The following is a 259,483-nucleotide window of genomic DNA, read 5'->3' as shown; positions in this document are numbered from 1 at the left end:
ATTCAATCTTTACTCTTTCCCCTTGCTTTTCAAAACCGAGTGTGTGCAAAAAAAAAACTTTGTTTCCTAATCTCTGATAATAAGTTAAGCACTAGGTGCCAATCAGAGGCCAGTGTTTCAGCAAGCTTTCATTCTGAGACACATTTCCTGCATTTGTGTCTGTGCAACAGTTTTGGTTTGGCACTCACTGTAGAGAGACTTTCTATCAGTCTCCAGTAGTAGCTTGTATGCATGTTGCCTGTAATTTTGGCTAACCGCTTACATTTAAGTCTTTATGCAACAAGAAAAAACAGCTCCATGATCACAAGTGTCTTGGAATGCAAATTGTATTTGGGGGTGAATCCACATGGGTTTCTCTCTTTTAAACATGCACCCTGTGTCTTCTGTGGATATGAAGTTAAATTCCAACTTTATTTTCCAATTTAAACTGTCATCTCAAATTTAGGTCATACTTTCAGAGGCCCTCTGTGACTGTTTTAGTTTGACAACATTGATTCAACCACTCTGTGGGTTTTGCATACCCACAATACCGCCAACTTAATGTGAAGCATTATGGAGGTCATACAATTTCCAGCAAGTGCTAGTCATCAGTCATGGTAAACCATATGCTCTTCAACAACAATACCGCAAAGCAGGAAATCTCTGGGGTAGACGGGATCAGCTGCTACTCATTTGAGCGCTATCTTGCTGTGTTTAGTGTTATAATCCTCACCTTGGAAGGATGTTCCGTTCGTGGAAAGTTCAGCACAGCCATACATATTTCTGCAGAGTCTTACAAAAATTGGTTGAAACCCTTGTCCACATTCAGAGGAAACACCTTAAGTAAGTCACTCAGTGAAGAAAGCTAAGGGAACTAGAGGCTCATGCACCATGACCGGTCAGAGGTGATGGGAGAGACACAGGACAAAAATTACCCTGTGGAAGTTAGCCAGACATTAATAATAGCTAATAATTAAATGCAGAGCATAAGCACATAGAGAGAAAAAGGTGAGTGAACAAGAAACACTCAGTAGATCAAGGGAAGCCCCTCGTAGCCTAAGGTTATAGCAACATAACTAAGGGAGGATTCAGGGTCACCTTATCCAGGTCTAACTATAAGATTTAGCAAAAAGGAAGGTTTTAGGTCTAATCTTAAAAGTAAAGAGGGTGTCTTTCTCCTGGATCCAAACTGGGAGATGGTTCCACAGAAGAGGGGCCTGAAAAATGAAGGCTCTACCTCCCATTCTACTTTTAAATATCCTAGGAACCAAAAGTAAACCACCAGTTTGAGCCTGAAGTGCTCTCCTAGGTTAACCTGGTACTATGCGATCTTTTAGATAAGATGGGGATTCAAGATCCATCTTAAACTTGATTCTTAAACTTGATTCTGAACTTAAGAGGGAGCCAATGAAGAGAAGCCAATATGGGGGAAATATTATCTCTATTCCTAGTTCCTCTCAGTATTCCCGCTGCAGCATTTTGGATCAACTGAAGGCTTTTCAGGGAGTTTTAAGGATTGTCACAAATTACTTGTCACATCTCACACATATGGCTAAAGATTCACCAGTTAACATAACATGCATGTCTTTGGACTGTGGGTGCAAAACCAGAGTGCTCCAGGAATACCATTGCAAAACACTGGGAGAACCCTCTGAAAGGTCCTTAAATCTATAAAAGAACCTCCCTGCTGTGGGGTGATAGTGCTAACCACTGCACCACAGTGGCACCGCTCATTTTACATGAGCTCATCAGATTCATTTCAATAGGCTTACATATCCCTATCCATCTTAATACCACCTGTTTATTGTTTTCTCCGCTCCCTACCTTAGGAGCTCCACAGGGTAATGAGCATGGAAATCCCCAGATTTAGCACACACAAAATGTTTTCTAATAAAACACAAGAGGGCAAGAAAAACAGGACAAAGTGGTAGCTGGAATGCTTCTGTAATGTATTACGCTCTCTCATGTCTCTCGGTTCAGGCTAGAATGTGTTGCAAAGAGATTCCCTCTGCCAAAAGCACAGCTATAATAAACACTACAGGGTTGGCAGGCCGAAAGTGAACATAAAGTGAACATAAGAATACATGTGTTATAATATGAAACTATATGCATGATTTCTTGAGTCAAAGTGAGGAGAAAATAGATGTATTATTTACAATTGCTACAACAACCTGGGAAATAACAGAAATTTCCTATTGGGAAAACTTGGTGGTCCAAGGTGGATTTTTAGAATGGTATTGGTAATAGACTGTTATGTTACATGAGTAAAGTGAGAAAGGTTTAATTAAATAAGGCTTGCTATTAGGTTTCACACTCTAAAGCTTCAGTTTAATATCCATGATCAGCTATGCCAAACCAAGATATCCAAGGAGATTTTGTAACATGCTTATTCTGTTTTGACTGCCTACTTCTGGGTACATAATCAGCATCATATGAAGCCAGAGTGCAATGTCAGATTCATCCACCCAGGTTGCAGAGATCCTTCACAGAAAACCCAAAATGATACCTTGAAATCATGCGTACATTATGTGACTCCTAAACCACATATTCAGTTTTCTGATAGCTTTCTGTCTCCATAACACTGGTCAGGAAAAAGAAAACAGAATATGGTCTTAATTTATCTGGAATTCTTTCTGTTTCCCAGCTTGGGGATTGTGCCAGAGAACTGGGGTATGGCACAAAACCTTAGCCTTGGGGAATTTGGGAAGGAACCAGAGGGCAATCACGAGTCAGACAGATTTAAGTTTGCTTGGATGCTTCTGTAGGAAAGTACTAATCCAGAACACTTAATGCAGATGCAGACCCAGAGAACTAGAAGGTAAACATTATATACTTTGGATCATTACACCAATGTATCTAAGTAAGTTTTTCAGTGTTCATAAATGTGGATGAATTTTCTAGGTTTAATAACACCAATTCCAGGAAGAACTTTTAAATCAAGTCTATTCATAATCTACACTTTATCTAATAGTTTATTTTTTGACAGCTATTTCTGCAATAGGAAAAAAGCACTTCCATATTTGAAAAATGAGCACTTCTTCCCGCTCCTTTTTAATATGTAAACTGATTCAGAACAGGTGGAGTGATACTGGAGTGTGTTTTGCTTTATTTTGTATTTCTTTTTTTCTTCTCCTTTTCCTAAATGGTCTTGTCTGTATTGTTTACTTGATAGAAAGAAACTGAACAGTACAAAACAACATAGATACAGATGTTTAAGAAACTATGAAGATATTATCAGGTTTGCTCATGAATGATCGTTGCCTCAAGATGGAAAGCCAGCCGAAAGGAAATTGGAGTTGAGGGCTCAGCGAGATATGTTTGTTTTCATTCACTTGAGCACCCTCATTCACAAACCCTTTGTGGTTTATTTGGTTGGTTTTGCAATTTTTCAGCATCCAACATCTTAACTGACTATTTCTGTATGTGATGTACATCAGTGATTGCACCCATATTTGACTTATTTTTCTACATAGTTTAATTAAATTAATTATCTAAGTGCCGCCAAAAACCCCCCCAAACTATTTTAGACTTTGCTTTCATGATTTATGCGGACACTTGAATTTACAGTGTTAGTTCCATGTGTCTATGACTACTTCATAACTTAGAAATGTAACTTATTCCTCCCTCAGTGTTCAGAGCTGGGCTGGAACTGGCTCTCACTGAAATATGACTGATATTTTCTATTTGGTTGTAAATCAGTCGCTGACTGCTTGATATGTTTGTGTTACATTCATCACCAGACAAGTTCTGATGATTAATTGGATCAATCAACAGCATTCCTGTGTACCAATAAAACACCTTTGTTGCTTTGGCTGTCTAATCAGGATCCCCGTCTTGTTGCGATAGCTCCATCTCCACCTGACGATGGTGTGGTGGCAGCCTCTACTCAAACTCCAGCTGCACACATTCCATACAGTTTTATTTTTATGTCTACCCGTTATTGTTCATTTGAAAACTTTGCAGGTGAAAAAATGTAACTTGCTCTTTGTTTTATTGAGGCTTCTTGCAATCCTCTGAGGATAAGAGGGCTATGCCAAGTCTCTTTATTCTGGCTTGTGTTCTTGATCTGTGGTGGCCACATAACTGATCTAGTTTTGTATGGTGTGCCAGGTCGTTTGCAAACTACTAAGTTTCATTTATTTGCACGCCAAACAACCGATTTCAGCAAATCTAGCAAAAACATGTTATCTGTTCTGTAAGTTGAGAGGAAATCGCTAAATTCAAAGGCAAATCTTTTTACTGTAACTAATTTTTTGCAAAAATGCACGGAAGGAAAGCTGTGTAAAAAGCTGCACCCTGCACAGGTCTGCTGTCTATCACAGAGTAAACACTGAAAGACAGACAATCCTTCACGCTCACAGCTGGGGCCAATTTAGAACTGTCAGTCAACTTAACATGCGTTTCTTTGGACTGTGGGAGGAAGTCAGAAACAACTTAGAACATACAAACTCAGGCCTTGGGTGGCAGGTGGATTTGAGCCCATGATCGTCTAGTTGCGAGGTGAGAATGCTAACCACACACACATGACATACACAAAAACTAAATCATAAAAAGGCTTGAAAGAATTAAAACACTGACTTTAAGCATATTTTTATTTCAAAAACCGTTTAGAGCTGACTTAGTAACAAGCTCTACCCATAAAATTAAAAGGCCTATCAAGGGGGAAACACACTTCCTGTATGGCAGCAACACCAAGATGGCCTAGAAGTGGGTTTCTTAAATCAGCTGTACTATAAACTTGAAAATAGCAATAAGTGGTTCTGGGCAGCACACCAAGAAAGCTCCTGGCTTCAATCTCCTAGTTGGGGTGGGGCCTCTGTGTGTTGAGTTCATACTCTCAACTTATGGATAATATGCACCAGTCAGTGGCAACAGGTCAGCAGTGATTAGTGCAGATGAAGAACTTATTTCAATATCAAGAACCCGGTTGTATCTTTTATCCATCACTGAGCAATACCTTTTTATGGGTTATAAGAGCATTACTATTCAAGAGCATAAATATTCATTCGTTGATTTATTCATAAACGTGTCCAGTAAAAATGAGTAAAAGCATCAAATAAATAAGTATGAATAAGTATATATGTAAATACATACACTGCGATCTCCTGCTGCTGCATCTGAAAGAGGGTGGGTGCTAGGAGAGGTGTGGGCGTGTACCCTCCGAAGTCCCGCATGTTTTAGAAGGCAAAGCGACTTCAAGGGTAATTGTTCCTCGCCTCGCCTCAAAGACCGCACTTGTTTTGCGACTGCGGCAGTCTGAAGCTTGCATTAGAAGAAACACAGGTTCCCTTCGCCTCAGTGTAAAAGTTGCAGGTACAGGATTTACGGGATGAAGCCATTGGAATGAAACACTCTGCGTCCTCCGACACATTTGTTTTTTCACCTGCGGACCACATGAACTGCACACGGACACGCGCCAAAGTTAATGGATCGATGATGGTTGGAGATTAACTTGCATCTTCATCAGGCGTTTGCTTTATTTTGTGGAATATATGACACATGGCAAAGATGCTGTCCATCCTCACAAGAGTCGTGCTTTTCAAGATACTGGCAGTTATTGTCTTGCAAGGTAGGCAATAAGGTATATTTATTTTTTAAGGTTGTTTATTAATTCATTAAATACCTTATTATTTATGAAGGACTTCTGATTTAGCTGTTTACTATTATTTTTATTGTTTTTTGTTGTTGTTGTTGTTTTTTAACATAGCTGCTTCTAATAACGGTATCTTGGCGTCCCGCGCCTTGGTCCAATCGGACTCAAAGGTGTTTGGCTCCCGGGGATCCGCTGACTCACAGCTGTCTGAGACAGCAGAAGCAAAGTCCAGACAAAAGCGCTGCACCTGTTATTCCTACAAGGATAAAGAGTGCGTCTACTACTGCCACTTGGATATCATCTGGATCAACACCCCCGAGTAAGGCACGCTTTATTAAGTTCAATTCAGACGCCGCCGCTTTTGTGCAAGAATCCCAGAGGTTGCACAACGTCGCCTTGTTTGTCAGGAGTGATAAGAGGTAGCAATTTAGAGTCTTTCAAACGGAGATTGGCACGTGGCTGGTTTTGCAATTGAAATAGGAGCCGTGCACTAGAGGCAACACACATTGCAGTTACACCCAGTTACCCACCCCGAGGCACCAGATTCAAGTGATGGCAGGCCCAACAGATTGCCAGTATTCCTGTAAAAGTCTGGAATCAGGCAGGTGAAGGATATTATTTACAGAAGTTAGTGCATTTATTGTGTTTTCCGGGCACGCCATGAGTCATAGCCTAAGCCTGTCTATTGATAAAATGCAATGACAGATTTCTTCATTGCACTGGCTGACATGGTTTGACAGATATATTTAGGCTTGGGTACTAACAGGTTATGTGGGCACAATTAAGTAAGGTTATTGTTACATCTTTAACGATTATTTGATTCTATGTTAATTAGGTTATATATTTAAAGTATGGCTTGATCTAGCTATATCCTTTACCATTGCTACTGGTGAAAAACGCTTGATAAGGCGTGTTTCTTAGACAAGTTGTCAAAGTTATGGCAGGAAAAGAAGGGAGTTGAGTCGATGTTTGCTGTCAGCAAATACAAAAAGGGGCAGTCTAAGATACTGTACGTCTACCAAGGATTTGGATTAGTTTCTGATTGTTTTAGTTGAAAACATTTGATGTGAAGACATGGTGTAAAGTGTCTGATCTTGCAATGATATCAAATTCTGCGTTTTGGCTTCAGATTTCCTTCTACGTTAGGCCAAGCCGCACCTTTAGTAAGATTTTCATAACTTTTTACAACTTTTAAATAATCCTGCTCAAGAACCGTCAAAACAATCTAATCACAAATCCTCTTTCGCTGAAGTCTTACAGATAAATATTCTTCTCAGTTAGTTAGCTGGCTTTTTATTTCCAGTTATAGGACTCATCATATAACTTGTGGCTGCCACTTGCAGTTTGAGTTCAGCTAAAGATCTGTAAGTAAGGTGAAGGCAGACATCCAAACACCTGCCAAAGTTCTAAAACCTTTTTTTATGTTAGTTTCTCCTATAGTGGGTGTGTCCTGGAGCTTATTTCACCTTACACGCATATTCACATGGGCACGCACACACACAAAGGTGAAAACAATACCAGTAACTCTATTGCAGCAAGTATTAGGTGTATTATGTGCGCGTTGAAAACTTGTCCTTACATGGTTGGAGCTCTGATCTGAAACAGAGGACTCCCAAAAGGATTCGATGCTTTTGAGACAAGAACATAGCAAACCCTTAGTTAGAGGAGAAATCCCAGATGTTCCATCCTTTTGTTCTTGCTTACAAGACTAACTTTGAAGTATTTGTGTGTATATACAGTATAACATCTCCTCTACAGCTCCAAGTTTGATCAAAAAGGTCCTACACATTGTAAGAGTGTTTAAAGTGAAGCTTTCCTCAAATCCCGTCTTTCACTTTGGAATAACTGCCCTCAGCTGACAACAGCATTTCATTACAATGAGCGTGATCTCTGACTTACAGCCCCGACTTCAGATTGAACAGGTATAAGGTTCAAATGCATTTCACCCTGAAGTTAATTACACAGGCTGAAGTGCCAGTGGAAAAAGACACAGTAAGGCAGCCCAGCAAGATGCCAGCAACACTGTAAGTACTCAGTCACTTGTAAGCAGCAGACAGTCTGACATAATCTGACAAATCTACAAAAGAAAGGCTTTTATCTGTTATGTCAGTGGATCTTTCATTTGAAATGTCATGCAGATTTGAGCGATCAGGTAGGTCCTATAGATATAAAGGCCTCTATATAGATCCTCTTTTTTCACAGAATCAATCACACATGGTTGAAAAGAGATAAGTGGAAAGAGAAAGAAAAGAAGTGATGCCTACCTGGCACTTGGAATCTAAATGTTATCCAGATGCGAGGATTAGGGCCAGAACAGACAATATAGTGATGGACTCTGACTTTATAAGTTTGATATATCGAAGTCATATGTCAGATTTGTTTTTTATTCAGTTTCCCTGACCTTTCTGGCTGCTTTTGTTTTTGCATTATCAAAAGAACAAATGTTCCCTGGTTCACTGGAGAACATAAAAATAGTTTAACAATTGCTTTAAAAGGAATAATTAAATCTTCAAACACATTTTTTCTGGTTAGGGTTTCAGCACTGACAGTGTGAAGGTCCTGATGTATCTGCTCCATTTATTATTTTTGCTTTGTTTTGCTCATCTGTTGCTAAATACTGAAAAAAGGCCTCTCTCTATCCTTCTAAGGCGCACTGTGCCGTACGGAATGTCGAGCTACAGAGGACGTCAGCGAAAACGACGTGGTGTTCAGCCGTCCCAACACGAGGGGGCAGAGACACTGCGCTGCCTTTGTGTTGTGACTGATGCAGACCCGGAGTGTCGTGATTTTTGTCTGTCAAGGTCAGTCTGATTATATCTGTAAAAATGATATTGGGACAATCCTTTTTCTCTCTCTGCTTTTGTGAATTTTGATTGCATCCATAAATGAGCCTAAAGAGTGACAGAAATAAACCTTGTGCTGACAAGAGGCTTATAATAAATTTAACATGAACTTCAGAAAATGCCCAGACAATGAAATGTTGACATTGTCAGCAATTCTACTTTCTGATAGGCCAGATTCTGTACTGGAAATACTCTGGTTTATCTGGACGGTGCTGCCTTTAGGGCCCACAGGACAAAAAAATATGCCCACACAGTTGCTTTGGACAGCGATTTGCTATTTTCACATGGATACAGTTGGAGAAAAACACTCAGACTTTGCACTTTGTGTAAAATGTGTTTTCAGCAATGGCTTCTTTGTTTTGAATTGTTTTGCACTACCTAACAAGGAAACCAGTATTAATTTAGGTTCTTCTAGGTGGGGATCTTCTAGCACGTTGGCAAGGTGGTTAGCACCATTGGCTCACACCAACAAGGCCCTAGGCTTGACTCCACCCTGTGGCCGGGGCCTTTCTGTGTGGAGTTTGCATGTTCTCCCCGTGTCTGTGTGGAAATCTATGGATTCTCCGACGTGCAATTATTGGAGTTAGGTTAAGTGGGAATTCTAAATTAATCCTGGATGTGAAGATGAGTAGTTGTCTTTCTCTCTGTATTAGCTCTAGGATAGATTGGCAACCTGTCCAGGGTGTACCTCGCCTCTCACGCTATGACACCTGGGATAGGCTCCAGCCCCCCTCTCGACCCTGAATTAGATAAATGAAAGAAAATGGATGGATGGTTGCTCTAGAGCAGTGGTGTAACTGCTACTTTTTTCTTATAAATATAACTGATAGACACATCATCTAACCTGTTATCAGACAGAATAAGCAACTTTTTCTTCCAATGGTTCGTCACTGACATTTAATTCATTTCGGTCTCACCTTGCCTCCACTTGTTTGTTTTTTATGTGGTGATAGAAATTGATTTTCTCCTGCTGATGACTCAAGACCAGCGTATCCACTAACACAATCTCAAGTCAGCTCTGATGAATAGCAGTTTGTTCAATAGCTGTGCGGAAAACATCCCATGATAAATCACTGCACGAAAAGCCTGAACTTCAGCAGCATGCAGCACTTTAAATCGCCACATAAGTGCAGGGTAATAGCTGTTCATAGGTTTTGTAGGCTGCACAAACAAGTGCTATCAGCTGCTTCTTGGAACTGCCCGTAATTGTTAGGGAGCTGAAATATCTGTCAGTTTGACAAGCCTGGAGAGTCAAAAGTTAACTTTCAAGCTGTTAGGCATGAGGGAGGTTCTCATACTGAAAGGAAAATGCTGTGACATTTACAAATCTAAATTAGGATTGTAGTGGGCCGCCACCAAATCCAGAGCAAGCACTTTTCTCTAACAAACTGTAGCTTGAATAGATTTCTGGTGTTTAAATATGCTGTGATCAATGGACAGTGTGCTAATTTTAAAAATATACACAAAAGATATATATAAGTGTTTGACTCTTCCTACTTATTCTAAGCAGAAACTTGTAGTATATTTTTTTAGCAAATTGGGCATTTGTTTAAAATAGAAAAAGAGCCTTTAAACCAATTAGACTTGTGGGAGTTAGACTTAGTACTGTGTGCTTCTGGATACAGCACATTTGTCTAAATAAGGGCCATTTTTATTACTGTGTAATCCCACACTGGGGACCATGAAGTGAAGCAACAATGATGCAGACTCTTTTGAGTCTCCTAACTTTATGGATCTGCAGCACTGAATTGCAATATTTGCTCCTTCAGTATTACTAATTTAGTCTGATATTTTCTCTTCAAAGCTCCCTACAGATCATTCCAACCAGAAGTCGTCACAAAATTCCTGGACTTGGATGACAGTTTGATGCACCTCCATCTTCTTCTCTTCTTCTTGGGTGAATGGACCCTTCATTTCTTTCCGTTTGGCACTTTGCCTTCCCAGGTACGCACAGGGAAAGAACTGTGGAGTTTAACACTGCCGACATTCCTCAGCATCATAACTCTTGGAGCAAGTTGGTTTCAAGAACTCAGAAGCTTCAGCAAATGCGATACAGACCCCGGAGCCTATCCCCTTTCTTTCCTATCTGAGAGCCTCATGAGGACAACTTTAACCACAGCATAATAGCCGGTGACCTTTTGTTATGCAAGACTCATTTAGACTGACCCTTTGCGTTCATATGTAGTTTTATGAACTACCTTTGACTCAGTCTTTCAAAATAATGAGATCGTATCAATGTATATGGGAAGACGGAGGCATTTTCACAAAAATGCTGTAGAGGGAAAAGCGCCAGGAGGAGCTATGTAAAGCAGGATGAAGCCATGATATTTTTGATGTTTTGCCTGATACTTTGCCATTAAAACACCATTCCACAATGGAGAATGCCACTTGTGTTATGAGGCATATTACTGAGCTTTGGTTTATAATGTTATGTAGCCTGTATGGAGGGCATTTAATTATATTATTTGTAAACTGAATCATCGGTGATATTCATCAAGGTTTCATCTCAGTTCCACAGCAAACTCTGATTAATAACAACTTTAGAACCAGTGAACTGCTGGTGTATAGCTAGGATTCATGTAAAAAAACAACTATGCAATGCATCTTATTATATCATTACCCTTCAGCTGAGCAATAAATACATTTATTCAGTGTCCTCTAACAGATTCTGAGCAAACAAACCTTGCTTATTTATTCTCTAAAATGTTTGCACCTTTCAGAATTTAGAGTAAAAGCAACAAAAATATTCTCACGGCAGAAAATCTGCAGTTAGTATAAACTAGAGATGGCACAATACCACTTTTTTTATGTCCGATACTGATACCGATATCATAAATTTGGATATCTGCCGATACCGATATGAATCAGATATAGTGTATTTTGTAATCAATAAAACTGTTTTTTTAATATCTTGCTGTATTTTGTATAAGTTCATACTCAAGTTTAAATAAACAACAACACTAAAGCTATTCTGTTATACCTGTATGTAAAAAATACACTGCACCCAAAATATTTCATAGTTCAGCAATACTGATCAATCTAATAAACTTAAACCTACACCATCCTCCCTATTCTGGTATTTTAAAGAGTACTTAGCAGAAATATTAAGCAACCTAACTAATAGGGTTGCAAACTCCCAGCAAAAAAAAATAGGGAACCACCCACCCTCCACCTCATGATGCTTAATCGACGTAATCAACTTTAATTTGATGCAGTGTGAAAAAATTGCACAGAAATTAATTATTTTTCAAGAATAATTAAATAGATTCAACGTCTTTCTTCTACAGAATTGCAGACTGCACAGATGGTACCTTCCCAAAGGAAAAAGTAGTATAGCTTACTAGGGTATATTAGACTTAATAGTTACTATATACAGTAATGGACTTCTATACATTTTACATCAGATTAAAACTTTGGGTGTAAGATTCAGATAATTATTTATTAAAAGCTAGACATTTTAAATGAGAATAAGAAAGAAAAGTATGTCTTTGTGCCCCCTTTTCCCTGTTAATGCCCTATCGGCCCCCCTGGCTACACTTTGCTAGATCCGCCCCTGCACAGTTACCAGCGGTCAGCTAGAAAAGGATCCTGGTGTAGAAAGTAATATTAAATAAATTCCAACAACAGCTTATCAAGGTTAAACGTGCTGCTGTTGTTCAGCCGCTGGTTTCCTCTTTCTGGTGCAAAGTGGGCCAAAAACAAAGAAGAGAGACGGACTCGCGACAGAACAGCCGATCAGCTGATCATTAAGCAGTTTCACGATTGAAGTAGCAGCAGGAGAGGGAGAGAGAGAGGCAGTCGCTCCATATATCGGTTGTTAAGCTTAACGTGGGAACGCTTTACAAACATTCAGAGATGAACTTACACACTTGCTTTACTTCTCTCTGGGATAACTTCCTCGGAGATTAAATGCTGGTTTGCTAGCGAGGCTACAAATACACACAGCCGCTCTATCACGTGAGCACACTGCTCCGACTTGCTACGGTTATGAGCCGAGTTATGCCATGTCCCAAGTTTTGTGAGGTGCTTTTTTGATATTTAATGGATCGGATTACATTTTTTATTTCTTTCCGATATCCGATCCAGTAATTTACGTGATACGTAATATCAGATCAGTCCATCTCTAGTATAAACTAAAGCCAAGCTGTTGTTTTGTGTTTTGCCACCATAGCAGTCTGCTTATCAGATTATGCAGACTGCTCTAGAAAACCAAACAAGAAAATCACAGGAGTAAATGTCAGTGTCTGTTGCTTAATTTATGGAGTTTAAAATGAGGGAAGTTTTAATAATTGACTTATATTAGGCCCTCGAGCTTAAACTAGCATTACAGTGTTTTTCACATATTTCATGTGTAGTCGCAGGTTCGGGAATGCAGCTCCTAAATTAAACTTGTCATAATTGGCATCTGTGTGCAAGAAAGATAAGACAAAGGATGAGAGACCATGAACATTAAGCAATGTAATAATATTGATCGTGGAAAAAAATAGTATTGTTATACTTAAAGAGCTACTTTTTAATGTGAGGAGAACAAGAAAGTGTCTGTTTTTATGAATAACTAATGCTTATAGTTTTGTTAAAGATCCAGTGTTGAAAGCAAGCGTATGCTATGATATGATATGTAACATATTGGATGCACAGAGTCAAAACTATGCATGCATTTTGCAAATTACACATATCCTTTCAAAAATCTCCTCACTTTGTGTTGTATGAGTATGTGTGTGAGTGTGTGTGAATTGTATGTACATTTAAAAGTTTGTATTCCCATTCCGTAATCAACCATTAAACATAACAGGACGATAAAAAAGAAGCTTACTGGAAATAGAGGTGGGAGCCAGGATTTCCTTTAACAGTATGACAAAACATCATTAACACAGTGGTTTATTGTAGAGATGAAACAGCTTTTCTTCCTGTAAGACTGGTAACTTTATGTAATCTGTTAGCCAGTAATAGTGACTATTTTCATTCTATTTACTTGTTGTATATTTTTTATTAAAACAGGTGTGACTCTTAATCTTTGGATAAGATATCAGGAGCTATGAGGAGCAGTAAGCAGAGTGATGTACATGTAAATCCTTTCAGTTATATAAGTAAACGTTTTTATATGGTGTGACAAAATTTCACAATTTTTTTTTCACCATTATGTAAATCCTGCTTTTTCTTTAAATTCTCTTTCTGTGTATTTGATCCTCACGCCTTACAAATACTTCATAACTGCCTCAGACTGCGTAAATGTACAATAAGTACCCAGACCCAGTGAAGTGAAATTCTTTCATCAGAAATGGAGCTTCTCTGGTCTAGAAAAGTGGTCTGATGTGGGGAGGTACTGAGTGCAGCACAGCTGAGTAGCCTCAGGGTTTATTGTCTGTTGGGTGTGCACAAGGTCAATCACAGTGCTTTAACTCTTTTCACCGAAAATTACTCGCTCATAGCCATCACATGTGCAGAGTCGAATTTATGATACCCACGCTCTAGCCCAACTCATCCTCAGATTGTGAGATGGGAACTGCTGCCATATGTATACAAATATTTTATCTCTCTAAGCCAGTCCACCATTGTACAGTATTTAATACATTCAAGATCTACAACTTGATATTAATAATTATACAAGTTTCAGTACCTGCATTTTTTTTTATTGTGCTACAGATGAGCAATAAATAAAACGAATACCAGGAGTTACAAAGTTATTTAGCAGATACTGTGAGAAGCTGATATAAGCTGCGGTTTGTGACGCTTTCTTTCAATCTTGATATCTTGAAATAACAAAGTTATCCAGATAATGGGACAATGTCCTTGTAATCTATGCAAAGGAAAATATTTCTCCATGTGATCACGAGATAATTTTCTAATTAATTTGAGTCTTTGTTTTCTCAAGAAAAGGAGGAAAATCTCTCTTCATTATAAGAAAACATGTTGGCTATCCTGAGATTGTGAGATAATTTGCCTTGTGATAACGTTGAAAAAACTGCGACCACGGTCACTTTTTGCTGTTGTTGTTGTTTTTACATTTTTGTTTTACATTTTATCCATTAATGCATTATTTTGTTTGGAATTTCTCTCACACAACACCTTCCCCCTTGTAGACAGACTGAGGTCATGTGGCTCGCTGAAACACTAATACCACCTATCATCTTGGAATGTCACTCTAAGTCCACCCTAAATAAGTCTACCCTGGAGCCTCAGTGTAAACCTACAGTGAGCAAGGTCTTATTCCCACAGTATACCATGGGAAATATTTCCGAGCAGACATCCTGACCATTCAACAGCAGGTTCAGGGCCCCTGTGTGGCTTACAGTTTGCTGTTTGTGTTCTGGCTCATTAAATAAACGAGCCCGGTGTGTCATAGAGTGAACTTACCGGTCCTAATCACTGATAATAAAGATTGCTCCTTTCACAACAGATTATCCAGATATGATAAAATCATCAAGATGTTTAATTACATTTATTGTTTATGTTCAATTTATTTTGATCATGTAAACAACATACAGAAGATCATTTAGGAAAGAAAAGAAAAAAGAAATACTTCACAAAATAAAGCAAAATTCACGTCAATATTGCTTCCCCTATTCTGATTCACTTACATATAGAAAAGTACAGCATCTTATCAAATATGATATGATAATTATGATATTATGTTGCTCAAATGCACAGCAACTGAGCCCACCATCTACACCGAACATGATATTTCTAGTCATTTTACAGTTGTTTGTAAACAAAATGTAATGTATTGTCATGTGAATATGCATTAAAGTCTTTTATGCTTTGATTAAATGATAATCAGCTTTTTAAAATGCTGTTATTTTATTGTTCATGAGACGACAGCATATTTATTATTATTATCATAGTAATAATATTACAAGCTGGCACCAGTTGGATGCCAACATCGGTATATCAGAGTATTTCAACTGCTGCTGAAAAATGAATTATTAATGCCAGAGGTCAGAGGAGAATAATCAGACTGTGTCAAGCTGTTAAAAAGGCAACAGTAACTCAAATAAACACTTGTTACAACAAAGGTATGCAGAAGAGCATCTCTCAACACACAATACAAGGAAGTTAAAGCAGATGGGCTACAGCAGCAGAAGACCACTCTAGGTGCCATTCCTGTCAGCTAAGATTAGGAAACTGAGCCACAATTCACACGGGATCATCGAAATTTGACTAAAAAAGTTTGGACAAACATTGGCTGGCCTGGTGAGTCTCCCTTTAAGGTGCAACATTCAGATGGTAGGGTCAGAATTTGGTGTAAACACCTTAAAAGCATGGATCCTTTTTTGGCATTCTTTGGACTCCTTGGTACCAGCTGAGAATAGTTTAAATGCCAAGCCTAGTGAGCTTGTTGTTGGCCATGTTCATCCCTTTCACTGTACTCAAATGACCCCCAGTCTCACACATAGCTCAGCCTAACAGAGCCTCTATGGGATATGTTGGAATGAGAGATTGGCATCATGGATGTACAGCCAACAGATCTGCAGCAAGTGTGTGATGCTATCATTTTAATATGGGCCAAAATCTCTGAGGAATGTTTCCAGCACCTTGTTGAATCTATGCCATGAAGAAGGAAAGCAGTTCTGAAGGCAAAAAGGGTGTTCAACCCAGTCCTAGCAAGGTGTAACAAATGAAATATCTGAATGTATTTGTGTAATTAAAAAAGCACAAAAATATTACCACGTATAATATATATAAAAAAAGGACAAAACGCTTCTCTACTTTCCAGAGCAAGTTTAAAACTACATTCTTTCATGATACTTCACACTTATGGGCTTTATTTCTTTAATATTTTCAATTTTTTTTTTAAGTCTTTTGCGTTCCACTTAAACCTCAACCTGATGTTTGTAAATCTGAAAAATCACTCTAAGCTGCATAAAAGAGGTTGGAGCCAAGAGTGTGAAACATTTGGAATAAATTCCTTGATTTATGATGAAGTGGTCTACTGAATCATGGCTGACATTAAAGGCCTCCTGGCATGTTTCTGAGTCACACTTTTTTAAATGTATTCCGAATGATACTTATAAGGTATTGGGGTGCTAAAGATTGTAAGTCATCACTGTAAACCGGTACAAAGTTCAGCACTTACAAAGTTCTTATATGCCACCTGTAATTTAACTCAGAGTTTTAAACTTTCATCAAGTATTTGTATGTTTTATTTGTTTGACCCCTTTAAAATATCTAAACATTTATTGAATTCATCCAGTTAAAATGAATTAAAAGCAAAAGATAAAATTGTGAATCTAAGGTTATTGCTATGTGCCAGTTTAGTTTTGTTGTTAATAATAAATAAAATAATTTTAAAAAATCTACAAGATGTAAAATTAAACAATAATAATATAATAATACATGTGGCATGCAATTAAAAGCAGTTACCTAAATATGTATATATTGTTACGTGCCAAGAGATGTGGCTTTGCTGTTGTGTTCTATTTATCTTTCAGGTGTCAAGCCTCCTCCTATTGGCCAATTCGAAGTTGATTGGCATGTGTCTATTGGCCGGACTGGGCTCAGTTGGCCAATCACACGCCGAGGTCCACTATAAATGAGCAGCCCCCTGGCCAGCTGGTGGCTGCTGGCTTCTGCTGTGACAAACATTTGCAAACAGGCTTCTTTGTATTGTGTGTGGTGGGAGGCGGGACAGGTAAGCTGGGGTACCCTATACACTGGTTGCAGGTTTTAAACTGTTAGACACACCAGGTTATGCGGTTGATGCCACTTTTGTATGTTTTCACTGACTTTTTGTCGAGCAGCTAGGTAGGCCTTTTGTTTTGCCTTTTTGTTTTAGTTAGGCCCTGGAAGCTATCGACCTCTTTTTGTTTTATTACTTTCTTTGATTTGGCTCAACCGCCCAGTCCTCCTCCCCCCACCTTTTTCTGTTAAGTTGACTATCAAGGCAAGCAAGCAATAAATCCTGCCTGATTCTTAACTGTCCTGTTGTCCTCCTCCTTCATTGATTGTGGTTGTCCGGTGTTGCTGTCCCCTTCCTACCTTGGCCTCCACCACGGTGGGGGGGACGTAACAATATATATATTTATATGCATGTAAAAATGCATATGAAAAACCTAAATGTATATATACATTTAGGTTTATATGAGGATTCATGTGATGAATTTCAATGAATATGCCTATAACGTGAATCATAAACTTTGGCTTTTGCAGTCACCAGATCCTAAGGTCCAATGAAGCTTTTCTGTAGAGACATGGTGCGACCAACGCCTCACTGCAACTCACATTATTTTTAACTTTAATTTCTATATTTAAAAAAAATCTATTGTGATTCTCCAATTGTTTTAAAGACCACTGAGTATTAACAGCCAACACTCTCTGTGTGTCTGACCTTTTGTCATGCACTTTTTTCAAAGTTGCTAATGTGAACTGTGAACTTTAATCTTGTTCCATAACATGCAACTGTACATTATGGTGAATACATACTTAACACTGGGGAACAAAGACTGTGGAAAAATAAGATTCCAAGAATGCCTACCTAACAAACCCGGTTTAGGGTTATTGCCTTTACAACAAAGGTTTGTGTTTCAACTTGAAAGACAAGGGGAACATTCCCTTGCTGCAGACAACCGGCACCTGCAATTTATTTGCACTGCAGAAATCAGAAGTTAAAATACAAAAAACAAAAACCAACAACCCAAAACATTTAAATACTTTTTATTTACCCTTTTCCTATCTTTGATTGTAAATTTAAGCTCCTTTAAACAACATCTGGTCAGTTGGTTGACAGCGAGATTCACGGCCTATGAGCAGTCATTTCCCTATTAAAACATCAAAACTGAGCAATGTGTCATTAATCTAGAGCAAAGACAAATATCTTCACAAAATGGCACTCTCCATGAAATCTTACTACAAGCGAAATAATTCAGAGCAGCTGGAGTGACACAAGAACTGTAACCAGACTGTCTGAGTGTTTTGGTTAGCTTTATTGTTTTGGTTTACTGCCTCCGCAGCAGTGTAAAAATAACAATTTTAGGGAAGAAGCTCTAAAAATGTGGACTGTCTGCCCAGCACCAAACTGCAGGATATTAGCAAAGAGCCAAGTGAACATACTAAAGCGTAGCATCTGAAAAACAATGAATTTATTAACATGAAAGATGCAGTTGTGGTGCAAATCTACGCTAAAGAGAATGTCTTTCAACAATTGGCAGTAACGTACATCGCACGTACAGAATATGATCTCCAGCCCAAACCTCTTGGTAGTCAAGGATGAGGAAGTTTTTCTCATAAGTCTTAAGAAAAATATACTGCTACCCAGAGGGCATGATTATGTAGAATTTTCCTTTTTTTTAAACCGCAAGGTAAATCATAGGAGGAAAAGTTTTTCATAACATTTGACTTCTTATGCAGCTGAGAGTCAAATCTCACCTCAAGGAAGAAAGTAACATGCAAACACTGGTTTGTTCTACTGAGGAATGTGAGGAGTGTTCCCAACTGAACTGTTGTTCCCAGTGGATGACCTCAACATTCAACTGTTGCTTTAGTAACATTATTATAAACAAACTAATGAAGCAATCCGTTGTTTGCCTGTTTTGTACATGTATAGTTAGCTTATATGATAACTACAGTTTTTCTGGCTTTTTCATTGTTGTTCAAATTGAAAAGTTTCCTAAATATAAACTTAGTTGTGGTTGTTTCAAATGTGAGAAATCTTTATTTTATCGATTTGAGTTGGCTAAAGCTCACCTAGGGAAGAGTGATGTATAAAAAATCTTGTGCCTTGTAGTCATGATCAATTAGATTGTGTGTGTGTGTGTTTCATTGAACTTCTCATAAATGGATGTTTATTATATTTCTAAATCTTGTTGTTAAAAAAATAATAAAAGGAATATTTCCAAAGACCTGAATGCTGGTTTGCAGCCTGCTGTTAAATAAATTGTCTTCTGTTTTCCAAATTATTAGTCGATGTCAGAGAAGAGCAAGTGTCTGTTGTGTGAAAGAGAAATGGGCACAACAGAAGCAGCAGGAGTCTTCAGTCTGTTCACTTTAGTGTGAATTTGTTTATTTAACCATGGGCGCTGAACTGCACTATCGAACAATGAAGTTAATTATCTTTCAGAAATACCATAGATTTTGGTCCTTTCTGCATTTTTTATTTTCACTTTTTGCTTTTGGATGAAATAAGATGCGTTCTGATCAACGATCGCTGCAGATAGCCGCAGAACTTACATAACCAAAGCACGCATGTCATTAATTGGCCTAAATAACACCTCAAAGTGAAAACATGTTTATTAGCTTGAGTAAAAAGGCTAAATGTTTGTACCTGTAAAAAAATCAGGCCGCTTTGGAGGATGATTACTTTCTCATTTATCAGAATAAAGCTGTCTGTCAGAGCTTTATTTGATGATGTGCCCACAGGGAGCCAAGAAGTGCAGTGTATGAGTACAGGCTGCAGCACCACACCAGGTGCACGTAGATGTAATTATGTGTGAAGATTCCTTCAAGAATTTAATAACATGAATGAACAAACTATTGGCCTGTGGGCTTGATTACTGCTCCCCTCTGACAACTCTATTTTTACAACACGACATTTTATGATGTAGAGTTAACACCTACAGTACTGATCGGAGAAATGATTGTTCCATTTCACGGATCCCCATTTTCATTCCAGTGTGGTTAATTTTCGTAGGGGTTTTGACGATTTTGTCAAAGAATGATAACTATAATTACTGCAGAGAAAGATTTCATTTTTTTTTACTGTTTTTCTTAATAAAAGCCAAAAGCGGCGAGCTGGCTGCAGACCTGCAGTTTTCACTCTGAGTGACAGTGATGGGACATACTGAGTACTGTATGTGTTCATGTGCAAATGCACATTAAGTGCAGTGAAAATGATGTGGCCTGTAATTTTAGCCTCAAGGGTTTACTTCTGCTTTCAACACCTTTGGAAATTTGCAACGTTAATCATTTAACTAGTGCGCTTGCACTAGTGTCGACTTTTCTGTGTGGGTTTACTGGAGCTTTAGCTCAAACTCACTGCCCTGGTCCCTCACAAACCTCTTCATGCCTCCCCACAACTTTTATGATTAATTAAAGCTAATTTAATTAAACACATTTATTCAAGTTTTAAAGCGTAATGCGAGTGGTGTAATTTAGGCGTGCACAATAATTTTCAATTTGGCCAACTTTTTACATTAGCTTTACAACATTTCATATGGAAATATTGCACTTGTTACTTAATTGTATTAATATTTCAGCAGTATATTTTGTAATACTACTTGGGATTGATTCTACACATAGCTGAATCAACCTTGATCGACTACAGTAGCTACACATTAATCCATCACAAGCAATCGCCAGACAAGGTTGTAGTGCATGATTGGGTAGGTATTGGTAACATACCTTTATGTACATCAGTAATGACACATGCATGATTGGTTTGTTTGTCTTTTGAATTTTTGAGTCAGACTTTAAATTGGCACCTACAGTCAAGCCTCAAGGATGAATTTTCCTGTCAGAAGTGAAGTGATTATGTGCAGCCGTGTATTGCACAGCAAAACGTTTCACACTTCTTGACATCAAGATTACCAACTTGACTGATTTGAACTTGTCACATAGTTTCCAAGCTGTCTATCCATGACACAACAACAACATCATTCCATGGCGCAGTGGAGCAATTTGGCTTTTTGTTCCTTCGTTGCCGTGTAAATCTGAGCAACAGTGAACAAACCGAATGGCAGATTTATGCTTCTCCAAACAATACAGATGTTTGTCTGCAGTGTGATATGGTAAGGTTGTTGCAGCTTGCAGATCAGGTTAAATGAACACCTTCCAGATCTCAATAACAGGTTGTGTGTCAAGGCCCCGGGATGTTTGAGCCATACCGAGCATTCTAACACGCTGATGTTTAGCAGGTATAATGTTTTCCACGTTTACCAAAAGGAGACCCTATAGATGGATGGGTTAAAAAAAAGCAGAACAAATCATTTCCCCTAATTATTGTAAGTACAAAGTTATTGTGTCATTTCATTGACATGTTAGAGTCAAACAGTTTTAATAGAGAGCAGTTTGGAAACTTCCAAACTGGAGAAAACTGCCACCAAAAGTCATTTTTAAATGTGTTTTGGGTGTTTTATCATATAAATTAAGGTCTGAATAACACATTACAAACAAACTCACAGAGACAACATAGAAACACTACTAAAGTTTTCAGGGTCATAGTACAAGAAGCAGCTATTTTAACTTAAAGGGGTTTAAATAAAAATAAGTATTTTATAATTTTACACATTTTTATTGGAAAGCACCATTTAATGGTTCACATTTAAATCAAAAGCTAATAAAATTTAAAGTTGGTTTCTTACATAAAGACAATTATTATTATTATTATTATTTTAATTATAAGAGTATGTACAATAATAGTTCAAATATCATTAAACATACAAAAATTAGCATAAATTTCCCAAACAGTATTTTATAATACTTTGAAAGTAAACACAATACCAAAGCCCAGAATCTCAATGATGATCAGTACATGAAAAAAACAAAAAAAACCCCAAAAAACATTTTTAAAAACCCACTAGTTTACTTGTAAAGCTTTATTAAGCATGTTTGCTTTTAAACAAGAGATGCTGACAGAAATCTTCTCAGTGGTTATTTGGTCAAACAAACTGCAGACAAACAGCTCTGTTGGAAAATCATGGCAACCACCTCACTACATAAAATCTTATTTATTACCGTGTCCAACAATGAGCTACATTTAGATCATATTAAAAAAAAAAAACAAGAGCTGTGGTATTTCTGGGTAACAGAAAATCAGTTGTATCAGTTTTTTTTCCTTTCATTGTTTGAAGGCAGTGATCAAAGTTGAACAAGATGAAAACAGAATGAGTGGAAGAGTTAGTGCAACTTCCCTTTTTACTTGATATGTGTAAACCACAGCAACCAAGATTGTAAATTCACTCGCCATTGTGGATCTGCAGACAGATGAAGAGAAGAAGCTCATACCTCTCACACCCACAGGGAATTTTCTGGGAGCAGCTATGCCCTGTGCACCTGCGCTGGAGTTTTTCTTTTACTCCTTCATATCCACTTTCTTTTTTAGTTCACCCAGAATCTAGCAAAGCAGAAAAAGACACTCTGTAAATGCAAAAATGTTTAAAAAACAGTGTTGTTACAGTCTTTTTTTTTCTTTTTCTTTCTTTCTTTTTTTTTGTACAAGGTGTAGCCTGTAGAGCTGTCTGATTTGACTTAAAACATCTGGAGGCCAAGGACGTGCCTCACAGAGGACGGTGGAAGGTACACTGACTTTGATGTTTACAGTTAACAGCTAATTAGATCCAGGCAAGAAACTTGGCTGCCCGTCATTGCCTAAATATTATTTCTCTGTCTCTTGTAATTTTCTGCAGTGCCGTCACTTTCATCCCATAAAACAGAAATGCCATGTCAAGCATTCGTGGCCCGACAGCAAAGCAATGTTAATTTTTATTTTTTTCCATTAGTAATAAAAAAATGAATCTTGTAAACTAATTTTTCATTCATGTTAAAAATGATGTGAACAACCAAATTAAAAATCACCTAATAGCGGCCACTGTATTTTCACTCGAGTCTATGTTAACATATGGAGAATATAGACATGCACCACTTCAATATATTTCAATAATTTGTTTTTTGTTTCTTTAAAGAATGACGTACATTTTGGCATGCTGGAAAAAAAAAACTCAGTTCGTGAAGTTCTTTGGAAAGTATTAAAAAAGAAGCACACTTAATTTAATTTCATGGCTTTACTGTGATTTTGTTCATCCCTTTTTCAGGCTCTTTCGGATGGCTTCTCATCTTGTTTCCTTCCCAGGCTGCAGAAAACAATATGCATGGGTGTTAACAATGGTAAACAATACACACCAGACAGACTTTTAGGTGAAGACCAGCTGTGTGCTAAACTCAGCATTGCTTCAAGCAACCATACATTTTGATTCACTCACCTTATCACGAATAATTTATCTTCCAGCGTTTTCAGCTGCCAACACATGCCAAGCATCTGCTTCTCACACTTACTTTAATTGCTTCATTCCTGAACTATCTCAATCCCTGTCATTGAGGCTGAACGTGAGGACTGCTCTGTGGTTACGTGAGACAGTTGAAAGTTCCTATTTTCCATTTTCTGGTCTAGTTATTTATCAAATCCTCACTTGGGTCAAACTTGGCAAAGAGCGTGCATTCGGGGCTATTTCTGCTCAAGATGTTTTCAGTAACATGATGTAGGAACAGCAGATGTTTGGAGCACTGCGAGCCTAAGCTGAGTCCTCCTTTCTGTTACCACATCACTTCAATTAACAAAGAAAGGAAGAAAACATTTGTTATTGTAGTGGCAGTTTCACAGTTATATGAGGACATTTATATTAGCTTAATCCACAAATGCTTATTAAAGAGTTTATGATGCATTATTCAGCATGTATACAAATACTTATGCAATCAGCCTTTGAGCTTACATGTACAGTTCACGTGTATGACCTGAGAAAGCCCTTTAACAAAAATACTGTCCCTCAGTAGAAGCACAACATATTGCCAAAATGGAGCCATATGGGAATGAGCCATAATGTAGTCTGTTTTTGTTTGTAATTTAACCTTTTAAATTACTGGCAATTCACTGTGGGATACATGAGTCTGAGACCTTTGGAGAAAGAAAGAAAAAAAATTAACCACTAGAATAATCGCTGGCTCCTGTTTGACTGAAACATATCTGTGTCACATAAAAAACGAAGGAGGCCTGCTTTCAACTTATTTTCATTCCAGCGTCTACTGTCACCAGTAGGTCAATACAGTGGTGACAGGAATTTTAATTGCAGTACAATGAAAATAAAAGTGTTAACAGAGAAAAAGGAAGTTAAATTAATAAAGTTGGATATTGGCCCATAATCATTTTTTTATATTACTAAAATACAAAAAATGTTTAGATTCATTGTATTATTGAATTGCATGGATAATGTAACTTTTATAATGTGAAGACAGACATGTGTAGTTATTATATTAATACTGGTTGGAAAGTGTGTATTTACAAGATTACAAGAAACATTTTGAGGTTTACATTTTTGTTTGCAGCTTTTTCTTTGAAGAACAATACTGAGCTATGCATATAATATTTTTAAAAAAAGAAACTCGTAAAGTTGGCTGCCTAATATTAAAACAATCCAGTAAATATATAATAAATATAGCTGCACAGGGACATGACATGATGTTATATTTCTCATTTATACCTTTTGATTTGTCAATCAGGGAATATGACAGCTTCCATAAAGGAATGTTGGGATGCGGTGACGTTTTTATAACTTCCAGAGAAAACAGTGAGTAAGAGTGCTCAACCAGGCCATTAAAGCATGGCACATGCCAGAATACATGTGACTGCAGGTGCAGAGCAAATGAAATAGTTTTAGGGGTTTGATGTGTTTTTATATGCGTCTTTTTTTATAGGGAGCGTTTATGTTTTTATAGTAAATTCCAACCATTGTGGCGGCTGTGACAAGAGTAAAGATGGTAAATGACTGCCACCAAGTGGAGAAATATTATCCTAACCACTCTGCATGACTTAAGCTTATTATAAAGACAGGTAAATAATCCACTGATATCCAATAAATGTTGATGTAGGTACTTGGTCACTGTAGAGACCACAGACTAACTTGGCAATAAAGCATCAAGACATATCCTATAGCATTAGTTTTTCCTCCAGAAATCTTACCCCCCCTTTATGCATATCCTGTAACCAACTGAAGCAGACCCACCGAAGCGTGAAAGGAATTGATTTTCCTGTATGCATATTTGCATTTCAACAGAACACACTTGTGCATGAAGCCAAAGAGGGCGTTCAGCACAGAAGGTTCCTATGACTCACCAATGCAATACATCACCCACAGAGCCTCCATCCATTCAGCACAGTGCTTGCTTTGCACAGAACAGTGTGGCAGTTTTTACTTAACCTTGTGAGATATGGGCTTTGAAAAACCCCTGAATATAAAATAATATGAGGGGTTAAACCTTGTCACATATGTTTGTAATTGTATCATGCAAAAATTAAGGGAGCTGTATTTGCAGGTAATGATGAAACAGGAAAGGCAGCTCTCTTCAGTGTAATGACGCCTGCCATACTTTGCCAACCTCAGGAGAAAATTCTGGGATCATCTTCTGAAGTTTGCTTCAAATCAGTATTACCTTTACACTTAACCTGATCTCAAACTAACCTTAACACAGTGGCTCAAACAGAGGCGCCAGCCCCCTCTGATGGGCCACAGAGTCACTGCAGATTGGGCGTGGACGACCAGGATAAAAACACGAGGTCCAATTAAGTCGAATGAATATGATTTTTGAAAGGAAACAGCAGCATTTACTATATTGCTGACTTTTAATAATATTCAACTTGGTTTCTTTTTCTTTATTATTATCTGCTATTGACTTATTTAAAAAACAAATCAAAACCGGAGGGCTTGGGCCATTAACTTTTTTCAGGTGCTGAAGGGAAGAATTTAATCCGTTTCCTACGATGCCTAAACTGACCCATAGTGTTGGTATCTCCAGCTTTTAAGTGATCATTAAGTGTGAGAACATATGTTTAGACAACATGCATATATGCATGTTGTTGGATAATTTCTCCAACATATAATGCAGTAAGCATCTATATTAACTGCACTCAATTCTTTTATAATTTTCCAAATTTACTAATGGGTTTTGTAATTTAGTAGATTACAGTGAAATTAGGCTATAGAATTAATTCTTTTTCAGCCAGCAGCCCCCAACCCCCCCATTACTGAGCCTTACAGCGGGATAAGATGACCCGAAAACCAGTAAAGCAAGTGATAAGACACGCTGCGTGTCACGAGCAGAGCGGTCCTCACATTACGCACGACGTTAGGAGTTCCCTTGCTTACACCGTGAAAACGCCTCTCCTCTGTCCTCCTAGCCCTTCCGACTGCTAGCCATCCCTGCCGGCTTGTGCCTATCTTCCGTCCCAGCCTGCAGGGCTGCATCTCCCGAGGCAGAGAAAAAGGCTCTCCGGGGCGGTGGCGGCGTCCGTCTTCCAGTTCCCTTCATCTCAATGATCAGAATCTGGGCTGAAGCCTGACACCCGGCTCTGACAGGACAGGTATGCATGTTTATTTGTTTGTCTCATACGAAGCGGATGACAGCGGAACAGGTGCATGCTGCATTTACCGGGTATTACCAAGTGACATTGGAAGCAAAGAGGGAGAAGCATCACACACGCCGGTGATTATAGCTTTGCGCGAATACGCGTCCTGCATGCTCCGTAAAGACACTGCTTTTGTTCCTCAAGTGTCATGGGCGGATGGAGAGGGTGTTGCCACATTAGCTTTAATACGACCAATATGGTCGGCAGGCTGGTTTAATAAGCTGCATGGAATGAGGGCACCCTTTATTCCATGCATATCAAGGCCCAGCAAGAAGCAAGTGCACCTTTATCGGCTTACTGAATCATATAACGTCTGGTCAGCTCCCTCGCTAAAAACATACAACCCACGTACAATTGTTCAGACCTATTCTTGGACATGCCGGTGTGTGCGTGTGAGAGAGGATTATTATTTCTCTATGTGGAGCTATAGAGCTAACAGCTGATGCTCAAGATAATGAGCTAATTGAAGTGTATTGTCGCGGGTGTGGCAGAGGGGGCAGGCGTGGGCGCAGAGGCAAGGGAAAGGTCTCCTGAATATGTCAACTGCACTGTTTAAAAGTGAGCTATTTAATGAAAATGCTCGGAAAGTAGAAGGATGGCAGTTTTTCCTTTTTTTTTCGATTGAAACGACACATTTATAAAAATAAATAAAGAAAAAAGGTGCAAAGTAGCACTGATTCAAATTGTGATGTTGCTTTCTCTGGAAGTGTATGCGTTTTCAGAAAAAAGGCAACAGGTGTAGGGGGTAATTGTCCATTTATATGCCATTATTTTGAAAATTTGGGTTTTAAAATTTGCTCACTTTCACAAGTTGCATTTGTAAATTGCACATCAGAGCTAAAGATTATTTAAAACAATGAGTTATTACATCACCCCTCCCCCTTCCCATCTCCTTTTCATAGAGAACCTAATAGCACAGCTGCTACAGTAAAAGTTTGCCAAGCAGAGGAACAACAAAGAGAATTCACCGAGGCAAACAGTAAAAAAGAAAGGAAGGCAAAATACACACAAAAACATAAAATAACCACAGCGCAAGCTTTATTTTAACACTTCCAAAAAGTTATCATCATAAGTAATTCCTCCTTCTGTTCACCCACATACTCAAACAGACTGCCAGTCCTTGTGTCTCTGGCTTGTTTGCAGCCACACCGCAGGCTACAGTATCTCCCAGACTCAGAATTTCAGAAACTGAGAAGGCAGAGCGAAGAAGAGGGGAAAATTAGATCTAAAATCCATCCATCTGTCCATCACACCTCTGTCCCTCCATGCATCCTCCAATCTCATTTTCCTTTCACCTGATCCACTTTTGGTCTCCCCGGTGCATATAACAATCGTGTAACACCAATCGTGTAACCACAGTCATAGTGGTGCTCCTCGCGTCCCTCATTTAGAGCAATGCCTCTTTGTGTAGATGTATGTTTAGGTAAACACTTAGAGGAAAAAAATATTGAATAACTGTTTTCTAGGTTTTTGTCATGGTGTTGCAAGAAGTTTGACTGCAGGCAGTACAGTAAGAGAATTACATGGTACATTTTCCACAGAGCAACTTCCTCTAATGTGTGACAGGTAGCAGATATTCAAGCAAACTCCTAAACTAAGAGTGTGGAATTTGCAAGGTTATATGCAAGTCTAACACTTTCTGGTTAATGTGCAGCCTCTGTGCAGTCTGTCACCAATCAATACACACACACACGCACAAACACGCACTCACACACACACAGACATCCTTTTAGGTCATCATGTTGTAGACTGACGGGAAACACCTTCGTATGTGTCTTTTTATGCACCTAAATTCAGCAAGAGTGCTTGTTTAGACTAGCACACATTGATGCAATTCTCCCTTGAGTCCTATTTTAAGTCATCCTATGATCGATTTGTAATAGCTCATTGAAGCATAGCCAGTGGTCTTTTCACAGCCAACGTGGAATTCTCCACAGGATAAACTCACATTGCTTCGAAGTAACAGGAGCTTTCAAAGACATATTACGGATAACAAGCAGCATGTAATAAGCTGTCACTGTTGCATTATCATCACAAATGATGTGCAGCAGGAGACAATGCCCGACCTAGGAAGACATCACATCATTTTTTTTCCTTTTGGAGATCCCTCCTTTAACAACTGGTTGCACAGTTTGACACAGGTGCCAAAAAATCAAATGTCATCATAATAATTTTAGAACCTGCAAAAATGCATTTTCTGAAGTAAAGCATTATAACTTCTGATACCTAACAGACACTGTAAAGGTAATTCAGTTCAGTTCAATTTTATCTATATAGCACCAAGCCGCAACAAGTCACCCCAAAGTGCTTTATATTGTAAGGTAAAGATCTACAATGAGCAAGCACCTGGTGACAGTGGGAAGGAAAAACTCCCTTTTAACAGGAAGAAACCTCTGGCAGAACCAGGCTTAGGGAGGGGCAGCCATCTGTTATGACCTGTTAGGAGTGAGGGGAGGGAGACAAGACAAAAGAAACACTTGCAGAGAGCCAGAGTTTAGTAATAATTAAGTACAGAATGGTGCATGAAGACAAAGAGAGTGAAAAGAGGTGAAGAAGAAACGCTCAGTGAAACATGGGAAGTTCACAGCAACCTAGGCCTGTAGGGTGGTTTTACGATCACCTGATCCAGCCCTAACCATACGCTTCACCAAAAACAAAAGTTTCAAGTTTAATCTTAAAAGTAGAGTGGCTTGCTCGATTGTGCTTGGGCTGAAAAAGTGCTGTACAGTTTTGTTATAATTATGAAAGTGAATTTTCAAACTACTCATAAAGACAGACATTTATTTTGAGGTATGATCAGCTGAGAAGCTTGAAGACCTATGACATATGATGACATTTCCTGTACTGAGAATACCATGTTGCCATTTACAGTGTAGTGAAAGCCATAAAATAATCACTTTAACAGCTGCATTGTATATCACATTTGATATGGTTAGATCAGATTTGTAAAGCAAAAATATTCTCTTCCCAAAGGGTGTAACGTGATTAAACACTAGTGTAACTTATTTCTGTGTCTTGTATGATCAAACACAAACATAATCCCTCCAAAGCGATACACTGCCATATATCTGCATCTTGTTCGGCTGACCTCCTGTGTTCCCGACAAGCATTTGAATGCAGACTAGAAGCCTGACATCCAACTTGAAACTGTTGGTCATCCTCTTCCACCCACCACTTCAGCATGCCTACCTCTACACGAGCTGTCACATTCTTGAGCTCAGCGCCATGTGATGGTTCACCTCTTCTTCCTTCTCACGCATTGTCTATGTGTCAGCTAGCAAAATAATGCCTACAGGCTGTTCTCTCTTTTTTTGTCATTTTCTTTATCTTATTTTGATACGCTTGACAGACGATGTTAGGCTAGGGTTCCCATGGTAACTGAATTTTAAACAGGCACGCCTGATGCCTCTGTGTTAACCATCGTTAGTGGAGACACGCTCCTTTGTGGTCAATTAGAAAAAAAAATGGTGCTGCAAGCACAGCGTGGTGCCTGCCATTTTCCTGTGACAATGAAGAATGAAGTTATGTCTTGTTTTTATCCATTTAACTTTTTAGTAAAGGTTGCTAAAATACATGTGAATACATGACATGGGGGAAAGATTTAATTTGGGTGGTGAAGGGGCTACATGCATATGGATTGCATTGCTCATAATTAATTAATTACTTTATCCAGCACTGCAGCTACCACGATGCCCACACTGCTTAATTATACGGAAGGTAAACATAATGAACATACTCACAGGAATACCTACAGCATATGAAGTCATGCACTCAGCGACCTGGGAAAACAATCAGCTTCTCTGCTGACTTATCCCTCTAGGAGCAACAGTCAATATTTCCGGTGAAAGCAGTCGATATCTGGAATAGTGGATAATGGATATTGAGGCGCAGACTTCCAATTTTGTCAACCAGCCATTGTTTACTAATAAAGATACTTTAAAAAATAATAATAATAGAAAGATGAAGGTCCAGTTTGCATTTTGGCATTTTGGTATAAAACAGAAACCAAGTACCGTTCCTGCAGATCTGCATACAACATATAGTCATGTGAAAATGGAAGTTTTCACAGGCCTCCATTCAGTTCTGTGAAAACTAAGAACACCCCTACTGCTTTCATAGGAATTCAGAGGGTAAGTAGCAGCCCGGTGTGGCACTTTATAAAACTGATTATCAGCAAGTGTGAACATCTCTATAAAAGCTGTTCTTTGGTCCTGACCTCTTGAGGTGGGCGCTAACACAATACTGTAGTCTTCCCAGGAGCAGACATCCCAGCAAACTTGCTCCAGACAGTCAGATCATGCAGTTTTATAGGAACTGCATACAACCGAAGAGCCGCACTTCAGGTTCTGCAGGCCTCTGTTAGCATGTTAAATGTAAAAAAGTTAATGACAGCGAAAAGAGAAAAAGACTAACAACTATGTCTTGTTTGGAAGATTTGCCAAGAGCCTCTTTTCTCTAAAAAGAACATGGAAGTTCTGCTGAGGTTTGTAAACTTGCATCTGGACAAACCACAAGATTTTGGAAGAATGTCCTTTGAACAGACGAGACCAAAGTGGAGATGTTTGGGCAGAATGCACAGGCGCCGTTTTTGGTGAAAACCAAACAAGGCGCCTGTGTATCAGCACAAACACCTCATACCAGCTGTCAAGCATGGTGTTAGAGGTTTGATGATTTGGACTTGTTTTGCAGCCACATGAATTGGGCAACGTAAGTTGACCAAGAACTCCTCCGTAAACCAAAATGTTCCAGAGCCAGATGTGAGGCCATCTGTTCGACAGCTAAAGCTTGGCTTGTATTGCTTCACGGAACAGGACAATGATCCAGTATTTAATGGTCCAGTCAAGGTCCAGGAGAGCTGTGCATAAACAAATGCCCACACACCTCAATGAACTAAAGCAATGTTGTAAGGGAGAAGGGGAAGAAAATACTTCCAAAATGATGTGAGAGACTGATAAAGTCATACAGAAAAAAAATTAAGTATATTTTTTGCATCTGTTAAGAGAGTGCATAGAAGATAACAAGGGAAGGTATGCAGCAAATGGGATCAGGTCCCATTTGAACCCAGTTCTTTGCATTAGCCTTACAGCAGATGGGTCACCTGCTCAACCTAGTGAGCTAAACTGGCACCCTCTCAAGTGACTACTTCAAGTTATTGCTGCCAAATGTGGTTCTAAAAGCTCCTACATCATGGGGTGTACTTAGTTTTTCATAGGACTGCATAGAGGGCTGTGAAAGCTTTATTTCCTACATAACTTTATATCTGCTTGCTTATGTTCAGATATTTGTTTATAATGTGTGAGGCATTCAATAAAATTCAAAGCACAGCATTTCTTAAGGGTTCCAGTGGAGCTTGTGTTATAAGTCGAGAGATCCAGCATCACTGTCAGTTTTGAGGGAGTAAATGATATGCTGCTAAAAATGAGCTATTTCATACTCTACACATTCTGCAGAAAGCTATATAAAAATGATACATAGAGTCTGCAATTTTGCTTTTCTGTCTTGTTTTGAATGTGAACCAGGGCAGCATGCTTGATTGTTTGGACAATTTGTATGAATCAATGGGATGTCAACATGCCTAACAGTCGGTGTCACCCACATAAGTGTCTGTTCAGTTGCTTATAATGTTTATGTAGTAGGTTAGCAGTAAGCATTTATTGGTTAGCAAGAGATATTTTATTCCTGTCCTAGGAATTCAAACAGCGTTTGACCTTAAAACTGTTCCCAAGTTATGTTAAGTACATTGACCTCCTTTACTGAGTATACATAAGAGCACGTATTAGTGTTGAATGGTAGGCGGCGCTTGTTTTACTCATGTAAACTGATTAATATCTAAGCTAGTCATCGCATAAATCAAATGATGCATTTTGACAGCTCATTTTGAGAGATTTCACTGCTTGATTTGTTTTAATCAGCGAGGATTAACTTTACAGTGACCCGCCCCAAACCCCCTGCTCTAATAATTTTGCTACGCACATTCGCCACCTTCTTTGACTCCAAGTGATAATGAAGCACACACAGATGAGTTTCCAATCACACAGTCTGTCTTTTCGCATCAGCTCGAGAAAGTGGAACTCTGCACTTCAGATACTGAAGCATAGCATCTGTGCTAAACCCTGTAATTCCCTTTGTTAACTCTTCCCAAAAGAGAGTGCTTATGCTATGTAGATGCAGGTAGCATTGCTCCCTCTGGGCTTGCTTTCTCTTTGGGAGGATGAACTTGCTGCCTCATTGATTTGGATGTCGTATCATTTATCTCGGCTGTGGTGTGACATGATTTGCAGCAGACTTAACAGTCGTGCTATGCAATCTGCCTCCAAGACTGCTGAGTGCCAAAGGTTTGGAGAATGTGTGTATGTGGTTTCTCCTGAACAAGGACATCTTGCCACTCCCTCTTTCCCAACCCCCACTGTCCTATACCTGGTTTCCCAGAGCCAGCCTCTGCCCTTAAGGATTGATGGACTGGCTGTGTATGCCATTAGAAGGGAGCCACTGATTATAAAGCCGAGATGTGGAGGGAGCAGCTTGAAAAAAAAAAAAAGGCGAAGCTCAGTGAGGAATGATCAGTGATTGGGTAATACAGTGGGTGGCTTCTCTGGATTCCTGTGTAGATACAGTAATTTAGCTTATGCTACTATAGTGCATATTTTTTACAAGGCAGTGGATGCGTGGATGCACATTGTTAACATAAAAGCCAGTTATATTGTGGGTACACTGTTCATTATACAGTACACGAGGCAGCATAGAGAGTATTTTTTTTTAAAGCATGCAAAACGTATTTTATTTTATAAATGGTCTAGCAGCTGGAGGCATTTTCTACATGGTAAAGATTACTGAGCTTCTTGTGGCTAAGTAATGATTTCCAGATCTAAATGTGTAAAAAGAAAAAAAAGATGTATGAACTCATGTTTCCTTACAGCCAGACCACTAACATGGACATCATCTAAATTAAATACGAAGTCCATAAACCCAACAGAGAAGTAACACTGGGCTCTCGCTTTTATTTTCCAAGAATCCTCACGCTATTAGCTGCAGGTGTGTCACCATGGTGAATTACCAGTCCCTCTGCATGGGTGACATCTAATAATAAGCACTGAGTGGTTTTTATTTGTTTTTGTTGGGGGGTGGGGTGCACGTCAGAGGCACTGTGGAGAGGGATTACCTCCAAAAAAGTGCCAGAAAACCATTAAACTAGCTGCACAATCCAGTTTACTCCTTGAGGATTTCTTGCACACTTGAACAAAAGAAGACACATGAATTCATATTAATAGGCAAGAAAAATTATCTCCTAAAACACTGCACAAACAGACAGGTTGTGTTTGTTTTAGCAAAATAAAATTTTATCACATCTCTAAATTGATGCATTACCGAATTAGAAAATGAGTTAGTAACTCAAATCTAACAATCAGTGAATTCAATTAATTGAAGTGTTGCCCAACCCTGCCTTTCATTTATATCATTTCTATTAATCCTTCTAGTGTCTATGCAAATGTTTTCATATGTATTCTAGAAGGACATCTTTAAATGCTTTTAAGTACCACCAATGAAATTCAAGGTCAGTTTCTGTGTAGGCTGCAGGCCACATGCTACAATGCTAGAGTTTTTTTCTGTTTAGAGAACCTTTTAAGCATCTGTGGTCAGTTTTTTTTTATGCCGCTAAATCACTGGTCTGTATGGAAACACATTACATTTGCAAATAAGGCCGTCAGTGCAAAGAAGTAAAGTCTGAACCCCTCGGGGGATGTTGCAAGAAATGCTTGAGAGGATGGTGCATTTCTTCCAGAGACAGCGACACCGGATTTGATTAAATTGAACAGGGCGACTAGGCCCCTTTACTTATTCAAGTAGGCAGGTCTGAGCTACATATTTAAATGCTACATGTAAACCTCGGTCTAAAAATGGGAAAAACAGAGCCGTTGGCAGCATTCAGTCCACTGTCACAGGCAAACCTTATGTTTTTGGAAGTATTTCTCATCACAGTCTATTGTTTTGCTTAAAACCACAAATATGAATTTAAAACTGTGTTTTTTTAGGAACAGGATTGTGAAACTTCCTTGAGCTTCTCTGTTGCAAAAAAAAAAAAATCCCAAAACACGTTTCTTGCAGAGCTTTGATATTGTAAGCAAAAGAAGTGCTGATGACACTCTTTGCTGCTTTTGTCACTGATTTGTTCACACACTAGACTTATTTTTTTCCCAGTATACTCTGGAGGAAGGCAAACACTTGACGCTGTTAGCACATGCACAATTTCCTGACAGCATACTGTGCTTGAGAAGTGAGAGGAATCCACAAGCTGTCATTCCTGTGCTTCCCCTGCTCTGCTGTGACATATTTTTGAGACGCTATATTTGACAAATTTCTTCTGCCCATCTGCAAGTGAAGGATGGGCCTGTGGGCAACTAATGCCTGCCCGAAGACATCAGTTTTTGGGCGCTTCTAAATTGACAAGCTTTTTGAAAAACTGGCATGAAGACAAATGAACTCAGTCAGGTTGCAGCAAATGGCGCATTGTGGACATCATTTTGCCCTAGATGATCAGCCATCATGAGTTTTACTATCTGGCAATTTATCTGAGCTGCCCTGCTGCAGATGATGAGTGTTCGGAGCGTCACGTTGTCTGCTTTTTGCTTCTTTTTGTTGGGGTGAAGTTACTACTCTGCAGTTTGAGAATTTTTCAGTTGAGTGAGTTTGAAACGCTTGCAGTTGATCCAAGCATTCGCTAACACATTTGAGGTGCTCAGTAATGATTCCTGTGTGGACTGGAATGTAGCACAGAGGAAGTAGTCTCCAGAGATACAAAGACATGGTGAGTGAATTCTGTCTGTATATGTGTACGTGGGGCTGTGAAGATCGTGAGTTTGACTGTGTGAATTTTGCTTGTCTGTCTTGTGAAAGAAAAGAATTTCAATAACTGACTGATAAGCTAAACACAGCTAATCTTATTGATACGTGCTGTGTTTTGGAACACATTTAAGCTGGCAGTGTTTCTCGTGGAGACAAAGCATATTTCATTTGAAGATAAGATCTTTTCTTTTTGGCAGTCAGCGATACACTTAATCATAGATGTTAGATGTTTCTCATCTTTAATTTGTTAGCCAAAAAGAAAGAAAGTATTTCAAAGACATGTCAAATGTGATTTAAAAAAGAAACAACAAAAGAAAAAAACACAAAAAAATAACACAGAAATGCAGACGCGAGAACAATTAAAATCAACTGTCTTCGACCATATATAATATCTAATGCTGTAAGAGCTACCCTTGGAGGTATTACTGAAACTGACTTATGGTTCCCAAATTATTTGCAATTTTACTTAAAGTTAACAGTTACAAGTCAGCCATGCTTTCAGAGGATAAGGATGAAGCTACATTCTGCAAATCAAATATATAAGCTCAAATATATATATATTTATTGCTCAGACTCACTTTGTATTGACAACAGTAAAATGCAAATAGCATGCAACTAAACTGAATCGAAACATCCCATAGCTAATGTTTTAAGACAAATACCTAATAATATACCGTACCTTTATGAAGGTCAAAAATTCTTACTGTGATGTCAACTGACATTATTCACTTTTAATGGTCATTAAAATAAATATTGTTACATAAATATGTTACCTGTTAAAGTTCATAACAGTACAATTAGAAAAAGGCTGGAAGATTTGCCAGGAGAAAGCTTCTTCCCTCTAAAAAGATCCTGGCAGCTCATCTGAGGTTTGCAAAGTTGCATCTGAACAAACCACAAGACTTCTGGAACAATGCCATTTAGACAGAAGAGACCAAAATGCGCAGCTCTACGTTAGGAGAAACCCAAACATAGCGTATCAGTGCAAACACGTAATGATGAAACTGACAGCTAAACCAGCTGAAACCAGGTCATGCAACAGGGCAGTGATAACAAGCACAGCAGCAAATCTACAACAGAGTGGCTGAAAAAGAAAAGAATCAAAGTGTTGCATTGACCCAGTCAAAGTCCAGACCTCAGCCTAACTGAAATGCTGTGATGTGACCATAAGAGAGCTGTGCATAAACAAACGTCTGCAAACCCGCTGCTAAAGGTTTTTCTACAAGCTATTGAAGCCTGGGGTGTTCTTAAATCGCTGAACGGATGTTTTGAATTCTGCCGAAAGCGAGGCTTTGTGCTCATCCAGCGTGGTCTTTAGCATAGCCACGATAGCCTCATTATCTGCGCCAAGCTCATCTCTTTTTTGCTCCTGGTTCCTGGTGTTTCTACTGGTCATCTTGGCAGATTATGACACCAGACAAACAATACCACCAATGTAAGTCCCCACTTTGTAGCGGGTAGTGAGAAAATTATTAAGTAGTTGTGATAAAAGTAGGAGCCCTGCAAAGAGCGACTATTCCGTCAACCGGATGTCCCTAAATTTGGATTTTCGAAGCCTGGGGTGTTCTTAAGATCATGCAAAACTTGTCTTCACCAGGTGACTAAAGACAGAAACATCAGAAGACTCCTTTTAGACATTTTTAAGATTGTTTTCTTTTTACATGACACTCTCAAGAGAAAGGGAATGCAAAGGAAGTGTGAGATGGATTTGATGTGTTTATTATAGCAAAAACTCAAGTTACTACAAGCAGTGTAAAAAAGGTTACTATTAGTGACAAACCCATGGAGATCATTTTATCATTTTATTCTTATGTTACCTGCAGCGCTGTGGAGCTGAAGGTAAAAGCACCTCATTCTTGTTAGTTTCTGGTTGACAGGTTTATTCTGACTTTTATCACTTTTATAATGATATACAATACAGTGTACACTGCCTGCCTTGCAACAAATAGCAAACGTGGTCATGAAACAGAGAGTTTTTACAGGACTTTGACAGCAAAAACTTGAAAGTAATCATTTTTTTTATCAGTTGCTCAAATTGAGGAATTCTGGCCCACAATGTTACTTCAGTTAACTGAAGTTTGCAGACATCCATTTATGCACAGCTTTCTTAAGGTCCCACCACAGCATTTGATTTAGGCTGAGGTCTGAATTTTGAATTTTGAGTGGTCCATTGCAACACTTTGGCAGATTTGCAGGCGTGCTTGGTCTCATTGTACTGTTGCATGATCACATTTTAGCAAAATTAAAGGTGTCAGATTCATCAGGAATCTAGAATAGTATACAGAGGAATTAATAGTTGACTCAACAACAACATGCTCATGTTCTGTGGCTCAGCAGAGGTTTTGGGTTGAAGCAATTGTGAGAAGCAAGATGTGAGTGGTGTTTGAGGTGCCTGGGAAGGGATAAGTAACCCCTTCTTACTAAAAGATTGCTGCTCACAGTAGACATAGATGGCCTCTTTAACTCTTCTTTCAAACCATCCGTCTCCTCTGTCCATTTGGGGCACAATTGGCATGAGGCAAGGTCTCACAGTGCTTTCACCCGAAACCTCTGCTGATAATGACCCGCACCTTTTTTCACACTTTGACTCATGTGATGAGGCACATAATCAATAGTGGGTCAATGACACTCCTAATGACAGCTCCCTCTAGGGTTTAAATACCTGGGACTCTCCACCATTTGGTTTTAGGACTACAGAAGCTTCTGGGATGAGGGGTGAAACATCTTCAAGAAACTTGAAGATGTTCAGTCGCTTTCTTTCCAAGCTCCTTAGATTATGTTCAGACATTTCCACTTTTATTGTTGAGACATCTTGTGGTTGTTCAGATGCAACTTTCCAAACCTAAGCCATACTGCCATGTTCTTTTTAGAGAGAAGAGGTTTTTATCCTGGCAACCATTCCAAACAACCCATACTTGTGTTTTTGTACACCGTATTGAACATGTGACTTCATGGTGATAATGTAGGATCGAGTAAATAAGGCCCCACCCACACAGGCCTAGTGTGGGTGGGGCTTCTGTGGTGCATGACCATCTGACAGCCACTGTGGAAAATGACTAGTATTTCAAAGGTGCAACATACTTTATGGCAACATTTCTCTGTTTCTGTCTTGCGTTGCACCTTTTCAAGTTTTACTACAAGTACAAGCACAGTAGTTAGTGTGTATATGTAAACAAACATGAAACACTACAAATCAGACACCAGGAGGTTTTTGACACAGTGCCTTCTATTGATGTGATTTCACTCAATAAGAGCCAGAAACCTCTAGGAACCACAAGCACCCATTTGGCAAATACAAAATTTTTCCTTGCAGCTGGTGGTTGTATTGTCCAATACGTATTACATAAGCACTGCACAATCTGACCTCTGCCAAAACATCTACTTTTATAGATGTGTTCACATTCGTTAATGATCATTTAATAAAGTGCGTTTAATTAGCAGCACCTGGCTGCTTCTTACCCTCTCAGTTCCTATGAAAGCAGTAAGGCTGTAGGACTCCTCAGAGTCATGTGAAAACTTTCTTTTTCACATGAAAAGAAAAACTGTGAAGATAATGAGGCATGTCAGTGTCTGACAGCATCAGTAGAACAGCACTTTGGGCCTCTGCAACCTTAGTTAGTTGTAGGTGCAGCTGTTTGGTCAGCCTAGAAAAACATCTACATCACACCCACTTCCACAGACGTGTACCACAGTGCCCACATAATGCGAGATAACTGTGGAAGCAGAGAGGAAGAGCTGTCTGGGATTATTTTAGTTGTCTGACTCAAACAAATGCTAAAATCTGCAGAACAGTGATATCTGTGAGTACTAGCGTACAGTACATTAGTTATATAACTAACATTAGCACTTTTCCATATTTACTGAGTTTCTGTTTTCTTTCAGATTAATTCAGTCATATGCTGTCCAGTAAATGTTAAAGTATAAATACCACAAATTATAAATAAGAAAAGGTATTTCTGTAAAGACATAAGTTATGTAAATGCAACTATTTTTGGAGGCCCTCAGTCCTGAACAATGTTTTCTGAGCTTCTGAGCTTCACCTGCCGCATACTGTCATGGTTCACAAAGACGTTCCCTGATGCTCGCTGTTTGAAGTTAAAGGACCAAAGAGCCCCAGATGATTTTGCGGAGAAAGACCTTTAAGAGGAGTCTGTGTGAAGATGCTGACTGTCATTGGATTTTTGTGTGTAAGAAACCTCAACGGCTCACACCTCACACACATCTCAGCCTCCATCATCTCACTCACACAGATGATTAGGTGTGCGGAGACCAGAACTGATGTGGACCTGCAGTGATTGAATCATAAAGTGACCCAAATGAAAAAATTGATTGGCCTCACAATCATGATGTGTGTGAAATGAGCGGCCTAAAGTCTCTGACACTGATCTATTAGGATTCCTCTCAAGCTCGCTTGTGATTCACAGACACATTGTTCTGACAGCTGCCTCATGGGGATGACATTCACACTGAGTGCGTGTATTACAGTGGGCAGATCTGATTGGCTCACGTGAGTGGATGTACAAGTGGGATTATATTAGAAATAGATGTGAGAGTAAAACAATGGACTTGGGGATTTGAATCGTCTTCACTATGTTTCTGAGTACAAAACAGCAATTGAATCTTTTTTAAAGAAGATTGTATTTCTAATAAGAAATGTCTAAGAAGCTCATCAAATAACCCTGAAGCCTCCTATTTGATTTGGAGGTGTTTGTTACATGTCATCCACCTTTCTGTCCCATATTTCCTGCCTGCACTGTCTGCACAGTATTTTCTGTTTTGTTATTTATCTACCTGCCATGTGTATTCATGTCTGACTCTGACGTCAAGGCTTTGCATTGATATGAGTTGTACAAGGCAAATTTCACAAATATTGTAGAAAATACATAAATCTGAACAATGATGTTGTTACCCATTAGCTATATTGAAGCCAAGAGGTAAGTCAGCTGCTCACAACAAGGTTAACACGAAGAGATGGAGCACACTTATACTTCGAACCAGTTTAGAAGAGCAGTGAGCTTACAGAAGTGTCTTTGGACTGTGGAAAGAAAGCTGGAACTCACTGAGAACAAGTTTGAAATCGAAACCTTCCTGCTATGAGTGAAAATGCTAACCGGTGCCCTAATGAGAGTACATTTTGTAACCAATTATATTATTATTCAATAAATAAACTAATTAAAAACCTGCAGGCCCTTCAAAGTTGTGGAGATTCACTGCATAGAGCGCGTGACATCTGCAGCCTTCCAAGAGCCAGACTGCACTCCTCTTTGATCTGGCTTCATTATGCAGTGTGAGACTGACCTATCATGAAAGCTGAGACGTGCTGTGTTCGAGACTCCAGAATTGTAAACACAGAAGTGGCATCAGGCAGCTGGTTGAGGGAAAAAATGCTAATTAGTTCCCCCACCTTTTTTTAAAGAAAAAAAAAATGCTACTATACTGTACTACTAACCCTTTAATGGTTTACAAACACATTGCTGGCCATTACACTAGCAAATATACTTCTCTTCTGCACCTTTATACTATTTGTCAGTGCTTCGCATGCCCCTTCTTCACTAATCCCTATTTTTATTAACCCCTCTCTGTAGTTTATCTATTTTCTAGTCAAAGCTTAGGTTTTTTTTATTACAAACATTTCCTGTGATAGAGTGAATAATTCAAGGCACAGTCTAGAATACTAGTAATGAATATTAACTGCTGCATATTCTGGAGTTTCTTAAGTGGGAATTGTTACATTACAGAGTAATGTATGCATTCCTTTCTTGCAACCTCCATCTTGGGATTGAAAAACTGCAGCACAGTACTTCAAGATAAAGAATATAAAGAGTTATCCCTAATAACTTGGCAATTATCATTATGTATGTTTGAAGACAGGGGAAAGGAGGGACATTGTTAAAGCTCTGCACTGATACTGGCCCGTCGCAGTCCAAATTAGCTCAGCTTAAGAACTTAAACAGCTCGTATTTCTGTAGAAATTTTCCAATTTCATCTTCAAATTTTAGCCTGCATCTAAAGCGCACATAAACCCATGACCCCGTCCTCACCTTTGAGTAAAGCTACAGTCTCCCTCAGGGCTTTATCTTACCTAATTCATTCTTCTTATCTGTAACACCCAATCTGAATATGAGCCATTTTCCTGTACGTCACGTGGAGAAAAAGCACTGTGCAGGAGTCAAACTGGGTATAGCACTGGTCACCTTCAAATGACAAGCTCCATCTGTCTGTAGCTCTCCCGGATATTGTAGCAGCAGTCTTGTATGTTAACTCATCTCTTTTCCTCTCTCTGGTCTCTTTCGCCTCATAACCTTTTTTCTTTGCTACTCTGTCCTTTGTCCTGTCTCATCCTCAGACTGATCTCAATGTCCTCTTTCCCTCCTTTCACCTCATTTTCTTTCTCATTCTCCTATCACAGTGTGTCTGTTGTCCTGTGTGTTGCTGCAGGACTCTCTGGTTGATGTAATTTATGCTATCTCCTTTGCTAGCGTGAGAAGGAGCGTCCTGAAGCCAAACGCTCTTCATGCAGAGTGCTCCTGTGGGAGGCTGTGAGCCAGCACTGACTGAGCTGCCCCTTTTTATTTTTTCTCCTAACCGTCAAGATCTCTCTACACACAATCCAGTAACCATACACATTAAAAACAATGGTCATTCTCTGCAGCCGTGAAGGATAATTAAAGATACCAAACATAGTAGCTGTCAGCTGCACAGGAAATTGAAATGGATGTCTGCGGTCGTTCATTACACCAAAGTCCAGTTTAAGTGAAGATTCAGTATGCTCTGTGCAGTTTTGCTTACATCTCATGAGTGAAATCCATCAGGACTCTATAGGCAGTTTGGGCTTTTAATAGCAGTGAACACTTCACACTAGGTTTTGGAGCACGAAGAGATTTGATGTTGACAGAATATGTTTATGTGTGGTTGCAGGACTGTAATCCATTTCTATGACAACAGAGAAGGCTTTGGCTGGGGAAATGAAGACTGCGATGGAGGGTGACGCCAGGAGAACCAATCAGGTGGGAGCACAGCTGTAGATCATTTTATTCAAGCCTCTCAATCACTCAGGGGCCTTCCGGCTTTCTCGTTGATATGCAAGGCAGTGAGCCCATCCTGCCTGTGCCACTAACTTAACATCTTAGAGCAGCGGCTCACACGACATGCATTTGATGACTGCCTCATATGATCAAATAATTTAAGTCTTTTTTAAGGGCAAGACTAAAAATTCAAATAGTTAAATAAAAGACAAGATGCAAATTTTAAGCTCACTCACTGAGAGATAGGATTCTCCCTCTCCCAGGTTCCAGAGGACCAGGGGGATATGGATGATAACTCAGAGAAGACCCCCAGCAAAGCCTCCAAATCCCCCCAGAAAAGCTCCAAGAGGCCCAAGACTGTCCCCGTCAAAGTCATCCTACTGGACGGCTCTGACTATGAAACCGCAGTTGAGGTATGCTACTTAATTTTTATTACTGAGAAGAAAATGATAGATCAGGGGGGAAAAACCAAGCAAATCAAATTAAAAAGAAGCCTAAATGGTAAAAATCTTTCTTTACTCAGCTTCGGTTGGTGTATCAATAGAGGCAAAACAATAATTTAGTAATGAACAAAAACACGGTGGAAAAAAATCAAGACGCACATGAAGCATCTCACTTACAAATGACTCAGCCTTTCCTTTATGGAACAGATAAACTAAAAGCATCAGATTTGTAGGAAGAGATAACGAGATTGGTAATGACATTATCTGATGTTGCCCTTGCTTTAACATACAGTGTAGCAGTCTGACTCTCTAACTACACAGTCTGCCTTCAAATGAAATGATTCCCGTATTTTGGCTAAGCTGTTGTTGTTGACTCTTAATGCAGATTTGTCATAGTAGCAAAGAGGGTTCTCATACTTGTCCTTAATAGCAGTGACCTTGCTGTACTGGAATGTATCACACTCCTGTTACTTCATTTCTGCCATTTTTGCTTATTGGTGATTATCACAAATGAAAATGCTCCCACCCTCCTCTCTACTCTACATTCTTTCTATTTTACTTAAGTCCAGAGTACTTTACTTTGATAGGCTATTTACTGCTACATATGACCTTGCTGTTGCGGTGCTCTCAGGTATTATTTGATAGGTACAAAGTTATTATCTTTTAAACTCATCTTTTCACCTTCATAGTGAAAGACACTGCTTCCTTCCTAAACTCTTAAGTATTTGTTTCACCAGCAATAATTCTTCAAAATATGCAGAAAACGGATCAGAAAAACATCATTTCAAAAGGTTGCTTTGCAGCGCCGTTGACGTGCAGCGTGGCTGTTTTGCCGTGCTTGAAAACACACGTGCATGCGTGATTTTTGCCGTGCAAATTAAAATTTTTTAAGGCATTTTAAAAAGCTAGTGTTTGAAAGAGAGCTCTTGACTCAGCAGACCACACTACGTTACACCTCCATATGATTTAGTCTCCCTTGGTAATACGTGCTACTGAGTCAGGAAATGCAGCACTGTTGCTATTCTCGCTGAGAGAAGGAGGAGACGGATGGATGGAGGTGAGACAAGCTCCGCATTGTGGGGGACAAGGCTTCCGTAAATCGTGACTCAGTAGCCTTGTGTGTTGGTAAACAGATGATTCTAACTCAGTGGATCCCCATCTATTTGAATTTCACAGTAGCCAACATGCTCGTCGTGATCAAGTGTTGCAGAAAATTAATCTGCTCGCTGACTAAACTGACTTCTGAAGGGTGTCAGAGGAGGTGTTTTACACCAGCGGGAAACCCTGGGCAGGAATCACAAAGCTGTTTGGAGCCCCGCTGGCACCTGCTGCTGATCGAGTGTGTTGCGGCTGGGAACGAGGTTCCCGTCACCCTCAGTCATGTCAACTGGATTCCATTTAAGGCTTACTGCCTCCCACCTGACCTCACATATTTTACTTACGAGAGCCAACGAGCAGAGAAATGTGTCAGAAATCCTGACCGGTGTGGCACACACGCACATAGATTTTCCTCCAGCTTAACCCGTCCATCTTTCCTTCTGTCTTAGTTACGTGCATGCATACGCACACACACACATTTCTTTAGGTCATCTGGGCTGTGACACTAGAGGTAGTGGGCTTTGACAGGAAATCCATGCAGGTGACAAATGAGCGCTCTTATGTTTGACCGGGGAGAAAATAGAATGGGAGAAGGAAAGAGGAGGAGGAAAAGATGAAGAGTGGGGTGGGAAGTGTATAAAAAAGATGGAGAGGAGGTAGATACTGAGGGTGCTGGTTGTACTGTGATATGGATAGGAGTGTGTGTATCTGTGTGTTAGCAGTGCATAAAAGGCAAACAGGGACAGAATGATGAATGCAGGGAGACTTCTTCTGTAATTAGAGTCACGATGTCCACCAAGCAAACCGACCGTGATAATAAAAAATAAAAAACAGAGGAAAAAAAGGGAAGCAATTTTAACTTCCTATTCATATTGATGTTGACTAAGCTCAGTTATATAGTTCTGCTTTAACCAAAGCTGTACTATTAAAGCAAGAACTCCACCACACGCTTATAACACTTCACTGCCTTCAAGATCACCCAAACTCCCTATGTTTTAAAGCCATCTCGAACAGCTAGGTTTTAGAATAAAAATCCAGTTTTACTCAGATTTTAACCACTTAAAATTCCGCTATACAGAATACTCTCTGCTGTTCCAACCCAACAAATACTGTTCATTTTCACGGTCAACCGCATGAGATTGTGAGTTAGAAAAGCTGCTCAGGGATTGCTTTCCTGTACTCGGTGCAGTCTGTGCTGACATTTCAAGAGCTCGACTGCTCATGCTGCTCAGACTCGCCTTGTTTTTGCATGATCTAAATGACTGCAATATTTAAAAAAAAGTCTTCCACTCAATTATCCCATACTTCCACTGTAGAAATGTAGTTCTTGTTCACATTAGCAAAACTAAACTCTCATCCAAATCAGTTTGATAAGTCTATTCAAATAGTTTAATTCAATTCAATTCGATTTTATTTAACGCCAAATCACAACAACATTAGCCTCAAGGCTCTCTGTAGCGTAAGGTAAAGACCATACAATAATACAAAGAAAACACAGAAAACCCCAACATAATATGACCTCCTATGAGGAAGTGCTTTGGTCTCTGGGAGGGGCGGCCGGTTGGGAGTGAATTTAACTTCAGAAAGGTCGGGATTGCAACAATTATACAGAAAATATCTGGGACATGTGGTATAAACTGTACACCTGTAGTTGTAAGACAAAAAACCCATCAGCTCATGAATGTGAGGTTCATGTGGTTGACTCGGTCAAACCAAATGAAATATTCATGACAGTAGGATCAAGCTTTGCCCCCTTTAGGAAAGCTGAAAGCTTATCTGCAGTGTATTCTCCATCGTTTCTTCTAACATGCAGCATGACACAGCCCCTCACTTGCTCCTCTAGAGAGGTTGGAGTGAACTGTGGGTGGATGTCACCCACATCCACCTTTTCTCTTACCACACTCTGCGTTATAAACTAATTCAATAACAGTAAATGATGAGTAACCTCTCAGAGCTTCAAAGATATCACAGCAGCAAGAACCAAAACAAAATTGGCCTTTGCTTTGGTTCTTGCTCAGGTACTTTATGCAGCCACACTGCAGCCATGCTTAGAAGTATGAGCAGTAGTGCAGAAACAGTCATTTTGGAGATGGGTGGACTTTACAGCACACAGGAGGCTCTGGAAATGATCGTGCACTGTGAGTGTGAAGATGGCACCTCATCCTCCTCTGAGGACTCTGAGGCTGACATCGAGGAGGCTTCAGAGGTAGAAACTTTGAGTCCAACTCTGACTCATCTGAAGGTGAAAGTGGAGAGGAGATAGTTGAAGCAGTGACAGGATGGACTTCTGTGTCTCAATATTTTGATGTCCCACAAAGGCGCTCTTCTCTGCTATATACATCTGCTACTCTGCTCGGGACCCACACACCATGCCAGCTATGCGCTGCTGCTGATGGATAAAATCCTGCAGTAAATTGTAGCCACAACAAACCTGGATGGGAAACACTCAGTGGCTTATTTGGACACAGAAGAACTGCAGTCTTATGTAGGGATGCTCATTTTGGACGGTGTTTACACGCCAAAAAATGAATCAATTCAAATCTGCAGGGTGCTGCAATGTTAGGGCAGTGTGACTTTTCCATGGACAGAAAGAGAAGAGCTGGCAGCACCATTTGGGAACCCTATATGCAAAGACCACAGTCTGTCCATTTGCACCCTCTCCTCTATCTCAGCTGGAGTCCCTCTTCTTTAAAGGGGTAATATCCAGAAACTATCATTAATAGTTGCTATTTATATTTCCAGCTGAAGTAGTTTTAAACGACTGTGTGATTTAACCTCCTAGGATCTGGCATCCACATATGTGGACATCACATTGTGGGTTGTCTAGACCACAATACTAAATTTTGTTCTGCAAAGGCCTGATATCTTCTTCTCAGAAACTACATCAGATGAAAAGATAACTCTATGTTCTTACATTCAGGTCCCAATCAGCCCAAATAGTAAAGAGAAATTAAAAATGCATGCCATGAAAGAGTTCGGGTCTTAGGACGTGAAAGTGGGAAAAATATTACTATATAATAATTTTAAAGCCGTTTGTGAGAAGGTGGCATTTTTTGGGGGGAGAACCTCAAATATCAATTTTTGAAAAAAAATCTGACACTGTACAAAAAATAAAAATGCATGAAAATTAATGTTGCTGACAATCAGCAACCCATCTGATGCCTAATAAAAATAACAATTAAAGTTTAAAAAAAATTACTATATAATATTTTGGTGGTAAGGTTGAGGGTGAACTGTGGAAATTTGTTGTGCATGTTTGAGAGTTCTCGCATGTGATATTTGTTCAAATAAGCTGTTATATGCACAAGTAAGAATTGCGTACATGTGTTTGTTACAAGAAAGTGTGACACGCTGAATTAGGTTAGATAACTGCCGGCAGCATGATGGTGCAGTGGATACACTGTTTCCTCACAAAGAGAAGATCCTGGGTTCGAGGCTGGTTGGAGGCTTTTCTGTATGTAAGCAGAAAAAAAAGTCTTGCTTGTGTTCTCTCTGTGCCTGCATTGGTTCAGTCCGAGTACTCTGGTTTCTTCGCCTTCCTGCCAAAGACAAACATGTTATGTTAACTGGTGATGTTAAGATAGATAGATATGCACTAGTGGCCTGTTTAGGATGGACTCGACCTATGACATCTGGAATAATCTCCAGCCTTCCCCCAAACTGAAATTGGATAAGTGGAAGCAAATGGATGGATAATATGTAATTGTGCTCTTTGCTTCCCAGTTCAGCCGTATAGATTCCTTGGTGATAGTTAGAGTAATTTCAGTGCGATATAATGTGGGGGGACCACAGAATGCAGTAAGAGAAAGTTGGAGAGTGATGTTTTCACTGAAGTGCTCTATAAGGGTGCATAACCAGAGAACTGGAAATGATTATCTGTATTCGTGATGCAGCTGAGAAAATGTCTGAATCCTGTCTTTAGCAGTTTTTGTTCATACCTTGTGGGGGAGAAAAGAGAAGTCTGTGTCACACATGTGTGACTTTGTAGTAACCCGCAGTGTTGTACCACTTACTTGAACTTGGAAGACTTTCAAATACTTTCAGTCTATATTAGTTTGTTGCACTCGCTCCACCCTCCTTTCAGGATCTTGAGGTGCAAAAATTACTTTTTATAATATTTGGCATTTTTCAAACAGTTTTATAATCTTGGCTGTGCGGCACGAAAACACTTCCACTGGAATAGTTGGAAAAATGAGCATCCAAATGGGAAAATTCATGCAAATGCCCACTCAAGTAAGAAAAACAAAATTAGAAAACTCTGAGAAGTGAGTCATACAGAAAAGCATGGCAGATGGAAGGGAGTAGTTAGGCGATAGTAGGAAAATATTGATTAATGGTGCACATACTGCACAAATAATTTTTTTGCTAACATGATATTAAGTTCTAACTTTTAGCTAATGCCTACACAGAGTGTTTATTTATTACTGTAGATTTGCTAGTGGCTATAAAGTGGAAACAGCCAACAACCCAAGCAATAAAATACAACACCAATCAAAACCTGAGAATCTATGGCGCCTTGCATCGGTTGTTAGTACTATTAGCCACACAGCAACCATGCTATTCATCAGAAAATTTTAACTGATTGGATACACTGACTGGCGTTAGCTGAGGTGAAACCTAGTGATACAGTCACTTGTGTTAGCCTCTAACCATCAGTCACCCATCAAATTCATAATGCACAATATATAGTTAGGAGTTGGTGTCTGTTTGTAAAGCTCTACAAAGGAAATTTAGCACAGAGCATGTAGCCCCATGGCAATGGCACCATACCTAAGCAGAATGCTGACTGGGTAAAAAGTTGGGTGGAAAATAAAAGGGAATGACAGTGAAGTTCACCATCAAGAGAAGGAAGCATGAAAAATACATAAAAGTTCAAAAAAAAAGTTTGCCTGAGAAACAGTGACTGGAGTAGACACGTTCCTTATTTTCAACACTCAGTTTCACTTCAGCTCACAGAAGTTTCACCTGATTAGAAGACTATCCCACATATGGGGAACGCATGGCCCACATATTTTCGCCACTGCCCACTAATGATAGCACACAGCTACAACAAAAACTCTCTGCAGCACTTATGGACTACCAATGCACTGCCATGCTGTTTGCTTAACATTAAGTATACACTTTAAATGATTGTGCTATAAGAAATTTGTAGTTTGGTCTTTTTCACTGGCTGTGTATGACAAAAATGCTTCACATGATAAATAAAAAAGTTATAGTAACACGTTTTTCCTATGAGGCTGTTACATTAACTTCTCTTTCACTGTTCTGCCAGTTGATTTCATGACCTTTCTTGGCACAAATTTTGCACTACAACACTGAAAATCACATTAATAGAGCATCTATTTGCCATTTCTTTGAACCCTTCGTAATTTTAAATGTAATTTAGCTGAAGCTAGACCAACTCTGGCCACATCTTTACCATTTCCCTTCAGCTTTTTGATTCCACAGTTCAATGGATTTTCTTTCTCCTTGCCAGCCATTAACCCATTCACCCAAACATGTTGCTCCTCGTGCTGTTTGCATGGGTGAAGCAATCAGCAAAGGGGTTTCTAGGATTAAGCTAAATGGCTGCTAACACAAAAAGGCCACAGAACTAGCTACAGAGATGTGATTGGATCCAATTGGAACGACAACAAAATCTCATCAAGAGCATCTGAATTGGTTGCCATGCTTGGGGGACCACCTGAAATGTGTGTTGCAATTTCATTTTGTTGGGAAATCGAATACATGCACTAGCCGCCGCCCCCCAATCCCCCCCATAAAATAAATAAATAAATCTCTCTGACAGCACCCTCTGCCTGTTAATCAGCATTATTCTTTCTGCTTCAGCCATGGCAGCCTCAGTGCAGCAAGATCTAAATTATTATTTATTTGACTGGCAGAGAAGCAGATTAGTTTGCAATGGTTAATTCATTCCCCTGCTTAATTTTTTAAAAGTTGGCCTGATGGCACTGCCAGTTTTTCTTACAAGAGCCGAGCAAAGGTTCGTGGTGGCCTTGTAGCAACCAGAGATAGAGAACGTGTGAGGGCACCCGCGCTATTACTTCTGTTTCCATGGTAACAGCTGCTTGGTTGCTTTAGGAGCCAGGTTTCCCTAGGAGATGAAGCCGGTGTGTTTGTGCGTTTGTTAGCGTGTGTATGTGTGCACGCGTCCGTGCATGTGTGTGGAAAAAGCGTTTTTGCCAAGGCCGTCTATGCAACCCGCAGAGGCCCTGATTTCAGCCCCGAAGGGCTGGATAGAAAATAGGTGTGGTCTGGTGTAACGCCACTGATGTGAAACGCTCTTCCTTCCCTTATAAAGGCATAAAGACTATACAGAAGCTCCTCCCACTCAGGAGAGGGGAGGACAGGCAGGGAGCGTCTCTCAGACCACAGTTGGGGAGGATTTTATGTCACTGATAATTCTGACTCCTTAGTGTAGTGAAACAAGAACAAAGATGTCGCATTAAATGATATCTGCTTTTAACAGATTTTCAAGTGCTTATCTTTTTTAGAATCACAAATGTCTCATTACAGTTTTACAGATTGTACATTTTGCTCACACTTTCTGAATCGTAGTTTAGATATTGATTGGAGAACGAGCTGGGCTGTGGAGCAAAGGATTCCTGATGCAATCATATCAGTAACATGCGCAAATGATATGGGATCTAAAGTAACATTTATGTGTTTTACTCTGGCCTGTAGTGCTTTTTATCTGTCTATATTGTTTGCGCGTGGGTGGCCCAGTTTTGGAGCTTTTGGCTGCAGAGTAACCAGGTCATGATTTCTGGAAAGGAATGCTGATACTTAGTTTTTGTGACTTTTTTTTGGCCCCTTAAGCACCACAAGTTCTGTTCTATTCAAGAGATGGCTGACATGTCTGCTCCCCAAATTGCTCACATTGGGCAACTCACAACACACTCACAAAACATATATCTAATTTTGTTCTCCAGTTCAGCTGTCTCTTCAAACTAACCAGCAGATTCCACCTTAGTCTTCCACATCTTTAAAAAAACAAACAAACAGTATTTTTACACTTTATCCTCTTCCTTTTGTCTTTTGCAGTATGTGCTGTTCATACAACCTGGGCCTGCACCTTTATGCTGTCCCACTTACTATGTGTTCTTATATGTCTGCTTGTGTGTGTGTGTGTGTGTGCAACAGAAATTTGCCAAAGGCCAGACTCTGTTGGACATGGTGTGTGGCCATCTGAACCTGCTGGAGAGGGACTACTTTGGCTTGACTTTCCAGGACACAGACAACACCAAGGTCAGACACACAAACGCACACACCCACCCACACAGATATGCATAGATGCATAGATGGATAGATGCATTTATTTATTCACTTTTACAGTTTTACATGTGTAACTGAAACTCTGTAATGATCACCAGATGCAGCTACAGTTAAACGAAATGCAGACTACATACACACACACGTGCACGTGTACACTAGGTGTTTATTGCACACTTTATTTCCTAAAGTTTGAGCTGCTGATTTTTGATAGAAACACCAACTTTAAATAGGAAAAACCCCACTTCTAGTTTCTCCACAGTCTTCTGCTATTGTCAAGCTATTATACTGAGCTTTAATGTCATTTAATTACATTTTTATTACCACAGTGACCGTTAATGTGGGGGTTTAATTTGGGCTCTTTTGTGGATAGTTTTCAAGTGGTTTTTTGTGGTTGCTTTTTATAGAGTATTTACTGTTTTGTTTGGGTTTTTGTCACTGACTTCAGAAGAAATGTCAGCCAGTCCTTTAGTCCATTTAACTCCTGCTTTAATGGTTTCTCCAGGTGTTATAAAGCAGTGAGCCTCTGGCTGCCCTTTTAACTTTGCTTAACCACTTACAGCCTGAAAGTGGCACACATGGCCTTTAATATTTTAGAATGTGATTAGACAGTATGGCCTTTTAAAAATAGTGCAGAAGGTCTGCAGTCCGCCATGAAAGCTCTAGTGGCATTAAGCAGACAGAACTGAATTCAACTGGCATTTATCAGCCTTAATATTAATGCTTTCTGTGTTTATAGAAGCCTTCATCGAGTTTCATGAATACAGTTGCATCCAACAAGGGAGCAGATTCATAAAAGGGAGAGCAATCAGCAAGGTCCAGTCCTTTAAAGGGCTCTTAAACATGAATATGGAGGTGGAGTTTCTCAAAGGGGATTGTCTCTTTCTTTCTTTATCAGAATTGGCTGGATCCCTCTAAAGAGATTAAGAAGCAAATCCGGGGTAAGTGCAGCAGATGCACGCATACTGTACACACATGCACACACAGTCAAACAAGTCCGCACAAAGAATAGCGGAGGCACAGACATCCTTCACTAAACAACCTTTGCTGGGGCTTCGTCCACAGTTGGTCCCTGGAATTTTGGGTTTGCTGTCAAGTTCTACCCTCCAGACCCGTCTGTGCTCATTGAAGACATCACCAGGTAGGTCTGACTGCTTCTGTTAAGCTTGTCAAATCAACCATCAACTATATCAACCACTGCACTCAAAAAATAGTGTTCTGGTCATTGTTAACTTGAACCTTTGACCTTCAGTGTGCAGGATGATGTATAGTTTAATTTAGGTTTTTAAATCAGATTTGAAAACATGAACCTGTCAGAAGGATTTTCATATCACAACTTTTGAGGTCAGCTGTGGTCAAATTGGCCAAACCTACACAAGTGGGATACCTGATGTATAATACTACAGCTGTTTTCATGGTGGAATTGATGATACAGGAGTATGTTTTTCGTTTTCTGAGATAAATTAGTGTAGTAACACGTTTAATAGGACTATAGTAGCCTGCTATCAAAGAACTGAGACTCATTTCAGTACTTGATTCCTCCTCCCAGATATGTTCCAGTTAGGCTGACACTTAGATCTTGAAGAGAAGTGTTACCAGCATCTCTGCCTCCTCTGTTTTTTTAGGTACTATTTGTGCCTGCAGCTGAGGGATGACATCCTGTCTGGTCGTCTCCCGTGCTCATTTGTCACGCACGCCCTTCTGGGCTCCTACACAGTCCAGGCGGAACTGGGAGACTATGAGCCCGAGGAACATGGTCCGGACTACGTCAGCGATTTCCACTTTGCCCCCAACCAGACGCGCGAGCTGGAGGAGAGAGTGATGGAACTACACCGTAACTACAGGTCATAGAAAATATGACTTCATTAGTAAACTCAATGCTGTTGTTTGCGATCTGAGGAATTAATATGAATAATGAGAAGTGAAGGATCGGTTGTGGCATTTGCACTGTAGGGGAATGAGTCCAGCAGAAGCAGAGATGAACTTTCTAGAAAATGCCAAGAAGCTCTCGATGTATGGAGTTGACCTGCACCACGCTAAGGTACAGAGATGCTCTCTTTATCGTTTCTCAGCCTTTTTATCTGTCAGTACCTCTTCTTCGGGCTCTTTGATACTCTGTGAATTTGTTTAATAGGATTCAGAGGGAATCGACATAATGCTCGGTGTCAGTGCCAACGGTCTGCTCATCTACCGTGACCGCCTCAGGATCAATCGGTTCGCCTGGCCAAAAATCCTGAAAATCTCCTATAAGAGAAGCAACTTTTACATCAAGATCCGCCCTGGAGAGGTTAATAAAAACCTTTTTGTTATCTGTTCTTTAGTATTTTGCTTGGAAGAGCAGGAGTTCACAAGTACTGCATGCACAACCCCACCAGCGCAGCTCCTTGTCACTTTGCCAGAACTGAGGCGAGTGAAATAAAGAGTCATTTGGTAAAGAGCTAGCTTCACATTTCTATTTCATGGTTTCACAGTTGTTAAAATTATATCACCGCCTCTCTTGACTCGTCCAAAGCAGCGCAAATAGTCATTTCATGGTTTGATAAAAGTGTTACTTCTGAGATGTATCTTGCTGCACACCATGTGACAACTGCAGAGAGTATTTTATCAGGGATTATTTATAGACTTTAGAGATACCGTTCTTAAAGATTTGGCTGATAGGTCATGTTTTTATTCTTGTCCTTCTCTCTTTCTCGACTTTCGAGTGTGATTAGCCAGTCGGGAGGATTTGCATTTTCATCAAGGATTTTACTTACAAGTGTAGCGGTCACGTTATGCTCGCTCTGGTTTTTCAACTCCCTAAAGTTATTATGATTTCCCTTCATTCTTTGGCCTTCAGGGTATCTGCAGTGCTTTATATCCACAGTTAAACTGACTTTGACATCTTCATAGTGAATACCAAGCCCATTCTGTGCATATACTTTGTTCTGCAGATGTATCCTCTTAAGTCAGCTGTCACTTTAAATTTGCCTGGAGGGTCATCATTGTGGTTTAAAACCGCTTTTATTCTAATCTGTCCCCATAGTGTTTTTGTGTGGAACTAAAGTGCTTCCTTTTGTGAATGGACTCCTCCCAATGTTTAAGGACCTGTTATATTGCTAATAACCTATTGATCTGAAAGCATTTTCCTCCCTGTTCACACAACTGAATGTCTGATGGACTGAGTGCATGAACAACTAATTTATAGGTTGGTTAGAGATGGAAAATCTACCCGTCATGGTAGCAGGAGACACAAGGCGAGTAAACAGAAAACACTGATTTTTCCATTGCTGCAGAGTAAACACATTTCACCCTGCCGCCCTCCCTCCATCTTCCACTTCACTTGCTTCCCTCACTCCCTTTTTCTTCTTCACCTCCCCGCCGCCTCCTCCTTTCACCACCTCCACTCATGTCCCTCATCACTCAGTATGAACAGTTTGAGAGCACCATAGGCTTCAAGCTGCCCAACCATCGGGCCTCGAAGCGATTGTGGAAGGTCTGCATTGAGCACCACACCTTCTTCAGGTAGGCCTTAATGCTCACAGATACAAACAGCACGTTTTCTGCACCGTGCTCACTCTGACCTGCATGAACCTTGGCACAGTAGAACTAGAGTATCCCTAAAGTGTTGATTTCCTAACTATTGGTTGTAACAGTTTTCTTAAAGAGTCTGTAGATGAGTAATAAAAAAAAAAGCTCACAAAAAAGTTTGGAAAATTTCTTCGATGATTTCTGAAGTAGGAAGAAGAAAACAAGTCTTGCAGCAAATACATCAAAATGAATCATAGGAAAGTAATTTGATATAGGTCATACAAAAGTGTGAACACTGACCTTATTTGTAGGATTTGTACTGATAAATTGGATATTTTTAGGGGTTTACACTGATTTTTTTTTTTTTTTTTTTTTACTTTGTTAGTTCCTTCAGTCAGCAAATATGAGATAGAAGAGAGAGCTTTCTTGTCTGCATGGTACAGTTGGGGTCATAAGTTTAAATGCACTCATGATGGGCATTAATGTCATGGTAATTTTGGCCTTTTAATGAACTGTTCTTTTTTCAAGAACAGCATATATCTTAAATGAATAAAATAAAATAAAAAAACAAGTATTTGGCTCAAAGGTTTACATTTTTTTTAGATTTTCTCTAATCCACATAGGGTTAAAAGTATATATACAGGCTCAAATATATAGATAATTGGTTAAATATCTCTTAGCAAGTAGCACCTCAACCAGATGCTTTTGGTAGCCATCAAAAAGCTTCTGGCATAACTCTGGCTGGATACTGACCACTCTTCATGGCAGAATTAGTAGAATTCATTTACGTTGGTTGGTGTCCAGGCACACACACACACACACACACACACACACACACACACACACACACACACACAGAGTAGTAAATAACTTTATAATATGGTTGAGGTCAGTGCTTGGAAAGGGGATTCAAGAGGTTTAATGTTAGCCTGCTTTTTTGTCCGTTCCAAAACTAGTTTGGGATCATTTTCTTGTTGTTTCCAAGTTGTGACCATCTAGCTGTTGAGATTAAGTTAAACTTTGGAAGTAATCCTCCTTCTTCATTTTATATTATTCCACCCACTTTGTACCACATACCAGTACCACCAACGGCCCCACAGCATGATGCTACCGCTACCATGCTTTACAGCTGGTACAGTGTTCTCAGATTTGAAAGCCTCACCTTTACTCCTCCAAACATACGTCTGTCATTGTCATTGTGGCCAGATAGTTCAATCGTTGTCTGACCATAAAACCTTTCTCCAGACGGCATTTGCTTTTCTCCATGTGGGCAGCTGCAAATTTCTGTTGAGTTTTTGTTGTCAGTTTAGGAGCTGGAGCGTCTCTCTTTGACACCACCCTCTCGGTCCATAGAGATGAAAAACTGTGGACAGTGATGGTGGTGTTACAGTGGTTTCCAGTTCATGGCAAGCTTGAGCTTTGGTAGTATCTGAGTTTTTTCTGAACATCCTAACCAATTTCCTCTCATCTGAGGGTGGCAGTTTGGGTCTTCTTCCAGATCTTGCATGCAAAGTGGGGGACACATCTCAATAACTTGTACGCAGGTACAAGTGTCTAAATGGAAGATCCTGAAATCTGCAATTGTTTAGAAATGGCACATCATGCTTCTGGAATGGCCTTCCCAAAGATCTTGCCTCAATCTTATTGATGATTTGTGCACTATGCTTAAAGGCCATGTCTGTGTCAGGAAACCAACCAGTTTAAATGAATTCTATCAACTGTACCAAGGTCAGATATCCAGCCTGGATTATGCCAGAAGCTTGTTGATGGCTACCAAAATCGTCTGTTTGAGGTGCAACTTGCTGAGAAGCATTTAATCAAATATTTGCGTGGATTTATGTATACTTTTGACCCTGTGTGGATTAGATAAAATCCAAAGTAATTTCAGACTTGTGCACCTAATTCTAGGTTTTTAAAACCTGAACTATAAAAAAAATGCCAGAAAATTCTATTTTTTTTAACGTTCTGATTTTAAAAAATATGTATTAACTTGCATTGAGTTTCTGCATTAATTTGCATTGTTTTTTCTACAACCAGCAGTTTTGTTTTTTGTTTTTTTACAATTTATTGCTTAAAAATTTAGTTTGCAATTTCATGTTTTTCAGGGGAAAAATGACTCTGATGACTAGAGGTCTCAGAAATTCCTTAAAATTAATGTAACATTGTAACTCATAATACACTAAAAGATGTATCCAGTGCAATCATTTCATCTTAGAAACAGAACACTTTAAAGAAATCATTAGAAATTCCTAAATTACTACAACATTAATCCCCATGATGAATATAGGTAAACTCACCAGACAGGATATGGTTAGTTTAGATTAAGAGAAACTGTTATGAGAGTCAAAAGTTATGATTTAAAGACTTTAGACATACTGTTAATGAAACACAGGTGGGCTTTGATGAAATCTCATGAAAACGTACGAATGTTAGAAAAACGGGGAACACAAGGAGGTCAGACTGGATGTCAGTCAGACAAACTGATAAAAGACTGAGAGAAGGGCAGGACTAAATAAAGCACAGAGTGCTAAATGGGTAACAAGACACAGGTGGAGGCAGGACATAAATTAGTTAATTCCAGTAAATTTCCAGAGAAATCAATAAATAATGCTTCCACAAAGCCCTGTTGAATATGTGCCACATTTTTACATAAACTGAACCTTCCTGCAGGTTGGTTTCCCCAGAGCCACCTCCCAAGGGCTTCCTGGTGATTGGCTCCAAGTTCCGCTACAGCGGGCGGACCCAAGCCCAGACCAGACAGGCTAGCGCTCTGATTGACAGGCCCGCTCCACAGTTCGATCGTTCTGTTAGCAAGAGGTACCTGCTGCCTCGAAGCATTGACGGAGGTAAGAACCCAGACTCTTTCACTGTCGGTATGGACATTTGCCGTGAGGCAGTTTGTTCTCTCCACAGAGTACAAATATTTCAGCAAGAATGTTTGTTGATTTTGTGTTGCAGCCCTCAAAGTGAAGGGAGCCAGAAGTTCCTTGTCAAAAACAAGAATTAACATTAGATTTAGCTATTATTTTATGCGCAGCACATTCAAAAGCTTAACCTAAAAACTCCTGGTGTTTTATGGTTACCCTCCACTTGCTTTCAACCAGCCTCGGCTCTTGGTGACAGTATGGACCAGCTGTCCCAACGAAGCTCCAGTGAGCGCACACAGTTCATGTCTAGAGAAGATCTGGACCAAGAGGGCAGCCTAGACCTGGACCACGATCACTATCATTATCAAGACCAAGATCAGGACCAGTACACAGATCAGGAAGACGATCAGAAGCCAACACTGGGTGCCAATATCTCACCACCGACCAGGACTTTGGAGCTGAAGGTACCAGATGAGAGGACAGACTTGAAATGCACAGAAATCCGACTTCATTCATGCTCTGATTTTCATAGTTCCAAGCTGTACGAACAAATTACATGTCATTGTTAAGAAGAAGAGAGTTTCTATTTAGCCACAACCGATCAATCAGCAGTGCAAATGAAATCAACACATCTGTTAAATAGGATGCTGTAAATGTAAAAGCTACATCGCAGTTTTGAGGACACTGCAGAAAAATAAACAAAAAGCAATTAATCTGATTCATTTGGAAAGGTAAACAGCACACTGTGCATCACAACTGAAAAAAATCTCACATTAACTCATCTTCTCTTTCCTCGTTCCTTTTTTATTTAAGAATGTAATCACCTTTCCTATTCTTCTCTCCTTGGCTTAATTTACCCTTTTCCTGCTCTTCCCATTATGAGACTTCTCAGTATGCACCTTTTTTTCCTCATCATTTTTCTTAAATCATCTCCTCAAATCTAACTCGACCTCTTCGCGGTTCATAAAATGTCTCTTACCGAGCACCCTGCCTTTAACCAGTAACATTCTCTTTGTATCACCGTAAACTTAACAATCTTTGCTAACCTCTTCTTTCCTCTTCTTACATTTCTGTCCTGTGCCTTGTGCTTTCCTTCAGGGTGAGGAAGCAGGCTCGCCTGTAGACTCAAAGCCAGAGGTATTTTGGTATCGGACTTTGGTGTCTGTCTACGTGCTTTTTTTGGTCGTTCAAGGTCATGTGCTCGTGCACTGTGTTTGTTAAGCACGACCTGTCTTATGCCTGTGTTGTTTGTCTGTAAAAGAAATGTTATTTCTTTTGATTTCATGGTTTCCAGGATTTCACTAGGTATAATCCGTGGAAAATGCATGAGTTGAATTTCAAGAAAAGACGAGAAATGTTATATATAGATGTAATCAAGCTTTTTGTTTTATCTCGTATTTTCCTGCTGGAAATAGGTGTTTCAGTGGAAAGACTTATTAAATTGTAATAAGCATTTTGGTCCTAAAAAGAGTGAGAAGTCTATTGAAGAACTGACTTATTTTTCTCGACTTGCAGCACAGTTTCACCAGCATGCCTCTTCAACAGTGTCCCCGTATGACATTAGAGGGATTGTTTGTCACCAGCAGGATAAACAGATGGCCTTTAGGCACTGTAGACGATTCAGTGAATCAGTGTTTCCCCACCTGGCAAATCTACCGATCCACCAATTAAACTGCCCCAAAATCTACATCTTTATTTAATTTAGAAATATATTTATTTAAAAACCATCTTCCTATATGCTCTTATTTGTTTTGTAAAAGTCCTGTGCAGGTAGTTGTGGTGCTGTTTTCTTGACTACTGCAGGAAATATTGGCATCACATTAGTGGCTTAATGGACTCTTCGTTTGTGGTTTTGTAATGCCTTCCCATCAAATCTTTGGATCAAGAAGTATGGGAATAATCCTCCTCCAAACCCTTAAGTTCAGTCAATAAATGTCTTCATTAATTACCAGTTGGCTGACACTGAAATGGATTGTCCCTCTCTTCTTGGCAGAACATTAAATGGCTTAACAATCACAGTCCAAAGCCTCAATGGTGTCAACTGTTTCTGTTTGTCAGTCTGGCTGCCTGCCTTTTTTGACTCACCTGCAGCATTTTACCTCTTTGTCTCTGCACGCATCTGCTCTCTTTCCCCACCTCCACCCCCCCAAACTCCTAACCCTTCCGCTTTGCTCGAAAAAACCCTTCACTTCATGTCACTTGCCCCACCTCATCTGTCGGACAAGGAACTGGTCACCCTTCGGCCTAAACAGGAGGTACAGCTTGTCATCTCTTTTTGGCATGAGACGTGTGTGACTCTCATCAGGTGTTCAGTGTTTTTTTTTTTGTTTTATTTTTGTATTTATAACTGTACCACTCGCAGTTGGAAAACAGGAGTCAGCAGTAGAGCTCATGGAAAAAGTTATATTTTCCTACAGAGCACATAATCTTTTATGCGCTTTGTACATTTTCTGGTAATATCTAAAGCCTTTATTGGCCATCCACGTGCTACAGTTTTTACTTCATAAAGAAAACAATCCGTCATGCTACCTACCCTGATCAGACAGAGCTTGGTTACGATTGTTCATTTTCCAGTTAAATCCAAATCTACTTCATTGTGCTGTGAACCAGAAATAGACTTAGAAGCTTTCTATTTATGCTGTCTTTTTTTCTGTTTTTGCTTTCACTGTGTGAGTAGCAGTTCTTGGACAAACCAGAAGATGTTATACAAAAGCACCAGGCCAGCATCAACGAGCTGAAGAGGGCTTTGAGGCAGCCTAACAGCAAAATGGCCCAGAGAGAGAAACGCATCTCCTCAGCTACTCCTCCTGGAGGGACTCCGGAGCGGAAACCAGTAAGAATGACATTCTGTTTCCAAGTTATGGCACATACTATCATTGTTAAAATATCTACATTACCATTTTCTAAACAGGCTGTATTGGTCCTAGGCCAACATATATATATCTTCACAGAGTATGCCAAAATTTGTATTCCACTAAATCAATTCACAGAAAAAAATACCTAAAAATGCTTTCAAATGTACACAGTGATACCCCCCAGTTGTTTTTCATTGGCGGTTTTGTGTGTGTGTTTTTTTTTTACACTACGTCTTTACAATAGCAATGTGGGGTAACGGTAATGAATGGAAGAGCCGTTTATCTAGTTAGGCTAATGAAACTGTCTACTCTATGTTAACATAGGCGACCACTGACGCCAAATTGATTGACAAGCAGGATGCTTATGAAGGAACACTGGACTCTTACTCTTACATGGAAAAGAGTAAGACCTCTTCAGAGGGTAGAGACACATTTGCAGTGACATCTTGGACTGAAGCGAATATGAACAATTGCCAGACACGCCCAGACTCTGGAAGAAGTCGACATGGAACATCTCCAAAGCGGGAAACTGAGTTTATGGCAGCAGGACTAAGAGATATGAACCCCATGGCTGGTACAGTAGCAACTAATGGGCATCATGAATCTGTTCAAATGCGGAGAGCCATTCAGGAAAATGGATACGAGTCTCCACCTGAGAAACAGGCAAGTGAACTGAAGAAGGATTTTAGACATGGCCACTTTGAGCATCGAGAGAGGCCCAAGAACTTTGAAACTCCAGTGGCTTGGGATTCTGTCCCAAAGGGCAGTGCTTCAAGACACAGTGAGGCTTGGAAAATAAAAGACCCAAGCCCCATGGGAGAAAAGGATTGCAACAAAACTGGGAACTCACACACAGAAGTTACAAAAATAGTTCCTCTCAAGCCGCAGAGATCAAAGAAGTCTATAAATAAAGAGAACAAAGATTTAAACCCTCAAACACACAGCCAGCCTGACAGAGGCGTCTTTGGTGCTGCCGGGGATGTACAGATGACAAAATCTTCCTGTCAGTCAGGAAGGAGACTGGATGATAATACTGTACCACAGTCTGCCACAGATGTTGCCAAGGAAAACACAATGGACACCAAATACCAGGGTGAATCTACAGCGTGGTATCAGCAGCAAAATCAAACACATCAGCAGATTAGGAACGAGTTTTTCGGACAACAGGAGCTCAGGGACTGCAGGGACTCTGCAGGCCAGTGGACGAGAGGAGGCGTTGCATTTGAAGAAAATTCTCAAATCACCTCAGAGTTTAGTGCCAAATTTCCAGCAGCTCCCCCACGCACTCTCCCCCTGAAAACACAGTGGTCCCGAGACAGACTGAGCAACATGGACAACAGCCACGTCCACCACAGGACGCCCAACCAAGAAACAGCCAAGAGGAAGCAAGCGGTAAACCATCTGCCCCCCTTCCCCCCCAACCTGTTTGTCAGTCATCGGAAAGTAAAGCATTGCATGAGCTTCAGGCGATGTGGTGCAAATCTTGTTTTTGCCATCTTAAAACAAACCTTCCAAAAAAATAAAAAATCACACACACGCATAAACTTCAGAACTCATGTGGCTGTGTATGAGAAAGCAAAAGTTCACGTTCCTTCGCATCGCCTCATTGACCGACTCAGTTCACGTCCATGGCCTAGGGAGCATTTTGCTTTCCCTTCTTCCCCTCCGCAAATCTTGACATCTGCTTGGCCATTTCAGAACGCTGTGGGCCTTTAAGCAAACTTCCCATTGCTTAAGCTTCAGGCGTCCCTTCTATCCCACCTTAACTTGTCACGTTAACACCTGGTCTCTCCTTCCAACACTCAGAGTGAAGGTGACTGCTGTTGCAAGGAGCGCAAGACCTTTTTCCACCATTTTTTTTCTTTGAAACCTCTTTTTCCACATAATTTGAATCCTTTGTGTAAATGGCTGAGGAGGCCATTTGAACCAAATGTTCTGCCTTGGCACCTCTGCAGCAATAGCAGAAAAATGAAAAAGACGATTAGATGTAATCACTGGCTGCAGAGCTGCCAAACCTCTTCAGGGTTCAGGCTTTCATATGCCGCATTTAAAAATATGAATACCTTTTCCCTGAAAGGGATTTTTTGAAAAATGGAACCTTTCAGTGCATGGCATTACCATTGCACTTGCAGTCATTTTTAATGATGTCAGCCTGTGAAATATACCCAGTTTGCATGCTTTTGACTGCAGCTTTAAGGCTTTGGAGTTTTGGGGATCTCTCACATTGTGTGTTTATCGTGCAGGTGTAGCAAAAGCCCCAAAGTTTATGAATGACTCAGACATGTTTGCTTACAGATAAGAACTCAACAGTGCTAAAGCGACATGCTTAATAGCGGTGAAGCAAGAACACTGCAAACTCGGGCTCTCCAGATATCAATTATTTCATCAGCCGTGCTGTGCAAAAAGCAGAACTCGACATCAAAGCAGTTTCAAAGAAAACTTTTTCTAACTTTTATTTTTGGATATGCTTACACACATTAGCTATAGGGAGACGGTATAACTTGTGGCTGCATTTTGGTAAATTCACGCATGCTTTCATATCGTTGTTTGCTTTTTGTTTGTTTGCCTTTTCTATAGGAGACACCTCCCACCCCTGCTATCCATGAGGAGCCTCTCAGTGAAGCTTCAGTGAGTCATCCCTCGGCTCCTCTCATATTTATTATGTAGTCACACCTTGGGAAAAGAGTAAATAAACTACAATTAGATATTTGACAGATTTTATTCAAGCTGCTCTTTGAGGCGTGTTTGTTTTTGTATCCAAAGCGTGGAAATAAACGCACAAAAGCACAGCCTGTAAATTCATATCTAATCAAACGGGGAAACTGAATATTTTAAAGTGCCAGCTCGACATCATGGCTAAATCTGATATCTAATATTTTGTGCCGCTGTTAAATGTTCAATAAGCATGTTTTCATGTTTAATTCTAGAGAAGCTAATGTATCTGTACTTTACATGCTGTACATTGTCTAAAAGTGCGGGAGATAAACCACATCGAATTATCATCTGTATCCTCTGTAGAGGGAACCATGGGAGAGGCGCCTGGGCTCCGTATCAGAGGATGATCAGGACCACGAGATCCTGTACTTGAAGGAAACCCACCTGGGCATTGAGCGCAAATGTTCCAGCATCACAGTCAGCTCTACATCCAGCCTGGAAGCTGAAGTAGATTTCACCGTCCTCACGGACCTGCACACAGGCATGGAAGAGTTCTCCAGGGGTATGTCGGAGCTGGGAGAGAGGGATCTGTCACCTGACGGGGGTCTGCGCTTTGGCATCGACTTGCTCCAGCAGCAACAGCAGCAGCCCTCTGAGCCACCTCCTCCCTTAGTATCGGCTCCTCTGTCCAGAGGAACCAGCAGCAGTCCTCCAGCCAAACAAATCCAGGCTGAAGAAGTCCGACCAGAAGTCAAACGGTCCGATGTGCAGGTAGATCAAAGTTTTCACATCAGCTGTGTAGAACCACTGAGAAGTGTCTACTTCTTTGGTTTGGTTTGTTTTCACACTGCTCTATTTTTAGGCACCTAAAAATATGCATCTTAGTTCATTTTTAAATTCAGACGCCAGTGCAGGAAAGAATGGCTGTTAATTTGATCTGAAAGCAAAGTAGCATGAAATCATTACTCTACAGTTTTATCTCTCTGCATGTTTGTAACCGGGCAATTGAGAAATAAATAAAGCCAAGTGTGAATGCAATGGAAACAACAGGAAGAAAAGAGCTGAATTCCTCTCCTCCCCGGCACTTTTCCCATAACACCAACCACATCCGTGCTCTGTGTCTTTCCCAAGTTTCCAACAAAGTGTGATGACAAGGTAGCTGTGGGTGAATTCATGCAAGTTTATTCACAGGCTCTGGTTTGCCTGTGCAGTGGGTGGTCAGAGGGAATGTAACAAAACAGAAAATTATGATGTGATGATTCCCAAAGTGGTTCTCACACTTTTTTGCAGCGCATGTTGTTAAACTTGACTTCGGGTTCTTGATTTGAGTTGTAAAAAAGCTGGGTGGCTAAAAGTATTGAAGCTTCTGATGCCTCTAACGCACTAAAATCCACAAATGAGCAGATGAAGTGACTGTCGTGAAATATACAGGAAAGGGATGTGCTTTTAGTTTGAAGTTTTAAAGAAGGTAAACGAAAGAAAACCCACTTTTTCATTTTCCTCTTGTTTTTTATGTTTAACTTACTGCTAAAGTAAAATTTCTCTTAGGCTTCCAAACTTCAGACTCTCAGGTTGTCTTTTACTTTCTGTTCTGATTAAATTAGGTTCATTTTGGCAAACAAGGGGCTTTCAAGCCTTTTAAAAACCTCAGTTTCTGCACAGAGTCTCAGAGCAACACTACGAACTATACACACTCTTAATAATATAAACATTCCTTCTCTTAAGCCTGTAGTTCCCAAAAAACCAAAGAGATCAGTCCCCGTGTCTTCATCAGTGGACCGAGATCAGTCACACAGAGAAGGTAGTCGTGTCTCTGCTGCCGCACCACTGAGCAGGGAGGGCAGCGATATCAGGCCCACGCCAGCAGTCAGAAAGACGGACATCAGGACGGAGACTCAACCCAATGGGTCAGAGGTCACCACGACCATCGTGGAGTTCACGGATCAGGTTAACTTCATATTTCACTGCTAAAAATGTACAGAAAGGTAGACCTGTAAAATATCTGGATATAATCCAGTCAATCTGTCTGTTTCAGGATCACGGCATCACTGGACTAAGTGAAGTTTCTTACTCTACGAGACAGAGCGTTTCCCCTGTGAGTACAGACAGGGGGACCTCTCCAATTTTAACTCAACCTGCAGCACACTCCTTCCTGCTCTCCAGGGTTCAAACCTACTTACAAAGCCCAAAGACATGAATTCAGGAACACACATCTGACTGAATGTCATAAAAAATGGTTCATGGGTCTTTGTAATATTTGCCTCATGCCTCCTCAGGTGCACAAAGGCAGTCTTGGCAGAGAGACATCAGGATCTCCCATCCTCGTCTCTGAAAATGTTACCTCAGCTACCACTCATGTTACAAAGGTAGAGAAGCTCAAATAAAACTCACAAAGTGCACATTTAATTTATAACTTAGTGCTGCTCATCTCCTTAAAATGTTAAGGCTGTTAAAAGAAAAGCTGTTGTCTGTATGCTGCAGACGGTGAAAGGAGGATACTCAGAGACCAGGATCGAGAAGAGGATCATAATCACAGGAGACGATGATGTAGACCAGGAACAGGTGAGCAGAAATTGACAAATGAGCTTTGTTACCTTGGCACCCCAGTACGGTTCAGTCTATATATTAAAGTGGTGTGATTAGCTCGCCTGAGAACGCAACAGTGCAAGAGACTAATCAATGTGTACACGACTGAAGCAGAGGAGTAGCTAACTTCCTGGCTACTTTTCCATAGTGCATGCATCCCTCATTATTCATCAGCTATAAAAGCTCTTTGGTTAAAGACGGGCCCTTCTGTGTTGCTAGACAGTTTTTAAGTGTGTCTTGTGATTTTATTAAAGCATAAAATCAACTTATTAGCTGATTTTTATATAAGAACCCACAAAGCTAAAGGCTAAAATGTTAGATTCTTTAAGTGGGCCAATGTGTTTTCTGACTAGATAAAATATAAAATGAGCATTTGGGTATCTAAAGACTAATTTGTAAAATGAATTGTAATTTCAGCTCCCGTTGCGAGCACAAATCAGTGTCTGAACCTGTGTTCTGTTTTTGTAAGATACAGAAAAGTTCCATAAGGTGCTTGGGTGGAGGGGTTTAAGCAATTCATTTCATTCAAGACACACACTTCACCCTTTCCTTTCAGGCTCTGGCTATTGCCATACAGGAGGCCAAGCAGCAGCATCCAGACATGCAGGTGACTAAGGCAGTTGTTGTCAGGGAAACAGAATCATCCACTGAGGACCGACATGGTGCATCAGAGGTACAGGTGGCATCTTGACGCCATGCAACAGTGGATGAGATTTTTACATCCTCTAAACTCTTTTGAGGTTAAGGGATTTAACATCCATGTCTCCTTTCTTTGCTGCAGTCCTGATTTCCTGAGATGAGAGTGCCCCCCTTTGGACAAGAAGCGTCAGTGCCCGACCTGAAATTGCCGCCCACCATCCCAGTCGATTAAAGACTACTGCCCGAGGCGCTCTGCCGGAGCCTCTTGTACAAGTTCACACACAAACCTGAAACAGGACTCTTCAAACTATTTAATTTGTATTTGAACGTTTCATTATCGAAATCGTCATCATGTTCGACGGAGTGACTTTTGTTTTTGCAGTCCGGCTGCACAAATAAGAGAAAAGGAAAAAAAAAAGCAACATTTATGAATTTTACATGGTTGATAACATGCCACAAGAATTCCAAACATCCGGAAAAATTCAAGACATAATTCAAGTAAATTCCCTGCAAAAAATCTCAGGGTCTATATGTTCAAATCACTCGCTTTGGTATTTCTAAACAAAAACAGAGAACACAGGGAATTCATTGGGAAAGGGGTTTATTTAGATATGAGTGGCTTATACTCTCATCACGTGATTCCTGCTGTGTGTGCTGAAAAAAAAATGTGTTCACATTGTGTCACTGAGTAATAGAATCTAGTACATGTAGCTCCAGTACTGTTAACGCATCCAGTCACTCGCAGGGTTTAGTGAAAACTGTTTAGTTTTCATAGCTAGTCAAATAAACAAATATCATCCCATCGCACTGAATGATGAAGATGCACTGATTAGAGACGACTGCGATCCTCTGGAGGCGTTTATTCGAGTATTTAGCGAGGACCAGTGTTAGCTATCTAGTAATATTTGACTTCCGTTAAACATATCTCACCTCGACGTGTGGGTGGTAAGTATGCATATCTGCATATATGTCTTGACATTAGGAGCTGTTGATACACAGTGTACCTGTTGTATTTATTCAAACAGTGACAATGTAGTTTCTGAGCATGCTGATGTTTCAGAATGAGCCCAGTCTCTCTCCTCTCCCAGCCTTTAGATACGCGCTCAGAACTCACCTGGATTTAAATCCTCATTGGCCGTTGTGTGTGTAGTAAGTAAGTACATAGAGTAGGCTTACATTCCTTGTTCAAGTCACAGAACGGGCTCCTGCATCAGTAAAAGTAGTGTCTGAGATAACTTTTGCATGATGATGATTTCTTTTGGATGACTGGACTGTAAATGACTTCAGTGGATATTAACTCATCATAAGGAGCGATGATAATGTCCACGACGGGAACACCCTGAGAAATTACAAAGCTGCAGAGACTGAATTGTTAATAATCTAAAGTCTTAAAGAGAAATGATGCGTGTTGGTGAAGGGGGAAAAAGCAGGAAATGTCAAGTACACAGTACACTCAGTTATGACAGCACACTCGATTATTCTGTTGCAGCCCTCTTACACTCTCATCTCTTCTCAAACCGCCAGTGACGTTCAGCTGGTCCTAACCTAGCCGTTTTCTACTTATTTGCCAGTGAATGAACATAATGTGGGCCACATAATGTGAGCTTGCGTTCTGCAACCAAGCTGAAATGGCGTTATGCATCAGAGCTCTGCCGACGCTCTTTCGTGTAAAGTACCATGTTAGAAATAAGATACACAGTAGGAGACACATCTTTGGACTTTTAGTTGTGTGTGATTTGGTACATGGGTGTTAGAAGGATGCTGTAGAGATGTAACGTGCCAACTGAGGTAGCAGTCAAACTGTACAAACCCTGGTTTTGTATGAAATAACTTTATATGAGCAACTTTTAATTACAAAGTGTCAGAAGGTCAAATGCACACATTTTTTGGTATGACATGGTTTCCCTTTAAGTATACTGTCTTTAGCGTTTAAAACAATATATAACTTCTGTATCTTTTTCAGAACTCATATTTTATATATAGACCAATACATGCAGCCGAAAAATCAAACAATTGATAAAAGAAATGTCAAAAGCTGCCACTCAAGGTTTATGAGGACATTAACTTGCTTTCAGACACTAAACTATACGGTCTATGTTCACCTGTCTAGTGTAACTCCTTTTGTGTTCCTTATTTTGGTTCCAAAGTGATGCTTAGTCATGGATGTGGGTGTCAAACTGAAAGGTGGAAAAAAGAATAATGCAACCACGCATACCTTGTACTGTATATTTGGTGCTGTTTAGTGGATCGTGAAGATGTATAGTAGTTAATGGAAATGGGCTTGATGTACACTAGGGGGCACCGGTTACCTAAAAGAAGCCAGCTTAGCTGCAACATCAAGCATACCCAGGTGAAGTCCTTCTCACCATCCTTCACTGGATCGACCAGCATGGTCTGACTTACCTCTCTCTGTCCAGAAAAGGCCCACTCACGGACATGTGACAATGACCAGACTGTAACAACCAGACTGTGAATAATCGCAGACCCTCGACTGTGGCTCAGACACCTGGTGCCGAAGTCTGATTGGATGACCTCTGGCAGACCCTTAAACCTAACCTTGTCCTTCTGTACAGAGCTCTCCTTCTTCTTCTCCTCCTCCTCCTCCTCTGCAGCTTCATCTCTTCTGCTCTGCTGCTTTCCACTGCTTAGTGCTGTATCCTTGCTGTACATTGTACTTGCATTCATTTGAAAATGAATAAAGAGAGAAAAAAAACAAGCAGAACAAGATAAATGAGAATCCCTCTGTTTGATCTGTGTCTCTAACACTATACTAGTGCTGTAAATGATTAGAAAGACACAGCTCAGTCGTGCATTTCTTTTTCAGGCAGTGATTATTGCATATTTACCTTTTTTTGCATTTAGGTTGTTTCTAAGTTTTAGTTAAGGTACCATAAATCAAATAACAGCCAGGAGAAAATGAGTAGACACAATTCAAATTTTAGTTTCTGCAAAAAACACCTGTATTTGGAAATCTGGAAAAGTTATCCATAAAACTGTTTCGGGAACACACACACACACATTAACATAAATATATATTCTCTTTGTTTTTTTACTCACCCAGCACACATACATATACCTTGCTTATACTGGGTTGGATCCCCTTTTGCCTTCAGACCTGTTGTAATTCTTCACGATATATATTCAACAAGGTTCTGGAAACATTTCACAGAGATTTTATACCATGTTATCACATCCATGTTGACATGATAACATGGTATAGATCTCTTGGCTCCACATTCATAATGTGAATCTCCTATTTCACATCCCGAAGTTGCTCTGTTTATTTGGGAATTGGTGACTGGAGGCTGTTTGAGTGCAGTGAACTCATTTTCATGTGTAAGAAACCAGGCTGAGATGACTTGATGTTTGTCACAAGGCACATGTTGGAAGCCGCCATGATTAGATGGGTACACTGTGGTCATAACAGGATGGAAATTGTCAGTAAAATTGTTCATGTAAACATACAAATGTCAACAGAATACAAATAGAATATGGAATACTAATGGAGCTTAAGAACCTTTTCAAGTGGTTTTTTTAAGTTCCTTTTTTTTGTTATTTTTTTTTAGCTATTCTTTTATTCAGCTTTGACAGATGTGGTTTCCAGCATCTCATCCAAGTTTCAGATTCCTCTTGGTGGAACATAACAAGTGGAGGTTTCCGACCTCACTGCAAGTGGAGGATTTTTATTAGTGGAACAACACTAGAAAATAAGCCTAACACTCTGATAAAGGCTTGCATAAAACACAATGGTGTTTTATTGAAGAGCGTGCCTGGGGTTTTTTTGTTTATACAATTTACTGCTGAATGGATTAAGCTGAATGTGCAGTAATATAGTCAGTCAAGTTTATGTTCATCCTAATATACTTTTGAACTTAAGCAGAACTCAGTTCCTTTTGGCAAGCTTCCTAAATATGAAGCAATACCAATGCAGCATATTGTAAGGAGCAATTTTAGGAAATCCAGCATCAGTGCTCTCCTCCCTGTGTTTAAACAGCACCAAAGCACTGACCTGATTTGAGCAAGAAACTCTGAAGAAAAAGAGTCCATGAAGCTCGTGCAGTGCAGATACACCATTAGAGGATGTGTTTGGTTAAGCTTAATGCTGCACAGTTTCAACCAGTTTATATAAATCTGTATTCACAAATGAAACAATTGCATTTCATTTAACTGCATGCATGAATAGATGTATGAAATTCAATCAATCAGTCATGTGACTGTAGATGATCCCACAGGCTGATGAATAACAGGAACTGAAAGAGTTTGGTGTGACGCAGAAAGTTGAACCTGTTCATCTGGACAAAAAATTTTTTTTGACCTCATAACAAATTCAATATGAGATTTTCTGCTTGGAAAATAGATCAAATGAAAACCTGAACTTTCACATTTTTCCAAAGCGGTCATAGAGTTGAAAACTCCAAAGAGAAGCAGAAAGTGGGTTAGGCTGTTTTTTTGTTTTGTTTTGTTTAATTTTATAAGGCTCTGTTAGAAATGTGAAAATTATTCCCATATGGGTGGCCTGATGGAAAAACGCAGCACTTAGATTTTGAAGTATGCAAACTCTCCGCTTCAGACATCAATGAAGGAAACAAGGAAAATGGCATTATGTTTATTAAAAGCAGGTTGTTCCGTTTCAGACACCCTAAGCAAGGTACACACACTGACCGATTTCATGCCTAACAGCGGCTGACAGTAAAGTACTCCCGCTACTTTGTAATAAGCTGGAAAAGTCAGTAAATATCTGCCACTTATTGTATTACAATGCTCATTATGAAGGACAGAAGACAAAGGCCTGTTATGTCCTAAAAACGCCTAAAAAACATGATCTAAATTAGAGCATGACTGAGCCAAAATACAACACGGATAAACAAAAGGAGTATAAATAAACCTCTTTTGAATAATAACAACGTGGGATATAACCATAGGACTTAAGGCTCAATTTGGGACCTGAGGATTTCATACATACGCGACATGTGGGACAACCCAGCTGACATTGTTCGGCGTGCCTTTGTTGCACACTTTTCATAGATGAAGGAAGAAGATGAGACATCAATTAGTCAACAAAGATCTGCTGTTTACAGTGGAAGTAATACTGGGATGGACACGCAGCATTTTCTCACAATACAACAGGTATAACTGAACCTTGTAGGCCCCGTACCTTTGGTTCCACTCAGTTTCATGGCAGCTGAGGTTTTGATGTGACATAAAAGCATGAATAAAATCCAGGCAAAAGTTACAAAGGTCTCAGATTCTGGTTGTCATAAAGCAATGAGACTTAGCTCCCTGCTTTTTAGCAGGGGATGACTAATAGTTGTTTTTTCCTCATTAGAACGCAGGAGGTTTTCCAAAGACAGCCCAAAAGATAGCAGGGAAATGGCTTCAACCACTTCCTGTCTCTAAGCGTAATTATACTCATTTGTTTTAGGGCTCCTTCACTCTCTGTCATGTTTAAATCCCATCAGCCGAGAAGAGTCCAGTGGAACATACACATCTGTTTAATAAAACCTGCACAGCCTCTTAAGCAAAAACATATACACACATTCTATTGTGGCCTCCAAGATGAAAACCATACGAGAACATCCACTGGTTAGAAAGGAGACGAGTGAAAAAAAAAAAAACGTCTTCAAAGAGACTGCAGTCGAGCCACGGTGTCCTTTCAGTTCCATAAAAGCAACTTCTGAAAGAGCCAGTTCCTTTCAGTAACCACTTTAGAAAGGTGGAGGAAAAGAATCTTCCCCACAAAGCGATCTTTGTAGAAAGAAGAGGAAAGACACAGTAGTGCAGGAAAGGGAGCAGGTGGGAATGTGGCTGTCAGCCTGTTGTTGTCTTTGACCTGCTTTTTCTCCTCTTAATAAGCAGCTGCAGAGCCTGGTTCCTGCAGACATTTGTCATAGCAGCGTTCTGGCTGTGATGATTAGGGCTGCAAGATTGACCGTGGGGAAGGCCGAGAACTCCGAGGCTGCTCCCGCGGCTATGGCGTCTGAAAAACACAATCAAATCAAAATCCAACAGGCGCTTGGTCTTGCATTTGAAAAGTCTGGCGTGGTCTAGAAATGCATGAAAAAACTGTAGAAGGTCATTGAGTGCAGACTTTTACACGATAAATTATCACAGAACAGAACGGCACTACAGTGCAGTACAAAGAACTGATGCGAGATGCGAGTGCGCGCACTTATCAATAGATGGCACTAGTATAACATGTTCCGTTATGGGGGCGACCCGAGTTTCAAAGAGCTGGACTACTGAGGCGGGCAACAGCAACACACATGGTTTGATCCAAATGGCACATCCACTCTCAAACAACCTCCTGGCCATACTTGGAGAATGCTGGAGACCATTTTGTTGTTGATAGTATGTCTCCTGGTCTGCGGATAAGTGACTATTTTAGAGGTAATGTGAAAGAGGAAATGACTTATTTGAAGACTAATATTACATCAATTAATTTGGAAAAAAAAAGCTTCCTAAGAGAGTCTCTCGGATAACAATTTATCTATTTAATGCAGCTGCAGGGTGTGTTTGTACAAGTGCCAGGCTTGCAGTATGTGCATTGTTAGACTTGCACGGCTTGATCAAAAGAAGTCCTGTCACAGTGTTTCTCTGCAGGGAAACTAGAGGACCTAAATTACTTCCACTCAGAAAAGGGTGCCGAAAAGCTAAAGTGGATATAATTCTTTCCTGAGCGTGCACAGGTATATGCAAGGGCCATTTTTTGTATGGCTCAACCCCAGCTTGAAAATATTCTCACAAAAAGAGAGAAAGAAATGTTTCAGGACTGTCCTACCTGCTATCTTGGGGATGGTAATCTGGCGGCTGCTGATCCCTTCACCTCCCTCACTGAAGGGTTTAATTTGGATCACATAGCCTTGGTTGACCGGCAGCGACAACTCCAAGGAGGTGTTGTTGGTCTCCACTACGTTGGGACGGCTGTGTTTGTCCTGGCTGTACATCACCTGAAGGAAACAGAGTGCGAAAGACGATAACAGAGTGTGGCGTGGCATGAAGGCACTCACAATGCAACATATGAGTGTTTTTTTTTTCCTTCCTAGCGTGCTGACAGGAAGATCTAAGTGTGAGCTGCAGCTCGGCGAGTTGGAGTGAGCAGTATCTGAAAGTTAACAAGAACGAGACTCTTGCTTTAGATATCTGCACATGACTGGGCCGGATCACTAGAGGAGAGGGCTCAGTAGAGATAAGGGAGAACCACCGGAAATCTTCGGTCCTGACTTTTCAGCTGCGGTTTGGATGCATCTCCCCATTTTAACACACGCTAAGCTCTCCACTTTCACTTAACTTGAAACGGGAATAATGCGACTAAGACCAAGTCTTCACACTTTTCGCCTGTTTAGTGTAGGAGGCTGCAAATTCGTGCTCCTTTTTATTTACATTTACAAGCCAAGTGACACTTGGAAAGACAGATGAAGATAAAAACCCTGAAGCAGTCATTATAATATCTATTGTGCACTTGATGCTGCTGTGGCAAGTTAAATGTCACAATACGGGAAGATGAACGCCAATCAGATTTTACCTCGTACATGCTTTTCCTGAAATGACTCGCTCAGAAAAGTTGTACAGTTTAAACTATGTGGCTAAAAATAATGGGTGCTGTGGGTGTTCGGGTTATCACAGGACTGCCGGTTTAAGGCGAGGAGGCAATTTGTGTAGGACTTCCGAGGTTAAACTGAAATGCTGCAGAATATTACACCAATGCAGGGGATAAAATGAGGCTCCCATTTATTAATAACACTCCGAGAAGTTCATCAGCACAACCAGTGTGTTCATAAATAACAGCGTGCTCTTATGGAGCAAATGGACCAGGTAACAGTCTATCATTCTCTGTTATGTTACTATCTATAAAACCCTTTACTTGTCAGCGTTGAATTGATTCTTGTTGAGGCAGTCTACCGTGGAAGTGTAAAACTTTACCTTATATCCTGTGACTTCTGACTCATTCTCCAGGGCGTGCACTTGGTCCCACTTCAGGATGACCTTGGAGTTGGAAGTGTTCCACATAATTTTAACTGGGGCTTGACTGGGCGCTGAGTGAGGACACGGGGAGCGGGGCAAGAGGAAGAAGAAGAAAAAAAAGAGGCTGTCAAGTCGATAAACAGTCACGAACCAACTCAGCATGAAGGAGATTTCTCATTATCAGTTTATCATCCCACTGTTAGGAGTGAGCAGTGAGAACAATCCTTTTTTTTTAAGTTAATGGGGAAGTAACAAAAAGCCATGAAAGATTTTGTATCATATTATAACGAGAACACGGCAATTTATATTATTAGCACATGTGAGCGTAAAATTAAAGACATATGTCTGACAATTAACGCTTTAAACCATTATCCACAACTTCAGATTTTCTTGCTTCTTTCTCAGATGTTTGCATGCAGATGACATGAGATGCACCGCTGCAAACGGCAAACAGGGATTCAATTATCGACATCACGTATACAAGACAAATAGGGCAATTTCAAACGTCTATTTCTTTGCTATAACACATGAATAACATAAATAACACGGTGTGGCAGAAACTTACGCCGACACCTGCTTTGACGTCTGTTACTTTCACGCTGTTTGCATCAGTGAGATGCCAGGATACGAAGCAGCATATCAGTGTACGCGAGCAGAAAACCATAAAACCCACCAAAAATATTTAGATGTTTGGAACAATGGCTTTCTAAATATTTTTTTTATGGGAGAGAAAAGCCTTTAACGCATTTCAAGTCTCGACAACATAAAACACAATTCGGTGAAAAAACACCGACTCCGACTTTAAAATGACGCTCGACACAAATGAAAGCGCCACATTGTTTTGCCGTGAATGGTTCCTTCTTCAGTTACTAGTGAAATCCAATACACTGAATGGACCATGCAGCTACAGCCAAAAGAAAAGGAAGAAAAAAACAAAAACAAGAAAAACAATACACAAAGGAACGCTGTCATTCGCCTTCAGTATCTTGTAACCGAAGTCCTTACGCGGTTTCTTGGTTGTGACATTGACTATGTTGCTCTGTGGGCCCACTCCAGCGCTGTTGTAAGCCCGCAGACACACGTAATAGGTGCTGCTGCCTTCCAGATCCCTGATGAGTACTGAAGTTTTATTCCCTGCTGTCCTGATCACCGTAGCTGCCTCTTGCTTTTGCTTCTCACTCCAGTACTGCAACTAAACACACACACATAGAATACACAGACTACACTTTATCTGCTTGCATCTAATTTGTTACTCAATATTCTCTGTGGGCATGAAAGCCAGAGGGCCCTCATATACTGCAGTTTACTTCATAAATGAATAATATAAACACTAATGCAAAAAGGTCACAACGCTATTCTGCAAAAATCAAAAACAGATACATTGCCACTAGCTATTCGTGTTGCTGGTGCTGTCCACCATGTTTGTACGAGACCTATTGTGTGGGCTTGTGTGGGTTTGACCTCATAGCCTAGGATGCGTCTGCGGTTGTTGCTCCAGGGCAGTGGCTTCCAGGTGACCTCTACTTCGGACGCTGATACGCTCCGAGCCCTGAGCCTCCCTGGAGCTCTGCTGGGCTCTGAAAGACAGACACCAGGGGCACCGGGGAAAGAGAGGAAGACATGGATTTATTAAGCCTATGGACGCTGTGTGGCTTAATGAATATACAGAAGCAATAAATTTACTCAGTGGTTTTAACAGACCATGATACCAACGTTAATGTAATAATATGGGAAATGCTCTCATGTAAACATCATTAGCATTTCCTCTTTTATTTATCGTCATACAATTCAGTTCATCTCCATTTTATTTATGCAGGTCCGGTTCCGGCCATCTCCAGTCGATTTATACTGTAAGGTAAACATCCTATAATAATAGAAAGAGAAAACCAATGATCTGATTATCCCCTATGAGCAATCACTTGGCGACGCTTGGGAGGAAGAACTCTGTTTTAGCAGAATGAGACCTCCAGCGCAACCAGGCTCAGGGAGGGGCAGCCATCTGCCACGACCGGTTGTTGGGTTGATGGGAAGGAGAAGAGAGAAAAGAAGAGCACAGAGGAAAGGATTTTTCTTCTTTTACTGTGCGACTGACAAACTTTGGGTGTGAAAACATAATTACATTTCAGTTATTCCTGGCAGCCTTTTATCGATAAAAGAACCTTATTCTGGTGTTTGTGTATGTGTATGGGTGTAGGTGCCAAAGTTACACACCAACTAAGATTAGGGATGGCTGTCGGAGGTAATGGTCTATCAGCTGAAAATGATGTTAAAGACCAGTAATGATGCTCAAATCTCAATAGTTGGTGTAGTGTCCTGTTACATTAAATATTCATGACAAAATGTGCAATTAGGCTAAAGATGCATGAAGGTAAATTACCAGCCGTCTCAGGACTCAGGACCAGGGACTGTGAGAGTGTGATTTGATCAGCTTATTAGCTTAACGTTGGAGTTCGGCCATCTCTATCATGTTCTTTTTAAACCAGATATTACAGATAAAGAGCAGAGCTTCCAGATACATATCGCACAGTCAAAACTTATTAATCAAGTAGTCATGCCCTAAATCATTCCTTGCTTTATTGTATTTCTCCTCTAATGGAGCCATGATTTACTACATTAGCGTGAACCTGTATTCATAAAGGCTTGAATCTAATGAATGAGGCCATAAATTTATTTGGAAAGTGTTAACTGAGGTCATTTTACTTTAAACTTCTTTATGCAAACAGGAAACTTTCTTCAACGGTGTTTTAGACGAGGAAGATCATTCCATCTTTTATATACAGTCTATGTTTAGGACCAGAAACCAGTGTTATGAAGTACAGTGTTTATTTTAAGCAATAACATCCTTGGAATTATATTAAAATGTGACAAAAAGACTAAAGTCTGTCAAAAAATGCATTATTCCTGCTTATGATCACTGACACGGTGTTTGTGCTTTAGGAGTACACACCTTCCTCTGCTGAGTAGATAGTGGTCACGGGACTGAAAGGGCCTTCTCCCTTGTTGTTGTAAACCCCGACTTTGACTTGGTAAGGGGAGAAGGGAGGGATGCTCTCATTCTTGAAGACATATCTAGAAGCATCTGGGGACGTGACAGCAGCCTGCATCCAGCCCTGCGCCCCGAGTGGGCGGAAAGCCACCACATATCCAAAGCCCGGGCCGCTCTGCATCTCCTCGGGAACAGGCTAAGAAGGTACAAGATGACTCAGAGGAATGACTCAAGAGAGAAATGCATGAATGATCCCGAAGATATTAAAACCTAAAAGAAGCTGAGGGCATTACTGTACACGCAAGACTTTGCACGAAATGATCATCCTGTCTGGTTAAAGGCACATTAAGCAAAATTCAAGACCACAGGATGTCACACCACAGGCCACACCTCACTCTCTTTTCTATTCTGTTTACAAGCTAGAAAGTTTTTGAGCAAAAAGTCAAGCGAAGGGCGATGGAGGGGAGCAAAACAGCAGTAGAGACTTACAATGAGCTGAGATAAAACCAGCGCATGTAAATTAGGGAAATAACAAAAATGAAAACGTTGTTTTTAATTCTTTTGTTTTAGCTCACTCTTACTTTGACCTTTGCTTTACATTCAGATGTTAACAACAACAACAGCAAGAAACTCCAAATAACAGTTTCGTAAATGCATTTAAATACATGCTTACCTCCCAAGTGATGACCAGCTCTGAACGTCCTCCACCACCACCACTCACCCTTGCTGGAGTTACCCTGGGAACTAACAGATTTGAACAGGGTTAGATATTCATGTCAAACACATGCACCCAGTATTCTGTTTCTCACCATGAAGTAACATGGCATGGAAACAGGTTTTGGTATTGAACGTGTTCAAAAAAGTTGCAAATTTCTTAAATTCAGACTTCACAAGTTTAACATTGCACCTGTTTGAGATCATGCCAAAGCAACTCAATCTGATTTGAGTGCAGACTTTGACCACGTCACTCCAAAACCTTCTTTTTTGAGCTATTCAGAGGTGAACTTGTCAGTTTGTTTGTGATCATTGTCCTGCTACATAACCCAAGTGAGCTTGAGCTTCGAGGCATGAACTGATGGCCGGACATTCTCCTTCAGGATTTTCTATTAGACACCTTGTTTGACTGCTGCTATGATGTTCTTTTAATACAATTCTGTTATAGTTTTATGCAGACGTAACGGGACTCAAACCTTCCAAGAAGTCCAACTTTTGTTGAACTAGCCAGTTTATTGTTTACAGCCCCCAGTGTGGTTCACTGGATTCACAAATCCTTAGAAATGGCTTTGCAAACCTTTCCAGACTCATAGATGTCAATGACTTTGTTTCTTATCTTTTTCTTAAGATTGTGACATGATCTGTTGCTTTTCAGCTCCACCTCTGCACTTTTGTTTGTCCACCTTTATCAGTCATTTCTTCAAGACTAAACTCTTTTCAACAAGGAGCATGAGCACACAAGGAGGGGAGGGGCTGGTAATTATATGGAAAAAGAAAAAATATATACATCAAAAAAGTGTGTTGATGTGCCAGTTCAGACCTGCTGTTTAGTGTCCTAAACAGTGGAGTTCTTTTACCTTTTCAATACTGTTGTACTAAAGCTACCTGGCATCAGTAATTTTATTAGTTCTGTCATGCTTATCTTGCAGAAGCAGAACGTTTATTGAAATAAAATAGGACAATAAAGTTTTTTTTAAGTATTCAGTACACGATGAGGATGATCCTGAAACCACTTTTCCCGATGTTGGCATCAGAAACAAATGCAAGGAGCTTCTGATACATACGCGTGTCTTTGGTGCGGGCCTTTTTGGAGGGTTTGCTGGGCTCTCCTGTTCCGATGCTGTTGGTTGCCAAGACTCTGAACTCGTAATCCACCCAGGAGCTCAAGTCAGTGACAGTGGCTGACAGCTGCTTCCCTCCTAGCAGCTCAGGAACTGAGAAACATCACAGAAGTAACCTTTCATCAAAGCCCTGCAGTATATGCCACTGATAATTAGCCAAGCGGGTAAAGTTTTAGTTATTTGCATTTTATGTGTGGAGTTTGGAAAGGACAGCTACCAGTTACCCCATCGCTCATTTTTTAACCTTTCACTAAACTTTCTGGACATGCAACCTACAAACACATTTAAATAAGCAAACCTGTGGTAACAGCCTGCCACCCGAGAGAGAAGGGCGTTCTGGCCTGGATGGTATAGCTTAGGATAGGGCTGTGGTTGTCCGATCCAGGACCCCAGGACAGAGAGGCAGTGGTCTCTGTCATCTTAGTCACCTGACAGTCCACAGGGGGGCCTGGAGGACCTGCGAAGGCAATAAGTCGCGGGTTACTCAAATATATTGATACATAGCAGCTCAAGATTATAGGTGATATGAGAGACTGAGTAGAAAGTGTTTGTGGAGCTCGAGTGCAATACTGAATTACACCGTCCAAAATCAACACTTACAGTAATGAATGCGTATCAAAAATATAAAAACAAAACATTGATTTTTTCCAGAAAATGTAGACTTTCTACATTTAATAAGATGTTTTTGTGGCTGTGCTGCCACCAGAATCTCTACCAGGGATTGCAGAGATAAATTAGAGCATGCACAATTTAATAAATAGGATAGAAAAAGGGAGAAAAAAATGAAAAAAAATGCTTTAATTATATACACAAGAAGTAATTATTTGCGATCTTTTATTTAATTTTTGGTATGTTAACATAGACTATAAAAAGCAAAGTTTGTTTCAATCTCTAATGAGTCGACTCACGAGTCAGCTGTAATACATGTGTTCACTTTAATGTGAGTGTAGCTGTTTGCTACTCCAGTGAACTATTGCTATCATCTTCTCCTTTTCTCTGGTGTCTCCAAAATGGAGGTCAGTGAACATTTTATATTTCCTTCTGCTCCACAGGAACATTTGGTGAGCTCTTCCAGTCCACTTAGAATTTACTGCCAGCTACAAGAAAACCATCTGCAAATACTAAGAAATAAGGAGATAATGTGACTCTTTACGCGACGCATGTAGTGCTCATTTCTCATTTTAAGAGGCCGATCTTCCACAGTATAGCCCCAGTTGAGAGCACAGCTGCAGCTGCTCCGCCTGGCTGTGACAGGTGAAGCCGTGGATGCATGTGTTTTTTCTTCAGACCTCGGCTGCTGCTGTGGTTCAGTCTATAGTGGCACTGTATGAATATGTCCAGCTGCTACAATTAGCTACTAAACTGTCACTGTTGGCCCCATTAAAAAAAAACATAATGTGTCACAGCCAAAATAATAACCAAAGCACATCCACGGCTGCTGCCACAGTCACAGAGCCAGCTGTGTTATCCCAAAGCTGCGACCGTAATCAGAGCTGGTCTGTCTCAGCAGCGGTAAGAGGAGGAACTGATGAACGAGCTCCATTTATCTAAATGTGACGCTTTAGCTTTGGCCTGAGCAGCCCCAGACTCTCGCTGCAGACACGACCAAAAGAGGTTCACTTTTCTCAATAGTTCAGACAAAATCATTACTGGGAAGCACTGAAATGCAAAGGTATTAAAAGGCGATGCAAGAATATAAGAAAATACACTGACTTTGTACTTTGGATCTAACACAATACTACTACTTTTATCTGTTTAGGGTCTCCGCCCTGAACACATTTGTTGTATTTGTATCTATATTTGGAGTTAAATGGGTAATGTGTACGGTACATACAGGGACTAGTTGCATATTGTCCAAAAATCCATAAGCCCATACGCACATTGTTTAAATGTTAGACAATAACAATGATAAGGGCATTGCATGCTGTGTAATTTTCCTCGCAACTGTGTGTGTAATTGGTACAGCTTAGAAGAAAAACAACAAACTGGTTCAAGTTTGGAAATTCTGAAAGAAAAAAGTTATTAAATAAACATATCTGGGTTTGATCTTCTGTTTTTTCCCCTTACCTCTCACAACCACATCAGTAGCAATAGAAACACTGTCCACCTTGGTCTGAACAGCACAGGTATACTTCCCAGCATGCCTCAGTTGAATATTCCGGATCATAATGTCACCGTCCGATCGCTGCTGGTCCAGATGTCACAGGAGAAACAAAACAAAAAAGGGAATAACACAGCATGAAAATGGGACTTTTAAAGTTGCAAAATCAAGGAAAAGAGCTTCAGCACAAGCACTGTGTTGCCGTGATTTATTTTGGCATCCAGTTCCTTGCATCACGAAGGAGAAAGGTACAACGTGAGTCCAGGGACACGCCAAATGACTGAGTGCTGCTTTTCATGATCATTTATGAGCACAGGTCTTTGTGAGGTATTAAAAAGCTTCTTTCAGCTTCGTCCCTTTTATTCTCTCTGATTCCATTTACTCTGCAGACAACCATTCAATGCCAAATGCATTATTAGCTTTGAACTTTAAAGTTGGAGCTAATGTTAAGTTGATGTCTTATCTGTGAAAGTAGGGAACTGTGAAACAGGATGAGACTTGGTAACTACTTTGATGTATAATCAGGGACATTTTAAAGAGATAAAAATTCAGTTGCTCCAAGTCATCCACTCTTTGATACTCGCCACCATTATTAAAATAACATAGGCAAGAATATAATAGGCCACAGATCTCTCACTATGCAAAATGTTATTGTGAGATAACCTTGCTTGCAATATCAAGTGAGACTGCTAGAAAAACTCATAAAAAGTGTAGTCATGGATACAAAAGATAAATACAAAGCAAGGTTTCTGGTTTTGCTTGTAGTCCAAGGTTTGATTACTAATCATGTCTCAGCAGGCTTTCACTTTTATTTGATTTAATAATAATTTTTTTAAAAGTATTTGTTCCAGCAACAGAAATGGAAGCACAGGCTCAGATATTCAGAGCTACACTGGGAGGAAGTCTTATTTTGTGCCTGAAATGGCTGTGAAAGCTGCAGCTAGGAGCACCCATTTCCATTTAGGTCCATAAGTATTTGGACAATTACTCCGCTTTTGTTTTAACCTCTATATACCCCCACAGTGGTTCTTAAATCAAACATTCAAAGTGTCCTTAAGGCCTGTGTAGTTTAATCTAAGCTGTTTAATAAAAGTATTGTACTGTCTGTTTGTTTTTGAATTACTGCCATTCTCATAAATTGTCCTCCACCTTCAGAGATTGGACAATTGACTCGCACGCTGTTTCACAGTCAGGTGAGTTCTGCTCCCCTAATAACAGCCTTTTAAAATGTTTATTTATTATTTTTTTAAATAAGAATATATATGAACAAGACAAATACAATGTCATGTCAAGTAACATCCTTTTATACTGCTTGCCCAGTGTGACATACATAAAATACTGTTACCACAGCCAGTGCTCATGGTTCTCTCTGCCTTCAGTTTTGTTTTCTGCATGATCTATTGTGTTGAGGTGACCAGCTTAGTCATTGGGAAATATGGGTCATTATCTATTTGCAGAGGCTTTTAGATGTTTTCTTCCCAGTGCATTTATTATTTTCATGAATGTCCCACATTTAAAGTTTTTGCTCCTTTCAGATTTATTTAGGTTATTTATTTTTTATTTTTGTTTGTTTGTTTCAGCCCATTGTGTCATTGAGTCCTCCTTCACTTGCACTGGCTTCTCATTGGACCTCATATTGGAAGTACCAAGTGCAAAAACAATATTTTGAGCCAGCAGACCTTTTATCTGCTTGTCATGAATCAAGGGAACAATCAATATTCCAGCTACTTTTGATCCTCAGAAACTCTAAACGGCGTATTAAATTTTTACCTTTTAATAAACCCCTTGAATTAAAACTGAATATCTGCACTTCAATTACTTTGTGTTTGATTCAAAATCAGAAAAATTCAGTCTGGCTTTAACTTGATGTCAATAGAGAGAATAATATGTACCTTAAAAGTCAGAGAGGTTTACAAGGGAATCTGGAAATCATGAACTGATTTTACAAAAGCTGTTTCAGAGGTTCTGCAGGTTGAAATCTACAGATATGAATAAAAAAAGTGTTAAACCAAACAACAGGGTGACGTCTGATGTTGGTTTTTGTTTTTTCATTTTAGCTAACGTTTGTTTCTCTGGCTGGACACCATAAGTGACACAATTTATCAGTAACATCCTTTCATTTAAAGCAATTACCTTTATAAGATGCAAGTAGCACGGCTTCTCTTTGAGCTGTAAAATGTTGGCAAGTTAACAAAACTCACCGTGTGACATGAAACTTTACAGTTAACTCATTCAGCGACTTGCAGTTGACATTTTTCAGTTCACTCCGAGCTTTGCTGAAAAAATGTCAGCGAGGGCATCAGAAAGTAGAAATCAAATACTGAAATTCAAACATTTAGTGGAACAGCACTTGGATCTTAAAGTATCTACAGTTGTAAAGCTTTTATTTTACGGATAAGGTCACGACTCGCTTTTATTCTATGTAGAGGCTTCACTCTCTTCGAGTTCACGGAGGACTCAATGAATATTAAAAAGCAGACAGCTTTGCAAAAAAAAAAATATCCAAAGCATATCCACAAAGTCGTGTTTATGCAAAATACATGAGGTAAGTTATTAACGCAGTAATAATGCAGACTATTTGCATACACCTAACATGTCAGCATGTTAGGTGTATGCAAGAGTCTGATTTGTTTGCTATATGGAACCACAAAGTTTCTTGTCGCTTATGATCATGCCAAAAACAAACAAACAAACAAAAGCAAAAAAAACAAAAGAAATAGAAAAACAAGAAGCCCAGGCCTTATAATTGCTTTTCCTTATTAAAAGATGATGATCACACGTACCACATGGCTGAGCAATGCATTATGAGTTTCTTGGTTGCTGCTTTTGTCAATGTAGGAGGTGTTATTAACAAGCAGAACAAGCAAAATAGCGTCCTCCTGTTCTGTTATTATAATAAAAAACACACAAAAAAAACAATCAAGGTTGCATGATTCATCAGAAATGTGAAGCATTTTGCTCCTTAAAAGCTGAAGCTGGAATACAGTTACTTTTAATGGATCACAAACTGCTTCCCTGCGTGTCACTTTAATCTATACACAGTTAGGTGGATATAAGAAAACTTGGAGTTTGGAGGAAGAATTCTGTGGACAGAGTGTTAATGACTCCTTTATTATTCCATTCACCAGGTAAAAGATAGTACTAGGATTCAAAACTCTTGCTATAAACCCATGAAATGACAAAGGTGCTCTCTCGAGTCTAAAGTATGGAGAAAACTCCAAAACACACATGATCCTACGTGAAACACAGTGGAGGCAGTGTGACACATGCTTACAGTAAGATGCAACAGAAGACAAGCACAGCTGAATGAAATTTGAACCTAAACATTTCAATGATATTTCTGAATGAAAGCTAAAAGTCTGCGCTCACTTCAGTTAAATCTTTTTTGTTTCATCACAGACCCAAAATGATCCAAACTGTGTCAACGTCCAAATGTTTCCAGGTTCAATTATCTGTAGCTTTTCATGTGTAATAAAAAAATTAGTATGTAGAGAATGTTGTTCTCATATAGAGAGTGAAATTCTTCCCAAGTGGGCTTTCTTTAAACTCCCCCTCTGATGGTATGCTTTTGATTTTAGCTTTACAAAGTCACTGCTGTCAAAAGAAAACATAAAAAGAGGGGGATGACATAGAAGTACTTGTTTTACATCTCAGAAGAGTTTAAAACATCTAGGCAGGAAATCTGTGCTTCATCTGTTTTGCGGTGCTTCTGTAATGAACGTCAAACGTCATTTAAACAACTCAAATCAGATAATTGTGTGTGTATGTGTACGTGGCTTCTGAAGCTCACATTATGATTGTGACCTAAAGGGGATGTTCAGCTTCTAGGCGATAGCTCGTGCTTCCATCATTTTCTACCCTCCAGCCAAAGCCTGGACCTCCCTTCAGACCCGGAGATGTACTTACCCCACCAACTTTTTCAAAATAAGCTCCGTGGCTTCCAAAGTGAATGAGCTGCTCGTTGAAAAACCAGGTGAACTTGAGATCCAGAGTTGGGTCGTGCGATACCTGGCAGGGCAGGACAATGCTCTCACCTACAGTCACATCCAGATGACCTGCTGGACTGGTAATCACAGTTGCCTCTGTAAACCAAAGAGAACCAGTTTACCATGCCATGTACACCTGCTGGTTTTCCTATACCTCCTTCCTATTTAATGTATTTATACATCAAATAATTTACATCCCTGAAATAGTTTCAAAAACAGGACCATGGTCTTAAATATCAATAACCAACAGAGAAGAAGTAAAATAAACAAGTGCAAAGGAAAACTCAAACACCATTATGGCAGGTCAGCTCTGAGTCTGCAATTTAGCTCTGTTTATGTGAGACAAAAAGCCATCCTATTTCATCCCCGGTGTGATGCGCATCAACATAATCTTTGGTCGTCTCAGCTTGCCGTCTCATTCAGCGGCAGGGATTGTGGTGCAGTTCAGAGTGTGGTCCAGTGCGGTGCAGAGAGGACCATAAACCAGGCTGAATGTGAATTATGCATTCATGTCATAAGCATCTAATGGACAGGCAAGCCAGTGCAGCATGTCAGGAGGAGTAAAGGTCTATATTCAGCTCTGTCAAAACAAGGCTGTTTGTTTATCTTCACCCCCTTAGGAGAACCGAATGGTCATAAAAGTATATTCCAGGTGATTCTTGGGAAAGCTTGGCTCTCAATGCAAAATAGGCGAAGCAAAACTTTCTGCTTCCGATTTCATAGCTGTCGCGTTTATTTCCCGTTACAGATGGAAGGAAAATCATAAACCGGCTGCCTCGTTTCCATTGGTGTGCGCTGCACATGGTAATCACCAGTGTGTAAACGTATCGAAAATCAGTATATGCTCAAAAACACATGAGGAAGGTTGATAAGTTTAGAAATGAATTCAACGTCTCGGCTCGAATTAGCATAGGAAATACAGAGATCTGTCTGAATATCAACATTATGAGGTGCTGAAGCCTAAACAGCACGGCTGAGGTTCAACAGAGTCAAAATAACCCAGAAGTGGAACATCAGCCATCAGCTCCTGGTAAAATCTTAGGAATGATTTACCACTGAGCAGCCAAGTGAAAGCCAATTATCTGCAATTAAGGAGACAGGAGGATAGAAAGCACACACAGATGGAACACCTTTCATATTGATATGGCAAATTAATTAGGCTGCTTGTTTACCCATCCAGCAATTACACACACAGATTTATTAATGCGCAGTTGTATTTGTGGGCAGATGATAAAGTCCAGGATTCATTTTCAATCATCAGGACTGGATCCTTAACTGGTAACTAACTGTGTCTTTCAGCTGCTTGGTGCTGGGAAGGTAATACAGAGTGATTAGTGGAACCTGATTGACTGACAGCCAAACAATGAACTGAAGCTCAGGATGAACCTCTGTAAAGCAGAGGAGGAGAGACTCTAATTTTATAAAAATAAAAATGATTCCAACTTTGTACTAACTGAATGTTTCAGAAATAACAAATGTAAGGAATTGGAGTATATTCTGCTTTCAACAACTGAATACACCGAGATTTTAGACAGTCGTATAAATATAGCAGAGGATCTATAAAATTGTCATTTCATGTATTTTCATTGGTTGTCAAAAAAAAAATCCTAAAAAAGGGAAAAACAAAACAAAAAACAAATTATCTGGACAAATATTAATTAACTAAATAAGCATTACTATAGAATAATTACTGATTAATATCATAAATCTGCATTTTTTGTTTATAAAATTTCTTTCACAGACAGAAAACACATACAGGCACATACAGGCACACATGCATACATGCACACAAATATATACTGCATTCATTGCTATGTGTAAAGAGGCTGTGGGGGAAAATAAGACAGCAAAATTGGGCTTCTTTGCAAAGCAATTTGCAATTTAAAGTACTTGTGAAGAGGAATCACCAAAAGGCATTTTAATAGAGCAGTGTTGTTGACTCTGCTTTTTAGAAAGACCCAGAAAATTCCTTGCTCGGCAAAAGTGCCCGAATTAAAGGGAAAGGAATCTTCAACAAACTAAACATGGCTACGTGCCACTCTGCAAAAAAAGTATGAATTAAACATAATGGTGCAAGAATTCAATGGGCCTCATGCTCCACTTCCTCCAGCCACCGTCAATCAACTAATTGGACTGTATACAGTTCAGGTAAGAATAATACCAGGAATTCTGCTTCGCTGTTTGGTCATCAACTTTGCAGTGATGGTGAGTGCTCATCTAAAGAGTAACACTGTGTCTCACAGCTTTAAAGCAGACGCCTGTTAGCTTGGGGTTTTTCCATACAGTAAATGCTTTACTTTAGTGCAAAGGCTAGATGGAAAAAAAACTGAAGAAAATACAAATACAAACAGATTCAACAAACAAAAACTAACAAACTCATTAATGAAATACTTGTTAGGGGGGACATACACACTGTTAGTGTGCTTAGACATAGGGAAAATTGTTTTTACCTTTTACCAAAAGGCTGCCAGCACTACTCGCTACTCCAAACTGGTTTCTGGCTACACATGTGTACATTCCAGCATCCGTTTTACTAACATTGGAGATCCGCAGGCTTCCATTATCCAACACCATAACTCTGTAAAGGGTAAAACAACCGTTAATTACACATTTTTACATACTGTATATTTGAAATGCATAAAAACATCAAGTTCATTATCTGATTAATTCGTTAGCCTTTCAGTGCTTTTACATAAGCAGGAACCTAGCATTAACAGTGCCTGCATGACCTGTCGCTGTTATTGTGGGGTGGCTGTTGGTGCTATTTTGGTAGTAGTAGATGCTTTTAATTTTTGACTATAAACCAACCAACTGTAAACAGAAATCAAAGAAATCAAGAAATATTTTCTCTGCTCTTATTGGCATATAACAAGCGTGGAAAGCTGAGAAATGGGGGAAAAAAAGAAAGTACAAAAATGTTGGTGCTCACTCCAGCAGCACTAAAAACATTCACTCGAAAACAGGTCTTAAAAGCATGCCGGTGTCAGCAAGGCCTTGAATATGCACTGAAAATGTGGGCACAAATAACATGTTACAAAATAGGCTTAACGAAATTCATCTTGCCACATTACGGTGTGTTTGAATGTAGTCAAGGACGGAGGATAAAAGAGGGAAAAAAAACCACATGTAAGTGGGAAACTTGTTTGTTGAGATCCACTAACGCCTTACGCAACCAAACACTTTAGAAAAGTACGGCCGCGCAGGTGATTGAGGTACAAAATAATGAAATAAAAGGGTTTGATTAATTCTATTTAATGTGATGCCAAAAAAGCACCCCTTTTGCCTTGGTGGAAAAAAAGAAAAAATTGGCCACAAGCTGGAGAACAAATGCTCAGATTAAAAGCTAAAAGGATTTATTCATGTGTTCAGCATGCAGGGCAACACAACCATTCATTTCAAAACCCATATTTCATCATGGCATTATCATATATCACTCACACGAGATCGGTTTGATATGTCGCAAAGCTGTTTCATTTTAGCACCTACAGTTAGCATCTAACCTTTCTGCTGGGTTTTAAAAAACACATTTTCACTGCCATCTCTGATTTTCCTTTAATTACTGGATGTAATTCATCACACGCCTTGCTTACTCACCACACTTATCTTGCCATGATTAGAGAAATAGGATATTTGCTGTTTTTCACTTATCTTGATTTCCACTGAAAATAATGAAGGCGTAAACTCACATTATTTATTTATAATTGTCGCTCATTATCAGTTGTACTTTGTAGAAAGAAGGAAAATAAGCACAGAGGCATGACAAACTACTTGTTACAAAAAGCCATCTCTCAGTTGTCACTCTGAAGCCAAAAATGGGACTTGCTGAAATGTCCACACTGTCTCCACCAGCCCTGATCATCCCAGAGGGGAAGCTAGAAAAAGTCCCTGCAGTCTTCAATAAAATAGCAAATGGTAAAAAAAAAACCTCAACTTTCCCGGTCGTGCAAGACAGCCACTGCTGGTTGAACTAATTTGTTCGGGTGTTGTCAAAGTTATTACAAACTCATTAAGCCTCATGAGCACAAATTAAAATTTCCTAATGTGAAACAGATGTTACACTTAGATCGGGATGAGATGGTTTGACTGACAAAAAGGAAGACATGATTATTGCCATGTGTCAGGATTTCTGTGTTGAAAACTAATTTGTCAAAGGAAGAGACTACAACGCTGAACAAACACTCAGCGCTCGAAGGCAAAATGCGTTATTGACATTTTTGATGGATGCAAAGGAGAAAATCCTCCGGCGTCATCTCTTTTACAAAGCCGAACCGCAGCGGAAAATCAGTCTTCGGTTTATTTCTTCGGTCGGAAAGGTCATGACAATTTGATTAAATTATCTCCCAAGAATTTTTGATACTGCCTTTCAACAATCGTCTGACCATATTTGTATCCTTTCAAATCAATTATCCTGTCAATAAATGTCTTGCCCTGCAAACCCACACTAGAAGCTCCCACATCATCAACTAAACTGCACATTATGGAGTAACGGTTAGAGGCCAGGTTTTCAGAAATAACTGGTATGAAAGAGGAGCTTGAACGCTGATTTTTAAAAGGTCCCTTTAAGGCAACGTGGATCCGTTAAAATGTTTTAAAATGACCCGTGTCGCTTCAAAGGCTGGAAGAGTTAAAATACATTAGCCCCTTCAACGGTGCCCATTCCCCACGGAGCCGGGGGTATACTCTCCAAACTGAACTGAGGGCTTTCCTTTGTAACGGGCTATAACAAAGAGTTATGGATATGAGATGTCACACGGATAAGGCTTGCCATTAAACAGTGCAGCAGACAGTGTCAGGCCTCGTCTTCACCAAAGCTACAAAGTAAAGGTGCGGGATAAAGATGTAAGGAGAATTATCAGCCTGAAATGCTTTTGCTTGGTTCCCCTTCCTTTAAAAGGTTGCCCTGGAGCAATTAAGGCACTGGGGAAATTTGTGGGGCACATAAAAGCTTGAACAGTGTGATACAGTAAACAGACACTTTACTTCAACCTTTCTGGCCGGTGTTAAAGCGAGCTTCTGGCTGTGATCTAAAAGCCTGCACTGTCTCTCCATGGTGCAACAAAAATCAAGAGGCTGTAAATGAAAAACATTACTTTAGCCAACTTAAAAAGCGCTGCATAATTAACTCAGCGTATTACTACGAACTTGCAGTATACTCGGGTACTACTTGTGTCACTCACAAGTGAAGCACATTCTGGAAACACAGCTGGAAAGCTCTTTGAGTACTAGGATTATAAATTGATTCCCATTACATGATAAAGTGATACATACACTACCATTTAGCATAACGATCTTAAGCACCGTGGTTCAATCTAAAGGTAATATTCCTGAGAGCTATTTCCTATATCCGTTTTGCAATAGCTGGCAGTGGTCAGCACTGAAATTAAATTAAGGTAAGCATTTTATCGTTGACCTCAAAGTTCTCCACATAAGTGCACAGAAACCCTGTTATAAAATTATTTCGTTATACTGTGAATACTAGGAATGTGAGCTGGAGTAGGTATCACCCCTGCATGATTTCATTAGATCCCGCCTTGTTCTTAGTTGATTTGTTTTCTCCTAGTCCAGATCCTTGAAAACATTATCCCTGGAAGATTAGAAGGAATTATGGGTACTTTAGTTGAGCCAGTGGGATGGATTAGTGTTGTGCCACTGCTGTAATAGCATTGGTAACAGCCCCCATTTCGATGTGGAGCAAAGTAAATGCTAATGAGCCAGGAACAAGGGAATAGGCTTGCAAGAGATGTTGCAATAATGTCAGAACCTAACGTCTTGCATGCATCTTTCCCACTTCAGGGCAAGGCTCTAACATTAAATCCCACAGGGCAAATCTGGCCTTTATAGGTACAATTGATAATGCAGTATGGATGCAATTTCCTTCAATGCTTAAGAGGGTGATAAATCTCCAAGCTGGTCCCAATATTTATCAGCCATTTGCAACCATTTGCTGCTGCAAATAAAATATTTCTCTGAAGTGAAGAAATCGAACCCTATGATTTCCAAACCTACACTCTTGCAGGGGAAAGCCGAGATATGACAAAACCTCCGGCACCCCCCACTGCAGTGCCAGTGGGTATCCCAGAGGTTAGATGTGGAAAAGCTGCTGGGCCAGGTGAACAATTAATCCCATGTCAAGAGAGAAATGTGAACCCCTGCTACATCACTGGATTTGCCAGCAGGCAAGCTTTACCTACTGCTGGTGCACTGCTGTTCAAAATACAGATGTTGTCAAAGAGAGAGTGAGTCATTTACTATCATACAATGGCAGATTAAAGCAGTGCACCTGAAATATTCGCCCCAAAAAACACATTATTGAGGAAAAGTGAATGTCTGCATGCATCCATTTGCTGCATTGTGTGAGGAAACAGTAGAAATTTCCATCAGTCACTAACTTTACTTCCTACTTCTACCTTAGTCGGTATTATGTCTCAAGGGGAAGACTTGTTTTTTCCTTCTTGTCTGATTAACATTTGTTTTTCCTTTTGCCTTATGCTCTCCAGCACACAGCGGCATCACATTGATCTGTACTTAACCTGACTTTTAATAAAACAAGGTGTGCAGCCGGTTTCCCTTGTGTCACCAACACTATCATAAAAGAATGTATGTCCAGCAGCTGTCAATTGATCCGTCCTTTTGGGGATTTCGCTCCTTCCGTGTCTCGCTGGTGGTCTGGCTCATCGTCTCACTTGTGCTCTAATGACCCTCCAGGCCTTACATGCAGCTAATGAGCTGATGGATCAGTGCATCGATCCAAGTGCCGCAGTCTAGGAATGCCCAATTACCTTAAGTAAACAGTGCAGAAACTCAGCTTTGAGCACAGCCTGAAGACTACAACAGAGTTCAGGAAGGAAACACAGAAAGCAGGGAGAGAGCACACTATGCAATTCAAATTGCATTGTGTCACACTGTGATTTTACTCTTTGCCATTTGTCACTTGAATATCAAGTAGGGAAAAATTGAATACATCGATAAAAAACCATTCTGAAAGTAAAGCAGAAAAGCTAAACAACAGTGATCCCCCACTTAATACACTTACAGCTCAACACAAAGAAACCTGTTACCTGTGGCTCTCTCTCAGGGCTTCCTTTCCCTTCCGCCATGAAATCATGCCTCGAGGAGACATCTTGGGCTTGCATTCGATTAGAACGTCGCCACCCTGTCGGGCCAAAGTTTGGGCCTTCAACAAGTTCTGGGAGAAGTCTGGAGCAATTGCTGGTGGACAAAAAAATAAAAAAGTGGAAAGGCATGTGAATACTGTGAGGGAGACAAGAGAGGCGTAACAAAAAAAAGGAAAGGGAGAAAAAGAGACCGATGAGCAAGGTGGAAGAGCTCGAGTGCCTGAGCTTCCTAAAACACGCAGGTCACTAAATCCATTAGGCAGGTCAGCTCTCACATCCTTTTCTTTCAACACACACATATCCACACACGGAAAGACTGTAATGCATCCGTAAATGCAGGAGAACAGACGTGGCACATTTTTAGGAAAACATTTTATTTGAAAAGAAAGTGATTTTCCAGATTTCCTTAGGAAGACATTATGCATTAAAGATAAAACCGCGGGGCTCTGAAGCAAAATGAGTGAATGTAAAACAAGAGGGAGGCTTTGCTGCTGTTGCTTTAGGCCTTAATTACTAAGGCGCCGTCGTCCGGAGCTGTTTTGTATGCGAAACTACTCAGCAGAAAGCTCTTCAAAGTGAATACACAGCCTGGCGCCAGTGACATGGCTGAGCACCTGCCAACATATGCCGGTGCACGTGCGTATGCAGCACTATACAATAATGTACGCTTGCGCCTATGCACATATTGGCCCCTCACAATTATTTCTTGACACTCTGTGTGAAAAGCAAGCCAAGAGTTTTTGTCTTCCTCGTTTTCTCTGTTGACATGGGTGGTTTATATGACCTCAGGAGTTTCAGTACAATCTGTTTATAATGGGTAACTTAAAAGCAGGCCGCGTAGACCAATGTCTGTCATATTCTGTACTTTAGAAAAGAGAAAAAGCAATAATAATAATTGAATTTAATTAGCCAGGCAAGCTTAACATAGTTAATTATAAACAAATCCACCTACTGAAGTTTCCAAAATATTTAGACGTCTTATAACTGAAACTATTTATTAATTATTCATTATATTTGTGATGCAATATGCAAATCCAGATAACTTTCTGTGACAATACAACAAGGTATTGGCATTAGGTATCAGTAATCGCTGACAATTAGTGGCCAAGCTGTCTTAAATTGATTCTTGTGTGGTGACTGTTTTACTGCTACAGTAATTTTAGACCTTCACACCAAACACTTAAGCCAAGCGGCTCTGTGACCTTTACATCATCAAGCCTGTCTGCATTCTTGCAGTTACTTTCTGTTCAGCTGACTGTCAGAGTTAGGTATGTTTCTGAACAGAAAGCATTTAAACCTCATCTGTCGAGCTGTGGCGTTGCTCCTGAGAGTTTTACAAATGCTATTGCATCAAACTCACACGCCAAAGTACTTAAAATGCATTTTGCAGGAAAAGGATTCACTCTGTTTCCAAAACAACAGCCCAAATGTGCAGAGCCAAATGAGTAAGTATACCAGACAAGATATGGAATCAATTTTTTCAGCTCTTCGTACCCAGACAGTTTCAGCATCTTGGTTTTTTTTTGTTCTACCTTTACCTGTTGACCTGAATTCCTGTTGCCAATTATGTGCCTGCCTTTTGACAATTTCTCCAAACCAAAAGCCTTTTACTCTAACTCTACAGTATATACTGCATATTGAGTTCACTTCCACTGTGTCAGCTACTGTAGCTCTACTTTGAGACATGCCTCATCTTCCATAATTACACTGCGTCTACCGAAAGTAACCATACATCAAAAACACAAACGCATGTGATGTGATCCATGAACTTCACAAGAAGTGGAGGTTTTCTGGTGATATTCTGGAAACTGTGCATAATGAGCATATTTGCATAATTGACAGTGAAAAGTTGTTCTTATTTATGTTATGCTTGGTATCAGTGCACCCTCTAAGGTCATCATCTGTCTGAAACAAGCCATTTTATCGTGTGCCTCTTGACCATCTAGTTGAAAACTCTGCCTGATGATATTTGAATAACATAATATATAACTATTCAACATATAGTTGTTTTATCCTGGTATACACAAACACTCAGTTTATAGTCTAGTAAACATGTCAGTCGCTTTGGCCTCGCTAGGCATGGACAAGCATCAAATAAGGTCATGTGCACAGAGCTAGAGTACTACTGGCAACAGAACTTCAGAAATAATTGTGTTTTTTCCTCCTTCATAGAGTGAAGAAAACTCATATTTATTGTATTGCGCAGACTTTTATGAAAGAGTAAAAAAGGAGAACGTTACTGGAAAAATGTATTTAGCATTTTTATTCTAGCAGGTGTAAGAGATAAAGCCTCGGGTTAAATTCCGTTTTGTTAATTTAGATAAATGAACAGCTTTCTATCTTTGGTCTTACCTACAACTCTCAGCTCGGCATTGGTAAAGATTCGACCGTGCTTGTTCTCTGCCACGCACTGGAACATGCCAATGTCAGCCAGGTTCAAGCTGCTGATTGTCAGAACTCCATTATTCACCTGAACTCTGTCCTGTTGGAGACAGAAAGACACACATGCATGCATCAAATACTTAAAATGATCTGAAATGAAAACTGCTCAAAAGCCGGACAACAAACAAGCTTAGAGAAAATTCGAGGAAGCGACTGAAGGTTCTTGCCTCAGGTGCAAAAATATGCCCCAGTACACTCCAAGGTTTGCATCTAATCAGGACCACCATCTTTGTAGATGGTACTCTGGTGCTCCACGTACTCTGCACTTCAACTGTTATTTTACTGAAACTGAGGAGAACTTGATAGCACGTCTCTAACAGTAAAATTAGTATTTTTACAGTATATGATACTGTAAAAGTGCTAAACTGAAAAGATTTACAATGGGCAGAGCTATATTGAGAGATTTAATTAAGATTCATTACAGAACAATAATTAAAATCAAGCACATCAAACTTGCTGCTGACTCTTTTTTACTCCACCCAATACTCAGTACATAGTTTATAAATATATAGATATAGATATACAATGCTAGTAATTGTTTTAAAATGAATACATTTACCTTCAAAAACACCTTCGTAATAAAACCCATACAAAGTTCTTCACTTTCCACTGCTCGTTTGACCTTTACAAGGTTTGGCACCTCTTGTTTCTCCCGTTTTATAGTTACCCCAATTTAATTGTGGCAGCACTCATTGTTCTTGCCCTTGATCTTTCCATAGAGTGTAGCTGGACCTTTTAATGCCTCTGACAAAGTAGTCCAGAGGGTCCTGCCGCCAGTCTGTCTGTCGTCTGGAATCATTACAGCACTGGCACTTGAAAAGACAAGGACTGTCCCTTAACGTCAGTCTGTGACACCGCAGAGGACTTTCAAATAGAGTTCTTTCTGAGGACCAGTCACAAGATAGAGACATGGCTGACCTAGCAACTAAAACCACCGCCAGAGGGTGTCCTGGGTGTTGATGCATCCAGCAGTTTCCAGGTGGAAAATAAGTAGCATGTATGTGTATTCAAGGAAAATAGAAATGATAAAGAGAGAGAGTGAGAGGACCACAAAGAGAGGGAGGATATAGAGTGACTTTGAATAGATGATAGATGGTTCTTTTCAAGTTACACAGTGCACAAGCCCAGGGCGGTGCACTTATGAACCCATAAAGGCACCGGTTGGTGCTATTCTGCGCTATTCTGTACCCTGACACTTAGTGGTAGCTCTATCACAATCTCCTTAGCACTGAAGACAAATTGTGGCATTGTCTACTTTATCAGCATCTTTAATTATGCTTGACTCCTGTCTGATATGAACACTTTATCAAACTGAGCTCTGAAAAGTTAAGTCATGGGCACCTTGTTGCTGCTTTCTCTGTATCTTGTAGTGATCCTATCGCTCACCTATAAGTAGCTGGACTGTCGCAAGTATGCAACTACACCATTAGTACTGCCGAAGACACGTAGCAGGCTTTGAGGGTCGTAGGCAGAGAAACCATCTCTGTAACTAAACGGGGGAGCTGGTGGTGTAGTGAAAAAAGTACAAGCATGAGTGGGTCCTTGTTTTGCCGGGGTGACATTTTGAAGTGACAGCTCTCCTCTGCGCCATTTAATTCCCTTGGCACAGACGGAAAATGAGGTGGAGAGGGAGGAAAAAGCTTGAAAGATAGCTTAAGAAAGAGAAAGAAAGCGCCGAGGATGCTGAGACAGAGAGGAGGGAGAGAGAACTGATCCATTCTAATGAGGAATAACAAATGGCCCCCTTGGCCTTCCCCTCCTGCTCCCTCTCCTTCTACACTGCTGACCTTTGGGTTTGGAAATTGATTTACTGTTGCCGCGGTTGACGGTGGCATTTTGAAAATGGTAACACCCCACCTCATTAATATAGCCACATGTACAGAGAATATGTTACCTTGGCTACCTGCCAAAGGAAGTTTTACAGTGTTATTTACTAATCAATACTGCAAATGCACATGTGGAATGATAAGAGCTTCCTGTGGTTAAGCATGTGTGGGCCTTCAAATTAAATAAAACTTGAAATGGCTCAGAGATGAAATGTTTAAAACAATATTGCCTATTTTTACAGATTCAGACTTAAGCTGCTCCTCATACGGGCTTTGCAGATTAATACTTTTGTGTCAAAAATGCAATCTTCCTTGCTGCTTGTGTGTTGACATTAAGCTCTCAAATTTAAGTGCCACATATTTGGGGTACCTATCTCAGTTCCAGACAACAAAACCCCACCAGCCCCCCCTTTAAAGACATGTCCAACAAAATAGGAACTGTCCAGTTTTGAGCCCATTACACCCAGCCCAAATTCTGACACAATCAGCGACTGTGATTCTCTAGAGCTGGTCTTTTTAGGCAGTAGGCACACTCACTCCAGCAGCACAATAACACAAAACAAGGCAAATTGCCTAAATGTGAAATGCACTTTGGATGATAAGGCATTTCTCACCCTCCCCAGAGAGGAGAGACTTAATGATAAAATTGAGAGTTGCAGATAAGAGTGAGATTGAGCGCTAAATTGTCGACAAAGTCCCCAGTTGATGACAGGCAGAAAATGGCATCACTTTGGCTCCTTTGCAAAACACATACAAACACCCACCCCCGGCACATACACACACACTTTTGATGCCAAATTTAGTCCCAAGCAAATAGAGGCATTTCAAATTGACATGTTCTTGCCAAGTACAAGCCTATGAGTTGGAAGCATTATTTGCTTCGAAGCAAAATGAATCCCAGCAAAACAGCGCAGTAACACGCAGTGCATCCTTTAACCAAGATGCACTGCGTGTTACTGCAGGAATCTGCTGTGATCTTATCATCTTTCATCTTACACATTAAATTACGCTCGTCTCCACCCACTGAACTGGTTAAGGGCTGTTGACGGAAAAAGAAATATTGCTATGCTGCTAACAATAACAATACCATTTAACTACCAGCCTATATACTTCAGTCTTTCAGTAGTCTTAATGTGCTTGTTTTCAAAGCACACCTTCATACTACTTGGTATTGATTAGAGGTGGAGAGGACAAATTTGTATTTTTATGCTGATAATTAAATGCATCTTTTATGGATCTTAATGTAAGGAAAAAAGTAAGCACACAGTACATGTTTATTATGTGTGTGGCTAAAATGTGTAGATGAAAAAATAAAAAAGCAGGATACCTAAACTGTTCTGTTTTTTGCTGCTATGTTGCAAAGTCTTACAACCAACCACCTGAAACAGCAGAGGAGTTTGGCCAGCAAGTGATTTGCACAACCACAATTTTAAGCTCATTTTCTGGCTTGAAAATAGAGTTATTATTTGATTATCTTGTTTCAAAGAATCTTCAGTGTTTGACAATTCAGCCAAAGTAAATTTGGCAATTCAGTCTGAAAAGGTGATGCTACTTTGTTTCAGACTGATTTTGTGATTAAAGGTAAGATCCTTTTCTTTGCTTTTTTTTTTTTACCTGTTTTGTATTATTTTAATTTATTTTTCATTTGTTTCTTTCTGTTTTTGTTGTGCTTTTTTGTGGGGGTCAGTGCTGCACAGAGGAGGGAATTGGCTTTTTTTATGTGTCTTTGCAGCAATGTAAGAAATCTCAGTTTAGGAAGAAATCCATTTTACCTCCATGGGGTCCAGAGGCTCTCCATTCTTCAGCCAGCGGTACGAGGGTTTTGGTTTGCCACTGGCCTTGCATTCCCACACCAGAGTCTCATCAATGGTCTTCTGTACATCCTGAGGCTTTTCAGTAAAGTGAGGTGCAGCTGGAAAGTCAAAATACACACACACACATATATAAATATATATTTTTTTTTTTAAATTAACACTTTATACCTAAACAAATGCCTTAGCGTTACCTCAAGCAGCGGAATTTGAAAAAAAAAAAAAAATCAATGAATTAGCCAAGCACGGCAATTACTTCTTTAAAAAGCATTCAAGGGCACAAATCATAAATGTACTCCTAATTAACTTGAAGCTGACCTCAACATGGAAAATATATAAATAAGTAATGCTTTATAAGGTTAGCACAGAGAAAAATCAATAGTGAATAGGTGAGACCATCCACTGTAAAGTTTAGAAGTTTAAAAAGATGTGGGTCCACTGAGACTAACAGTGGATCCACTTCTTTGTTTTCCGCAGTGCAGTTGGTAACACAGGCAAGTGACTTTTTGACACTTGTCATGTCAAATTAAAGACATAATGGTGGTTTTCCTGCCGCACAAATGGCCAGCACCTTATATAAGATTTATGGACCTCAGGAAGCACCCACGCAAATGCATGAAAAACCTGCCAGGGTCTATGAGAGTCAGTCAGGCAGTTGGCTTGATTAGGTGTGCTACTTTAATAATGCAATAATAATAATTTCGTAAAGCTTTAGCACCTATGGCACATTCAGTGCCAAGGAGGGTTTTTTTGCAAAGGACCTCCTCACCCACGTACAGCAACTTCAGCCAATCATTTTCCACTTGTGATTATTTAATAAAACAATCAATATAAATTAGTTGTACCGCATTTTATGAAGATTAGAAAGGGCTGGGGTTACTGCCATATAAAAAATTCTGCTGTTTAATAAAATTAAAGACAAAGAAACAACAAATCTTTATATGGAAGAGAGGCTGGCTGTTTTTATAGACTACTGTGTCTGTGAATACAACTCTTTGTAAAGCAATACAAGTAGCTATGGATGCATTTCCTGTTCAGTAGAGATCAGATAAGGCTTTGTTATCAAATGGTTATTTTAATGTTCTTTTCATAGAGCGAAGTACGTTTAGTATAGTAAATACGCAAAGTACTGAAAATGTGTGACTATAGAAACAGGAGTGCATGACACCCTGTTAACAACATTACAAATGAGGTTGTCTGAGATAACATAATGGAATGGAAGAAGCCATGCAAGTGACTTCTACACAAAGTCAATCTGATTGTGACTGAGCCCATTCAAATGCAGTAAACCATGATCTGATTACTTAAAACCCCCTGGAACTGCAGAAGGACAATTAAGCGGGGAATGAAAGGAGAGAGGCCGACCCTTATTGTTACTGTGCTCGTTCTGTTTGGTTGTCACTAGCTCCACATCCCCGTATTGATTCTTCTATTCTTCTGCAGAGTTGATGGATGTCCCACAAGCTCCTGTCTATGGGACTTTAAAATGAGATTACTGATTTTTATCACCTGGCAGCCGGTCAATCTGTGGGGCTTTGAGATGAGACACGACTTAAATCTTACAAAGAGAAACACGACTTCCCCACAACTGTAGCTGAGATGAGGCATAGAGGCCGGCGCTCTAGCTATAAGTTGCTGAAAAATGACTACCTTGTTTAGAACATGACCATAACACTCGATCATTTTACTTATTTTAAGCATTGTCAACCATGCTACTGCTTAGAGTAGTGCATATTCAGTCCTCAGCCTACCTACAGGTACTGTGAGCATTTTATCTAACCCACAGCTGCTGCAAAAAAAAACCCTATTATCATATCAAAGACATCCTCCTTCACAGGAAAGAAAAATCTGGATTTGATGATTTCACTCAAGCACATCCCTATTGGGCCTCGTGGGCAGATATCATCAATGCATAAACTGCAAAATAATGGAGAGAAAAACCATAAAAATACTTCATCAAGGACTGCTAAAAGCTTTTTCAGAATATGGTCCATAAGTCCAGTGTGGTGAAGGAAAAATCACGCCTCTCTGAAAGGTGGTATAAATCTGTGTGCCCCGTCTTACCTGCTGGCTCAATAAGGAGCTTGTCTGAACTGTACTACTGGTAATAGGTTAATTTACTACTACATCCCACTATATAATGCAGTTGTATACAGGCTCTAATAAAAACCACAGATTGCATGACAACATATAAAATTTTCTGTTACACTCCACGCCAATGGCGCACTCCTATTCGGATGATTTTCAATCATACTTCAGAGCAGTGAACCTCTGAAGGGGTTTAAATAAGGTTATGAATCAGTGGGTAAAGGATTTGGTAAAAGTCTCTGAAACTACATGACATATGAGGAAGAAGACTGACAGGTTGAAGGCGTGAGATATTTTTTTAATCTCTGAGAGGTGTGAAGTAAGGTAAGTTTGAGATCAAACACAGGCAAACCGCGCTCCTGCTCACCGTAATAAGACAGCTTTCCTTTCACCGAGTTTTTTCCTCTGCTGTTCTCTGCCACACATTCGTACATCCCGGCATCCTCCTGCTGGAAGTAAGGGATTTCTAAAACTCCGCTGGCTTTATTTATGTCCACCTTCCTGGTAAAGGAGGCTCCATCCACTTTTTTCCAGCTGATTGTTGGCACAGGGCTAAAACCACAAAAATACACACACACACACGCAAAACAACATATATCAACCCTGGTGTTTAACACAATAAACTGGTGATAGTTCATGCTAATATATTCATTGGTTGTTGATTGTTTATTTGACTTCTGTGGATATGGAGCCACCTTTTTGTGACAGAAAAATGAAGAAGGCTTGTACAAATATTACGTGTAGAATTTAAAAATCTTTCAGCCTTTCATCTTTCTACAATTATTGAATTTGCACAATTTCAATTATACAAATTTATGCATTTTCACAAATGTCTTTGAAAACAACTTTCAAATATTAGGGCTGCAAAACTGTTAAAAAACTGTTAAAAAGCAATAAACAGTGGCTACTGCCATTGTTGATTGTCATCTTTTTTGCTCTTATGCTGGTAGTCAAAAAGACGAACATCAGCAAATAACAATGGCCAAGGAGTATTTTGGTATATTATTGAGATCTACCTTCGCTTAATATGTGAGAAAGAATAATGAATATTAGCAATAAAGTGTTTTAAGTAGAAATAATATGAAACATGAAGTTGTGAGTGTTTCTTTTCTTTACAGTCTGTGAGACAAGAAGAGCATTTTTTGCTCTTACCATGCAGCTTACAATGGTAAAGCAAACAGCTCAGTGTGTAGTTATGAAAGTGGCGTAACAATTCACAGCGGGACGTACTTTCCAAGTGCAAAACATTCCAGTTTGACAGTGGAGCTCTTAGCAACAGGGACAACTTCAGGAAACTGCACTTCAATCTTTGGCTCATACTCGCCCATCACACCTGCAGTTACAGAGAGAAAAAAGGGAGAGATGCCTCACATATATGAGGGGGGATTCTTTCAGCTTAAGGACTGAAAAGGTCACAATGAAAGAAAATCAAAACATACTTCAGATCACTATGTGATGATGCTGTATATGGGCTCTAAGAACTTCTACATCTCCCTCTGGGAGATGTTTTAGACTGCATTTGTCAGCTTGTAGATTTAAATTTCAATTGTTTTCTATAAATGCACCGTGAAAACGTTAAACTTAGTGAGTAAAGTCAAAGTCATAAATGATAGAAATTATTACATTCATTTGGTTTTCATCCAAACAAGCACAGTTGCACATATAATTTGTATAATTATACACAAAAACACATGTTCTGTGAAAGAAAACTAAATAAATAAAATGATAATAAAGTGGTAATAACATTTGTGCAAATTAGTCAAGCTGAGAAAAATATATGTACCTTAAACAGTGACAGAATTACTTTACCTGTTCCGTAATGGTATCACACACTTTTTAATACATCTCAGTATATCGTATTTGTATATTTTATTATATATTTATATTTATGCTACTTATGTTTTTATGCACCATGGGAAGAAAATATTGTGTAATGACAATAAAGAGTTCTTGAAAGGTCAGTTTCAGATGTGCAGGCATTCTAGATTAACTTTAAAACTACTTTTAAAAAAAGATTCATTTACCACCTTCTAAAATAACATCATGAAATGCATAGTGCAAAGAGGTCGCTGTGCCTGGAATGTACAAAAATAAATTAATCTGACTTTGACAATAGGGTTTCCATCTTTTCAAAAATCAGATCAGAGAATATCAAAACACTCTGAAAACACTCTCAGACTCGGCTGTGAAAATTGCCAAGTTTTAATGAAAGTCATCGCTATAATTAAAAAACAAAAAAGCCTTTCTCAATTTTAGATGTATCTAAACACTCTCCCTATTTTATACTCTGTGTATTTTTAGTAAATAGCTTCTTTCATACCATCAACGCGCAGGACCAGAGGTGTTGGTGGACCTTCAACGCTGCTTTTGGTGACCGTGTTGGTGACTACACAGGTGTAATTCCCCACATCAGAGGGTTCCACTTTCGCGATGTAGAGATTGCCCGTCTTCTGGGACACAAATCGTCGCGTGTCCTGGATGACATACGAGGGGTGCTCATTGAAGATCCATGTGAAGCTAAGTTCTGTGAAAACAATCAAAAAGCAGCAGATGAAAAACACATGCTGTGTTTGAGCATCGCCTACACCCACATACAGATAATGTGTGCTTCATCAGCAGCCTCGTCACTTCAGAGGGTAAGTGGATGCCTTCAGGGATAAAGCAATTAGTGGATTGGACTGAGCACCAGCCTTCCTTGATTAAAAACACAATTTATAATTGAAGCGCAATTACTCTTACTCACTGTTGGATAAATGTCCTCAATATGGTAAAAGTTTCATACGTCCACTAATCTGAAGTCATGATGCTGTGAGTATGATAATTTGCTATTCAGAGAGTTCGAAATCTGTCATAGGAATCCATAATAACACATAATAAGTGAGTTTTCCTGATTTAAACCCAGCTTAAAGTAAAATTCAGCTGCGACTGGACCACCTTTAATTTTACGTATGCTGTTTAATTTATATTTCCTGTTCTTTATTTGACTTACATTTTCTTTCTGGGATTTATAATCCAATAAGAATTCATTTAAGCAACAGTGGATGTACACAGAAAAAAAAGCATCTCCCCTTGTGGTTGTTATGCAGCTGCGGAAGGCCCTAAATCAAACTTTAAGCTGCACCTCCTGCATAAAAAAACAGTTCAACGCCCAATAAAACCAATGTATTACAGATTTGGTTATTTGGTATTGTACCACCTCGTCTACTATTCATCATCCATGATAACAAGCTTCTGGGAAAGACTCCCAGTACTATCAACCAAATGGAGTGCAGTCAGAGAGGCTTTGCACTAACAATCAGCAACATTATAAAAAGGAATGATGGTGTTTTGACATATTGACACTAGGATAGATTGCTCTGGACCATATTGCATCCCTGTCCCAAAAGCAATCTTGGCTGTTGGTAAAAACTTGTCTAAGTGATGATTCTGCACTACAGTACAGGGAATAATTGAGATGTGAGTCGGACACTCATCTACTGACTCGGTATTCTTCACTTCTGCTCTTTAGGGGTCAAGAGGATGTGTGGGCTTTGGCATATTACTGCTAACCTTGCAGATCACAAAGTGATACAGAGATCGTGATCTTGACAACGTGCGTAACAGCTTTGATTATTTTATTCGTACTCCCCTGGTCACTTGCAGTCTCTTCTTTAACTCCTAGTCACAGGAAACTGGCCTGACGTCTCGCCAGCTGCAACCTGTGGGGCCCTATTCTGAGAGCTGTGTTAAAATTCAAAGAAAAATCCTAAAATTATGACATTTTCAAAAAGTCTCTGTATACAGCTAGGAGATCCAGGTAAAGATAATGGCATCTTAGCCCTTAAGAGAGTTATTAAGGTGAAAAACTGTCAGGAGAAGGGAAGAATTTCAAGAGTTTTAAGCTTAGGAGTTTTTTAAGGGGTTGGAAAACCGGCAAAGACAATCATCACAGAAAGTGATGAAAGCTGAGCCAATTTCTATTAATATACAGGTATATAAATAAAAGCAAAGATATAAAACAACTTTCAGCACTTTATACAGACTCATGGAAAATGCGCCTCTGTTTTCATACTGTGTGTTGTCGGCACTTTTAAAGTAGTATCTGTCACTTCTTTGGTCAGAGTACCTCTGAGAACATTCCTAACTAACACCTTTCTAGAAATGTTTACACTAACTTAGTCTGTTTTATAGTCCCTGTAATTATGCCAGCCTCTTTCCTGTGACCCTGTAAGTGAGTTTAAGAATATTTTCATATGCCAAGATTTTGTGTTTTTAGGTCCTGAAATCTGAGACAATTTCCTCTATAATGAGCATGTGAGGATGTTCCCTTTTAACCAAGCACAGAGCAGATTTTTATATGCATTGGAGGAGTAAAGGACAGCCTGACCTTGTGATCAACCCAACTGCAGATTGAAACTTGGACCACATATTTCAATCACACCTTTCTCTCCAAGAATGTGTCAGTGATGCCCAGAACTCCAATATGAGAAATAATTTTTTACAGTATGTAAAATCATGTGTAAGCACCTTCCTTTTTTGGCCTTTGTGTGTGGCTTCTTCTTTGGATTTACCTTTTGAGCATACTGTTTTGCTTGTGTCAACAGTGCTACATAATGTACATGGAATTTGTTACCACCATACGTTTCACCTCATGTTTTAAAAGATTAAATACATGAAACAGTAATTGGTGAATAACAGACATATGGACAGGTGTATATTTTTTAAAACCTGATTTGGACAAAAACAAGTACTGCCCCCAACTGGTTCTGCTGTAGGTTTCTTCCTGTTAAAAGGGAGTTTTTCCTTCCCACTGTCGCCACGTGCTTGTTCAGAGGGGGTTGTTTGATTGTTGGGGTTTCTCTCTAATATAACAGGGTCTTTACCTTACAATTGAGGCGACTGCTGTTGTGATTTGGTGCTATATAAATAAAATAAAATTGAACTGAATACAATTGAATTGAACTTGTATTTCTAATTATTTAGCACAGCTAAGCTAACAACCTTCTGACCGTACGCTTATATTTAAGAGTGGGATTGTTCTTCTCTCATAACTCTTGGTCAGAAAGCAAAGAGGTGTATTTCCCATAACATTGAACTAATCATTTAATTATAGCCATAGCACTTCACTTTTAAGGCATCTCCTAGCCTCTATGACTTACCAAACATAAATTCTAGCTCTATCCATTCAAACCGCAAAGGGAATCATTGAAATATCCTCCTCTCTCATAAATAATACATGCCAGCTCTCATCCAGGCATTTCCATGTATATTTAATGTCTGTTTTTGAAACAATATCCTCTGTAGATGCAAAGCGTGACACAGTGAACAGCAAATAAGAGATTACTAATTGGTTAGTTAAAGATTTATGGTGAGAAAAGGAAGCAGGAAATAGGAATTGGAAAGCACCATTGGTTGTATCTTATGATTTGACTTAAGAGCCTACTATGGATGGGCAGTAATGGAATAATGCAATCATGACTGACAGTGAGTGGCAGATTTTCATTTTGTTTCCATTTAGCCCTTGTATAATGAACAGGCAGCATCAATTCCCCCTTAATGATCTGAGAAGAGGAAAGAGAAATGGAACATGACAGGCCAAGGACATACTGAATCAAGAGTGGGTTTTTGCACAAGTGTGTATTATATCAAAGAAAAGTACGTGCTCAACTTTGTGTCAAAGTTTACTCTCACAAGTCTGTTACCTCAACAGAAACAACCATCAACCATGGCTTCCTCTCTGTATTCATAATACAAAAGCTCACTGAAAAGGCTTAGGTCATGCACACGGGAAAAATCCCTGCAAGCAGTGTGGGCTGTTACTAGCCAGCGAGCACCCTCTGTTTTGGACGAGATGCACTGGGTTGAGAAAACAAGTGATTTCAGCCTTGAGTAAATCTGAAAGGCCCGTTTCCATTAGTGAAAGGAGGTCAGATGCATTAGGTCCTGGACTAACCAGAACAGCCATTCAAACTGTATCAAAGCAAAAGACGATACAGAGTGACGTCTAATGCTAATACAGTACAGCACAGGGAAAGAATTATGTCGGAGCCCCTCTTGGACCCTTGACAACATTTCGATCATTTCTAAACGTGCATCAACACTGTCTTACAGCTTTAGAGCATCCTGGCTGCAACACACTGCTTCCTGCTGTGGTCTGGAGGGTTTCGAGGCGTCGTTAAAGTGAAATAATGGCTTCCTGAATCATGCATGGGGCACTGAAATCCTTTACAGGAGAGATGAGGCAGATCTGTGTCCAAGACCGCATTTTTTGCTGATTGTGAATTATGTCCTGTCACCCTTTATGAGAGCATGCCTTACTTTCCAACACTATGGCAGTCCATTTAAATGCCAGTCAGGATTTTCTGTATCAGATTAAAAACAATACAGCCACAGAGCCATAGAGCATCCCATTATATGTCTTTGCATATTCATTTTTCAGACCTTACCAATTTTCAAGTTTTTGTTTCTTTTAATCTAAATAATCTCTTTTTTATTTATATTTGACAAGATCAAACCGAATTTCTCCAGTGAACCTAATCAAATTTGAACAGCTAGATCAGGTACAATATAGCCATGCAGTGAAAATGAGCAGCCGAACCAACACGAGAATGTGTGGGCGCGTGTGGATATGTATGAATGTGTAAGCATTCATGCATACTGTAAGCTACCCTTTCAGCGGATATGTCATAAAACTGAAGGTGATTCATCCTATAGCACATCTTAACATCTCCGTCAATCGCTATAATCCATGATGACAGCTGAATTTGACAAAACGTTGCCAAAAAATTGAGTATAACAGGCACTAGGCAAGGCCTCCAGAACGGCTATCATCCATCACAAGAATTTGGAAGGAGTCTATCTGTACATTACTGGTTTGGACAAATGCAAAGAAAACAGCAGAGAAACAAACTGGCCCAGCTGAAATGAATTTGACCAAGGATAGCAATTACACCACTCGCCCAAGTAAAATTATGTTGTGACAGTCTGAGAGCACTTAGAATGAAAATTGGATTTTTTGGAGATCCCTCTGTTTCACATTATCACAAGACATGTCCCGCATTCTATTTGATTGTGTTTATTTCATTCAGCAGCAGTTTAGAAATTTATCAGAAAACCCAAAAAATGATTTTCTGTTTACTTGAAAGATTCCTGTTCTAGCAAGAGTTACGAGTTACTTCAACATTATTTTGGAGTATTATTATATTAAAAATAGAAATTTTTCAAGACAAGTTTAATGGCTTTTATGTAGCAGGTACTGTGGCAGTTAGTTGTTGAGGAATTAATAAATAGGAAAAAAACAAACCGTTAACATAAAAAAATGTGTTCATCCATTTGACATGTTTATAAAACCACGATAATTACTTTAGCTGGTGCAGCCTTGGGTTTGTGCACTTCTTCACCAATTATTCTAATAAAGCCTGTTTTGTTCGGTAAGAAAAATACTGTCTGTGCTGAATTGGTGTCTCCACTTGGTTCCTATTCAGCCAGTCGTTCTGCCTACTCCTTCCTTCATCCAACCTTCCACCCAGACTGAATGGACTGCTGCCCCAGTACTCAGGCTTGCTCCATGCCGTCACTCACTTCATTAAATGATAGCCCACACCACACTATTCAGGGTAGCTGTGATTTAGAGTGGGCAGCTTGCCTGAAAGCCTCATGTTATGTGTTGTGTTAATGCATTAGTGGTTAGTGTATCCCAGTACTTGGCTTGTTAACTGTTGTACATAAAAGCCTTACTATCTCTCACTTAGTGACTGCTAATTATTTCGTGAGCTATGTTGCTTTGTTATTTATCCATGCCATTTATAGACTAAGGCTCTCGGATGCTGCACCAGAAAGTAGTTTCTCTTGTTTGCCACAATTATCATTCAACTACATGTTGCAGTATGCCGAGGCAAACGACTTTTTGTGTAGTGGTGCTCCATCTTGTACTTCTGTTTAGCCCCTTTTTGCAACCTATTTCACCTGGTGACTGCTATCAGCCTCCAGCAATTGGTCACTAACCCCTTAGGGAATACACATTTCCCCAGGTGACTGAGGGTTCCCAGATCATCAGCAGCTGATTCCTAGGCCTGTAAGGCTGGGGCCCATGCAAAGGGAATTTGTAGGTAGGTAGGTAGGTAGACTGCATTTAGCTCTATTTAAAAAAAATGGGTCGTGCCATTGCTGTGCATCTACTTATTCCTTTTTAAAAGTAGGTAAAGACTCTGTATGAGACTGGATGTGACAGATATGGGCCTGGCACAATTTAACACACTGACAACAATCCCTTCAGGACTCAAGTCCCAAATGATGGGCGTCACGTAGGAAAGAGTAAGAAAGGCGTGTGGAGTTTATCTAAAAAAGATTACATGTGGGAAAAATTGAGATACAATAACAACATGAATTATTGAATAGAATCATAGAATAAATCTATTTACAGTTGCCTGAAGGCAAACCCCCCCCCCAAAACATCAAAACCCAGATACCATATCTCCAATGATTTAGTAATTTTTTTTAGCCAAACATGCTGGCACTCGTCTTAGCAAACATCTATGAAAAATGATGTTGTCACAAGATCCGAGATCACAGTCACAACAAAGCAGCTGGAGTTCTTGAACAAAGTGAGACATCAGAAGATTAGAGAACCTTCTGAATGTCACGAAGAGGAGTTTATAATCAGAGATGCTACATTTTGGATTCTAATTTAAATGAAATGGTACCCTGGTGATAAATGGGAGCGGAGTCACAAAAGATGAGTACAGAAGTAGTGCAGAGTACAGTACAGAAACCCCTGCTGATTTAACCATCTGTTAGTTAAAAGTAAAAACAATGTATTTCTTCACTCGTAATAAAAATAAGGCATAACATACGTATATCTATTTTTTACAAAAGCTGTGAAACTAAAAGAGTAACACTCTACACATGCGAAGAAAAATTAACAAGTTCCAAAAGCTTTTAAAGGTGCACATATTGTAAGATTTCTCACGTATCTCACATATTGTGAGAGTGAAACTCTCAGCTGCTGTTAATGTAAATTAAGATGGATTATATATTATGATTATTGTATGGTTCTGCTTTCAGTGCAGACATAATTTTATATACATATATATATATATAGGTTTTTTGTAATGCTTGAATTGATTTAATACTACTCTGGACTTCCTATTCTGTGCTACCTAAGGCTTTTAGATGTTACTGAGCTACTTTGTTTGTTCATTATTTTTAAGAATGTAACACATTCTGCTGATTTAGTCACTCCCAAAGTTTTATTTTCCCATCTTGTAGGTTTCTTTTTTTTAAGCCAAATAATGGCCTCCCTCACTTGTTCTGCCACCTCTTTAGGTCTCATATTTAAAATTACAGTGAAAAGTTATAAAACACAAATTCAATGCTTTGAATGTGCTCATTTGTCATGAAATACCAGTGAAAGGGACCAGACCTCACCTGGCCATGAAATTGCTTGTCAGGCAATAGTCCAATTAAATTTGAACTTGTGAGAATGGGGTCTGTATCAAAAGTGACTGTAAGTCCTAAATAGCTAACGCAAGTTTTTTTTTGTAAAACCCCATGAATTAAAGTTTGAAGTCTATACTTCTGTATGTGACTCATATCGATGCCTTTTTTAAGTAAATGAATATATGTCTTTTTGATTGGGTGACTGTACATACAATCAGTACAAGGAGACGTCAGTCAGGATTAATTAAAACCTCATTTCTGTCCTCTTATCCAAAGAGAAGACTGCCCCCCAAAGGCAGTCGAAGCACTCACAGTGAGACATCAGGCAGGTGAATTTACTACAGATGGTGCTGTAGCTGAAACTCGAGACAAATATGCATATCTTCCTGATTAAACAAGCGCTGCTGTCTTCTACATAATGCATAAACTACTGGATTAAGATTTCTGTGCCCAGATTTTTCCAATATATTTTTGGACACTGCCATGACACTGCTATTACGGCTCAACACTCCAGACAATGCTGCTGTTCAGAATGTGTATTTTGGCTTGTGGACACCTTAGAGTACTCGTCTGTAAAAGAGCTATTACATTTCAAGTCTGCCAGTTGTGTGCATATGGCTCATTATTTTAACTTCTCTTGTTACGACAAGGTGAGACATCTCATTTCAAACACAAAACATAGCACAACAAATACAGGCCTTCTCTTCAGTTTGCAAATGAATGAGACAAAATAGCCCAGTTTGTTCTGCAGGTTTAACACTCCAGTAGCATAAATGAGGGTTATCATCTAAAAAACAACACCTTAACAATGTCTTTCATGCCAGTCCCAAAATTAAGGACTTGCAACTTCATCTGGATGTGAAACTTGCCGTACTTGTACTACAGATTATTAGGGCCACAAATAGTGTTCATTTTGAGAATAGAGTTGAAATTTCGAGATTAAAATTGAAATACTACTTTGAGAAAAAAGTCAAACTGTGAAGATCACATTTCAAGCCAGACAACTGCCACATCTACTATACCCGCTATGAAATGCATCACGTAGATGAGTTAATGAAACAACTTGATCAGCTGACTTAATGTGTATTGCGAAGTAAGCCTGAAACCTCTCCTCTGTTTCACAATTACATTTTTAACTAACCTGTGACTTTCAAAGCATTGAAGCTTTGCAATAATATGCACACAGATGCTTTGACTCACCCTTGCAGCGGGACAATACAGCCCCACTTCACAGAGAAATGCATTTGGTCATTCAGCTCAAACTTGCGCTTTTTAAGTTGGAAACCACATCTCAGTGTTTTTTCAGGTGTCACGTGAACTCATAAAAACTGTTTGGTTGGATTTGGCCAGAGTTAAGTTAAGAAATGATGGAGGAGAAAATAATGAGTCAAGAATTACCCAGCTTTACCGTTATATTTACAGTAAAACCCTCTGTCATGTGCACTAACATTACATCCACGCACTTGACAATTACATTCAGCCTTACTGGCAATAAGTCAATCTTAAGACCGGTGTGTAGGAGTTAATAGCACTGGATGCTAGCTCGCATTGATAATGTCATAGATGAAAGCAGATGATGTGAAGCCAGCAAGGTATCTTCAGAGAGAGGCTCAATTACTCAGCCTGGCGGGACCCCAGCCACAGTCAGCCACTCCAGTCTGTATGCCAAAGATTTTCCTCGCCCCCATTGAAAATCAGGCTGACAGACCAGAGTGTCCCAAAGTAAAAATAACTCACTTCGCTGACTTTAACAACACAGACAAACAGACAAGGGATCTGAGCTGGAGAACGCAAACACTACTTCCACTTTGTTCAAGTAAAGGAGAAGATAAGGAATCAGAGAGGTGATACCACAGTATTTCTACATTTCTAGTAAAAAAAGATTTACGTAAGGAAGATATTAAAGGATATTTAAAGAAAATGAAATGAAATGGAAAAAACATTGAGAGCAGTCCATCTTACCTCCAGAGTGGGGGGGCGGGCCACAGAGCAAGACCACTCCTTGACCTTCACGAACCCTCACTGGACTTCTTCTCTGAGTCTTGAAATTCTCCAAGTCTGTTTACCACAACACAAAAGCAATAAAGCAAAAATAATCATTTCATTTTTCATGAAAGCCATAAGCACACAAACACAACAAGTCTGGGTGTTTATAGAGATAAAAAAAGAAATGCACTGCAACTCATATATGTGGTTGCTCAATAATTTCATATCTAGTTAGCGCACGGCAAGTGACCAGAGTTTAACAGTGTTATATGATATGCATGCCTGCTGTGAAATACTGGTGGTAGTTTTGCATAAATGCAGACATGGTGCTATAAAGTCCTAAACACTTCTGACTGGAGCAGAAAGCAATTCTTCAAGTATAAGTCACACATGAGTGAATTTAATTGGAACGGCGTATTGTTATCACTTTCTGTGTTTCATCCACTGCACACAGACCAGCAACAATTAAATGACTAAGACTGAAACATCATTTGTATGGAGGCCGATTACTTGTTGACAACCTGCTGAGAGAAAGCAAATAGAGACAGCAATCCTTGAACACTTTGCCTTTTCTTGCCTGCTGCGGCTCTTGGAGATATCGCAGGCGTAGCAGCCAAATACGCAGCTGCCATATAATGACATAATCAAGACTGAATTCAAAAACAGGGCGAAAGAATGCAAAACTGACACCTCCTGTGTGCGAGCACAGTAGGATGAGCGTTCGCAAAATAAAAGCAGAGCGTGATCTTTTCAGACCTTGTGACTAATGGAAAAATTGCATCCAGCAGAACGTTATCACAACTGAAAGCTTTTGTTTCGGTTCACAAATGATTTTATGAAAATCTCCTGTATGACTTTCACAAATTAATTAGCAGATCATAACATTTTTTTTTCATTTGGAGCAGACAGGTTTAATGGATCATTTGTGGCCATCTTAAACTCAGGATGAGCTATGGTTCACAGTTACATCCAACAACATTTAGGTTCTTTCTGGTCCTCCAAGACATAAATGCTACCACATATATCCTGAAGCTGCTGAGGCAATCTAGGAAATATTATAGTATATTATATTATATTATATTATATTATATTATATTATATTATATTATATTATATTATATCATTAGGCAATACACGCATATTATATAAAAATTATTCATGCTAGTAATCACTGTAAAAATCCATAACAAAATAATAACTATAAGATATAATTTGACTGAATCTCTTCTTCTTCTCATCTATTATCTATTTCACACTGAACAGAAACTAAAGGTTTAAGACCATCACAATTTAAAACCCTGATATTGTATCTCTAAAACTGGTAAGCCTGGAAAAATGACCTTTTCTGGCTGATCCGAAAATACAAGTTTCATCTAATTTTATCAGCTTCACTGAATATATTGAGATTTACTAGCAGAATCTGAACAAGACAACTTCACAGGCATGCTTTTTTCTCAGGCTATACAATGAGATAATGGCTAATGTCAGAATGAAAACATGCCTGTTGCATTAGCAAATGCATTTGTTTAGGAGACTCAAGGTTAGTTAATCTGCATGTGGGCATGCAAATAAGAGTTATTAGTTTTATTTTTAGTGCAGGAATTGGACAAATTAAAATTTTAGTTATGTAGTGATGTTTTTTTTAAATGGACGTGATTACAATCCATCGTGAATAGGACATGAAAGTCATGTGAGGTTCAACACCTACATGAGTGCAGACATGAAGCCTTTTTTCACAGCAGACGTTTTCAAAGTGTTCTGGTAAGCCAAAACATGGCACAGTGTAAGAATGACTGACCGTGAGCAAAAGAAGGATCCTGATAGATATAACAGATTTTATGATTTACCCCCATGGTTCTCCTAGGGAAGATTATCATTCTTAAGACGACACCGCTAGCAAGCTGAAAGGCAATCCAAAAGCTGAAAAGCAAGGTGCAAAACTTTTACATCTACCACAACTTCCTACATTATTGTAGTGAGAAAGGTAACCAACTATCTGATGACATTTAAAGCTAGACCTGCTCTGATAGCCTCACAGCAGGAGCTTTTAAACCTGCTCTGTGTGTGCCGTTTGCACGTACTCACGTACCCTGTGTTTCTGGGTGTTGATTCTTCCAGACATGCTCAGTAGGTTAGGCTCTATTTAGGCCAGAGGTGTGAGTCTGTCTCTGTGCAATTGACTTCACCCTGCCTTTCATCCATTGTCAGCTGGGATATGCTCCAGCTAACCATTCAGAGGATAAAGGTACAATTAATGGATGTTGGATGCCCTGCCAGAGCCACTACCTGCTGGACTGGACAGTGTATCACAGCAGCTTCATTTGCAAATACTTTGAATGATTTGATTTAATAGTGTGAGGAATCACACATTATTAAAGATAAGAAATATTATAATTATAAAAATTATAACACCCTGTGGACTTGCAATGATATTAAACAAAATGAGCCGTTTTCCTTATAGTTCCTATAATACAACTTTTCAAAATCTTTATTCTCCCTTGTAGTAGGGCTTTATTAGAGCACAGCAAGTAATAATGTCCCTTTAGGACCTTTTTTCCCCCTAAATTCTCTAAAAGTAATGATGAAAATTAAAAATTACATTTTATGGTAATGCCCCGATCACTATAAAATGTAGGTGCGAAAATCTTTCTCCTTTGTAAAGAGGTTTAAATTTCTGTCTGAAAGAAGATGTGAAATGTTCGAAACGCATTAGCGTGTCGCTTTTTTTGTCAATCTAACTGTGATTTAATTTAGCGGCTGCACAAAGCTAAAAAAAGAACTACTTACTGCATTTTACATTGTTAAGAAAATAGTTGCAAGGCTGTAACTGTTGCTAGTATGCGTTTGTGCTGTAGGTGGATATATAAATATATTCTATTTATTTATAATACTATATTTCAAAAACTTCTGGGCTCATACATTAGGAAAAAAAACAGAGGTGCTCAACTCACACTGGGAGTGAGTCTGTCCTGATCAGTATTCCTTTGGTGTATAGCGGGGCATAAATGAGCTAGACGCACTAAAAGCCAACAATGCCTGACAACCCAAGCTGTTCGGCACCACGTGCATCATCTTATCAAGCCCATCACACTGCACCTCCTTGTGCTTCTCCATGGCAGGGTTCAGGCTATTTGGAGTGTTTTCAGATCCATGAAATTGGATATGAATTTGCATTTTTGGGCTAACTCTTTCAATGTGACCCATTGTAATGAACAAGAGGAAATTGTAGAGAAACTAAAAAGTGAAACTACTCTGTCAGAACTGCAACTCCATTTTTTTCCCAGCCATTAGACAAAAGGCATAACAGAGTTTTTATTGTCAGAGAAATTGCACCTACCACCTCACACTATTTGGATTTAGGATTGCAGTAACAAATGTCACATGTGATGCTGACAACAAGTGTGTCACCCATTTTGCATTTTGACAAGAAAGAGCATCTTTAAACTGCTGGAAGACTAAGATGAAATGTCGAGGTAGGATTAAATCCTATTAGCTAACAAAACAGTATGTGTGATGCAAAGGCATAACATAATGATGTGCCTTGCTAAGATGACTCTGGTTTTGTTTATCTTGTTACTGTTGGAGAAAAGATTGAAAAAGGGCGGATTAGGATTTCCTGGTTAAAGTTGCAGATTAGTACATTTAATGGAGTTTGGCATCACTACCATGTATGAGTCTAGCCAGGTAATAAGTTTGATGTCAAGCTATAAAAATATTATACTGTGTTGCCATTTCTCAGCCCATTTATTTACTTTTCAGCACTGCCATTAACATTTCGTTGTTTTTGATGCAATAAATAATAAGCTATGTAATTACAGCTTCACACTACAGTAAAAAGTTTTATACTGTATGATTTTATGTTGAAGAATAAAAAAACAGAGCAGCTAAAAAATGATTTCAACTGTAGAAAGACGGATTATTCATCAGTATAAATTCTTTCTATCTAGTTGCTTAATAATAAGGGTTCAACTATCTTGCAGACGATGAATTGCAAGTTACCAATGAGGAAACCAAATATATAAATAACTGCGATGACCATTACTGTGAAACTGTCATCTTCTCTCATTTTGTCTGCGTCTTTTCTTGCCTCCCCTCCAATATCTGTTCTCAGAGAAGAATCATTGAGTAAAACCCTAACAGCGTGTGATGCGTGACATTTAAGGAGTGATAAACATCAAAGGAGCCTATTTCTCACCGCTGGTGTCTCTTGACAAGTACAACTGTTAAGTGCACATGGCCTTTCTTCTGCAAAAAAAAACAGAAAAAAAGAAAAAAAAAAGAAAGTCTTAATTTTCACCCTTGTCAAAAGCAGTGAACAAGCCACAGAGCTGATGGAAATAAGAGGAAAGACACAGAAATCTTAGAAGCTCAGAGAAGCTGTGAGGCTGTGTAAAATGTCAAGTCCTCACTTTTTTTGGAAAAGTGGCAGCACAAAGAAAAGACTGCGAAAAAGTATGAAACTGTTCCATGTCTTTCCAGTTATACCGGCAGGAAAAACATGTAGTGTATGTGTAACTAGCTGCCTCATAAATATGAAATTACGGTCACAGTTTTGTTTTTGCAGAACAGTATGATGTCACAGTGACATTGAACTATTAAGGCTACTCACTCCATCGACATATTCAATTACATGTCTGTGTGAAAAAGTAATTAGAAAATTCATTCTTGGCGGCTATTTTTTAAGGTCAAACAGGAAAGCAAGCCAGGTGGAAGCGAAAGTCTGCTTCGTGCCCAGACCATAAAAAGGGGAGCTATACAGCATCAATAAATTGCTAAGATTTACACTGCTAAGATAAGGTGTTACTGCTGCACAGAATGGTGCAGAAATGGTGCAAAGCCCAGGGAGATAGCTGGTAAGAAAAGTCATTGTTAACTAAGACTGTTTGAGAAGACTGCTCAAAATCACTGCGCCGCTAGCTTATGTAGCATTACCTTTATGCCACAGGTGGGCTGCCATTTACATGTTGCTCCGTTATTTAGGCTTAGTGATTGTATGTGTGAGATTGCTGGTTTGTATAAGCACGGGGAAGGTGACCTTCGGGTAAACACATCAGTCTATTTCAAGCGAGGAAGCTGCACATACTTAAATAACTTGACAGACACCTTGATCTCTGAGAACCGCATTCTAATCAATTCATGCTTGAGTTTAAGGGAACATCTGTCACAGATGTGATGAAATTCGCTGCAAGTGCTCCTAGGAATAGGATAAAGTGGGGTCACAGAGACCTTGAGCTTTGGCCACAAAATCTAGGAACTTCATACTTGAGTACAAATTAAACTTTATGATAAAACTTGAAGAAATTCCCTGAAAGACTCAAAAGATATTGCCCTGACGGACAACCTAAAGACAACTCCGGTCAGGGTTATCTCCATCAAGGAGGCATTAAAATAATCATGTCCTATGCAATTACAGACGTGAATCTGCTCAGAAATCACGGGCACCGAGATACAAGGGAAATACATCCTAGATTGCGGTCATAAATACAGCTATTTCACCCTTCATTAAACACTGTGTTACCCTTGTGGCTCTATAAGCAGCAAAGAATCCAGGCAGTACCATGTTCCGTCTTCAGGACACACATTCAATATACTTTGCCTCGTTTGCAGGCCTTGCAATCTGTTATATAACGTTGCATCTTGCATCAGTGGAAATCCTTTCACTTACATAAAAAAAAACATCCCTTGGGGATTAAGAAACTTAATCTGGCTCGATCACCAACTAAATTATTCCTTCCAGCACTCCCAGCAGGCAAGCAGAACCTTTTAAACGTGTAACTGTGTATTGTCAACAGGATCAGGACCCTTTTCTACTTTTAGAGATTTAAGCCCCTACCAGATGGTAACAGAAACTGTTACATCATCCATCTTTCAAAGGATTAAAAATGTAGGCCAGCTCAATTATTATATATCCAATAAACTTCCATGAAATACAAATTTGATGATATTAGAACCATTAGATGGTGCAAATCTAAGACTTTAATCTTGTTCACCAACAACAAAGACTGATTGCATTGTTAAAGAGAGCAAAATATTCAATTATGAGAACTCTGCCGTCGCTGTTCTGGATTTGTTTTCAGCAGCAGCGCCTTAAAGCTCTGTGTGCAACGTTTATCTGTATATTCACCCTGTTCACGCCATTACCTGGTCTTTGTCTGCTAAAGTTATTAGAGGAAGGAGTGCAATCCCCTTGATTTCTGAGAAAGCATTTTCAGCTATTCTGAGTCACAGTCTGTTACAAATGACATGATGCTGACTTTCATAACAGACTGCTCCTCTGTGAATGATTCCCTTGACCTGAAACCCACTCAATCACACAGCACACTTAATTAAGTTAAACCAAGAGCAATAAATAAGATGTACGACACATCACCACTGATGCTTGTCCTCATCCGTTGACAAAAGCAGCAGGTCTCAGGTCAGGCCCGGGCGATGGATGAGACCAATAACAATGACATACAGTTCAAGCCTGTCCCCAAAAATTGATAGGAAATGTGAATATGATCAACAGCCCGCTGGCAACTCAGCACACAGATTTGCTCTATATGCTGAAGATTTAATGCTGCTTTGCGACAAAGAATTGCCAAATAGTTGCAAGATGAATATCTCTGGTGCTCTCCCACCAAGGATCATCACTGTGTCTACTGTGGCAGAGAAACAGACATCAGAATTCAATCTAGCCGCACCATCTGTTCCCAGATATCAGGGTTGTCATTTGATATGGGCTGCCCATCAAGAGTGGAGGACTCAAGTTCACCTTGCCACGAGAGATGCCTTAGACTGTGGTCTTATAAAATGTGATGGATAAAAGCCATAAAGCATCAGCTCTAAGGGATCTGTCAAGGCTCACAACGCCATTGCAGTCTTCATCACAGAAGTGTGAGAAGTTTAGAAACATTTAGCAGAGTAAACGCAAACACTGGAGCTTTAATCAGGGTCAAAGGATTCAATCATGAAAGGACATAAAAAAATAGCCCATTCATTTGGGTTTTCTATTAATAATTTCAACATTATCAGCCTGCTGTCTCTTGTTGCTGGTTGTTTTTGTTAAAGAAGCTTAGGTCTGCCAACAAACAATTTCCAGAGAACTCTACTGGGGCATTACACTTTTCAGTGAACCCCAGTGTCTGATGTTCAATGAAGCTTTTACTTTTCTAAGGCAGAATAGACGGAACTAAACTCAAATGAAGTGAAGTCAAATCTGAGTGACCTTAAGACAACAGAAGAGAAACAATAAAAGACAAAAGAATATAAACTGTTGACGAATGCTGAATTAAAGGCTTTGTCGGACGCATGACAAATAAAGTTGTAACCATGGCAAAGTTGCACCTGGTATCCTGCAGATTTCTTATAACAGTACTCTACCGAGGAGTGCACTTCTACTCACAGTATATATGCCATACTCACAAGAGTGTTATAGGATCAACAAGCAGGACCGGCTAAATTACCTTTTTCAATTCTACATTCTCTTATTAACTGTGAAAATAGCACCTACATTACTCACAGCAAATCCTGATTGCCAGATTCAGCTTTTTGGGTAGAATCCAGAGCCAGAGATAGAACCTTGAGCAGCTAAGCCCAAGAAGAGATGAGGAATGGGCTCGAAAACTTTATTTCCATTTTCATTTTCAAAATTGTAGTCTTCAGATTCAACCTCCACCGAGTGAAACGACTGGCAAATCTGGACCAAAAAAGACCTGCGAATAAACTTACATGCAACATGAAGGCTGGCCTCTCTGCTCACGATGGTGCCGAAAGAGTTCGATGCCATGCACTGGTAGATGCCGACGTCCTCCTCTTTATTAAGATGTGCGATGTGTAAGTTTCCTCCCATGAGAGAGTAACGAGACCCCGGTCTGGGTGTGATGAAAGAGTCGTTTAGCTTCCACCTGTGAATGCAAGCGACGCATCACAAAACCCTTCGTAAAATAATTTCATACGCATAATAATGTCACGCACATAAGAAGAGTGTCTGATGATAAATTATGATAAAGTCACAGACTGTTAGGGATTCAGAAACAAAGCCATATGCATCCATTTAATTTATACTGGATTAAATAAATATTAAAAGAAATGACAGTGACTGATGTGTGCTGCAGGAAACGTGAATAAATATACTTAAATGAGAAGCAATCATCAACAGTTATTTCAAACAGCTGTTTATTTCTATTGATGTCTTTCAGTTCAAATGCTTCATGATCATTTTTTTCTATTCCATTTATTCCACGAGGAACATGATCAACTTTCAATATTTAAAATCTTTGGGCGACTTAAGGTTATTTGCATAATTAAGGTTTATGTACTAAGAAACCTGTCGAGTTAATGATGCATCACATGACCATAACCTCCTCAATGATTGCAAAGACTTCAAGGTTAAGTTTCCATTAAGAGTATCCCCTAAATGTTCTACAATCGATGTTTTGCAAAAAAACAGAGCCAAAGGATGAAATTGTTCCACTCTGTTTCATAGCTACTTTCACATTTAGATAAATGTGGTCAGTTTAAGAGTTGATGATGATGGTTTTTGCCTTATAGTCAGCCAATGCTAGTGTACACAGGGCACTTAGAGTAAGGAGAATAACTGAGAAAAATAGGTATTAAAAAATTCTAATTGCAGCTGGAACAGAAGTTCAGATGACACCAATTTAGGGGCCACGTGGCATCGTGATAGCTTGGTAGTTATAGACAAATTAATTTGTCCTCGATACCTCGAAACAAACTTTCAACATGTGGCATCTTGTTGAACCTCGCGCTAAATCAAAACCACCGCTAGCTGGCACACGACCTTTGTTAAAAAGACAATAACAGGCCGTAACAATGCCCCGATGTCTGTCTAAATATCAGCCCCATCATCAAAAGAGACATCACAGCAGCTTGTCATCAATCTGGAAATCAGTTACTGATGTGGTGTACCAACTGCCACTGTTGGTGGCACCTGCTATAATTAAAGAACTAATTAAAACAAAATTTGATTTTATGTGAATCCAGGCGTGCTCTCAGAACTTAAACTAAGAAGGGCAGAACAATTTGCAGATCTGAACTCGTAAACGAGTTTTCGTTTAAAAACTAAAGTGACCAATTGCTTATTAAGTATTCCAGCCGATCCAAGTGATAACATCTTGTACATTCATTTCAATTTGTATCCATTAGGCATAACACCAAGGATCTTCAAGCTACATTAACGCCCGCATATGCTTATGTATGAGGGATCGTTTTGAGCTATTACACATTAAATGCTTGGTTTTTGCGATTTGTATTTAATTACCCTGCCAGAAAACAGCTATGTAGCCCCATTTGATAGATTATAAATTAATAGCTTATGCGCTTGATGCACTTTAAAGTAAATCATTGCTTCTCATTTATTTTAATTTGTCAACATTTTAGAACTGTGCATTAATCTGTTTTTTAGCACTGGGACTTCTCAGCTACACAGGGTATGTGTACTGAACAAGGACAACCTGCAGCAACTGTTTACTGCACCTCAATCTATCAAGTGATTTGCATCATGTTTATCATAGTGATAACCTCAGATCAGATGCCCCATGGCAGTGTCTGTGCATCTTTACCAGTGGGACTGTAAAGAAAGCCTAGAGCAGAAAGACAGTTTCTGTCATATTATTCCTATTGTGTGAAAGAAACTCCGTTAATGTGTCGCTCTATCACCCAGTCTCAACCACGACAACAGAGAGGTGGTGCAAGACTCTCTTGATCTTTTCACTGGTCAGGGGTAGCAACAACAGGAAGCTCTTTCACTGAACTGTATAGATCAACGTCAAGCTGTCAGTAAATGGTAGATGGACTGTTTCTTATATAGTGCTTTCCTACTTTCCTGAAGCTCTCAAAGTGCTTTACACAACATGCCTTATTCACTCATTCATACAAGCACTTTTTCTATGCTCAAGTGTTTTCTATCTAACATTCACACACATTCATACACCAGTGGATGCGACGGAGACCAAGCTAGAGTTAGTATCTTGCCCTGAGATATTTGGTATGCAGAATAGAACCACAAACCTTCCGTAGATTGTAGAATCTATCTTAAGTAGATGGCCTGGACTACTTCCTGAGCTACAGCCACCTCAGTGCAAATATACAAAACATCTGCAACTAAGGGCAGTTAACTAATAATAATAATTTTCAAAGAATGAGCCATAAAATCAGTTTTAGTAAAGCAATAAATCCAGGATAAACTGGGGTTTTGTAAACATTTTGTATCATAGATTAAAATAAGCCTTATTGGTAATGTTATGCACATGCCATGTTGCTTTTGAAGTGAGCTATTTGAATGACAGAATAGAGCAGCCAACACTCGTGTGCTTGGTTAACAAGCTGCATTCATGAACTGTATGACTGTGATGCAAGGACACATATACCTCTTAATTAGGGCTGAGTAACAGATTAATAGAATTTCACTTACCCAAAGTGGAACACAGAAATTGTTTTTCTATTAGATTCTATTAAAAAGGCTCCAACAGGCACAAACAGCACAAAAATACAAGCGGTCCAACTCAGTTACTGGAATTTACTGGAATTAGGGGAGATGAAGCTTAAGAAACTGTAATCAGCCTGTACTGGCTGTCAGTCACAGTGGTCACATCCCCAGTTTATAAAAATAAAAAATGTCCATACTGTACAGTTTTTAAGAAAATTTCTGGCTACCTTTTCCATCTCTGGAATATTACTTGGGAAGCATGCATAAAGCCATGTCTGCAGCTGTTACCTGTAAAAAGGAGGTGGGTGTCCCTGGGCCTCACAGCTAAACACCACCTCTCTGCGACTTTCGCCAGAACGAATGGGAAACACCACACTGCCAGGTTGTTTGGTGAACATGGGCCTCAGCAGGACTCCGCTTCCTGGGTGAAGAACCAACAAAACTAGATCAGCTTTGATGTCCTGCTAAACTGAAAACCACTTTGCACAGTTTTTTTTTTTCTGCAAGCAAGCAGATACTGAAGTCCTAGCGAGGGAGCGAGGGAGGAAAATTCTGCGCAGGAGAAGCATAAACAGTACGCATTTCTTGCATGGATCTTTCGATCATGTGAGTAGAACTTGCTTGATCCCTGCGGTACTGCATAATCAGCTGGTAACCTTCATAAAACTTTAATGCAAACATCTGAAGGTACAGACTTGTCAAAAGCAAACCACACTGCCACCACACTTCAGCAAAATTTAATTTAAATCCTTCAAACCTATCGCAGCATTCCCAGGGGATGTCAGCCAATAAAAGATCTGAAATAAAATGCCATAACAAACACTTAATTTGAATCTTCCCCTCTCATTTGACACGTCAAATTGTTACCCTCATGACTTAAAGTAAAAAGACTCTCTGATTTCCAAAGTTGAGAGGGAGGAAATATTTGAGGGTGTGAGTGTGCTGTTAAAAATCACCTCAAATTACACTTTAAAGTATTTGTGCACTAATCCAGTGCATTGATGGTGGATAATTCTTACAATAATCATTCTTTATGTGTTGTTTTACATGGAAGAAACACTCAATACAAATATATCAATTACAATATTATATTCAAATTCCTGGAGTGATAATAGAGAACCTTGATTCAGTGTCTCTGATCAAAAAACAAATTAAATACAAGAACAAAAAACACAGACAACAAGGACAGGAGCATGTGTGACATTCGCTTCCTGGTTAATTACTAAGGTACGGCAGAGATTACATGTTATTCATCAAAAGCATAAGAGTGATTCCTGTGGTAGTCAGTGCTTCATTACAATAAACATTTCTTTTTAAGGTGGAAGGGGAATTCCTTTGTGTTTACCACAAAGCATTTGCATTTCAGTAATGGCACAGAAGTAGGAATATTTCATCATTAGGGTAACTAATCTGTATGAGAGACAGGTATCATCCTCGCGTCTCTGGAGTCCTGGGAGTACTCAAGACTCAAAATAACTCTGTGAAAGGGTGGAGATGTTTGACAAGGGACCTCATTGTTCCTTTCTGCAAGCATAACCCTTCAAGAAAGTTACACAGAATAAAAGGCTGTCTAATTATAATCTTTGTTACATGTAGCATGTCCCTCAAAGCAGAAAGGAGAGATGAATGATTACTAGAAGATCCTTATTGTGAAGCCTTTATTAAAACAAAATTGCACGGGAACTTGAAAGGAAGACAAACATGAGATGAATCATTTGCTTTATTAAAGTAACTATAAAGGATAACAAAGTTTAACGGTTTACAGTTTAGAGTAAAATGTCAATCACACATATTTAATATCTGTAATACTCTGAATATTTATAATTGTGCTATTTGTATATATTACAGCTATTTCTTATATTTTGTAACTTTGTAATTAGTTTTATTATTTCATTTACTTCAGTCTGTTACTGTTTGTATTGTCTTGTAGCAATAGTAACCACATAATTTCCTTAGGGATTAATAAAGTATTATGATTCTGATTTCAATTAGATAAACATTTATCTTCAACATATGTCTTAAGCCACCTCACATTTCTTTGAATTTGCAAGGAAAATGGGAAATGGGTGAAGTAATTTATTAAAGCATGTGCAAACATCCTTGGAAATACAATATATAAGGGAAAAACAGCGTTTGTACCCTGAAATCTCTTAAGCAAACTTTCTTGTAACTTGCACAAACAGTCTTCAGGAATATTTCTTCTTCTTTGGATGCTTTTTGTTCTCTTCTCAGTCACGATGATCCTATACTGTTTCAATAATGATGAGGTCTAGGCTCTGGGGAGGCCAGCCCAGTGTTCTTTTGCATGTTTTTCTGTCCAAGTCCCCTTTTACTCCACTGGCATTGTGTTGACACTTTTTTCCTAATCCCATCAATTATGACAAGATCCTCAACAACACTGGCTGAAATGCAACCCCATATCATAACAGAGCCTCCACCATGTTTCACAGATGGCTGCAGGCACTCACTGTCCTACCTCTCTCTCTCCTCACCTCCTCCATACATGTTGACAACGATTTGAACCAAAATTTTCAAATTTCATTCAGAAATCAATCAAACCTGTTGCGACTGATTTTCAGTTTAGTTCTCATGTAATATCTCACCTGGTTTCCCTTCCTTAAGAATTGCCTCTCGACAGCCGCCTTTCCACTGAGACCCTTTCTGCTAAGGCTTCAGTGAACAGTAGATGGATCAACCGACGGCACAGAATTTTTTATCCTGTTTTTTTTAAGTATGCCACTTCTTTTTCTGTCCTCCACTTATCCAGTTTCCTCATTTTTTACACTTTGCACACCATGCTGAGATATGACAAAATTTCAACCAATAGCTCTTTGAAAATCACCTTGTTGGTGTAAAAAAATATTTTATGTCTGTCAAACTGTGTTATCTTTGGCATTTTTTATATATTCAACTGTTTTTGTGACAAGCTGCTAGTATTAAAGTTGCTAAAGATACTATTTAAAAAATATTCTTTGCTCAGTTGTCTGTTATGTGTAGACATAGCATTGATTCATAAATTGAGTTGGGTGTCAGAGGCCAGAGAACTTGTTTAACACCAGTTTAAAGGCTGAAAGAAGGTCTGGCTCCTTGGGACTAAAATACAAAGAATTGGAGGGTGCGTCCAGACTTTTGCACAGTACTGTATGCTTGGTTATGGTGCTAAACTTACCTGATCGTTGCCAGCACCATGGCAACTGTTATTAAAAGGGCGAATAAGAATAATGAGAAGGGATTGAGTTCCTGGGGCTGTGCCTAGGGGGCTCAGTTCAAACTGATGCAAACTCTCTGAAACTCTTTCGTTGCCCTAACGGGAATGAAAGTAAGATGCGGTAGGGAATGCAGAATGACTGTCAAGCTTGCTTTCTGGTAATCGAACATTAAGGTTCTACACGCTACACCAGTCTGAAATCCACAGGCCCAAGAAATCAGCGAGAAATTTCGTTTCTTCCCAGGAAGGCGTTATTTTGGAGGTATACTCGCTCCTAAAAAGAGAACAGATGCATATTGCAAAGACATCTGGACAACAGAAAGTTTTCAATTTAAAATCAACACTGACACTCTGGTTGATGCCTTGTAAGACATAAAAAAAAGTCAAAGTCATGCTAAAACCAGACTGTCAAAATCTGATAGCAGGTCCAACACCAAGACCCATAAAATACAGAAAGTAAAATGATAAAAGTTCTCTATCAGAGAAGCGCAGTGATCCAGAATCCTAACAGGAAGTTGGCTGGCGAATGCCGCAGGATAAAGATGGAGGTCATTATGAAATAAGCCGGCTTTGCTCATATCTGTCACCTGCTGCCAGATGGTGATACGCGCATGTTTTCTAAGACTCCTCAGACAACACAAGACTCAGCATCGGAGCAAAAGTGGAAGGCAGAGAGAGCTGTTTTAGAGGCTGAAATAAAAACTAATCTCAAATTCAATACTAGCTGACAGCAAATGAATTCCTCCAGCTTACCTCAGCATGAATAAATAGGCATATGGGGAGTCAGCTGTGGGGGAGGTATCGGCCATTTGTGAGGCCCCAAATCCATTAGTTTCAGCTCAGGGTTTTATGCATCAAATAAAAAAAAAAAAGCCAATCTTGCTTTTTAAGGCATCTTCCCCGCTGTCCAGGCCGATAAGGTGCATCTTTAAGGTCTCTCATTTAGGAACAGCAAATGCTACTCAGTCTGGTTCGGGCTATTTCAAGCACAGTATGAGTTTGATCAAATCTTATTCAAAGGCTTGAAAAATGTGGTAGTCTTTTTTTTTAATTCATGAAAAACAGAAACATTGAACTATAAAGAATAAAATAATTAGAAAATTTACTAGAAAGGAGAGGGAAAATTAACACAGTCTTGTGATTCAAGTGCTACACACTTACAGAGAAATACTGCAAATACATAAAAAGAAACACAGGAGTTAGGAGAGCTAATAAAAAAATGTGCCAGGCAATACTGCTGACTATCAGCTGGGGTGTGCTGTGCTGTACTGCAGCCTTGTTAATTAAGTTAATTGCATTTTCACTTACATTGTCTTTGTAAGAGAAATGTGACATGAATGTTCCAACCAATATCCAACCATGTCACCACATGTTCTAGCAAATCAAAGCTACTGCATCTCAAATGCAATAACACCAATTGCACCAAGGGTTTCCAGAGCTGTGTACACTGGGGAAACAGAATTGATTAGGTCCAATCCATATGTGGGAGTAACAAATTAAAGATATTTCTTTGTTGTTCTGTGTTGTATATTGAATGTCTACATAAAGACAGGGATATATTGCTTTTGAGAAGGATATTTTCATCGAGTTTCATCAAGTTTCCTCCTGTGCATGAGCACGAAGGTCATTTGTCACCCATCAGATGTCAAGATATAGTAATAGGGATATTTATTATAAATGTGTAGAATGATGTTTTTAACCACAGCCATGAATGCCTGACCATTTTTGGTTTTAATTTTCGACAATGTATTATAGATTTCTTTCTTTCTCAGCAGACTAAAAACCTCATAAACAGTGATAATACAGTGTGAAATCTGTGTAAAATATTGTATTTGTCTTGTTCATGATTGCACACACTCTAATTAAACTACGCTATGTGAGTCAGTTATGACAAAAAAACCCCTGAAAATAAATGACTGGGGAAAACAATCATTTTTATTCATTCTTTTGAATAAAAACTAATTTGATGGTAATTTAAGAAAATAATTGCAATTGCATCTTTGCTGCTACACAAGGTAACAAACATAAGCTGTCATGCACAGGAATGCTGACATGCTGTGACACAAAAAGTAAAGTCAATGGATGCTCACAGCAGTACTGTGTTTATTCCATCACAGATATATATTACTGGTAATGTATTTATAAGATGCATCTAAAAAGAAGGAGGGGTTTATGTGATCCAGTTATCAGGGAGTCATACAGCTTAGCCTCACTAAAGTTTTATTCCTGGGTGCTGCAACTGACTGTCAAGCTGTGGGCTCAGGAGAAGCAGCGGCCATGGAACAGTGGGCTCTTTTCCACTGTGGGAAGTTTTGTGAGGAGTACTACAACTATATCCACCCTGGGAAACTTGTGAGTGGCATGAGGTATTGCTGACACTGATATGACCCCACTCCTTGTGTAACCAAAGTGGTACAATGTCAAGCACATTTCCAATGGATGACAGACTGTCTGGTTTTTAACTTCTCTCTCTTCATGATGGTGACTAAGGATATGCTCTGACTTCAAGTATTAAACAGGCTCCTGGGCCAAGGAACGCTTTTATGTTCAAATACTGACCTAAGGTCATGACCTTTGGGTTCAAACTGATTTTATTCCATAGGGTTGCGGGTATCAGCCTTCCAGAGGGAGTTTGCAGTAAAGACTGCTTTTTTTCAGGTAGTACAGTAAGCTGATTAGGATAGGGTACTTTCCTTTGGAGGCTTGCTGAGCACTTCCAGCTGGGAGAAGACCCCAGGGTATCACCCACAGAACATTTAGGGTTCCTGAAACAAAGCTAGAAATGGGTGTTCGGGGGATTCTTTGAATACCCTATTAAGTCTCTTGCTACTGTGACTTGAAAACGAATGGATGGATGGATTCTCAAAATCGTTATTTATTATTCTTTATTTGTGGACGAAGCAAAAAATATTAGTGATGGGAGGAATATTCACAGGGAGGAACAGTCCACATCTTCACATATCCCTATACAAAACTTCAAAGACACTCTAAGAGTTGCTTGAGGATTCCTAAAGGCTTTGCCATGTACTGATGAATCAGTGAGTGAGTCAATATTTGAAACTCCACTCACGTCTTAGATTCATACATGAGGGTACAAAGGAAAGTGAAAGATGTTCCATTACTTTATATTAGACTGCTAGCTAAAAGTTTCATTTTCACTTGCATCACTGAGACATTTGGTGTCAGTAAAATGTGTGTTTTAAAACATGTTTTCAATTTATCGTAATAGCTGGCTGTAACAGATAAAACAAAATTCAGGTTTATCTTGAAAAATCTTACAGAACCAAATCTACACTAAAACAGTTTTGTTGGGAATAGGAATCCATATTTCAGCCAAACATTTTCATTAGGTGAGCGTTTTGTTGACTGCCACTATCCTATTGGCAAATAAAATGGCAACTGCAAACACACTGGCTGTTGTTTAATTTTTGTATCAGATCAGTTTTGCGCTTGTCATTTGTCGCTAAATGCAGTAAAGAGCAGCATTTACAGCACTTGCAGCAATCAGTATTGTTATCTTAATTTCACCAGTCGTCCTCTACTTGTTTCTGTCAACTGTGTCGAGACAAGAGGCTTTACACACTTGTCAAAGTGCACAGTGAAACAAAGAGCTTAGGAAAAATCCCAGCAAAGACTCCCAATAAAGTATCCTCAAATGAAACAAATGCATATAAACGAGGTAAGCAACATTAATGTGTGTGTGTGTGTGTGTGTTTGTGTGTGTGTTTTTCCTATTTTCTTAATAAAAGTGTTTTCCCTTCTACTTAGCTGAGCTATGCAGCAAGCAGAGCAAATGGATCCCCGTTACACAATTAGGGGAGCACAGTTTTGCTAAAAATTATAAATATGTTTATAATGATATGCTTTGAAAAGTAAACATATCATTATGCAGTCTGCAAAATCCTGATTATATTTAAGACACCTGTATCGGGCATTAGTTTACTATTCTCAACCATGAAAAACAAGTAATAAAACTGATTTTTGGATGAGCCTTTAAGTTGGTTCACTGGAACCTGTTTGGTGTTTGTATACCACACCATGCTTTGGCTGTCAATCAGTTATTATAAACAGCTAAAACTCTGATTTTAGCATGGCTGAAATGTCAAAATGATCTGTAAGCCCAAATTAGCCAACTTTATCAACTAACCTGCTGATCAGAGAGTATTTGTCTGTGGTTACTTTTTTTCAGGTAGGACTCCAAGATGCCCCAAGGTAATTATGTGTTCATTCAAACCTGGTCCCTCAATTTGAAACACAATCCATAACTGTTATTTTCACTGGTTTCTTACAGGTTTCCACAACATATAAACTAAAGAAAATCTTGTGCAAGCCTCAGTGGCACAACTGCTTTGCCAAGCTACTCTGGCTGTGCATTTTGGCTGTGATAATAAAAGTCAAAATATATGACTTCTTAAAAGGTGAAGACACCCACTTTTATAAGTAAGGCAGATTCTTCCAATGTTATTTCTCAGTTATTATGAAGAGAAAAAAAACATTTGATTGCTGGTTAAACCAATTCAGCTCAATAGGATTATGTGTTTTTGTATCCAGCTTTGCTAAAATTGTTCTCCTTCAATGCCAACTATAGATGTTTCTAGGATTGTACTCCTGCCAATTATTTTTAGGCAGATGCTTGTAAATTTGTAGAGCTTTGAATAAAGTGTTCAAATTAATATTTTGCATCAATAGATGATCATTTTTGGCAAGCTGCTGTATAATCAGAGAGAATATCCACAGCAAATGACACAAGACACACGAGTCTTTTTTTCCCATAATGACCAGATTGCTGTATACTACCCCTTTGATTCATTTGAATATTTCAGAATTTAGTTTTTAATTAAGCAGAAATTCAATCTTTTCCTTCAAGGCTTTACATGTAATGACTTACTTCATAATAAAAATGGAATTTCTCAATAAAACATGAGTAATAAATTTTTATGATGCTCCACCGACTGTTTTAAGACAGTATGACAAAACCACACAGTCACATGAAAACCTTTAATTCAGTGTTTGAAGTTGCTTGCTGTGTTAAGTAGTGATACAACAATCCAACTTCATCAGGTGTAATCTTTGGCTTTGGGTATCTGTCAATGCTGAGTATCAATATAATACAAGGGGGACAAAGTAAGGCATAAACCATATTTGAATGTTGAATAAAAGCAATTTTAAATTAAAGCTGAAGGCAGAGAGGGCCGTTGCATCGCGGTGGAGTCGAGCCCTGCCCAACATCTCCTATGCCCACTAGGTGACAATGGAGAATGCCATTTACCAAAATGTCACACTGATGCATGCCATTTGTGGAATCACCAGTTAAACTTTCATCTAGATCGAATGATGATCATAACCTACTGTGCATTTCCACTTCCCACTAGCTGGTGTCCTAACTATTGCTGAGAAATGGCATATCAATGTGTTCGGGGCTCGACTCTCATTCTGCCTGTGAAGTTTGGGAGACACTGGACAATGTGCCTTTGAGTTACAGCAGTTTAGTAGTTCATGGCGGCCATGACCACACCATTTTACAAAACCCCAAAAGCTTCACAATTTAACATCACCAAGGTCTTCAGGTTCCACACAAAATCATGTTGATCTGATGAAATCTCAAGGGGGACTTCGTGAAAGATCGAGGCCTTAAAATGGCGAAAAATGTCGCCAAATTTTAAATACAATTCCTCAATTCCTGTTGAGTTTAGTCAATGAGTGGTTCCAATAGACTAATTTGTACGTCTTCATTTCTTACATAAGGCTGCCAAATTTCAGACTCATAGGTCAAGCATAGTGTCTTGGCTGCTTTTTTGAAATTTTCTAGGGGGCACTGTGGAGCCATATTGCAATATTTCATGAAAGTGACCATAAAACACGAAAGCCTTCTTCACATTGGAGGTCTGTGCCAAGATTCATGAGTTTTAGAGCTTTCCAAGCTTTCTACGTCCTATTTCATGGTGATTTGCATGGCATACAGTTTTCACACTGAAGCATCATAAAGGTTCACTGTTTTTTAGGTGGAGGGGCTCAATCTAAGTGGAGCAGTACAGCAAAGTATGAAACATGATTTTTCCTGCTCCCACTAGGTGGCGCTCTAACCACTGCTGGCAATGGTCATATGAATCTGTTCAGGGCGGGACTCTCATCATGCCTGTGAAGTTTGGGGGAGATTGGCCAACATTTCTTTCAGTTCTAGCAATTTTGTGCTTCATGGTAAAACATCAAAATTCACCATGCCGCCAGGGCCACGCCTTTCGACGAAGGCTCACAGTTTTGAATGTAACCTAAGACCAACTCCTTAAGGCTTTCCTGGACAAATTTGAGGCTGTTGGGATCATCTGCCTTGAAACATTACCCCAAAGTGTAAAACATGACATTTCCTGTTCCCACTAGGTCAGGGGTGGGCAATTCCAGGCCTCGAGGGCCGGTGTCCTGCAGGTTTTAGATCTCACCTTGGGTCAACACACCTGAATCACATGATTAGTTCGTTACCAGGCCTCTGGAGAACTTCAGGACATGTTGAGGAGGTAATTTAGCCATTTAAATCAGCTGTGTTGGATCAAGGACACATCTAAAACCTGCAGGGACTCGAGGCCTGGAGTTGCCCACCCCTGCACTAGGTGATGCTGTGAACACTGTCAAATATTGGAGCTGAAATGTGTTCAGGAGCGGAGCTGCAAACCTGAGAAGTTTGGTCCAGATTGGACAATGTATGTGGGAATATGAACAAATATCATGGCGAATGATCGAAATTCGCTATGGCGCCACATGGCGAAAACTAAAAAGCAGTTTAGTCTGACCGAATATGAAGTTGAAGTTGATCCTTAGGAGGAGTTCACAAAAGTACAATGCCTGGAAATTGCAAAATTGCCATTTTCAATTCAAAATGTTGGGCTTCCTGTTGGGTTTGGATCACGGGGTCCCCATGGAGTCCTTCGTCCATCTTGGCATGTTACATACATGCACTAAATTTTGTACATGCAGCTCAAACTGTGTGTCTGTAGTACTTCAACATAACTGGCATAGGTGGAGCGCTAGAGCCATTCTGAAACGCCCACGTCCAAAGTCAAGTAAAATACACGGGTCTAACACGGCTGCACATTTCACGCGTTTTTGAGCATGTTAAAACCCTCAAAAAGCCCGTTCATTTGCCTGAATATTAATAATAATCTGAGCAGATGCAACAAATTACAAAAAAACTGTGGAAAAAACAGGCGGACATGGTGAAGGACATAGTGTAGGCTGTATGGGTATTTTTGACCTAAAAGCCCATTTCACAGGAGTAACTGACATTCTGTGTTGGTCCCTGCTAGCTTCCCCCACCTGAGATGGCAGACGATTGTCAGACCAGAAGCTGAGGCAACATCCTCGTGCTCCTTATGAAATCTGCACAGTAATCACACAGAGAGCGATGCAGAGCTGACAGCCTACCAATAGCTCAGCGGCACCACACCAAAAGCAGACTGTGTGAGTGAAAAAACGTCCACTCGGTGATCCAGAGACAGAGGCAGCTGCAAATATAACTCATCCTTTGACAGGGTCACCTGTGGAAACCGTTTACAGTGTTAACTTCTTTCTCTTAAGGCGCTAAGGTATAGAAAAGAAACCCTCATGAATGTATGAGTGTGTGTGCGATTGGCTGAATAAGGCTTATAGTAAAAATGGCTTTGAGTGCTCAGTTATAATAGAAAAGGGCTTCAAAATTATCAGTAAAAAACAAGAGCTTTTCAGCAAAAATCACAAAAAGTAATTCTTAATTTTTCTATAAGTTTCTATCATTTTTGGAACCCAACATCACAACTGAAACACAGTTGAAATTGTGCAATGAACGTGCAATGAAAACCATCTGATTGATTAATCAAACAAAAATAAATACAATTTAAAAATATATATTATTCACATGCTAAAGCTCAGTGTGAGAGTCATTAGGTTAATGCAGGCCGCTGCCATTTATGGTCATGCTAGTTCCTCATTTCCTTACGCCTAATCTCACTACGCCCACTTGACCAAAGTTTGGCATCAAGTCAAAAACCTGCCAGTACTGCAGGTGTGAAATACCCTCAACTGCTGACCCCGCCCCTATGATATGATAGCTCTCCCTTTAGCAAACACATGCAGTGCTTCTGGTTTTTACTTAGCATAGCTTCATAAACACTGAAATCCTAGAATTCAGTTGAGCCGTTTGGCCCCATAGACGATGTAAATGTGTTTTCTGAGGATCAGACCATTCCAAATATTGGACTGGTGTATCCCTAGTATGAAGGTTAGCTGCATCTATGTGGGCAAACTGCATCATGATTGCTCTCTTGCTCTCTGTCTTACTCACTCACTCCTGTATATAGTGCACACCCATGCAACAGGACATTGAAACCTTCAGAGAGCAATAGGGGGAGAGGCGGTTAACTTCAGATGAACTCACTATGGGAATAACTTCCCCTTGGCCCTACTGCTCTCCCACACAGCCAATGTTTACTCTTAAAAAGAAAACAGAGTCTGGATAAATAACCTGCCTAGTACTGTCTCTACCAAGTATTTCAAGTCTGCACGCTAAAAGAATTATCATGTCTTCTGTAGAACACAGAGGCTTTGGAGGTCTGTACTTACATTGCACCATGCTTTTCTATCGTAAGCAGAGCAATGTAATGTAACTCCACACTGAATATTAATGCTCAGTTACTCTGTGTTACCAACTGTGAATGTCAGGCTCAGGACTGAAGCAAGGGGCGTGCAACACAATGCTTTTCAGAAACGATTTGCCCTCTGCTCCTTTGTTAAGCATTAAATTGCTTTGAATAGCAAAGTCTGAATGTGGGTTCTGCAGCTCGTGATTGCAAGAGCAAATTTTGTGACTGCACAGACTGCAGCCCTAAATTGTCTCCTGTAGGCAGTTTGCCTGACATCAAAACTCTTCCAGGGTTTCCATCGATGTCAAAGACACTGTCTTGTCTGTATATATAAGAGAATGCCTAAGTAGGCCATAATATGCAATCCAGAATTGTGGTATAGATTGTAATCCCATAGCAAGTCACAGCTCCCAGAGGAAAGCCTCATTAGACGTCCACTGATGTGTATTGGAATTAGTGATAAGTGGTGCTAATTGCCATGTAGGCAAATTTAGGTGCCGACATGCCGTCGCGCTTTTGAAAAAAAAAAAGAAAAGACCCGCGTGTGCACATAAATTCACACAGTGACAGTCACAAACACATGCACGCACACTAATTATTTTAGGTCCCAGCTGTGAGGAGGGGCTGCTGATTTTGAGCAAGGCAACATGAAAGATTATTCATTCCTCAAGATACTGTGCTCATGCAACAAAGCCCTTATTCATCTTGCTCTCAGTTTCAAACTCTGACATTCTGCAGAGAGCTACCATTTGACCCCGAACAATTTGTAAGGGAGGAAAATTAGGTTTCTCATTAAAAGCAAGATCACAAAGCAAGATTCCTGTACTACGACCGGCGCAATCTCATTTAGGTAACAATTGAGGCGCTATTTAAAATGAATGGCTGCACGCTCAGCTGATAGAAAGAGGCTGCCTTTCAGAGATGGAAACCTGGCTGATTGTTTTTTTTGCAACAGGATGCGATGCCTGGGAAAAAACAAAAGAAAGAGAGAGAGAGAGAGAGATAGTTGCTACGCACAACTGAGAGATTGTTGATTTTCTTGCCTTGAGCTGCCAATGAAAGGAATAGCAACATGAACATTTCCTAACATTTGTAAAATTGTTCAAAGCTTTGGGCACTCTTTTCCTTAAAAAAATCGTTTATTTTTCTGTTTTAATTTTAAGAGCCATCTGTTCTGAATTCAACATAGACCATACGCATCAAGACAAGAATACACGTTTGGGAGGCTTACCTGCCAGGCGCTCCACCAATGACAGCAGGACTATAAGTTTCCATAGCAACTTCATTTTAATGGTCTCAGGTCAATAAAAGCTCACTTCCAATCACAGGTGTGTAGAATCACAGCTTTGTCCTTTCCAGCACTTTCACTGTTGTTCTGTCAAAAAAAGAAAGGAAGCAAAGGGGAGGAGACCATTAAACATTCAAAATCACTAATCACGATTCAAAACAGTTGGATGGATTTCACGAGAACCATTACTGCCCATGTTTGGGACATATAAAACAAAAAGTTAATGTTAACATGTAGAAAATGTATTTTAGGTAACAGGTAATATTTAGCAGGTGCTTTTTGTTTTAGCTGCAGATCTTGTGGTGCACAAAAGGCTTCCACTGTTGCAGACTTTGCTTAAGTGTGCTCAACGTTGCATAATAGGGATCACGGCTGCGAGAGAAACATAAAGGGATTGCTCACTTGTGCTCAAACTTACTGAGACAAAACAAAAAGCACGCTGGTTGTCAGACACATCCCTAGCACGTAATAAAGTAGCGTCCTGGCTCCTGGATTCCGCCTGAGCGAGGGGGATTATGTACGTCTGACACAAAGAGCTGACTGTACACAGTACAAAAACATTTTCAGTCCCCCTGGGAGACTCGCAATTGATTTTCTCAAAGGCTGAACTGTAACTTATCTCTCCTTCTTACTTAAATAAAGTCCCAAACAAGTTGTGATATGACAATGAGTCGCACTCCTCCCGTCACTGATAAACAATGATGCAGCCTGTTTATTTGTTTAAATACACATACATCCCTAACATGGTGATAGCCAAGATCCTTTCTGATGAAGCGGCAGATAAATGTTTGCGTACGGGAGGCTGCTTATGGAGTGAAAAAGGATGAAGGGAGGAAATTAGCCGTTGTCTTTGTTCAAACCGTCTCTCCCTGGAACATTTAACTGACTGATGGTACAGCTTCCTCTGACTCCAAACCATAAGCATACTGAAATAAATGAGAAGGGGGGGAATTAATAAGAACATACAGTGTAGTCTATCAGGAGCCGCGTGCCAAAAAAGCAGAGACAACTGAACGATTACGCTTTCTCAGTTATCTGCGCGCCTTCTATCCTTGCACGGCTGAAAAGCATGATAGAGCATACTGATGCTTAAGTGAATATATCAACTGCGTCCCTAACACGTTTGCCTACACTATTCCTCCTTCTGCATGTACTTAACCATTAAAGGCAACACTTTTCCCCTATAAATCTCATTATGGAGATTGAGTTTAGAGAGTCATCTTAGTTCCAACTTATCTCGCAGTTATTACGATGCAAATGTCAGGAGTAAATGTTGGCTTTCATTAATAAAACAGAGACACTTCAAATCCCTCCAAGGGCTCCTGGATATTTTTGGAATGTGCCTCCTTTGAGGGAATAATTGTGAGAAATGTGCTGAATAAATTACTCAACATTATGTCTTTAATTGAAAAAATAGGAGTCTTTAAAAATTCCAGCCGCACACTTGCGCCGTGCTACTTCAATGTCCGGGCGACATCTAATGTAACGTGTATAGTTTTAATTTGACTAAAGTAAATGTGTGTTTCACCACGGGCTGCAGATTGAACTGTCACTGCAATTTGACACTCACATTTTGACAAACGCTTCATGTTTTTTAAAAAACTGTTCAAGTAATTGTTTTGTCAGCCATTAAACGTTTTACAGTCTGGTCATCTAAAATTAATTTATCCTGCCCTGACAGCAACACAACTGAACACGACCGGAATGTGTGAGCTACTGAGAGGCCCCATTCAAACAAGCTACTATCTGCTGGCCTCTAACACCAATCTTTTGATCTCTATTAGGCTGCAAGCCTCGAGACACGAGACATCAGACAACAGGGTTAGTGGAGGGACAAAAGAAAGCCTTTTGATCCAAAGAAGCTCAGCACTAAGATGATGTCTAGGGGAGTTGAGTCGTGGCCACGGCAACATTTGACTTCCTATTCAGTGCAAATTGATTAGCCTCGTGACCTTAAGTGGTAGCGACAAGGCCAATGACTTACTTTCATCACAAATTGATTCTCTCATTTGTTTGCTTTATGAGATGAAAGTTAATGATAAGGAAAGCTTTCAAACTTTGCCTTTCAAGTTGCAACCTCTTTCATGTCGATGGAAAAAAAGCCCGTGTTTGAAAAATGGATTATGATCAAGGCCTGGAATGACAGTCCTGGCCTAAACATTTCCTGACCCAATTTGCACAAACTCAACAACACTTAAATGGAACGCAGCCGCAAAGTCAGCCTCTCACTGCACAAATGCAGATGAAATAAAAGGAGAATAAAACAGGAGCACTGCATGTAATGAAGAACGCACATTTGTATGGTTTCTTTCTTTTTGAGTAATGCCTTAACCAGTTTTTCAGTACAAATCAAATCAGAATATTTGAAATGGTTTGCATACTCATTTGCCACAATAACCTTATACCAGTACCAGCTGGGGGACCCTGTTATTTCTTCTCTCAAGCAGTGAGATGACACACAAACACTCACTAACAGTGCTGTCTTCTTCTTGTCACTCGTCAAGTTATTAGCCTGAAGCTTTCAGGTCGACTGGTTGACAAGAGCTCATCCGACCAAATCGTCCATGTTACTTTGATAAAGAGAAAACCCTACAAAGTTTTGAAGCTTTGAGACTGAAAATATCTGAATTGACATATTTTGCTGTTTGGTCTAAATTTGTTCTACACAGCTTTGAAGGCTCCAGAGACTAGAGTAGCAGCCGCGTTCAAACCGAGCTGGACGGTTTGCCATCAAATGGAAAATGATACACAACAGGAACTGTTACTGCTCAGGACATGAGGCTGATTAACAGTATTACTCAAAATTATTGTGCTGCGATCAAGAATTGAGTCCACATTCTTATATTTTTGGTAATATATACAAATATGAGCTGGAACAACATCTGATGTTGAGTTTGTTGTTATGACTGAAATCAAATAACTATGTGGAATTTTTTTAATATACAACACATACTGGATTTTGTAAAATAATTAATTTAAGCTAAAAGAGTAAGGCTCTACATTTAATTAATCTGCAATGTGGCAGATTTAGTTAAATACAGACAAAAAGCTTTTCTGTAACCAATCAACCAACTTATAATAATCTTTCATTAACATGTAAATTGTATTTACCAGATTGACATAGTTTGACATGAGCTCAAAAGTTCAATCACACTGGAGTAAAAATTGGATTGCATTTTTTCACATTTGGCAACCAGTTGCAAGTAGTAGAAGCAACCAGTTTGTCACAGCATGCAGCATACATGGCCTATGGGCAACCACTTTCAATTGCAAGGCAATTGCACAGGTTGCTGGGTGGGAGACAACCTTTGTCTAATCATGGAGTGACTGAGACAACACATTGCAATCTATCTGCACTAATGAGCACAATTCATCAACGACTTGGCTCAGCTATCTGCCAGCTGGTTGTATTTCCCTACATTAAAGCAATGTTGTTGAGCACCTATGTTATCATACAGTTAAACTGCTATCCTACAGCAACTATGTCACTATTTGTGGAGGAATTTCTGAATCTCTGTTATATTTAATTATGAGCTTCTGGTTGGACTCTTAATGTAAGTAGTTGATGTGATTCTTGCCATATGTAGACAGCCACAGATGTGTATCTTTTACCTATTTATCACAGTTAATTGTCATATTATGACAAGGAGATTGCACTTAATTGCCAACTTGACCCCTGAAACTGATAGCAGACTGAGTACCTTATTGCTGTGGTATCACCATCTTAAAGAACCAAAGTCACTTTGAAGATGGCAACTGACTGCAAGTGGGCACAGTCCAGATCCCTGTCTTCAAGGTAAGCATTTCAAAGACAGTTAGCAAGTTCATTACACATGGTCACAATAATTTTAATGAGCTCCAACCATCGTTTTCCTTAGTCTGTCTGTGGCATATGGTATGTCAAATCAGCAGTCTTATCGGCAGCCAAATGCTCAAGCATCCACCCATCCATCCGAGTGAACTTGTCTGTTTTAAAACCCAAGGAAACTGAATTTATTTTTGCATATAAGACAGGAAAAATCGGCTAATACCCACATTTAAGAAGCTACGCCCATCAAATATTTGGCATCTTTGCTTAAAAATTTACTTCAGTGAATAAATTGTGCTTGTTTGGTTTCTGTCAATCAGCTAATGAGTTAAACTTGAAATCTTCTCTGACTTAAAGGAGCTTATGAGAGAACAGCAGAAAGAACTTTGAATGCAAAACCGAGTGTTTCGTTTTACTTTTGAGGATACGCAGCTGCTTCCAGGGAAGCTTCAGATTTGTAGAGACAAAGCACTCCTCCAAATTTCAGCGTTGTCAAAGTGACACCACTCATCCTCTTGTTCTCTGACAGCACCAGCTGGAGCTTAGAAACCATAGACTACAGTTCAGTAAACCGCACACTTTGACAGTGATGGCAACTGATTCGACCCTCTCCCCTACACCCGATCTTTCAGCTGTCATCAATTTTTTAGGGCTTAAAAATATATTAATAGAAGGATACTCTGGGTCCCTTTGGTGGTTGGAGAGTCCAGATGAAGATAAAATTCACACTCAGAAGCAAGAGCATCCCACACACGCGCGCATGCACTCCCTCCACCCCCTCCCAGCCCCCAAGCTCTGAATCATGAATGAGGCCAGACTCCCACACTCTGCAGGAATGAGACAAGACCAGGAGGAATGGCATACAATGCTGCATCTTTAATCACCTGAGCTGTGGCTTCACTTAATCTGCAGACACCAGCTCGATCAGTGTTTTCCTTGCACGTGTGGCTCATCTCACAGCTCCGAGTGCCTCCGGTCATTCAAAATTTATTTTCTGGTGATGCTCAACTTGAGACTGGTAGTAGTAGCAAATGTGAAATTATTTCTATGCCCTGCATTCTTGGATTCACCACACACAAATCAAGGTTTAACAAGCACCTCCCAGACAAGTGCCACTGATAATGGAGTAGATAGTGCTGTGAATAAGTCTTTGTCCCCTTCTTGATTTTTTTTTGCATATTTGTTACACTTAAGTGCCTCACATTATCCAGCAAGTTTTAATATTAGACAAAGATAACCCAAGTAAATGCAAAATGCAGTTTTAAAATGATAATTTAATTGATTAAAGAAAAAAAAAGCTGTCCAAACCTACCTGGCTCTATGTGAAATAGTAAATGCCTCCAAAACCTTCTACCTGGTTGTGCCACCCTTGGCAGCAAGAACTGCAATAAAGCTTTTGTGATAACTGGCAGTGAGTCTTTCACATCACTGTGGAGGAATTTTGGCCCACTCTTCTTTGCAGAATTGTTTTAATTCAGCCACATCAGAGGGGTTTCAAGCATGAATGGCCTGTTCAAGGCCATGCCAAAGCATTTCAACTAGGTTGAAGTCCAGACTTTGACTCTGCCACTCCAAAACCTTCATTTTGGGTTTGTTTTTGTTTTTTAGTCATCCAGAGGTGGACTTCCTGGTGTATTTCGGATCATTGTCCTGCTGCATAATCCAAATAAGCTTGACCTTCAGGGCAAAAACTGATGGCCGGACATTCTCCGTCAGGATTTTCTGGCAGAGAGCAGAATTCATGGTCCCACCAAGTCATCCAGATCCTGAAGCAGCAAAGCAGCCAGGCCATCACACTACCACCACTATAAATGGCTGTTACTATGATGTTCTTATTATATAATCATGTGTTAGTTTTACACCAGGTGTAAGGGGACTCAAACCTTCTTGTCTCATTAGTCCAGAGAATATTTACCCAACAGTCTCGAGGTTATCAGGATTTTAAATGTTCTTTTTGGTCAGCAGTGTTTTTTCCTTGGAACTCTCCCATGAATTCCATGTTTCCCATTTTTTCTTATTATTGAGTCATGACTTTAACTGAGGCAAGTATGGCTGCAGTTCTTTAGATGTTGTTCTGGCTTCTTTTGTGACCTCCTGGATGAGTCATCTAATACTAAATTTTTGGTAGGCTGGCTACTGCTGGGAAAGCTCACTACTTTTTCTCTAGTTTTCTCCATGTGTGAGTAATGGCTAGAAATGGCTCTGTAACCTTTTCCTATCTGACAGACGTTGGTGACTTCGTGTGTTGATGTGTTGCTTTTTTGAGATCTTTTAACCTACTTATTAAATGAAAAGTTGCATTAGCTTTTTCACAGGTTCCTTTTCTCTGGTATTAAATATACTTTTTTACTGCACTACATGTATTTTAGATGTTTTTTTTACTTTATTTTTATAAAGGTATGTAGATATTGACTATGCTTTGTTGTCATTGTCACTATGGGTTTTGCTAAATTTTAACATGGTGCCATGTCTGTATTTGTAGCCCCTTGCACAATTTAATGAGACTGTACTTCTTACTGCATTTCTTATTCTACTACGTATAAACATTCAACACAAGTGCAATGTTGACGATGCACAGAAGAATCTATTTGCATATGATGAGTAACAACAAAACTTTCTTTAGCTAAAGATTTTATGCATGCCCAAATATTTTTTTCCGTCTTCCCCACAAATGGCACACCGCGGGAGGCAAAGGAAGTGCCAGTGTATTCCCCAGCCAAGATTCTACCTCAAATAGTGGCACAAGACAAAGAGACTAATAGTGTTTTGATCTAAGCACACAAGCTGCAGGCGTGACATAACACATGCCAGCTTTTTCATTTCTCCAGACCGCACCAGGGGCGCTCCACTAACGCGCTCATTCCAATCTCCCCTGTGACAAGAGCAACTGAGCATGTTGAAAGGTTCTCCCTGCTTGCATACATGCTCCAAGACCAAATTTTAGCATAATGAGCCAGTGTGTGGTAATAATTTAGAACCGAGTATAGAGCCATGCATCTAAATCCATTTCTACATTTTCTAAAAACCCTTTACAAAACCATTGCTGCTTACATGGTTAAACCCATAGTAACAAATTCATTGAAAAAGTCTGAAATCAGTAAGATATGTACATGGTTTTGACTTATTATGTTATTGTAAACAAAACAGATGTAGACGAAAAAAATGCCTAGATAATAAGCACTGATTAGGCACTGTCTTTAATTTTACCTCATGTTTCTTTAGATCTTAACGCCTCCTTGTGTTTTGTAACCAAAGAGTAAAAATTCCACTGCCTCGAGCAAATGAACTCTACAAATCAACCTGCTTTGCCTTGTCTTACAAGTAATTTTAACACTCTATAAATGTTTTTAGGCACAAGCTGACAATCCCAGTGCACACGCTTTTACTAAATTACCAATTAAGGATCCCAATTAGGATAATAAAAGCCTCCCAATTAATAGTTCTTTAAATACACTGATTTAGGACTTGCTTGATCTCAGCTGTTATCATGGGAGGTAATTTTCAGCCCTTGATGGAGAAAAGGCAAATTGCTATTACTGTAAGGAAGACAGATCCTCTAAGACAGATTTAGAGGACCATTGTTTAAAGCATATAGATAGATAGATAGATAGATAGATAGATAGATAGATAGATAGATAGATAGATAGATAGATAGATAGATAGTCACAAGCCAATGGTCTCACAACACTGTAATTGGTGCTGACTTGCCGTGACTGACTTAAGTTGACCTGACTACTGGCATGATGGCAGGTTTGCACGTCCACGATAGCGGTACCAACATGAAGTGCTCCAATCTGTACTTGTGACCCCGCCCTGCGGCTGTTTAGAAAGGACAATACCTGCCTGCCCACAGTGGGAATAGTGAAGGACTTTCAGGATCACAACCATATCCGGACACTTCATTAGCCAGCAGTTAGTCCGGATATGTCTATTACTGAAGGTGCCTGGGACATTCTGGGTTGATGTGCTCAACAGTGGTAGCTTCGATGAATGACCACTGCACAGCTGCAGGATGCACTCCTCCAGGAATGGAGACACTTGCGCAGTCCATGTGCAGATTGGTGACTTGCATCACATCCAGAGGAGGCCAATTCTCCTTCTAAACATTTTACACACACATATATTATAGTGTTGGTCTAGAAAATCTCTTTAAAGCACAAACTTGCATTTTTTTTTATCAGTGTGCACATATATTTCCTTTTTTAATGATAAGCAATTATGTATTTATATCAATACAACTACAATTGAAAAAAGTCATTTTCAATTACAAAAGAACATGCTTATTTACTTTTTTTAATTTTCTGAGCTTTCTCAAAGTTCGTGTCTAGCTCATTTTTGTCACAACCACAGATTGAGAGATTTTGTCTTTTTACAGACTTGTCATGTTTAAAACTAGTATATGAAATGTAATTTTAATGGGCTTGTTTGCTGCTTCATTAGGGTTCATAATGCAGAAAACTTTGCTTCCAGTTCTCAGAGCAACTGCACCTTGTCAATGTAACTTCTCATATACATGCAAAAATTCTGTCATTTCTGAGGTATACCATACTGAGGTATTACAGTTGTCATCATTAATATTCCTAGAAGAAGAAATTCAAGCAGTCAGTTCTTTTGGTTTTGTTTTTTACTTTTTAATGCAATAGGTAAGCATATTGTCCACATGGATTAGCTTATGCACCGCTGGTGTTCCACTTACTTATTGCATAGACAACTGAATAAAAGATGAAGACTAAAGAGTTTAGCTCTGCAGGTAAAATGTCCATAGTCTGCACTTCTTTGCATGTGAACACAGAGACAAGTATGAACAGCAGAAACACAAAACTGAAACAGAATTTTAAAGAAAACAAGTGACTCATCCAAATAGATTTGCTTACTTGTTAAATTTAAAAAAAAAAAAAAAAAAAAGGCAACCCCTACTTGAACCAATCAGAATGCACATACGGTACTTTTGTCTTTGCCAACTCAGACTCCTCTTTCCTCATGCAGACCAGGCTCAGCGGGGTACTGTGAACTTCATGTTCACCCTCCTCCTTTTTCTGTCCCGGTGACATCATCAGAAACGTGCCCAGCCACAAGCGCACTTCCCCAAGGAGATGTGTAGTAACTCTACAATTCCAGTCTCTTTAATACAAATTTTTAAAAAGGAGATACTGCACTTCCAGTTTGGTGGAAACAACAAAATCTGTAGCTTTGGGCAGTTACAACTATACACTGCAAACATGCAGCCGACTGTATGCCAACATGAAACAAAGACAGTATTTACACCTGTGAAGCATCCCCTGAGGCATCCCTATAAAGAGAGGGGCAACACTAAACACTGACAAAGGGAAGAGTTAATAATCAAAGTAAAACCACCTTTAATACATTTAATAGCAAAAGCACTGTAATTTACTTAATAGCAGAATCACAAGCAAAGAAGATCCATCTGAAACATATGGACACTTGATTTCATGAGATTAACTATTTCCAGCAGAGTCGGATGCTAAAGGACTTTAGACAATCCGAACCAATCAAGCGAGGAGCGCGGTGCAATCAAAGAAAAGGAGAGATGATGAGACTGGACTGATTCCAATCCCCTGGTGATCACTGACGACAATGTGTTCTGCCAAAAGGTTTTAAATGAACGAGGAATGATGGTCTGGATTTGTGCCTCACAGAAAAAGCTGCGCGGTATAAATGATGGCCATGGCCAATTAGGAGGACGCAGAATGTGATTATCTGATGAGAAATGGCACCACTCAGCTGGGATTTCAAAGCTGTTAGTTTTCTAACTCATGCATGGCAATAATGGCATGGACACAATGCCGTCACTTGTGCAATTGAGCGCTGAATATCTAATATGTGTGTGTGAGTGTGTGCTCCGTACTATTGATGGGATACTTGTTCTAAAATAAATGCATATTATTTCATTAGAAAATCAGCAAGGCAGTTTCTTTGACATCACGTTTCGGTAAATACCTAAAATATTCGGCTTTACTCCACTTTACTGTAGCTTATTTCAGAAGTGGAAGTTGTAGACCGGTGATAACAACAACCTCGTATGGCACAGGCATAAAAAATATTCAGTACTGTATCGGGAATACTAAATACTGCAGCTTCCACAGAATACGAATAAAGTAAATAACTGTATTTCCTTACCCGAGTACATATCCTCTGGTGTTTGCTGTCGTTCATCCCTTCTCGTATATCCATGATACACCGCGCATCTCCTCACTCCTTCACCCCAGCAGGTCCCCAGATCGAGTAGACGGCTACAGTTTAGTTGGTCTCTTCAAAGTGCGGGTGTTGCTCTCTCTAAATGCCCCCAAACTGCTTTCTTTCCCCTTTCTTGAGGCAGACTACCCTAAATGTAAGCGCTTACTCTTTTCATCCTCGGTCCCAGTGTTTTCAGAGTCTGAGTAGTTACCAGCACCCCGGTCCTCCGCTCTCCTCACTGGTACATTCATGTAGGTTATCCCGACGGTCCCGCATGCACCGCGGGCAGGCGGATTCAAACCAAGCCCTTAGCGGTGGTAGTTTGCGTTGCGAACGTTTTGAGGTTGAAATAATTGTAAGTTGCTGGGTAAATTCGTTTAAGAAACACAAAGTGTTCGCGAGCAGCTTAAAACTGGTTTTTGAATGCGCGAGTCCAGCTCGTCCACACGATGAGGACTCCAACTGGCTGCGCGCGCGGCGCCGCTGGCACACGGGACATCAGAGGTGGATGCAGGAGGGTTTGGTCTGCTTTTTTTTCACGCTGCAGGTCCTCGACATTTCCTCAAAATGTCATGATCACCTATCCGGTTACAGCAGAACGGATCTGTATAAAGTAACTCTAGTTTTATTGTTTCTGTCTGTTTCTGGCTGATAAGGCAATAAGGCACCGGAGTTATGTATGCACCCATTCATTTTATTTGGGGGGATAATGAGGATTGTCTTAAAAATGTATTTATTAAGCACCAAAATTGCTAATTACGCAGAATGGACCTGTAAGCTATTGCCGCAAATTCGTGGGATAATGGTTTCATTCTGATGTTTAGTTGGTACTTATTATACATAATATGGATCATATTTTCTAAAGTGATCCCATTTATTGTACGCAAAATCTTAAAATGGCTCTGAAGCCAAATTAAAAAATAACATGTTCAATTATGCAAATTAAGTAAAAACTGATTTCATTGATGAAAAGTTAATAGAATGAGCTAACATGCACAGTGCCACACTATATAAGCTCACCTTAATGGAGTAAATTTCAGTATCAGTTCTGAGTATGTTTTTCCTGGTGGTACCACAAGCCAGTATGTCTGCTCTAAAGCGAGCTACAGCAATGCTCCATATGCGTATCCCAGTAAGCCATAACATTTCTACTCTAAAACCTCCAAAATGTGATGACGCCATTGTTGATGAGCCAGAATACCAGAAAACACCTGCGTGCATGTGAAGAGGCACGCTTTTATGAGTGTGGAAATATCGCTAATTATTTAATGTAAGTGCAAGCACGACTTGCAACCCTTTTTTTTACTGACTTACAGTCTAGGGCCACAAAGAACACACAATTAATAGTTAATGAAAGAGAACTCAAACACAGAAGTAACTTATAGCTGTACTGTATAAGAGTAAGTTCATTATAGTCAGGCACTGTGTCAAAAGATGCTCTGTGTGTGTGTGTGTGTGTGTGTGTGTAGATTGATTCCTTACAAGCTTTTTATTTTCACTATGTAACTCTGAAAAGAAACTTCATTGGAAAAGTTCAACTCTCACTTTTGCCCTTGTTGTTTCCCAGTAGCTTTCCCCAGGTAGCTGAAATAGCTTAAGGTGGAACAACCAGAGTAACTGTGTCAAACAATAAAGACCCACTTGTTGGAAGAAGCGAAGAAGATAAAAAGGGTAAGTGATAGAAAGTGACAGGAAAACAAACTAGAGTGAACATAAAATAGAATTTCACCTGATTTAAAGGCAACATTCAGCTGACATTTTTTAAAGAAATCAAACCTTCCTATTTATTAGAATAATAACGCTGGATGTTTTTAAACCAAAAACTCACAGGTGAAAAGTTGCTTACTGCCACTTTAAAGAATTTTGAGGTCCACTTACTATTGTTGATGCATTTTTGTGTACAGCCTACGGCATGAAAGGGACCATCTTTCACAGTGACTTTTTTATATATACTTTAAATGTATTCTGATGTACTTCAGGAGACATTAAGCTGTCTCCAAGATTTTTTCAGTTAATCATACATCATTACTTGTAGTATACAACACTAGAAAGACTGCCAGCTCATAAAGTTCAGTCAGGACTTATTACAAACGCTACGCCTCTGGCTCATAAGCTGCTCATAATGTTGAGTGGGATTTAAGAGATTCTACTTCTTTTTGAGCCAATGGTAAAGTGATAATTACAGACGAAATTAATGAATGCCCCACTAAGCCTTGGAAAGGCAATGGGGGAAAAAAGAATATTTGGATTAACCTACTGAATGAACATTTAGTATTCCTTAGTCATTCATGCACACAGCTAATAATGGCACATCAAAGCTCCAAGGAACACTTAATAGTATAGCCACTCTAAACACAAATATCTGCAACTAGGCTTGAATATTTCATGAATTCTTTAATGCTCATGGCTGGAGGGAAATTTTCAAATCGTTTTACTGTGATGATTTCTCTCCAAAGAAAAACTAACTGAATTTTACCTCATGTAGTTTTACTCATTTCCCTGTGCTCTCCGCTGAGACAAATGCGTTGAGAGAAATGCGTCACACCACCATCTTTATGCAACGATGAACTTTTCATTGTTGTTTGGAAGGTGTCAATTAAATACATGAATTCTGTTTGTCCCGAGGCCGTAAACGAGATGCTGAAATGAGCAACTTGCCGACACCGCCAGGAGACTGAAGAGCCGGAAAAAGGTAGATTATTCTCTATTTTTTCTTCTAGACAAATAAAAAGAGAAACAACTGTTAAATAAAAAATAAAATGCTGTCTTGAATCATAAGCAATGATACTTACTAGTATGTACCGTATTGTTAATGTTGTTAGTATATTTTGCAATAACAGGAACATAGTGGTGCAGCTGTTTTGCTAATTTATGCATTGTGATGACTCGGAAGGTGTGAGGTATAGATTTGTTTCATAATTTTCACTTCCCAAATATCTAAATTCTTCTGTTGTATCTCGTATCTGCTTGATCTCTGAGATTTAACTTGTTAAAAAAAAGAGGCAGAACTTTCATTATTAGCAAGCACTGCCTGTTTCACAACATACCATTTGGTACTTGAACATAAAAGCAACAAAGAGAAAAGAAATCATGTGTGTAGGCTGTAATCTAATTTATGTCTCTTGTTGCTTCAGAATTCTACTTATTTCACAATCTTGTTAAATTGCATTTTGTTCAGACTTTTTGTGCTTGTGTGAAATGTTACTGAGGTGAAAGCAGATTTGAAGTCTCTGTTAGAACAATATTACTGCAACAGATGGTAGCTTGGGTGTGCGGCACTGACTTAGGGCAATCCTCCTTGCCCTTGTCTCGGCATGATGTCACTCAGTTTGAACCAAATGCAGGACAGCCAGCATCTCAAGCAGCTGCTCAGCAATGCAGACAACACACTGGAGTTTTTTTCTTAAGGCCAAAGGATGTACAGCTAAACCCAAGACATATACCTTGTGTCAAGGTACTCTCTCATACTTACCCCCCAGCTGTTGTAATGCATTACAGTGCTTGTAAGGCATTTTACTACAATGGGTAGAATATCCTACTTGATCTGTTTCGATTTTCATCTTTATTTTATGCTGGTGACAGTAGAAATCTGAAAAGGCACAAAGTTTCTATAGTTATGTATGGAGCTACAAAGTGATAACTGGATATGATAGAAGAGGCTGTAGGCACTGGACAAGCATTTTGGTACTAGAAGCTTTCTAGTTTCATTTGTCAGCTGACTTCTATTAATCAATCACATTTAATCAAACTGTCTGCACAGGCCATAAAACCTTTGGCTATCATCTCATGATGACTGAACTTCATGTTTGGATGTTTAACTCTATCTCCATCTGACTGCACTCAAACTCACCAGATATCTCCTATCTGCCTTCCAAATAACCTGGCTACACATAAAACCATTAAAAAAATGGACTGTTGTCCCTACAGGCTTAATAGTTAATAGTTAGTGTAGTATGTGTCTGCATGTGTGTATTCATATTAATTGTATTTTAAGTTTATATTATATTTTATTGTAGTTATCCCTAGCTTTTAAAGCTTTAACCTGCAGAGATCAGACTTTTTAATTCTCATACAAATAGCAGATGAACCATGTCAGACATATGAATTTTCATCTGGGATCAATAAAGTTATTTTATTATTATTATTTTGATTATTCAGTGCTTTGTGACTGCATGTCTGTGAAAAGTGCTTTGTAGGTCACCTGTACTTACTCACTTGCAGCAGTTAGCATGCAAGAATGCATTTGAAGCAGCAGGTTGGCTGACAGCAAACACTATAATGCTGTAAAGTCCTGAAACAACCAGTTAACTACACAATTTTTATCATACAAAAAAGTGTTTTTTAAACAAAAAATTGCCCATTTCAGCTTCTTAGATACAAAAATTGGTTGCTCTGCTGCTTCTGCTGTAGACCAGCTTACAGACAATGAATCATGAAAACTGCGAAAATGAAAACAAATGGTGAACACTCACTAGTCATTAGTTACAGGCATAAAATTCTCTTATTTATAGTTCAAGTCAAAGACACAGTGTACTCATCTTGACTTTTCAGACTTTTTTGTTTTTTTGGAGCTGACACTCATTGTTCATAAAACTGTTTATTAACACACTAGGACATATATGTGCTGATGTACAGTGAGTGTTTGAGAGCAAAAAAACACATGGCTGTTCATCTGTTCTTGTAGCCTGGAGTTTGACAGGTAGCTGCCTTCAAACTGTCAGATAGTCCTATAACCGCCCACTCATTGAGGAAGCAATGCACAGCTGCAACACATTGCCGTGGAGCATATTCAGGGTAATACTGTTGAAAGCACAGGTCCACAGATGGGATTCTGGCAGAGAAACAAGGAGCAAAAGAATATAGGCTGGTGTTGACTGTATTATTCAGCTGGGAGATGTAGGAAAAGATGGGCTTGGAAACACAGATCTATATCAGGCTTTGTTCTGAAAAAGGTGAACGCCAGGGGTCCGTAGTCACAGAGGTACAGAATAGGAGTGTCCTCCGTGTGTACGCAGCAATAGCAAATAAGACATTTAATTTTAAAGTAAAAATGAGTATGGGCAAATGCAGATACTACAATCATCACATGTGTTCAGGAGACAGCACAGTTGCCGTTTGGCCGCCGTCGCGTGCTGATGCTTTAAACCTAATCCAGAAGTCATAATTAGGATGTCTAGGGTTGCGTAATTTTCGCTTTGATGTCGCAACAACACATTTTGAGTCTTGAGTGTTGCTTTGACTTGTTTCAAGGGGGGCCTCATTGATTTGCAACATCAAAGTGTTTACACATTTTGAGGGAAAAAGAACAACATGTGGACTACAAAAGACATTGACTGTGCACTCTAGCACTGACTTTTGAAAAAATGTCAATTGTGAGGGAAATAATATAGGTGTGTACTGCTATAATGAACATGAAATGTAAAAGTAGTGCTTATACAGTCACTATTAAGAGTGTTTCTTTATTATATTATAAATGAGCAAAAGATGGTTGATTTTTATATTTTAGAAAGCACGCACCTGTCAAAGAGGGCACGCCCCTAATAATGAAATCTTCTTTTTCAGTCTGTGGGGATTCATTTGCTTTTGGAGCCAGCATCAAGTTGCCAATCTCATACCTGCAGTTCTTGAAACTTTTGTTTTGGCTTCATTCTTTAACCCTGGAGATTTCAGGGTTGAAATCTCCCATTCATTGCCTAGCACCATGAGGAGATCCCAAAAATGACTTTGGTTTATTCAATCAACCTGAAACTTGACACTTAGCTTGCTCTGCCAGATAAATAAACTCCCTTTATCCAGGTGGATTGGATAAAGGGTTATTAAGAAACATGAAGAACATACAGACACATGTACAGAGATTCCTTGACTTATAGCTGAGATGCACCTGACGTAGATCACGTGATCTACGTGATCTACGTAGATAAACAAACCTAAAGGAGTCACATTATTTATTAGTTTGTCATTTGCTCATAACTATTGAGTTAACACGCTGAAAGAGTACACCTGAGCTCAGTGGGAGTCTTTATGAATGCAGCTTGACTAAAATGAGCTTAGTTTGGCAACATTAGTCTTTTGACAGGCATACTTGTTATCTAATATAGTACCAAGCAAGTACTTAGAAATAAGTCAATGAATGTACTTGACTCTTATTCTGTAATTAGTCCTGTTAGTTTGAAATGGTTTAAGGGCTTTCATATTGACTTGTGACTTGGCTCCATGGGCCAAATTGTCTGTGTGGGAGTTATCTCGTAGAAAATCAAGAGGTAGAGGCTTTCTCTCTGGCCACCAGCCTTCGGTTGTTGCACACTAATGACCATCTTGCCAAAGCATTTAACCTTGAGCCAATCTGTCTTCTCACTTAGAAAAGCTGAGTTCTTGAACCATGAAATAGAGGTAGTTGTCCCTGTGAAAGGAGGTTACAACCCAGACTACTTCAAGATTAATCAATTATTGCCATTGCAAATGTCACAAAGTGGTTGGATAGAATCATTATCAGAGTTTAGTTTTTTGGGGGGGTTTGTAGTCTGTTTCTTTTTAAGGTTTACTTTCAAAACTGTATCCTTACATGAAGAAAACACAAGGCGGAGCTAACTGTGATTTAAAGAACTTTAAATGAAATGTCCCGAAGCTGTTGAAACACAGTTGATGCAGTGACAAATTAACAGTTTAGTTCATTTTGGGCCAAAGAGATTAATTTTTGGTAACTTTAGTTGTAAAAGTGTGGGAGCATGAGATAGCTGGAAATATGAAATGTGGCAAATCACTGATGGTAACTCAAAGTGAACCTGCATGAAGACGTTCTCTTAAAATTTTGAAGTGTGCAAATTAAACACATTGCCCTCAGTTTGCCAATGGATTTACATGATACCCATCCCCTTGAGGTTTTTGTCACTCTGGTAGGTAAGTAATACAGATTTGAAGTGACAGATACCATTTCAAAGAACAAACTGACACTGACAGAATGACAACTTCAACCTTTACTGAGCATAAAAATAATAAAAAATGAAACGTGTGTGTGTAGCACAGTGAACGTGTGAGTGATTTCCTTGAGGTGTTTTTACTGATCTGTAAGTATTTGCTATATATCTTTTTGGGATATATGCCAATCTCTTGGAGCATACAAAGGGCACCCACTTGCAGGAACATTTTGTATAGGAGCAGCATGAATAATATGTTCACACACTGTATTTAGCCTGAACTTAATGGGCTTAGGTGACTTCAAATTGAATACAAAATAGATATATCTGCTGTTGTACTGAATTAGCTACATGCTCTGCTTTTGATTAGATTTCTTCTTCTAAGCTTCTCTGAGCTTAAAATGGAACTATTGGCAAGGCAAATTAAAAGCTGCTGTGATAACACCTAGATTCAAGCAGAAATTATGTCAGCCAACATAATTACATTAAATAATGCTATTTGATGAGATTCAAAGTTATATTTTGTTTTATTTTTTGTTTTGTTTTGCATTACGTTAACCACATTAAGTCAGTATACTCTTCAGGACTGCTGCTGAAGAGGATTTTTTATTTCCAACATCCTCAGAAACTCTAACTAAGCAAGCAGGACAAACCCGAAACGTGAGGAATTGCAACATTCTGGTGATTTAGGGAGTCACATGGCTAAGCTAATTCGTATTGTCTAGTATAGCTCTGCAATGGCAGCAATCGCAAGTGTCTCTCTTCTGTCTAATGAATAATGCACAATAAGACACCCGGAGTTATCCAAAACCAAGTCCCTGTTATCCCTGTTTGAGTGGATTGATTTCCTGGCTCTCACGAGCATCTGCGGAGGCTCAAAGACTGCCCCTGTGTGTGGAATAGGGGAATAGGGGAATAAAAGAACAACAGCAACAAGGCAAGCATCAAGCGTGTAGTGCTCTCATGGATACTCTGGAGTTCATTACCTGCTGTTCAGATGAAAGCAGAGGCCACGTCATCAACGCGCTTATGGTATCTCTAATTAGAAATTCAGCTGTACAGATCTTGATCGTGGCTAAGCCCCAGTTTTGCTGTGATCATTTTCAAAACAGCTAGCTGACCCATGGCCCTGCTGTGGCTTAAGATATTTAAGTTGAAGGCTTGCAGTAAATCCTGTGTAATATTCTACTGGCACCCGGAGAGAGCTTTTAATGAGCTTTGGACAAGAGCGCTGAAACAGCAGATGAAACCAATTCTCATTTTTCCACAATCAGTTACGTTGCTCACCCAGGAGAAATCATTACATGTAACATCTATTGCAATCATAGCACCATATTAGTGAGAATAAGAGCAGCTTGTTTGTTTATTTGTGAGATATTAGAGCTACAAAAACTCTATTTGGTCAGAAATGTGTTTAAAGATAATGAAATCTTATATCTTCTACTCTAGGTCAGCAATTTCTAGCAATATCATTTATTGTTGATTTAGTTCGGTACTCTGAGAACCCTGACAAAGTAGTCCACAATTACACCTTGTCTACGACTGCTCCTGGTCTCTGTGTCACATCGCTGTCTGAGTAATGCACTTTAATAGTCTACAGAAGCCTTGCCTCTGTGCAAAAAGGCAGACACCAATGTATTGTAGCAGACAATGCTTTCAGAATTCAAGGTCTTTCTACTGTCACCGTGTGCCCCATATTTAACAATTTTAGATTAAATCAATAATAATCTTCTGCTGACCAAAAGGGACTTCACTGCTATTCAAATAAACCAATCCAATTTGATAAGAAGCCAGACTATTTGGATAAGCATTGCAAGCAAATCAGTATGAGATACCCTCTTGGAGATTGTCTATTTTCTCCTTATCCTTGATTGCTTTAAAGGACTTTTTGCTCTGGGAAGTAAGTTTAGTGAAGTTTCATCTCTACTAAAGGGACAAGTCATAAAAGAAAGGCTTGAAATAACCGAAATATTGAAAGACCACAAGAACAGAGTATAGGGTATATTCTAACCTCTCGAGTCAAATTACAGGAATCAGAAAAATGATGAGTGGCCTCCAGTAACGCCCCATATAATCCAACTCGAGAGAACATTTTTCACTGTGTTCCAAAATGTATAGAAATCAATATTTAATCAGCACCAAATATTGGACAATGCACAAAAGAGCCTGAGATGCTAAATGCAAGACAGTTACAGTGGTTTGCTGTCAATGGAATGACTAATCTTTTAGAAAGGATTAGAAATAAACATTGCGCCTGGAAATGCATCACTGTAATATTAAGTGGATTTCTGGAATACCACCATTTGCGTTTACAGTAACTCAAGATCTCCAGAGCCCCACACCCTTTGTAGTAAGCAGAACAATAGGCCTGCCAGTGAAAATCCCCCAGATTCCCCGCAGTTAACAAGAAATACATTTTGCAAGTAGAACAAAGAATCACAAGTGCAGACAGCCTAATACCACATCCAGACTTGGCTTGATGAAGGTGACCCCAGCATTAGACAGAACAATAAGTTTGCGTGACATAACGACTGCCGTGGGTATGATCAGGATGGTAATTCATGCCTGCTTTGTACAACGTCTTGTCTCCCTAAAATAGGTTTGGATGTGTTTGTGTATGTGCATGTGTGTGTTCGCAGTTCACAGACTGAGGGATATGTCTTATGCTTGTTCTAATAGGCTTTGCACCAGTGAGTGCAGGGCTTACAGGTGTACTTCCTCCTACATACACACACGCACGCGCGCACACACACACACGGTCACATTAGCTTTCATGAGTCACCGCGCTTTTCTAATTTGCATGCCACTTAGTTTTTCCCTGCACAGCAAAATCGCCAGTGTCAAATTGACACTGTGAGTGTTAAATTTAACACTAGAAAAGTGTCTATATGTGTCCACTCTTTTGAGTGTTAAATTAACACTTTTCAAAGTGTTATATTTTTAACAATGAGCTAGTGTTATTTTAACACTGCACAGAGTTAAAGATTAACACTGAGTTACACTGACCAGTGTCAAAAATATTCTACACTGGTGTTAAGTGTTAAAAAATTAACACCGAATAGTGTTGGTAGTACTTTACACTAGCCCTGGTGTTTAAAAATTCAACACTGAATAGTGTTAATTTTCTAACACTAACACTAGTGTCAGTCAAATCATTAATACTACCAGATTACAATAAACTCCCATTAATCTGATATCTCTACTGCTACAAGTAACCCCTAACATCTACCCATTACAAAGAAATACAAGACATTAACGTTCCAAAATACTTTGTATTCTGATACACCACAAATAAACAAGTTATACAAAATTACAGTATGGGACAATGTACATTTTGTCATCAGTGCCATTTGAAAATTGCCTATCATAAGGTCTATAGTACACCAGATCATCTACAGAGATCAGTGCAAAGACATCTAATCCATCCTCAATAACAAATGCATTTAAGTGATCATTGAAATATACTGTTGAAGCCTTACAAGTTAGAAGATAAGCAATGCAATCTAACAATTATATTGACAATCTTACTGAACAAAGGCATCTCATTTTCAACACCAGAACAAACATACATCCCAACTTGATATCTGTATCATGGTATCAGTTGACAAACAGTCAACAACAGATTGTTTTGCATGTGCATGGATGTCATTAACCAGTTCCTCCAATGAAACAACTAAACACTGCACAGTACTTTCAGGAACTCCTGATGATTGTACCTGAGCAATAACAGAGCTGCACATGTTCAGTATTTGCCTTTTTTCAACTGGAACCTGTGTAGCAATTGTCATGGGATGAGCCACATTTACAGGCTGTGAAACAGAGGTTCCATCGTTAGGTACAGGCTCAAAAGTATTGATGACCTCAGAGTGAAGACAGTCTCCATGTGCTCGGAGTAAGTGCCGCTTGTAATCAGAGTACGTGCGAAAGATAAATGAACATCCAGGCTCTCCACAGGTCAAACGTAAAAACCTTCCTGGGTACAAACCATGCTGGAACTTCAAATGTTTAAATAACACTGAGCAACTTGTGTGGTGTATCTTGCAAATGTAACAGATGAACATTTCCAGTCAAAGTGCTGAATAGTGGATATCTTTAAACTGTACAATGAAGACTTCCTCTTGTTTCCCTGACCCGAGGACTCTCCTTCACACTGCCAACATCAATGCCATACACGGTGGTCTGGATGAATGTGTAGAAGTTGTTCAATGCCTTGTCAAAGGACACGGCAAATAAAAAATGTGCCTTGAAAAGTTTTGCCTTGTCAAAACCTGCAACTCCCATCTGTGTCACACAGGGAATGACCTTTTGATCTAGGACAATGTAGAAACTCTGGATGATGTTCTTTCTTTCTCCAACACACAGGACGAATGGCTGAGTGGGGCCAGCCTTAAGAAAAGCCTCCGTGCTACCTCCCACCTGAGGGAGAGAAAGAAACCAAGTGATTCACATTAAACAAAATTGGTAATCTGATGTTGAGGCATAGCTGCCTGAAATTATGACAATATTAAAATGTTTCACTCTGCGCGCACAATTATTTTTGTTTCAATGTGTACATTTAGTTTTAATAGAAACAATAACATGTCAGTCCTGCAACACCAAGCCTGTCTGGGATAGATACATCTGCTGCACGTTGGATCACCTTGCCATCTTAAAATATCAGCCCTTGATAATTTGCATCTGTTCTCATCAAAAGAGAAATATACAATTCTAAAAATCATACCTTGATGAATTTCATTAGGTGGTGAGCAGCATCTGATGTGCTAATCTTTGAAGACTTCCCTCCCTTAGATGTTGGAGGTACAAGTGAAGCAGCAAAAGCTGGCAGCCGCCTCGCAGTCCCAAACTACAGAATAGGAATTAAGATCATCACAATTACTGTCATTTAAAGGACCACAGCAGTCATTTTTTCCACGTTATGTAATACCATGATGACATTTTAGACACCCGATAATTTTTCAAATAAGGCAGTTTTCCAGTGCCTTGGTATACAAATTTCTTTCTAGAGACTTAAAATCTTCTGGCCACCACGTGAAGTACATATCGAGTCATAACAATAGTAAGATCACGTAACTTTTTTTGTGTTCAAACTACATTAAATGTCATTTCAGGTTTAACATGTTTGTAAGCTTGTTTTCATACCATACACAAATTAACAGAAACCCAATGTGATTTAGAAAATGGACAGCTGTATTCCAATTTGTAGTAAAGGTTTACCGGTATGGTCCAGTGATATATTGTGTTGTGGGAATTAAGCAAATGCTGTAAAGGCATGCAAAATCTACCATTTCCAACTTACACTTACCACCCTCGTCAGAGTAACGCTGTGCAGAAATGAGCAGCTCATCCAATTCTGTACTCTGAGACAGATTTTTGCAATCTTTGATGATCCTTGGCTTGGTTGGCCACTTTGCAAGGAACTTAGCAGACACTTCCTCCCCAACAAACAGCATTGTGAAGTCTTGGTCAACCTTAAACACAAAGTGTAACAACAGAAACAACACATTAACAAGAAAACAAACAAAGGAACCACAAAGCTGTCACTAAATCATTTTATGCCTTACCAAGCCAGGTGTACAGAACTCTTGGGAAAAGGTCCAGGACAGTAGAAGCTGTGGCAGGTTCTTGAACCACTTTTTGCCTATGTTGAAATGTCACCTTCATGTTGTCTTTGACATGTTTCATGTCAGTTGAGTGCCTCTTCCTTGCATTCATCACCTGACAACAGCCTCACATTTGAACACAGGTTGCGAGGAGTCTTGGGGCTGTCTTGAAAAGCTGACTTTGATTTCTTCATCTCTTGTCAGGAACCAGCATATCACCACCTTCCAAGAGTAGAATAAGGTCAAGCATATAACACCATTTCTTTGCAAAATATCTAGCATGTCTAGTCCCTTTAGACTGAGCTAAAATTCATTTTGTTAAGAAAAAACATCCTTGGTCCATCTTTAAGTAGTACAAGCTGTGTAACATGACTGCAATACAGTATTCTCTCAATTATTGCAGGGGTCAGTAGAAACCATATTTCTATTTTTTATATATTTTAAGCCATAAAAACCCTCCCCACTCTCTAACAAACCCTAATATAACCCTGTTATTCATTTTTAGACTAGAAAATAAGAATAAAAATAAGTGTACACATTAGTTTTGACTCTCACTGAACTAACAAAGCCAATCCCTCCACATGCTTGTACTCTCTTGTTACCTCGGCCAGGTCCGCGGCTCTGAACCGTGGTAAAGAGACCTCTGGCTAATACGTCGGGTTGTCGGGCTTGTAGCTTTACTGTCAGCGAACACAGTGTAAAGTCGAGTCTTAACAGCTTTCTTACAACCAGGCACTCCTTTTGGCGGCAGTGGTTATTATTATATTTACATGCTTTCTTCTTCCATTTCTCCTCGGTAACAGCTCCTACTTTCTCCCTAACTCGCGCTCAAACACACAACGTTCTCCCTACAGCACGGACTACACTGCCCATGAGGGCCTGTAACACTCTGCCCTTATTGCCTTCATATTAAATCATTTTTGGCTAATGACCAAAAAAAAGTCACTTCAAGGGCCAAATTGCATTATACTTCTTCACCTCAATATACAGGCCGCAAGAAGGGGTGACGTGGGCCGCAAGTGGCCTCTGGGCCGGGAGTTTGAGACCACTGACCCTAAGGCTTTGGCAGTTTAATTAAAAAATAAATAAAAGGCATTTAATAAAAACTGTGACATATATTAAGTAATATTCATTACAGTCTGCCAATAGCCAGATTATGCTAAATGAATATTAGGAAAGTAACTGGTACTTTGCAGAGTTCTAGCTAGCAGTAGCCCAGCTAAACAAAAAACAGTTAAAATTCAAATATGACACTTAAAGATGATGTATTTTGATATAAATACTATTTTTTTTACTAGTTATCATGTTACTTGTTCTAACATCAATCTAAAACTTAATATTTAACCGAATAAAACTTACCGCAGCAGCAAGAAAAAATGGCGACCGAAGATTCTGAAATGCGAAGCTCCACAGGAAATGAAGGTGTGGTCTAATTTAACACCCACAGTGTTAAAATGCAGTAACGACTAAAATCCACACCAACACTTTTCAGGAATCAACTCCCGATGTGTTATTTTAACTCGATTAAGTGTTGAACTAACTCGGAACTCTGTTGAATTCTACTAACACTGAAAAATCAACACTGGCATTTTTGCTGTGTGCCTCTAAGAGGAAAGTTGTTTTTACATTCCATAATATGCTTTATTTTGAAATACACATTCTTTTCAGGAAACAAATGGCGTGTTGTTTACGGTTTCACTGAAGTGTTTCCAGTGATATGATTCCACATGAATGACTACATATGTATTAAATGAATTTGAGGAAAAAAATTGTGCACAGTGCGAGGATGATGCTGCACTGGTGACCGCTTCTCTGTTTGGCCCATTCAGATCTTCAAAGACACAAGAAAATAGGTAGGCGATAACTCACCTTGAACACATAAAAGCGTGCCCACCAACCAGGCCACATGGCAATCCACCTGTCACAAATATCTCTCCTGGATGCAGTAACAGAGTGAGCAGGTGAACCCAGACCACAGAGCTACCAAGGCCCTGCATGGGCTTCCATTTCTGACAACACGTACATCTGTTCCTGAGCATTTTTTTCCATTAAAGAACAGGCAAAACAACATTTAATGGCACAAATAAGATGTGCTGTTCTTACAGCGAGCAACGTCAGCATAAGCAAGATTATGCTTCCGTGAAACCACAGTGTGATCTTCATTCTTCAGATTAATAAAACAGCTGCTTTATCTTGGCAAGAAAGATGTTGTCATGGAAATTTGATGTCTGCATTGGTGAACCCTTTCAGATATTCTTCCTCTGAATAAAGGAATGTGCTGGCAACATTTCCAGGCCTGTCACCTACAGACACAGACCCAGTGAGAGACAGACAGCCGGCCGCACAGTTGGCCATAGCATCATCTAGCCAAGGTTAGCAAAGGTCAAAGTCACCACATGCTTCTTAACCAGAGCCATATCAATGACGCACCTCCAAAATTCCACATTATGCATAAGTAGGCCATTGCGTATTGTTCTATTGTTTCTAGCCTTGATTTTAGCAAAATTAAGGTGACTATTTATGTTGCTATGTCACAATGTTCAAGATGCATATGTAATTATAGGCTGTATGTCATTTGGTGGAATAATACTTTTAGTATATATCGACGTCTGCCCAGAGCCATGCCTGACTTTTCTTGGAAGATCATCATTATGACAAAATCACAGAAGACCCAAAGCGTTAATTTTTGAAATCTGCAGGAGACTTTCTCCAAGCGCAGTACTGCTAATGAACACTTAAGCCCCCAACAGGCTCTGTGACAGTGTGTCTCTGATTGCCCATGGTTTAATATTTCATGCATATTAGTCCCTTACATTTTAAAGGTACTAATTTACATTAAGCAGCAGGCCAATACATGTGAAACACTCAGGTTTTTTTCAAGGATTAGTTAAACATACAGTCACGCACTTTAGACTATACATAGAAATATGTATCGCAATATCATTTGATTTAAATAGTGGAAAAGCACTTGGCTCTTACCTGGTAGTTTATTTTGTCACAAAAATGACGAGAAAAGATCTGCACTGGACAAATTTGCAGCAGATTTTTAAGGTGTACCTGAGATTTTTTTATCTATTTGTTTATCTTTACAAGGTAAGTTATTAAAAATGTCAGTGCACCACACTCTAACCTTTTTGTTCTGTTCATACGCGACTGTACAAATAAGCTGTGTAATTCTCAAAATATTTGTTCCCAATCATACTTTAAGCATCGTTCTTGCGTTGTTGTCAGTTCTATCTTACGGTTTAATGTTTGGCTGACTTAGATAAAGGAAGCAGTAATAGCAGTAATACTCTTAATTCTTAATTTTCATCTTTCTGGTAGTCATTTTGACCTCGGCATATTATTAAAAACTATTTTGCACTTTTAAGTATTTTATGTTGCTTAAAAGCTTCTGTGTTCCCCAAAAAGTCTAAAAGAAACAGAAGGGGGGTGGGGGGGATTCACTGGAGTGGACAATCAAACCGCAAGCGCGGGTCAGCCACAAAGATCCTCCCGTAGGCTACAACATTCAGCTAAAGGTGGAGCACTCATTGAGGAACATTATAATGATGTTTGTCAGTGCCAATGATTCTGCTTGAGTTGAGAACAAGAGGGGCGAGAGTGGCTTTAGACTCAACAGAGCAGAAGAATGGCTGACAGAAATGGTGGTGGTGGTGGGTGAAAGAGGCACACTTGTGTCGTGTTGCTGTACTCTAAGTGAGGCTGTATTGAAAAGGAAGCCAGTGTGTGGTCGAGGGGAAAGGTGTGTGTTGGGCAGAACATCCCTGTTGATGACCTCATTACGTGAACATCAGCTAATGATTTAATGGTATGTAATTAAACAGATGTTGTTTGGGGATTGTGTAACACTTAAGCTTGCATCGATGAAGCTGTGGCGGTTGCTGTGGTGGCAACTGTTACTGGGATGGATTCATATTATCATTGTCTGGGCGTAAATGTCAGATGCATCCTGTTTTGTTTCCTGTTCAGCTGCAGCCACAAAGAAGTCATAAGATGTGCTTGAGTGCATGGCAAAGGCACAGATTTGGTGTTTATCCCAATAACCTTCCTATTTGACCCCATTCAGTCCGATCAGCTGTTAGTTAAACCAGGCATGGGGTGGAATAGCCTCAAGGCCCTGCTGTGGGATCACTAAATTGACCTTGCAAAAAACATTACAGTAAACAATATTTTTTGAATTTCTGAAAATATTCGAACCAGGCATTTAAACTGAAGTCTGCAACATATGTAGACAGCAGTGTTTTTTAACATGGCATTCTTGTAAGAAACAATTGGCTTTTCACATGTCCAGCAGTTGTTTTTGCTACTTGGATAGGTTAGTATTCATATGTTTGCTCTGTCTTTGGTGATTGCTAACTCCGAAAGGACCTATCTGGATCTTTAACAAACAACCCTCCCCATCTTCACTGACACAGCAAGAAATAACGTAAATTGTCCTGAGCGAGAAGGAAAAGTAAAAGTCTCTTGGATGTCAGTGTGACTGCCACATTTCAAAGAAGAAAAATTGGACAGCTGATTTGATGTTTTCAGTCCTGCAATGTGAAAAGGCAGAATAATTTGTTGCATATGATTGTGGTGTTGGTGCAAACATGGTAACTGGAGGGCTGTTGTGTTAGCTACTCTGAAGAGGTTGCACCTGGCCACTTGAATTGGCCAGGCTTGAAGTTAGACACACAGTCAAGGAAAGTGGGATCAAACAGTGAATGATAAAAACATCCGAGAAGGATGCGGAGGTGTTTCCTTTGAGTGGATTGCGTCTATGCGTGTGCACACGGCACGAGTGTTCATGAGTCTAAGAGTGTGAAATTGTATGTTACTCTTGGTGTTCTTGTTTCATGTAACCCGCGGTGCAGATGTAAATCGTTACCACACCTCAGCAGCTGTTTTGGTGTCATTTGGTTTACTTGTCTCAAACATCTCTGCCCCAACAGCTCCATTAGTTTTCAAATGGAAAGCTGTAGGACACATGTTGTTTTGCTGTTCAGCAGAGATTGACCAGCATGTCTCTTGAAAATTACTTTGCACCAGTAGCAGCAGTGGCCACCGGTTTCCGTCTGTTCTTTTGTGCAGTTAAAACCAGCGAGGCATGGCTAATGTAGAATTTGTAATTTACATTTGTTCTCCTGCTTGCAAAAAATTGCCAGTCTTCACATCATCTAAATGAGGTGAAGCTCTGTTGTTAAGGTGAAGTGAGTTATTCCAGGATTTTAACCTTGTCTATCGCAGTAATGAGCTTAATCAAGAATAATTTAGCAGAACAATCTTATTGAGAACTGCTAATAACGGTGAACATATTTTGGATTGCTCTAGTATGAGTAAGGTGTTGATGTTTTGGCAGTTTTCTGATTTGCAGCATTCAGAGATGTTTTAACATAATCCCACAATCTTTCCAGGAGTTAACGTTCCGGCAAATTGACCCTAAGGTCAGACAACGCTCAGACAAATTGGAAAAACCCCAAGAGCCACATCTCAGACTCTACAGACCTTACAATTAGCAATTCAAATGTTAAAATTCAACTCTTCCAAAAAATGTGGCTTTTTTGGAAGGGTTTGCAGCACATGACAGACCAAAACCATGGCAGCTCAGCTTAAGTTTGCAAAGTTGCATAAAAACAAAACCTTCTGGAACTATTTCCTGTCAGCAAACAAGACCAAAGTGGATAATGCACCGTTCCATATTTGGGCAAAACACAACACAGTATACTGGCACCAGCAACCGTCAACTGATAAACCCCAGTGGTGGAGGAGGTGTTAATTGTGTGGATGCCCTCAAGGGCTTCCACACTATTGAGTTCCTGTTTCTCTTTATTCTTTATCTTTTCTTCATCTTCAAGTTGCTTCCGTACGTTTTTCGGCACTGAACTACTTCAGCAGTTTTTGTCCGATTTTCTCCGTTCAAACTCTACACTGTTCTGCTCTTTCTGCTTATTGCAGCTATGACTTTTGGTGTTTATTACTGTTATACTTTTTAAAATATTACACTTTTTTCCTTTAATTTGTCCCATTGAAATGAATGGAAAACTTCCACAATTCTGCTAAAACTTGCTTGTTTTTGAAACTTAACTACTTTGTCATACTTTCACCTAGAAACTCCATTCAAACTTTAAAATGTTCTCAGACTATTGGGCTATTCCTGAATGATTCAGCTTTTTCAGATCTTCTACCGTTTTAATCTTATCTCTCTTTAAGTTTTCAGTTGCAAAATTGTGATTTTTCAGAAAATACATGCGTTGTTATGGTTGCTATGCAATTAACTCAGAGTGTACACTCGTCCATTCTGAATTTTCTCTTCATGTCCGAACAACTTCTTGCTACTCGCTCAATTTCCACTCAACTCCCACAAATTATACATCAAAACGTAGGTATTTTTGCAGGCTTTCAGAAAATGTCACTATCATTGTTGTGGGATTTATAGAATTTTGGCAAATCTTCTCAGACCAACACAAAGTCTCAAAACTCTCCATAGAAACTCAATGGAGAGTTTCTTCAAAATCACCGCTGGATTTCTCTAATGAGAGGCATTTTCAAATCGTCATATCTCGTCATATCTCCTTAACGAAACAAAGTTGAGACATGACGCTTGTGCCAATATATCTTCAGACATCCCTGATGCTCACAATTCAAGAATTTTTTCCTCACCTATTACCGTTTGGCCATGAATTACACTTGTTCACAGAATGAGCGTTCTAGCCCCTACGGTTAGGAAATTATGGCCATTTGTTCGAGGGGAATCCTGAATGTGAGAAATACACTGCAGAAAACTCATAGCTGTCTCTGTGTCTGTGTGTGTAAGTGCTGATTACAGCAGGTGCAGCCAATTTAGCTGACCTAGATATACCAAGCCCAGACTCTTAACAGCCCCTGTACACTTTGCTCTATGTGTATGTGTGTGTGTATATCAATATTTCTCCCATGTTAAAGTATTACTCCTCCATAATAGTATTTCTGTTAAATCAAAGTACTTCTACTACATCTTAGTACTTCTGCTCAATCATAGTATTTCTGCTAAATCATAGTATTTTTGAAAAATCATGGTATTTGTGCCAAATCATGGTTTTGTGGGCAGAACCATAATATTTATTTTATGTTATGAGATTACTACTAAGTGCAGGAATGTCTGTTATGTTATAGTTTATGTGCTGAATATAGTATATCTGCCAAATCATAGTATTTATCCCAAATCATAGTATTTATGCAAAATTACAGTATTTCTGCTAAAAAGCAGAAATAGTACCTTTTAGCAGAAATTTCTGTCAAAAGATATTATTTATGTTAAAACATAGTATTTCTGCTAAATCATAGTATTTCTGCCAAATCATAGTATTTGTACTTATTCATAGTACTTGTGCCAAATCATAGTATTTGTACCCAATCATAGTATTTCTGCAATATGATCGTATTTGTGCCAAATCATGGTATCTTTTTGCCAAATCATGGTATTTGTGCCAAATCATGTTATTTGTGGCCAGTTAAAATTTCTGTTATATTAGTGTTACTACTAAGTCATAGAATTTCTGTTATGTTATAGTATATCTGCTGATTATGGTATATGTGCCAAATAATAGTATTTATAGCAAATAATAGTATTACTGCCCAAACATAGTATTTCTTGTAGTATTTGTAGTACTAGTTGTTGCAGTATTTGTGCAAAAACATAGAATTTCTGCAAAATCATAGTATATCTGTTATGTTATAGTATTACTACTAAGGCATAGTATTCCTACCAAATCATAGCATTCCAAATCATAGTATTACTGCAATTCCATAGTATTTCTGCTAAATCATAGTATTTTGGCCAAATCATGGTATTTGTGCCAAAGCATAGTATTTCCACAAAATAACAGTATTTCTGCTATGTTATATTATTACTGCTCATAGTATTTCTGCCAAATCTTGGTATTTGTTCCAAAGCATAGTATTTCTGCCAAATCACAATATAACTGCAAAATAAAGGGGTTTTTTTTAGACAAATCATAGTGTTTGTGCTAAATCCTAGTAATTCTGCTCAATCATAGAATTTCTGCTATGCTGAAGTGCTTTTTGCTAGATTACAGAATTTCTGCTAAGTCAAAGTATTTCATGTAAATCATAGTATTTATACCAAGTCCCAGTGTTTCTGCCAAATCATAAATCATAAATAATGTGGCGTGTTGGGGGAACAGCTAGTTCTCTCCCATCATGCCTTGGGACATGTGCTGCATTTTAGATGTTCTTGTTTCATTGTTTATGGTTACGTTACTTTTAACTGTTGTCTTGAATGTTGTGTTTATACTACGGTACAAAGTCACTGACAGTTATTGTTTTATAGGAAGAATGCAGTACCATAAGTGAGTTCTGTTATGCTGTTATTGACCCTTGAAGCACATTGTGGCACAAGCAAGTATGTTCAATAAAAAACTCCCCCTACCAGCTTGGGGTGGAAATACAGGCTCAATCTCTCTCTGTGAGTTTCTTTGCAAGATTCATCTGCATGCCACAATAATTTTAATAAAGCAAAGTTAAGATGAGAGGCTGGTGCCAATTCATCTTCAAGCACTGCGGACACTCACGGTTGGAGCAGTTTTTACTGTCATCTTACTGTTTAGCCATAAATTACGTTTGTTTTCAAACTATTAAAATGAAGCCGTTTCTTCTCTCGTCATATCTCCGCGACGGAGGTACAAAGAGCTATCGCAGTCAAAGTTCATGAAATTCTGCTGATTCACCCAGTAAAGGAATTGTGCTTCTATCCCACCTAGTTTTTGAGTTACACGACATTTTGTAACTCCAGAAAACGGCGCTTTACGCCTCTCACCGCGATCTAATTCTGACTGCTCATCTCCCTGTTTTCCAGGCACTGGCTCTCTTTGCCGGTGGCGCATTTGGTAATGACACGGGTCTGCAGCCCAAAGGTCGTGGGTTCAATTCCACCTTGGTCCACATGGTTTTTTTCACTACAAATTTATACACTATCACAGACCTGTAATTTATATTGATAATTTATTACAATTCTGCAAAGTTTTATGATGTTAGCAGTTTGTCTAATACGGACCTCAGATTCTTGTTAACGCTCCATGGCAGAAATACATACAAGTACACAGCCTGATGAAGCAGACAGAAGCAGTACCTCTGATTGCAGAAAGTATTACTACTCCATAATAGTATTTCTGTTAAATCAAAGTACTTCTACTACATCTTAGTACTTCTGCTCAATCATAGTATTTCTGCTAAATCATGGTATATTTTTGCCAAATCATGGTATTTGTGCCAAATTAGAGTATTTGTGCCCAATTAAAATTTCTGTTATGTTATAGTATTACTACTAAGCCATAGCATTTCTACCAAATCATAGCATTTCTTCAAAATCATAGTATTACTGCAATTTCATAGTATTTGAGCGAAATCGTAGTATTTGTGAAAAAACATACTATGTCTGCAACATCACAGTATATCTGTTATGTTATAGTATTACTACTAAATCACAGTATTTCTGCCAATTCAAGGAGGCTGACTGTTACTAAGTGCATCAGTGTACATAGGTCATCTGTTGTGTTGGAGTGCCCTCTTGTGGCGCCTTTGGGTAGTGCCTTAGTAAACGTGAACACTGCAAAGAAGTGGTATCAGACTGGTTTGTAGTGGAGGAATTTGTTGCCAGTTTCTTTCATCTTTAATCTGTATTCATGTTGTAATGTAGTAGTACCACAATATGGCAGAAACACTATGTTTTGGCACAAATACTTTGATTTGGTATACTTTAGCTTCTTCACCCCTTTTCAGCAAAATTTTCATTTTTTTCACCCCTTTTCAGCACAAATTCTAGCTTTTTTGGCTGTTTTCAGAAAAAAAAAACTCTTTTCAGCAGAAACTCTGCTGATTCATCTCTTTTCAGCGCAAGTTTCTGCTTCTTTGCCTCTTTTCTGCAGAAATTCTGCTGATCCACCTCTTTTCTGCTAAACTTTCAGCCTTTTCACCTGTTATCAGCACAATTCTCAGCAGCTTCTGCTCATTTCAGGAGAATTGTCCATCTCTCCACAACAACTTTTTGCAACTTTTCATCTTTTTCAGCTTTTCAGCAGACAGCTTCAGCGTCAAGGCATCCACACAGCATTTTCGCAGGAAATGCAAATTTTTCTAGTTATGGCTTGTTTTGCAGCCACAGTACCTGGGCTCCTCACAGCTATTGAGTCAAAGATGAACTTTTCTGTATACCAAAGTATTCTCGAGTCAAATGTGAGGCCATCTGTCTCATAGATGAAACTCAGCCCACATTAGGTCATGCAACAGGACCATGATCCCAAGCACAGAAGTAAATGCCAACAAAATAGCTTATAAAGGAAAGTCAAGATGCTGCAATATGACCGAGTCAAAGTCCAGACCACAGCCTGATTGAAATGCCGTACAGGGACCTTATAGGTATGTGCATTAAGAAAAAACAAAACAACAACAAAAAAACTCCAAACCTCAGTGAAATGAAGCAACAAGAAGAGTGGGCTAATATTCCTCGACAGTGATGTGAGAGCCTGATAAAGTCATACAGAAAAGAATTACTTCAAGTAATTGCTGCTATAGGTGGTTCTACTGAATCATGGGGTGTATTTAGTTTTTTATGGGACTGCAGATTCAATGGGACTACAGTATTAAAGCTACATCAAAAAACCCCAATTGCAGTATAATTAAATTGGTGAAATTATATTTTCTAGTAGTCTTTTAACCTTTTCTTCAGCCTCTCATAGAAAATTTAAGGTCTTTTCATGGTAAACAGTGTAAGATGCCAAGACTGAAAACCTTAAAAATCTGCATAGGTATCGAATCTAGTTCACTCCTGTAGTTCACAGGAATAAATTGTGCCTGGGCCTGAAGTGCAATCATCTGTTGCATAGGAATGACAGGAACTGTATTAAACAGAAATTTGTTACCCAATAAGGAGGTTAAAGTTTCTGAAAGTGTTATAATCTTAAACGTTTTGTGGAAGAACACAAGATGGAAGAAATTTTACATTCCTTTTTTCAGTCTACCCGGAGTCAGTTAGTTAGGTTTATGGAGAGAGACACTAGTCATGTAAGCACTAACTGTTATTATGAGATGAGAGACTAAAGTGAGCTGGCTGTCTTGAAGGCAAATGGTTATAGGCCTTCCATCACCCTGTCCTTCACACCCTTATTTTCGCTGCGCTACAAATGTCACATTACTTCCCACACTGGATTTGACAGTTGGCACTGAACATAAATAACTAATGTACAATATCTGCATATTTGGAGCCTTTGGTAGAGTCTTTATACAGTGCAGCACATGCTGCATTTTCTTTACTTTGAATATTCTTTACGGAGAACTCTTATAAGCAAATAAAAATAGATCCATTTCTGAAATATAATTACTGCATGAAATTCAAGTGCAAGTAAATAACCTTAGATGATTGTTGATGTCAACTGAACAATCTATTTGGAAGGACCAGGGCATTTTTTATTTGGATGAGGGCCTCATATATAAAGCTAAACTACAAATATATTCATTAAAAAGGCTGGACTGGAGCTTTTTTTGAAGTAGCTTTTTTTTTCTTTCTTTTTTTGCTTCGTAGATTACTCGGACAGATGGTAGGAAAAAATTGTAGTGGAAAAAAAATGTTTCAGGTCACAAAAAAGGAAGCACTGACAGAAAGCAAAAAGGAGCAAAGTAAAAGTCAGAAATGCACCCACAGGCGATATTACACAGACTCAGCAGTGGCAGTTCCAACAGAGCTTGGAATGGCTAAAATGTTCAAAACACAGTGGTGACACCACTTCAGCAAAAGTCATCTCCGCCTGTCAGAGTTAAGAATCTTCAAAGCCAAAGCAACTGAAGAGCCACCTGTTCTGTAATGCCTCCTATAACTGGGTGCTGATAGCAGCAAAGACTGCTTCTAACCCTATTAGTGACAGTATTGGCTCTAAAAAAAAAAGTACCATCCAAGCTATACAGAAATGTCCTTCAGAAAGCCAAGTGCATGAACACAGCACAAAAACTACAGTGACGCCATGATAGTCATCATGTCACAGAGTCGCTAAACAACTTTGAGAACGACGTTTGAGAAATAAAAATGTGTATTTTCGATGATGAGAGGGAGAAATATCTGGCAGTGCTAATTCTCTACAACGAGCTGAACACTAGCATGAATGAATAAAAATGATGGAAGTATGTGTAGCATTTATGCTCGTTTTATGTAGTATTTTAATACAATTTGCGCTCTCCTCTTTCCTCCACAGCTATAATGTCTCTTTTTTTCGAGTCTTATGCGCTGAGCTACAGCGTATGATATGTCTGACAAAAAGGGCAAGCCAGTTACTGTTTGTTTATGCAGTGTTGAAAATATCTAAGGTTAACTTAGTATTGGTCTTGTATAACTTAGTATTTACATTTTTTTACCGCACTTTTTTAGTTTTACAAATACAATATTGATTATATGTCAACAATTAAATGCAGTGAGAACATGATAATAAGTCTTAGTTTTTCTTTCAAGGAAGTTTTTTTCCTGCAAATGCATAGCTGAGTAATTTTCAGCAATAATAATTATAAACAATATCTCATGCCTTTCTCTCCATCCAATGATCCAGAGTGGAATGAGCTGTTAGATACATTGTTTTGTAGTAAAGCTGAAGCTGTAGCATTATTCTCATGTTACTCAAAAATTGGGAAAATGGTGATTCAGCTGCAGCCAAATCATATCCTGGATAAATACTAACCTTAAAAAAAGACCACAAATACACACACTGAATATTTTTTCACTAAAAATCTCATTTAAAACAATGCCACACATTTGTTTGTTCACTCGTGTCTATAAGGGCATATGTATTACATTTACAGAAGTCTCTTAGATCTGTCTGGTTATGAGTCATACGAGTCTGACAGTACATTCCCAGTGCAGGTTTAAGGCTGGTGAAATGTCTCAGAGTTCTGACATGCTCATAGACCCTCATGTGCAGAACCAGAGGAGTCCTCCTACAAGCCAGAACAAACAAACCTGCAACAGCCCCGCCAATGGCAGGAGTGACATAATGAGGACAATGAGCGCACTTCTCTTACAAGTTCTCTTCTCTTATCTGCACCCGTGAAACATGGTTGGAGTATTGAAATCCCATCAGCTGACCTTCACTGTTTTCAAAACCAATTGAAGTGCAAATCAGACACCATTTGTGCGGACAGCGTCAGTAGTAAAGTACTGGCTTGAGCCTCTGTCTGCTTTTGAAATATGACTGCTACAAATGCTCAAAACATCTGAGGTTCAAGATTTGAGAAATTACGTTCATTGCGGTCATAGCTGCCAGTGGGTTTGCACCTGTCCCAACAGTTTAAAAGACTGGAAAAAGAACTTTTGTGGGGCTGCTGGGACTTAAAATATATCACAATTAAGGGACTGGAACTATCAGTTTTGGGGTCATTTATTAAAAAACAAAGCAAAAACAAAACAACAAAGGTACTATATTACACATTACACACTCATTACTTTAAAATATAAATACGTTATACTATTTAACTACTCAATGGGGAAAATAATATACTTGTTAAATTACTTTGCTTTGTAACACCAACTGAAATTCACAGGTACGTAATCACCAGCAAACCTTGGGCTACAGTGCCACTAGCTCACACAAATCCCTACACTAATGAAGAAATACTTTCTTTTAGTGTTAAAGGTTGAAATCAAAGCCGACAACACAAAGTAGAGTTGAAAACCAACCAAAGAGACTTCAACGAATCATCCGTCCACTTGTACTGTAGAAACAAGTACAAATAGAAAAATTGAGGTTAAAATGCTATAAAACTGCATCCATTAAGGCTGTTGTCATTTTAACTTGTGGAAATGCTTTTTTTTTGTTTATTTAATATAAACACACCCCCTAACAATAATCAGTGGTCTCTGTAGCCCGCTCTGGCTTTTTATTAGCACTATTCATGTGCAACACATCTTTCAGCTCAGTTTTTAAAACACAACTTACAATATAACTACAATTATGGTTTACCCAAGAATCACTCTGAGGCTAGCTATGACTTCAATACATGAAGCTTAGGATCTGTCATTTTTTACAGCGAGTCACCCAAACCACGCAGCAGCATATTCATACTTAACCTTGCGTTGTGGATGGATCATCCCAGACGTTTTCTTGACTGCATTTGGTCTGTTTTCAGCGTCTTTTTCCTGATGTATGATTTCATACTGACTGATGAGGTCAGACTTAAGACGAAGATTCAAGATTTGTTTGTTCTCACCAAGCTCTCACTTGGTATCACTTCCTGTTCCTGTTACAACACACAGTGGGGTTTTTATGTAACTTATCGGCTTAGCCAGTTACATAATTTTCAATTAAAAATTTATTGATAATGTCGTATTTCATAGTGTAATCTTCACGTGCTTTATCCAAAGCACACTCTCTGTTGATTCACCCGCTAATTGTTTTCACAGTATTCACTCACTGTGTCTTTAGAGATTTGCTAGCTTATCTTAGCTGGTAGCTGCCTCTAGCAACATGGCCTCTTCACCTCTCCCTCTTGCACTTTCTTGCCCATTGTGTCAGATGTTTAGTTACTCCTCTGCCTCCTTTAGCAAAAATGATACTTGTAACAAATGTAGTCCATTCCAGGATCACTGAATTGGAGACTGACAAAAAGTTAGAGCTCTGTTGAGCCAACCATTCATTTAACATTAACCAGTAATGACTTCATGAATTTCTTCACAAATAAGATTTTAACCACTAGAGAAAAAATTACTCATAATCATCTCACAGATGTAACATTATGTCGGCTACTTTCAGTACCACTGACATATCGTAAAACAGCTAGCTAATCATCTGCAGAGGAATGGCTTATTTGAAGAGTGCAGCATTCAATACTGTTGACCATAATATTTTATTAGAGCGATTAGAGCATGCTGTAGGTATTACAGGTACTGTGCTGCAGTGGTTTGAATCATGTCTACCTAATGGACTCCAATGCATTCATCACACACTAAGGTTAATTATGGAGTTCCACAGGGTTCTGTGCTCCTTTAGGCAGTATCATCAGAAGGCATAGCATACATTTTCACTGCTATCCAGATGACACAAAACTACTACTACTAACTAGTTCATGCATCTATTACTTCTAGGCTGGACTACTGCAATTCATTATTATCAGGATGTCCCAAAAACTCCCTGAAAAGCCTTCATGTGATCCAAAATGCTGCAGCAAGAGTACTGACAGGGACTAGAAAGAGATATCTCTCCGATATTGGCTTCTCTTCACTGGCTCCCTGTTAAATCCAGAATCTAATTCAAAATCCCACCAGTGCTAATATGCTTTGCTGATAGTAAGTTTTGACAACCTACAGAGCAAGAGGTGATAGTAGGAGCGTAGTGAGTGCGTATGTGTTGGTTGAAAGGATGTTGGTATATTTCAAATGTTCAGATGCCTGCGCTGTTCCCAAACCTGATGGCAAAATTCAGGCTGACAGCATCAGTTCAGAGTTGGGATTCTGATGCCCCTGGCAATATTTTTAACCTTTCTCTTGAACTCGTGGGCATTGAATTTCTCCATTAATTTTGCTGCTGAGGTGCAATGCCATTGCATTACAAGGTGGTCAAACATTCTGTAAGTATCTTCCTAATAGTGCATCAGTAAAAGTTGCACAGTGTGATTTGTTCATGTGAAAAGGAGCCACTGACTCATTATCGTGCAGATGATGTGATGAGTGAGGAAAGGACCCCACTAACATGAAGTCAAGATTCCGAAGCTGCTGACTTGTTCCTCTAAAATCCAAAATAAGGGTGTGCCATCCTTTATGTACGAGTGTGTGTGTGTGTGTGTGTGTGTGTGTGTGTGTGCGTGCGTGCGTGTGTAATTTAACTGCAGCCCTCAATAAGCACCTTGGAGTTTGTTGTCATGGCACATTGAAGTCTAGGGTTTAAGTTGTAGAATATCTGTTTTTCAAGGTCAGTCGAATGACAGTGGTATCATCAGTGCATTTAATCATGGCATGTGAGTTGCGCATGTCTGTGCAGTCATGTGTGAACGGTGAGTACAAGATGGGGCTGAGGACTCATTCCCAAAGGGGATCCAGCATTGAGAGGCAGCGCTGAGCCAGTGGAGCTGCCCATCTTCACATCCTGGGGTCTAACAGCGTGGAAGTCCAGGATCCAACTGATCAGGGAGGACCCGAGTCCCACATGTTTAAAAATTTTTGGTGTTGCCTATCATAATTTTCTGTGTGTGGGGGGTAGTAGATTAGGGTTCATACGTTATAAGTTGTGTAAACGAAAATCCACTTGTTACTGACCTCTGGTGCTTATGCAAGAACCATTTTAAACATGCATCAATACATTTGACATCACAATGACTATGTGGCTGCTGTGTGGTAATGTTTCACGAATAGATGCTACTGAATAGTGGGGCTCTTAAGCCTTTTATAAAGTTTTTCTTTAAGGTGAACTTTTAGAGATTGAAATGATGGTTCAGTTTGTCATTCAAGGCAAAGTGGTCTAAGAGTTTAAAGAAAGACTGAAAGAAATGATGTGATTATAATCTAATAGAGGAATATATCTGTGAAATCTTTACATATTACAGAACAGACAACTCCTCTCATCTTCCCACACTTATTGGAAATGCTATTAACAACAATTGATTTCTTATTGCCGGAGGGTTTTTATTCTTATCTTTTTTTTCCAGTTCGTTAAATTTAATGTAATTTTGCAAAAAACAAGAAAAAAAATCATGAACTTCCTAGACTGTTTTCCAATAATTTATAAAACATGCCTGTGTAAAGTTTTGTATTTTTGATGAGATTACAGGCAGTCTGTTCACACAGCTGATATATTCACAAGACATTAAACTAAAGTACAACATCTCATACTGATAAATCGTGCTCAATTGACAAACTGCAAGAAAAATATACTCCTGATACATAATGTACTGCCTTGCATCAATTAAATGCCATGGAACTGCCTTTAAAATCCACATATTTTTTGTGTCAATCCTGTAATGGTCTGCAAAAAAAGCCTGCAACATAGCCAAAAAAAGATACTGTTGGATCAGGCAGTGGTGTGCACACAGAGGAAAATCAAACACTCATCTAAAGCATGGCTACTTTCTTCCGCACTTTGCTCTCAGTATGTTTATGAGCTTCTGAAGTGAGTGAAATGCACAAGGCTGTGCAGGTTAAAGCTCGACAAGGCAGGATTTCATGTGGGGTTACAGGAGGGAGGTGAGGAAGCAGCAGGGTGAAAGTTATGTTGTCAGGGAGGAGAACAATGGGAGAGGACAAGAGAGGCACAGAAGGTAAGAAGCACAACAAAAAGCATCATCTGTTTGTGAGGATGCCTTGCTGTATTGGTTTTTTCATTTCTTCAGGCAGAGCTAAGGCAGCAGAGAGTGAGCACACAACAGAGCAAGTGAACAGCCTTTCTGTGATGTTTGCACCTATAAATAACTTTTTTTTCAATCTTGACATCTATGTTTTTATCTCTAAATCCTCCCCACAGAGCTAAAAATCTATGAGCTGTAACCTAAACATAATTTACACTGCTAATTATCATATCCTCAACATACTGAAAATGTGCCTGCCTGTGTGCGAATTCTGATTTTGTATCCAGCACATCTAACCTTTAATGCACAATTGCCATCATTAAAATCTCCAACCTAGCCCACATGAGACCATTTGAATGGGATTAAAGTGGCGATGTCAGTTTTGGTTTCAAGGGAGGATGCCTTGACTTTGTGTGGGGCAAATTGATGTCAGGAATGGTGGGGAGGAGAGGCAGTGGTGGGGGGAGTGTCTCCTGATGCATTCTAAAGTGGCAGTGAGTGGACCAGCATCTATTATTTATCCCCCCTACCCACCATTAAGCCTGTAATGAGCTGGTTTAATTCACTGGGCAAACAGGCTTACAGCAGTCATGTATCAATAAATGTTAATTATCCTGGCTCCTGGTCGCATCTTCGAGTGCCCCAACACTGCAGTCTTGGCCTGATTGCTCCAGCATGGAATCCAATATGTTAGATGTCAATGCGGCATCAACTGAGGAATGTGGGGTGTGTTGTTTAGACAATTACTGCTGCCCTCCCAAGCCTTGGGTTTAGCATAATGGAGCAGGCCCTGTACTGTTAGGGCAATGCTGGCTCATCTGGATTCTCTGTCAACATAGCTATTGATCCGGCATTGGAACAGTGTCAGATCATTGTCTGTCTTACAGCACTAAATCATCATCATCATTTGCAACCCATAACAATGATCTAGGTAAAGTAAGTGGGAAGCAATGGAGATTTGATTCAAATGGATAGGAATGTATTTTTTTCTTTAATCACATGAGAAATTACAGTTAAAATTACCAACTTGCAAGTGCTGTTTTTTCATGCCTGTGGATCTTAAATGGGAATACAGTCTTATACTTTAAGAAGTGTTCAGTGCTTGAACAAATGAATTCTTAAAACAGGCCTGTCTAAATCATTGTAACTGTAGCTTTAAGGAGTAAAGCGTCTCTGGTGAACCAGGCCAAGCCACCTGTCAGCTCATGGTTTAACCAGTGTAAGCCGACCCTCCTTTGTGACCTCTCTCTAAACCGGAGCAGGAGATGGAGTGAAACCCGCTTGAACTGGAATCCCAAACAAAAATGCAGATGAAACATGATGAAATTTAAAACAACTCCAGAAAAAGATTTAAAAAATAATACGAGCATTAATTAATTTTCATCCATGAAATAACAGCACAATAACCTCATGCAAGGAAACCAATAAATTGACATTTAGTCAGAATTCTGACTTTTTTCTCAGAATTCTGGGGATAAAAAGGATGTCCCCACTTTTCTTTTTCCATTGGCCCTTATCCTCTTCCATACATTCGTGATGCCGTTCAGTTAAAAAAATTTTGATCACTTTTTTTGATGACCAGCAAAAAGAATGTGATATATCTGTGCCCACTTTGCCTCTGTGAAATAGAAAGCAAGGGTGGCCACAGTGGGGAAAAAAAACTCTTTGGGATTAAGAAAGCACTTCAGAAGGAATGACATTACTAAAAGCCAAGCATATCCATTTGGACAGTACTGCTAGTTAAGCCAGCATCACAGCACTTTAATGTCTCTCTTGTCCCCCTCCACACACACACACACACACACAAGCATGCACACGCACATGCACATACATAATTTTCTTAAGACACGATTTGGTTCAGCTGCTTGAACTGCTTTATTACGTTTTTTTCCAGTTCAAGTACAGTTCAGTCCTCTGATCCCCTCAGCAATCCCTGGGGTACAGCCGGAGAAGGACGCATGACATGATTAATGGGCAGCAGAGGTGGCTGATGGGACATTGGGAGAGGGTATTTGTGTGGTAGGGGGATGTCAGTGGGCACACCAATATTGAAATGTTGCAAGCAATTGTAACGTTTCATTTTAAATGAAATGGATCTCTGAGTGTATTTGATGCGATCACCTGTAGAAAACAGTGACGGATTTGCTTCTATAATCATGAAATGCCTAAGTCTCCAAAATAAGATGTATTGTAGGAACCAGGTATGACAAGGTGTCTCTGGTTCTTCTGCCTCGATTTGACCATTTCCAAAAAGCTGTCCTTTATAATAATGGTACAGAAATATAAAAGTGGCTGAAAAATGTATTGAGCACTTGGTTGAGGTAGGTAAAAGTTAGCAGGTATGTGAAAATGAGATCCTGAGGTTAAACACTGATATTCAGACACTCTCACACTAAACCCTCGACCACTTTGGCCTTATTTTCTGCTGTTCCATGTTTAGGGCTCATTTTTTTCTAATGGAACTAAATGTAATCTGACTGTCTAAGAGATGCACGACTGGTTTGAAGTATTCCCTGTTTCAGACAAAAGTTAACATCATTGTTGGCTTGGACCTGCCAGTTTTATAAACTTGCTGTCATTTAGCTCCATTATGACAGTAAATATAATAGCAGAAGCAGATACTTCCAGGGTAAAACTTCGATGACCTAACTTTTCAAAGCCTGACATGAAATGAACAGGCAAAAGGTCACCATGTAAATGAGGCCATTTCCTCTAAAATGTCATGATATGGCATATTTTACCAGTGCCTGCTGAAACAAGCAAAAGCAAACAACAACAAGCAGGTATTATGGTGGAACTGGAGTTAAAGGTAATTTCAGTGTCTACCTGTGAACGCTGCACAGTGTTCCTCCTGACATGTCGCTGTTGCTTTTGTGTGCGTGTGTGCACGCATGCCTGCCCGTGCGCGTGTGTTATATGACAGAGAGAAAGAGACAAGGGTAGACAAAATGTGCCCCTCTAGCCTTTGTAATTATGTGCCAATTTTCTCCCCGTCAGTTGCCTTTATCATCCCTCTTAGATCTCACCTAGGGGTCGGAGACTGTCACACTCTGGCACCTCCATCTCTCAATGTGTGCCGGATGAAATGTAGAAGTCCTCCCATTGACCTCTGCCTGCCAGCTCCAGCTTCCCTCTCCCCCTTATTTGTTTCCTCGTAACAGGAGACATTTGGAGATAAGAATAATTATCAATCAGCAATCTCAGCAGCTATTTATGCAGCCACTGAAGAGGAGACAGTGGATGGGTGTTACTTTCTGACACTGACTTGAGATGCCATGATAGATAGTCGCCGTCATGACTGCACATCTCCTGCTCTCAGAAAATGATCTGTAAGAGATTTCAACATGAGGACAAACAACATTAAATTTACTTTTTTTTATTAAAAGTGACTAAAATGCATGCTATAGGAAATAATTTTATATTTATATTTTAATGACTGTGAAATATGTAATATATCTTCTTTTTTTTTTTTACATTTAGGCTTCAAATCACCTAAGAAACCTGACATTTTGCAAGCAGACCCTTGGGTTAAATTGATGTCAGTGGCCTTAGTGTACACTCATGTGACATGATGCTTCACCCCAGCATGGGAAGAAAACTAGTAATAACAATCCCCCATCTCATGTGACATTTGGGCAAGCAAAACTATAGGATAGGAGACAAGAATAAAGAGCACATCACTGGGCTGCACACAGCCTTCCACCCTAACATGCAAGTTACGGTTGCACAAGAGAAGGTAATCCCACTTAAGCCTTAATTGTCTGGCATTCCTCATTTTTAAAATGTCACAACTCTATTGCTCGGAGAACATTTCTGTCAGCCCAAGGGGACAAGGCATAATTAGAAAATATGTTCAACTCAAGGAAAACATGATTGAGCTTAGATGCCTCTCAAGGTTTTCAGCATGACTTGTTTTCTAAGCCACACGCGAGGAACATTGTGTTTTATACAGCAGTGAATTTCCATGTTGGAGGCAGCTCATCTGGTTAGTTCACTTTCTCATTTGATTCTGATATGAAATAATAAAATAACTTGCCAACGTTTTGGAACCGTGAGGCTTTCTCTCGGTTTAAAGTGAGACAAATTGTGGTTTCCTGATAATAGACATTGACATGCCAATTAGGTCAGCCCCACTGCGTGGTCAACCAAATGGACCCCAGCTGTCCCTATTAAAGCAGATTGATTCCTGCTTTAGCTGAGTGGAAACACCAATTGAGTTTAACAGTTTGTTGTTGTTGTTTTTGGATTCCAAAAGCAGCAATCCATGTGAGATAATAACCACTGGTCTCATCTTTTTTTTTTTCTTTTCAGCAGACAGTAAAATATCACATTTAATCAAACTGTATGCAATCTGCCAACTGCAGATGTCAAATTAGGCCAGTGTGTCTGTATGGTCCACCTTCTCGTTTACTGAGTCTTACAACAGGGTGAAAAACAGATATTTTCCAGTTTTACGCAATCTTCTAACTTCCTCGTGCAAGTTGAATGATTGATTAGCCAGGTTTAAGTATAGACATGGTTATTAAAAACCTACCTCACTGCCTTTCAGGTAGAATTGCCTGTCTTGACACTGAGACTCAGCTGGACATTTGACAGGTCGGTGTAGTCCACGCATGGAGGTGTTATTTCACCCAGAAGTTAGAGCCGCATCCACCTACGCCATTTCAAGTCAGGGTGACAATAGACTCGGTCCCGGTGGCAGAATTCTGATTTTTAATTTCGTCTACAGAGTTTGTTGAAAGAAGGAAGTTCACAACTTTCAGCTTTAGGGACCTGGTGTTAAGATGTTTCAAAGGACTGAAAAACAAGTTTTTAAAAAGCCTCTAAATGTCTGTAATCACACACAGTAAATGAGTAAGTCTGTACAGTAAGCAGTAATTGTTTGCTTCTCTTTTTTTTATTCTTAATCTAGCACCTCATTGCTTTGTTTTCAAAACTGCTCAACTAATGATTATGAACCTTTTTTTTAAACAGACTAGCAAAACACATTGGTTAATTGTGTTTTCGCCTTAATTGCCAAACAAGGAAATGCTTAGCGTGTGAGTAAAGATGTTTTTAAACTACGCTACAATGACCCTGAATTTTGAGGGTCTATTAAAACACGATGCCGTACCCCCGGTGTACAGCTACAGCCTGAAGAGCTCTGTTGTCTCCACATTGTGTCATCACCATCTGTTTTTACATCTGGGACCCCATTTCCCCACAGAAAAGCTGTCGAACATCATCTCATCTATATTTAGCGAGGCTAATATCAACTGGTGTTGACATTCCCTTCTCTCATTACACTGTTATCACAACCTTGCAACCTTTGAATTAATTAGCTGCTGCAAGTCAATTAGCCTCCCCAGCAAATGCACCCCGCCTGTCAAAACACCCTTCAAAACCTTGAGACTCCAAGAGTTTTAAAATAACTGCTTGGGGTTGAATCTCGCTTGTTGGCAATTGTCAGTTCGGCTTGCATCAAATAAAGAGTAAAGCTAATAGCTTTTTATCTTTGATGAACCTTCACGCAAGCTCAAAAACTGTTTAATGACTTTAAATTGAATTTAGGTCAGATACCATTTTGCTCACAGTTGATTTGCAGGCTAGATTTTGGGGCATAATGCCCTCTAAATGTTTCTCTCTCTACAGTATGACAGCATGCCAACCAGAGCATGAGAATGAATGCTTTATTACTCACGGGTACTTTTACTTTGCCTAAATCCAAAAGCATATCATTGCAGCATACGTCTACAAGCACTGAACAAATGTAATTTATTCACAAATCACGTTATACATTATATCATAAATGAAAACATATATTCTCGTGTGTAAATGTTCAATTCATGTTAAATGTATTTTTTATAAGATGATAGCTTCCAGCTGGCATCTTTGTCCGTTTAGTTTGTTATTTATATTGTGTCCGTTGTTGCACTTTTATTTATAGTACACCAATATTATAATCAAGCCCAAACCTCCGGGGCTGAAAACTGCAGCAAGAATGTAAGTGCCAAAACATGTCTTTGATTGGCCACCTGAGGTTGGCTCCAAACATGAGTCAGTTGATTTTAAGATACCCATTTTAAAAATAAATACATTTAAAGGCTGGTAGAAAAAGTAAACATCCTGAGGTTAGCTGGGAACTTAGCATCCTCCTGTCCAAATATGATCACCTTTTCTTCCACATGACCAAGATGTCACTACCTCAAAACAGCCTTACAGGCCAATGGCTTATGCTGGGTTGCTGCATCTCTTATTAACATATGTAAATGTATTTTTTCTATATTTTACTGTGTAAACTCATTGAAGTTTGCAGACATTTGTTCCTGCCACAGCATTTCAGTCGGGTTGAGAACTAGACTTTGACTGGGCCACTGCATCAGTCAAAGATTTGCTGCTCTGCTTAGGAATATTGTCTGGTTTCAAGACCAAACAGGATAATTATGCTAGACGGATGGATACAATACTTTGGTATACAGAGAAGGTCATCTCAATGACTGCAAGGTGCCCAGGTCCTGTGGCTGCAACAAAAGCCCAAATCATCACCCCTCCAACAACATGCTTGACAGCTGGTGTTTGTGCTGATATGCTGTGTTTGGTTTTCTCCAAATGTTGTGCTGTGAATTATGGTCAAACATCTCCTTTTTGGTCTGATCTACCAAAGGTTACAGAAGTCTTGTGCTTTACTCAGATTCAGGTTTGCAAACTTAAGCCATGGTAACATGTTCTTTTCGGAGTAAGAAGCCTTTTTCCTGGAAACCATTCCAAACCAGCCGTACTTGTTCAGTCTTTTTCAGTTGTGCAGTCATGAACTTTAACATTAAAGTTGCAAACTGTGGGCTGTGGAGTTGTTTTTTGGAGTTTCTCTGAGCACTGCACGCTCTGGCCTTGGGATGAATTTGCTAGAACGTCCACTCCTGGGAGGATTGCGGCATTGTATTATCACCAACCTGAATGCTCCAGGCCAGCAAACTGCCAAAACTTCTGCTTTTAGAGAGGTGGTGATACTAGTACCTACCCTCTCATTACTGTGTAGGCAGTAAGAGTTTTCCACGAGACTTTATCCAGTCCTGGGAAAACTTTTTTTTCATAGGACTGTAAATTATACTCTAAGAATATTTGCTGTGCTCTGGATCTTAATGAATAATGAAACAAAACAAAAAATAGTTGTGGTCGACATAGTGATGAATATATAATGTAGCCTCACATTTTGATGTTTCCACATGGGCTCTTGTTCCTGCTGTGAGCTGAATTTTATCAGGTACCTGCTCCTGTAGTGAACTTTGACTCAGAGGACTCTGTTGATTAACTGTGCCCTTAAAGGCATTTATATTAAAAATGGTGCTCAGCAATCACCTAGTTTCTCTGTTGCTACAAAAAATAAAATAAAATAAAAAACAAGAGAAAGCTTCCATTTTGTTTTATTTATTTATTTTTGGTTTGCTTTGTTTTGTTTTTCAACTGACTAGACTGTGATTTATGCTGCTCTGTATAGAATGACCTCAAAAACTCTCTTTGAAAAGGTTTCCAGTGAGACATGCTATCATTTATAAATATAATGATGTCAAGGGCGTGTGTCTGCTGTGGGCACGTTTTTTGTTTGAACTCCTATTTGTTTGTGTTTATATATTCATATATATTCACATTAACCCCTTCTGCTGGGATTACATGCACAGTAGCATTTCAACATTATATAAGGAGACACTCTCCAGCCACTTTATTAGGTACACCTTGCTAGTACTGTTTGCTAGTTTGCAGTTTGCATCATAATTGCCTTAATTCTTCAAGGCATAGATTTAACAAGGTGCTGGAAAGATTCTTCAGAGATTTTGGTCCATATTGACACGATAGCATCACAGTTGCTCCAAATTTGCCGCTTGCACATCCATGATGGGACTCTCCCATTCCACCACATCCCAAAGGAGCCTTATTAGATTGAGCTCTTGTGACTCTGGAGGCCATTTGAGTACAGTGAACTCATTTTCATGGTCAAGAAACTAGTTTGAGATGATTTGAGTTTTGTGAGATGGTGCATTATCCTGCTGGAATCAGAAAAGGGTTCATTGTGGTCATACACGGATTTACACGGTCAGCAATAACAACCCAGGTAGTCTGTGGTGCTTTATTTGAGTTACCGTTGCCTTCCTATCAGCTCGTCTGGTCAGCCATTCTCCTCTGACCTCAGACATCAACAAGGCATTTTTACCCAGAGGACTGCCATTCACTGGTTATTTTCTTCTCTTTTTTTGGACCTTTCTCTGTAAACCCTGCAGATGGTTTTTTGAGAAACTGTGCCACATTCAGAGTCATCAAATCACCTTTCTCCCCCATTCGGAAGCTTAGATTGAATTTCAGCATGTCTAATCATGACTACATGCCATGTGACTGGTTGATTAGATGACAATCAGTTGAACAGGTGTACCTAGTAAAGTGCCTAGTTAAATAAGTCTGTGGTAAATAAATGCCAGAGGTGTTGGGGTGGGAATAAAACCAACCAGGGAGCTGAAACTCAAACCATAAACTCCAAATGCAGGCAACGTTCCTCCCAGATCTTTTAGGGGCACTGAGTGGCTGCTCTAGGTTTCAGGTCATGCTTGAAATGGATTTTTCTGGGTGTTACAGTCACTGAGAATATGCCTCAACTGCCAAGAGGTAGATGAGAAATAGAGTTGTTAGACCTACAACAGAAACAATTATTTATGTCCCCGTGAGTTTCGTGGCTGGCTTTATGATTCTTTTACCCGTCTCTTGAAAAGGCAATGCTATCTAAAACTAAGATATTATAAAAACACTCAGTAAGTCGCAGATCAAAGTTATACACACACACTTTTTAATGATGTAAAATTGCAAATCAAGTTTTTTAATTGTAACTTTTTCTTTTTCATTTCATGCACCTTTATATTACATCTTGTTTTCATTACATTTCATTCTGTATGACTTCGATTTATTTTTTCACAGAGAATTGAGCAGAACGTGTTTGTTGTTCTGGATCTCTTCTACTCGGTAACGCAGTTTAACTTGCCTTTGTGCTTTTGTGTTTGAAAGATGCGGTACAAATAAACTTGCAGTGTTTTGCCTTGGCATACAGATAGTTTATCACTTAGAGTAAAGGGAAATATAGTGTGAAAAACAACAGAGGGAGTGACAGACAGTTAGAGGTATTGATGCATTTCGGCAAAAGCTACAATAAATCTTGACCTGCTGTCTACCTGTCAAAACAGCGGTGCTTTTTCTGAGAATCGCTTCTGTAAAGATGTGAAACTCAATTTAAAGCAAACCGTAGGCTTTTGTTTCAGCAAATTCAGTGTGGTGTATGATTTGTGGGATTTCAGAAGTGATATACCGACTGGCGTAGCCTTGCATATCCAGGTATATGCATTTTATTTTTGCATGCAGCTTTTTTCCCGAGCACGTGCCTCGTGTTGCTTTTAATCAAAAGCATTGTCATGTAGGATTCATATTCATTCTTTTTCCACACTAGCGGATGCAATCGAAACGGCGCCTGTGTATACACAGCAAATCTCTATCCTGGAATATAGATCAACACGGGGAAAATGCAAAAGCACATGGATGAAAAAATGGCGGGGGAAAAGAGATAGATTGAGTCATGAATTTGAATAAGTGTGGAGGGAAATGGCACAGGTTAATAACAGGGATAAATCATATCTTTCTCACAGCTTGAGGCTGTGGCTTGTCAATCCTTCTGTGTCGTTAGTCATCCTCTCTCAAAGACCTGACAGAAATACAAACGCATAAATAGAGGAGACAGAAATCTCTAGCAGCAATTCTGACCTTGCTTCTCAGAAAAATCAAATGAACAAAGTGACTTAGATTCAAAAGCAGACAGTGCAAAGGCGCTTTGCTCATATCCTCACACCAGTTTCGTCTGTTTTCAAAACTCAAGAACATACTTTTTGTTTAGTTATTACGGGGATGCTCAGAATGATGTATTCAACCAAAAAAAACGTATCCATGAGACAATTCTTTTTTTGTGAAAAGGGTGTATGAAATACATCTTTACATATAGTATGATGTTCCAAACTTAGCCACTACCTAGGTCAATATTCAAGTCGCCTATTAATTTTTCATGATCAAGGATTCACAGGTAGCAAATTTCACAGCTCGTCATTGGAACGATTGTGTTTCGAGCAGGAGTTAGCCTGAAACACAATAGCTCCGAGGGTACCCGATCTCCTCTGGGGTAAACTGAGGTTAATAACAATAATATGCAGTGGCTTTCTTGGGTCTTGAGGTCAGACATTGTGTTCTCACAATGTTAGGTTCTGCTAAACATTCATAAGCCTAGTGAAAATTGATTGATACGGGCACATAGCCAATAGTTCTCCTGTGGCCGATGCACAGAAAAGCTTGGCTCATCCATTAATGAAAAAGGAAAAGCATGAACAAAATGTTAAAATCCAAAGTAATGATTTCAGACAGTCGGTGTTTCTTTGGTGAGGTTTAGCGCTGTTTTCACTAAGATTTCTCACTCCATAATTAAGTGAGATGTTGATATTTTTGAAATGTCAACATTACTGCTGTAGTTAAAGGAAAAGAAGAATGAAGCCAGGTAATGGCGCATCAGTCAGCACAGGAAATGTAAGAAATTTCTATAAAAGATAACAAAGCAAGAGCGTGAATTACACGACCTGGGGAACGTGTTAAATAACATACGCCATTGCAAAACGTGTGCGTGTCTGTAGAATTTGCACTCGGGCTAAAAGGAAATCAGGAACGCTGATTGGTAGCGAGAAGAAGAATGGAGACGAGGCACAAAAGTAGCTGAAACTTTTAACAAGCGAGGAGTGTGATAAGATGGGACTCCAGAATGATGTTTGAGCCATTATGCCTGTGAGACAGACTTTCAGTCACACACACTGATATGCACAGTTTCCATAGCAACACACGTTTGATTTTTTTGGGGGGGCCGAAAATATTACTTTTTTTGTCCGATAAAATAAAACATAAAGGTTCAGTCAATGGGAAGGATTGCTGAATTTTAAATGTGTGAGTGTCAAAAAGGAAGTATCAGTCTAACTTTTTAACTCAGATGGATTTGCCACATGTCTCACTTTGTGGTTGTGAGTGTTGGCTTTGTTTTCCCAACTTGCAACACATCACAGTTAATGTGACATAAAAATATTCAATTATGCAGCAGGTATATATTTTCTGAAATGTTTCTGTATATGGACTATATTTTCCTCTGCACTCACAGGTTGGGACACGTCCTCCACTTCTCTTGCCTCTGATTTTTGGCAGTTAAGAGGAGCTTAACAACATTAATTATGAGTGTTTATGAGGGAACCATGATAATTGGGGTTGAGAGTAACTGGCTTAACTATTAAAAAAACACATGTAACACAAGACAGGCGTGTAAATAGTACAAAAATACAAAAATAAAACAAATCTACATAAAATTGACCCTTTAATGAATCAGATATCAGTTGTGTGACTTCTGTTATGTTACCTGGTTTGTGAGTGCACACTATTTTACACACTTTAGCCCAAAAGTGTCATCTCCAACTAACAAACACACAGAGACCCGACTCTGCAGATGTTCCTCCAGAGAAGCTGCTTGTCTGTTTGTGCTGCTCAAATATAAACTGTGTGAAGGCTGACAGCGACTGGGAACATCCACGGCGCCACAGTGAAAGTATTTTATTGCCACTTTAACTTGCTGGACAGTTGGCCCTTCTGCTTTGGCTTCTTTTAGTGATCACTAGAGCAAATATTTCTACAGATAATTTTTGATCATGGAGTTGCACAAAGACAGCTATCATGTTATTAGAAGAGGTGTCAAAAGTACACAAGTAGAAATACTTGTGTTAAAAAATACTCCAGTTAAAGTTGAAGTACTGATTCAACATCTTTAGTAGCTCTTTGAAGGGCATTTCTACCAGCTATTTTTATAAAGTTAACTCAACCCTAATGCTCAATTAAGATAATAATAAATATTATTAATAAACTTAGTAATAAACTTTCTTTCCCTTTCTTTTTTACTGTGCCTCCAGACTTCAACAGTGCAGCCTGTGATCAGCTGACCTGCTCCTACTGCTGCTCTGAGGTTTTGAGCTTTTTATTGATTTACACAGCTGAATTTAGCAAGATGTAACCCACTATTTCAATTAGTATCAAGCTGGGCTCCAAAAGATAAATGCCAAAAAATATATCCAGCAAAATGACACGGTCGGTGTAAATGGCTGCATTAATAATAAATGAGTCTGGAAAATACTACACAAAATTCACAAAATATTCATATGGATTTTATGTGTCCTGTGTGTAAAGGCCTTAAGAATTAGCCACCTATTGTGACTAGCTATGCTAACCTGCTGCACTCAGTTTATGATGGTGCTTTTAAACCACACTGCTGCAGAGACATACAGTAGAAAGGAAACAAACAACCACAAATATTATCATCACCTCCAAAAGGAGGAAGAATAAAATACACGTGAGCAAAGACAACATGTTAGGCACTAACAACAGATACTCAGCACCACTGTAGTCAGCATTCGAGGGCAGTTGTTACAATAGTAATATAGCCTACATAATCAACAGTGTTGGGGTCTTTACTTTAATAAGGCAACATTGCTTGTTGCCTTATTATTATAATACAAAACTTAACATACATTACTTATTGAAAATAATTTATTACACTACTTTCATGTTACTCTGTAACACTTCATACCAATTACCACTTTAACTGTACAAACAAGTACAGATACTGCTCATCGTTGCCTTTGTTGAACATCATGCTGAGCTGGGGTTGGCATGCACTCACCTTTAACATCACTCTGGTTCATGGTCAGCTTTGTTTTAGCATCCAGTCTGTGCAGATGCAAATAGCTGATCCTGTATTTGCAGTTTAATGCAGTTGTTTCTGTCTTGGATTTCACTGTCACAGCAACAAGTTAATGTTCATATATCCATGGTTCAAATGTTACAGACTGCTCCTTTTTCCTCCTACCTGGCCACACACTGAACTCTGCTGAATAGAAAAAGCATGGCTGATGTTATTTTTGTTTGTTTTTTTATTTCTATATGCCCATCCCTGCAGATAAATGGATAACCTATGTAACACAAGTAATGACATAATTACTGTATACTATATAATTACTGACATAATAACTGTAATCTGATTGCTAAATTTAGTACAATTATCTATTACCTTTCTGCATTACTGAAAAGTAATCTATTGTTGTAACATATTGTAGCATATTACACTCCACCCTGCTAATCAGAACTTGCTTCCAACCACTGACCCATCCCTGTCAGTCTGAGTTGCTCTGCAATTAAAGGGATCATTGCAATCTGGCCCACACACCAGTGCTAGGTTAGGTTTTGAAGTAGTGTATTTGCATGCAGCGACATACTCTAATTTTGACAGCAGCTGTGAACAAACAGAGTGGCTAGTCGTTCATGCAACGTACTGAATTCATATTGCATTTGGGCGAGACAGACCTGACAAAGCTAACTGGCAGACAGAGTAAGAAAACCTTGTATTGCCCACTAAGTTGGTGCTCCTAAGAGGACGTAACCTCATGTCAAAAACCACAAATAGCCTGATACTTAGCATGCAGACATGAGCGTGATATCCATCTAACAACTCTTAGCAAGAACACAAATCATCATATCAAAGTGGTCCCTTTTTAAAAAGCATTCAAAGACATCAACAGGTACAGTTCGAATTTTCCAGAGTGAACAAGCTATGAAGCGTGACAACGTGAGTGACAAGGATGTGATAAATTCTGTGCAGTGACGTTTGATTAAACAAATGAGAGGAATAAGACTGCAAACAGAGTGGCGGTTCTTTTCCAAGCTGCTATTTCACCTCATGAATGTCAATGAGGAGGTGGTGCGAGGTTATATATAGTCGAAGATTGAATGCTGGGTCTATCCCTCTGCCTGATAATGCCCCTCTGTTTGTCTTCATGTGTAGATGGAGAGATGTTTACGCTTACAGCTACAGAGCCCTAGCATCACACTCGGCTCTCCCATACAGAGAGAGGCAGAAAGAATAAAGAGAACGAGAGGAAGGCTTAGAAATAGAAGGACAACGAGCCTGAGTTATATTTGCAGAAAATGCCTGTAGCAGGGGCACGCAGACACAAATACACTCACATGCAGATAACTCAGTAGACAGTGTGTGGGCCATGCCCTTCCTGTGACGCCAGCTCAGTGGACACACACAGCATGCAGGAGTCATCGCTGGCTGCCATGGATAATTACCATAATGAATGTAAAGGCCCAGACCTCCACACCACTGTAAAAATAGCCCACAAGCATATACAATACCAAAATACTAACTGCTGTCTTATTGAAATAAAAATTAGACAAGTGAGGCATTGATGTATGGCATCTCACTAATCCCGCCATCTTTTTGACATTTTGAATATTATTCATGCTCAGCAGTCAGGATTAATGATGATGAAAAAGCCTTCCATAAACTGTATATAGTGCAGGCTCATATACACAAAAACTTGTATTTCTTCACAAATGCTGAGATATTACCTCAGTGCGCTCTAGGACAAACCTGCAATTGCCCTGCCAACGTTTTTCAAAGGGTAAATAATCTTGAAGCTTCACAGATCTTACAGAGCTGCTGAATAATGCATGCTCAAAATTACAGTTGCCGCGATAGCCGCCTCTGTTGTATCACCGCACCCTCTCTCTCTCCTATTGATCACGGCCCATAATTCCCTCTGTCTAAAAAGCGGGATGTCACAGGGAAGACTCCGATAGGATATTCTGCTTTGTCATCCTTGGGGGAAAAAATGAGTCCCTCTGTCTGCAGTCGCACTTGCAAGTGAAAATTGCACACTCCACCAACCCAAGGATACGAGCTTTGGAAATAATGCCTGTGGAAAAGCCTGAAATAACACTCGGGATACATACGTACCTCTGGTTTGGTGATTCTCTCTGTTGAACCATCCTCTTTGCTTTGTTTAGTACACATTACCAAAGACTTGTGTCCACGTTATTCTATAACCCTCAGCAGGATGAAGTACATAAACAAAGCCATTATTTATGACTGTGGGCAGCTCACGACCAGTTCAAATGAACATGGAAGCTCCGCAGTTTATTTTACAAAGACCAACTAATGATGATGCTATAGCTTGAAAACTAGCTCAAATCCAACTAATGCACATAAAATATAAATGATTCTCATGATGTTTGACCTTGTTTTTATTTGTTTGTGTCAGAAACTTTTCAATAACATGTATTTTGCACTCTTTTTAAATGCAAGTGGCATTTTTAAATGCCTGAAATTAAAAGGACTGTGTGGTAAAACATGGGGTGGCTTTTATTGTGAAGCATTCACTGCAGAAGCAGTGGGGTTTTTGTTGTTTGTTTGGGGGAGATTAGCACTGAAAGGTATTTGACCAAACTGAAAAGAAAAAAACTGCAGCCATTTTCAGAATCTTTTTATTTATGTTTAATAAATGTTTTGATAATAATTGCAGGAAACTGCATGAAGGGTTGGAACTCCTTAGCAAAATAACCAACCCTCTTCACTGTGCTCTGCTGTTGTGTGGAAATCGGCTTGCACTGTGCAGCAATTATTGATCGACTTCTTTACTAATATTGTGAGATTATTCGGTTGTCTTGTAAACCGATACAGTACTAGTTCTTCTGTTGTATTCTGATAAAGCAACTGCTTGCAGGGATTGTTTTCTGCCTCCAGAATTTCCTTCTGTTGTATCTACCATGAACCACCGGTACTGCTAAGGGATCATTTTAACTATGACTTTGATTGTGCTTACACATTTCAAGTTGCTAAAATAAGAAGCTTCTTTATGTACTGTCATTTCTGATACAATTACCAAAAACAATAAAGAAGTCTTTTGGTTTAAGCCTTTCAACAGTAACAATGCTGGAGATATACAAACCTACATATGTACCTTCATCTTCTTTGTCTTTTGACCTTTAGGAGTCGCCACAGTGGATCAGCTGCCCCCATCTCAGCCTATCTCTAGCATCTTCTTCTGCCACAGCAATCCTCTACATGTCCTCCTTCACAACATCCACAAGTCTGCTCTGCGATGGTCCTATTTTCCTCCTGTCTAGTTCCTCCATCTTCACTATTCTTTGTCCAGCATGTCCAGTATCCCTCCTCTGCACATGTCCAAACCATCACATCAGGTCTCACTTCCATCTTGTAAACCTTCCCTTTCACTCTTGCTGCTATCCTTCTGACACAAATCGCCCTTTGCACTTGTCTTCATCCACTCCACCCTGCCTCCACCCTCTTCTTCATCTCTTCCGTGCATCTCTTCTTTCGAAGGCGTCCATTTTTTTCACTCTCCCTGTGTTTATGCACCACTTTACATTTAATCATTTGTTACTATTAATTTCTGTTTCCCTTTTAAAAAGGAGTTTGTCCGTCCCACTTTTCCTTCACCAAGTTATTGCAATGTGGCGCCATATAAATAAAACTGAAGCAAATTGAATTGAGTCCACCTCCCTCCTTCTCATTCACATGTATTATGTCTTTCTACGTCTGACTTTCATTCCTCCTTCCTACAGAACATACCTCCACCTCCACAAAGACTCCTGCCGGCCCTCGTCTGTTAACCTGTACCCACGTTTGATTTAGGAAACATTTTATGCCGTATGTTCTTCCAGACACAGCCATTCCCATTTATTGAGACTTGGGATCAGCACCAGGACTTCACTGGCTTGTAGCCCCCCCCATGGCTGGGTTACAATACAGATATAGTACTACAGGTGCTGAATCCACTGAAAAGTTTTCCCTTTACTCTGCAGAACACAAGAGAGCACAACATCAAATTTCTCCCTGATAGAATTGTGATTTTATGATCTGCTGTGTTGTTTTCTGATTACACTCCCCACTGTGTCATGGATGCCTTCCAAAAACTTTATATACCACTGAGCTACCTACTGTCTGGGGAGACTGAAACACATGGTCCTTCAATAAAAGATAATAGAAGTGACAATAAGATTTACCATCTTCATTCATCTTGTTCATTACCATCTTCAGGATACTGGAAAAAAGCCAAACCACAAACCCTCAAAGCCCACCAGCTATTCTGGAATAACGCTTATGTGAGGCAGCTGGTAATTCATTACATGTAATAGGATGCTACAGTGTAGTTGTGCTTCAGGGCTACTACTTATTCAGTCTTTGATAAGAGTTATAAAACCTATTCCTTATAAGTTTCTCTGTGAAAGAAGCTTAAAGTAAAAACTCAGAAGAAGGGCTTCTATAACAAATACACCAGATGGACAATAAATCCAGTATAGAGGATGCTTACACAATAAAATAAAAATACTTCCATAAATATAAATATATTCTTTCATTCTCTCTGTGTGGTGCCTGCGATCAGTGTCACCATAGCAGCTCTTTTTCTCTCAGACTGCAGTGGAAGACTGGCGAAAATTGGTCTCTAAGGACAAAAGTAGCATTAATATACTGTAACTTTAAAAAGGTGTCGAGGTACGGTGAAGTAACTTTTTTGAATGCGTGGCCCCGTTGAGGTGTTATTAGCCACATAAATGTCAAGCAAGTGCCTTCTCGTGAAGCTTTGAACCATGTCTGAACATGCTGCCTCCTTGCAGGAATCATAACAAATTAATGATTACACCACATAGATGTGAGAGTGGGGCTCTTTACTGGGGCGAGAAGAGCTCACAGGGCAATGAGATCAATAATAGTCTATGAACAGCTCATGACCCTTCGTTCCCTTTTAAGCTTCACTCCCTTGATAAGGTCTGTTGGCTTCCTATCATTACTTTGTGTGCCGTAATCAATGTGGGGTCACCAAAACAGCATGATCATTAGATGTTTATACACATTTTACTTTTTTCCTTTGCGGGAACAAATATAGAGGAGGAAAAAAAATGATTGACTGGCTGAAAATTGCTGTCCCAACGAGCAAAGATCCATCCGAATACAGCAAACGACATATAGAAAAGAGTGAATTTCACACTCCGCCTTCTATAGAGGCGAATTAGGCTCCATCACAGCTGAATAAGTATGATGGGAAAGGACAGTGAGAGGCTTTCTAGTAATCGTGCATGTCAGGAGAGATTTCTCTCAGGCAGAAAATGTGGAGTTAAGAAGAAGAGTGAAGTGCGGATAAATGAGGTAGGCAAGGCCTGATGGATTCCAGAGGAGGATGAGTGACCACTAATTGAGGAAGAGGCGCCCCTGTTGTGTCTTACTGCATGTCGCTGAGACAATGTAGGGCAAATTAGGTTTCTCTGAAGACATACAGGAGATATAAGACGTGATGGAGTATAATGGAGGCAAATGAAATGAGGTGATTTAGACTGAAAGATGCAGAGGACGCAGCTCCTTAGGGGAGCTTGCAACCACTGGAGTGTAAAAAGTTATAAGAACTTAGGTATTATGAGTGCCGACAAGTCAAACTCTGTGTCCCTAACTTCTTATCATAGACTGTAGAGATGTCAAATCCAACAGCGCAGGTAAAGTTTGACATAGAGGCCGGTTTCACCAAGTTCACGCTATGTGAACATCGGAGGATGAGCCATGAATATGTCATCGAGTGTGTACGCTTGCATGTGTATGGACTGAATGTCAAAAAGTCAGGTTTATTTCTGTTGTCTCCAAAACAAATGTGGGATTCTGTCACAGTTTGAGGGGTTTTGTAATCCTCTTGTTAGACATTTTTGGTTCCAAACACTGCTTCGGTTTCTAAAATCAACCAAACGCTGAGGGACCACTGACTGTTAAAAATGTTTTAAATTCTACCAGCTCCATTAAGATAATCAGTATGCTTTTTCTTCTTCCAGGTGTTACAATAAAGTTTAACATCCAGGCATCCATGAAAAAGAGGATTTATGAGGTTTAGTGGAATAAGATGTTAGCAGGAAATTAGCAACCTAGCTTCCACTTAAAGATAATATATAGTGTTTTTACTGAATAATTTCTAAAAAACAAAACAAAACAAAACAAAAAATACAAATATGCTGTAACTTTGGAAGTAAACAAGGTAGAAAATAATGAAATAGCAGCAAAATATGGAGAGCTAGGGAAGTTGTGTTCATATAATGATGGCTAGCTACGTAGCTTTGATTATGCTAATGTGAATGCATTTGCACAGAGATGTTATGAGTTGGCAATGACCATTGACGGTCCCTGATGGGAACAAACAGATGCCATCACATAGCAGGAAGAAGATGCTGAAAATAAACCAAACCTCAGCCAAGAGAACAACTGAGATGATCTATCTACAACCAGAGTTGGGTGTGATGAATACCAAAGTAATCCCTTAGTGTAATCACAGCATATTTTTCAGTAACACAGTAATGTAATGTGTTACTGTACTAAATTGAGTAATTACATTACATTTACAATTATGTCATTACTTCCATTACAAAGGCTCTTCAGTTATCTGCTCTCCGGATGGATAGAAAACTAACAAGCTCTTTTTACATCCTGCTAGCTTGTGCAACAATCAGCTGATTTCAGTTTGTGTGCCTGGAGGAGAAAAACAGTGGAGTGGCTACAGGTTCTGAGAAGTAATTACTTTTATTACATTACTTTTATTTTTATTGCATACAAGGATAAGAATGTGATGGTAAAGTTCAAACTAGATCCAGGACAGAAACTACTGAATTATACTGTTAGCACAACTTTAGGTCTCAGTAAGCATCTGCACAGATAGCATGCTAACAAAAAGCCCACCAAGAACCCAGAGTGATGCTAGAGCTGAGTGCATGCCAACTCCAGCCTAGCAGCCAGTGCCTGATCTTCAACAGGTAACAGAGACAATTATAAGCAGTCAGGCTTGTAAGATTTTTGCCTCAATTTCTACCTGTTTCTGCGGTAGAATCACTGTGTCTCTTTGGGCTTGTTTCTATCTTTGCTCTGTTTTGCTGGTTTTGTGTTTATATGCAAACACGAAAAGAAAGAGCCTATTGGATGGATTTGCGTTGGTGTGTTTAACTATAGCCTTATGTTTACTTTGTTAATTGGTAGCTATGTGGATGCCCTTGAGATCATTTTAATAAGTAATCCGCAAGTATTGCAACAGCTATTGTAACAAATTACCTTCTCCAGTGTGTAATTAAATAACGTAGTGCATTCCTTTTAAGAAAAGTAAATTACTTTTTTTTAGTAACCACCCTGACACGGTCCACAACACGGGGCTAGTCATCAGTGTGTTGCTGCTGCCATATTTTTGTGGGGCTCGTTTGTATTAAATAAAACGAAAGCGAAAGACACATTAAAACGATGACAGCCTCAATGAACACAGTAATCACTTGGACCCAGGATCATCACATATCCAGCAGATAATTTTGATTATTTTTTTTATATGTCACAATCATCATTTCCTTTATGTTTCACTCTGTGCTATCTGTTTTCTGTCCCTCTCTGCCTGTGCCTTCCTCTGTTGTCTGGGTATGGCTGTGCGCTCCATATCTATCCATTACTTCCTGAAGAGTCTTTTCTTGTGTGGCTTGTGTTTTCCTTTCCTCCTTTTGTTCTTTTTCCAGCCCTCATTAATGTCTGATTGAGTTCACCTGTTCCTGATTACCCTTCTCTCCCTGATGAGTATTCAGGCTGTGTACCTTCCTCTAGTCTTTTTCAGTTCACCAAAATGCCCTTCTTCTGCCTAGTGTTTCCCCTCCTGTTCCCACGATCTATCAGTGATTACCATAAAATATTATCAGTATCAAATACATGATCTGTAAGTATACCAGAGCATACTGACACCTGGCTTATGTCCTCCACATCCCAAAGTGTTTTGCTAAACAATAAATCTTTTTCTGGATGGTTTGCTCTAATTCCCATTCTGAAGATGCATGCTGCTGTCATTTCGAGCTCTGTTACATCCAAAACATTACAAATTATCGGCAAGAAGCAAGGTAAACAGAAGGCGCAAGTTTGTCAAAGCAATAACATCTAGTACCACTGAGCTTGTTTCCTAGAAGTGTTTGAAAGGTGCCTTCAAGGGAGATCACACCATTATAATAAATGTTGTAATAATGAAAAACACGTTAAAAAGAATAGAAAACCCAGCAAACACATAGTACCCATCTGTGCTCATTGCTCCAGTATGTGACTGTGTGTGTACGGGGCATGCGGTTGAATACTCAGTGGTAAACATAGCATGCAAAAGGATCAAGTGGTTTCATGGTGTAGTGCTGTACAGAACCATTACAGTAATCAGCCTGTGTTGAAGGGAATTGAAGGAACCGAATATGCAGCCTTTTCTGTTCCAGCAGGATGTAGGAGTCGATTGTGTGATTATGTCTGGCCAAATGATGCCTTTTGCACCAGTTTTATTTGCCATTTTCAGTCATTGTGATCTCTCTCAGTTTCACAGTGAATTGAGATATTAAAGAGCAACACAACTGGGAGGGTGAAATGGAAATCGCACGTGTATATTGGGCATTATCCCTGGGATGTAACATTAATAGACATGTAACATGCCTGCATGGGTAGCATAGTGGTTAGCACTGTTTCCTCATCCTCCTGGGGTCGAATCCACAATAGTTCTCTGTCTCTCTGTGTTAGCTTTGCAGCGGACTGGTAACCTGTCCAGGGTGTCCCCCCACCTCTCACCCTACATCTGCTACCCATACTCAAAAAGCCCAAACTCAGCAGATTAGAAATAACTAATATAAACACAGAATCAGCTATTAATAAAAAAAACAAGATAATGGTTTTTTATTAATTTGGGCATTGGGCCTTTTAGATGTTGTTTTCCTATTAGATCAGCTCTTAGATGGACAAGGAAGTATATGGTTCTAAATATTTTACTTAATGAAAACCTTATTTATTATTATTACGTGTGAATTTGTTCGTATGTCTGTCCTGATTTTTGGGGCAGCACAGTGATGTGTTAATTATTTTTGTTACTTCAGGCAGAGCACAAAAGCTCATTATCAGTGTGTGTTTGAAAGGAGCAATAACAATGAATGGGGCCATTGTGCAGAAGTCAGCTTCCACTGGGTGCATGCATGCATATTTTATTTAACTTCTATGACTCTTCAGATTTGCCTATATGAAAGTATCTTACTATTTTGAAAACATGGAAAATAAATTTAGGTCTGAGCAGAAGGAACAGCCATTGTTAGGACGCTATGCACTAATGGCAAATTAAAGGAGAGTGTAACATAAAGCAGTGCAGTAAGGTTTTAGGTCACCATGATATACCAGAAGAGCTACAGTGTTCTTTGACATTTACTATACAAGTCTCTCTGTAAGGGATAAAATCCACTATTTCTAAAGATAATCTCTCATTTGGTATTTTATTCATAATAGTGATTATAAAAGTGTATGATTGAAAGTGTAATTGTGAAGACCATAGCATATGATTCACAGCATTTTCATATGCCTAGAACACACCACCTTCGCAAGGATAAAAATGTTTCCTCACAGAGCACCATAACAACTTGATTAGTGCTGATTAGTGACCTTTCGCTTCCTGGAAGCAAGTGGACCTAAACATGCTAGCAAATTACAGAGCTTGCAGCTCCCATCACTAAAGAAATCAAGTATTCATTTGCTATGCTGTTGGTGTACGTTACAAATGCACGCACCCACTTGTCAAGAACAGGGTGAAGCTTGACTCATATATTATATACTCCATATCGCCAAAAGGATTAATTCATGCATCCAGATGTTCCAATCACTTGCTCTCAGTTGTGTTGAAATATTCCACAATCAACTGTTAGTGTTATTATAACAAAGTTGAAGCAACTGAAATGAAAGCAGCTCAGCAGAGGCGCATAATGCGCAGAGGTCGCCAACTTTCTGCAGAGTCAATCACTACAGGACCTCCAAACTTCATGCGGCTTTCAGATTAGCTCAGGAACAGTGAGTAGAGATCTTCATGGAGTGGGTTCCCATGGTCAAGCAGATGCATCCAAGCCTTACAACACCAAGCGCAATGCTAAGTGTCGGATGCAGTGGTCACTCGACTCTAGAGCAGTGCAGGCGTGTTCTCTGTAGTGACAAATCACGCACAAAGCCAAGTCCAAAAAGACATAAATGAGCGAGTTTGGTGTGGAAGAACTTGACTGGCCTGCACAGAGTCCTCACCTCAACTCAATAGAACACCTGCGGGATGTGGGAAGACTAAGTCAGGCATCCTTGTCCAGCATCAGTCTCTGATCTCATAAATGCCCTTCTGGAAGAATAGTAAAAAATTCCCATGAACATATCTCTAACCCTTGTAGAAAGCCTCCCCAAAAGAAACTGAAATTAAAACTGTTATAGCTGCAAAGGGTTCGCTGACATGCTATTAGATCCCGTGGATTAAGAATGGGAAGTCACTCAAATTCATATCTGTGTACTTTTGGAAAAATACTCTATATAAGCTATTGTCATTATGTTGAAGTAAACGTTAACAAATGTTCTCGCTGACAGTATGCTCAGCATGTCACTTTAATCACTATTCATGCTGAAACACAAGCCAGCTGAGCGGTGTTTGTGGCTGAAGCTTCTGCCATCTGTGCCACAACAATGTATCCTCTTCCAAAGTCACTAAAGAGCTTTTCCCCCTTGCCACAATTTTATTCCTGCCACAGAGCGTGATTTGATGTTAACTGCTTAATTGTACCATGGTGTGCACCTGTGTGGCAGAGCCTGCAATTATTGTGTTTCTTCACTCATTTCTTCAGGATTTTCTTTTAATTTTCCTCCACCATCAGCAAGTTGTTTTAGCACTGTGACTAGCCAGCTTGTTTTCAAGTACAATATGTGACATTACTTTAAATTAGCAAGGCGAACCTAATGCACCCGCAGAAACATTTCCATGTTAAACACACAGAGACACATTTGACATTTTCCCCAGTTGAATCTACCAGTATTAATGAAGTTCATCTGTAACTGTGTTTTGGACTCAAAGAAAAGTACTTACACCTGTCTTTCGTGCATCTTTTCACAATTCAGTCTGTGCTCATTAGACATATTGTGGCAACCAGAGACCAAATGCAAGCAGCAGACTTAAAATGTGATGGGTAGGTGGCAGTCAGGTCAGGTCGACGTGGGATTGAGGAAAATTTGCACAGTCATTAGCAACACATCTGGAAAAACACATTTGCCAGACAACAGTCACTGCCTCCGTCAAAATAGTTAGGAAAAATAAATGCTACAGCTCCTCCAGTGAGACAGTAATGTCCCCACGACTCATCACTCCTTTATCATGGTTATTACACCACAGGGATCTTCACTGACCCACTTACATCTCATCGTCCAAACTTTAAGCCCAGTAACGTTTATTATGAGATTGCTTTTTTCTTTTTCCTTTTCTTTTTTGAGACATTTAAAGACTTCCGTGTTAGTGGTCCAGTTAAATTACTTGACATGTACAACAGGATCAAAAGCCCTAATGCGTCTTACGCGGCCCCGGTGTGTTATGCAAATAGAAGTGTTTTAATGAAGGCATCATGAATAATTCAGGAGTGGTGTTCCACAACAAATACACCACAGGAGCAAATCCTCAGAAAAAAAAAAGATTGCTTTGGAAAAATAAAAAGTGAAGTATCTCTGGCTTTCGCTTCATATCCACAACTGCTCATCACTTTCTTATTAACAAATGTTAGCAAATGAAAATAAGTCATTTAACTGCTTTGTAAAGTGCAACAGATGCACTCGCTGCGTCCACTCAATTTTTCTCTCGCTGCCACCAGCCTTTTTTAGCATTAATTTTAAAAAAATGAATGTAAGCGCAAGGCTTCAGACTCAATTTGTCTTTTCGGAGTGTTGCTTGTATAATACCAGAGTGTGATTACTGCCTGCAAAGCAAAGAAAAGAGGGACGCTCTCCAAGCGAACTGAATGATTATTAACAAGCTGCTGGCGTCCTAAATATAACACCAAAAACATCAACATTCAAACAAGAACAAATGAAAAAAAAAAAAAAGACACGTTTGTTTTACTTGTGCAAGTTAACGGCTTGGCTTAGCTGGACAACACATGCTCAAACCATGTGACGTGGCTGTGTCACATGATTCCAGCAGGCTATTGTGTACGGATTGTCTTTGATGCCAAGTTGTTGCCTTGACAGCCCTGAGCTAAGCAAGAAAGGTGAGAATTATTCTCCACCCACACAGCACTTAGAAGTCTCTTATCTAATACTCCAGCAGTAATCAAGATGAAATCCTTCTCTGGATCAAACTCAGGACATGTTGACCTAAAACGGCCCAGGCCGCGTTCTTTAATTTCAAATTCTGCTTCGTCATGCTCCGTTGTTTTTTAATGTGTGTGTCATTATCGAAACAACAGCCAGCGTGAGCATCATTTTCTGCATCTCCACCCACTGCCACTTCGCTGTCGCTCACAGTGATGCGGACGCACCGCAAATGAATATCTCAATGTCCACTACGGCCCGTGCAGATGTCTCCGCCAAAGCGCCCCCCTGGTCAGTGACATAGCCAGGCTGACTTTGTAATCATATTACTAATGCATGTCTCATTAGTTTGTGCCAAGGCTGAGTGTCTCTGCTTCCTCCTGCTCTTCTCATCCTCTCTCTCTCAGACACGCACACACACACACACACGCACACATGCATACACACAAAACCACACACAACCATCTAGTCAATTGCTGGCTGGCATTTGAGGGTGTCTGGGCTTGCATCTAAAGCAGTTTACTGGGGAAATAATAGCCCTCTAAAAGGATTCTCTGTATGCAGAATCATCCCATTCTATTTGAATTCTGGTGAGACAAATTAAATTTTGCCAGGTGAGTCTTGCACCATGTTGAGACGACAAAAGAATGAGAGGCAGGGGAGGAAAAGCTAAATTAGACGAGAGTTCTGGGTGCGACTGTGACAGATCTTGTTTGAGATATCGATGCATTTAGATTTGATTTATTTTCGTTCTTTCAAAAGTGAAATCAATAGAAAGTATGCGTTAGGAAACTTAATGAAAGACTGAGAGAGAGACAGACAAAATGCATCTTCAACTATTCCCATTACAGTTTCTTGAAAGCGTGTCAAAACAATGACTTGCTCCACAGCTGTTTTTTCTTTTCTTTTTGTCTCCTGTTAGTTTGCATTGGATTTTGGTAAAACAGTAAGCATCCCACATCCTCCTAAAAAAAATCCAACCTGGGGAAGGCCATTACAGAAAATATTACACTGTCATTTGTCATGAGCTGTCTATCTTAGCTACTTTTCTCCCCCTGCACTGTTGCTGAAAGATGCTTCAGTGAAAGTAATGTTGCCATGGAACCTTCAGTACTCGCCCACCTTTCTTTACTTTTAACTATTTTCTCATGCAAAGTTCTCACAGACTGAACATGCAAACTTTTATGTGTTGCTTTAAATAGGCCCGACTGGATCTAATGCTGAGTTAACTCCTGATATTGATCCCATGGAAAAAGCTTTAAGTGCATTCCTTCAAAACAAAAAAGGTCTTCCTTAAGAGCATCTTTAGAAACAACTGTCACTACTGCCCTTTCCGTGAACCACACAACGTTCAATATTGATGAGATCATTCTTTTTCACTGGGTTTTTGTAGCATAACTGCAATATGTGGCACCCCGAGAAAACGACTTGTTTTCGCACAGCATCCTGTCCTTGCAGCGTCAGTCGGTTTAAAGTTGGTACCATGCCGAGGCAAACACGCAGCATGCATGAGCATACTATCAATTTCCTCCCACCAGGCAGTTTCCAAGGCACTTGGCCTAAATATCAACTCCAGTCAAATCGACTGAAAGGGAGTGATCTGCTTCGGGCTGAGATCTATAAGTTTGTGTGTGAGTGTGCTGCACTCTCCAGTGATAACAACAGCAAAATGCTTTACAACAAGCACTGGCAGTCCTTTGAACGAGGATTTGGATGATACTAACGGCCTGACCTGTAATCGTTCCAAAACAGAGCTATTATAACTTTATTTGCAAGGGTCACTTCTACGTCCTCAAAATAGATTTAGTAAAGCTCAAAAAAAGGAAAAAAAGCTGGCTGTGTGACACTCGGAAGAGCTTTGACTAGAATAATCTTCTGTTGTTGTTTAGAGGCTTTAACGTTTCACTGAGAAAGCAATTTTAAAACGGATGAGGGCGTAATCCCTGACAATACTGGGATTATCTCTTTAAATGACCTTTATCTTGCCATGAGCATAGAGTGCTTTTCAACTCCACTATCCCAAGTCTGGTTTGATTACAACATGAATGCCTCTTTAAAATCACAAGGCGGTGCACAGGCTATATAGCTGCATGGAACCTGCGCATTCAAAAGGAAAGATAAGAGCATCAGGTGTATTTCAGAGATATGTAACAAGCCAAGTGGAACACTGCTCCAAAATAATAATAATAATAATAGAAAAGTTTACTAAATGCTCAGATTGTGACTTACAAAAATGTGTAACCTACTACCTATCTCGCTGTCTTATGAATTTTAAACTCACATTTGAAGCTGGTGATTTTTTTTTAGTTACTTATTTTTTGATTTTGAAACAAACAAATATGGTAAATAAGGAAGAAAGCTTTTGGCTGTTTTTTTGAACAGCTCAAAAATAATAGAGTGAAGCAGAGGGGTAGCTGGGCTGTTTTAGAGTGATTTAAAGAGGCTCCCACCAAATGACAGATTAGTCGATCATCTCCCGTCTTCGTTAGTTGGAATTTCTGCCTCATCAAAGGTGCAACATTTTCCCCTCAGAACTTGAAGGGAAGTGCAAGTATCGCTTTGGTTCAGATAATTGGAGCCTTGGGACCTGGTACAGTAATGGGAAAGAGATTGACTAAAAAGTTGACTATATTTCACAACTAAACTTTCTACCACATCACCTCTTGTGTTGTTTTTCAAGTCTAAGACTCTCTTTATTATCCACTGTTCGTTTCTCATGTAGTACGTGTGCAAATGTTTGTCTTTAATATATTTTAAATAGTTCCAGTTCTATAAGTATAGGTATGTATTTCTCTGAAATACAGAGTGATATGTTTTCCACAAGGATCTCCTTTAGTTTTCAAATGGTCTTTGTACCTTTAGAGGGTTCAAGGGTGAATCTTGCACCTAAAAGTGAGCATCTAACCAAAGAAACCTTTAGCACTGCTGTATCCAGTTTTGTTGGATCCGCTTATCGAATAGGTCAAATTTCATCTTCATTTGAGTTATATTCCTAATGAATAATTTAGCAACATGCATAATGCATGTGACGATTTGCAGCATGTGCTGCAGAGATAACGGGAAAAATATTTTGGGGATTTACAGTGTGTTTGACCTTTCATAAAGTCGAGCTTAATTCAGCTGTGAGTGTATCATTTTTCAGTGTTGCTTTGTGAACGAAATTTCACAAAGAATGGGTTTTTGTGATGCATTTCCATCCCTCGTCCAATAAGAGGACATCTCTCTTCAACTTCAACGGGATTTTTTTAAGTTGCCAAAAATGAACTGATGCTGATGAGTCATTGCACCAAGTGGAAAAAGAAGAGAATAACCTGACATTAAGAATTTGACAGGAAAAAAAAGTCTTGCTTCCCGATAATTGTTCGAGGATGTAGAGTGATTCATCCTGGATATTTAAGGCACATAACTGAAAAAGTCCAAAAAAGTTACAAATAGGTTTATGACAAATTGTTGTACTTGTGAGTGCTGAGGGCTTGGGGTGACACCTTTTTTTTTGACTTCATGATTGCGCTCCACTGCAAATGCAAGAAGATAACTCATCCCTCTTTCTAAAAACTAATAAATGCTGCTGAAACATTTGTCTGTTTGATATATAAAAGCAAGAAAACACACGTTTGATATATTGACACAAAAAGAACATCAACATTTTGATTATAAAAAAATTACAAATGATCGACTTTGACATTTGCATATTAACAAACCAAAATGTACAGTAAAAGAACAGTATTGTAATCATAAGAGTGATTCTGTCTTCAATAAATACGACACTGTGTTGTACTATATGGCATGAATATGTAAACGTGCTGCAAACACATAAGCATATCTACTGTATGTGTTAGTTTCATCTGCTGTGTAAAAAAAAAATGTTTTGATGTTTAAATGCACACTTACTTTGTGGAAAATGACTTATCTTATGCCTTTGTTACAGTAAAAAACAAAAAAAATAAACAATGTAGATGTAAAACTGTGGCTGAAAGGCTAAAAACACTTCATCATTAATAAAATTATCAAACTTTAAAATCTTACATTAATCACTTTTCATACAGGATGTACAAAAACACACTTTACCCCCTTTTTTCTTTCCATTAAAGGCTGTGGGCAAAACTTCTACCCGCTTTTAAACTTTTTGCTTGAGTCACTTTTCCTTATTTGGCTGTTTGAGCTTTACTCAATGTTGGAAATCTGGATGAAAAAGTATCCTGAAAGGATCTCAAGTAGAAGTCAGTTCAGTTGAAGCTCAGCTTTTATACGTTCACAAGACTGGGTCCGTTGGGCTCGCTAACAGAGCCTCTATGCCTGTGTCCAGAGTACTCCCCAATAAATGAGCCGTCCTCATTGAACTCTCTTCCACCGTCTGCATAGTCGCCCAGGGTGTATCTGCTGACACTGTCCCCAGCTGCATCATCTCCTTTCAGGGAACACAGGCTACCGCTCTTTAGTGGCTTTTCATCGCTGTCGCTGTCATTAAGAAGAAGAGAGAAGGATGGCTGAGGTCAGCAGTGCAGTGGGTAAAATAAACTCATGGTATAGCACATCAAACAGATGTTTTGAGCGCAAAACATGTCGCCTTAAGAGGCCCTCTTTGACGCGAGCACACTGCACATTACGTATTTCATACGAAATTAAAAGCTACACACACAAACACCAGCAAACAGAGAATAATCAGCACATATAGACTGCCAAATACTTGCTAAGAGAAACACGGGCTCATAAAGCAAGTTCTTATGGTTTCAATACATCACTAGAGGCAGTAGGCAGGGGTGGATCCAGCGGCTGCACAGCAGGAAAGGGAGCACAAGGGAGGCAGGAACGGGTTGCTACAATCACTTCACTAATTGCTAATTGCCAGGGCTTCAGGACCGAAGGCAATTTCAAATCTCTTTAGAGCCAGCAATGGAAATTGCCAGAGAGCAGTCAGAAAGAAGCCGAGTGGGAGGTGTGTGTGTGTGTGTGTGTGTGTAGTGGGGTGGAGGGCGGAGTGGAGGGTAAAGGCTGAGATTGAGAAAGGGAGAAGGAAGAGAGGAGTGGAGGTGGGGCATATGCAATCCCAGACAAACAGCCTGTCATTCGTAGTATTCCCATGGGCCCACACTCCGGCTGAGGAGATTAGATGCCAATTTAAGGCCGGGCGACTGGCCAACTTGCAGGTGTCTTGCTACAAGACGTGGGGGTCACCTCAAAGCACTGAGGATATTTTTCCTCCCTGTCTTTCTTTTCAAATTCCCTAAACGATCAGTGTTTGGCAACACCTCTATCCCTCTCTCGAGCGCCCCCGCTCTCTCTCTCTTTGTATTCATAACATAGAGCGTCTGCGTTCACAAACGCTCAGGTGGCACATGCATGATAGCGCCATTTGAGGCATATTGCAGTTGACACCTGTGTCAAACAAAAGCTCAACATTTTGAGCAGGATTTCAGCGCAGAGACCCGGTTAAAGCTGAGATTATAAAATGGCTCTCCTTCACAGGGATTTTTTTAATAACCAATCTTATCTCTTTCATGAGGCCGTTTACAATGCAAGCCACATAAGGTCCACATTTCAGCTCTTATCAAACCTTCTTTCTCTGACGACTCTAGAGCGCTGCAGATAAGTGGCTGTTATCTAAGAGCAGTGGAATGCCACCGCCGCTGCAGCCCGCCCACAGTGACTTTGAATGCCATGATAAAATGGGGCTGAGTGCTTTTGAGCCCCAGCTCACTCAAAAGCTACAGGTGGAAAAGGGAGGGGGGGCAGAAGGTAATTAAATTTGTCTTCCCATTGACCTATGTTGACTTGGTTTGGTGGGGTTGGATGGAGTGGGGGCGGCGAAACTTCAGGTACAAGGTGTATTTTCCCCGATCGTGAAGCTGAAGTTGTTTGTATTCTAGTTTAAAGGTGTCTGGAGAAATAACTTCCCTGCATCTGCTGCCTTCTCCCAAATTGCACATAAAAATATGAGCAGTATGAGAACATGAGAGCTTTCACCAGGCTAGGAAGGAAAAAAAAAGAAAAAGAAAAACATAAACTGGCTGAGGAAAAAATTGCATCACACGCTTGGCTAACGGCCTGCTCCAGCCATGACACCTGCTGTTCTTGCAGTGGACAGAGGGGCAAAGCAATAGAGGGCTGTCTACAAAGAGAAATCATCTGAAGCATAATTACCACTTGTCAGCTCCCCAGACACGTGGCATACCGGTGGGTGGTCTATTGCCTTTAGAGATTCAAAGGGCACTACAGAGCCCTGAATCCAGCTCTAAAGCCAGGAAAACAACATCATAGTAAGGCTAAGGGCACTCTGGGGGGACAGTAGTCAGAACAGACTCATGAAACCAACCATGAGAAGCATTCTAAACAGATAGTTGCAGCAAAGCATCTGCACTGGCTCACAAACAAACACCAGGGTTTCTCCTGCCCTGCGAGCTCCGAAATAAAGTTTGTCAGAAAGTAATTCAATATCACAGCATTTTCCTTTTTTTGCCAGTTCTTTCTTCACATGTGGAAAAAAAAGAAAAAAAAACTTGGGCACATTCTTAAGACTTTCTGTACCATTTCGTCAACCTTGCAGAAAATAGTACTTTACCAAAAGGATGCCTGGAAGTCATTGCAGCACCTATGCACAATCGTAGCCACTGCTGACAGTTTTTTCTTTTCTTTTTTTAAGCGTGCAGCCCTAAATTAATACATGTAACCTATATTGAGCCAATTAATGCATAATACAGTCGCCGGTGCGAAACTACTAGAAATGAGTCACTCAGCGGGTGTGGACACAGTTATTTCTTTCCTGGCCTCATTGTGTACGTATTTGGAGGCGTTTCTCTTTCAGAGTACAAAATCTGGGGAGGAGAGCATATAAATGAATCACACAAATGTGATTTATTAAAGTTTGTGGCTAGCAGTTTACTGCACGTTGCACCATGTCTTAGCTGGCTGCTGATTTGACTGTGATAGTTGCTGCTAAGAGTGTTGATTTATTTGGAAAGTCAGTGGAAGAAGTTAGGAGAATGAGCATATAAATAGGACTGGTGGATGGTCCAAAGCTGTGAGTGCCGTGCCAAAGCTTTGGCTCTGTCCTCTACCACTTCACCGTGATTATTTGGAGCTGTGCTCTCAGTTGGCTGAGAGTAAGATTCCTTGATTTGACTTTAATAAATAGCTGCAGCCTCACACGGCATGCACAAAAAAAAAACAGGGATGCCTACTCTGGATAAATCTTACACTCCGACTGAGCGATTGGATTTATCAAGCAAACAGCTGCCACAGCCTCGGAGACCCCACAGGCGTTTCCCCTTGCTCCAGAACGCTTTCTCAGGAAACGCATGGATGCCGTTTTTTCTTAGTCGATTTCTCGCTCTTTCATCAGGTCCGCTCATTTTTGACCTGCTAATTTACCCGTCTCTTGCTAATTTGTTTTCATTACTGAAATGAACCGACTGCATCTGTTCATTTAGTAGATTGCCTGCAACACTTTTCACTCCCGTTGGCACTTTTTATCACTATTGCGACATCAAGCAAATCTGCGCCACTAAGTAACTGCGGTCCGTAATATAAAAACAGGGTCATGGACACTGGACAATGCATTCTTTCCTGTTTAACAGAATTACAGTCTTGGCAAGAAGCACAGGAACGCAATTGGCAGCAACCACACAATTGTGAGTAATCATGTTCTGAATAATACGATGACGAGAAGAATCAAAGCAGGCAGAAGAGGCTATTTTAGGTGCTTTCTGCACAAACAAACACACCATTGTCACACAGTTGCCGCAATGCTGTCAAGCAAAATAGGATTCGCTCAATTCCCCAAAATTATCACCGTAGCAGCTAAACAATGCAAACAATGGAAATTCAACAGCTATTATAAAGTACAACAGCTGCCTGCTTGGGCTCAAAGGGCTGGTTTTTCAACCGTTTGTCATTCTTAGTTTATTCCTGCCTCACAGAATGTAAGATATTTTCCATCAGCAATTATCGTGTATCCAGAATCTGTGCGTGTGCAGTAGGAGCTTCCTCTTTTTTAAAACTACTTAAAACTATTTAAGTAAATCTGCATCTATTAAGTTCCCAAGTAAGCTGAGGCACTACAGACAGGAACTAGTAATGTTTCAATAACCTTTATTATCCCTAAAGACATCTTTCCATGTGAAAGTTTGCTAAACTATTTTATATATACATATAAGCAAGCACTTGGCAACAGTGGGAAGGAAGAACTCCCTTTTAACAGGAAGAACTATTAGTGGGTCTAAGACTTAAAGCTAAACTGAAATTAAAACTTTTTTTTTTGTAAAAACAAGAAACATGAAAGAGAACAAGACTTGCAAACTAAACGAGCTTCCTCTTTCTAAGGGAAACAGTACGGCGAGTCCTTCACTAACTTTTTACACAGCACAACTGTGTTTGAAAGGAGAACTTCGTCAGTAACACCGGCTCATGTCAGCAGTGTGAGACTGCAGTGAAATCACAGTTTAATTGTAGTCTAGATTTACAAAAAAACAGTTTAAATAGCTGGTATCAGAGCTGTTGTCTGAAAAACATCTTTTAAAGACTGATCATGTCTATAAATCTTTTCTCCGCTGGATTGTGAAGCCGTGCAAATGCCAAGTAAACAAATGAGTTTCGAGGTTTGTTGATACCTCCAGCCTGCTCCAGCTGTAGTCAAGGGTGTTTGTTCAGTTTTCACCTGAGAATTTTCAGAAATTCTCAGGTAAGGGAGGGCAAAAACTATGGAAATTAGAAGTCTATGGAATAATTTTAATATTTAGACCTTTTGACTAAAAATTGCAGCATTTATCTCAAAGAAATATACGCAGTAAGTTGTGTTACATAGAATGACAGCAAGTTTAAAAAAACACCAATAAAACACTCAAACACACACAAAAGGAGGCAAGCAGTGCACAAATATTCAAAAAAAAAATTAATATATATATAAAAGCATACACAGACTAGCACACAAATGGCCTACTGATGCCTAAAGCAACTACGTGACTTAAGCACTTTGCAGAACAGACACATGCACGTCATCAGGAGTGAAAGAACATAATTCCAACTAAAAGGGAACAAAGCTTGTGCTGTGTGTTAACCACTACTTTTAACTACACCGTGTGATTACCTAGCCCATTAAATGACGAGAACACTGGCTTCTAGGTTCATCCTGGTAAAGCTCATGAATGTGCGGTTTGCTTTTAGGGTGGGAGGGAAAGACACCACAGTGATACATGACAACAATGTATTTTTCAGCCAGAAAACATTTAACATATGCCCATCATATTAATTTGACTACAGCATAGTGATTTTTGAGATAATAAAAAATAGATATTTCTCATCAATCTTTGGCACTGCAGCGTACAGAAAAGGGGTATAGCTCACCTGTAGTCACAGAAGGTGTCATCATTCATTTTCTGTGACGCCGTGTCAGAGTGGGGATCTTCCTTTTCTTTCACTGCCGAGATGGCAAGACAGGCACTTTAGCACCATTGTTAGTGCAGCACTTTCACACAAAGATGCAATCATATTTTACTCGTGTGTGCATCCATAAGTCTCCAGATTCAGATTTATTTTAGAAGATCTTGTCTTTACCATCCTACAAAGGGAAAATAACTCAAACAGCAGTATTTCTGGAAACTGCAGAAATGTCAAAACTGAACATATCTAAGCTTAAAAGATCCACTTAGCGATACGCAATCTCAACACTGTAAGATTAGAAATTGAGAAGTCATGACCAAAACCATCTGAGAAGAGCTAAATCTGTGTAAACATTACATTAAGTCTTTACATGGAAACCCTCTCTTCTGCGTGTCTAGCACAAAGTGCTGGATGTCAGCTCTTTGTGCAAACAACACTTTGAAAAGACCAGTTGCGTTTCAGAAAGCCAAAAGAGGGGTTCCTTGAAAAGAACTGGATGGGCAAAAGGGGGGAATCCAAAGGAGCTGATGAAAAATTCAGGGCTTTATGTCAAAGCTACAGCAGGCAAAGAAGTGGAGTGGGCAGAAGATGGGGAAGCATGAAGGCTGAGAGGAAAGAAACAGAGTGAACAGACACTTTGCAGGCAGGCCCATTGTGAGACTGAATTTGACTCTGATACATGGCAGCACAATAGTGAGATGGAAGAGCTCGGAAGGTCTCCTCAGGTGAGCAGTGGAGAGGGGTGCAACAAAGGCGGCTGATTCCCGCTTGTCTGTCTTGACAAGTATGAAATCAGCGGCACTAAGAAAACTAACACGGCCGTACCAATTATTAGCTGCCGTGCAAAGGTGACCCACATGCATAAACAGGTTTGAGCTCAGGGTTGAGGCCCAAAAGCATAATCCTGATAAATTGGTAGTAGTCAATTTTAGCTCAAAATGACTTAAGGGACTCAACCCTGGCTAAAGACTAACTGACCTTTTTCCATGGCGAGCTTTTCTTGTCGCTGTGGCGATGGCGTACCTGCATACTTGCCACCTTTGTTTTTCCGCAGAAAGCAGGCAATGACCACAACAAGGGTGAGCAATGCCACAGCGCACATGGTCCCAATCATCCAGCCGTGGGTTGAAAAGCTGCCCTTCAGACTTTCAGGATCTGAAAACAAGTGAAAGAGAGCTCAAGAACCAGCTGTACACACCGGGTCTATTAGGTGGTCCCAACCACTCCAGCACTCTTAAACAACTTGATCTTTGACTGAAAAAAAAAAATGGGATGAGCTCAGGTTTGATGTCACACTGACTCTTTACTCAGATGTTAGACGGGAAGAAGACAAAAGCAAATGTGCAAGGATTCAAGAAGAAAAAAATGAATAAATTCACACGTTCAGCACAGTCAGTCACTCACTCAGTCGGTTTGATAATGATATGCTGGTGTTGTTATCACTAAAATCTACTGACGCTGACAGTCTTTGCTTCTCTCACCTTTGGTGCGTGTCTCGATAACGTCTTCGAAAATACTAGCGTTATCGAGCAGCCTCTTAGCCATGAGGCGCACAGTGTACACCGTCTTCGGTTCGAGCCCGTCAATTATGTGGAAACTTTGAGAAGCGTTTACAGCCTCTGAAATCCGCCAGTTCCCATCACCTACACAGCCAAGCACAGGAAGTGCACAAGCAGCAAGTCTGTATTAGCAGAAGAGGATGTGCTGTTGGCGACTAATAAATGGTTCTCCAGTATTATGGTTACACTAAATATAACTTAAACACATCTGAATCCATTTTTAAAGGGAAGGGATTGAAGCAACCACGGAGGCTTACGCTATATTTTTAGGTGTTAATGTAAAACATCCCTAGGTGTACCTAAACATGATACAACCTTAAATTCCTATCAATGTTTAGCAAGGCGGGGACAGGAAAAGTAGCTTACGGTTATTCATATAAGCCACATAAAGCTGCAAGCTCCGCTGCTCTTCTCTGGCAGTCCAGCTGATTTTGGCAAAGGTGTCACTCACGTAAGAGCTTATGTTCAACAGGGCTGGAACTGATAAAGAAAGAAGAAATAGGGGGAAGAAAATAAGGAGGAAAGGAAAACGCAGACAGGCAGAGAGAAAAGGAGAGAGAAGGCAGGAAAAGAGGATTAGCAGAGGCAAATAGGATCCCCTGCAGCTTGAGAACAGTGCGTCTAGCAGAAACCCTTCAAAAAGACAGTTCAAAAGGCAATTCCCGGTCCCAGACTTAATTGAGTGGAGTTGGATTTGGGCTCATAAAGGGTAGATATATAGATCGTGGGCAGGAGTGACATCTAGTCTTCCCTCTACGTTAAATAAAGCTGGCATTTCGTGGCACACCCCCCACCACCACGAGTAGATATCAGAGCAGATTGAAACAACTCCATGCCTCGAATACTATTGTTACTTGAAAGTTCAAGTACATCAAGACGAGCTCACAGGCTTAATATTGGCTGCGCATGTGTGAGTGTGAGCTATATACCTAAAGGAGGATGAGTAGAATTGCCTGAGATAGAGCTGGGAACAGAGAGAGAGCAGTTGTAGCCTGGAATGAAAGAGAAACCTCAGATGTTAGATTCCTTCTACAAAAGCTGTCAAGTCTAATATATTGTGCAACAAGCGAGACTACATAAAGGCGGAATTTGTTAGAGCGACTGGGAAAACTGCATTAATGGCAGTAACTGCACAAGCACAGCGCAACTTATACCGCGGTAGACACCCTGTAACTGCAGCAGGCATTGAACAATAAATCTGACTTGCAAATTTAAACCACAACTGTCACTTTCCGACAAGTGATTTGCACAAAGAAATGTCTTTCTGTCTCTCCCGAAGTGGTATACAGGACTCACCAAAATTATATTTGGATAACTATAAAGGACATGTTTTTGCTGAGGCTATGGAAAGCTACTTGCTACACCAACACGCCTACAACCTCGTCTGTCTCTACCACCACTTCTATGTTGGCTAGCTACACCAGCTGCAGGCGGTGATACATACTGCTCTGAGCAGGGGCCACAGCTGGAGTCTGGGACAAATCTTCAGAGGGATAAAAAGAAATCGAAGAAGCAGAAGATTACATGTTTATGAAAATCCTGCTTTAAGGTTTATAGACCAGGCACACAAACACATGCTGACACATTTGCAGGGCCACCGGAGAACAAAAGTGCATTCTCACAAACACATACAAGCTCTGTGTGTGTAGCTGCATCAAGTGCTGCTTTGGATTTGAAGTCTGGTTGACATCTGCACCACTAGAGGGCACTGTGCAACCAAACGTAAACATCTAGTTTTGTTCTGACAGTTAACTACGGAAAACTACTAATAACCTTATTCTAGTGATGATACATGCATATATAGCAAATAAAAACAAGAAAACACAAATATATTTTAAATCTGTCTAAAAAGTTTTAGTTTTTAAAAATTGACTGAATTCCTGTTTCTTGCCTAAATTTGAACTGGCTTCTCTGATTCATCATTTTGAACAAATACCTTGAACATACAAACATACAAAAAATGATTTTGATAATCACCACACTGTAAAATGTAATTCTAGATGTTTGTTATTTCAACATATTATTCTATATCAGTTTGACGATAGATGACTGAAGTTGTTGTTATAACATAGAATTACAAGTTAAAAACGTCCCAATTACACCAAAAAAAGCTAACTTGAAAACTCATGTCCAGCTAAATCAGCAACTTATGTGAACTTGACAATGCGGGTAAGTTGAGCACAGCAGGATTCAAAACTGCCTCACGTGACTGCTACCGAGGTGCATCATGGGGAATTGGCGGTTAACGACATGCTCACTTTACTTGGACGTTTTCTAATCGTCTTCTTTGGAATATGCTTTCAAGGTGAGTAACATTGGTTATAACTATAAGGAAAGAGAGCTACAAAAGTTGGAACATGTTTTGAATTTATGGCATGATGTGTGTTTTTCTCTTTTACGAAATGTTTGCTTTAGCTAATGTAACTTTAGCCGACAAGGTCCAGCTTGTGTGTCATGACCAAACTTGACCTAATAAACTGACATATGGCCTTTTTTATGGGTTTAATGTGGCACTGACCAAATCACAAGTATTGTGCCGCTAGCTTTAAGGTTGTGCACTCAACCACTGTTGCGATATTAGCAAGCTAACTCAGCTAATTAATAAAGCTTATTTCATATTGTCTCTGTACTTGTAAATTTCTTTCAAGTTCACAGGCTGTTGTATTTTGGTGGAAGTTCATTTTGGCAATATTTCCAATAACTGACTGGGTTCAAAAAGAACTTTTGGCAGGACTCGGATGCTTGTTGTCATCTGTTTACCCCTATGTAATCACTTAAGTTGTTATTAACTGCTGCATGCTAAGCTGCAAGAGTGCACTGAGGACTGAGACAAAATATGGTCTACAAACCAGCATTATATTAGTTTTTATCAGATAGTCCTCCAGTGTGTTTAGTTTTTGCTTTAATTCTATTGTGCAGTTATTTGTTACCCTGAAATGCTTTATGCTTAACAACAGCTCACTATTTTGACTTATTTTTGAACTCTTGTGATCAGTATGACTAGTTTGTGTGAGTTTCCATACTAAAAGAGCTGTAGTGATAAAATAATTGGCATCAGAGACACTGATTTTTGGCATGGTATACTGCAGAAGTTTTTTTTTTTTGCATAATTTACCTTTTAATTAAACTGCATTCTCTGTATTGTAACAAAACTAACATTGTTTATATGTCAGAAAATTAGCAAACATGAATAAATGGCGAAAACAATATAATTATAACATATATTTTTATTTTACTTATTTTAGGTCTGTGAAGCCAAACTTGATGCTGGGGATTTATTTTTGTCAGTGGAGTCAAATGGTAAGTTACAATTTGTGCATTTTGTCATACTGGAAACACCACAGATTATATTGTAACTTAATAGCTCTGTAGAACAAATGATATAAAGATTGTAGTGTCAGGGTACTTCTTAAGAAGTAATATGGCACTATTGATGATCACATGCAGGTGGCATAAACTAAATATTCAGACCTGTTACCAACAAGTGATTCATTAACAAAAGCAATGGAGCAGACTGTTTAGGTTCTTGTGGTTGTAATAACATCCATAACTGCAAGTTTGTCATTAATTTATTTTCACAGGTCTAGATGATCACATCTGTCTTTGTCATTTAAATGAGGTGGACTTGCAAACTTTGCACTCTTTTGGGTAAATTGCTGTCCACTACATATACACAGAATGTGCACAGTATTTCAGATCTAAAAAGGGAGTATGTAATGGACTTGCTGGCTTTAATGTAAAAAGCCTATTGTGTAACTTTAATGAGGCAGTTGGACTAAAACAGTATTGCTCATCAAGGTAAACATCTGAGGAATAAGGAAATTGTTACTTGTCCTTTTACTCAGTGTTCTTTTAATCGCACGTTTACTAAAGTTTTACATCACATAAGTCATTTTCACAATCATTCTACTTTAAAAGATTTCAAGACAGAGCTTATTGTTCTCTGAACTTCCTTGTTCGCTGAACGGCAGGTAAAGTGCATCTTTTTGTTTGTTTGCTTTTGTGTGTTTGTGTTTTCTCTAATGGGCCTCAGATGACTGTTTGCTTAAATTTGGGTCTCAAAGAATCTTTTTTTTTATTCTGCCTGTACTCTCCACCCCTCTTCTTCTATTGCTCAGGTTGAAGCAGAATTTGCCCGTCTTACATCTGTTGACCTGAAAGGGTTCCTTTTTGCTGTGCTTGACCATTATGGAGAGGTTCGTGGAGCTGTACAAAATCAAGAGCGGCATAGGAGGGCTGACTAGGCTCATAAAATGCTTCGGAGATGATGTAAGTGTTCAACTGCGAAATCTAATCCTTTGTTTAAGTTTTAGGTTATCCAGTTCAACTGATGAACTCATTGAAAGAAAGCTGATAAGTAAAGTCTGTCATCATATTTCACAACTGGACATTTAGTGTGGTAACTTTTACAGAATCTATGTATATTGGTGGTAGGTTGGATATCATATTCTACTTGAATGTCCTGATAAGCCTGATTCAAAATCTCCAATGATAATCATATATTGATGGAATTATGTATCAAAAAGCTGTGAATTTGGAGCTGTCTACATGTTTCATGAACACTGTTTAAAAAGTGTTTTGGTTTTGTTTTTGACTTCTTTGACCAGAGCCCTACACAAAGGAAGAGGACAGAGGACCTCATTTTCTAAAGGAAGAGCCCTCACACACTTTCAAGACTGTGAAGGTTAGCATTGTTTCTTTTAGTAAATTTAATAATGACAGCACCACAGTGGATTTTAAATGAAACATGTGGCATCTATGAAACAACAGATGCCACATGATAACATGTGTACTTTTTCCTCACCAAATGTATTATTACAAGATCTTTGACACTGGATTTGGTCTGGGTTTCAGAGAAACTAACTGGCAAGCTAGCATTGATATTATTAGTGTCTTGTGTTTATTCATGTCTTCACCAGGGTCTTTGACATTTCGCTGCTGTACTGTTCACTTCAGCTTTACGTTTGATTTCTCACATTGTATATTGTAATGGCAGAGATATTAGGATATTTAAGGGGCTGCAGTGGCTGCTACAGCTGTGGGGGGCAATACTTTGGTGAAATGTCCTGGACCCTGGAAAAGAGACTGTGTAGACTGGGTAAGCAATTAAAGGTTACTGGCCGAGAGTCATTGGGCAGCTGGGTAAAGGTGGATGTTGATATTCAGTGCCAATTATGCAACCTGTTCAGCCACGTCTATATGCTCTTTTTTCATGCTGTTAATATAGGGGGAAAAATAAACTTTAATCAATAAACTGATTAAAGAAGCATTGTCTATGGAGCCACAATCTGATCCTGTAGTGTAGCTGCAGTTTGCACATTTCATGTATTCTCAGCCAGATTTGGTTTAGAGCACAGCCAATATTTAGCATAACTAGATTTAAATTCACACAGTGGTGATGGCAAGCTACATTGTAGCCACAGCCGCCCTGGGGCGCACTGACAGAGGCGAGGCTGCCGGACATTGGCACCACCGGGCCCTCTGGCCACCACCAGTAGGCAACAGGTGAAGTGTCTTGCCCAAGGACACAACGACTGAAACTGTCGGAGCCGGGGCTCGAACCGGCAACCTTCCAATTATAAGACGAACTGTCAACTCTTGAGTCGCGATTCAGTCATCCACCCATGTGTGTGAATGACTGAATGTGTAAAGCGCTTTGGAGTCCTTAGGGGACTAGTAAAGCGCTATACAAATACAGGCCATTTACCATTTAAATTGAAAATTTTGTTTGAATTCTGCAATTGAAGACATGCTCAGTTATTTATGAACATGGTCTTTGTTTAAAGCAAGAAATGGATTTGTAACATGGGGGTGCATATCTCATTCTGAAAAAACTTTAACAACTAATAAGTGTTACCCAAAGCCAATCACCATCATCCAAAGCATCAGTATGGCTCTTCTTTGGAAAGACATGAATTCTTAAGCACAAGGGATATTGTGTAATTTTTATTTATTTTTTTTGTCTTTGAACCCTTTTATAGCCGACAGGTATTGAAGACACGTTTTCTAAGAGGATGAAAGTTGGCATTGCGATGGTGAAAGAAGAAGACATCATCGATGTGTTGGTTGTCCTTGAGGCGGCAGTAATCCTGTCTAATCTGAGGGATGTCTCAAGTGCCATTTCCATGCTGATGGGCCTTCTTTTTGCCCTCAACAGAGACTATCCAAAGGAACTTAAGGACATCTTTGAAGTCATTCAGAACATCCTAATGAACATTGGTGGAAGGCAGTGCATCTCACTAGTGCATGGTCTAAGAAACAGACTCTTGCAGAAAGCCATGCAGAACTGTAATTGTATGTTCCTTAGTGTTAAGGACAGTTTTTATTTTACTGTTTGTTTTTTTATTCTTGCAAGTTCTCATTCTCACTTTTGTATGTCACTAAATGACCACACTTTACATTCCAGATTAGACAATTACTCATTTGTTCATGGTTTAAGAAACTTATGTGAACAACAATATAATGGTGGACTTTGCAGATGCTTATCTCATGCAAGTCAGTAGTTTTTCCTTTGTTTTGCAATTGAGCAGACTCAAACTGATGTATCTGAAATATCCATATTATCAAATGTTTCAGAAGCATGCACTCATTTTCAGAGATATTGGTTCTGTGGAATTTGTTGCAATTGTAAACGAAGACAAATACAAGAGTTTGATGTCTTACTTGTTATAAACTGATCTTTACTGTCACTTATCAAAGGTTTTGTACTATTTTAATATTTCAAGTTTTATGCTAACAGGTGTGACTGAGCACAATGAAGTTTAAAAATTTTGTAAATGTAAAGAATAACTTTTCTAAAATAGCAAGTGTCCCGTTGATACATTACATTAATGCAGACTTTATGTTATTACTTCACAAGAATCACTACTGCTCCTAGAGTATTGGTCAGAATTTAATCTTCACCCAAACTGGGCTCAAGACCAAGTTCAAATTTATTGTTTCACAGGGAGCAGCCTTTGAGTTTTGATGGATTGTGAGCCTGATGAGCTACGTCACTGATTTTTCTGTTTCTCAGATGACTAAGATGGCACAATAAATGGTGAATGTTGGGTGCTCATGAGTAATTGTCTTGTCATGTTCTTAAAACAAACTTTCTGTATGAAATGATCAGATACACTTTAATGGAATCTGTGGGTTTTTATTTTTTTTTCTGTAAACAACAGAAAATTAATTTAAAGGAATGTAGATATTTAAACCTGAGATCTAAGATAAACCTAACAGGTAGTTTTGCTGAAATGGATGTTAGAAAGCTAAAAAAACAAAACAAAACTTAAGATGTTTAATACACATTTTTCTTTACATCCAGTCAATCAACTCTGATAATTAAAATGAAACTGATTTACAAGTTCACTCAGCTACCTTAAGGAGCTCAGTTAATTAATAAACTTAAATCAACTTAGCTAACAGATTATGTTAGTTAAGCTAAAATAGATTCCTAAGTTAAAAGAACTACTAAAGTATTTGAATTAACTAAAAAACCCAAGTCAACTGAACTAGGACAAGAGTTTAAACAATAGATTATTTTAATTTAGCTGAAAGGGTTTTCCCAAGTAAAAATGACAATTAAAGGAGTTGAACTGACTAACAAATCTCAGTCAACTAAACTAAGATGAAAGTTTAGACAACATGTGATTTTTCATTAAGATAACAATTGGTTGTGTTATAAGAACAAACTCTATTTCTTGACTTAACTTAAAATTTTAAGGCAGCCCTTTACCTCATATTTTTAAGTTGAAACAACAAGTTATATTTTACAGTGCAGTATTGTAATTTATGCCCTTATATTGAAGGCTGGTCTACATACAGTGAAGCTAAACATGTGCTACAGAGGTGTTTCCATGGAGAACAGAGAAGAGGATAACATCTGGAGAGGTGAAAAGCACCAGCAACAATACCAGCAAAGTATAGAATTATAGCTAGCAATATAGTTATTGGGTAATTGAGGTTATTTAACAATTTTGACACTTTTCACCCTTTTAAGTCTGAAATGCTGCGTTGTTTATTTCAGAGCTGTTTCTTTAAATATGTGGAATACACAGATGCAGATGCTCAGCCTCAATTAAAATGACCTGTCTTCAGTTATAGCCAGCTAAACCCCTTCATGTGTTTAGTGAAGCAATTATATGATTAAGTATTAAATGTAGGATATAACCTCAAACTAAGCTACAAAGAAAACGAAGCTGCGTCTTGTGTTTGTGGGGTAATTCAAACTCATCATCAGGCTGTCAGGTAATGAGTGACGTGCCGGCGTGTACGATGGGATAGCCGACAGCCGCACATCACCTCAGCAGGAGAATAACAGTGACAGCTGAGTGTCATCGAAAAGGGTTTATCCCGATTCAGCTTCAGCCCAAAAAAATTAAAAAGGGAGGAAATGAAGATGAGTAATGTGTACAGGGTAAAGGTAAGGCATTTGTTAACAATGTAGGTTCGCTTGTGGTGGAAGGGGGAGCCAGTGTTTGAGCCGCCTTGCTAGAAAAATGTCAGGAAGTAAACATGTTGTGGATGATAAAGGCTGTGTTCACAGTTACACGCGGTTCCTTTTAAACTGCAACATAAATACTGCTCTGCCTGTGGTTTTACTACTTGCACTTCAAAACAGATGCTCGTTTATTGCATTTTAATATGCTATTTTGTTTTCCTTTCATCTTGTGTTGCCGTCCGCACATTCGCAAGAACGCTGGTTAAATTTTCATTCCAAGTAATGGTTTCATTTAGTTTGTGTTCATCTGGACCACAGTCCAGTTTATTTACTTATTGTTTTATTGTTTTCTCACGTTGAAGAATTTCGTTTCCTAAATTTAAAAAAAATAACAATCATTTTTTCTGATTAAAATGCAGCACCTGGAGCCTCACAGTTTACATTTTATTATTATTTTCTCGGTCAACCGGAGATTGTTGAATTTAGATTTGCCAATCTAGCCGCACCCCACCACCACATCTTGCATTGGGCCCACCAAACAGCTAGAAACAGCCCTGCATGTTTACATTATTCATAGTTATATGAATTTAAACAAGGTTTGAATTTCTAACTGGGGAGGAAAAAAGGTATCTTTACCTGTGGCAGACATATTACCTCATTTGTGAATGCGGTGAATTCCTGAATGTATTATTTCTCACATCATTTGGTGCGAATTAAGTGTGCCGCTACCTGAGCTTACATTAAAATATATGAGGATCCAAAAACAGAGCGCAGCAGGCAAGCAAAAGTTTAAATAACAAGAAAATCTGCAGACTGAACACTGGATAGCCGGGGGGGTTGTGTACATAGATATCCGAGGTATAAGTTCAGACTGTGATTGTTTTTCTAAAGAAACTCAAAGTAAATAAATAGATGCGTTCGAGCCATTAGCAAATTTGTTGCCGATAACAACTTAGCTGTTCAAGTGCTGTGTCGGGGAGCAATAATTTAATCTCCAGAGAAGCTGGTTATTTTTGTGTGACTTTTGAGGCATGTGCTCCTCTGTGCTTTTTGTCAAGTTTGCAGCCTGCTTTATCTTTGCTCCTTTCTTATCTCCTGAGACCTGATGGAGAAAAATAGATATTTTTCCCACTGTGTGCCACACTGTTCTCTGTGGCTGTTAGCTTTGTTTTTTTTCTCCCATTTTTTCCTGCTTGTGTTTCTCGTGTTTCAACCCATTCTTTTACCATTTTTTTCCTTTTTTTTGGCTTGCACTTCAGAAACTCACTGGCATCGCAAGCTTTTTAAGCACAGACATGTGGACGCGTACACGGGTCTGCGTAATTGTTGTAGTTCAGACATGTCACTCTGTGATTTGTCCAGAATATTTTCAAGGCAGGCAGCTGTTTATCCTAGCTAAATGGTGAGAGGCATTAAAAGCTTATTCAGTCAAAAAGGTGAACTATAAAAGGACTACTTCAGTGCCTGACCTCACTCAGCTCCCGTGCATTCATTTTTCTTTTTTTGCCCTGCTGTCACTCCATCACTCCCCGTTAACGTCTCTAAATTCACTCTGCCCCTGCTCTGTGCTGTTGGTCTCCATAAATCTCCTCCACTGCATTGTGACTAACGTGCCCCGAGGACAGCTCTCTCAAACAGAGCTATTTTATCTCCGCATCGAGCCTCTACTCAACCATATTTACAAACAATGCATCTAATGGCTCTCGGGCCGACATCCACCTACAAGATGCAGAGCTTCTCAAAGGAAGCATAAAAGCTCGGGAAGACTGAATAACTTTCATCAAAACATGCAGGGCCAGCAAATGGATGCTAAGCACTAGAAGGAGAAGCTCGTGGAGACGATTTTATTCAAGATATAAATTAAAGCCATCACCATCTTCGTAGTTATTTGTGAATTAGTGAGCATTTTTTGTCAAATATCAGCTTTATTATGTTCTCATGTGACTGATTTGCTTCTACCTCACATCAAGGCTAAGCAAGTGATCTGCTCCAAGTCTACAACTTCTGGCTCCTCTGATAAATTCATTTGGTATAACATGAGTCAAGTTAGCCCTTAACTCTAAGACTTAGGTTAGCAAAGTGGCACCAATTTAATTCCTGCTTTCACTTACAGTCTCTTTAATCACATTATTGTAATTTCTCACATCGCTTTATTTAAAAGAGCCTTTAAAGGATAAAATATTTGCACACGTCCGCCGCCAGACTTCAAAACAAAGTCAAAAAGAGGAACCACAGCGCGCCGGTTTTAAATTAGCTGCACTCAATATGCTCAGTGTATCCTTTCGAAATTTCCAAATCGTCGTTTTGCTTTTAAACTCCAACTGGCTCAAGACTAAACCGCAGACTCGGAGGTTCACTCGGTTTGTTGAATATTCACAGCCGCTGTCATACGAAAACTGGAGATGTACCTTTTTATATGCAAACTGCGGAAAGCATTTACAAGGACATTAGGGAGGCAATTTCACCGAGCTTTTTAAGGCAGCAGCTTGACACTTAATTTGCCCGTTTCAGTTACAGTAGCTCCCTCATCTTATATATATAATTTACAGTCTGAGGGGGCTTGTGAAGATACTTCTATTTTGCATTTGCTTCGCATTCAATACAGCTTTTCTCATTATAAAATGATATGAGCTTATAAATTTGGGTAAAAAGTTTAATCTTCAAAACATGTACATAAATTCTGTAATATACTCAATGCTCTGCCCAGCTTTTGCTTTAATGGCATTGTGCACTTGAGCTGGAATGGACAAGCTGGTGCAAAGCCTGATAACCTGGTATGATTTGATGCTCCGTGGCTTTTGAGCTTCTTTTGGTATTCAAGTAGTTCTACAAAGCTTTGAGTTGTGTTGGGCTCATTATCCTTCAGCAGTATGAAGCCTTCTCCACAAAGATGCAAACCAGAGAGCGCAGCGTGTCACGCTGGAGTGCTACGTCGTCTGGAGTTGATGCAATGCAGGTGCGGGTTTGATAAACTGCATTTTCATCCTCTCTTCTCTTCATACATACACATTTCTGATTTTATTAAAGTGGGATTCATTAGCAAATAAGATTTGTTTGCGGTCATCCTCTGTGCAGTGCTGGCACATCTTAGCCCACCCCAAGCATTTGGCCTCGTTTCCCCTCCTGAGAATTGGTTTAGAGACACATTAATGACCACAACAAGACAGATGTTTTTTGATAGGACTTTTCTGATAGGGGTCTCGCTTTCTTTAGTTAGCAAATTTATTAATTCTGATTTTCTCAGTGAACAAAGCGTCGTGTATTGATCCTCTGATGGTGTGGTCTCATTTGGTCTGCCTGATTGTGTTTTGGATACGTCTGATTGAGTTCAAGCAGTGTTTTAGTCCCTTTAGAAACATTCGCTCTGAATAACAATCTGACTTCTAACACTTTTAGTTAGTTACAATGTCATGTTTCCCCCTATCAAAATGCCAATTAATCCTTGAGCCACAGACATATTTGTACATTTCTGCCCTAGACAAGTACATCAAACCCACCTTAGTATCTTGAAGGACATTCTCAACTGAAGGATTTGTACAAAAGAGCTAAAAATGTTGAAAAATTGTCCTTTAGTTTTATTGCTGACCTTGAAATTGTTACGCCTTGTGTTTTTTAATGATTTAAATGTAGTTGTTTTCAGCTTTGCATGAAAATATCACAAATTTCTGATGTGATTTAAAAGTGGATTCCACTACAAATATTACTGTATCCTGCAGAACTAAACAAAAACTGGTGCTAGATTGTTAAATAGTGTCTGACAAACACTCCTCATTGGAGAGGTTAAGCTGTGATGAGTGAAGCTCTAGAGAGGAAGTAATATTTCAACACACAGGTTCTTTCTAATCTCATCTTTTTCAGATGGTTTCTAAGTTCAGTTAAGTCCAATATCACCATCAGGATGATCCCTTCTTTTAAAACACATCTTTTATGCACAAAAATCGACAGTATGACCTCTTCAAAGTCTGATCTGTACTCACTGGAACTATACAAAGTAGTTTAATAATAATGATGTTTCTCCCTTGTATGAATGAATACATCACAGCAGTGCTGTGTTTTATCTGTGGGACTTTCATATATTAATCCAATAAACAGGCACACTACCATCCAAGTTAAATGCATTTCATTAGCTCACCTAGCTCTGGAAAATCAGTCCGGCTCTCTTCGGCCTTTGGAGGCCCACAACCTGCTCGAGTGCACGCTCTGAGGTCGAAGCGGTAAAGGCTGTCCCCATTTAATCCCTGAAGTGTCCAATGGTTGGTGTCAGCCCCGGTAATGTTGATCTCTTTGGAATCAATCACCTCGAGTGCAGTCTCATTAACTGTAGACGAAGAAGAAAGATGGTCAGGTCGGTTCACGTGCTGAGAGCGAGCCTATGATGTTTCGATGCAGAAAAAGTCATCGCAGCTGGGTCGTGCGGGAGGTTCGCGTAACACGGCTATAATGAGGGTCAGTGGTCGAGGGAAGGAAGAGATGAAGAGATTTTATGCTGTCTCATGCAGGAAGTGAATATAGCAGATACATGTTGTGACAGGTAAGCTGAGGAGGAATACATTATGAGGAAAGGCGAGAGACGATGAAAGGGGGAAATAAAGAGCTCAAGGGGGGGGGGGGGGGGTGTGTAAACAAGTGGCAGTGCACGGATGAAAAGAGGAGGTGGAGGAGATGAGAAAAGTGAAAAGCAATAGGAAGTGGTAACCGAGCAGAGACTATGAAGGGACTTTTTTTAACTCTGCGTAAAAGGAAGAAAAAATTACAAAAACAAGTGATGGGAAGGAAGACAATGAGGGGAAAGAATGCATAAGGAAACAGTAGAAGGAAACCAGAAGAGCTACAATCACAAGTAGCACAACATATCACCAAATATGCATTATAGATCAAAGTACAGTATGTGTGCACTGCTGAAAGCAACACTTCTTGAAACCCCCCTCAGTGATGCCATTACTGTGCCAATACCGAACCGCAGGTGAGAGCTGATGTGCCAAGCCCATTGTACCACTTTGCAAAAACAATGTTTGGGTTTTGGGGGGGTTTGCAGCGGCAGTAGAGAGCACAGGATATTTTACGTTGCCGACAACAGATCACACAGCGCTGTCAGGAAACCAAAGGATACTCAGGCTGCACATACAGCGCAACATATATTATTTATTCATAGGAACCAAATTTTCATTTAAGTGATATGGTGAATCAGTTCAACTAAAAAGAAAAGAAGAAAAAAACACCCACAGATTGCAGTGTGTGGGAATAACTGTGTAAAGTCTTACATCTGATATGGGAAAAAAAGGCAGAAATAGAGGGACAGAGTGTATTGAAGAGCTGGCCAGACTCTGTGGGTGCTGGTGGAGGCGGCACAGGGCTGTCTCTGCCTTCACATTTTACACAAAAGACTTCAGAAATGTCAGCCAACGAGAGTGTAGGCTTTGAAAACAGAGAGTGTAATGAAAGCCCCTCACTCACTTGTTCATTCTTACTGTACTCCAGCATAAAGGTGCTTTTTCTTTTTCTTTTGCAAAAAGGAAAGCTTCTGAGTGATAAATGCAAAAAAAAAAAAAAAAAAAAAATAGCACAAGAGGCACATAGAGCACTGGTTTAAATGATTCTCTTGGGAGGAAACATGCAGGAGGATATGAGATAAGAAACACAGAGAAGTGTCAAGCCACAAGCTAAAGTATCTTGAAACAATTAGGCCGTTGCAGACTTTGGAGTAGGGTTCAGTGTCACACAGTGCCACCTACTGTCTGGGACGACGCCACACGAGACTAGAAGGGAAGAGGTGATGTGCAGATGATAGTGTATGCAACAATGTTTTTTAAATCGAAATTAAACCTCCATATGTGTAAATTGAAGCTGTAGTATCACATATCCACCCCCTCTACACTTCCTTCTCTCTTTAATAATCTTTTCCTCTCTTGTGTCCCCTTTACTGAGGCTGCTGTTGCACGACTGCTTACACTTCGCCCACTGTCACACTGCAGACAAAGCCCCGAGTTACAGCAGAGACAACTCTGTTATGATGAAAAACCTCATGTAGGTTCAAAGGTCTACAAAGTGTGGTGTGTTTACATACTGAGGTGGTACTGCAGGAGGTACCCGGAGAGGATGCCATTTGACTTTGACGGCTGTGCCCATTCCAGCCTAACTGAATCTTTCTGGATGATGGAGGAAGTCAGGACGGTAACTTGCTCTGGAACTACACAAACAACAACAATGGTGACATAAGCATACATTTTTAAAAAAAACTGGGATGAAAAACACACTGATCTAAAACCGATCTTGTCACAAGGATGCAATTCATTTTGAAGCTGGATTCATTGTTTGTACAGTTTTCAGCACATGTGCATAAACGCCTGAAGCATGGGTTGTTTAGCATGTTTGATCACAGTATCACCTCACCTCCCTCTGGTGTATTGAAGGTCACCGGATCACTCTTGGGTCCATTGCCCTTCTTGTTGAAAACATAAACGGTGAGTTTGTATTCAGAAAAAGGTTCGAGTCCTGGCACAATGACATGACTTCTGTTTCCAGAAAAGGACATGGAGTGACTCAAATCTAAAATCTTGTCGGGATTCAGGAGACTTCTTCTCCTCACCCAGTGAACCTGTGAGAGGGTGTAATATAAAACAACAGGAAGGACAGTAAGATAATGAAAGAGCTCCTTTACACACATCTTTTTGTCACTCTTTTACTTTGACACTGTGCATCCTTCAAACTTTCAACACATGTACAGCATTAAAACTCCTTAAATGATAAAGTTGGGTATAATTTTTAAAAAATGTTTAAAAATTATATCCAACCAAAACTAAAACTCTCAAAATGAGCTGTCACGATGAGAGTACATCTCATTTTAGAGTTTGTCCTTCAAATGACAAAAATCATTCCACCAGAGAAAGTGCGCTATTCAGAAAGCAGACATTGGAGGAGTTTCAAATACCGAGAAAAACACGCTGCTGTTTGAAGTTCCTTTGCTGGAATTGAAAATGCAGGGATGTTTGAGAAGCTGACAACTTACATTGTAACCCCCCAGACGACCTCGCACCGTGGCAGGTGGAACTGGGGTCCAGCTAACTCTCAGAACAGTGGTGTTGATCACCTCCACAGCAATGTCCCGTGGTGCCGCAGTCGGAACTAAAGACGGTGGGAGGAAGTTGAGAAACACAGAAAGTCTGTGAACAGCAGACCTTTATCCAGACTTTTTTCCCAACATATTGAAAATAAAATGTTTGTAGTTGCAGAAAGTTACAAAATACATCAACCTTGTTAGATTAATACAGTGTTTTAAGCTGAGGAATGGTGTTCTGTTGCTTGATGAATTGATAAGTCAAAATAAGTCAGTATAAAAAGCCAAGAAAGTGCACAGAAAATATGCTGAATTACATGTCAAATGAAGCAAATTAGCTACTGAAAGCAGGGGAAAAATCGACACCAGACACAAAATGACACTGTAAATATTTTCTGCTCTACGCGTTACTGTAACAACAGGAGCACGAGGTAGGAGCACAGCAGACACTGGAAAGCGAAGCAGCCATCGTGCCTCAGTAGGCCTACAGCGCAAAGCGTGTTGTGATCTGTCAAATCCCCAACAGCTTCTGAGACAGAAGTGGAAATTTGACATCCCTCTCCTCTACAAAGGTTATCTGCCACCTGCTAGCAGTGGTGTTTTTTTGTTTTTCCTTTTGCAGAAGGAAGGAAAAGTCACTACTGCACCACCTGCACGGGGTTAAAACCTGGGGTAAGTGGAGGGGGGGAGAAAAAGAAAAGAACTTAACCTGACACATTTTCCCGCAGACAATGCCAAAAGACAACTGAGAACACGGTAAAGAATCATAACACGAGAAGTTCAGAGTTAAAAGAAAACCAGCAGACAAATATGCCAGTTCAGCTTTGGGGTATGTTGTAATGAAGTCAGTTGCAGGTAATTATATCGTATGCTGAAATATATTAATACATACTACTCACCATCTTCCCCAGAGTAACCTGTAACAGGCTTAGGCTCTGGCCCCCAGCCGTAGCTGTTTCTGCTCAGGATTTTAATCTCGTAGGGGACAAAGGTTGGCGTGTTGTTCACGAGAAACACAGATCTGTTGACCATGTGCTCCGTGAAGTTATCTTCCACCCCAAGTTGGCGGTACTTCACCTTATACTCAAAGCCCGGGCCGTTGCGCTCAAGAGGTGACAGCGGCTGCAATATGACAGTGCAGAGAAATTGTTACAATCCTATAACAACTTCTTACAGATAACAAGTCTTTTAAATTTAAATAAATAAACAATTCTCATACCTCCCAACTGATTTCCATTTGATGAGGATGATGGCCTTGAATTTTGATGTTTTCTGGGTTCCTATCAGGTGCTTTGGAGACATGTGTGCATTTGTATAAGTTATTTTTTGCAGAATAAAAAAGATGCCATTTTTTATACTGCAACTTTCCCCGCTCACTAAAACAAGCACTATGGTAATTGTGGATCAGTAATAGGTAAAGAGCAATCTGTGCCCGCTATGACTGCGAGTGCTTCAGTGACTCAAACATATCCACATTCCCGGCTACTACAGAGTCCTATGGCCAAGGGCTGGTTCTCCCAAGAAGTATTTGTTTGCACATTTCAAAAGAAGTACTAAAACTTGCATGCTTTCACATGTTGCACATGACCAGAGAGACATTTTTAATAAATAGGAGCTGGTCTCACCAGCAGGGGGTGTTTTGTGTCGTTCAGTCGGCTCACTCGGGGGTCCGGGTCCAATGGCATTAACAGCATACACTCTGAACTGGTAGTTAAGGTTCCCATATAGTTTTAGCTCAGCTGTTGCTTGGTTACCGGTGACTCTCTGTAGCTCCTTCCACCTTCCAGGCTCCCAGCGGTTCTCCTCATACTCCACTACAAATTCTATGCTCACAAAGAGAGAGGACACACGCGGTTGTGACAATACCACCATTAAAAGCGTATATTAGGCTTTTATACTTTCACTTAGATTATATCATATAGAGAGGTTATCTACAGCGCCGATCAGTATCTATCAGTGCTGATTTACCCGTTTCTTGATAAATGAATAATTCAACATTATCTTATATGAGTGTTAAATGAGATTACCAATACCACTCATGCATTTCTAATTATGAACCTGGAGGCAGGGACCATTAGTGTAGTACAATGTGAGTAAGAAAAAAAATACCAGGGAGAAAAGGATTTCAGGTGGTATTATTAATCCTTAGATAGACGATTCATATTAACCCCTTTTTATCACCCTTTCTGTGCCACGAAACTTCTAGGATTAAGGGTTGTGCTACCTTCTCTAATTTGAATTTATTAAATTAAGAACTGACAGTGGTATTAACAGTAGGGCCAGAGCTGAAGGGGATAGTGAGAAGGCGCTTTACCACGCTGTCATTAACAGCGATCAGAAAGACAATTTGGCACATCACAGAAAGAGCTAAAAGCCTCCTGTCTATTGTATATTTTTGTGCTTCTGATTTTGTTATCTTCCTAAAGACTAATGATGTTCATTACCTTACTGTTATGTTTCAATCCTATATTTTTGGTTATGATGTTCATTAGCATGCACTTAAATAAACTCTGTATAGATATATAGTATATAGTTTTTTACTACTAATGTTTGTGTGTCTTTTGAAAGCGCCCCCATGAGCCTGTGGGTGACTTTGTAAATAATCTTTTGTTTTTTTTCTTTTTTTTTTAAAGGCATTATGCTATTGCTGATCAACAGGTGGTGATTATGTGCCAAAAAACCCAGAAATGATACAAAAAAAGAAAGAAAGGAAGAAAGAAACTACTAAAAATGGCTATAATGAAGGATTCTTCTAAGAAAAAATGCTGTCATCCTTGTTAAATATTAACACTTATTGATGAGTATTGAAAATACTTTTTGTTCCTGTTATGTCCTAAAAGATTTATCTGGTTTCAGTCACAAAAAACAGCCACTTTTTTCCCCCACTGTAACAACCATCGCAGCTAAGAATATTAATAACACAACACTGATGAACCGATACAAATTCTTACCACTAAAAATAATTTAGCCCTCCCTCTTTTGAAGCCTAAATGAGAGACAAGCTCCCCTGCTGGGATTCTCAGCGCTTTGCAGCTTTCTTCACTTGTTTAAGTGATCACAGCATCAACTAAATCTCTTTTTCACACAGGAAGCATGAAAACACTCAGTGATTTGCAGTAAATCACTTGAAAGTTGCATCAAAAAACAATTTCAGTTTTTAATAATAACCTGCAGACTTTTTTCCAACTGTGAAGCAGCTTTAGTCTGCACACTTGGGTTCTGGTCAGTGCATGCACGTACAGCACAGGTGTGCTTGAATGCTAATTTCAGTTGCTCCCTTGTCACAAGGGGTCGCAACATCGAATCGCACTCGATGTTCTGATTTGGCAGAGTTCTGCACTGGAGGTCCTTCCTGACGCAATACCAAAGGGATTTGTGTCTTCAGCTAGAATCAAACAAGTGACCTTTCTCTTGCCAAGCAAAAGTGCAAACTACTACACTATGGAGGCACTACAGCTGTGTGCATGCATTTTATATCCTTTGTGTATGAGCTATTACTGATTATGCATTATACGATTCTTTTTCCCAGTGGCAAGGCTAAAGTAGACAATGATATTGGACTCTCATCTGATGGTTGGGGTTGCTTTCTAACATTGCAGGGTCTTTACTTTAGAGCATGAAGTGCCTTGAGGTGACTCTTGTTGTGAATTGGTGCTATGTAAATGAATAATATTGAACTGAATTGAATACTCTGTTCAGTTAGGGTGTGTCTTACATGTAAAAGTAACTAATAAATACAAAGTATTCAGTCACGTTCCATTTTTTTGTTATCCTACCTTTATTAACAAGTATTTACAACAATACACAGAAACCTTCTTTCAGGCTTTCTGCTTTTTGCCCATTAACTTTTACCTGTTACGGTGCTGTTGTGATCGCTTCCAGGTATCCAAGACAAAACAACATTCCTTGGACTGTCAAGTTCAGACAGCTCTAACTTTATCGGAGCATCAGGAACATCTGCCGTGCAGAACACAAAAACCGTCAACTGTCAACGTGATAACTAAAACATCTAGAGAATGTCAAATGCGTTAATGAACAAATACCAGAATTCTGATCATTATTTATTTAACTGTGTGAAGCCAAATCATTTCCAAAAATGTGCGATAAATATTTAACTATACATAATTCATCTTACCCCGTACTGTGAGTACTGCAGTGGCAGAGTCCTCATCTAGGCTTGTTCTAGCAGTGCATGTATATCTTCCCTGATCACTCAGGTTTACATTCATGATCTCCAGCATGGCACCTTTCACAGAGTATCTGAACATAAGTGAAGATTTGTCAGAGTAAGTAATTTCAATCCACCTCTCAAGCAGAGGCCCCCCCACCAAAGCTGCATAATAAAAGAGAATTTAAAGCCATGCATAATTTAGTCATGCTAGCCTTTTATTATCCAGTAAGTGCACTGGTTGATGCTACAGCCTAACTTTCTAATGTCTGTAACTAAAACCGTAGCATGTTAAACGATAGATAGAGATGAGCAGACAATGCATCAGCAAAATGCATCCTCTGATCAAGATACACATAAAAGTTTATATTAATGAATTTATTATTCTACTCAGTAAGAGCATCAGCATAAAAGCACCATCAAAGCAAAACCAGTTACCTGGAATGTTTGTCAGAGGAAAGTGGGATCTCCTTGTTATCTTTTCTCCACACCAGCTCAAACGTGTCCTGCAGACTTGCATCATATTCAGTCTCGCACATCAATTTGGCCAACTTCCCACTGTCAACCTGCGTGTTCTGAGGTGGACTTACTATTTTCGTAGCGTCTAAAGATAACACAAAAACCAGGGGGAAAAAAGAAAAAGAAAAAAACACAAGTGAAATAATCTTCACAAGCCCAGCTTGATTTAAATAGCAATGTGAGTCTCTGAAATTAAGCCAAATCATTGATTTCATAGATGACTGTTTATGGCTGGAACTTCCTTCAACATACATTCAACATGTATATATGAGCGAGATAGACTGCCTAGCTTTAACTACTTATTAAACTACTTAAAGCACAGAATATTAAAAAGAAATACATTCCTTCTTTTCTTCTTTTTACCATTGTGCGCAGTGACTACGAATATCCCTGCCTACAAAAAGCAGTAATTATGTTGCTGAGATACCTTTCACATCCAGCACAGCAGTGACAGTCGACGAGCCCTCCATGTTACTCGCAACGCAGGTGTATTTCCCACTGTCACCTTTTTCTGCGTTAATGATTCTCAATGATTGTCCGCTCTCAAAAGCAAGGAAACGTTCCCCCTCGATGGCGTTTTCATCTTTGGTCCTAGGAGAGAAACTTTACTTAGCGCTTCCACGTAACTTATCCAACACCTCAAGTGCAAATCAAAAGGTGCCGATTTGCTGCAAGTTCAGAGTTTGAAAGCGTCTGGTGTTTTCATTTTTGCCACTTTAAAGAATGTCGTATATTATGCCGTGTTTTATTTTTAAGGGCTTGAAAAAAAGGAGACAACTAGATCCTATCATGTGACCTATTGAGGTCACCTGAGGCAAGGTATGAGTGGGGGTTGAAGTGTTCTGAAGACTGCATTGATGTTCATTCATAGATGGCCTCCTTTAATCCTTTTTCAAATCATCTTGATCCAAAAATGGGATTATTGCCATTCACAATTTTTTTTTGTCTTTTAGGTGTAAATGTACAGGTGAGTCTTATCCTGTGGAGGTGGCTCTTCTATGTTGTTTATGGAGTGGCTGTTTGATTTCTCCAGTGTAGAGCTCCAAGCACTCCTTTATCCTTGGGATGAAGAAGTTTTTCAAGCTCCCAAGACCACCACTAAACTTTAATAGATGGGCTACACAGTTTACTTAATTAAAGCAACACACAGGGTTGCTGATTAGAAGTGAAGCGCAGGTTTTCTACAATGACAAGTTCTATCTTAATATTTGGCATTTGTGGCATCGTCTGTGTTTTGCCACGGACTGTCTGTTTCTCTTTTGAGCAGCGGTGATAGTAAATGGGATTCACGTCGCCCAATTTCAAGGAACAGAAGATGATTATCTCATTAACCAGACATAAGTGTCAACATCACAGCGTGTCATACAGACACCTGAAGCAGTGTGGGAGTGATAGCATGACTCACTGCTGTGATACTGCTCTCGGGTTCATTCTTTAGACTGCTTCTCTTTACACTCTTCCACATTAATATGTAAAAGTGGCTATTTCTTATATTTTAAGAGGCAGGCGAGTGTAAATTACTAATGACGCTTTTAACTTGCTTGCATAAATTGTTTCTTTGTTAAGACAAACCCAGCTCTACTTACCAAGAGATGCTGGATGGTGGAGAGCTGAAAACACTGCAGTTCATGGTGATTTCCTTTCCGACTACTACAGCATACTCCTGGTTGTTCTCTGTCAGTATAAGCGGAGCCATATCTAAAAGCAAGAGGAAGGAGCTGACTCAAATGTCAAAGAAAATACAGATAAATCACAGGCTCTGGTAACACTGCACAATTCTATTGATCCAAGAACATGAACTTTCTCAGTCCTGTGCCCTAATCCATAGATACACACCAGTTAGTTATGTCCAGTCCCCACAGCTGGATCAAACACGGCTGTAGAGATAAAACTACTTGCCTGTTAAACAATACTTTAATGGACACGAACTAAATGGACGTGATCTTCAACATCAGTAAATTTAGTTCCATCTTTCAAATTACTTTTCTAATTTTCACATATTCGTGATTGATAATTGATCATGAAAGTAATTTGCACATATAAGATCACTGCATTTTGGTCATTTGAGGCAGCTAGATAATAGCTAAAAGGAACAAAATGCTGTTGTTGTCCTGGGGTTTTGAAACCAGATGTGATGATAGAGGGATGGAGCGGACTGAGAGACACATGGCAGGTCCACTCTAACACATATACTGTTTTATCGTTGTTTTTGATGCTGAATCAGACCAAAACTTACAAAGATTATTCAGTGAGTCCAGGAACTAGCAAGTGAGACTAAACAAAGGAACAAGGAAGGTAAGTCTTTAATAAGGTTATAGGTTAAACTGAAAGGTCATTTTTCATAGACTTTTGTACAACTGACTTTATTTTTCAGACTTTCCAGACAGGTTTTTTTAGTAAGCATAAAAGGCTTTGTTTTTTAGATGAAAAAAACAATGTTGACTTATAGAAGCTAGCAGGGCATAGGCTAACCAAGAGGTTGCTCTTTGTTAGCAAATACTACATTTAAGCTAAAGGACCAGTGTGTAGGACATAACTCAGTTATTATACTTAAAACTATCAATAATTATCATAATATTAAAGAGCTAAGTATTATTCTCAGTTGCAGTGAATTCATAGAAGAAAATAAATTGTAGAAAATTGTAGAAAACTAGATCAGATCTCTAATCCCTACACCCTAACCAAGGAAGGTAAAAAAAAAAATGGCAGATTAGCTTGAGTAAAAGACCGAAACACGTTTCCATTTGAAACAAAGCATTATCAGGGATTCTAACATCTAGTACTTTTACTGAATAAGTATAATAAGTATTAGAATAATCTTAATTTATTTTATGTATTTATTTGGCTGAAATCTACAAATTCCTCCTAAAGTGTTGCTAAATTTTTCACACTGGTCCTTTAATGGCTCCTGGTGACTCATGCCTTAGAAGTAATATTAACAACTAAGATTAACCAAGTGTTAGAATGTAGTAAATTAGTTACTCAGCCTTAAAAACTGGATAATCTAAGAAAGGAGTTTTTATTCAAGGCTGTCCACCAATCACAAGGTGAATAGTTCCAACCTAAGCAATTCTTGCTGCTAAGACTGGCACAGACCAGTATTAGGTTTAAAGGGCCGTTGCTTTTTCCTCCAGGTATCTTTGAACAACTTTTTTAAATTATCATTCAAAAGCTACATTTGTTTTTACTCGGGTTATCTTTGTGTAATATTAAAATTTGCTTAATGATTTAAATCATTTAAGCATAACAAATAGTCAAATAACTAAGAAATCAGTTACACTGCAGCAAGTCAAGACGCTGAACCCTGAAATTGCTCCTGATGATCAGGCTACGCTTGCATTAGAGCTCCTTGCCACCACTGTGTGAATGAGAGGCCGTAAAGAAAAGAGATGCTTTGGATAAAGGCTCCATTATCATTTCTAAAGAATACTACAACAAATGGAAGTCCACTCAGACTTCAGCTGAAAGAAAACTCTACATTCACGCTAATAGGCAAATAATGATTAGATGTGGATCTTAGATGTACAATGATAAGATACAGGAGAAAATCTCAGGGCTATGAAGCAGTGGGTGTAAGTGTTTCTTCTTATGAATCATACCAGGAAAACAATCTCTATCAGCAAAAATAATGAGACTGGCTAAAGAAAACTGGCTTCCAAAACAGTTCCTTATAGCATATTATTATATTATGAGCTACTTTTTAGAGAAAGCACTACAACACAGAACTTACTCATGATCATGATGTTAACGTTGGCTAGAATAGTTCCGTGTCTGTTGGAGGCTTCACACTGGTAGACGCCACTGTCCTCCGCTTTGGCATTGAGAAGTGTCACAGTGTCATCAAACACTTGCATCCTGTTATCTGGGTCATCTGACAGCAACACGTACATAAATAAATTACCAAGTCATCATGAAAGCAACTCAATATATCAACATGTTCTTTTCAGGATAACACCAGCATCAGTGTTGGATAATTCTGTAAAAAATATAGATGTTTTGAATACAACTTAAATATATAAGAGTCAGATAGCAGCTTCTCTTTAATTAATCAAGTGGCAGATGACTTGACAGTTAATATAACCTTTTAAAAACCCATATAATTATGTGTATATTGCCTTTGTTACACAAACACATTTCCTTTTGAGAAATTTAATAATATTCCAAACAAATTATTCCTACTCAGACACTGTACAAGAGAAGGCACCAACTACTTTCAATTAGCACATGCTTCTGTTCGGCATACCTTGCCTTTCAACTTCTGAAGGAGAAAAATAAAATCAGTCATCTCATCATTTCAAACACTAAGCAGACAGTTGCCTGTCACATTACTCCAGCTTGACGTCGGGGATAGCTACTCATTGCACTGCCCTCCTGCCCGGAGGCGCAATATGAATTAAACCACATCAACAATTATTCTCACTCACCTCTGAACATTACTCCATTCCTCCTCCACGTTATTGCTGGTTGTGGTTTTCCACTGACGGAGCACTTGATGTGCACATCAGACCCAATCACAGTGAGCTGGCTCTGAGGAGGCTCTGTCAGCCACTTTGGTGGCTCTGGGAGATGTTAAGAGGAGTCATGATGATCTCAGATAAAACAAACAGCCATCCACGTGTCAAGAGCTTTCTCTTTGAAGCAAACAAACAAATGTGCCCACAAATAGAAGCGTAATTAGCTCCTGATGTTGACTAACCTTCCACTATTACATCAAAGTAGTGGACAGCCTTTCCAACTGAGTTCTCAGCTGTGCACATGTACTTCCCCTCATCACTCTCTTCCACTGCTGATAAGCTCAACAGCTTGTTGTAGTTGTTAAATTTTACCCGAGGACTCATGACTTCTCCCATTTTTATCCACTTCACAGATGGTGTAGGACTACAACGTGAGACAATAGCGTGTTAACACCGTAATGAACAAAACGGTTATTTATATATGGTGACAACATGAGTGCAGAAGCGATGATGCAGAATGTGCACTTACAATCCCTCGGGTATACATTCGAGCTGCAGATCCTCTCCTTTCAACAACACCTTCTCAGTCTGAACACCAGAGGGCAGCAAAAGGCTGGGTATTCTCGCTGGGGGGGCCACAGCTGCATCGAAAGCAGACAATATCATTTCTTGCTCTGATGTATAATTTTATCCACTTATTTTCTAAACTGCACACACGCTTTATTGTCAATTTCTAGTGGCTGTTCAGATAATATGAAAGAAAGCTTTGATGTGTGGTTATCACTCACGAGTATGGCTGCTCTCTGAAGAGTCATCGGCAGGTCTTACTGGAACATAAAAAAACATAATAAAATACAGTCGCAATTTTACTTGAAGTAAGAGTCTTGGCATTGTTTTCACCAACAAACGTTGCACAATCAGTAATATCAGTCTGAGTCATAACAAAAACTTCCTTCAGCATCAACATGACAAGGCAAGCCCGGCTTCATTACAGGATCAAAAGTTGCTTTGAGGAAGCCATAGTGATTCTTTGATAGTGTGATAGGATGAGATGTACCACACATAACATTTTTGCAGGTCTGATATTGACAAAATGCTAAACAAGTGAGCTACAGTGCAGTTTCCAAGCCAGAGAGACTTTGTCATAAACCTACAGCGTTTGACCACAACAGCCATGGCGGTTTTCTGGACAATTGTGCGTATCCTGTTGAAGGCAGCAAAGCAACCGTAATCCTGGCGACTGTCATTCTGTATGGCATTAGAGAAGTACAGGTTGCCATCAGTTCCCATGGAAACCCTCTCATCCTGCTCAATGTGCTGGAGATCTGGAAAACAACAGATTTGTAAAAATAATGTGAAATCATTGTTACAACATTTGTAACTCTTCATAGCATGTGCCTAGGAAATTCATGTTGGTTGATAAGAAGGTGCGAATTGGACAGAAACTTTTAAAGGGTGCATCAGAGGGACTTTTCAGATGATAACATGTCAAATCAGCAATGCCTGAAAATTAACTGCAGTGTGGCCTAATATCTTATATGGAAGTTATTCTCTAGAGAGTGTTCTTGCAAAGACCTGGTGAACTCATAAGTGCACCACAACAGAATATAAGGTATATATAGCCAGTATTTCAATAATGGATCGGTGACACGCACAACTGTGCACGCAAAGCAGACACAGAGATGTCACCAGATGGACAACATCTGTTTAGTTTTTTTTAAGCTTAATGGCAGCCTTTCGATTCCACATTGCATCTTGTATCAAGAAACTAATAAAAAAACCAGATTGAAACATAATATAAAACAACAGCTCTGCACAAGTGTTTTCATTCATTCTGCCATCTTTGGATCTATCCTTCTGAGCAGCTGAAAGCCTCTTATGTTTTTCTTCCTGACATCAGTCAGGTTTGTTGGAGGAGGTTGAGGATCTTCAGTGAAGTACTTCAGACACAACTGAGGTGACCTTATACACAGTGAATCACTTTCTCTGGCGGTGGTGGAGGGAAAAGGACCCCGATGTGCAATAAACACTTGGACCTCAAGTGTGTACCTTTACCTGAACTGTCTTTATCGTCACTGCTAACTTTACTGATAGCCGGAGGATACAATGTGTCACCAGCCACATTCATCTGTGGGGATTTTCTGGTGCAGTCAGACAGAGATTCACACTATGTAAAACTACCCCAGCTTTGAGCACTCGACAGTGCAAGTCCAATAACAGACTCAGGAACAGCGACGGCACCGTTATGGCTTAAACTAAGTACTTGTTGTAACGTCAAACACCTTCTGAACTACTAGATGCAACATGTCAATCATAGACAGTAATAGAGTGGACTCAAAAAAATGAAATTGAGTGATTGTTACATATACAAGATTCAAACTTGTAATTTGAACTAAATAATTTCATGTTTCTATGGTGAACATAATTAAATCATGTAGCATCTGCATGAAATTCAGCATCTTCATTTGTTCTTGTTGAGATGACATGATACAATCTAGTAAGAGTGGTTAGTTGCTGGACTCACGAAATTCACAAGATCACATTAGATGTCAAACTGCAGGAAAATTGCTGAAGTTTTAAGAGGCAGACAGCTACACCCACACCACGTGTATGCTATCGCTATTTATTGTGGTTTAACCTGTCAAGGACAAAAACGTACAGAAGATTCTGCATCAAGCATTCTAATCATAGCTTTCCTATTTTTGTTACACCTGGATTGACAGCTTGGTGGCGTGATGGTTAGTGCTGTTGCCTCATCGCAAAAAGGGCCTGGGTTCAAATCCACAATCTGGCTGGTTTGCAGTGTGTAATTAGAGTTAGGTTAATTGATGATTCTAAATTACCCATGAATGTAAGTGCAAATGATTGTTTGTCTCTATGAAATCATCAACCTGCATATTGGTTCATTAAGCAAGACTAGCAGTAATTGCCTTGATTAACAAAGTAGTTGTTCAAACAACAAGATTTCATTGCATTTTCCTGAAGTTTTTAACTTGTGTAGAATGAATTAAAACAAATTTCACTGTACATACTTAAATAAATCACTTCAAGTCACTGTAAGTATACTATGTTGATCCAACGTAATCTGATTACATCAAACCACCAAATGCCCAATGTGTTGGGTTGACATGGTCAAAAATGGGTTATTGTACTTGGTTAAATTACGTGGAAAAAGGTGCCATGATTAAATTGTGTTCATCCAACAACAGATTTTTTTGAGTGTGCAGTAGTCATTTGACCACACTGACCATTATGCTGCAATTGACCAGATATGTGGAAAATTAAGAAGCCAGGAATCTTTATATTATGTGGTTGGCACACTTGTGCACCCAAGTGTGCAAAGCAGATCAAAGCATGTGGTTAAGCTCTTTCTGAGACACTACCTCCTTTTCCTGAATTTCTGGGTGCCTATTTGAACAATTTCAGTAGCACTCATTAGAACATATGACCAACTTTACTAAAAAGTGGGGCTTCATCATGTAAGAATACATTAGTTAGTATGCCTTTTTCCTTTTTCATCTACAAACCATTGAGGAAAAATTAAAACACTAGCTTAAGTGTTGCTGTGATCTTTTAAGCTGTGCTTTTAAAGCATTTCCTGGAAAAATGTTCATCGTTAGACCATCATTAGGCAGGTCAGTGTCAGCCTACTGATGAAGCACTGCTACAATAATAATTCTGTTCAGTATGAGAGGAATGGTAGATTTAGACATCTGGTTTATGCACTCAGCTGGCGCCCCAATGTTGAGAAGCTACCATTTGCGGGATTATGACTGAATGCCTCAATATCAGATCTAGATGCAGTGATACTGTAGATTTGTGGACCTTTGGTAGGTCTTGCATAGCCAGCTCCACCCGGTGAAGGAGAGCTATGACTGGGCTGAGGGACAGCTGAACAACAGTGACCCCTCTCCAATCTTGCACTCCTGTTTGTGGAGACCCTGGTGATCAATACAGCTCCAAGTTCCCATGGAGAAGCTGGGGCTGTATTTATTACTGCATTAAATACAGCATCTGGTTCTCCACAAACATGAGTGCGAGCCTGGAGCGGGGTAATAATCGTTCAGCCGTCCCCCAGTCACTTTTAGAAAAACTGCTTTGAAGCAGTAATAAGAGTTGTTTTTCCTTTTTTAACAAATTAATAAACTAGAATACGCAATATATAAATCACAAAAATAATAAACCACCTCATGGCTTACCAACAGTCATCCAGTAGATAAGACGTGGGGCCACACCTTCTGGTGGGTTGCATTTCAGGGTGATTGGTTCTCCCTCACTAACAACAATGGGATTGAGGGTTTCCTTTGGAAACTTAGGGATACCTAGTTGAAAAGCAAATGTTCAACAACATGAAAAACAAAACAGTGATGACATTGAAATGCAAAATTCTGGGTTTTGATCTTTTTTGTCTAAAGATTACTTACTGAAAGCTTTAATCTCGATCTCATTTGTCATAGCAGTTCCCAACTTGTTCGATGCGTAGCATCTATATTTGCCCTGGAACTTGGACATGTCCTCACTCTGAAGCACAAGTAAGCCCTTTGTGTGGTTTGCTTTGAATCTGTTGAAGTTTGGGGGGACAAAGGCTTGGCCATCCTTTTCCCATCTGTACCTGTTAGAGCAAAATATGATTCACATCCATGCAACTGATCAAGGCTTCAATGTTTGGCTTGTTTGTTTTTTCAACTCATGTCACTTGACAACACTTACTCTGGTGGTGGATTGCCCCGGGCTTTACACTTGACAGTAATGGTCGTGTCAAAATGAAGTACAATTATGGGACCTGATGTATACGTTATTATGGTTGGAGGCTGTTCCACTATGAAATGAAGCCACATACAAAAGTCGTTACTGAACGGTGACTGTTAACACTAAAGTTGTTGAAGTAAATAAGATATAATACACACAAGTGTATGCCAGCAATACTACACAAATAAAGCCTTGAACGCTCAAACACAATAATCGAAAGAATTTGTAAACAAAGGAAGCTTTGCTGTAACACTTAAACTTACTCTAAGCAGTTTATGTCATTTAGAGACAGCTTTAAAAAGCCGTAAACATGAGTGTTGATTCTGTAGACCTTACGGTATTCACATGAAGCATAGCACAGGCATTCCATGTGAATTTAACTTTGCTAAATGACTCTTCATATTTAAGCACTGCACAAGTAAGAACTAGCAAGCAATTGTGTCATGACACTCATACCTTCTAGAGGGATATTAAGGCCTGAGGCCATGGTGGTCAAGGCCAAAAGCAGACGAAGCGACAGGCTCTCTGCCAAACTCATCACCCTCCACTGGAGACAACAGAGATCAGGAGAATGTGTTGGTCAACTGCTGTCACTTGTAATTTGGAAGGCAAAGAGGACCTGAAAAAGTCAGAAAACAGAAGTCCTACGCTCAGTAATTCAACCTTAAAGCACAGACAGGCTCATTTTTGAAAGTCATCAAAGGTGTTGTTGAAAACACATAATGCAATAATAATCCCAGTTAAAAATATATTAAATGTTCTTCCTTAGTTTGTTATTTTAAATATGCTGAATGATTTCTGAACAGTCTCCATGATACATATCAACGGATTACAAAACGAAGCAAACTTAATATTCTGAAAACGGTCAGTTTAAAGAAGCTGTGACTGCTTGATGCAAGATATCCTATTGAAGACAACAGCCATTTCATGTCCTTCATTGTTGTGAAGTTGTAGCAGAACACGGCAGAGCACTTGTTTTGTGATTACCCTTTGAACTGTAAAGCCTGGCTGGTGGCATCGCATGACATGCTTACAGTAAACCCGACTGGCACAAAACCTAAGCTGCTGTCTGCAACGATCGCTAGATCCAAGATGGCAGTTTATAAATTGGTCTAAGCCCGTCACTGTTTCACGGCTTAGCTCTCACAGTGTTGAGACTGTGGCGGCAGCACCGGCAATGCCAAATGGGTTCACCCTCCAGTTAATCCTGCTATCAGTAGAATGAAGGCGGTGAGCTCCAGCAGTCATACAGTACGCTGCTTAACAATGGCTGAGCGCTACTCTGGGTTCTTCTAAGGACACATGGCTGCATGTGCTGCTCCCACTTAGTGAGTAAGGTTAATGTGGTGATTGTTATAGACTCGATTTAGGATTAAGCCACTCAAATTTAGAACCAATTAAACAAATTAAGAGAGATTGTGGCAAAGCATTGTTTGCAATAAGGTCTTATTGTGATTATCTTTCCTGAGTTGGAACGGTTACAAAGCTTGTTAGATGTTTGTTCCAGTGGAGTGAACAAACATTTTCATGCTGCAGTGAAGCTGGAAGCCACGCTTATTCTAGTCTGGTACTACAGTAGTGTGTATTTCAAGCCCAGAGGAAAACACACACTCGCACAATGGCACACACAGATAAAGTTTTTCCACTGGAGACCACCCAGAGTACCACTGCACTGGCATTAAAAACAACTTTAGTGACAGTGTTGAGATTTATGTGACAGGAAGAAAACTCCATCAGCCAAACAGAGTCTGCAAAGTCGTCTTCAGGCAAGAGGCCCGCAAGTCCTCAAGTGACACGGGGGGGGGGGAAAGGAAGCTCGAGCTTTTGCAAAGAGTTTCAGTTATCCTAACAACACGACAACAGATTTTAGGCCAGTTTCATTCATGTGGTGCAAATGCACTGTGCGATGCACACCCAGGCTGCTTTGTTGGTCAGGCAAATTACTCAGCTCTGTACACACGTCGAGATCTGCAAACCTGCCACTTCACTGAGAACTCAAACAAAGCTGACATAGTCCATTTCAAAAATCCTTGGAGCATAAATGGGGTGGAGTCACTATGTAAACACATAACAAAGGATTTGTTTTCGGAGCTGAGAGATGCATTACCTGACACATGACAGCTCATAGCCACAAATCCACAGGGATTGTGTAACCCAGGCTAATACTTGGCCAGAAGAGAGTGTGACTTCTACATGACTAATCCTTGTCAGCCCACACTGTATACAATGATCTCCTCTACTTCCTTAAAAGCAAACTTAGTACAGCCTTTCCTCGGGCAGACCAGAAGCTCTGCAGACTGTGTATGTGTAGCTGCAGAGTACAGGCTGCAAACTAACAGACAACTGATTTTATGCCATTCCACTCAAATACAGAGGGAGTAAGCACAGAAACCAACCATTTCCCAAGGACTAGAAATTAGACTGTTCATGAAGTAACCAATACTTACAGTTTTTTGAGTCATTTGACATCTTATGTCCACCTCTAGCCGAGGCTCAAGGCAGCAGCCCTACAAAGTCCGCATAAAAAGTACAGGACCTCCAGGGGATCATTCCAACTACTCTCTCTGAATCAACATCTCTGACATGTCCTTTCCTCCTCCACCTCACGTTGCTCCCCTCCTGGTACACAGACACGCCTCCCTGCCCGCCCCTCTACTCAAGCAGCTCAAGGAGCGACAGGAGACTCACTGAAGTGACATATGTCGCCAAAGCCTCTCACTTGGCAAAGAAGCTCTCTAAGCCTGTGACAATAACTGGGACAAAGGGTGCACTGCGGGGCTACTCAGTGAGCATTAAAGAATGGGTGGAGAGGAAGCGCAGGCATGTCTGTCCCCCTCTCCAGCTCACTCTCTCTCACCCTTTTTCCTTGATCTTTCCATCCTGCCCTCTACAAACTATACACGCCCATTTACACCGGGCTCGCTCTCAATGATTTTAATGCAGTGTGTCTTAGCTCCATTGAAAAGAGAACAGAGTCATCTTCTCTCAGAAGGCCAGATCTTTTGTGGAAGTGTACTTTCATTCCCATGCAGTGCTCCAGGGTATTGATAGACGGAAGCATGGAAAAACATGTCTGAAACAGACTCGATGGCACTGATAAAAGGCATGACTTGGCTTTACCTTCCTGTATTTTCTCAAGGTAGTTTCTTATCTGGAGATATGTCACGAAGGTTGCGTTTCCCATTCAGCTATTCAAACAAATATCACTCGTATGTAGAGCCTCTGATGTTATCTAACTGTAGTTCCCTCAGCAGGTCTTGTTTATATTCCAAGTTTTAAAAAAAAGCAGGGATTTGCAATATGGGCAAGACATATAAAATTGGTCTTGAGTTTGTTCCAGATTTGTTTTACAATACTGTACCTTAGACATAATTTTTTTTAATTCTAATGGAGACATAATGACTGAACTAAGAGGGTGAAGGATCCTCATGGTGCCTTGGAGGGTCATCCAAGCAGCAAAAAGAGCTGACATTTAGTCTCTAGTATATTAAAGTCTGAAGACTGCTAGTGTAAGCTCCTTGCTTGGCTTACACAATACTCTCTCACTTTTAGGACATCTATAACCCCAATTAAAAAGTAAAAATAAGCAATTAAAGAAAAAAAAAGAAAAGCTAAACTGCATTTGCACTAAAATTAGAAGTCGAAATATCTTAACAATCTGTCTACAATTACATTTACATTTTTCTTTTTTGAATAAAGAAAGAAACCTCAGGAAGCTGCACTATTTATTTTTACTGTTCAGCTTTTTTACTTTTAAATCAAAGCGTTTTATTCACTTGACTACGGTTTAACCTAAAGTCGCTTTTAGCACTGAAGGGCTGGACATAATTATGCACTTCATTTAAGAGAGCTGTCATCGCTTTAAATGAACCTATTCCATGTTTAGAAGAGCACAGTTCCTGTAAACACATAAAAACTTAAAAGGCCAAGCCTCTTACAGACTTCCGAATTCAGTCATCGTTTGACATGCTATTAGGCTGAATAGGCATTCAGATTAACGTGAATAAAAAGACAATCACTATAGCACGACCACTTATCTGATCTAAGTAAATACATCCAGTATAGAGTTACCTCGTTAAAAGTGGCTGCAGCAGGCACGAATTACAGCCCGATGAAAAGGAGAAAGGGGAGACTGTGTGCGTTTGTGAGTGTGTGTGTGTGTGTGTGTGTGTGTGTGAATACGGGTATTAACAATTTTGTGGGGACCAAAATTGGAAGTTTACTATACTTGTGGGGACCAACAGCCCTTATGAGGACCAAAATCCTGGTCCCTACAAGTTTGAAGGCATTTTTGAGACTCAAAATGTGTTTTTAGTGACAGGGTTACAATTGGGTTATGGTTAGGGTTAGGATAAGGGTCAGGGTTAGCCATTCATTTTTCATGGTTAGGGTTAGGGTAAGGGACTAGGCAAAGCATTATGTCAATTAGATGTCCCCATAAGACATGAATATCCGACATGTGTGCATGCGAGCGTGTGTCTCTCAGCGTGTGTGTGTCCGTGAAATAAGGCAGGTTGCCCGCCGATTGCTTAAAAATTTTCCTGAGAATTTTATGTTTTGTGGCATTGACCTAATATATTGTCCACTGTATTTTAGTCTTTCAGCTATATGCTAACTAAACCCCATCAAATTCTTGTGAATGGGACAGACACCCGCACCTTCCCAACTTTAAGTCTCACATACTGCCTTGCTCCTACTAAACTAGACAGGACCAAATATTTGCTGTTAAACTGTGCTAACTGACAAAAAGAAAAAAATGATATACTCCAGATTCACAGTATCATTATTCTAATTATAGCCCACTCCATAAATGACTCAGCTTAGCAAAGCTCCTACACAAATAAATAAAGAGCGTTCCAGGAGAATGGACAAAAAAAGTGTTTTCAGAGTCTCTGCTCATGACCAGCTTCACTGTGTTTGTTAAATCAGTGTACAGCTTTTAAAACAAACGAGAGAAACACGTCATTTGCAAATTCCACCCTTTCATGTTTTAAGGAGACTCTCGGTTCCCTGCAGCGTAGCCCTTCCCAGTACCTTTGTCATAATGCATGTCCTCCCTAACCTTCTTGGTACTTTCTGATAATTACAAGGCTTTTTGCTACAGACTTCATGGTAATTGCAAAATATCTTCCAAACAAACTTGCCTTCAAAAAAGCTTGACATACAATAATGGAGCAGGGCGCGTAGTACGAGATGACTAGGTTAAATCAACAATACATGTCTGTGACGTGCATACAATGAGTATCATGGAAGAGAGGCACACCTATGCTTTAAGTCGCAACGGCAGCTAAGATTGTAACTCATTCTTTCACATTCTTACATGTTGAGTTACAATTGCAAAGATTTCAGCGTGTCAGCTGACAAAAGCACACAGGAAAGAATGACTAGTTTTGCTGTCAGCATTGAAATGGCAGCTATCGGGTTTCTGACAAACATCTGCTGACAAACAGCTTCTTCAGATAACAACATAATCATGAAGAATATTTGTTTGTAAATCAGAACTACTATGTTACCTATGATAGTACCTATTATTTCATAGTAAATAATAGTTATTTGGTTAGATGAACTATTATAACTCATCCAAGCTGCTGTTCGATTCAGATTGTTTAGAGTTTGATCTACAAAACTGGAGAAAAAAAAACTAACACCCAGACAAAATAGGTGTAAGCAATGTTTTTTCTTTTTCTTTTTTCTACGTGGATGTGATATTTTAACTGTCCACAATTATGACAGATCCTGAGATCTCTTTAGATAATGACTGGTTTCTTTCTGTGATTTCTTTATCTACACTTTCTTACCAATCTTGCTGATGGGTAAGTATCGGTAGGCCACTCATTCCGACTGTAATATTATTAAAAAACAAAAAAAATGTATTCAAAAATACAGAGCCATCTTAAAAACTACCTGTACTCACCAGTAAACCTGGACAGTTCCAGCTCAAAGTGGCTGTAATACAGTATTAGCATTAGTGATATGTAACGTGGCCGTAACTGACCCATTTCCCCTGTCAACAACAACAACGTGCCTGCTCTTACCTCCACATTCAAAGCGTTGATCTGTCGTAACTTGTTGGTTCCATCGTTTCACTTTGAGTCCCTCAAGCAATTAAACAAGCCGGTAATCATCTATGCCCGGAATTCACACAAACAGCTCCCTGACATACATCAAACATTTCCACATCAAACCTGTGCTGCCGGTGTTATGTAAAGAGGCCGGAGCTCTCCACTTTACACTCTATACAGGCATAACAGGTTTGAAACCACAGATGTGCAGCAGCTCACATTTCGAAACTAGAAAAAGCTACAAAAAAAACATTGTAATGCATACAAAGGCACGTGGCAAGTTACACATAAAAATGCTCGTTGTGCTATAATTCACTGTCTATACAGGACCTGTAAACACACTTGTCTTTGTGCTCGTATCCTGAAATTCATCTCCTCCGCAGATTTCTTATGAAATTTCAAACACCACACAGATTTTCAGTCATTAACACATGCTCATTCAGTTTAGCACCACAACAGAGGTTTCCTTGCGTCACTGCCTAATGTGAATGTAACTTGCAAAGCACATGTGCTTTGCGCAGGCCTGATGAGTGTGTGTTGCTCATGAAAGTGCTGCCAAGCTCACTCAGTTGTGCTTTAAGTGCTTCCCGCTGTGGAACGCAGTGATTTGTGGAGTGACATGTGAAGAGCTGCCTCAATAAACAGGAGCTAGCCTGGCACGCAAATGGCGCGCATTCCACGCACGCTATGAGGATTATAAATTCCTAATACTCAGCCCACAATCTTTAAGTTTCACTATGCGCAGGATAGTTTATTTGCAGATCTTTCATCTGAACAGAAATGATGTATTTTCTTTAAATAACTGCTAGAAAAACTGAATTTCCATTCATAGAAAAAGTCAAAGTCCTCTGAGTGAGACAGCCTATAAAAGAACATGAATCACTATTGAAATATGTCCCTTGCAGTTGTAGGGTGACAAAGGGTGGCATTCAGAAGCTTAATCAGTTTTCCATAGCTAGCAGCAAAGAGAAAGACAGTTTGGAGACAAGCTGTCACACTCAACTTCCTCCCTTCAGACAGTGAGGCCACAAGAAGACCTCATCAAACCTGCCTTCATCTCAAAACATTGTTCATCACCGTTGCAGAGAGGCAGATAAAGGAGCAGTGCTGTGCTCTGTTGTCTGAACTAAGCCGGTAATTAGTTTATGGGATAATCTCGAAGGCCTAAAGTGGTATTTAGCTGGGTTACTAAAGTCTTGTAAGAGTTTTTGCTTCAAAACAGTCATCTGTGCAGCAGCTGTCCTTCGTTAGTTTGCTTAACAAACTTGCAAAAGTTGTCAATTAAAGCACAATGTTTACATTCTGGGGCGATCGTGGCTCAAGAGTTGGGAGTTCGCCTTGTAATCGGAAGGTTGCCGGTTCAAGCCCTGGCTTGGACAGTCTTGGTCGTTGTGTCCTTAGGCAAGACACTTCACCCGTTGCCTACTGGTGGTGGTCAGAGGGCCCGGTGGCGCCAGTGTCCGCCAGCCTCGCCTCTGTCAGTGCGCCCCAGGGTGGCTGTGGCTACAATGTAGCTTGCCATCACCAGTGTGTGAATGGGTGGATGACTGGATATGTAAAGCGCTTTGGGGTCCTTAGGGACTAGTAAAGCACTATATAAATACAGGCCATTTACCATTCTGACCAACTTTTGACATTATATGTTTCTATATTACAACAGAATTACTGTTATTGAAGACATTAGAAGGAAATTATTTAATATGCACCTATTGTCTTCTGTTTGTAATGCACTAAAATCATCAACTCAGTTTTAAGATAAGATAAGATAAGATAAGATAAGATAAGATAACCTTTATTAGTCCCACACGTGGGAAATTTGTTTTGTCACAGCAGGAAGTGGACAGTGCAAAAGTTATGAAGCAAAAATTAGAATACAATAAGAATAAATACTGTACACAACTGTACAGAATAGAATAAAATAAAATACTATATACAGTAAAATAGAATGAAATATACAATAGGATAAAAATAGAATACAAATGCTGTATACAACTGAGTAAAAATACAACGATGCCAGAAAAGATTATTGCACTTAATGTTATTGCACATGTGTGGATGTGTGTGTTTGATCAGTTTAAGTCTTTGTTGTGGAGTCTGACAGCAGTGGGGAGGAAAGACCTGCGAAATCTCTCCGTCCCACACCGTGGGTGCCGCAGTCTCCCACTGAAGGAGCTGCTCAGTGCTGTCAGAGTCTCCTGCATGGGGTGGGAGATGTTGTCCAACAGGGATGACAGCTTAGCCACCATTCTCCTGTCACTCACCACCTCCACTGGGTCCAGAGGGCATCCTAGAACAGAGCTGGCCCTTCTGATCAGCCTGTTCAGTCTCTTCCTGTCCTTTTAGGTGTAAGTGTGGCATTTTTTAGCTATTGGGAGAACACATAATTCACATTTTCAGCAAATTTCATTTCATTTAAAGCAATGTTTCCAGTGACCCATAATCACATTGCTATCACTGTTTGTGAAAGAAAGTAACAAATGAGAATGTGGTTTTCAGTCATAATTAATTGTTTTTGAAATGCCAGAGAATGTGTGTATTCAATCTGTAGTTTTGTCATAGTGCATCGAGTATTTTGTGATGGATCCAGATGGATCCACTGTTTGTAAGTGTAAAAGGAAATCAGTTCCAAAAAGCTCAAACAGACAAAGTAATAAATCCTCACAGAAGAATGGAACTTGCCTCATCTTGTAGGATGAACACATAATTGTGGACACTCTCACTCTACTCAACATCACCTCTCACCCCGCCTTTTAAAAACTCAAAACACAGTTTCTGGCTGTTAAAACAGCACTCTTTGTATCATTTTAAAAAAACATAAATGATTCAGTCTCGCTTCCAACAAATTCAGCCCGCAGCCTCCTCAGTTAAGAAAAGCATTCACAGACACAGTTCAGGTCAGTTTCATATGTGTGTGAGAATAAGAAGTGACATGAGTAACCAGCACAGATCGTGGATTATATCTATAACAGCCAAAAAAATAAACAAATACCACAAGCAAAGGTAATTTATTATGTATCAACTAATTTAAAAAAGAATTCACTTGTGAGAAACTCATCAGAAATAAATTAGTTGTCTGCCTATTGTTGATGAGCTGGAAATAAATGAGTTTCAAAGCATCTGCTGCAACATGTCAAGAGAATAAGGCTCATGAGTCACTTCAAAATTTTTCCTCAAAGCTATACCGCAGAAATCTGCCGATCCCAGTAACTCAGTTAGATAACTACAAAGCTATTTAGAAACTGACTGAAAAAGATGCTATCATCGTCTACTTCACGTGGTGATCGCTTTCAGTCAAATGCAATCTGATTTTGAAAATCAAGGTTTGTACGTGTCCAAGTAAAATGCTGGGTAAAATGTAAATAATGTAAATTTGGTGACTGTTGAGGGCAGCTGAGTACACTCAATGCACTGTCATGTTTAGGAAACCAGTTTGAGGTAATCTGAGCTTTGTAACATGGTCAGCTATCCTGCTGGAAGCGCCCATCATTGGACTGATACACTGTGATCATAAAGGGATGGTTATGGACTACAACAACTCAGGTACACTGTGGCGTTTAAATGATGCTCATTTAGTACTAAGGGGTCTAAAGTGAGCCAAGACACTTTCCCCCAAACCACTGCACAACCAGCATCAGCTTGAAGCATTAATACAAGGCAGGATGGATCCATGATTTCATGTTGTGTATGTCAAACTCTGACCCCATCAAAATGCAAAGGTCTGTTAATTTTTGGGTGAGCCTGCGTGAATTGCAGCTTCAGTTCTTAGCTGAGGGTACGCAGTGTGATCGTCTGCTGTCATAGTCCATTTGTGTTTGGAGATGCTCTTCTGCATAGCTTGGTTGTTATTTGAGTTACTGTTCCCTTGAAGGGAATGTTTCTCTTTTGGGCCCTTCTCTGTAAACTCTAGGATAAATAATTATATGGGAAAATCACCTTAGATCAGCCCATTGGGTACAAACATCCATGTGACATACATGGTTGTAATGTCGCTCAGGAGGTAGAGCAGGTCACCTGCTGATCAGATGGTTAGTGGTTCGATCTCTGGCTCAAGTTGCTCTTCGATGCAGCCATCGGAGCATGAGTGTTTGTGAATGGTAGTTAGTAAGCACTTAAAAAGCCGAGAAGACAGTGCTTGTGTGAATGGGTGAATGTGGCATGTTGTATAGAGTGCTTTGAGTACTCCGGAAAAGTAGAAAAGCACTATATGTGAATCAGTCCATTTACCATTTACATATAAAGTTACTTAAATTACCTTTGTTCCCCTTTCTGATGCTCAGTTTGAAGAACAGCAGATTATCTTGACGATGTCTACATGGCTTAATGCATAGAGTTGCTGTCATATGATTGAGTGATTCGATATTTGTGTTAATAAGCAGCTGAATAGGTGTACCTAATAACGAGACTGGTTAGTGTATATCATCAATTAAATGACGAGAAGTCTCTCATCCTGCAGATGAACTTCTACTCTATGGACTTGGACCGCACTTGGCAATCCATGGGTTTCTCTGCAGCTTGGTGAGTGCAGCACAGCAGCACATGCAGTTATCTGCTGAGGTATGAAGATCATCACTAAATGTTGGCTGTCATTTGCATACAGCAGTTTCCTGGAAAATGTTACATATCTCAACTATGACATATAGAAATTCTTGGCACTGTCCACATCGCTGGCAGCATAAAAGGCAAGTGGGGAATTTCAAGAATTGTTTTAGAAAAGGCGACAATGAATTCTTCATCATTTCAATCAGGTTTTCCTCTGATTTGTTCCATATATGCCATGGCTCAGAGCCAGGTGCACTTGAGAAGATCGTTTGCCTTGGTAGGTTTAAATTACTGTTGGGCCAACTACCATAGGAGCTGTACCTTGCATCTCCCTGTCTGAGCAAAAGCATCACTGTTGTCTAACACAGGCTCATGACAGGGGTACCCCTGTGAAAGTGTCAGGGCCTTGCTTCATTAGCATTTTTGGAACACCATGAATGAAAGTGTTTGTTCTGGTTTGTGCGTCCAATTGAAAGGGTCCATTAAAGAGTGTTTTAGGGGCTCTTCTGTGTTAGGTCGGAAGTTTGGGAGCTGGTGTGTAGAGGAAATCGCCAGAAGATTGACGAAAAAGGACAGACAGACACGACGGTACCCTTACCCTCCACCGACATCAGTCTATATGAAGATGACACACCGCTTTACGTCTTTCAGGCTGTGAACATGTGCGCCACGTAACATGTGACAACAGCAATCAGAATAGTAAATGTTTCAACAAAGACAAGTTGGCAAGCTGTGATTAAAACCAGGACGGTTGGTCCCACATTCAGAGCCAAGTATCAAGTGAAGTCTCATAACTGCACCTCAGAGATTGCAACATCCCCCCAAGCACCTCGCAATTAGCAAATACCTCCACTTCTCACACAAGGTTACTACTAGAACTAAGGAAGCACTTTGGTAGCTTAGCAGTGAAAAATGAGACTTCAAGGTAGCACACAAATATTGCCATGAAGAAAGAAGTATGACAGTTTTAATAGTTTTTTAAGTGGTTACAAGTGCACATTTTAAAACACATGGTGCTGCTACAATTACAGTTAGATGGAGCCCATGGATGCTAGTCATATGGATACTAGTGCTGCTTATTCAGTTTTGGCAATAGCTCATGATGAAAAAGTCAGAAAGCGAAAACAGTCAATAACTGTGGAGGATACATAACCACCATTTTCATACAATTAAACAGGTCTAAAAGAAATGTATTGCTATAAATGTCATTTTTTAATGTAGCAAATGTGAGCCACAGTCTTTTTGCACTGAAGTTTTCAGGGATTTCTCCACCATAAATAAATAAATTATGTCCCCCAAAGACAATTTTTATCTGAATAGAAATATTAAGCCATCTTATCTTCATGGGAAAGTAGCATCTCTGGAAAGAAGGAAAATAGCAGTTGATTTGCCAGAGCCTCTACATGGCCTGATGGTGATGCATATGCATATTAATACCTGCCGGAAAGGTAGCGCTGGGTACTACCAGTGTAGTGCCAGATTGCTGTGAGCAAGGTTTTGACCCTGACAAAGAATGAAAGTTAGAGAGTACGAGAGAGACAAAAACAGAAAGAAAGCAAGGGGGGAGGCTGTGTTGTTGAGTTTTTGGGGGTGATATCTATGGCACAGGAGAGAGAAATCCATGGGAATTCTGCTCATTAGCATTTGAATCGAATTCCAGCAGGCGGAAAAGACAGACACGGAGTTCAGGACTGTTGTTAGTGAAATTATTGCACTGGATGTTATGGTCAAAGCTAATCTTTGCAACAAATGGAGAGCTAAATATTTCAGAGACCTGGGAAAGATCATGATTATTGCAAAAAATATTATCATTGCATACTGTAGGAATCAGTGTTTCATGGTATTACTGTTGTAATGTGCACAGAGCAGTTAAACTCTGAAGGCATCACTGCTTTTGAATGTTATGGTTACAGAAGCCCCTGAGTTTAATTTTAATATATGGTAATAAAATTAATTAGCAGTAATGACATTAGGAGTTGATCACGACCTCTATTTTTGCTCTTCAGTTTGATCATTTACTAAGGTTGCAGTGTTTACTGTAATCAACCAAACACTTAGTTACGATAAACAGTAACTGGCCTCTGTTACTGTTTATCCTAACTAGCTCGTTCGATGCAAACCTTGCCTTTTTTCAGCATCTAAAAACTTTTACCATCTGTACAAGCAACTTTACCTTATACATTAGTTTTTAGGCGCCAGACTTGAGGCTACCTCATGCCTCTATTTCATTTTTTTTTCCTGATAGCTGTAAAGATGCTTTAATTACCTTTAATTACCTTACCTTAGATTTGAAAATGTTTAAATGGTTGTAGATTTGTAGATTTCCCACTGTAAATAAAACGGGCCTCATGCTGACCAGCTACAACTATATGATTATAATCAAATGATAATTATTTTAACACAGAAATAAGGAGTAGTAATCAAATGATATAGAGTTACTACTAATTGGGGGGAAACCTGATAAAATAGTGGCTTTTATTTACACACAATCTTTAATATAGAGCATTGCAAATATTCCTTTCACAAAAGTCCATCCTTTTTGTGAAAATCAAGGAATACTGCCAACTAAATGAGCCATGTAAGCAGAGAAGAATGAAGTCTAAAAGAATTGCTTTCAGCCTTCTTGTTGTGTAGTGTGAACTTGTGCTGGCTCATGTAAATCAATCTCAAAGCAGGAGAACATGTAAGAACACGGAAGGTATGTGTCATAGGCAAATTTTCTTGACTCCTGTCCAACAAAAGCTCTCTACATTTTCACATTTTTGACCCAAGTGCAATCTCAGACTTTGTTTTGGTTTTGTGATATGCCATAACTTTGCTGAAGTCTATCTAAAGGTGCACATCTCTCTCCAGGTTCCAGGAAAACAACAAAACTCCACGATATATTGGCTGGAGGCGGCCACACATAGAGAGGATGTTTACTTCATAGCCGGGGGACGGGAACACGCTGTCCCAGTCAACAGGGCGATGTGCTGTAGATGGTGCATCTTATTTCTGTATGCGTGTCTAAAAGTATGTTTTTGTCCTGGAAAAGGGGTTTAACAGTGAGGGCACTGTTCAAAAGCAAGAGTCCAACAGAATGCTGTGAAGAGCATTTCAAGTGCCAACACACCATGCTCCCCACTCACTAGAAGGAATTCATCCTATTGTCAATTGAACTTGTCGAAAAACTCTTGAAGGTGCGGCATGGGGGGTTAAAGTAGGCTGAGCACAGCCTTCGTGACCGCCCTCAAAGCCAGATCATCCCACCCTTCTCGTGTAGAAGTATCAGTTGCTCCAATTTAGACGGGGTCCAAAGTTATTTGTGCCCCCTGTGTGAGGCGTTGATTTCACCCAACATTTGTCGGCTGGAGCAGTCATGACCTTTGCTCCCGGTAGTTAGGAACTGCCAGAGCTGAGAGGCAGAAAGCCAAACAACCATGGTAACAGAAATACTGGTATCTATGTCGGGAAGATTTACTGGGAATTTGTCAGGGATTTCCAGAGAATAAAAGCTTTCTCCCATGATGAGTGAAAGTTTGATGCTTGCAAAAGCTTTCACCAATTGTTTAAATAGATGGCAAGATAGACAATCTGAAGACACAATCAGTTTCTCACGCTGCAGTGCCCCCGCTATTTTAAACCACTGTGTTGATGAGCAGTGACTCCCTGTGTCAGTGCCTGCTGTAAATATTTTACAAGCATTCCAAAGGTGGACTGGCTGTCCTTGGAGCAAAGCAATAAATTCCCCCACCAAATACACACAGAGCTGTAGTGCGTCTTCAGTGGTCATCTTCTAATTAACGCGGACCAACGAAGCAGATCTAAATTATCGACCAAGTTTAAAGGCAACGTCTGCCTGTCCTTTGGAAATTGTGACACAAAAACTAATACTTGGAGCAAAAAGAGCCACCTTAAAGCCACCTGCTGTTTTTTTGTCAAACTTTAAAAACTCTTTCAGAGGTTTTCTTTCATTTTCTTTCGTCGATTTGTTTTGTATCAAAGGCTGTACACAGATCGCGTATGGCGCCGTGGTACTCGATAGTGAATCAAATGCAAGAAAAATATACAAATACAGTTTGCACAAAGTATTAGTTAAACCTGCCAAGATCAATCAAGACACTATTCTCACAGCTGTTATCTTCATTCTCCATTCTAAAGAACAGGTTCAGAAGCACACAGACACACGCGCGCTCCTCTTAATTTATTCATATATGAAGTATTCTCAGATTACCAGTTAATCCACACAAACGTGTTCTCTGAGTCTACTAATATGCAAAAGATGTGATCGCTGTGCTTCTCTAGGATAGTAAACATCCCTGTTTCTTTCACATTCCTTTTTGCTGCAGGCAGACGTATCCTGCAGCCTTTGCCGTCTTACTTTAAAGCAGTAACTTTAATTTGTTCCCCTCAAACAGATGAATCGTTTGAAGCCTTCTGTGAATTATCTGTAACTTAACTTATGCGGCAAAGAATTTATTAGTTTACAATTTACTGTCGCTGCATAGCTGTGCACACGAAATCATTTAACATCTTCTGCCCATTAAGTCACAAAGACCATTATGATAAACAGCTAATCGCAGATCTGAAAATTTTATTTGACTTTGTTTTTTCACTTTCTCACAATGGCAATCTCCAACCGCCTCATCAGCAGCTTCAAAATAGAAATCAATTTCTGTTGAAAACAAGAAATTGTTTTCGCATTAAACTGCCTGAAATGTCTCTGGAAGCGACAGAAAAGCAAAGCCATTTGCAATCAGGTCTGTTCTACCATTAAATTTGATTATTGGGTTATGTTATAGTCATTCAAGCAGTGGCCTCATGTTGATACCATAATTTTGTTGACTATAAGTGACTGGCATGGAGTTTTACTCTTCCCCATGCATCACTGATTAAGTGGCTGAGAAATTCACCCCCTGCCTGGTAAGGCTCTTACATTAAACTATCTTCTTCTAATGGATAACCATGAGCTGCTCAAATGCTGACGGCAGCTAAATATACTCTGTTCTGTCACAACACATTTGGCAAGATATTAAATCCACGCGATGTATAAAGCAACAGCTGACTGTTGGAAACATATGCCATGTACAACAGGATATTAGAGTGTAACATTAAGTCAATAAAAAGTGTATGTTACAGAGTTATGGAGGTGTCTCTGTCAAGTTTCAGAAAAGAAGGACGTGATTTACTAATGCAGCAGGCTCCAATTATACAATTACGCAGGTTGCCAAAAGCAATTATCTCATCTTAGCTGAGATAGGTGGAGACAACATGCCTAGCATGTTACAACACGTGCTGAACATACCGGTACCGGGGTAACAATGTGTACAACCTCTGAAAAGCAGGAGCAGGAGGTGATTTCCTGGTACCCCGTTTCATTTATGGTGTCTCATTGGTGCCACTGTGGAGCTCCCGTGTTTGCTTTTGAAAGTTTTGATTTTTATTTCACAGTGTCAAAGTGTTATGACATTTCCTGCATGAATCCACCATCAGTTTGCATTCAGTCACTTGCTTCACAATAAGTGCACTCGGAAAAACCACTCACCATCTGACATTTCAAATTTACCATCCTTTCTGTGCCTGTAATAAACCAGAAAATGCTGGTGAGTCATGAATGTGGAAGGTTCAATTCACGTTGTTCTGGAAGCATTTATTTAAAACAACCTGGATGAGAAAAAAACTTTTCACTAAACTGGGAAGAGCCCAAATAACTGAGTGTTTGTGTGCACTGTTTGAGCCAACAATAGAAAATTGAACAACTAACTAGTTTGATAAGCGTATTGTTTGCCGTCATTTCTTCACCAAAATTCTGCTTGCAGCCTAAGAAGAAAGTATGTTTGTATATGTCATAAATTATCCTAAACTGAGCTTTTTGAGTTTTTACTGCATAAAAAATGTCAAATCCAAGCTTCAGTTTGGATTCAGGGAAACTGCTATGGGTGTTTTGAAAAGTTTTATGTTTTCAAATGTGAGGAAATCAAATGTCTGGTTTTGTTTGACCAGTAAAAAAAATTTCCATATAAATTAAACAAAGAAATTTCAATTACAAATGTTGATAACTTGGTATGGAAATGATCACGACTGCTTACCCTACTGTTGAAGGTTAAAAATCTGTAGCTGGACTTGAGGATGTAGACCAGCATGTAAAACTGAACACCGGAGGCTGAATTCTGTCATTAGTCATAAGGTCATAAGTCATGGGTGATTTCTACATCTTGGAAAATGTTGTCCTATCTGTGCCGATCATCAAAATTAAAGATGGTCTTCATTAAAAAAGAGAGATATTATGTAGTAGTTGCTACTGTACGCATAAATGTGTCTCCTTATGATTGATTGCAGGCCAAACCCCTCAGACAGACCAAACAACATTGTTGTCCCATAAAAGCATCCATGTGTGCGTGTGCGTGTGTGCGTGTGCATGTGTGTGTGTGTGTGTGTGTGTGTGTGTGTGTGTGTCTCACATATCCAAACAGAAACAGTAAAGACATCTGCAAAGAGCATCTGTATGCACATATTCACAGTGTGTGTTTCCATCGGCTGAGACTACAGGACCCTTGACACGCGAGAAAAAGCTGAAAAAGCTGACAACAATCGCAACACAGGATGTTTTTTTAAAATTAAAAGCTGACCCTGTTCTCGTGCCGCAGCCTGTTCTACTGTAAATTACTTTATTGAAAGCTTTGTACAAACATCACCACGGGGAGTGAGGACCGCAGGATTCCCCAATTACCACATTTCAGTCATGTTGGGTCACGCAAAGAAAGAGATGCGACCCATTTCACCATGACAAAGCTGCTGAGTCCTGAATAGGCCAGCTTCACAGGACTAAGCCTGGCTAATGCTCTGGGCGACTCACCCACTAACCCACCACTGCTCCTCACCCTCTGAGAGGCGTAGTAACCGAGTAACAGAGAGTGAAACACACTATTAGGGCTGCGCCATACTACAAATTTTAGCACGGATCTGATAGCATATAAATACAAAGGCCAACACTGATACAGATATCAATATTTTTAACCTATAAAGGCAGCTTATTTAAGGGAGAGCAGTGTGCCATGATTTATAGGATGAATCATCATCAATTTGCACATTTTAAACATTTTAATGACAACTAAATGGCTTAATTTCCACAATAAATAGATAAATAATACAACAGAGCACACCTTTCAGTATTTCATGTATTTCAAACCTTTTTTTAATTTTTTTTTTTCCCTTTTTGGGGAGCTGGAATGTAAATGTATCTGTCTCTAAAGCGCTTTAAGTGTGACAGGTGACACAAAAAGGTTTGTGCATGTATATAGTAAAGGATAGAAACAAACATTCGGCCCTCTCATGCTAGTATCGATCCGATACCAATACCAATGTTGGATCATTTGCCCTCCTTTACTGACTATGAACAGTTTGCATGTAAACCTTCCTCCATTTGGAAGAGACGTAAGGAAAGTGAGCAGGTGACTTTAACATTAAAGTAAGAAGCTAAGAGTCTAATGAGAACCTTTGCAGGCATTTGTGGCTCTCTTCTATCTTCACTACATGATTTGGCACTTGAGCTCCATTATCATGCTGAGGTACAGGTGCAGGTTTTTAAAAGTCTTCTTCTGTATATAAACACTGATAAATAACCCATCCACTCTTCTCACATTATACCCCTCTATTACAAAGCTGAATGCCTCTTTCTTCCGTAAGTCAGACTAAAATAACATAAAGCAGTCACATTTTTTGTTCTACAACTCACCCATACGAAGAAGAGCAGCTGGAGTGATGAATCAGTCTATCAGGGATTCGCCCTCAGCTTTCACGGTAGGCGCTTCTGTTATTTAACATTTTAAGTGGATGACAACTTTTTAGTCCACGCTATGATTAAGCGCTGACGGTATGACAAACATCTCCCTCTGGAAGATTTTACGTCAAGTTAGCTGCATGCGCACTTTTTTTTCCCTCCACCTCATCCTCGTGAGAAACTTTTTTTTTTTTTTTTTGAATGACAGCCAAAAAGTGCGGAGTCAACAACTGCAACAAGTCTCCACAAGGTCTTTTTTCTATTTTGGAAGCTTCAGAGGTCAGAGGACAAGCAGCGAGTCTGTGTGTGTGTGTGTGTGTGCGTGTGTGTGTGTGTGTGGACTGAGTCTGTCATATATCGGCACCTGGGCTTGGATTTAAATATGCACGTATAGAAAACCTTGGGAAATATTTCTGTCCGCATGTGCGTGCGCGTGAGTCTGTGGCATGTCAATCAATCCAGGCAAAAAGCCCGAGCCCGCGGGTTCGTCACTCCCACGCATACTGCATGCACACACACGGGGCGCCCATTTCTAATATTCAAAACAGTTGAGCCTCTTTATTGGTGAATTCAAAGC

General features: G+C 39.5%; 4 protein-coding genes and 2 long non-coding RNA genes across 17 annotated transcripts; 3 read left to right on the top strand and 3 right to left on the bottom strand.

Moving 5' to 3' along the window:
* The first annotated feature begins 4,325 nt into the window (after positions 1-4,325).
* On the top strand, positions 4,326-11,277 carry edn3b (endothelin 3b). 3 transcript variants are annotated; one of them, XM_013271085.3, is made up of 5 exons: positions 4,326-4,479; positions 5,488-5,548; positions 5,687-5,891; positions 8,221-8,373; positions 10,220-11,277. In XM_013271085.3, the coding sequence occupies exons 2-5, from the start codon at positions 5,488-5,490 to the stop codon at positions 10,272-10,274; spliced, it is 474 nt and encodes a 157-aa protein (XP_013126539.1). In that variant the 5' UTR covers positions 4,326-4,479; the 3' UTR covers positions 10,275-11,277. The 3 variants fall into 3 exon arrangements, with proteins under 3 accessions (XP_013126539.1, XP_005478292.1, XP_019204830.1); XM_005478235.4 differs by having other exon boundaries at positions 4,327-4,479; positions 5,447-5,548; XM_019349285.2 differs by lacking the exon at positions 4,326-4,479 and having other exon boundaries at positions 5,106-5,548.
* A 14,921-nt stretch (positions 11,278-26,198) lies between these two features.
* On the top strand, positions 26,199-69,043 carry si:dkey-178k16.1 (band 4.1-like protein 1). Its single transcript, XM_025901505.1, has 24 exons — positions 26,199-26,473; positions 42,278-42,366; positions 42,648-42,797; positions 51,069-51,173; positions 52,096-52,138; positions 52,263-52,338; positions 52,823-53,041; positions 53,151-53,238; positions 53,332-53,484; positions 54,601-54,698; positions 57,375-57,550; positions 57,809-58,035; positions 58,670-58,708; positions 59,797-59,826; positions 60,249-60,404; positions 60,751-61,818; positions 63,004-63,054; positions 63,445-63,852; positions 64,807-65,028; positions 65,117-65,176; positions 65,358-65,447; positions 65,563-65,643; positions 66,224-66,340; positions 66,449-69,043. The coding sequence occupies exons 2-24, from the start codon at positions 42,295-42,297 to the stop codon at positions 66,452-66,454; spliced, it is 3,735 nt and encodes a 1,244-aa protein (XP_025757290.1). The 5' UTR covers positions 26,199-26,473; positions 42,278-42,294; the 3' UTR covers positions 66,455-69,043.
* Positions 69,044-70,897: 1,854 nt separating this feature from the next.
* cntn3a.1 (contactin 3a, tandem duplicate 1) lies at positions 70,898-145,846 on the bottom strand. The gene is made up of 23 exons (XM_005478234.4): positions 145,342-145,846; positions 135,339-135,482; positions 122,579-122,711; positions 119,572-119,747; positions 111,838-111,933; positions 102,779-102,982; positions 101,689-101,791; positions 100,826-101,010; positions 98,332-98,471; positions 94,644-94,773; positions 92,235-92,385; positions 87,627-87,754; positions 85,097-85,272; positions 81,157-81,274; positions 79,388-79,546; positions 79,033-79,182; positions 77,928-77,998; positions 77,216-77,450; positions 75,730-75,845; positions 75,274-75,460; positions 74,227-74,339; positions 73,085-73,253; positions 70,898-72,283 (listed from the first exon to the last, which is right to left on the bottom strand). The coding sequence occupies exons 2-23, from the start codon at positions 135,391-135,393 to the stop codon at positions 72,192-72,194; spliced, it is 3,087 nt and encodes a 1,028-aa protein (XP_005478291.1). The 5' UTR covers positions 135,394-135,482; positions 145,342-145,846; the 3' UTR covers positions 70,898-72,191.
* A 44-nt stretch (positions 145,847-145,890) lies between these two features.
* On the top strand, positions 145,891-192,392 carry LOC112843254 (uncharacterized). The gene is made up of 4 exons (XR_003215469.1): positions 145,891-146,011; positions 146,969-147,069; positions 148,024-148,090; positions 191,109-192,392. It is a non-coding gene; the product is annotated as an uncharacterized LOC112843254 (long non-coding RNA).
* LOC112843253 (uncharacterized) lies at positions 155,565-159,508 on the bottom strand. 2 transcript variants are annotated; one of them, XR_003215468.1, is made up of 5 exons: positions 158,515-159,508; positions 157,874-158,134; positions 157,615-157,780; positions 157,033-157,155; positions 155,565-156,728 (listed from the first exon to the last, which is right to left on the bottom strand). It is a non-coding gene; the product is annotated as an uncharacterized LOC112843253 (long non-coding RNA). The 2 variants fall into 2 exon arrangements; XR_003215467.1 differs by having other exon boundaries at positions 159,272-159,508.
* Positions 192,393-203,667: 11,275 nt separating the features above from the next.
* chl1a (cell adhesion molecule L1-like a) lies at positions 203,668-259,067 on the bottom strand. 9 transcript variants are annotated; one of them, XM_019350042.2, is made up of 30 exons: positions 258,862-259,067; positions 241,003-241,165; positions 240,508-240,616; positions 240,222-240,409; positions 239,997-240,119; positions 236,952-237,122; positions 236,586-236,624; positions 236,327-236,438; positions 236,040-236,221; positions 235,768-235,902; positions 235,074-235,214; positions 232,930-233,041; positions 231,771-231,934; positions 231,263-231,428; positions 230,792-230,916; positions 230,509-230,613; positions 228,282-228,479; positions 227,876-227,946; positions 227,556-227,778; positions 226,609-226,724; positions 225,993-226,197; positions 225,667-225,789; positions 223,735-223,920; positions 212,625-212,663; positions 212,110-212,172; positions 211,547-211,660; positions 211,103-211,264; positions 210,600-210,776; positions 209,586-209,658; positions 203,668-204,704 (listed from the first exon to the last, which is right to left on the bottom strand). In XM_019350042.2, exons 2-30 carry the CDS (start codon positions 241,082-241,084, stop codon positions 204,491-204,493), a joined length of 3,918 nt encoding a protein of 1,305 aa, XP_019205587.1. In that variant the 5' UTR covers positions 241,085-241,165; positions 258,862-259,067; the 3' UTR covers positions 203,668-204,490. The 9 variants fall into 9 exon arrangements, with proteins under 9 accessions (XP_019205587.1, XP_025757286.1, XP_019205586.1 ...); XM_025901501.1 differs by lacking the exon at positions 258,862-259,067 and adding an exon at positions 246,582-246,599; XM_019350041.2 differs by lacking the exon at positions 258,862-259,067 and adding an exon at positions 242,994-243,336.
* Between the last annotated feature and the right edge of the window lie 416 nt (positions 259,068-259,483).

The sequence above is a fragment of the Oreochromis niloticus genome, linkage group LG20 (genome assembly GCF_001858045.2).
Source record: "Oreochromis niloticus isolate F11D_XX linkage group LG20, O_niloticus_UMD_NMBU, whole genome shotgun sequence".
Taxonomy (NCBI): domain Eukaryota; kingdom Metazoa; phylum Chordata; class Actinopteri; order Cichliformes; family Cichlidae; genus Oreochromis; species Oreochromis niloticus.
Note: the sequence above shows the minus strand (reverse complement) of the source record. Positions and strands in the feature narration are given on the sequence as shown.

What these genes read in the sequence shown, in the direction of transcription:
- chl1a (XM_019350042.2), bottom strand. Translation starts at nt 241,084, where the DNA reads ATGAGTTTGGCAGAGAGCCTGTCGCTTCGTCTGCTTTTGGCCTTGACC. An exon ending in TGCAGTACTCACAGTACGGG is followed by an intron (nt 230,614 to 230,791) that starts GTAAGATGAATT and finishes TCTGCACGGCAG; the next exon opens with ATGTTCCTGATGCTCCGATA. An exon ending in AAAGCTCGCCATGGAAAAAG is followed by an intron (nt 209,659 to 210,599) that starts GTCAGTTAGTCT and finishes CCATCTCGGCAG; the next exon opens with TGAAAGAAAAGGAAGATCCC.
- si:dkey-178k16.1 (XM_025901505.1), top strand. Translation starts at nt 42,295, where the DNA reads ATGACAACAGAGAAGGCTTTGGCTGGGGAAATGAAGACTGCGATGGAG. An exon ending in TCAAGATCCGCCCTGGAGAG is followed by an intron (nt 53,485 to 54,600) that starts GTTAATAAAAAC and finishes CTCATCACTCAG; the next exon opens with TATGAACAGTTTGAGAGCAC. An exon ending in GAGCACCACACCTTCTTCAG is followed by an intron (nt 54,699 to 57,374) that starts GTAGGCCTTAAT and finishes ACCTTCCTGCAG; the next exon opens with GTTGGTTTCCCCAGAGCCAC.
- cntn3a.1 (XM_005478234.4), bottom strand. Translation starts at nt 135,393, where the DNA reads ATGAAGTTGCTATGGAAACTTATAGTCCTGCTGTCATTGGTGGAGCGC. An exon ending in TATCTACTCAGCAGAGGAAG is followed by an intron (nt 75,846 to 77,215) that starts GTGTGTACTCCT and finishes TCTGTCTTTCAG; the next exon opens with AGCCCAGCAGAGCTCCAGGG. An exon ending in CAGAAGTCACAGGATATAAG is followed by an intron (nt 73,254 to 74,226) that starts GTAAAGTTTTAC and finishes TGTTTCCTTCAG; the next exon opens with GTGATGTACAGCCAGGACAA.
- edn3b (XM_005478235.4), top strand. Translation starts at nt 5,479, where the DNA reads ATGGCAAAGATGCTGTCCATCCTCACAAGAGTCGTGCTTTTCAAGATA. An exon ending in GGCAGTTATTGTCTTGCAAG is followed by an intron (nt 5,549 to 5,686) that starts GTAGGCAATAAG and finishes TTTTTAACATAG; the next exon opens with CTGCTTCTAATAACGGTATC. An exon ending in ATCTGGATCAACACCCCCGA is followed by an intron (nt 5,892 to 8,220) that starts GTAAGGCACGCT and finishes TATCCTTCTAAG; the next exon opens with GCGCACTGTGCCGTACGGAA.